General features: G+C 54.0%; 2 protein-coding genes across 2 annotated transcripts; one reads left to right on the top strand and one right to left on the bottom strand.

Annotated features, from left to right (window-relative positions):
• Positions 1-21,993: 21,993 nt before the first annotated feature.
• Positions 21,994-36,645, top strand: LOC309411249 (refilin-A-like). The gene is made up of 3 exons (XM_082007819.1): positions 21,994-22,218; positions 33,382-33,491; positions 35,699-36,645. The coding sequence occupies exons 1-3, from the start codon at positions 22,009-22,011 to the stop codon at positions 36,030-36,032; spliced, it is 654 nt and encodes a 217-aa protein (XP_081863945.1). The 5' UTR covers positions 21,994-22,008; the 3' UTR covers positions 36,033-36,645.
• A 19,181-nt stretch (positions 36,646-55,826) lies between these two features.
• Positions 55,827-233,957, bottom strand: NCOR2 (nuclear receptor corepressor 2; the record flags this gene model as incomplete). Its single annotated transcript, XM_082007798.1, has 46 exons — positions 55,827-56,004; positions 56,117-56,296; positions 58,003-58,230; positions 61,081-61,134; positions 62,366-62,511; positions 62,813-62,962; positions 64,675-64,868; positions 65,193-65,341; positions 65,513-65,656; positions 67,974-68,407; positions 68,958-69,120; positions 69,228-69,368; positions 69,815-69,964; positions 70,632-70,877; positions 70,984-71,211; positions 73,344-73,707; positions 74,519-74,796; positions 75,269-75,355; positions 75,739-75,891; positions 79,719-79,869; positions 82,327-82,430; positions 83,308-83,412; positions 84,128-84,233; positions 84,312-84,451; positions 85,045-85,200; positions 89,958-90,195; positions 91,121-91,241; positions 96,381-96,936; positions 99,433-99,580; positions 104,965-105,107; positions 114,707-114,769; positions 117,729-117,901; positions 118,795-118,919; positions 133,596-133,694; positions 135,884-135,938; positions 139,612-139,790; positions 142,036-142,132; positions 143,450-143,637; positions 148,787-148,853; positions 160,402-160,454; positions 166,352-166,408; positions 179,719-179,832; positions 186,205-186,384; positions 208,986-209,166; positions 219,222-219,349; positions 233,853-233,957. 46 exons carry the CDS (start codon positions 233,955-233,957, stop codon positions 55,829-55,831), a joined length of 7,497 nt encoding a protein of 2,498 aa, XP_081863924.1. The 3' UTR covers positions 55,827-55,828.
• Positions 233,958-285,605: the final 51,648 nt, after the last annotated feature.

Consider the following 285,605-nt stretch of genomic DNA (forward strand, 5'->3'; position numbering starts at 1 on the left):
GAAAGCAAGAAAGGGCCAGTCTTGAAACAAGCAGAGTTGCAAGCAGATCTGGCCAGGAAAGCAAGTAAGCCCTGAGGTGCTATGACCTAAAAGGCTACAGTTATTCAAGATAGTTCCATTGCTAACAGGGCATCTTCTGCATAAAGATTTGTCAGGGAGCAGCAAGGGCCAGCTGCTCCTTCCAGGACAGGGAGCCAAACATCAAGCATGGTAACAAGGCCAGCAGTGCCCTTGCCAACCAGCACCCAGCCCCACAATACCTGAGTGAAGCAAGCAGGGCAGACAGGGAGATGGCAGCCAACTTCAGCTGAATCCAGATCATCAGGCAAGTTCATGCTGACAGGGCAGGTCTGAGGTCAAGCTGGGCAGTCAGGTCAGAGTCAGACACATTCCAGTCATCACCAAGCTAGTCCCTAGTGACAAGGCACATCCAAGGTCAAGACAAGAACAGAGTCAACAGGTCAGGCACCACACTACTAAAGTCCATAGCTAGGCACTGGCATGGCTTGTTAGAGGTAACTAGCATACATTCCTACAACATAACTCAAGAAGAAAGGAGAAGCTCAGGTCTGAACTTAAATGGAGTCAAGGGGCCCATAGGCAGACAGTGTGGGTGGAGGCCCAGGTGAGGCTAGTCAGGGCCAATAAGGCCTAATAATGCACTCAGGGCCCGCTGACAGCAGCTGTACAAGAGAGACGACACCTAAGGACAGATTTCAGTCCTCATGATTGCAGTTTATGCTATAAAGAACTGAAGAGGATTTTGTTATGTGAGGACCTCAGTAGGCTGAAACTCAGTAACTGGTTTTGCCATAATATCTCAATAAAAGGTACTGCTAACTGCATCTTCTATTGCTTCTGTCAGATACTGTGTTGTTCCTGTCCCTAAAACCATAGAAATAGATCCCAGCTCTTTCTGAATCCCACTTGTAGTGCTTAGTCACATCACTGTCCTTGGGCACTTAAATTCCAGGCTAACGAACACTTTGAGATACCTTGACCAGGGAGAAGTTTTTTACCTCCATTTAATACCAGCTCCTGAGCAAAGCCTGGTTTCTACTGCCTGCAGCCTTTCCCTCCACTAAATGCAGTTCCTCATTTGGCAGTTTCAAGGCGATCTATTAGTGATGATCCAGAGTGCCTTCAATTCAGGGGGTGATCTCTTCCATGGTTACCATCCCATGTGTTAGAAAGCTCAACAGAAAAGTGCTTATCTTTCCTTCCAAGATACAGACCGCACTGCAGGTGCAGCCTTTACTGACCCCAAAACCCAAGAGACAGCAGTGATAGAAAGATAACATGAACATCTCATCCAGGATACAGAGATATCGTGAGCTTTCTCATCAAACCATCATTTGCAAGTGAACTTGGATTTTGCTGTTCACTACCGACACATACCACTACGTATACAGATAACACTGCAGTGTACCTTACTGCTGGGCACCTGGATGAATTTCTGTGGTCAGTGTCAGCAGGGGTTTAGACCGGATAATGATCTAATGGTCTTTTCTGACTTTAAAAATCTATGGATTGTTTAACAGACGCTTCAGAAATTAATGCATTACGCATTTACGCAAAGAGAAGTGAACCTCTATCCAGATCGAGATTAGTTTCTGGCGGTATGGGAATGTGCCTTCAGGAGTGGTCAGGAAGTACTTCCTTCCACAGCTACAGAAGCACATGAGGATTTGCACTGTTTATGCAAGAAAGCCAGGTGGTGTGATGGAGCCAGACAATTACAGAGTGGAACAGACACTGAATGCATGTGGGCTCAAAACAAGGCTTTCCCCTTGCAGAAGGATGTTACTGGCCTGTCCTACAGTTTTGAAGCTATTTTCTTGCTAAATCTCACTGGTGCCTATCATTCCAGCATATGTGCTTTTGTTCCATTATGCCATGCAATAGCCTATAACGTCCTGTACATGTCCCTGCATATTACTGAGCCATTACATACAACAGGTACAAAAACAAACTTCATGTAACTTGCACTTGCTTCGAAAAAATAAATTATTTCAAGGTTACTACAGAGTGTCCAGGATTGATTTAATGCTGTTAATAATGTTGCAAGTGAGAGCTTAATTAATCTGTACTGACATTACTGTTTGTATCAAAAATTGTGTTCTGGATTTACACGGGACTGCTTCAGCAGTCAAAATTGATTGGCTCTGGTCTTGCTATTCTTACATGTGTGTTACTGCCTTGCTGGGCACTTCCTCATTCTGCTATAACACAGAAACTGTAGAAGTCAAACAGTGTTATCACTTTGATCTCCAGCATGGCTGAAGTGTTGCTGCTTGTGTGTCCTGGCACACCCTCTCATACAAAGAGGAAGGACAGGGAAAATTAGGATGCAGGTGCTTTACTGCATTTAGATAAGCCCCCACAGATCTAAAGACCGGCTTAGCTAGTTTCAACTCTGGCAAGCTGTATCTATTTCCTAAAGAAAGAAACTGAATTAATCCTGCTCACTGCTAAAGTGTGCTGCAAAAAAGTAGTATGTCCTCTATTATACAACCAGAAAAAATGAGGCACAGAAAAGTTCCACTGACCCAGCTGGGTCACCTGAGGGATCCCAGTCTAGTGCTCTGCTACATCATGTTACCTTTAATTTTATTTACACACTGCTCTCCAGTCTCATAAGTCAAGGTCTGGGACCTAAAATCCTCCCCCATGTTTGCTGGAGTTTGAAAACTGGATGCAAGCCCTTTCACTGCAACCTATTTCTAAATAGCCTACTGATTTGTGTTGTCTGTAGCTTTTTTCTTTTGATCTCCAGAGCTATTCACAGTTCAATTGCTTTCCAGAGATGACTTGTTGCAGTTTGCTTTGGTTTGAACTGGGCTTTGAAACTAGTGACCACGGTGCACCACACTTCTGTACAAGCTCTTGAGGAAACAGCAGGGTAATTTATAAGACAAGCTACTAGTCTTCAAAGGATAACATCTTTTCAGCAGAAGTCCCTTTTCTTCAAAGGAAAATTTGCCTTTGCCTTGTGAACTTGCATTTTTATATATGTACATATAACAAATATTTATTTTACACCCACCATGTCTGTGGCATGATGTGTGTGTGTATAAAGGCCAAATGAAAGCAACTGACCTCAAAGTGTTGGAAGAGATGCTGTCTGAAGATGACTGCTCCCAACCCCTCTGCAATTTAAAAAGGGATTTTAACATGCTCTATGGAAGGAACCAGCAAGGGCTCGCCTCCCACAGGCCAGCATTCGAGCAGGAGCAGACAGCACGCCAGCACCTCACAGAGGAGTGGAACCTGTGGGGATGACTGGCAGCGAGGAGTCTCCAGGGAAAACAAGCTCAAGCAGATAATTAGAAAGGCAGGACTGTAGTGCTGGCCTGGGAAAGTTGTGGCTCTGCCCTGATGGCTGATGCTGAACACATTTCACTGCCCCTCATTTCACTTGCGACTGGAGCTATCTGGAAAATACCAGAATGACCCCACAATTTGCTCCCCACAAAACTCTTCAAGGCTCTCCTCTGCTGTTAAACAGAGAGCTGAGGAATGGCTCCAGGCTGATCTGTCTGCTTCCCTCTCATAGCAAGGCTTTCCAGGCAGCAAACTGCTTGCCTGAGCAGGCCAGCGGGTGCACAGGGGAGCCTGCTCCGTTGTGTGGTCTGGGCTTGCTCGGGCATTACAGTATGCTGAAGGGTAGCTCCAGCTGTCCCACAGCTGTGCTTCTGGTTCACAGTCTGGATGGGCAACAAACCTGGCCTTGGAGGCAGCCAAGAGGTGTCTCATAAACAGTGGCTGATACTGTCCTGAACCAATGAACTCTGAACCCTGCCCCCACCAAGTAACAGGACACAATTCTCAGAGGATGGAGTAAATGGATGTAGTCAATGTGAGGCAATTGGTGCTTTCGCTACACCAGACAAAGATCAGGAATGCATCTGCCCTGACCTCTACATGCTAAAGGACACCAACAGCCTGGGAATGGCCTGGATGTGCATTGCAGTGAACCCAGCCCCGCATTTCCCTCTGCAAGTTCCCTGGAACAACTCCCTCTTTTCCTAAAAGTTGCATCCTTACACAAAGTGCCTCCTTCTGAGTGCTAGGACAATGAAAATGGATCACAGTTCTTGCTGGAATTAGCCCTAAGGTGGGGACTCAGCCATTCTGGAGCACAGATGGGGTCAGGTCAGGTTTTTCCCTACAAACAGGAGAAGCCATGTGGTTTTCGTATAATTTGGAACGTTTTCTTACAGAATGAAGATTGATTAGATGCCTGGAGTTCCCCAGAAACAATGTTGATAGTGTTAGCAGCCTATACACCACAAGAACCCATTCATAAAAAAAAAATCCTAATTTTTAAATTTTTTTTTTTTAACTTTATGTTCTTGGAAAAAGAAGCTTATTGGGTAACTATCAGAGTTCCTCTTTCATCACCTTGTCATAAATCCCACAGGCTCTGAATTCCTTTAACAATCTCTCAGTTAAATTGTGACCTGCCTATTCTAATAAATAAACATTTTTTTTTTGCCCCCCAAAAAGCTGGAAACAGCCAAGAAGTTGCTCCCCCTTGCCCCTTCTCCGAGTTCTGCTAATTGAGCCATCAAAGCAGATGAAAAATCAAGGTTGTGTGTGTACAGTCCCTCGGCATTAACCTCTCTCTCTAGACCATTTTCAAATGGGGCAATTAACTTTTGCCAACACAGATCCCTCTCTGAAGTTTCAGCTATACATTATATTCTTCTACTGCTATTATGTCAATGCTGAAAATAGCTGCTGTCTTTCATCCTGAGGTGGCTGTACCTTGGGGGCAGGTGATGTGTTCCTGGGTATATTTTGTGCAAACTCTTGACAGTCAGGCAAACTGACATCCCCACCCAGTTCCAAACCAAAGCCATGCTGTTGCTATAAGGAGTGAAGGCTTCTCCATCTTCACAAGAGCACTGACAGGTAAATCTGATACTGTAAGCTGTGAAAGACACTCTAGAACCAGGCTGGAGATGTTATTGCTGTAAAGGGTAAATTAATTAAGAAGCTGACTAAAATTCATAGACCGTGAGGGTGCACTTGAAAAATGACCCCACAGCAGATAGGAAGCAGTGTCACCTTAACTACATTGGATCAGTGCTTTGCTCCCTTATGGAGACTTGCAGGGTTAAACAATTGCAGGACTGCTTTATGCAAAGACGCCAAGATCCAGGTCATCAGCTCAGCCCTCCAGGCCTTGTTACCTCTTCATGTTAGCTGCTGGGCTGCCAGGCCTCCATAGCTAATGTCTCCTGGGCTAGCTAAATCCCCTATGACTAGCATGCTTGTCTTCTACAGTGGCAACGTACCACGAGGCATCCAGGCATAAATGGTCATGACAGTAGTTGTTGTAGCTGCTCTTACCAAAGCGACACCACTGTGTAGCTGATCACTGTTGGCTCAGAAAATAGACAGGAAGAGCTGCACGGTAGGTTTAGCTGCTGTTGTCGCTTGGATATCCCGTGGGGAGAAACAAGAGAGCAAGTCCACAGGAGGTTTGGTTTAGGAGGTGACAGAAGCGTGCAGTTTCATCAGGGAAAGAATATTGTATATTCTTCCCCACGATGCCAAACTTGACAGGGGAACAATTACAGGGTTTTCCCTGCCCCAAAGGCAGAAACATATCTACCATGGTGGAGAGAAGGAAGAAGGGAAGGGGTGAACAAACTCCCTTCCTTCGTAGTGTCTGTTGTGACATGTGTCATGGATTACATGACAGGTAGCCATGGGGGCAGCCCCTCCCCATTATTCCCCAATATGAATGATACAGCTGCTCCCCAGATTGACCCTGATCATTTAAACATTGCAAAGAAACACAGGAACATCTGCATGATGGCCGTTCTGTGCTCTGCATTTGCCCCATCTTAAATGGACCTAAATCAGAAAGCTCCACCATGGAGCAATGTCTAATTCACGCTGAGCCCCATGGATATAAACATTTGACTTACAGCCTGAGAAAAGATAGAGCCAGGCCTCCCAGGGGCCACAAAGGGTCCGCAGCATTTTTGTAGCTGGTTGGACAGGGTAACTTATGTGTACCCATGTTATACAGAGCAAACAGGATGCATAAATTAATGTTGCCCTTGGGCAAGAACAGATCAGGTGGTGCTCGTTTTTTCCCTGTTTGCTGGCATAGTTGTTGTGTGGGTGAATAACCCCAGTGAAGCCTCCTGGCACATTTTCATTCATATTTAGCTCAGACCTCTGAACACTGAACATTCAGGAGAGAGACTGAAATGGGACCAGTCTTCAATGAAAAGTTGGCCCCTAAAACACACATTTAACTGCTCTATGCACTGAACACATGACTGTGCTTAGGACAATATGCTGCTCCCCAAAAGGGTTTGCAGGTTTCCTTGTAGAGGGGATGGTGGCAAAGAGCCAGCAACAGACACGGCTCATAAGCCCCATTTCTCCACAGCTTCTGCCTCGCCCTGTCAGACAGGACAGTCCAACTAAGGCAGATGCAAAATACAGCCTTAGAAGAACTGCATGTAACCTGCCCCTGACTTAGAGGCCCTGGGCTGAACACTGCAGGTTCAGGAAACATTGGTGGTAAAGGGCAGAAATCTGCAGCTTTCCCTCTTGAGGTATCTGTCTGAGTTACCTCACATCCCTCCACAATGCAAGTGGAGGTGTGACATGCCCCCAGCTCTCAATGTGTCCCTACTGCCCTCAGCGGGGTCAATTCACAGTAAGCCACAGGACAACTGAGCAGAGGTCCTCATTCAGCCAAGCACATTTGGCGTGTTCTTCAGTGACGGGGTACCAGTGTGTGATGTTCCCTGCAATATATAACATGAGCATCTGACACCCTGGCTCCTACTTTTATAATTAGTCTGTTTGTCCAATGGATGATTAGAAGTGACCCTCACTTCTAGCAGGAGTCGTCCCTCAAAAACACACACTGGCAGGACCCCATTTCTTTGCTGTCTGCACCCCAGGTGCTGGGGGATTGACTCACTTTCAACCTACAGTGACGCACACCTACTGCTGAGACCCAGAAAAGTTTGCTGGGTGTCCAAGTCCTGGAGAAAGAGCCCAGCCATCATACTCAGCTTGGGAGGCACAGACGAGCACCAGAGCTCCTCTCCAAAGCTTCCTGGCAGGCACTGACTTGGAGGAGAGGGAGCAAAAGAAGAAATTTGAAAACACCCTTTCCCTTTTCAGAGAAGCGTGCTGGAAATAGGTCTGCTTGCCAGCTCTTGCGGTGTAGTTGCCAGGCAGTAGTACTGCTTTGCAGTCCAGGATCAACAGACTACACATTTGTATTCTCACCAGGGCCAGCATTATTACTGCCACAACTTAACACCCTTAAACAGAGACTCCTGCAGCTGTGAGAGCTGTCTTGGGAATCAGGACAATCGCAGCAACTAGTTAATGAAGGATCCACAGAAAAGAAGAGTGGCTGCTCATGGATGAGGCAAATTCTTTTCTGTGGTGGGTAGAAAATATCTGGTACTTGAATGTAAAAAGATGTGTAGGAAGGAAATGGACCAACCAGCTGAAGATGGAGCCCTTTGGATAGCTGGTGGCTTGACCACAGCCAACAACATTGCTCCAGCAGCATGCTGTCACTAGCACTGGGGGAATTAGGACTGGCATCCACCACAATCTATTGGCATAAGCAAGCCCACTGCCACCTAAACAAGAGCCTCTAACTTTCTCCGTCTCTCTTCATCACCTTGTGTCTCTCTCTCTCCCTTCATACCCTGACATGGTACAACCACCTATTCTTCACTGTATCCTCCCAGATCTCATATGCCAAGCACGGTCTTTCTCCCTTGCAACTGCCTTTTTCAGAAGAGAAACCGCACAGAGACTTACTGACCCTGGGAAGGGACCATAAAGCCAAGATCCCTGTAATTTTCTGCACACCCAGTTTCCCAATTGAGTCAAAAATGCATTAGACCATGAAAATTAGCACAAATTTGACTACATCTACTACACCTAGACTACTAAATATACATCGTGCAAATGAGAATCATTGTTTGTTTTGAATCTAAACAACATTGCAGAAAATGTGGCCACTTGTACAAGCTCAGCAACAGCAAGTGACCAGTTATTTGTCTTCAGCTCTACTGATTTATCAGCCAGCAAGTAGTAACAGACAGAATTAAACTTTTGTGGCAGTAGAAACAGAATTGAGATGCTGGAAGCACTTTGCTTTTTCCGCGCACAGATCTGACTCAGGTCACTGCAGAGAGTTGGAGAAAGCTCCAGGTGAAAGGATTTAGGCATGGTAATTACAGTATAAGATTCACTGTCAGTATTTGCAGAGCATTTCTTTCACAGTGCATAGCAAGAGGAATGGGCAGGGTCAACGAGAGGGTAATGATTCATTGTGACCAAGGGTTTTCTTCTCACTCTTGATTCCTGTGAACCTCTAAGAACATGGGCAGGATACAAATAAGGAAAAATGAAAATTCTGTGCTTTGACCAGTTCTTCTTCCCTTTTGGGACAGGACCTTTTGCTGGCCCGCAAAACTACTGTTGCACACAAACTGCATCATGGAGGGACCTCTCCATCTCCTAAGACTGAGGATAACAGTGTTACATATTCCAAGAGCTATTACTGCTGCAAAACTTCCTGAAGAGAAAATCAGATCATCTCTCAAGACAACATCTTCCATCTAAACCTTTTGGGGTTGATGCTTCACAGAGAAATTTTTCATCAAGAGCTTTCAATATTGAGCTTGCAGAATGTTATCTTCCCCCTGGTTTATTTCAACAAACAGCAAAAGATACTCTGGCCACAGAGGTGTCCAAATCACCTCATCACCTTCTCTCTGAAAAGCTCATACCTGTGTACCATCACGGTTGCTGAAAAGCTGTGGACGGCTCAAAATCAGGATTTATTTTTAGGTTTCCAGACTGTGTATGCTCCTGCCAAAAGAGCCTGGTCCAAAGTTTATTCAGTCCACGATAAAAATGTCTAATGGCGTGAATGACCTTTGGATCAGCTCCAAAGACTGTGCACTGATATTAGCACTGGGGCTGGCTAGGGATTCCCTTTGGGAAGGCTGCCCAGTAAAGAGGCGGTTTTCACAAAACTGAAATTTTCAGGGAGAAAAACATCCTTATTTTGAACCCTCTTTCCTTTTAGAATAAAGAAATAAAAATACGCTTTTTTTTCCCCCCAAATTAGGGAAAGTCAAGAAGCAATATTTTCTTCAAGACCAGTTGGGACAAAATCAGAAAACTATGTTTGGGTTTGAATGTGTTCAATAAACCATTAAAACTTCATTTCCCTATAAGTACACTGCCTCATGAGGGCTGTGGTTTACATGTCTCATCCTTCCTACAGGCTGTTTCCTAGAGGACTACACCTGCCATGATGCGGAGTGGACTCTAAGGTCTGTGAGACATGCTAGCAGCTATGCACTGTCCACTGAAAAATACAGAATTATAGAATCATTTAGGTTCGAAAAGACCTTTAAGATCATTGAGTCCAACTGTAAACCTAACACTGCCAAGTCCCACTAAACCATGTCCCTAAGTGCCACATCTACATGTCTTTTAAATACCTCCAGGGAAGGTGACTCAACCACTTCCCTGGGCAGCCTGTTCCAACACTTGATAACCCTTTCAGTGAAGAAATTTTTCCTATGGGTATTAATTTCCTGGATGAGAGCTGCCAGAAGAAAATACAATTCAAGGCTGATGTTCAAGGTTGAACAGATTAAAAGCAAAGCTTTTGGGTTAATTGAACAAACTAAAGTGAAGCATGTCAATTTGGAACATGCCAAAATGTTTACTTTTCATCAAAAAATGTCAAAGTAAAACTTATTTCCCCCTGCAAACCAAGATGTTCTGAAATTTTTTTCCATGAAAAAATTGGAAACATTGGTGTTTCTTCACAGCCAGAGAGAGAAACAAAGGTTAAAAATTCCCCTGAGACAGAAATTCTGCATATTACTTTGCACTCAGTATGCTTCAAGGAAGCAAATCTCCCTTTCACAGGACTGCAGTTAGTAAGAAAGCAAGATTCGAGAAGCTTACCACTCTGTAGCTGAAAAGCCCTGCAGAAATGAGCACCAAACATCCAAATACCCCATATTTCCAGGATCCTTTCCCAGGATAATGGGCAATCCCCCAGGCTGGAGAGATTAAAGAACTGCCATCTGATCAGAGAGCAGATAGTTTTAAGTAACCACTTCCCTGGATGCCCCAGATCATTATGGCAAGAACACATCTCTAGGGCTTTGTAGGCTTGCTCAGATCTAATTTGTCCTTCACTGCACCATTGTCTTCCCTGGAGTTATTCATTGTTCAACTAAAGGAGGCCAGAATTCATTCCTGTCTCACATACTTGCCACCCAGTTGACAAGCAGTGTGAAAGTAAAGTGGCATGTGGAGCAAGCACTGGTAAAATCACCTTTTGATCTCATTGAAGGTGGTCCTTAAATCAGGTCATGCTTGAGAGAACTGGCAGGAAGAATGAGGAGAGGCTGGGCTGCAGCTGTCTGTGTTGGGGCGGTCTCCAGTTCAGAAGAATATTTGCCTTTCTCCTGCTGCCAATTTTGGAGCCTTTATAAATACCACACCTAAACAAAATGGAATAAAATAAATGGTCCTCTTCAGGCACCCCACGCCTTTCCATCACCCTCCTTAAGAACGTCTCAACATCCAAGGGCTGCAGGGATGCATTAGGGAGGGAATTATTGTTAAAAATAACCAGTCTAGGGAGGAAAACAATTTATGCTGTGTCTGGAGCAAGGATGAGGTTCCATTTCCTTCTGAGAATCAAGTGAACAATGTCATCCCAGAGCCTGCTGTGCAGTCATCAGCAACTTCCGCAGCACAGCTGGTAACCTGCAGCAGCACAGATGGAGTCAGGACATGGTGTGAGGGAGCAGCCAGCCCCTTCCCGGTCACTTGCCCAGTGACAATACTTCACAAGCATCCCATCCCATCCTCATCAGTAAGTCTGTCCCTTGATGTGCAAGGTTCTGTTTTGCTATGAAGCACAAAACTTAATTTGCAAACTATTTGGCAAGATGCCTTTGTCCTGTGAATGCTCCTGGGCTCCAGCACAGATTGAGGGCTATTCCCTGGGGTTCTTACGCTCACAGACAGATATTTGCCAATTCCCAGCATGTACTGAGAGCTATAGATATTTAGCCACATTTTCTGAAGAACGTGCTCCACCAGAGATGAGACAGAAGGTAGATGCAGCACTAATTAGCTCTGAATCAAATGTGGTTCAAAACACAGCTCTTAGGAGAGGATAATGCCACTCACTTTCGAACTGGACCATGTGATCTGTAAATGTCAGTTCTGGAATATACACTACAGTGTGGTATTTACAGTGCCCTTTTATTATTGCTATTATTATGGTTATTATTTTCCTTTTTACCTGGGGACTGAATGTTTGGGGACTGTGGCAGGAGAGGTCTGTACATCTGGAAAGCGTCAGATTTAACGCCCGAAGTCATCAGCCCAGGTCAGCTAAAAGTACATGTTTGCTTCCAGCAGCAGCTGTGCAAACTCCTGTTGCCTTGGTTGTACAGGGCTTATGTAAAGATTCCTCAAAGACAGTGCCCTCTTTGTGAGCCCGTAGCTCTGCTGATCCCTGGCAATTCCAACCCCAGTTTCAAAAGAAATGGGCCTAAAATGGCACTCCCACCGCAAACAGATGTATTTCAGCCTCTGTCTAAGGCAGCATTCATTTCATCATGCAAAGGAAAACATAATAATTTAGGGTCACACGTCTCCTGCCTGTCAGTCAGGCACTGCCAGCTATTTTTACAGCATCCCAGGGTGTTGTGGCAGTTTAGAGAACAAGTGACACACCTTTCCAAAGGCTGCTCAGAATGATACCACTCAGTGAGGAGCTCTGAGCTTCTCCCAGCTTTGGGTTTGGCCCACGACATTTTTTTCTGAGCAGGCTTGAAAGAAAATATTTCTGTGTGTATTGCACTTTTTTTGCTATTGCGCCTTGATTTTCTTTGTTTCTTGTTGCTTCATGGACTTGCCCTTCCCACTGCAAATTCTGTATTGCAGGTTCAGTGTTGGAACTTTTCTCATGGTGCTGTGCCATGTGGGTGGACCAGATGTACCATGAGAACAAGCTCTCTCACACCAGCGGCCAACAGCTGAACAAAACTATATATATTGTAAGAGAGGCCAAATTTCATTCATGGACTTCAGTAGCTTTCAGTTGCTTCTGTTTTACATTGAGATTGAATCTGTCCAATTTATTTAACCTAATAAACAAAATTATAATTATAAACAATCCAGTAAAACTGCTGGGCATCTGAAGGAGACACAGAGACCATACAGAAAACAATCCCAAGCATCCCTGCCTTGTAGCCAAATATTGTATCTACAGTGCAAACAAAACACCTCCATATTTACAGTTCAGTGGGAGTTTTGATCATGTAATCATGAGCTTTAGGGTTCAAACCACTGCTCATTAAAGTCAACAAGAGCCTTTGCATGGACTTTAATGAGCTCTGAGTCAAGACTGGAAGATACAGCATTTTACCAAGAATTCAAAGTGGAAAAAAAACAACTCTGGTAAAGCTCTTACCTTGGTCGTTCTGAAAGTTGAATGCCTGAAGGGAGCATGCTCCTCTTGCTGTGCAGTTTCAGTCTCCACAGGTAGAAAGCCCTGCTGAGCCCGTCCTGACAGTGCCAGAGTTCCTCATGCTGAAAAGTCCACTAGCAGATTTCATTACAATAATTGCGCGACAGTTAATACTATGTTGTAGAAAAAGTGGGCAAGAAAACGCAAGGGAACAAAATCCAGATGATCAATCATCCTTTTCACTGACACTGTCTTTACGTGGGTTGTTTTCACCAGAAATATACACCTAATAATTGCCCAGATTCCTTGTTTTTTCAACATCATTTCTATGGTAAATGCCATTAGTTACTGTGCCATGGTGATTTAAAGCTGAAAACCTACTGTGACCTGAACCAAAAGATAGATTAACTTATCTGCTTTAACAAGGAGTTCCTTGAAGTCTTGTAGGAAATACTGTATGAACTTACATTTCATATGGCCAGTAATTGCTTTTCCTGTTATTTTTCTATTAAAGAAATACAAATGGAAATGGGTGCTGTGTGCATAATGGGGACGGGGTTGTAGTGCTTTAAATCTGCAGGTCATTAATTCAAGATCATTTAGCAATGACGCCAGTGGTCTCAGCCCAGCTGTCAGGAGACAGGTGACCACGCTTTGACCATACACCATTGCTAAAACCTTGATGGCAGTTCAGTAAATGCAGAGAGCTTTGACTGACCAGCCTAGCCTCAGCTCAAATCCCAGACCCGGGGTTGTTGTTTCAGACCCATCTGCGAAGCAGCTGGATACAGCACGGTCAGTCACTGCCGACAGGTACCTAGGTCAAACCCTCTGAACGGCACATACAGAGAGGTCAGTCTCTATTACAGAAATCAGAAAAGGCTGAGAAGGTGCCCAGTGATACAGGGTTACTCCTTGATAGCCAGGGGAGAGGGCTGTGTTTGAGGGATCTGCTAAGAGCCTGATGATAAACAAGAAGGAAACCATATTTTCAGCAAAATTACTTCTAACAACGAATTTACTTCTAACAATGAATTTACTGAGTTCCAGCATCTATGGACTGATATCCTTCAAGAAGGCCTAATTCTCAGCTCCCATTCTTTCTTTAGGAGAGATGCTGAGATCATGAAGCAGCTGGTTTTCAGTGGGATATTAACTTAGACATGGGAACCAAAGACTTTTAACTTGAAAAGGTCCCTAGGACAGTGAGTTCTGACTGGTTTTTTTCCATTTGTGGACTCTCAGCAGTGATGTAGCTCCTGTACAGTGAATTTAAGCTGACTAGAATTGCTTTTCTTGGTTTCCTTCCACAAGTGACAGGTTGACAGCTACTGCTCTTGGAAGAAGATGACCTTCCAATCCTCAGGTCACCATATGGTGCACAAATAATTTCTTTCATGTCATACCTTATTTAAAGCTGTAGGAAATAGAGCTAAGAGATCAGTGAAGCCAGCTCCCCAATTGTCCATCACATGCCACTGTGTCATGCCCTGTTTTCAACATGCCACATCTCAACAAGCAATTTGAGAGCTGTGGTTGTCCTTCCAAGCTTTATAAATGTACTAAATAGGGTGGATACTTGGAGAAGAAATGTGCCATTGACTATTAGACATTACAGGAGGGAATAATGTGTCATAAATCAGAGAGACACAACACTACCACAACAGATTAGCCAAGAATACGAACTATAAGACTCCTTATAATGACACCTATTTGTTGAGTCAAGAATTTAATTTGTAAGCTGTTCAGAGAGGCTTTACTTCTCTCCTCTGATCCTGCATTGTAAATGATCACTACAAAAATATGAAAAAAAATGTTTTGGGTATTTTTGGGGGAGAGTTAGCCTCACTGTTATCCATGCTTCTTCCATTTGTAAAAAAAACTCTAGAAAATCTTAAGCTGTGAAACACTTGCTTTTTTGAAAGATTTTTTAATTCTTCAGAGTAGTTTTCCACGTGCTCTTGTTTTTCTTTAACCATGCTTAAAACAGAAGAGCCCTTCCCACTGTGGTGTTTTCCCTTGCTTGTCACAAAACTAAGCAGGCTAGAAAAACAGAAGTAGGAAACACAGTGTATGTCTAGAACTCAGGGAGTGTAAACGTACCAGCAGAGAGCCACCTAGTTCCCACTCTCAATGGAAGAGTAACTGAAGGAAAGCACGTTAGATGTCTTAGCAGATTGTATTCCTCCACACAGTGTTTCTTCTCGTGCTCTCATTTCATGTTCTTCAGGCTTTCATGCCTCCAACTCTGCTCTTTTGTAGGATTTCATCACCAGGCTTTATGAGTTATAATTTGCTTCCTTCGCAAACAAAACTCCAAATCCTTTCATGAAGGAGGATTTGATTTTTGTATTTTTCTCTTAAATTAAAAAAGTTTCCTTCAAGCTCCACAACCTCAGGCAGATTACCGAGCTAGCTAATCTGCTGTTTTTAATTTAATAAGACAGCTCTAAATACATGCAGTTATCAGACTTTTTTCTTTTAAATGGGCTGTTTATCTATCTCCCTTGGAGGGCCTGGTAATGAGAAAGTGAGAATGCCCCAGGCAAGGCTGGCACTAAATCCTCTACAGATCAGAAGATACACCCCTCCAGTTTTCAAGCTCTTCATGGTTCAAGTTACCTTTTACTACAGTGGCATCAGTGCTACGCACTCTTGGAAGCCTAGCCACTAGGCTTGTAGTGCTAAGCCAGCCCTAGCTGTCCACCAGTGATTCTGAAAATGGTTAGGTCTGAGCGAATTCATCTTTGACCAATAATGTCGTTATACGCTCTTCTACTCTGCCCTGTGGATGGAAATGAAGGCAGCTACAGTCAGATCTTATTCTGAGTAATTACTCAAATAGAACTTCTTAGCGTCAGCAGGAAACCATGCTGTAAACATTTGTTATCCCAGAGTTGCATTGAACAGGCAGAGTCCATTTCCATCTGTGCCATTTGGGGACAGCCATGAGCACGAGTCTGGAGCCTGTCTGGGACTCGCTCTTCTCAACCTGAAGACAGATGCTGAGAGCACTGCTGGTCGTCATCCACAGCAGGGAGGGCACAAACTACACAGAGACATTCTCCCTCCCTTTCTTCCGATTATAGCTCTTAGTCCAAATGAACAAAGCAAGACAAGACTCAGTCTGTATCAGAGAGATCACCTACCCTCTGGGTGCGGTGTTAATCCAGCCCTGCATTTGCTTTTTGGCAATAGATTTCACTATACCCTTACAGCCTTAAACACCATGAGGTGCAAGTACAGATAATCTCAGAATGCTTTGCTTGCACCGTAAAACAAGGCACTGGTCTTATTCCCATTCTGGAGTTGGATCATGAGGCATGGTGGACATGAGCCAAGAGGGGTCTGGTTCTCTGGAACATCCTGCCACTAGCTCCCAAACAGGCAGCCCATTTGGCCTCTGCTAGCACCAGGCAAAGCTCTAGTTCTTCAATTTTGATGCCTTATTCAAATCCACCGCAGCCCCTCCACATGCCAGTTTGGTACAAGAACAGGCCCATTGGGGTTGCAGAGCGTTCCCTGCAAGCGGGCAGAAGGGCCATGTAAAAATCAAATCCACATGACTGTATTTACAGGCAACCAAAGAGAGGGCTGCTCTTCCAAGAAAAACTTTTCCATGTAAAAGAATTCTTAATCTCCCCTTTGACTGTCATTGTTGAAATGATGGCTTCGCAGGCTTGAAATTTAAGACCCTATCGGCGTCTTTTCTGTTAGCTGTGATTTATGAATGGTTTCGCTGTTGATTATCCTCCAAGATTACAGCATAGCAGCCCTGACAGACAAGCAGAGGAAATTTCACAGGATAACAGGCAGGTCCTTCACCAGGGCAGTGAGGCAGGGAGGTGTGTTTTGACTCAAGTATATAACAATATCAGCAAATGCCGACTGGACTCCACAGGTAATCGAATACTCTGCATGTAGCGCCCTACTCAAAGGCAAGCAGAGTCAGCAGAAGTCTTTATGATGATTTATCTGTGCTTCGGATCCTTTGCTCATTCTGTAATACAGCATTCAGTTATTTTTTTGCCTTGATTGTTGCACAAACTGTACAAACTGCACTCAAATGCCAGAAGGCAACATTTGCATATAACCCTATGCATGTTCTTCAAAGATCATCCTTCTTTACTGTAGTTGCAAAGTCTACCATCTTGTCTGGGAGATGCACGGTCTTTATGTGAAGCCCAGAATATTCAAAGGAATTTTGCTTCCCTTGATGTATTGCCAAGAACAGGTACTCCTGACCCCAGAAAAGCAGATTTTGTGGCTTTTGTTCCCATTTCCTGCTAGACAGTTTGTTCCAAGTCACTGCTAGGAGGAACTGTTTATCTCGTGAGGGTAACAGGGCCAGGGCAGGTGCAGCCATGACTTGAAGAAGCTGCCCAGCATCCCGGGTGCTCCCACAGTGCAGGACTGACACAGTGCTAATAAGAGACAGGAGCAAGATACAAGCCCTTGTAGTGACTTGGCAAAGCCATACCTGAGGATGCTGCAAGGAGAACAGGTACCTCCTGAGAGAAGGTCTCAGAAGCAACTGCCTGTGTTAGTTTGTTTCCTTCTGAGCTGTGGTTTTCACTGGACCAGACTGCCAAGACCCCGAGTCCAGGTAGAAAAACTTTGTGATGTGGAGGCTGCCGAAAAATAAATAAGCAGACCTCTCAGGAGGTGATGTCCTCTGCTTTTCAGGCTGAAAGGTTCCTTTGATTTGAACACTGCCATACTGCCCTGCAATGATGAATCATTATTGGCATGTGGTTTCCAGGTCCAGCACTATGGATGTGCTTCCTGCTCTTTGTATCATCATCTGGACCTGTGCAGTGAGCAGCAGTATGCCACCCTCGTGCTTTGGATCATTTTGGGCTGAGGTGAACAACTCCACGAGGTGCCAGGCAAGGGTGATCTGGGCCTGACATACCTGCGTCCTGCTCTGTCGTCATGTTCCCCTCAGTGATGCTGCTGCTTCAGTGCCTTTCAACACTGTTGTTAGGAACACACTGCAGAGAGGAAAGGCTGCACCTCTTTGGAGGGAACCAAAGAGCTATTTACATCCAACTGTGGCCCAAGCCATTCTTACTGGGACTAGTTATGCTGTGGGTGTTCTGAAGGATCAGGTTTGACAGTGAACCAGAATGGACATTCCTCACATTCTTCCCATTTTGCCACCCAGCCTGCTTCAGAAAAAGTCCTGATGTAGGTGTTTGTATCCTGTCTCTTTCTTCCCTCACTGTATTTGTCTTTCAAGCCTGGCAGCAGTGGAAGGAAACTTAGCACGTGATGCTGACATTCTGCCATGTCTGTGGGACGGCAGGTTCCTAAAGTACTCAAATCTAGCTAAGAGAATAGCTAGGAAACAGGAGGCAGAGGACTCATCAAAGCATGGAGAGGCTTGAATCCCAGTGGATTCAAGGAGGGATACCAGCTTTTATCCAGAAGCAGGGCTGCTCACACCAGGAAGGCTGTCTGGGTTCCTGCCCGCACAGTCCCTCTCTCATGGCTTCCCACCTGTGCTGCACCATTTTTTAGTGATCCAACTGTTCATGACATCTTACTAGTGGGATATTCATGGCCATAAAGGGCTGCTGGATGTTGTAGCACAGTTGTACTGGATACAGGAGCCTGGCCAGAACCTGGACATAAGGAAGGAGGACAAAGAAAAGGTCAGGGTTGTAGAGAGGCTGCAAGGGGATCCCAGGAATACCACCAGTGAGAGGAGTTGCCTTGGTACTTGGCAAGGCAGACAGTAGCAAAGAGGAGAAAACATCCAAGCATGTGGATAAAGTCACAGCACTTAACTGAGGGATCTTGGAAGACCACATAGCCCTCAGCAGATTTTGGTTTGCAAAGCCTCACCTGGAAGCCTCAGACACAACTGAAAGGAGCTCGGTGAGCCAGGGCTCAGACCATACTGCATCCCTGATGCTCTGCTCATTACCTGGGAAGACTGTCAACGCCATGTGCTGTATCACCAGCCTGGGACACGGCAGGTCTCTGGTCCTGAGTAGCACTGAGCCCCTGCAGCTCCCAGCAAAGCACAGGGGTTTCTTTACATGGGTTTCTTCACCCATTTCAGGACTGGGCCTGTGGGTTGCATTTTATAACAAAATAGACCAATGAAAAAAAGTTGGAGAAGCTCTGAGAATGATGTGTTTCATAAAGACCTCTAATCAATGTTGTCAGAAATACACCTCTGCCTGAGAGTGAATCTTAACAGATACAGTCCTGCTGGAATTTTCCCTAGTTTTCTGCTACTTGACTCCCCACTCCTTATTTATTGTTGTCTTACACTCTAATTCCCAGCTAGGCAGGGTTATTCCTTCAGAGTTAGTGCTCGTAGTGGAGGCCACTGTCCCACAGCCTATGCCTTCACACACTGCTGCCCTTGTACCACTGTGTTTGCACCTGTTTGTCTGCACTCAGCTGCTTCAGAAAACTTCCCTCCAGACTTTTCCTTCCTCCTTGTCCCACCATACACACAAGGGCCCAGTTTCCTTGCTCCCAAGCCAAGACACAGGAATGTACCAGTCCCTAGTGATTCCTTCCAGCAAATTAAGAATTGCTGAACTAAGGAGGGTTTCAGCAGAGCAACATGGCCTCAACTGAAAATCCCTCACTTGTTTTTCTCCTTCTGTAGGGCACCATGCAATATTTACATGCTGTTTCAACAGGTCTAATTCTACTACCTTGTATATACATCTGTGTTTGCGTACTGTATCCTTCACCGAGTTTCCATTCAGGCAAATTTTCACTGGCCAAGAGCTGGATACTGTGGCACCAAAAGGACTTCTGAGCAAAGAACAAGTCATTTCCATCACAGCCGTCAGGACAGGAGCATTTCTTACCACCTGCCCACCCTGTGCTTTACACAAAAGAGCTCCATCTCGGGTAAGAGACCCACTACTAACTTTAAACAGAATAACAACAACAACAATAATATTGCCATAATATGTGCACACACATGCCCTGCAAGAACCCATCAGGAGTTTAGCCAGTCATAAGTGAAGTCAATACCCCTACAAATGCTCGGGGATGCTCAACACTGAAATTTACTTTTAAAAATATACGTTACTTAGCTCTGGGAAAAAATGGATTGTAGTTTCTCAAAACAAGAATCAGAAAAAACACAATCTTCCCCCAACTGCTCCCCAAGCTAAAATATACCTCTCTAGGAGTAAAGGATAGAGCACTTACCCCTGTCCAGTGTCCCTTTGTCCTGCTCCTTTTTTCTCCTTGGAGGAAAGCAGCTCTGAAGACACTCCTTCCCCTTGCACATACAGTCTCGCCAGTTCAGGAGAGGGGCAGGGGAACAGGGCTGCAGGGGAACTGCTGGGCTGAATGCCTGTAGTTCACACTGTTAACTGGCCAGAGAATCCTATTACGTGATAGGTAACAAGCCAGGGCCTAACTTATGGAAATTTTGACCTTCGATCCCCTTTGACATTTTCAGATCAGCCGTAGCCTGTGTGAGACATTGGAGCCCTTACAGTGGGGCTCTAAATCAGCCTGTGTGGCTGCTGGAGCCAACGAGCGGGTCAGAGGTAAGAATTCACTGAGGTTCGTGTGTGGGCTGCTCGGTGCCTGTTTGACATTTATAAATCAGTGACATTCCTCTGCACAGCTCAGTGCATACAGATCACTTCAGTCACTCTGAGGAGGGCCCCTCATTTCAGTCAAGGGTGGATTTGGGCATCCTTGGCCTTTCCTTTTGACTTGAGCAAGAATAAGCCTAAACAAATCCAGCTTTATGAGCTGGTGAGTTCACCTACCACCATACAGTGTGACCCGCTCCCTCAGGAGGATGGAGTACAGGCTCTTTTAGGATCAAATCCAACCTCTGAGGACTTTGTGCCATCTTGAGGGCTTCCATCTTGAGGGCTTGGGCGTGAAAGCCTTCATCCCTAGGTACAATACCAGACCCCTCACATTTTCATCAGCTGCCGTAATAAATATTACATTTCTCGGTTTTGTAGCACAAACAGCCATGGTCCCTCTCTGCTGTGTGCCAGGTCAACAGCTCGGACTAAGAGGAGGCAGCCAGTTGGATTTCAACAGTTTCCCACAGAAAGCTATTTGCCATGAATAAAGCTCTGCCAGGCTGAGCTGTATGAGTGGGCCTGCCCCAAATTTCTCACAGTCTGGACTCTATGTAGAGAGAAAATGTGATGAGAAAAACATAACCAGGGCTATGGACAAGGTAACGTTAATGTCAGCCAGTTGTTGTGCAATAAATGTCCGTATCAGCTTCAGCAAGCCTGACCTGTTTAACCGCTGCTTCTCTGAACCCCAAGGGCCGATATGGACTCTCTGTTCCCCTCAGTGCTGGCAGTGCCTGTGGCATACACTGCTCCTCCTGGCTAGTGGCTGTGCTGGGCTTTGGGATTGCATTTATGGTGGCCACGAACACGCGACGGCCAGGATGGGAAGGCCAGCTCCTCGGTGGTTGTGGACCAGCAGCTGTGGAGCCAGTCGAAGAAAGAGATTGTGTTTTGGGCTGCACTGAGCAGGAGGTGTAAGGACCACCATGAGGGTATGGCCGGCACTGGGGCTTGTACATCCCAGTAGCCAACACTGCCATGGTCACTCATTGCCTCAGTGAAGTCACCGTTAGCCACCTCGAAGTGAAGAGGGACCATGGCTCTTGAGCTCTTCCCTCATGCCCACTCGCCTTGACACTGAGGGAAAAGCTAATTCAGTGGGTGAAGGAGTGAAAGAAGGACAAGAATCCGAACTGAGGGAAAAATCAGATGGAACTGAGGAAAAAATCATACAGAAGTGAGGGAAAATTCAGACAGAAGTGAGGGAAATCAGTGGAGGGAAACCGCAGCTCCATGATGGCGGGCGGGCAGGGAGGCCCCTCTCCCGCAGGCCGGGGGTTGCCTCAGGTCTCCTCAGGGGGCGACGCCCGGGGCGGAAGAGGGCTGGCGGGCGGCGCCAAACGCGCTCCCTGCCTGCAAAGTGCCTGAAAATGCGCGGCCGGGGCAGAGCTGGGGGACCCGGCGAAGGGGAGGGCGCTCCCCGGCTCCCCTCCCACCCTCTCCGGATAAATGGGCCGCCGGGAGGCGGCGAGCGGGCGGACGGCGGCAGCCTGTGGACGAGCGCGGCCTGCCCGGCCCCGTTCCCCCGGCGCGCCCAGCGCTCCCTGCCGGCGGGGCCGCCCCGGGCTCCGCCGCACGTTCACGACCGCATCCCCCGCGGGGCTGGTGGGGCGGGGGGATCGGACCTTTCTTCCCTTCCCCAGGGGCAGCCTGACGGGCGGGAGGCGGCCGGGCGGGCAGGGCGCGGGGGCCGGGTGGAGGGAAGGCGGCCGGGACAGCTGATGCTGGCTCTCCCCGCCGCAGCAGGCTCAGCCCGGGCTCCGGCAGGCTGGTGGCGGTGATCAGGACTCAGGGGGGGCCCCCCCCGGGCTCCTTTCCCCTTCCCTCCCTCCGCGGCGGGCGGCGCCGGAGGATTTTCTCCCGCTGCGGCCCCCTCGCTGCCCCCCAGACATGGTAGGTCACCTACAGCTGCAAGGGATGGACGAGACCCTGAAGGAGAAGAGCCGGGAAGGCTTGCTGGACAGCCCGGACTCGGGGCTGCCCCCCAGCCCCAGCCCCCCTTTCTACTCCCTTTCGCCTGGCGAGGGCCGAGCGGGGGGCAGCAGCGGCGTGGACCCCCCGGCCCCGGGGCACCGTCGAGAGGCCAAGGACGGCAAAGTGGTAAGAGCCAAACCCTGGGCGCTGGGCTCTGTCCTTTCCGCGCCCTGGCGTGGGGGCAGCGAGGAAAGCTGTGCCCGCTGACTGGGGCACCCCAGGGCGGTATCCCCCCATGGTGCCCGGCCGCCTGCACTAGTGGATGAGGGGGTGGACGAGGGCTCTCCTGGGCTGCTTGTGCCCCATGGCGGCTGCAGTCCAGCGTTGGCACTGCCATAGTGTGCCCAGGCAGGGGCTTGGCCCAGTGCCGGCTGGGGGTTTTCTGGTGCGCTCGCAGAAGCGTTGGCAGTTTGGCTGGGTAAACTCTGGTAATGGTGTGGGCGTGAAACCCAGGTCTGAAACAGGCTGCCCTGCCTACCTTCAGAACAGAAAGGTGTAATTGCTTCTCAGCGGCACTGTCCTGGCTGGTAGATGGAGGTTGGAGCTGCATCCGACTGGACAGAGGCAGGGGAGTCCAGCTCCTGGCCATCCCGACGCTCCGGCATCCCACACTTGTTTTGTCAGGAGCATGGAGCCACGTTTGCTGGAGTCCTGACTGAAAGAGGCAGAAAACAGTCCGTCAGTTTGGGGCAGGGTACGGATGTCTGTCCGGGACATGCTCTGGGGAAGGTTTTGTGCTGCTGCCCTTTGCTGGAGTGGCGTTTTGTGGCATGAGTGCGTGAAAGGCTCCTGTGCCGCATGGCCGAGCGGAGCAGGGTTGGTTTGTAAGCTCAGACAGCTGGCAGTGGCACTGTAGATTGCAGTTAGCCTGACACAGTGCCAGTGAAGCGGTTGTCTGTGGAGTCGGATTTGGGTAGATTTATTGTGACTATTATTCTGCTTTATTTTGTTTATTTCTATCCCTTAGCTATAAAAAACTTTTTAAAACACAAAGTTCAGAGCATAAGCGATGGTGGTGGAGGTTTTTAAAGGATGATGAAAGTTCTTCCCCCGGGATATTTCACTTTTTTTTTTTTTAAACATATATAAAAGTCATTTGTAGGTGTATTCAACACAGTTAATTGGCTTCTATACAGAATAAAAATGCCGCAGCACAAATCTTGCCATGGGAAAAATCTATCTACCTATGGATTAGTGACAGTGACAACAAGTAGAGACATTTTGCAATGACTTCTCACACCCTCATTTACTTTCTCAAGTTCTAAGGCTATTTTAACATATTATTGAAAACTACCTTTTACTGCTGAACATGCCAAAACGTTCCCCTTGAACATTGACTCCTTCTCACCAGACTACGGTGGGTAGGGTGTGAGGTGTTAATTATGAAAATCAAATCTCTAGTCTGCTAATGCTGCTGTTCCAAATATGGAGCCTTACCTGCAGATACTTGGACGTGTGTGCCATTTTGATGGGACTGTTTATGTACAAAGAGTTACCCACATGCCTCTGATTTGGCAAGATCAGGCTGTTGCTATGCATTGTAAAATAAAATGTGGGAGGAAGATGAATGAAGGCTTGCTGGACCAGAAAACAGCTGGGGTGGAGGTGTCTGCAAAGCTCTGTAATGGGGATACAACAGCCTCCATTCCAGTAATATGACAGTTGGCCACCACTTCTCCCAAGAAAGCCCTTAGATATCAAAGATGAAAGAATTGAGAACAACCTATTCCAGCTCTTGGGCTGTTAGGACTGAGAGTTTTAGTGCTTGACTCTTAACGGAAAAAAGTTATTCCTGTGATCTGTGTAAGGCAAAATCAAGTTTTCCAGTTGTTTGTTTTTTTTTAATTTTGCTCATAAATGAACATTTTACACATTTCAGAGGAACTCACACTGTAGATATTTCCAAATTTTATATCATATTGCAGCAGCATGGCTAGCCCTGGGCTCCTGCTGTTAAGACTATGTGTATATTGTGTGTGTCTACATATAGTGTATCTTTCCATGCCCTTAGTAGGTACAGAAAGCTGGAAAGATCCTAACACTGAAATCAATTTGACTGTATTATTTGTAGTGGTGAAGGACTGTGCACTTTAACTCTGATGGTTTGGTACACTGCAAAATAATAAAGTAAATAGGAACTTTCACTCTATTTGACTGTACAGAGAGTTTCACTTCTTATTTCCATCCTGCAAATACTGTACTTGCAGCTGTTATTAGGAAAGCAGGAAAAATATGGAGAGCATTGCTTGCTTCATACTTCTAAATTTCAGTGTCTAATTAGCTTTAATCTTGCTATTTAACAAGGACTTGCAGATCCATGGGCAATTACGCAATCCATGAATGTGCTTCTGTTTAACTCTACTACTCTGCTGTTCATCAGAGCATGCAAAATTGGCAAATCAATAATTGCAGCTACTTGCACACCAAGGCATGCTTTTTTAATCGCCTATTATATTAGTGTTTGTTTTGCTTATAAACGTGACAGAGCCAGGAATGCAGCCTGCACTTTTTGTGTTGCAATACTATAAAATTATATATCAGCTTAGTCAGTAATGGCCAAAATTCTAGTATGTACAGTTACAATAAATTGCTGTCAGGTGAAGAAAACAGCATTCCACATCTGTGGGAAGTATTTCATACTATTCCTTGCTCCAGACCTATTGAAACCACCAGTCTGAACCCAGTTGCGTTCTTTTGCAGTCAGTTATTTTGCTCCAACTTCACAAATACGTTGATTTTTTCTGGTCTAGGACAGCGCTTCTCATACAGACTAAAACAAGACTGCATGCCCTTATCGAAGACTTTCTTGTGTGTAAAATCCATGCTCTCCCTGCTTTGTGTTATTAACTGTGACTCTGAAAAAGCAAACTCTCTTTTCTTTAATAAGCACAACTTTGTTTCAAAGACAATGCACCATTTATTCACATTTAACCAGCCAATTTGGCTACAGCCTTGGGATCCAAGAAAATATGAAAGGCAATTTAGGGCCAGAGTCATAAATACCACAAGTTCAACACCATTTAGGGCCTTTTTTTTTTTTTTTGCATTTTACTTGCAGTGCAGGAGACATTTGCTTTTATTTCTTCAAAGTCCATGTAGGGAATTTGTCAATTGTTTTATGCTTAAGTGCAAATATCCTAACGAAAACAGAAGGTGACTTGTACCTAGTTCTGCCTTTTAAATCTGAAACACGATTAAATTGATTCTTAGGACTTGGGTTACTGAACTCCCTAGACTTTGGGTGTAATGCTGGGCCAAAAGGAACATAAATGCAGTGAAATAAATCTCTAATAATACACACAAAGATGCAGTTGCTGGAAGGATAGGGAATGAAATGCCATCAAGGTAGCCAGATTTGCTTAGAGTTTTCCCTGTTGTTGTTGCCCTGGAAGAACTGCTTTTGGGCTGTGCTTGAAATAAGTGCTTTGCATTCAACAGCATAACTCCTAATGGGTATCAGGGGAGGTCAGGATCACATTCATCTGCAGAACTATCTGTCGTGCCTTCTTGAATGTCCCTTCCCAACACTTGAGTATTTGTGCATTCCATCCTGACTTCTGTAGGACTATATCCCAGTGGATCAGTTGTCAGATGAATGCTTCCACATAGGGAATTTCTACTTACATTCAGGAGCTGTTGCGTTGGACAACAGTGCGGTGCCAAAATCAGTCTTGTGTGGTGGGAGGAGATTCCAGCTTCATCTCAAGTGCAGAGGAGGAGGATACCTTGCTCCTTGGCACAGCCTTCACAGGCATGGTCCCAACAGTGGGGTCTAGCAGCATGTGTGCCAACCCTGTTGGATTTATGGCTGATATTTAAAAAAACAACACAACAAAACCAAAACATCTCTTACTGACATGCTGCATTTTGAAGAGCCCTTGGGCCAGCATCTCGTCCTACACTGAAAGAGCTCCCAGAAGGGGGACTGTCTTCGGAGAACTGCATGGGGAACATGGCCATCAAAGGGTTTCCAGGCTATACGTAACTTCTAGACCTGCCAACACTTACAGTGAAAGCACATGTGAGAGAAAGGCCCAGCACCCCAACCCGAGCCAGCTTGCAGCCTGCACACGAAGCAGGTGACATGATTCTTCAAGCCCACGTGTGTCCCAGCAGCTCTGGGGAAAGCCCCAGGCTTGTGTGGGGAGTGAGGCACCTTTCTGGCACAGCAGCAGGGCTTGCCTTGGGGGTTGGCAGTTGCAGCCCGGCATCCTGACCCACTTCTGAACGGCTTCCACGGGGCGGGATCCTGCAGGAATTCCCCCGGCAGGGGCTGGCGGTGGTTTCAGTTTCACGCCTACGTCCTCTGCCTGGCAAGGGCTAACCCCGCCTGGCTGTCCCCTGTCCCTCAGCCCCATCCAGTTCTGAACACGCACCCGCGCCTCCTCCTCCTGGGCTCAACGCCAGCGGCGAGGGAAGGGGAATGGCTCCGGGCCTCGCCTCCTCTGCAGACCGTGACAGATGTCCCTTCTGGGCAGATCAGAGGAGCAGTCACAGGGGTCTCGTCATCTGCTCTGAAAAGTGTGGCTGTATCTAGGGTGGTGCTTTCTAGCTGTTTAATTTCCACTGCATCCCCACGTAATGCTGTGGACAATAAGCAAAGCAGCACACATTTCCCCTTGAAAGAGAAGAGGGAGATAGGCAGGAAGGATGTAATTCTTTGAAATAATAAAGCCCTGCTTTTTACCTGAGGTCTGCATTTACTGTTATCACCTCCAAATATAATCTCATCCGGCTGTAGTATAAATTGCTCGTAATGTGCAATACGTGAAGATACTGGGAAAATAAATGGTCTGTTAAACAAATATTGCTTATCAGCTAGAGCGGAGAATGTAGACGTGTGTCAAATAACTCAGCCAGATCTTTCATTACAGCTGTAAATAACAGCTGAGTTAAAGTGACATTTTCATGGACCTGACATGTTACCAGAGTGGGAAAATGTGGTGAGAGATTTGCTTATGCCCTAGCTAAGTTAGGAGCTGGGAATTTGGGAAGCTGTATCCTGTTTGTAGCTCTGATGCTTGGAAAACCGTTTCCCCTTACAGCCCCTAGAGACCTAATACCACATCTTGGTGCCTTCCACACAATGACCGTAGCAAAAGGAGTTGGTCAGTTCTGGTCCTTCTTGCTCTCTGGGGAAAAGTTTTTTTTTTGGGGGGGGGGGATGTTTATTGGCAGGCATGTTAATTTTCTTTCCTTTTTGTTGCTTTGCTGCCTGGAATTTGGAAGCTAAAGAACAGTCACTATATTTCAGGCCAGTTTCATGTTTTTTTCCTCATCTGTGTTTACTATTTGGTAATGCTGCTTCCATTCTTGTGAGTAACCCCAAATGAAAAGTATCTTAGCAGAGCCCACTGACTCTACATAATTATTAGGGGTAGAATAACATTATTCTGCCCACTGTATTAGTTTTGCTGTTGTTCAGAACTCTGCGATCTAACCCCCCCCCGAACCAGTCCCCGAGATGGCACTGGTGGCAGGTACGAAGCAATGACATGGAGCTGAAGGACACGCGCCTGTCCTAAAGCAAGAGCCCCCCATAATATTTACGCCACCATAAAGGAAGTGCTGTTGGTTAGCTGTAGATTGAATTCTGTTCAGCAACCAATTTTATCTGTGTTTATCTATGTGCTACTTGAAAAGCAGAGTTTAGCTGCCCAGGCCGTTAAATGCCTGAAAGGCATCAGAGTTAAGACAGAGGGAAAAATGCAGCCAAACAAGAAAGCACTTCAACTTTATAATAATACTGTAACCCTTTGCTGGTTGAAACAAATTATGTACTGGAAAGGAAATAAAAATGATAGCACATTTACTGCTTAATTTTCACCTTGTCTCTGTTTTGAGGGCATAACATATATGTGTGGGGCTCACTTTTTGATCCCTCCAGTATCTTCCCTTTCGCCTCCTCAACCTTCCTGGACTACCAGACTCCTCCTCTCCCTGCATAAAAATCGCAGGGTTGTGGTGGCTTTTGCGGAGCTGCATCTGATAAGTAGCAGCACGGCTCCAGTTACTGGGGACAGATTAATTATGTCCCAGCTGTAGCCTTCCAACACAGGGTTCGTTCTTTGGATAGACAGATGTTGACTGTGGATCACTTGTGGACAGCCTGGTCTACAGACTTGTGTTTCTCCTCTTCACCATCAGTGACCCCCAGTAGTGTGCAAGAAGCTCCGCTCCCTGTCACCCATCTGTGGTGCAGGGCAATAAAGAAACTCACCTTATTTGTGAAGTGTCCAGAGATCGCTGAGTGAGTGCCAGAAATGAGCCAAGGATCATAATTTTCTCAAGGGAGCTCAGCAGTCCAGTGTTCCTTTTCTTTCAACCATTCCTGTGCAGAAGGAAAAAGAATTGAGTCAGTATTTTTTTGACAGACAGAACATGTTTGTTTTGTTTTTACCTTAAAACAGATTGGAAGGAGCTGGTGTCAAACTCTTGCCAAAAAGCCAGCTTTTGATATGTGCCAAGCATACAACATTCCAGCCCCAAAGACAAATCTTTTGGAAAGCTTATATCCCCTGTTCCCTGCTTCCCAACTCCAGGTGAGATGCAGCAGCAGGTATTTCAGAACATCACTGGAGGTGAAACAAAATGTCATCTGAAGTGCCTTTCAGCTGCTGCTATGTAAAACCTGTGCTTTACTGTTCAGCGACCTTTTCGCTCCATGCAAGCCATTCAGTTGCTCGTTTGGTGAGCAAGCTGCAGGGTCTTACAGATGATCTCTGTTTTAAGACTGTGCTTTGTAAATTATTTACATCTTCCCTGTGTAGACTTCCAGGTGACTTCAAGGTTTCTGACCTGCAGCAGCTCACGGTACTACCCATAGTAGATAAATGTGAATCTGTAATGGTCTCTGACGGGTGGTGGAAGTTGCTGGCTTTGACTTGCCAATACCTGCAATTGTTCCAGCCTTCTGAATTAATCAAGCCAAGCCTGCAGGTCTGAAGTTGATGCTCATTTACAGAATATGAAATGCATAATGAAATGCCTTTTGTCACCTTTCCCTACCCAGAGCAAGGTAAACTATAACCCGCAATGGAAATAGTCTCATCACCGCTCCATCCAGAACTAACCTGGAGAAGACTTAATCCTGCTTTCACCAAATTCAGTGGCAACTTTTGACTCCGATTGGTTTCAGTCATGCATGACAGAGCCTCCCTTTCTCCATGCACGCTGGTATTGTTTCTGCAGCATGTTCTTGTTTCCTGTTCCCTGCTGTGGGACTTGTCATTTCAACAGACGGCGCTTGCCTCTGTGCCCACGCTCTGACCGAGCAGCACCCCCGGCACACAGCGGGCTGGGAAGCCTGTTCCTGTACTAGCGTGGGGGGCCAGATGCCCCAGCAACGTTCCTGCTAAGCCACAGGAAGGACCTCGCCTCCTGCATCCTCATCTCTAGGGATGTTTAGAGCACACTTAGTGTCAGCATATGTTAGCAAGAAGTGTGAAGGTTTGCCTGGAAGCACTGAAATGGCTTCTTTAAAACTGCACTTTAGACGCCCTTTGCAGAACTGTTAAGAGGTGTGGATTTCTCCTGCATTAATCTAGCAAGGAAGCTCATGGTTACCATCCGTATGAATTTGTTATTTGGCATTCTAGCAAGCTAGTCTGGATCTGAAAAGCAGCTTAATTCACAGCTGTTCCATTTTGCCCAATCTTCAGTTGTCCCTGGCCAGTAGAAATAAAGAAGATACTCACATAGGCTGAAGTCACAGTAAGACAACATTGGGTTGCCAGTGCAGCTCAGATCAGTGCTTCCCAACCTTTTTTCTGGTTATCTAAGTTTGCAGTCAGTTTTGGCACCATGGCCTGAAAACATCTGTTGTTTAGAAGCTGGGACAGAAGGGCTTTCCCGGTTCTGTTCTGCCTCTCCACTTTTTGGGTGGTTGGTACCAGAGTGTGAAACTATCTTTGGTGACTGTGGCTTATTTTACCTGTGTCATGAATGAGTGGTTTAGGCTGCTTAAATGCAGCACCACAACCTGTTAGAGGAAACAGCAAACCACCAACTTGCTGGTTACACTCAAAGAGAACTATTGCCCCTCCCCAGCCAAGGTGAGCATCGCAAAGGCTCCCCAAAATCAGCGCATGGAAGAGAGCAGGGTGTGCAGAGCACTCCAGAGGCACTTTCCTGGGCTATCGGATCACATGAAGGAGAGTGGGGCTGGTCATGGACTTGGGTGGATGCTCTCTGAAAAAAATCTGGGTGGTGCTGCAAGAGGCAGTGGTAGTTCAAATGCACAGGCTTTTCCTTCAGAGCCTGTTGCAAACCTGCACCCTCATCAGCAGCGCTATCTTCAGGATGGGACATAAAAGCCCAAACCACTTATAAGTCAGCGTTGTTTTGTGCTGAGAGTCATGGTTCATGGCAAAAATAGGGCATTCAAGTATTTTCCAGTAAGAGGTATTCATACCTTTAGGTCTGCTCTTGATGTTCTAGGACATGGCCCACCTTTCTGCCTTGTGTAAATTCAGTGTTTCATGTGGGAAGTTGGAAACACCTTTTGCTGAGCTGAGCTTTTCAAGGGGAGGATCAGAGACGATAATTTTCTCACCTCAGCTGCAAGCAGAGACCAGTTTGGGGCCTTTTGGACAAGACCTCTCCTTAAGTGGGCACAGTATAAAAAGAGGGCAGGTTCTCAGCTGGAGTTTTGCCAATGTCAGGTATGGCCACAGGAGTACAAAGAGAAAGAGAACAGTCTCCTGAAGGGGAGACACATATCCCCAGCCTTTCTTCCTTCACCAGTTAAAGGAATCCGCGTCTCTTTGCAGATGAAGCCCCAAAAGGCCAACTTGCCTGCTCTTCGCAGAGCCCCTGAATGCATGTGCACATGGTGCCTGACTCCCGCACCCAAATGCATCACTCCTCATATACAAGATGTCTTTAGAAAGAGCTCTGGCCATGTGCAGACTGCTAAAAGCTGGCGATCTGCACCCTTGTGAACTAAGGCTTGTCTGATCTAAACAATTCACATTTCAGAAGCAGAGCGCTTTATTTATGACCAGAAAGGCTGCCCTTGCCCTCTTCTGTCAAGAGTGTTGAAAGCAATCCAGGAATGAACTTTGCCTTTTGGACAGTGTTTGGTAGTGAGGGTGAACATTTTTTCTCCTGTTTTTTCCCCCCAAAACCTGTGCAAATACTGTTCTTTTTTGACAATGGAACAGAAATATTCAATCAAAAAAAGGGGTTGGCCATTTTACTTTACAGTTTAACATGCTAGTAAAGTGCAGGGATATTTCAGTATGGAAAGAGTAAACAACTTGTGGCTTTGGGACACAGAATTGAAGAGCTTGGTGAATTCAGATGAAGCAATGACATTTTTTGCCTTAGCCTAAGGCAGAAAGCCCAAGCCACTACAGAAAACCAGACCTCAGCTAGTGGGAGCTGATGCTGTTGAATGGACTCAACAGAGCTTTGCCAGTTAATGCTAACTTGAGGGATAACCTGGTGAGCTTTTGGGGACCTAGTGAGCATTTGGGGACCCACATGTTGTACAGGGTAGGTGCGCAAGCTGCAGCACCTCTTATTCAGCACTGCCGGTAGGAACCAGGTCACAGCTCCAGTGTTCCCTCCTGTACCACCCAACCAGAAGATGCTGGCGAAAGTGGAAAGGAGTGGCATGGGAAGAGAAAACCAATACAAGAGCTGTATCCTCAGCTACCGTCAGTGGATTCTGTGAGTTCTGAGATGATCTTACTGACTTACACTGATGAAATATGGCTGTGATTCTAGCGTGTACAGCCTATGCACGGTGGAAAGTGGAAAAACTCGATATCAGCTTTTCAGCCATCTAGAGGCCTTTCAAGGCTGCACAGAGGCTGCCAGCCATCTCCTTTAAAGAGATCCCGTGTCCCTGTGTGTCATAAATTGCTGCAGACAGAAAAGTGGTGGCAGGGACCAAAACCCGCAATGACATTTTTCCAGGAGGGCAGGATTAAGCTTAATTAGCTGCTGGGACACAGGATCCCTATATGTGGTAACTGATGTTTAAGAGCACTCCAGTATAGAGAAGTGGGATTACTCAATTTTTTGGTGGGCAGAGGAGCTGAGGCTGGACTGTGACAATTTGTCAGAGTAAGTAACTTCAGGGTGTAATTAGTCTTAAAAATGCAGTTTTTGGTATCATGAATTGGAGCAGCTCCATTCATTAAAAAGTCCTGGCCTGGAACTGGTTTCCTGCATTGCAGAGGCCATAAGGTGCCCCAGTGTCTCACCCCACACTCAGTTGTGCATGGTTAACTAGAATGTCCCATGGAGCATGACAGTCATTTTCAGCACAGAGACTTCAACAACAGCAAGTCTACCACTTCCCCCGCTGGATCATTGCAAGGGATACATTATTTTAAGCATGCATATATATATATGTATGTATAGATATAAATGTATATACACATGTCAAGCAGACCTACATCCTTTAAGCAGCAGACTGAGGCCCTATCTCCATGTTCCATCAGAGCATTTCTCCATGCTGGTGCACTTTGAGTCTTTGTAAAACTTCCTAATCTGTAAACAGTGAAGGCAACATCAGGGCTAAAGGAAACCCCAAACAATTGCAATTCCTATGGGAAACAAGAAAGGAAGAAGGAAAGGAAGGGCTAAATTTCAAGAAGCAGATAGTGCAGCATGGAGTGCCAGAGATCTGGGCAGCGTCACTTACCTGGGTGATGTTTGGGGCAGAGGGACGTGGAGAGGGTGGTATTCGTGGGTGGGGGGCAGCCCGCTGCGTCGCATCAGCCCCAGGAGCTGGAAGTCAGTCTGTGAATTGGTAGAGCCACGGGTGGAGGTCAGAAAGTCAAGGCATCTTAAATGCAAGGCCTGTACAAGGCTTGTACAAGGCTTGCCTGTGTGAGGATGGGGGTTAATGGTCCCCTTCTCTGCCAACTACCTTAAGGCTGGTTTTTGGCAACTTGACAATGGTGCTCCCCTTTGAGCATGGAGAAGAGTGCCTTCCTCGGTGTGATGAGCACTCTGCTAACCTGGGGCCCTGCTACAAACCGGGAAAAGACAGGGACTGCGAGGGGGAGCTGAATGATGCTGAGAGCGCAAGCGAGGCAAGCTTAGCTTGCATGAAACAAAGTCGGTCCTGATGCTGCCGGAGTCACCTGTTGTCATTGCCAAAGAGCCTGTCACCTGCAGTGTCTCCCACGGGACTCTAGGTTGGAGGCACTGGTGTCTCCTGCCAGTGCTGAACGTGCTGCTGACTGCTCAGCTGCCAGCCACAGCACATTATGAACCGTGCCAGCCTCATCGGTTGTGTCCCAACGCTTGCTATGCCCTTCTTCCCTGCAGATGCCTTACCTGCTCCTGAACCCGTCCATGCCAGAGATGAGACCTCGAATGTACCCTGTGTTTTTTGGAGAAAGCATTGAGGTCAGCCCTGAGCCCGTGCAGGAAATCAGGTACAGATGGGATTGGGTGGGTAGGTGGGGATTTCTGTCTTTTTGGTGGTGCTTTTCCTTCTGCAAAAAATTAAAATGTGTTTACAAATGGGAGTCATTGTATTTTGATGAAAGGGAGGGACAGGTGGGAGAATAATGCCTGAATTAGACACTGAGAGCAGCAGAGGCAGAGCGGAGAAGGCAAGAACTGGAGGGAGGCTGTAAGAGAAGAAGGCTTTCCTTCCAGGGCCAGCTCAAATCCAAGGCTATGAGGGAAAACCATTACCATCTGTAGGCTTGAGGGCCTCCACTGAGTAACCTGATGGTCTTCATCCTGCTCCCTGATGACTTGTATCCTCAGAAGAAACACGACCCTTATAATTGGCACCTGTTTTTGTTAGCCCTTGCAGCAGAGAAACCAACATTAGACCGGCCCACAGAGATAGAGTGAGCTCCTCATGAGGAGATGGCCCTTCAAGCCAGTGCTGGAGGTGTTCTGACCTCCTGTGGGACTAGTGCTGCAAGTGATGGGTAAACATTGGTCTCTGCTCATCTTTCACTCTTTTGCTGGTGTGGAATGGAGCAAACACCATGGAGCAGTTACACACAGCTTGGGGCAGGGATGGTGGGAGGACTGTAAACCCAGTTCCCACCCCCCTCAATCTATGCAAACGTCTCTCTGGAAATGTACCCCAGTAAATCTCTGCTCACAGAGGAACTGCCAGTGGGCATGTTTTTATGGTGATTACATCGGAGTCTTGTTTTATGTGTGCTGAATGAGTTGCTTACACCCTAGCTGTGCAAAATACATTACAGCAGCTCAGATTACATTCAGTGCATAATCAGTCAACCCCCCTCCGGGTGGAGGTAATGACAAGCACACACCCAGCTTTTAATCTTTTTTACGTGGAGCTGCACATTCCTTGGCTGCTGATGGCCAGAGGAGCGTTTGGGGAGCCTGGGAAAGCAAGTGAAAGTCCTGCAGCTCCCCATGGCCAGGGGTTCTAGTAAAAGCCCTTTACGTGGCCTGGTGTCCCTACATCCATCCCTTCTGGATGCCTGCAGAAACCAGGCAGGGCAGTGACATCCCACGTTTTGTGGGTTCTTCATTTGACGGCTGTTAACATGGCCATTCCTTTGAGACCAATGACTTGGATACTGGACAGCCATAGCGCACAGCATCTCTTTGCTTTACCTGCTGTTTGACCATTGCTTGGATTTCTTGTAGGCCCCAACAAGCAGCCTCACCGCTCATCTCCCAGCACTCGTGATTTTAGCTAGCTTGGGCAGCGGCGTGCTCTGATGGCAAGGCAACATAAAGAAAAAAAGACAAACACACAGCCTTGACAGCTCAACAGGTGTCCATTACACCATGCTTCTGCCATCTGTGAAAACCTTATCTATGGCATTGTTTTCCTGCCGAGCCAGAGCTTGCATGGACAACGGGGCCTGTGAAAGCAGCAGCAGGCATGCTGTGTTGAGAAGCAGGATCCCCTGGCCCCAATGTGACGTCCCATGCCCATGGCCCACCAGCAGCATTTATTCATCCTGGTCACTGTGGCCATGACACCCCCAAGACTGGCACTAGCAGTAGGGAGCGTGGTGAGACCTACCGTGAGTCAGCGATCAGGGGACCTTTGTTTTGCAGGGGTCCTGCGCACTTCAAGGTGATGCTGCATGGCTTGTGCTTGTTAAAAAGGCTCAGGAAAAGGCCGGATCAATAATTTTCCTGGGATTTCACGATTTTCCTGCGCAATCAATGGATGAATGTCCATTCCTCACCCTCTGACCAACCCCAGCTGAGGGGTTTCACCACTTCTTGATGTCCTTTGCTAACAGGGTGTTTGCCTCCAGTGTAGCTCTCAGGGGTGAGCTGAGGCCGCAGTGGGGCTCATGGAGGAAACCAGAGGAAGAAGAGGGTTGCTTGGAGCCTGTGCAGCAAGGTCTTTTCTGCCCTGGCATGACCAGGCAGGCTTGGTCCTCTGTGCACGTGCACTGCAGAAATGCTGAGATGGATTCACAGCAAGGTGGGGTTCCAGAAAGATTGACTAGCCGGAAGGAGTCCTCTTGGCGCTCTGCTTTGCATTGTAGGCTTGGCAGCTGCCGCAGTGTCTGTGCAGTGAGAGGTCATAAATGTTGCCAGCTCCAAAGGGATAGAGCAGAGTCCCGCCTATCTTCTCTCCTTTGCTGCCTGGACTGTATTCCTGATACCTTGCTGTCCTCTGTAGGTGCAATTCCGAGGTGAAGTACGATTCTGAGAAGCATTATCGGGATGACATCTTCTATGGCCCCATCCCCACCGTCACCACCTACAGTGAGACAGTCATTGCTGCTCCCAATTGCACCTGGCGGAACTACAAGTCCCAGCTGATCTTTGAGCCCCGCCAGAAGCCACTGAGGTTTCAGAGCACAACCATCATTTTTCCTAAGCGTGCCAAGAACATTTACCGGACCACTCTCAACTACAGCTTGGGTTGTGCCAAGCGTTGGTTTGCTTCCAGCGTGCAGCTGGAACTCTGTGAGGAAACCAGCCCATGCGTCATCTACAGCGAGACCCTCTGATCCGCCCTGCCGCTGGCAACCTTGTGACCTCAAGGAGGCTGTGGCCTTTGCTGGGTCTCTGGCTGGGCCTTCGTTGATGGCGACTGAATATTAATAGCTGGAGAACATGTCGTCTGGGGTGAGGCTGAACTGACTGGAAGGAGGCTTGCAGGGCATGGGATGGTTTTATCAGTGAGAGGCTGGCGTATTTTGCGACTTTCCTGACACTCGTGATCTGTATTTTATATTTTTTTTTTTCAAAGCATATCTATTTTTGACTTTTGTTTAGATAAAATCAAGATGACAAAGGACCCTATTACCCATAGCAGCATGCTGCCTTGTGAGCTCTGTAGGTCTTGTCTAGCGCATAGGTGAGACTCACTGTAACCTTCAGAGCTATTTTGATCTCTGCAAAGGGAAGACCAACTGCAGAGTCAGCATCCAGTTTGCCCAGCGTACATCAAGCCAGGTCTCCCTAGAGTTTTAAATGCAGAGGCGGCGGTTATTTGTATCAATACATCACAGCTTGCTCCAACAGCTCATCTGCGAGATAGCTGCAGTATTACACCACTGCAGTAACCTCAGGCCTAACTTACTGGGAGGTGTGGAGGCTGTCACCAACAAAAAGAGGAAGAAACAGGCACATGGTGCTCTTGCTCTCAGCTAGATGTTTACATACATAGCAAGGCACAGCACATCCAGGAGATGGGAGAAAGGCCTACCCTGAAGCATGGCCACCTCTTCTGTGAGCCCAGCCCGAAGTATGCAGGGGAGACTGAGGAAACTGAATAGCTGAAGGGCTATTTTCTAAAAGTGTCCAAGTGATTTAGGCCCCTTAGTGCCCTTTTTCAAAAGTACTGTCAGTCCAAGTGTACCATGCTCTTTGTTGTCTCCAACACCTGATTTACAGGGATCTTTATGCACTTGTAACCCTTTTGAGTTTCAGGGTATGGCTACATTGCAGAGAGGAATGTAGTACAGGAAGATGCTATCTATCTAGCTTCAAAGCAGCCAGTGCAGGGTTAATTCATAAGCAAGGTTGCTCACCCTGTCAATAGTTTCCATGCCGGTGGCATGGACAGCTTGGCTGACTCTGGAGGAGCAGCCAAACTTTCTCAGTGTAGAGTTTGAAGTATTGAAGAGCCCAAATCCGTGCAGGTTTTCCTTAATCAGCCAGGCTGTAGCAATTGAACAGGTACTTCACAAACAGCTGAGCTGTCTCTGCGAAAGGATCAAGAAACACTGAGAGCAGGAGTTACTACAGCCATGCTAAGGTAAACCATTCCCCACTCATCAATCACATCTCCTGGTATCTCTTCACTTCGGTAGCTCATTGAAAATCTGGAAGAGCCTGGATTCCTACAAACATATAATCTTTGAAAATGGCATGGAATTGTCTCCAGAAATCTTACCAAGAATTTTTGCATGCTGCTCAGAAGAGCCCAGACTTGAAAAATAACCACACAGCTCTGGAAATAAGTTTCCAGCTTTCCTTCTTCTAAACTTTCCATTCTGTTCCTGACTTGCTGCGAGTCTGATCAAGTTATTTCAGAACAACACTAAGCAGCCAAGTCAGAAAACCTATTAACAACATCAACAAGACATAGATGATTGCCCAGAAAAGAGATTTAAAAAAAAAAAAAAACTGAAAAACTTAAAAAAATATTAAAATTAAATAGTGACTTAAAAAGATACTTTTTTTCCATCCGTTTCAAAAGGCAACTGGTAGATGTGACCAGAACTGTGACCTTTATGAAACAGAGTTCTCTTGTTTAAAGTGAAGCACAATTTTTCCACCAGAGGTAAATATAAGGTCTTTATATACAAACTTAAATCCTGACAGCTGAAGCATCATTAGTACTGAAAGATGTGTGCTGTGGCAGTGATGAACTCTGCCTCTCAATTTGGCACTTAGGACTTGGTAGGGAGAAATCTCTCAAAGGATTTCCAAGGCTTCCACCTACTGTTGAATTCTTTGCAGCAACACAGAAACAAGGATTATATTTGTTATTGGTCAGATTTTGCTGTCACTGACTGTCAGCATCAAAGCCTGGAAAAGCAGCATCTGCTTCCAGAGATTCTTATGCCTGAAGCAACCCTTTTGCCCAGAGCTCCAGCAAACGTGAGTGCTGCAGAGTTAGCTTAGACAGCAGGGCAGCCGACGGTAGCATGAATGTGATCTTGGTGCAATGCAAGTTGGTGATGCACTTACTTGCTAGCTCATCCTGAGGTCTGTCCTGTTTCTCGAAGTGCTGGTGAGCAAGCCTTGTGACCAGTGAAAATACTCCTCTTGCCTTCCTGGGTACATCGTGAAGGTTCTGGAGGCCTCTTCCCGTGCGGCTGTGAGAGCCTCTAGCAAAGAGGGTAGGTTTCCGAGCTGAGCAACGGTGTAATCCAGGTTCAAAAGCAGGGCCTCATACCCAGGAGATCCCTGCATAATGACAGCTTAGATTGCAGGCACCTCCACCGAGCAAGCATGGAGACAGGCTGACCTCCAAGCCAAAGGGGTGCCGGAGGCTCCCTATTCTGACCATACATCAGGCATTTCGCCTAACAGGATTATTCCCCTGCTCCAAGCATAAAGCTGCAGTTTTTGATCACCCTGGTCTTTGAGCAGGACAGGTTTTCCCCAGAAAATCTCTTTTATGGCCAGCTGCACGCTTCTGCCCACTTTGTCCACTGTTAGTTCTGCTTCCTAAATGTTGTCTGCAACAGGAAAAAAAAAAAAAAAAAAGCCAGAAAGCTAATGTGCAAATACAAATCCAGTGGCAAGACCTGAACCACAGCCTGGTCTTTCACCACGCAGGGACAAGGGCTGCTGAGGCAAAGTCTCACGGGTCAATGTGACCCCCAGGAGGGTGCAATGGAAGGCAGCCTCCTTGGCACTGTAGGGTCCCCACATGTCCAGGCCAGGCCTCTTTCAAGCTTCATGCTTTGTTTTCTCTGCAAATAGACTAGAAATGACCGAACATGCTCCTGCTCTGTTGAGCTTAAGCAGCTTTTCTGGTTTTGCCATGTCAGGAAAAAAAAGCCAGCTGGCAGCTTGGGTTTCTCGGCTGCCGAACACACTTTGGGCTGTGTAGCCATGGACACGCCATGGTGGGCTACCACCCTGGACCACATCCAAACTGTGACATTGCCAAGTGCCTGACGTGTAGAAATTTTTGAAAAATACCTTCTTGGCATGGTGTTTCCCATGGGCCCATCACAAGCTGCTTTTCTTCTCAGTGAAAGCTGGCATTGGAAAGGGGTGTTGTTTTTCCTGAGCACAAGAGAACCACAGAGGGTCAGGTCTTCACCCTCAGTGTGGGTGCAGATCGCACTCTGCCTGCCCACTCTCTGTCCCTATTGCTCCTATCCCTGTGACTGGGTTAGGTGGTGGTAGAAGAGCCAAAGTTCACCGTGCTCACGACTGGGAAAAGCAATGACTGTTTTTGTTTTGCTTAAATACCAGAAACTGAATTTTGTGTTTGTGTGTTGCCAATTAAGAATCGTTCCCAGCAGCCAAGAAGTGCCTCACCTGTAGTATGTTTGTACATCTAAAATGAATGAGTGGTCCCACTAGAGAGGTGTTTTTCTTTTAAATGGAGCATTATTCATCTCAACCAACAGATCCTTGTTCACGTATATTTTCTCAAAGACACAAATGATAACTTTAGACCATGGAAGTGCTGCTTAGAAAGGGGAGTTTCCTTGAGCAGCTGGGACTGTGGCTACACGATTTCTCCCCAGGATCTCAGTGTGCCTGTTGCCCACAGTCCTGTAAGCCTGATAGGTAAAGTCAGACTCTGCCTTCAGGAATTTTTTTCCGTTAATAGTTATTTGCGAGATCAGAAACTTTCTCAGAAAGCATCTGTTTTGAGGAGGGGAAGGTTGTTTTTTCCGATATGGAAAGTCACTATCGATCTCGAAGGTGCAGGGTTTGCCCTTCACCCCCTTCATTCCTGTGACCGTTTTGCCCCTGAATGCAACAGAGCATGCTTGTGTCTGGTCTGCCTGCATTGCTGTCATTGCATTTGGGGCCAAGAAAGAGGGAACCCTCACTAAATACTGACCTTTCAGAATCTGCAGAATACTTTGCACAAAACGCAGAGCGCAGCTTCGACCAAAACAGTTTACTGCTTCTTTCATCTTTAATTTTTCTTTTTTGTTTTTTCCTAAGCCAGCTCTACTTTTCTCACTGTGAAATACAGATTCGCACCCTAGGTATATACTTTCTGGGAAGGATGAAATGAGGTTTGGGTGTTGATAGCAGTGTTTGAGTGAGCTGCTGGTCAGAGAAGTGAATGCTATTTACTATTTATGTTGAGTGTGTCTTAAAAAAATGGGAAAGGTCACTAGAAGGCTAATGATCAAAAGACTTTGTAGAGCAAACTGAGGATTTAAAGGCTGCGTGAATCTGATCTAGAGGCAAGTGGTCCTGTGTGTGAACACTGTGGGCTAGGATATTTAGCCATTGGCATTTTAACCTGCCTTTTTTCCTGCAGGGAAGAGCATCCTTGCCTTCTTTACAAGCTGAAATAAAATCAGATCCATCCTCTGTCACCGTTTTTCAGTCCCACTGAAGTGTGTGAGCGTCAGTGTTCCCCAGGCTTGCGGAGGACTCTGTGTATCAAGCACAGATACACAGAGCTGTCCCTGTGTGGAGGTGGGGGAACACTTTATAGGGAATGATGGATCTTGTCGTGGGATATTGACATTTCTACTGCCAGATAAACGCTGCTCCCTGAGGATCACCCCATCACTCACAAATTGATCTGTTCTGAACATCACCCCTAAAGCTTTCAGATAACCATTGTATTTTTTAAGTCTTGGGAGGCACTGATTCCTTTTCAGATACTGTGATGGGCATCAGAATGAGCAAAGTATCCTACCATGTGAATCGTGACCTGAAGATGGGGCTGAAAGGTGTTTGAAGGTTAGAGAAGGAAGAAAGCATATTACTGGTGGAAATGCATAAGGATGTGTCATATTTTTATTTTTGTAAGTCTGATTCTCTAAGTGCTTGTAAAGTACTTTACTGTTGTATATGTGGTGATGCAGTAGTTCACAATATCCTTTTATTTTTGTATATTCTCCCCTCCACAATAATCCCTTCCTGTTCAACTCATAGAGAGTAATTTAAGAAGACGAAATTTATATATCTTAATAAAATGCTCAAACTGTCATGCTGATGTATCCAGAGTTTCCTTCCTCTTCCTTATGCACTTACTTGGTCCCTAATGCCCCTTTCCCATCCAGAGGGAATGTTTTTGGTGTCTCCCTCCCTCGCCCGTGGGATTCAGCCCAGCTCCCTGTGGTCAGGACGCTGTCGTTTCAGATGTGTAAAACCTGCCCTGTCACGTATGCCCAGGGAAAGCTGAAATAGCTCAAGCAAAGGGCACAAAACTCACTCTTCTTACAGAGGCAGTTTTACCATTTCTTCACCCTAAATTTCCCTCTTCCTGCTCGATCTTGTTCTACCCAGCTATGAAGCCCTGGTGTTCAGTCTAGATAATGCCTCTCCCAGCTTTTCCATGGCCTTGAAGGGCAGGAAGAACCAACATAATGCATATTTCATATCCAGGTATCCACGCCCTAGTACAGTATCAGGACCCCTGCTACGTCCTGGCTTTCCAAATCGTGAAGGCAGACGGGTTGCATCAGAGCTAAAACCCGGCCTGGCCATGAAGTGTGTTTGAAAGCCATTGCTGTAAGTGCCTCAGGCTCGCCAGCCAGCTATTAGTAGAGCACTCAGCTGTCTTCCAAGACCTAAGATGTCTGCAGGGAGAATCTGACACTAATCCTTATGGAAAAATCATATTGGATTTATAGGGATGAAGTCAATAGGCTTGGACGAAAACAGCTGTTAGACTCAGGAATGGAAAGGAGAAGGAAAGCCATGTTATGCAAGAGGCTTGCTTCAGGTGCACAGGAAGTGCCCGTGTCCTCATCTCAAGCTCTTTCACACAAATCACAATCTGAACTGCTCCTAGGATGAATGATGGGAGACATGCTCGAGCTCAAGCACCCATGGAACGGCAACAACATGGAGAAGGCACGGGGTGTACGGCGAGTTCAATGGTTGAAACCCAAACACCAGATGAAGGACATGTGCATTCACTCCTGTTACTTAAATAAAACCATAAAACGTGAATGCCGTCCAGCGAAGATTCCTGAGGTGGCAGCTAAATCCTCAGCAGCAAAAGCAGTATTAGATGCAGGATATGTGTTTTGGCAAGTGCGCTCAGATGAGCTAACCCCTAAGCTAGTGGCTTTTACTGTGCCATTTGGATGTTGTAAATTTAAGCAGATGATGGTTGGTATTAGTTTTGCTCCTGGGATATTTCAGAGTAATTGCACATATCTCTAAGGGATTACAAGGTGCTGAAGTTATAATGGATGGACTTTGAATTGAGACTAGACGCCTTTATGAACAGAAGGAAAGGTTTAGGCTGTTTTTACAGCCAGCAAGAATGCTGAGTGTAAAATGCCAAAAGCCTCACCTAAAAGAAATTGCTGATAATGGGCAGCTACAAATTAAATAATAACGAAACCCCCACATACTGGGATCCCTGTTCCACTCAACAAGGCAGAGCTGTAAGGGAACAACAGATGCCTTTACCAAATTTCATTCCACAGCTATGTACAGTCAACAAACAGCGGAGGGATTTGCCAGAGAAAGAACCTTACCTGATACTGGAGCAGTAAAAACTTCGCCCTGCTTCCAAGCCATCAGCTTGAAACTACCACGTATAAGACCTTGGGCTTGGTCTCTGCTCCTTATGCGCAGCAGAGAGCAGTGTCAGCAGCCTGGACCTACAGAAGTGTCTTTGGGAGATGTAGGCAATGCCAAGCAGCAGAAAAGTTGTGTCACAGTCCTCAAAATGTCAGGAATCTGTGCCCGTGCGAAGGAGCCAGCAGCAGCAGGCCTGGACCGATGCGAACCGCCTCTCCTCTGGCACCGCACGCTGAACTGCCTCTTAGGCCATGTCTGCGGGGAGCAGATGTGGGCTGGGAGTCTGTCGCAGCGGGTACGCCTCGAGGTGCCCCTGTCCCCAGCACAGCTGACCCTGCAGCTCCACGACTGCCTCCCAGAGCAGCCATCGCAGCATGGCTCAACCCTCCTGAGATGCTCTAGAAGCCACCCTGCAACCCCCTCTTGTCCCGGGATGCGGGTTCAGTGCCTCGGGGCACCTTAGCTTCGCCAGCGGAGACCCCAGGGGTGCTGTCTGGGCCTCTGGATGCTTGGTCGGGTGGTGGGACGGTGGCTTCCCTGGCTGGCACTCCGGCTGCCGTGGTAAGAATTGTTTCTAGTGCTGATTTTCGGCCGGTTGCTTGGGGGAGCGATTCCCACCGCAGATGCAGCCTCTGCGGTTACCCTGTGGCCCGGAAGGAGCGTGGCTCAGCCACGCGGGATTGCTGCCACGTTAACCATCCCCGGCTCTCCTGCCTGTTTCTGCATGCCCCGGTCTGGTTGCACTGGAGAGGAGCAAGGACCTGTCCCAGCGCTGCATGGCTTCTGCTGATGCGCCGAGGCCCCGGCAGCGTGCCCAGCCACAGCGGCGAAAAGAATGCTGGAGTGGCTTGTTCGTGAGTAGGGTAGAGGGTCCTGAAAGTGCTTTTTGGGGGTGTAAGGAGGGAGTTTTATGAGCTCTATTTTCTGCTTCTAGTAACGATATTGGATTGAAACAGTTCCACGCCTTGGAGTCCAAGACAGACCGGGAGTTCACATCTACGAGGATGAAAATGCTCATCCTGCCAAACCTTTGATTCTCATTGTATCCTTCCTACCCTGCAAACAGGCGGACAGCACATTTCTAGCATAAAAATATCCTCCTCTCCAGCTAACCACCTCCAGATTCCCTTCCTGAGCCTGTTCTGAGCCCAGTGATTAGACATTTCTATATACATAAACATTCAAATCATCTCCCCGGAGCTCTTCCTGTCTCAAGCCCGTTCTGGGACCAGCGGCTGTTTGCAGCTCCTTGAAATACAAATGGGATCAGGGCTTCTTCCGAGCTGGCTGCTGCGGTCGGGGCCCACCACGCACCTCCCCAAAGCACCTGGCCTGCGCCCCGGCCACGCGGCCTCCCACCACGAGCCACCGAGATGAACTGCCCCAAACACCCGCTGCCTGGCTGCGTGTGACAGTGCCACGGGGCTGCACGGACCGGGAAACCGGCGTCGGCACCGGGATGTGCCGTGGGAGCGCGTGGGGATACGCACGCGTGCAGGGAGAGGGTGCAAAGACACTCCAAGCGCAAAGCAGTGGAGGAAGGAGCAACACACATGCGTGCTCACACGCACACACGAGCGCGAACTGCATCCTCTTTGATGGAGGATTGTAGAAACATTACCTTCCCCTGGGGCTTTACAGTGAAATAACCTGATTATTCATAAACCAGCTAGAACCATCAATCCCACATTTATCATTTTCAACATAAATAATAGGGGCAAGAGAGGAACAGGCCAGCAATAAACTAGTTATAGATGTAGTGTTGAAATCTGCCCATTTCCTTTAAATATGCCCCACTTACTGATAATAAACCGTGATCCAACCGATGCTTCGCCTGAGTCCTCGAGCGCCGGATTACAAAGGACACAAGGCAACGCCCTGCTTTACGCTGGTGAAAGTCCATTTGGCGTTTGCGTGGGAGGCCAGCTAGGAAAAAGCAGCAAATTTTAAAAACCAACACATTTGTTTTGCTGACAAATGCCTCAGGAAATAAAAGCCTTTGTATTCTTCTTTGACCTCTTCCATTCACAGATGGGTTTTTTCTGTGCTTCTGACAGGGTGGGTTTTTTTTTTAGCGCCTGCACTTCCAGGACATTCATTTCAGCTGCTGAAGAGCGTGGCTCGGCCGCCCGACGCGGGCGACGGGTTTAAGCACGGGCGGTGCTGGCTGGCTAGGAGATGATGCGCAGCATCTTACGGACGTACCGACCTGCTGCGGCCGAGCCGGATGGCCTTGGGGGTGCGGAGCTGGCGTTTTAGCTCTAGGTCCAGCTTGTAGTGAGGCAGTACGGGATGGCAGCATCTCAGGCCTCTTCGAGCATCCTCAGCTGGTTGAGCATGGGCTTTACCCTGGAATATAGATTGAACCAGAGGAGACGGCACCCAGAGCCACGCAGATCCCTAACTAGTATCCGGGAGAGGAGCTGAGCGTCCTTACAGCTTTCACCTGAGCCTGTTACCGAAGTGAAGTGAAGGTGGAGTGGAGCAGGGAACGGCAGGGCAGCCCTTGAGGTTTGGGGTACTTTGCTAAGCACGGCACTGCTCTGCCTCCGGGTCTGCCCTTGAACTTGGCAGCTTGGGCCCTTTCTCAGTCTGCCGGGACTTGTAAAGGTTTTGGCAGCGCCAGCCCTCCCTGTGAGCCCCGGCCGTAGCTGAAGCGCACTGCTAATGAGCCACGTGTTTCGATGGCCTCCAGGCTTGGCACCGGATCACGGGGACCCGCTGGAGCCCAGCTCCATTAGCCGGCCGCGCGACGCTGTGCTGCAGCCCAGCAGAAGCGGCTGCAAAGTGCCCAGCTCAGCACTTTCTGGAAAAGCTTCATTTGTGGAGGAGCGGCTGATTTGGGGAAAGGTCCTGCCGCCCTCCCCCACCCAGCCCCTCCCCTGCTGCTCACCCCCCAAAGGGTCTCTTCTCTAGGCACTCAGAAAGGGGGAGGGGGAAAAAAATCACATATATTTTTAAACACTGCCTAATGGTGAAAAAGAACATCTGGAGAGCAGCCTGCCCCTCACACTGAGTCCTCCATCTCCGCATCTTGATACGAAACCCAGCAGGAATCGGTCCAGAAGGGACCCGTCAGCGCAGCCACGGGGCCGACTCCCTGCGGCAGCCGTCAGCCTGGGGCCGGCGGCCACCGATCGGGGACAGCAGGGACCCAGGAGCCCTGAGAAGCAGGTAGCTGGCTAAAGCCCTACTCTCTGTTGGGAGATTTTTGGAGAGCAAAGGGAAGAGGGCTGCTCAGCAGCAGGCCGACCGTTCGTCCGTGCCTGTGCCCCCTGTGCCGGCCCATCTCCCCAGGCCCCCGGGGCAGAGGGGCGCAGGAGGAACCCCGCTTCTTCGAGCCGGTTTCCAACGAGGCTCTTCCAGCCAACATTAACACGCTTTGCTTTACTTCCCAGCATGGCCCGGGGGCAGAAAGCAACATCTGGACCTAATAAAAAGGCTGCCTTCCCCCACAAAGAGACCCCAGAGCAACCTCTGCTATTTGGTTTCCAACCTCTGCTGCTTGGTTTCTCCGTCACTGGTGGACAGGGGAGGCAGCTCCAGCTCGGGGGTTGTTGCTGGTCTGAAGCAGGATGCTCTGGAAGCCCACGGGGACTGAATTTATCCTGGTAACTTAAAAATGGGTCCAGTGGGGCGAAGTTAGGTGGGTTTCACTTCTAAGGAGCCAGCACCACTTGAACTGGTTGTGACTTCTCATCGGGGTATAGAGTTGGGGTATAAGGATTTGTTCCGCCCTTGAACAGAATGGTGCTCTTTTTTGGTTCCAAAACCACGAAAGCTGGAGATGGCTCTAGGCCAAGGCCCAGGATTAACATCCCTGTGGGGAAAAGCTCTGCTTTGGTCCAACTGGAACGCAGATCCAGACCTGGCATCCATCTTCAGGCACACACCAACCAGACTCCTCGCATCTGACCTCTGGCAGCTGCTTCGCTTCCTGGAAGGGGCTCAGGATGAAACAGCAGCAGAAGATACTCCTGGATCTCGGGCAGAGCCGGATCAGGATAGCGTATCTACGCTCCGGCCTTTTGCAAACAAACACCCAAGTCAATGGAGCCCAAACCTCGTCAGAGTCCACATCTCATCACAGCTGATTCAGGGCCCATCGCGCCACACCCACTGACAGCTGCTCTGAGCAGAGGTTGAGGAACGCGTTGAATGACGATGTAGTGTCTTTGAGAGCAACCTTCTGGACATTGTTGCTCTGCTTTTTGCTCTTCATAAAGCCTTCTCCATCCCCTGTGCCACCAGAGGCAGGAGAGGAGCCCCCAGCAGCCCACGGAGATGCTCCTCTCTTGCAGGCACGCCGTTTTCTGCAAATACTGACCTGCAACGTGCCGAGCAATTGATTTTGGCCGGCTCGACCGGGGCTGCACACCCATGGGTGAGATCTCAGCCCAAGCCCCCCGGGGCTTCTGCTTCCTCCAAGGGTTTCCTCAGCCCCTTCTCGGGAGCACCGGGGGCTGCTGTGGCCATTAATAATGACAACTGGAAAAACACCATCGTTAGCGTGGCTGGACCTCGCAGCCAGTGCAGTCGGTGTTTCCCGTCCCCTGGCATTGCCTCGGCAAGTACTGCAACAGAGTTTTCTCCCAGCTGAACATGCCTCTAGTCATCAAAGAGACTGCAAATGACTAATAAATATGAAAAGAAGTCGGGGGGCAGCACAGCTTTCTGGACCAAGATCAATCTTCACTGACAACTGCTGCTTTTTCTAAGGGAAAGTACCCTGCAGAGTTTAAAACGGCATCCAACTTCAAAGCAGAGAGCTCTCCAGATGGACTTTACCACCTTTCCCAACACCCTGTGCTTCCTCCGGTTACATGCATTTACGGCGAGAGACATTCGGATTATTCCCAAAGCAGGGAAATACATCGGCCTTTTCAAAAATATGAACTCGAAACGCCGTGTGACCGACGCTCACACCGAGAGTGGATCTCCAGGTGGTTACTTCTGCCCGTTCTCCACTTACAAGGATCAACAAGAGGAAAGCCTCACCCCTCGGTGGCTGCTCTGTCTGCAGCCGAGACGAGAGCGGTCCCTCCCCGACTGGGATCCGGACAGCCGCCCATTTCCCCCCGGCACCGCGCCGGCAGGAGCGAGCCCCTGACACCGGCCAGGCCGGGAGGGAGAGCCCAGCGAAGCCTGACTTGCACTAGAACTGACTTGCGCTGTAACGCAAGACCCAGAAAGCAGCGTGCTTGCAGCACGGGGATTTTGCCTTTCAACCCAGCTTCCGCAGGCTTTCAGCCTCCGGCGCGCAGGCAGGTGCCCTCCCCGCCGCGCGTTTCGCAGCGGCGTTTTTGGACACCCTGGTGCCACCAGGGGAAGGGACCCGCCGCCCCGCGGGGCTGGGGGCCGCTGGGGCTTTCCCTGCCCCAAGACCCCCTGCAGCCCCGTCGGGCAATTCCTCCTCACGACGGCTGGGACAGCCGCGGCTCCAGGCTGGAGAACTGTGCATCTGGGGATTTTATTTCAGGAGCATTTCTGCAAAGCTGTTTATGGTGGGGTTTTTTTGTTTTTGTTTTTGTTTTTTTAATTTGTGCACCAGCCCACCAGCTCTTCTGACTGCACTTGCACTTCACTAGAGCCGACACCGATCTCAGCTCACTCAGACACAACTGCTCCAACCACCCGTTGGTGGCGAGTGATTTATTACCACTCTGCTGCCTGGAGCCCTGACAAATACTCATTTTAGTAATTACAGGAGGCCAAGAATGAAAGGATAAATAAACCTGACAATTAATTCAGCCATTACCCACCCACAGTGCCACTCACTCCCAAGTTTCCTACGAACCCAACTCTTCCCAGACGGGCACATGAGCCAGGTAGAGCTCAGCCAGCCAAAACTCCGCTGTCCCTGCCCGACGCCCGTCAGTGTCCCAACACTGATAAGATCCAGGCATCCCATCAAAAGCTGCTCTATTTTCCTTCCAAGTTACCCGCCAGCCTAAAACGTCTCATCTCCTGCCAAGATCAGCTCTTTAGCCCTCTGCGTCATTATCAGCGAGCATATATAATTTCGTGGCGAATCGCAGGAGCTGATGACTGACTATTTATTTGGATTGCCGTTGTCAGGACGGTATAAAACGCTTCCTGTGGTGCAGCCCAGGGACGGTTGCCGCCTTTGCCGGCCAGAGGCGCGTCTGACCCATCCGGCTGCTCGGCTGAAGAGCCCCTGCTCTGCTGGGGGCTGCTGTAGGGACCACAGGCTGCCCTTCTGGGGAGGGCGCAGGGCTGGGTGCCACCGCCACAGGGGTCTTCTATTCTGGCACGGTTTTTACCCTTTTTGGGTTTTTTTTGATCCTACCCTGCTCGTCGCTGGGTACCACAGCTACATCCCTCTCCTCTCCGTCACCCGCAGGGCGCACGCAGACTGCAGGGAGGGTGCTGAATCCCAATGCAGGATCCCAGCTCGCGCAGCAAGGACAACCTTGATCCCACGGCCCTTCCTTCCTGTTCTTCTAACTCAGCCTGGCCTAGCTAAAAATCCTCCTCTGGCTTTAATTCTTTCAAAGAGGAAAAAAAATCCCCATAATCCTAACTAAACACCAATTTATCAGCAGGAGAAGGTCAGAACGCTCCTGTGCCTTGTCATGGCCTCTGTCAAAGACATCAGGAACCATCTTTTGTCTCCCCTCTCCCCTGCAAAAACCCTGTCTGCTACCCAGGCAAAATACGAGTAAGTCTGGGTTTCTGACTTCTTTTTTTATTGCTGGTTTTCGAAGCCATCTGCTTTTGTCCCATTTCATTTTCATCTCCTTATGCAAGAGCTTTTCAAGTAGACCTAAAGTTTTCCATCATTAAATCATAAGCGTTGGCCTTGAATTTGGAGTTTTCCCACCTTCTGTTTCTTCAGCATCAGCATGAATTATTGACCAGGGCTACTGCTGTCAGCCCTTGTCAGTGTTTAAACCCTGATGCGAGAGGCTGAACAGCTTGGCTTCTGTTTGTACTATTTATTAACTTACTCTAATTGCCTTCAGAGCAGCAAAACATTTTCCAAGAAGGGTTTCAACAAAATTTCTGCTCTCGGAGATCTTTAGAACGATCTTTAAGAGCCAGCAGGTACCTTGTGCATCGCCGTGGGAGCTGGTCGCTGGAGGAGCGCGCAGAGACCGGAGGCAGCGGGTTTGGTCAGTGCAGGTACGTACCTGGAGGGATTTCAGGTGGTGTCTGGGCGATTCGGGGAGGACCCAGGGCAATCCTTCACCAGCACAGAGACAGGAACCTTTTGGACATCCCCTGGACAGGTAAACCACTCAGCAGCAGCGGGGAGCCCTCCTGCAGGACCTGCAGCAGCTCGGCTTGGGGCGACCAGCCGAAACGCCGTGCCGGCCGGAGGTACGGGTACGCCCCAGCAGCACCGCTCACGGCTGCTCTCAGGAAAACATCATTTGTGCAAAACCCATTTCTGACCCTCAGGAAAGGCAGCAGAAGGCCCCCAAGTGCAAAACCAGTGCACAGCCCTTCAACGGGTTAAATTCCATACAGACACCCACCTCGTCCTCACGCAGAGCCACGTCTCTCGGCTCGCCGTGCCTGCTCATCACTCGCCCTGTAGAATGCCACCGCACGCACTCCCCACGGCAGCGCCGGGAGCTCCCGAGCCTCGTGGCATTGGCCCCGTGGGGGGGGACCTGGGGACCAACGGCTCCCGGCCCCAACCAAAGTCAACCGCACCCCACGGGACGGACGTCAGAGGTAAAGCAATTTAGACCTGCAAATAGATACCAGGGCTTCTGTTTCGGTTCTTAATGAGGTAGTGGCTAATTAGCCTCCCCAATAATTTCCTATGGGGCTTGCGAGGGATTATCCATTACCAGAATATCTTTTTTTTTATTATTAAATTGAAATTCAATTTTTAAATTCAATCGCAGTTGAACAATGTTTTCCTTGGCCGCTGGTGAAAGAGCAGCGAAGCCAAGGTGCCCTCCAGCATCGCCCTGCTCGGTGCTGGCAGAGATGCAGGTATCGCTTGTTTGGGGGCATTTAGCTAACGGGTGCGTGGTCCCACAGCCACCCTTGGGTGCCACCAGCTTCCCTTGGTGACTGCAGTCCTGCTCCCCAGGTCCCGACAAAGCACCCAAAGAGCTGTGAGAAGCCGCTTCAGGAGCGTTCAAAGGGTTTTCACGTTTCTGCTATGAGAAGCCAACAAAAACAGCCTGGGTGCGAGGGTGCGGGAAGAGGCCTCGGGGCTGGGATGAGGCCGGATGGCGTTGGTGCTGCCAGGAAACAATGAGGGGGGTTTGATTTCTGGGGAGCTGTGGGCAGGAGGGAGCTTGGCCATGTTAAAATAAAATAGTAACAATTATGATGATAATAACATAATAAAAATTACAAATAAAAAAGATAAATATATAAAAACAGACATTAAAATAAAAGATGGAGAGGAGAAATCACTCCTCCGAGAACTGCTGTCCAGGACGCTTCACGCCGATGGGACGCATTTTAGTGGGGAGGGCGAGGCGTGTGCACCCCGAAGCGGAGGTGGAGGGGGCAGCCGGGGTGATGTTTGGGGTGGGGATGCTGCCCCAGGTGCTGTGAGGCCTTTTCAGGCCCAAAGGAGGAGACTCCCAGCCCAGCAGCAACAACATCGTGCTTCGGCAGCTCTCGGCCGTCGGTTGGTTAAAAAGCAGCGCAGGGGTGCGAGCCCCACCCGCAGGTGGGGAAACTGAGGCAAGGAGGGGGCTGCCACTCGGCCAGAGCATCGATCCCCCGCGCTGTAGAGAGGGACGTCCTGTCGTGCTTCCACCAGCAAACTCATCCCCTGCCGAGGTCCTTCCAGCAGCCCCGTCCCCTCCGCCGGCGGCGCCACGGCGGCGGTGCTGGCATCGGCCAGCCTCGGGGCGAGCGAGCTGCACGCCTCGGGGCGCTGCTGCCACCGGCCCTTTCCGCCCCTCTCTCAGCCCATTTTACCGCGGGCACCCCCGGCAGTTCCCCGCCGGCGCGGGGGTCCCCACCCCGCACCCCCTCGCCGCGATCCACCCCGCTCCCGACCCGGCTGCCCCGCCGGGGCTCGCGCACGCAGCCGGGCGGGACGGCGCTGTGATCTGCTGCCAAAGAAGGGGTTTTGGGGGGGTTGCTTGGTTTGCTTTTTTTTTTTTTTTAAATTATTTAACCAGTAAGGCAGCGTTCGGACACTGCTCCCCACACCGCTTGCTGGTGGGCACGCCGAGCAGAACGACAGCGAACAAACCCCTTCGCCGTTAGCGGAGGAACCCGCCTCTAGCGCAACTGCGGGAATATTTACACCGGGTGGTTCCCCGGCACAGCCCCGGCTATCGTACAACTCCCTTCGGAACAGCCACACGCAGGCTGTGGTACACAACGTCGGCGCTTCCCCCCGGTACAGTTCAAGCAATAAATTGTCCAGTAACTGGTTTGTCTGTTTGTACAAGTCACGAAGCGAGTGAACGTGAACTTTAAACTTGGGTTTTTTTTTTAATAGTTCAGCATCACTTTCTCCCGGATTACACAACCACAGCCGGCAGCGCAAGGTGCGGGTGAGACCCCGCCGCAGGGTTTTGGGGTGTTGGGGGATGCCTCGGGCCCCAGCTGGGGGTGGACGGGGGGAGCATCATGATCCGCAAGAGCGGCAGCTCCTCCTTTCCCAAAACCGTGTCCCCCCAGCCCACGTGCGAGCAGGGAAATGGCGGCCGCCCCGCAGCAGCCCCCCGGGGCCGGGCGCGTCTGCACCGAGCGGCCGCAGGCCTCGGGCCCGGCACGCCGCCAACTCGTCGACCTGACCCAAAACCTGCAGCGGCAGGACGGTCCCTGCCCCGGCGCCCCGGTGCGGGCGGCTCCCGGCTCCGCCGCTGCCCCGTGCACCCCCGGTGTCCCCCGGCCCCCTCGCTGTGGGGACGCGCTGGGGACAGGCGGCTGCAGGAGGGTCTGTGCGGGGCCGGGGCGCGCGTGGGGAGACCGGACGATGGAGCCGCCGCAAGACAAAGCGCCAGAGCCGAGCCGTGCCGCGGGGCTGAGCTCGCTGCGAGGGGGCTTGGCCAAGTGCAAGATCCTGCCGGAGCAAGACCCACGCAGACCCCCGCCACGGCCGCTCCCACGCACCCCGGGCTGCTCCCCTCCGCAGCCCCCGGCCCGGGGCAGGCCGGCCCGGCGCGGTGGGGACACTCGGCACCGCCAGGGCCCGAGCCCTCGCAGAGAGCCAGGAACACCAGGCACGTGTCCCGCTCTCCGCTCCAGGAATGATCCCAAAAGACCCCGGCAGCAGCTGGGCCTCACCGGCGTCGCGCCGGCACCCCCACACGTCCTCCCAGCCCCGCGGCGCCATCCCCTCCTGCAAACACCGCCCTGCCCGAAAGCTGGTGGAGACCATCAGCCCAACCATCCACCCACCAGCACCGAGCCACAAGCCCCACAGGGGCTGGAACAGCCTCACGAACACCCCAACACTCCTGGGACACCCACGCAGCACAGCCCCCGGCGCCGCCACGCTGCGGGGCTCCTGGCCGGCCCCGCCAGCTCCGGCCCCTCGCCCCGCACACACGGAAGACACGGTGGAAACGAGAGAAGAGAAAGACGGCTGCGGAGTTAGCACCGACGGGTGGGACAAGCTCTCCACCCTCCAGCCCGTGGCTTTAGGTGCCGGCTATGGGGCAGGGAAACGCCGCCCGGGGCCAGCGGGAAAGGAAGGACGAGCCGACGCCGCTGCGGCCGGGGCGGCAAGAAGGCGGCTCTGCAGCTCCTGGCTGAGGCCGTGGCCCTTCCCGGTGTCCCCACACCCGGCCGTGCTCGGCCCGCGGGGCCGGCGCGGGATGCCCCCGCGGCGAGGAACCCAAACGCCGCCCCCGCGGCTCCGTGCCCGGCCCGCTGCGGGGCCGCGAGCACCGCAGCCGCCTTCCACCGGCACCCGGCACCTTCCCATGGCTCCTGGAGACACCAAAGCAGCACACAGTATTGCTACTGTGCCAAGTGGGAACTTTATTCTTTGTTGTGGTTTCCACCCCCCCCCCCCATTTTTTTCCAAAAAGGTTAAGGAGGCGGCTTTGAAGATGGGTTGGATTTGGATTTTTTTTTTTTTTCCCCAGCAAAATCTGCAACACTTTAATAACGTTACGCCCAGACATCAGCTCTGTTAGCTTTTTACATCTCAGAGCCGCGGAGACACCAGCAGCAATAACCTGGGAACGGAAAGACTTCCACATCGCTTGTGCATTGTCTTGGATTTTTTTTCTTAAAAAAAAAAAAAAAAAAAAAGCACAACAGAAAAGACACAAACATCGATGAACATTAAAAACCTGTACATTGTAAAAAACCAAAAAAACCCCAACAACAACAAAAAAAAAAACCAAAACAAAACAAACAACAAACCCCAAACAAACAACAAACACCATCATTCTCTTGCTTTGAAATCAGAATCAACCTGGGAACGCTGCAGGGGGAAAAGAAAGATCCATTGGGAAGGCGCTGGCGCCGGTCTCGCCGCCAGACCCGCGCCACATCGGATGCGAGGGCTGCCGGGAGGCGGTGGGGGCTGGCTGCCCACCCCGCAGCCGGAGAGGCAGAAAGTCTGTGCCGTGCTCTGGGTTCCTCTAGCGTATAGAATGCAAAGCATTTAATACATATTTTTGTTTTTTTGCCATATTCCCCCCCCCAGAGCGAGAAAGCAGAAGTGAATGAAAAAAAGTCTAATATTTTGTTCTTTAACCATGTAACTGCAGATATGAGCCAACATCATGGAATGAAAAAAATAATGTAAAGTAGAGCATTCGTGTGTATCACAAAAATACAATAAAAACTTTTTTTTCTTTTCTTTCTTTCTTTTTTTTTTTTTTTTTTTTTTTTTTTTTTTTTTTTTTAATTTTCCTGTGAACTCCCTGCCACGCCAGCCTCCTGCCCGCTCTGCCCCTGCACCCGGCCAGCTCGGAGGGCTTCGGAGAATCAACGGCTACAACCAGCAAACAATTTCTGCTGAGTCAGCAAAGGTGTGTGTAACGGGGGGGCCCTGCAACCATGGCAAGATTTCGTTTCTGTTTTTCTTTTTTTAACTAAGTTCATACATTCTCCTGACTTACAGATAACTTTGATGGATCATTGCTACCTTCTCTTTTTTTAAACCCTGCCATACAATGGACAAACGCATCAAAGCCTGCGTGTAAGAACAGAACCTCTTTGACAGCATGTAATACTGTGTTTTGTTTAAGTCCTTCCTTGCGTAAAATATTGACATAATTCACTGAAGGTATCAAAAATATACCCTGTAGACCAATACAATTTACAATTGCCTTTTCTCACCATTCAGAAAACAATGCACTTAAAGCAACCGAGCCCCTCTGTGGGCAGCGCGCGAGCCAGCCCGGGGACATCCCTGCCCGCTCCGATTTAAGCCCAGGATCGCTTCCAACGAAGGGACCAGGATTATTTTTTTAAATTTTTTTTTTTTTTTAAGAAATAGCTCTTCACTCCCTCCCCTGCTCGCTCATCCCAGCCACGTTTGAAGCGTGTCGAGGCCGCTACGTCTTGCACATGGATACGACGGGCTACTCAGATCGGCTGCGGGGAACCAAACCAGGGCGGCTCCATCCTACTTCACTTCTTAAAATTATTTTTTTTTTTTCTTTAACCCGCTCAAGGTTTTGCATTTCTGCGGCACAGCCCCGCGGCCAGGACGCAGGGGAGCATCCCACGGCCCCTCACTCGACTCCGCGGGAGCGTGCCGACAGAGCGTCCGAGCGCGCGCGGCCCCGGAACGTGCGCGCTTCGGGCACGCGGCTGCTCACGGTCCCTCTTGAGCGCGGGAGTCACCGCCCAGCAAGGCTGCCAAGATCGAAGGTGGGTTCCTTGGGTTTTGTCTCGTTAAGGCTTTTTTTTTTTTCCCAGACCGAAGAGGATGCAGAAATTTCCAGATGTTGAGAAAAAAAAAACAAATGAAAAATTAAAAAAAAAAAAAAATCCCCCCAAATTGGCTGGTTGGGAGGGGAAGGAAAAAAACAAGGAAAAGGAAAAAATAAAACAGCTCTGCTCCTGCGTCTTCGCTCGTGAGAGCCGGCGGGGCCGGGGCGGTGGGCGCTCGCCCCGGGCGTCCCGCTTGCTCCCCGCGCCCTGGGTTTGGTCGCCGTCTCCCTGCCCCTGGCTCGCTTCATTCACTGTCCGAAAGGGTTTCGTACTGGGAGCAGAGCAGGGGCTTGGGCTCCTCGTCCCAGGCGTGGTGCTGGCTGCCGGGGGTCCCCTGCGGCAGGGGGGCGGCGGGGGCTGCCGTCACCACCCCGCTGGGCAGCCGCATGGTGAGCGGGTTGTAGGGGAACGGCGTCGAACCTGCGTGGGGAGGAGGAAGCAGAGAGTCAACGCCGGGGGGGCGGCTGCCCCCCTGCAGCCCCCCTGCACGGGTGGCATGGCCGCTCTGGGGCACGTGCCCCCCGAGCCCTACCTGCGGACGACGGCCTGTCCTCCCAGACGCGGTTGGTGAGGGGCGTCCTCCGGTTGCAGTCCCCCTCCGAGTGCACCGAGGAGACGGAGGGCGGCCGCTCGCCCGAGGACAGACCCGGCGCCGGGGACTTGGCCTTGCGGCTGTTGGGTCTGGCAGCGATCTTTGGCTTCCCCCCTCCTCCTGCAAAGAGAAGCGCCTGCTCGTCACTCGGCTCGTCGCGACAGGGCTCGGGGGGTCGGGGAGGGGGTGCGGGTACCCAGCGCTTCCCCAGCACCACGCGCCTTCTAAGAGCTTGCAAAAATGGCTTGTGGCAGGAGGGAAGCTCGCCCCGGGGGCCGCGGGCCCCACGGCGCAGAAGTGCCATGGGGCGAGCGGGCAGCCGTGGTGGCTGGAAGAGGTTTCTGTCCCCCCCGGCATCGCGCTCTGCTTTGTGGGCTGACGCTACGAACCGTCCCGCGGAGCGGACGTGGCGCAGGAGCAGCCGCGCGGCTTTGGCCTGGCTGCTTCTCGGGAGGTCTGCGCCCGAGCCGGCTCGTGGCTCAGCCCACAAACACGGATCAGAGGACGGGCGCTCCGTGTGCCACCGCGCAGCCGCTTGGCAGGGACACCCCGGGAGCTATGTGGGTGCTGGAGCCCGAGCGCGTTCCCCGTTCCTGTGGTCTACGTGGCCAGGATGGTCTTTAACTAAAGTTTTTGCAGCAAAATCCCTGGTGATGTTTAGCCAGTTTTTAGAAGATCTAAAGCCAAACCAGCCTCTGCCAGGGAGGTCAGCCTGGCTAAACCGGGGGGAGCTCCCAAAGGGGAGGGAAGGATGGGCTCTGCATCCCACCCTGCCCGCCCGGGCAGCCTCTCTGGGCCGGGGGAAGCATGGCTGGAAGAAGCTGCTGGTTTCATGCAGGAGCCAGAAAAGCTTTTCTGCAGCAAGCTGAAGTGCGCCTGGCCTGAGCTGACCCCGGGGAAGGGGCGTGTGTGTCCCTGGGATGCTGGTGCCCAGCACCGGGTGCTCTGCACCCAGACTGCCAAGGGTGACCCCAGGCACCGGCCGCCGTGCTCTGCGCAGGACGTCGGCAAGAGGCAATCTGCCCTTTGCGGGTGCGCGGGGGACAAACGCTCCCCCCACCCATCCCTGGTCCCCCCTCCTCCTCCTGAATTGGGGCTCCGCAGAACAACGCTCCCGGCTCTGCTCGAGCCTCCCCTGAAGCCGGGCAGACCACGCGCGGTGCCCAGGCGGCTCCGCGTGCCCCGCCGGCGCCCATGGGGCAGCTTGCCCCCAGCCCGGCTCTCTGAAGTCGTCCCCCATCTATCACTTTTAGCTCCCTTAAGCTCTCCCTCTTGCTCCAGGCACCCCCAGGTCCCATCCGAGCCTCCGTCCCTCGCCGGAGACTGCCCCAAGACCCCCAAGCCCGGGGCGGGGAGGGAAATGCCACCCTGCCCCGTGGGCTCCACACCAGCCCTTCTCGGCTCCTTCCCCTAAGTAGGGAGCAGCGATCCCACCGGGGGTTTACAGACACTTTGGGGTTGCTATTTAAGTTTATGGCTTCGTTGTTTTGGGTGCGGGTTTTTCCCCCCATAAACCTTTCTATTGTGTTAAAAAAAAAAAAAAGGAGGAAAAGGAGATATTAAAAACCAACAAATGGGGAAAGGAGCACAGTCAGTGGTTTAGAGAAAGCAACAGCATCTTCCGAGACTATTAAATTAACATCAAACAAGACCGGGATTAATCAGCGGATTCACAAAGCTCGAAGCTGGGGGAAGGAGGGGAGAAAAGAAAACCAAAATGAACAAAAATGGGGAAGAGGGGGGAAATAAATCCACCCGCAAAAGGGGAAATATAAAGGCTAAGAATTAATAACACAGAGAGAGCGAAGGTGGAGAGGGCTGCAGACCTGGCAAGGAGCGCACGTCCTCGTTTCGTCCATCAGCAGGAGTTATGGGCATAGCAGCGGGCAGGCTTGCACTGGCATTCAGAGAGTTAAAAGCATTGGCACTGAGAGGTGAGCGCTCTTCCCACTGCTCGTCATATTTACCCATTAGGGCTTTCCTAATTATTGCCTCCAACCCCATGTTGGTACTGGAATTCTCTTGGACCGACTGGCTCCTACAACTGATTAGCCCTGGGAGATACGGGAGAGGGAGGAGAGAGGGGACGGGAGATGGGGGGGAGCCAAATGAGAAGAAAGATGGGGGGGACGGGGAAAGGGGGAGAAAGGAGACAAGGGAGAAGGGAAGAAACAAACAGTCAGCACATTCTCGCAAAGCAACAAACTTTGTCATCTTGTTCTTTAAAGCGCTGCGATGCACCCGTCCTCCTCCCCACTCCATCCCGCCCCAGGGCTTGGCAGGGGCTGGCACATGGGATGGGATGGGATAGGATGGGACTTATTCCGGGATGTGGGTTTCTGGAGCGCTGCAGGCAGGCGGGGCTCCCTGGGGCCAAGGGCTTGGAAGATGGCGGGGTAAGGGGCTGTCGCTGAGCCCCGGGGAGCGACTGCAAGAACGGGGGGGCTGCGCCAGGCTCGGCACGGGGGCAGGAGTCACCTGGATGCACGGGGTCCGTAAGGATGCACACACAGATCAGAAGTCGGTGTGCTGGGAATTTGGAGGCCTGGGCAGTTTCCCATGGAGGAAAAGTCAAAGAAGGAAGAGGGGGCATCCCATAAAATCACTTGAGGTGCCCGGGTTTGGCCCTGGCCTGCGAGGTGGCAACCACGGGCAGCGCCCGGAAGGGCACGTGCAGCCCCCGGGGCTGCCTGCGTGGGCTCGGGCTGCACTGGGAAGGGGGGGAGAGTCCTTCCGTCCCTCCTCGCGCTCTTTGCAAGCCCCCAGCCCATCGTCCCAGCCCACTCCCTTCCTTCCCCGGGGCTGGGTGCCTCCTGCGGACCAGGGCCCCCTCCCGGGCGGAGCCACGGCTACGGGAGAGGATGCAGAGGCGAAGTGGTGTGTCGGCGTGGTTGTGAGTCTCAAGCCATGCAGTTATGGTGCAGCACCGCACAGGGACCAGAGGGCACTAGGCTCAGCCACGCCACCGTCATTCCCAACGCGGCGGTTACAGGGAACAAGCAAGGGCAAAATACAGACACAAAAACAGGAGGCTGGCGAGGGAATCCCCACCAGCAGCCCACCCCCAGCTTGCCCCGTCCCGGGGGTGTTCGCGCTGGGATTGCTGCCCCTCCGCTCGGAAAGGGATGAATCCTGGGTTCGCTCGTCTGCCCGGTCCCCTCTGGCCGGACCCCTCCTCAACTCCCTACGCTCTGCCTTTACGCCTCCCTCCAGCACAGCAGGAGCAGCTTTAACCAGGGGATGCTCTCAGGAGGTTGGGCTGCACCTCCCTAAATTTTGTCTGCCACAGACCCTCAGGTCCCGGCTGGCTGCACCCTCTCGTCCCGGCTGCCAACACGAGCCGGCTCCTTCTCCCATGCACGTCTGCACCGGCGAGTGGTCTCACACCACCGACGGCTGTCCCCGGCCCTCCTACCGCACAAAGTCCCTGCCCACCGCACCTCCTTCCCTCGGTTATGGGAAAGTTTCGCCATTCATCCTACTTAAAACTAATAACCTGAAGGCATACCTGCTGTAGGAGGGCACTAATACTTAATTAATTAAGTATTAATTAATACTTCTCAATGGGGATTCGTTTCACTCGTGTGCCCACCGAAGACACTGCTGCAGCAGGTGGCAAAAGCTTGACAGTCTTCACGCCGTCCTTCTCCCTCAGGCTGGTCTCTGTGCCATGCCGGGGAAGCCCGCGCCAGCTGTCTGACTCCACGGGGCCGCTTTCCACCCCTCTTTGCCAAAATCCCTTCCGTAAGCTGCTCCCTCTCCTCCTTTCCCAACTGGGCTGAGAGCCGTGGGTGCAGCAGAGCTGGGGAGGGTGCAGTGCCCCTGGGGAAGCTCCTGAGCTTCTATTTCAGCTCCTGCATGGTGGTGCTCAGGCTCAGCACGGCAAATACATCCCCATGGGTGTCTGGCGGAGCATCCTGAGTCCCTCCCAGCACCCTTTCTCCCCGAGAGCTCTTTGCGGGCTGGGGTACGCTCCCAGGTGTTAGCCAGCAAACCCCCAGTTAGGCAGGACGGCAGGTTAATGCTGGTTAGGGCCAGGAACTCGCTAAAGCCCACCATGGCTGCCTGCAGCCTGGCCTCCACAGCAGCGCTCCGATACCACCACCACAACTGCTCCTCCAGCGCCGGGCGATCAGCCGGAGCCCTCCACCCGCCAGGAGCCCCCGCTCCGCACGGCGGCAGAGCTCCAAGCGGTGCTGCCCACAGAGCCCCTCCGCGTGGCACCGGCTGCAGCGCCGTGCCCGGGGCCGGCCACCAGCTGAACGTTTCCTCCCAGCCCCTGAGAAACCGGCGTCAACCCATGCTTTAAACACCCGGAGGACTGAGCATGCTGCCAGCGCCCCTGCGCCCGAGCACCCCTCCGTCTCCCAGATAACGCCTCCCCTCACGTCCTCAGCCATCGCCGGTTTTCCCAGCGCTCACAGCTCAAGGCTACGGGGAGCTGCTCTCGCCCTGGTTTGCTTTTGTAACCAGCTCCGGCAGCCTGCCCAGCCTGCGGTGGCACGGAGCCCGTTCCCCACCCTCACGTTCCCTTTCGCTGCTTGCCCTCCTACCCATCCACGGGTGACTGCAAAGTGCCACCGAGAGCAGGGTGCTCTCTCCCGAGCGTGAGGTCCACCTTGCTATAGTTTAACCCTCTGTTGGTATCAGACGGCCAACCCTTGCTTGGTTTTTAACCTCTCCTCAAACTCTGCCAGGCTTTCCAAGGAATTAGACTGCACTGTCTGCAATCCAACAGCAGAGAGTTACGGTGTGTCCCGAGGCTTCAGCCTCCCGGCAACTGTTACGCTTGGTCTTACGGCAAAAGGAAAAAAGGAGATGCTTAAATCTACCGAGCCTCCTGCTCTCCGTGGCTGTGAGCCCTGGAGGGAATGAGGTATGATACAGGTATATGGGGGAGTTACCTGCTCCGGTAATCGCCGGCATATTGAAAATCTCTGTCCCAGGCTGCCCAACATCTGGAGAAAAACAAAGAAGCTCTTCAGAACGGAGAGCAGCACGGTAGGGAGGGACCTGCCGAGCCAGCTGCGGCATGATCCTGGAGTCCCTGTCACAGCACCCAGGCCGACAGTAGCCCACCTCCCCAGGTCACTGGGGTAGGTCTGCGGGTGCTGACTGGGACCAGGAATAATCGCCTTTGGGAGAACCACGGCGGGCACGTTCACCAGCTGGGAAAGGGCAGAAAAGAAGAGCCCAGAGAGCCAGGGCGATGCCTTCACTCTCAGTGCTGACCTCCCTCCCCCAGCCCATAAGGTGACAAGCTCTGCGAAGTTAAACCCTCTCTCCTGCCTACGTGATTTCCAGAGGCTCAAATCCCCATATCCAGGGAGCAGGTCTGGGCAGTGGGGAGGGCGAGGAGGAGGAGAAGAAATGTTAAATCAATATTTTCCCTCTTAGCTGAGCTGTTTGACTTGGATATCACTTTCCTTAGAATAACAGAAATTCTCATCAAATAAGAGGCGTTTCCTATTTCTATATATTTTCCCTTGATAAGGGAAAGTGTGGAAGGTCATGGGGTTCAGCCACATGTCCCCAACGGGGCATAACAATACTGTTGGCTCATGGTAACATCATCCAGGAGACGAGACAGCTCGCTCCCTCTTATCCGATGCAGCTGTTGTAAGATGGATTCAAATTGAATTAGTATTGACTGTATAATGCTGGGCTAAATTAAATTATGATCCTATCTACTCTATTAGCGGTTAATGAATGAACGGGCTGAATTTCTAATATAAGCCAGCCTGGTTAGTTTTACAGAGCTATACCAATATTGATGTAGGGCTTAAAGGAACGCTGGGGGGAGATGCAGCTCAAGGAGGGAGGATTCAGCTTGGCTAGCCATTCATTAAAATATCAATTGCTCTTAAGTCTCCTCCATGCTCAGCTCATTATTTGCTTCCTACTGAGGTTAGCTGGCGCTGGGACTGACAGCCCCAGAGCAAGGAGACGCAGGGCTGGGAAGGCTCCCGTCGCCTCCCCAGATGCACACAGCCACTGCTGGCACCAGCACGGCTCGTCCCAGGAAGCACTTGGACCTCACACTTCCCAACAAACCACGGCACGATGCAGAGGGAGCTGGCTGGGAGCTCCCAGCCCTTAACACAGCAGCACCCATTCCCAAATCTCCTTTGCTTCATGTGACCTCAAGGCTTTTTTCCCCCTGCATTCCGCCTCCCCACATGTCCTTACTGTATTCCGTTTCATTTTTGTTGGTCGTGCTGAGCTTCTTGATGATCTCCTGTTTCTTGGACTTCACCATGGCAGAGTTGCTCTCAGTCAGCTTGCTGAAGAAAGCTGGAGGCTGAGTGTTGTTTCCTGGGGACTTGGACCCCATCCTGCAAAGCAAAAGACCATCGGAAACCTCTGCAACACCCAGTTCACAAAGTCCTACCCAGAGAGGCCCTGCCCTCAGCCTCGAAATCAGCCTCGGGGCTCCTGAGATACGCTGGATCTCCAGCCGTTCTCCCTATCCCTACCATCGACGCACCACACGCGCGCCAAAGCCCCTACAAACGGACAGCAGCCGGGGACGGGCCACTGCTTTGGGCTGCAAGAAAAGCAGCCTGGGCCAGGGCGAGCGCGGGGACGGGGGGAACATCCCCACGCTGCCTCCACCGCCGCCTGCCGTGGGGTTACCTCTGGTCTATCTGCTCGCCCTCGCGGTACAGGATCGGGTACGTGGCGCTCTTGGGGTGCTCCGATTCTCCCACGCCGTCTGGTGGAGAGACCGGCTCGATACAGCTGTCTGAGCCGCTCCCGGCCGAGGCTTTGCTCTGCTCCGGGGACCTGCGAGAGCGATGGGGAGATGCAATCGCTTTATTGCAACATCCTCCGTCTCTGCGCAGCAGCTCGGGGTCAGCGGGGGGGAGAAGGACTAAAATAGCTTTCCTACAGCAGGGAAAAAAGCCAAACCTTCCACACCCCTGTGGGCTTACGGTGCCTTTTAATGCGAGCCGGAGGAAGAGTGCAGCTTGGGCGTTTTTCTGCGCCGCAGGCGTGCGGAGCAGGACTGAGCCGAGACGTGGCCCAGATTTCCAGGCAGCGGGCCAGCCGGCAGCCGCCCCGAATACAGCCCCCCAGGGACGGCGGGACCAGTCCTGGGACTTGCTGGCTCAGCCCAAGCGTCCCTGGCTGGCAGGGAGGAGGGCTGGGACGTTAACCCTTTGGGGACACGGCTTTTGATTCTCCATCGTATTTGTGAACACAGGGGAGGGCAGCACCCGCCACCTCCCGTCCAGCTCGTCTGGGGCCAGGCAGGGGCTCGCTGGCTGCGGGCGACGAGATGCTGGGGCAGCCCAGGGACGAGCGACGCAGTCCCCCGATGCCTGCCCGTGGCCAGCGCCTGGGAGATGGCCAGGCTCGAATCCGCGAGGAATTCCTCACGGCAAGTTCTGGGAATTTACGTCTTTGTTCTTTCTGTGGTTTCTTTTTTTTTTCCTCCACTTTTTTTCATCTCTGGGTGGTCAGGGCTGGGCTCTCTCCCCTAATGTTATGAAGCCAACTCTAGGACCAGGCAGAGCTGGGAAGAATAGTCACATTTACTGACAAGGAAGCACCAGTTTGGAGACAGCACTCTTTCCTGGATACATCTGGGTCTCTGTTGGTGTTTGGGTGGGAGGACAGACCGTGTTCTCACACTTCCCATTTTTTAATTCCATGCAACAGCAATCAGACCTGGTATCAGCACAAGGATTTGAAAATGACTTTAAAAAGAAATACAGGTGGTGCCTGAAATGGATAGTTGCAGTTGACAGGGCACGTGTGTCTAACCTTCTGATTCACTGAGAATGATGAAGATAAAATTAACTTTGAACCAATGGAAAACACGTTACTTTGGGTTTTTTGGAACCATCTATGGTCTGAAATGTCACTGTGCCGTGACCTGCAAGGGGCTGAGGACAGTGACAGGACAGGAGGCAACAGGCACAAACCAAAACACATGAAATTCCTTCCCAACACAAGAAAACACTTTTTTACTGTCAGGGTGCTGAAACACTGGTACAGGTTGCCCAGAGAGGTGTTGAAGTCTCCGTCAGTGGAGATACTGAACACCCAGCTGGCCATGGCCCTGGACAACCTGCGCCGGCTGACCTGCCTGAGCAGGGCGTTGGACTGGATGACCTGGAGAGGCCCCTTCCCACCTAATCGATTCTGTGACACCGGGCAGATGGAGAAGGGGATCATGAACGGACTCTAAGGGGGTCTAGAGAGTATCTCTAGAACAACGGGAATGGCAAGAGAGGCACCCGCACAGGGGAAGAATGCCCAGATCAGAAGGCCATTTTACACTCTGGGCCATGTACAACCCATCTGAGCTGGGAAGCAGCGATGCCAAACGCCAGCCTGTGCCATGCACCGCCTTACTGAGGTGCCAGGTAGCCAAAGGCACCCGCCTGGCTCCTCACCCCGGATAGCCCTGGTCTGCCTGAGCTCAGACTGGCACAGCGGGTGGGCAGAAGCCCATCTGCGCCAGCTTTGCTTAGACCCTCTGACCTCACCTTTTATCGCTTTCGTTCTGTGGGGAGATCCTGGAGGCCGCCGCGTGCTCCTGCTGCTGCAGATAGGCCTCGCTGGGCGTGCGGCGCAGGTCCAGCACGGGGCACGCGGCCCCAGGGAAGGAGTACACCGGGGTCTGGATGTGGGAGTTGAGCTGCTGTGGGTGATGGCGCGTGTAGTCCTGCGTGATGACCTCCTAGAAGGAGAAACCCCCGAGTCAGAAATAGAGTTGGTTCCTACCTCTTGCTTTGCTGGGCTCAACTGAGAGAGGGCAAGAGGGAATTAGGCTGGTGTGGTCCTGCGGGGACGTAACTTCTGCCTCCAGCTCTCGTGATGGGCTTGTTGGGGACGCAGACACCCGGGCTGAACACGCCTGACGCACCCTGCTCTCTGCAGCCCCCAACCAGAGGTGCTGAGGTCTCTAGCACTGCTCCCAGCCCTCCCCCACCAGACACGTTTCAGATCAGCTCTTCCCTCCTCCCAGGAGCCCCAGCGGGAAGGCGAGAGCGAGGTTCATTACACTGATGTGCTGGGCCAGCGTGACCACCCGCTGGTTCATGCCCTTGACGCTCTGGCTGGACTGCAGGGGCTGGCACTGGGGCTGGGGGCCGTCGGGCTGCCGGAGGTGCTGCAGGTGGGCGGCTTCGGGAGCTGAGGCCTTCAGCGAGCCTGGGGGAGGCACAAAGAAGAGAGCAGGCGTGAGATGACGTCTGTGTCCCCTTCCTCGAGTGCCATCCCGGCATGGCACTGGGGCATGGCGAGCGAGAGCTGGCTGACGAAGCCCCCCTGTGCCAGCTCGGGCTCTGCTGAGCCGGCCGGCACGGCCAGCCCTGCCCTCACCTTGCTGTTTCTGCCTCAGGTCATGCTCCCCGTGCCCCTTCTCCGCCTCCTGCAGCAGCTTGGCCCCTTTCTCGTGGGACAGGCTGGGTGAGCTCACGGGACTCACAGCTTCCATCCGCTCAGGGCTGTAGCCTCCGTGGAAGCCTGGGGAAACGGGAGAAGGGAGTTAAAACCAGGAACTTGCTCGGCTTTTCCCTAGCGCTGCGGCAACCATTGCTCGTGGGTAGAGTCACACCTTCGGCAAAGTGGGGGGAAAAAGAGATGAGGAAAGAGCTGGCAGGTCACATTGCAGGGACCCCTGGAGCCACCTCTGATGGCCAGTTGTGGTGGTGGCCGCAGTAAGGAGGTGATGCCTCACTTCTGCAGAGCTGAACACTCCGCAGCTCGTGGTGACAGCATGAGAATCAGGAACTAAATTCAAGCCCTGTGGGTTCACAGTTTGCTCCCCCCCTTTCTCTCACCTACTGAAACACAGGAAGATAAAAATCCTGCTCCGCCAGGAGGGAAAGCAACACTCTGCAGGAGTGGAGGTGGCTGCGCGGGAGGTCTCGAGTGCTTTACGAAGAAAAGCCCCAAGCCGAGCATGGCCAACAGCAGGGACTTGAAAATGGGGCGCGAGGCCCTGCAGACCTCCAGATCTTGCTCCAGAGACAGCAGACTCGCACGCCGCAGGGGCAAAAAGGCTTCTTGACCTTTCTCTGCCTTTTAAGCCCTTTGCATAGACTCAAGCTACATCAAAGCAGGCAGAGCTGGAATGAGGGAGCACCAGTATCCTTCGACACAAGGGGAAACTGAGGCACGGACGGGTTATGCTTCCGCAGACCAGGGACGGAGGACAGAGGAGTCCTGGAGGAGGCACACGCTGCCTCTCGCCAGCTAAGCACGTTTGCTAACGCTCACGACTTTTGCCTCCAGAGACCTTTACCCTCCTAATGCTCAATTCCTAGAAACCGCCCACTGTAGGCAAATCTGGCAGGCGACCCACAGCGCTGCCGAGGGTCCCCGGTGCCCAGGCACAGACACACTGACCTTGCACATACCTGGGGCACGGGTAGGGGAGGACCCCCATGGAAAACCTCCCTGTGCTGGGGGCAGAGGTGCAGCATCCCCCATCACCCACGCATGCCAGCACCCCAGGGACCGCACTTCGGATCCACCCAGGATGCAGTGTCCTGCTCTGGAAAGATCTCTAACCAACAGTTAAGTCCTGGGGAACACCAGCTCCCTTCTATCAGCTCACGGCCACAGAAAAGCCGCCCCTCTCATCCGCAGCGTGACAACACTAAGCTGGAGGAAACACTGGTGCCAGCTCAGCCAGGCAGCGCAGTGTGGCCAGAGGCACATCCTTGGCCCTGGAGCACGCTGCTAGAAGGGGCCAGGACCAGACACGACCAAGTGGTGGGATGGGTGAGTGGGGATGTGCCGGCCAGAGCAGCTCTCCTCCCCTGGTCCCGCTGCCATGTCCTTCCCACCCAGGTTACAGGAAGGGGAGCTGGGTAGCAACCCCCAGCGCTGACGGCCAAGGCAGATGCTTCAGCTTGACGAAGGGGTCCCATTAAATCCCTGCGGGCTGCCTGCTGCTGCTGTATGCTGGTGGGAGCCTGGATGAATGCTCTGGGTGAAGATTGGTCCCATCAGGAATGACCTAGACCTTGGATCCAGCCCCCTCCCTGCACTTCCTTCTGGAGAAACTTATCCCAGCGCTTTTGTGTCGTACACAAGATTGCTGTTAGACGGCTCCTGTGGTCTGCTCTGGAAATGGCTGCCGAGCACGGCTGGGCTGAGCGCTGCCCTCTTGTGCAGCATCCAGCACCAGGACCCTGAGTGAGGTCACCCCAAGCGAGGGGACCCCATCCGAGCTGCATCATGCAGCAGCCCGCAAAGCCCTCTGAGATCCTGCACGCTCAATGGCACAACCATGAGCGGGGCTGCATGTGTCTGATGGCCAGCAGCCCTGTCCCGCTCACACTCCTGGTTCTCCGCTTTGCTCGTTTGATTCGTTACCCAAAACTGTTCCTTAAGGACTGCCTGGGAATTTCTAATGATGAGGAAATCAGAATTAGCAAATTGCTATTGTCTGCAAAAAGCAATACCAGGAACTGAACAATGTTTGCAAAACAGGACTTGGCAACGGGAAAAACTAAAAGAGGGTGGGAGAAGGGAAGATCCCTAAAACGTACACAAATAAAAAAGTCTGGAGTAACAAAACAACTGGGAAGCAGAGGGACAAGCACACTGGGGGAGCTGACAAAGCCAATAGCCAAAACGTGCAACTAAAAATAAGAAATAATGAAATAAAATGGGTTTCAGGCCACAGCTCTCTCACCTCTCCCCTCCAACTTCTTACCATGACTAGCGGAGTCGTTACTTAGCGAGCCTCTTTCTCGCTGCCCCTTATTGCAAGACATTTGGCGCATGATAATCACATCTATGAAGTTGGCCGCTGTCGTGGTAGTCTTACCGAGTGCTCGAAGCTCCTGTTCCTGCATTGAAAAGGGTTTACTTTGACTCTTTTCTCTACTGTGCTGCTCGGGGCCCGAGGCTGCGTGCTGCTGGTCCAGAGGGTGATGGTGCTGTTGGCTTTTCCCCTGTCCTCTGCTATAGTGATGAGAAGAACCAGGTCCGGAGGCGGGCAAAGGTCTCGACTCCATGGCTTTAATGGGTGAAGGCGACTGTTCGAGGTTGCCCCCACTGGGCAGCTTTGAGGTGAAGACGTTATTGTCAGTCTGGGGTCGTTCTGCCTTGGCTTCCCGTACCCTTGAGGCCTCTTTCTGCAGGACGGCCGGGTCCATCAGGGCTGCGTAGCCGTCTGGCGCGCTGATGGAGGAGCGCAGGGTGGAGGCCGAGGGGAAGGCAGCGGAGCGGATCGGCGAGGTGGTAGTGGTGGAGGAGGATCTGGAAGGCAAATGAAGACAAAGCGAAGATGAGAGAAGCACATGGAGAAAGAGGAGTGCTGTCACCAGAGCCCCAGCGTTCAGCCCTGCCTGGCTGAGGTCCTCCCAGGGCTCCTGAGCGTCACCCCGTGCTGGGGCAGGTGGGAAGGGCTTGGATGGGGCCTCCACCACAGTAACTGGCCGCAGAGTATTGGCTGTGGCCTGGATGCATTGACTGGAGAGAATATAACCAATGGCCAGGTCCCACAGACCTTCATAACTCCACCACCAGGCAACTTTCAGTAAGAGGAGTGATACCTGTATTTGGGTACAGGGACGCTCCTGCTTTCTCTTCTGGAAGCAGTAAAAGCCACCAGAAAAAGTGAAGGAACTGGGCACGAAAATCTGCCTCTCCCCATCACAACCTCCCTGTAAGCCCCAATCCTGCTCCCGATGAAAGGCCAAAACAATCCTGGCTCCATCTCAGAGGTGCCCCACGTGATGCTCACTAACTTAACCGCCCTGGTGCAGGGGTCCGGGCAAGCGGCAGGGACTGTGGTGGTGGGACGTACCGCAGGACGGAAGGGGTGGGGGTCTCCGAGGAGATGATCTTCATGCTCGTGTTGTGGAGCACGCTGGGGCGCTGCTGGATGGTCTCGTGGGTGCGGGGTGAGACTGGAGAGTGCTGGTGGCTGTGAGAGTGCGAGGATGAACGGCTGCTGGACTGCTCTGTACCTGGGGGAAAATACAAAGAAGGGCTTTTAGTTCTTCGTTTTATAGCCCCAACCCTACCTCCACTCAACATGGGCCCCAAGATGTGGTGCTGCTCCTCCCCAGCCTACCTGGTCTCCAGATGGGTGCATGCTCCACCGTGGTAGATGCTAGGATGGATTTTTCACGCTCCCTCTCCCGTTCCCTCTCCCGTTCCCGCTCCCGCTCAGACACCGATGATCCCGACTGTTTGGTCATGTGCGTGGGGCCTCCTGAAACCCAACCGAAAGGCAGTGAAAGGGCTGCAGACAGAGCGATTCCCCCGGGGAACGCTGCCTGCTCTTCATATCACTGTGTCTGCAGAGCAGATAAGGAACGGCTCCATCCAAGGTCACCTGGAGCAGGACAGATGGGGGCAGCCAGTGCGACAAAAGCCAGACAAATCACGCAATAGCTGTATTGGCGCCGTCTCCGGGGTACGACCTTCCACAAAGCTGTTTGCCAGCTACCAGTTTGGGGAAGAAAGGGGAAAAGCAAGGAAGTCCCCAACAAGCAGGATAGGAGCGGCTGGTTTGAGGGAGCCAGTGGGCTGGTCCCTGAGTGAGAATGAATTTGGGCTGCCCTCATCTGCCCCAGCATGCTGAGCTCATGGACCTGAATGGGTTAAGGGCATCCTGCCCAACCGCTTTCCCATGGGAAAAGCAACCTGGAGCGTTACCTGGGGAGAGCGGGGAGCTGCTGTGCCGGCTGCCGAAGGTCTGGGGGGGGCCGGGGATGTAGGTGATGCGGTCCATGGTGGTGGCAGAGGTGCCAGGGGTAGGGGGCACGAGGACGGGCAGGTGTGGCACCTGGGACAGGTCAATGATGCCTGGAGAGAGAAGCGAGAGGACTGTCAAGGAGATGCTGAGCTGCTGCAGCTTGGCCGCACTGGAGCGATGCTGGGGAGGGTCGGCCCGTCCTGCTGCTCCAGCACAGCGCAGGAGGTGCCAGCACACACGGCCTTGGGTGCAGGCTGCCCGGGGAGGGGACCCTTCCGTGGGCAAATGGAGTGTGTCCTGCTGGGAATAACCGGGAGGAAAAACGTTGAGATCTATGCCTGCTGAGCACGGGGGCTGCAGGCGGCATCCGCCGCAGCTCGCCCCAGCCGGAGAGCAACGCTGCTCTGCCTGCGGCGGGGCAGGAGCACCGCACCCCGCGCGCTCCCCAGCATGCTCCGCTTTTCGCAGAAAGCCACGTATCCTTCTGGGAGTGTGTTTTAATCTCCAAAGGCCAGCAGGGCCAGGCTGGGAAGTGCTCCCATGACCCAAAACCAGAGCTACACATAAGGAGCATCAAGTAACTAAAGATGGCAAAAAGAACATAAATTCCCCTCTGCTGTCCTCCACGCTGACCAGCCAAGTTCCTACACTGCTGGGTGACACGGTGCTGCTGGCTCGGCCCTGGGCCTCAGCGCTGGAACGGGCAGTGCCAGCCTGACCCAGGCTCCTTCTCCCAAAATGCCCCCAAACCCCTGGATGGTGCCGTGCCGGGAGGACCTGCTGCATAGTTGAGGGCGAGGGAGGGCTCCCGGGGTGACAAGCCGCGCAGCATGTCCGCCCGCTGCGCCATGGCTGTGGCTGCGGCGTTGTGGTGCATCTGCTGCGACGTGATGTAGTCGTTGATGATGGTCTGTCGGTTCTCCATGGCGGCCGTGTCCGGGTAGCCCCGGATGAGGTACGGGGGGTAGAGGTGGGGGTATGTGGGGCTCGGAGCCAGATGCCTCGGCAGGTAGTAAGCAGCAGCTGGGAGAGAAAAGAACGCAGATGTGAAGCGGCTCCCCCCAGAGACCTTCAGAGCATAACAAGGAAAAAAACAATCCCAAGCAGACCGTGCCGCTGCGGAACGTACCCGCTTCCAGTTGGATGCCCCTCGGGATGGCAGCGGGGTCAAAAGCCAGAGGGATGTGTCCTCGGTACAGGTCGACCCCGCTCACGCCACGGAGCAGGTGCTCGTACGGGGACATGGGGTGGTGGTGGTCGGCCACGGGGGCATGCGGAGACTTGGAGTTGGTGAGCTCTCTCGACGTGGGGGTGATCTTTCTGTCCTGGGACACTGGCTTCCCAGCAGTGATGCTCCCTGCAGCGAGCAGAAGGAAATGAGTCAGAGACTGAGCGTCGCGGCCAAGCCACGTCCCCGAGGGATGCCTGCAGCCAAGTGAGTCCCCCAGGGATGCTCACAGCTACCTTGAACTTGAGGGACCTTCCCCCCTCCCTGCACCACCATGCCCCGTTACGCCACCAAGGCCGAGGCGGGCCAAGCCCTGGCTGCACCAGAAGAGAAGCTTGTCCCAAACCATCCTGCCACCCCAGCGCACCCACGCTGGGCGGTCCGTGAGCTCATCCTGGCCCGCACAAGCAGCTGGTGGTGGAGCCTCGCTGCTGCGCTCCCACTGCTGCCGGGCAGAGCCAGGGACCCCGAAACTCCCGGCAATGGTGACGGAACATAGTTCAGAGCATTCAAGCACCCACCACCCTCTGGAGCCGTAAGCTCTTTCCCAGCACACGGAGGGGAAGCTGGATCATGTCAGCGACTTCTCTTGGCTCTCCCAAGCTGAGCTGGGCACTGGTGACACTTCTCACCCAACCTGGGACGCGCGTCGCCAGCTCCTGTGTCCGTAACAGCAGGCTGGGGACAGCGGCTGACCCCGAGCCACCCCGAGCAGCGTGACCAGACCCCTTGCGCCATGCTGCACACCAAACGCTGCCTGGCCCTGGCTCGGGGAGCAAGGAGCAGCTCCCTCACGCGCACACAGAGGGATCCAGCTCCATCGTTCCTGACTTTAAAACAACCGGGGCTGCAACGTGGGCCACGCTCCCGCTCCTTTCACAAAGCTTGCTGGCTCAGCGCGGCCGCTAATAAATCAAATCTACTGCTGGTGCAGAAGGAAAGCTCAGGCGACTTGGGGAAAGGTGCCTTCCAACTCCAACCCACACCACGGGGACCCCTCCTGCCGATCCTCTGCAGCCCAAAACTCTGTGAGCTCCAGACACACAGAACTCCACCTTCCCACTGGCATTTTGCAGCAACATTGATTTTTTCCCTTGGGATCCCTCCCCACTGCCCAGGTGCTGCCTGCCCTGCACTGTGCTCGCTGTATGTGCCAATCTCAAAAAGCCGACAACATTTGAAAGCTTCCCCCAAAATGATTGACCTAATCGGGACGACAGCAGAGGCTGCAGCAATGGGACACACCGACCACGGAGGGCTGGAGCTGGCCCAGCCGGCAGCGGGTGACGGGGCAGGCTTTTTGGAGGAGCTCTGCACTGCACAGCCCCATTTCCCGCTCCTTGCCGGGGAGGCGCGTCCTGGCCTCGGTTTTCGGCAGACTGCGCCGTCTTGTGCTGCACGCCCCCAAATCACAAGACTCTCAGGTGAGGACGAGGGTTCGCAGGCGGGAGATGCAGAAAGCCCCGAAGCAGTTACCTGCAGCTAGCAGGCTTGGTGGGACACGGCACCTCGGGGACTGGCTGCAGATCCTGCCCACCAACGTGCCGCGAAGCAAGAGGGGATCACGAGAGCACTGAGCCCAGCCCAGGCACGCGCCAGCTCCCTGGGAGCCCCAGGTCTGGCGCTGGGGCCAGCGGACGACCGATGCCGGGGGCACGGGCAGACCCTGCCTGGCACAGGTGGCCGGGCCGGGGAGACAGCAGATCCCCAAGACCAGCCGCACTGCCCGGATCCACCGGCTCAGAAGGGATTAGAAGTTCCTGGCAGTGAGGCACTCAGGTGCCCAGGTGACAGATGAGGCATAAACGCACCAGGTAGGCAAACACACCCTAGACCAGCAAAAAGCACGAAGATCCCCCCACCCGGTGCACCAAGCACTACTTTCCCACCCGCCTGTAGAAACAAGGGTGCCCTGGGCCAGCGCTGGCACTGGGAAGATGCTTTCAGAACACCACCAGCTTCACCTGCCGCGGTCCAAGTCTCCCTTTGGTCACCCCGGCGCAGACGTGGGGTGCCCTGGCTGCAACCGTGTGAGCACCCCAGGAAGGGAGCTGAGCCCCAGCCGCGCCTGGCAGCTGCCCCAGTGCCATGAGTCAGCTGCAGCCGCGGGCAAGAGTGGGCGCAGGGTGCTGGGGAGAACGGGTTCGACGGGCACCTGCCGGGAACGGCTCGGGCAGGTGGGGTCAGCAGCCACCTCCCGCACACCTCACCCGCCCGGCTTGCTAGAAATCTTAGCGTCAAATAAAAGGTTTGCCGAGTACCTTCGTGCTGCCGCGGCGTGGTCTCCCGCGTGGAGACCGGAGACCCTCTGTGCAAGTGGCTGCCGAACGCTGTGCTGTGCCCTGCCTGGTGGTCCTCGTAGGCGAGGGCACTTTGGTGGGGCTTGCCCGGCTCGGGTACAATCACAGGAGCCCCTCTGGCGATGGAGCCACCCGAGTTTGTCACTGGGCTTGGCCTGTTTTTCAGGCTCTCTTCATAAGCTCTTTCCAGGTTCCTCGGGTCTTGGATGACATCCAGTGAGTGCACAGAGTGAAAAGTCCTGCCAGGACTGCCGATGATGGACCGCACATCGTGCTTTTTGGTACTCGAGGAGGAAGAGCCGCTGTCATACTTCAGTGGGGTACCCTGAAGACAGAAGGCAGAGGGGATGTCAAAAGGGCGTAGGGCAGAAGGGGATGCAGTGACCGCATCCCACCGGTTTCAATGGGACTCGTGTTTCCTCGTTCAGTGGGTCAGTACACCGGTTTACTTGGTCAAACGGCAACAGCCATCGGCAAGGCAGAGATAATAGCTCCGCACGGCGCAGGGCAGGGTGGAGCGCCCATCTTGCATGTCTTGTTGTGCTTCAACAAGATGATGGTGAGTCACTGCCGAAGGCTGGCTGTGCCCATCACGCCTCTCTCCTACACACACTGTGAAATGAGGTAGGACTATGAGGTGCCATGGGAACCCTCCAAATATTTGGAGCCCAACAGGAGACAGCCTGCCACGTTTCATCCTAACTGCTGGCCTTGCTGGGTTGACACTTGCCCATAAAGGGAGGAGACCAAGATTATGTGCACCCAGAGTCACAACTGCCCAGGGCACCGAATTGACTCTGGCCTTGAACAAGAGCAAAACGCGTGCCCTTCTGCTTACGCATGTGGATGGAGCACCGCTTTCTTAACGTGCCGGGGTGCTCAGCTCCCTTCCCTGGGTTTTGTATTTATCCACTGGGAGGTATCATAGAATGGTTTGGGTTGGAAGGGACCTTTAAAGATCAAAGGATGGGGAAGGGCAACCTGTATCCAAGCAAAGCCTCAATTGTCACCAGCGATGTGTTTGCATCCCGAAGCCCTCTCTGCTCTCCTTTTACCCTGGGAATGGTCCCCAGGGTCTGTGCAAGGACAGCAGCCTGAGTAGGACCGATCTCGTCTGCTGTTCGCCCAATACTCACCTGCGTGATGGAGCCTTCCTTCAGAGGTCTCGCCAGAGAGATGTCTGGCGTTCGCCTCAGCTCCTCTCGGGGAATCTCATGGATTGATCTTCCCGCTTCTTTCACCGTGGCCACCAGGCCTTCATGGGCTGGTTTCATTTTCAGAGGAGTAAGGCCTTCATGAGACCTGACCTTGTAGGCATCAGATAAGTCCCTCGGGGGAGTGTTTTCCCTCTTGAGCTGTTTGGCTTCTCTTCTGAGGTAGTCCTCATGGGCCTCCACGTAGGACCGAGGTATTCCTGCAACCCCCAAGCAGACGATGGATGCAGAGGGTGATTCCCCAGCCAGACACCGGACTCCCAGTCCCCACGTGGATGCTCAGTTCAAGGGGGTCTCTAGGTAGTGCATGTAACTCAGGGACTGGTACACAACTGAGCACACAGAGCAGCTATATCACTAATGCAGCTGGGTCACCTCACATCTACCACCACTTTCTGGACCCATTCTGCACTAGTTTCAACCTACCTTCATGTGAGTCATGGAGAATTTCACCCCGACTTTGGCGAGAGCTTAGGTTGGTAGAAGCTGAGCAAGACTGAAAAGTCTCTCTGAGGACAAAGCTGAGGCTGCAGAGATCTGCAGCTGGACCTTGATGCGTCCACCCTTGTTTCCTCCTGCCCTAGCCTGACAATAAGAGCAACTAGCCTGACAAAAAGTGATACTCCCCCATGTTACCTCTGGCTGTGGCCATCTTCTGCTTGCAGGTTTTACCTTGTGTAATTGAGCCCCGCATGTGATGCTGCTCCTTTAGGTTATGGGGGCTGTGTCGGTCTGGAGGGATCGCTCGACCCATGAGACCTAGAAGGGGGAAAGTTGTGTTGTGACACAGGAGTTCATTTACAATTAATACACAATAACAGTGTTACCAGGGACTCCTGGAACAACAAGGGAAAACATCAACAATTTCTAAATTACTTGATTTCTCTTTTTTTTAACACATGCTTCCTTCTTTTGTAGTCCTGAAACTGGTCTACCAGGACAGAAACCAAAGGCAAGTGGGCCAGTCTGGGTCCCTTTTTTCCCATGCTGGTCAGACGCTGTCCTGTTGGGATGTGCTGCAGGGTACCAGCTAACCACAGCCAAAACACAGGCACGGGAAGGTGCATCGTGTAGACAAGAGACAAGATGGGTCTCTGCAGGTGACTACTAACACGTGGGTGAAAGGTTTCACCCAGACCCACCTTCAATGCTGGCAGATAAGGTCTCACGGGCTGATAAGCCCCGGCTGATCCTCCCCTCCATCATATCGTAGGTTCGCTTGGTTCCTGTGGTCTCATGTGAAGCTCCCGAGCTCCTGCTGTCTTCTTTGGGACACTGAGAAGCAGCAACTCCACCTGGGGAAGGGAACACCGAGAAGCACCGTCAGGAGCACAGAAAGTCAGCACCGGCCAAGGGAGGGTGTTTACTGCTGTCTGCCTGCGTCGCTGAAAGGTCGGATCCCATCCCGGCATCAGCCACCGCCTGGCAACGCCAGAAGCGTCGCACCAGGTTGGCTTCCAAGAAATCCAGCTGGTGTTTTCTCCCCTCCCTGCCTGCCTCAGACTCCAGATCTGTGCCTCCCGCGCGAGCATCCGCCCTGTCGTGTCCCGCGCCCTCCGTCCCCGGTGGGGGCCAGACGTAGGCAGCGGGACAGCCCGGAGCCCGCGCGGCACTGGTATGAGCAGCTGCGGTTCCACGGAACTTGGCCCTGTGGGTCTGGGGATTTTTATTTTATTTTTCCCTGTTTGTTTTCTTTTTTGCTAGTCACCTACTGTATGGGATCATGGCCAGCCTTAACATTTCCCGAGACACTCCCTGGGTGAGAAAATCAGGAGAAAGGGGGAAGAGGCAAAGTTGAGAATGATCCCTTTGAAACGGCGGTGAGCCCGCACAAGAATTGGGAGGGTCGGCGAAAAGTCCCACGCAGGACTGCTGGGGCAAGCGCCCGCGTCACAGGAGGCCACCGACCACGTCCCTGTCCAAAGGTGGAGCAGATGCCAGGCAGCATCACGCCCGCCCCGGGCGACAGGCATCCATCACGTGCGGCGAGCTGTGTGTTCAGCAGCAGCTTCTGATCCAGCTGAATGTCTCGTGCTTATGTAACGAGCTCCAAACGGGGACGTTGGCTTGGAGAGATAATTGCCTCTGCCCGTCGTCCCTGGCCTGGCTGCCCCTGCCAAGGATCGCCGGTGCCCTGACCCTCCTCTTTCTGGGCAGAGAAGGTGGTTATACAATTAGAGAAAACGGAGGAGAAGTTAAAAACATTCTTTCCGTCGCGAACAACTGAGAACAAAAGTCCTCCTTGGCAAAACTAGCAATTAATAAAACGGGATCATTACAACTTCACACGCACTATTGGTTTCTGCAGTCAGCACCCACTCAATCCGGAAGGGGTTTGGGGATGTGTGCGGGGAAACAAGAGGGGGATCTGTCCCCGAGCCTTCACTTCAGATTCGTTTGACGGGAGAAATCTGGGGGTGATGTTCAGAACCAGCCAAGGACCTTGCGGCAGACGCAGGGCAACGTGCCTGCACTGTCATCGAGGCACATCTGTTGCCAACAGCCCTCCTGCAGAAGGGGACGCAGTCCCGGGCCCCCTTTGTGCCTCTGGGAAGCAAGGGGAGGGCGCGAGGGAGAAGAGAGACTAAACAGAAAGAAAACCACTCCAAACCCACGTCCCATGCCTTGCAGAAGCCATCAGCAATCATATGCGGAATGAGAATAACCAATCTAGCCCAATTCAGCTCGCACATGCTACAGGATCTCGTCTCATTACAGCCCTTTTATTTTAAGCACCCTCATGACACTGAAGAATTTGCAATTTTTTTTCTGCTTGCCAAAATTCATGATCACCAACAATTTCAGTTTTCTTATTTAATTTTTTTTTTTTAACTCTTCCGCTCCGGGCTGCGAAGCCTTGCCGGGCTCTATGTGAGGAAGGAGAGAGGCAGCAGGACGGGTTAGGCTGCGGGAGCACGCGAGATTACTCAGGATGCGATAAATGCAATCAAGCACGTAAAAGGCTGCTGTGGAGAGAAAGGAATTAATTCCTCATCTGTGTTCACAGGGGGTAGGACAAGAGGCGATGGGCTCAGGCTGCAGCCGAGGAGACTCGGGCTGACACCAGCAAGTGTGTGCAATGGGAAGAGTTTGGTTTGCAGCTCTCCTCTGCCGCCCGGAGCGGGATCCCAGCTGTGGGCACGGGCAGCCCTCGCTGCCGGGAGCCTTCCCCGGCCCTCCCCTGGTGGCACCGTTTCTCACATCAACCTCATTCGAGCCCAAGCCTGGGCAGAGAGGATTAAAATAGCTTCTTGCACAAACAAGTCCTGAAACGCTTCCTACGTCCTCCCTGGTCCGAGCCCTGCCAACTGTCCCAAAGGGCGCCCAGACACAAGTCTCCCGCGGTGACATTTCTTATCTGGGCTAGAGTTGACAGTGAACGCGGGCAGGCGTGGGACGAGCCGGTTTCCACGCGGCGGGCGAGAGGCACGGTGCAGCGCCCTGTCCGGAAAGGTCCCTGTGGCCCCAGGGCAGGCGCAGAGGTGGCATGAGCTGAAGTTTGCGAGTTGTCCCCCGTGGTCTGACCTGAACCCTCCGCCTCCGGCCTCAGATGGAACAACCAGGCTGTGATGAAACCAGCTGCCTGCACTTGCGGGCAAGAGGAAAGGGACTTCTGCTGGACACCCTCAGCCTGCAGGACTGACGACAGGGCCTGGGCTGCCAGGCAGGCTAAAAGGGATGCTCTGCCCCGGGGAGGGGTGCAGCCGGCCCCGGGAGGGAGGCGCAGGGCTCAGGCAGCGCAGCAGCCGACCAGAGAGAGCTGCTGAGGCGGGCGAGTGCGGCCGAGGTTAGGATCTGCTCCTTAGCCATCTCCAAATTGAACTGAGAAGAGAGGCGACACATGAGGGCGGCCGTCCCTGGGCACACCAGAGCACGCGCCAGTGTTTTACCCCACGAGGACGTGGGGCTGCGGTGTCTGCAACTCAGCTCCTCCCGACCCCGGCTGCGGGCGAGGAGGCACCCGGCTCCGTGTCAGAGATGCCCGGTCCAGCGCACGGCAAGAGGCGAGCACGGAGGAGCTGTTTCCAGCTTTACTGGAGAGGAACATCTGCTTATCCCTAACGGGAGCCGCCGGGACTCGCAGAGCAGCTTTGATGGCCAGTGCTGCGAGGGGTGAACAGACGCAGAGGAGGCAGCAGCAGCTGGTGACTGCACGCTGACACCGCAAACGCAGCGAGGCACCGTCGGCATTCACCGAGGCAGCACGTTACCGTGCGGCAGGGGTGCGAGCGGCAACGGGGCTTTTGGGTCTCTCCAGAGAGGGACCTCTCCCTTGGGAGCAGCCCAGCGTCAGGCTCGCTTGCAGCTACTTGCCCGGGATCGCCGTGCTGTACTCCGCTCCGCAGCCGCGCAGGGTCAGCCTGGTTAACAAGTGACACCATCTGTGCCGGGGCAGCTCCTCACCCCAGACGGGGCTCTGGACAGGTCCCCTGGGGTCCTCAGTGCTTCTGGGCGATAGCAGCCAGCAACAGGCCAACGCGCGCCCCAGGCAGGCTCCTTGTGCCATGCGTGAATGGCTTCAGCCCCTCCGGTCGCTACAGATGCTGTAGCAAAGCTCACCAGACACTGAAGCCCGGTGCTGCCAGGCCCGGGAGGATTCCTGCAGGGCAGCCCCATGCTGGGAAAGCTGCACGGCGCCCAAGGTGTTGCCAGGAGGAATCGGATATCCGAATAAACCTTTATGCTAAACTACCCAACCGGCCTCCATCTTGCAGGTTCTTGAGTCCTACCTTGGCCCAAGAGCTTGGGGACGCTCTCACAGTGTTTTTGGACAGTCCCCTCCCGCACAGGGGTGCTAGGGATGAAGGCAGTAACCTCCCGCCTGGTCCTCTCCTCTCCCCTGCTCCCTAAAACCAGAGACGCCGTCCCAGGCCACAGCCCCGCCGCGCCCCTGCCCGCTGTGCAGCCGCCTCCACGGCGAGATAACCAGGCGGGACAGAGGGGAAGCCAGCCGGGCCGCGGGCGGGCGGGGTGGGAAGGGAGAGAGACGACGCTGGGAGCAAAGACGCGGGGCCGGCCCGCCGCACTTCCGCCAGCCTTTCCTCAAACAGCTCCCAACTCCCAGCCGCGGCGGCACAAACCCCCGGCGCCTGCCCGAAAAAGGAGGAGGATTATGACTTACCCTCGTAGGACAGCACGTGGCCCTTCTTCCCTTCGTAGATGACATGTCCTTTGGGCATGGCATCCTCTCTCGCCTTCTCTGCTCTGCTGGGGCTGTCTTCTCCGATTATCCTGGTAATGGTTCCTTTGTACAGCACTTCTGCCGGGGTGCCCTTGGAAAGCCACCAAGATCCATATTTAACAGTGTCACAAGCAATTAAGCGCGCGCGCAGGGACGGGCCGCTCCCCGTAGGAGGCTGAGTGGAGGGAGAGCGCGCCCGGCCTGCGCAGCCAACAGCGAGGGACTTGCAGCTTAATTATTGATGAGGACGATAACGAGGAGCGGTAAAAAAGTACGTGATCTGTGTGAGGCTGCTGGGAAGAGGCGGGGGTGAGGACAGCACAGACCTCCAAAACAGCAGCTCTCTTGACCTGTGGGTTTCAGAGTAAGCTACCTGGCTGACTTCTACCCCACAGGTTTGAGGGGACAGGGCTGGTGCCCCACTGGGGACACCTTGGTGACGGCAGGGACTGCTCAAGCCTTAGCTTTTCCCTGCAACCTATTTTCTCAGCCTGGTACAGCAGCCACGGAGTCGTCCTGCCCACCCAGCGCACGTCTGCTGGCAGCAAGCACGACCTTCAGCGAGCCGTCTGCGCGCAGGGGCTGGCGGCCGGCGGCATGCCTGGGCGAGACGGCAGGCGTCGCCGAGCCCGGTCCCGGAGCGGGTCGGGGAGCGAAGTCTGCCAGTTAGCTCCCCAGCAGGAACAGGAGAAGCAGGCTCCTTACACAAACTGGTGTGACCCGAAACCTCCCTTTCCCCAGAGGCACACACGGACACAGCTCACAGCCACCTGCCCCCCTCCGAATCCCCTTCCAGACACCCAGAGCTGGATGTCCTTCAGGACGTGAGTGGTAGTGAACACCCCTCTGCCATCACAACCTGTCGGTGCCGACTGCCAAGCGGGAGCAGCCATTGTGGGGTGCCAGGCCCCCACCCCACCGAAGGGGGTCACGCTCTTGCCTGATGCCCTCCTGCTCTGCTCGCTTCGCCCCACCAATCCCCAGGACCGACGCTCGCGGGAAGCCTCGGGGAAGCGACGCCCCAGCCAGCTTTGCTGGTGCTTCCAGGTTGTGCCAGTGCAGACTATTTCCCCACCACAGCCTGCAGACGGCCCTGCTCTGTACCAAGCCCTCTGAGCACCCGCAGCCCCCCCAGAACCCTGCCGCAGCTGCCGGGACGTGCCAGCACGTGGGTTCAATGCTCGGACCGTTCGCCTTCGCAGCACGCTGGTAACGGCTTTCCCAGCCGGCTCCCCCGGCCCCAGGTAAGTCACCTCCCTTCCGGGGACGTGCTCAGGGGATTCGAGAGCAAGTGACGACAGACGGCTTCAGAGCAGAGAGCATCTATTCAAGATCTGTCTTCTGTGAACAGGACGACTAATCTGAGATCAAATATCAGCTCTGGTACCCAGAGCTGCTGCTGGAACGGGGGGCTCCTTCTCCCTAACGGGAGCAGAGGGGTGCAGGCTGCTGGGCCAGCAAGAGAGGCAGGTAATGCTCTGGATCTGGGCTTGCTACCTTATTCCCATGCCAAACAAAGGGAACTAGACGGATGAATTAGCTGGAGGTAAAAGAGCATCTCAGCAAACTCTCTTCATCTTCTCAGCTCTGGCACGTGGTGGTCAAGACCCTTCATGCCCACCCACTGCTGCCCACAGCTGCTGCAGGAGCATGCGAGGGGATGGAGCCTGCATTTGCTCTGACGGGTTATTTACAGCGCCCGTGCATCCGCTCCTGGCAGCTGCTGGATGCGGGGCACTGGGCAAGTTAAGCCTTTGCTCCGGGCCAGGATTCAGGTTCAGGTCCCCAGGGCCAAAGGGAGCGTGGTGACCCTCCTTGAAGGCGGCAGGCAAAAACCTGAGCACGAGTGGCTTTAAATATCTAAATGATGGCCAGATAAAATCCCCACGGGAAACAGATTTTTTTTTTTTTTTTAATGCTCTCCACTCTGCTACCAGATGAGCAATAACTCACACTGCAATAAACTATCGCCCGCTTGCCAGCTGCTCTTCTGAAGATGGATGGTGGAGATTAAGGCCAAAGTATCTTCCTGCTCAAGAGAACCTTTGGGCGGGACGCCCAGCGCCCCGTGCTCAGCCCTGGCAGGAGACCTCGCTACCTCACCTGCGCCTCGCAGCCTCCCGCTCTCCCCTGCCCGGCCCGGGCCCTCCACCCATCTCCTTCTCTGCTCCACTTTCTTGCGCTGGCAAGATTATTCTCCCAGAGCCGTTTAAAGCTGCTTTCGCCTCTGTTCCTGACAGCTACGAAAAGCAAAGTGGGATTCAGACGTGCTGTAAGGCTCTGCATCGCTGCTCGCCGAGCTCTGCTCTTCTGCAGGCTCGGCTCGTGGGACGGGGCTCCTGCCCGCCGCCGCGGAGGCTGTCTGCAAAGGCTCTGCCGCAGAGCTCTCCGCGGGGCTCCACGGGGCGGGAGCAACGCCGCCCCGCGCCGCGCAGCCCCGTGCCGCGGGCTCGGCGCGCCCCGCCGTCGCCTGGTCCCCGCGGCCAGCGCGGCCAGCTGCAGCCGCCAGCACCCAGGAAGCAAAACCCGCCAGAGACGAGGGACCTACGTGCGTGATGGACCCTCGGTAGGTGATGGGCGACTCCGGAGGGGGTCTGGATGTGGGCGTTCCCTTGGTGATGCTCCCTCCCGAGGCAGAGCTGAGGGAAGTACCTGTAGGACACAAACCCAGTGAGCGGGGGCCGGATCGGCCGCCCAGCACAAAACCTGACGACGCGCAGGGCTCGACCCAGTCTCTAGCAAGCTCAGGTACTGAAGTCCGTTCCTTCCCAGCCCTGGAGGTGCGACCCAGCCCGACGAGCGTGGGGGTGGGAGGTGAAAAAAACGAGTATTTTGAAGCTATCAGCTCCCCACTACCTTTGTGGAGGGGCTGGGCAGATTTACGGGCCTGGGAGAAAGCATGGCCTATCTCAGCCTCTCCCGATGCGACCGGAGCAGGTCTCTGGCGAGATGCAGCTCGGGGTGGTTTGAGTTCATCCGTGTGTTATCTGTGCCAGGTGGGGCGAGCCCACTGCGCTCCCTGCATCCGACTGCCTTAGCTGGGGGGGTTCACAAACCAGAATTTGCACCTAAAAGCAACACCTTTGCATCTATTTTCTTCCGCCTAGCTAATGGGGGAAGAAACGTGGGAGGGCTACATTTAACCAAAATGTGGTCCCTGCCCAGCTGCAGCAGCAACAGTGAAGAGCCTGAAAACCAATTAATAGCATTTAAACAGGTCTCGCTTTGTCTTAACCAACAGATTTTGGGGTGCCCCTCGAACACAAAACCTCTACCAGGATCAATGCCCGAGGCCCTGATTTGGGGACATGGCTAGAAACGTTGAGACATTGTACGGACGTATCTACCGCCCTGCTGGCAACGCCGGAGAAAAGGGGCGAAGAGTCCCCTTCGGCGGGGCACAACCCCAGAAATCAAACCTGGAAGCACCAGGCAGCTGCGGCCAGCGCAGCGTTTGCCGGGCTTGGCAGCGGCAGCATCCCTCCCCTCCCGCAGCCGGGGCACGCGCCTCCCAGCCCCAGCTCCTCACCCCGCAGGATGGAGCCCTCCTGGGACGGCTGCAGAACCAGACTTTCTGGCTGGCTGGCCTGGCTTCTAGGAGAAAGTTGTTCCTGCTTTACTCCAGGAAAAGGCACTGGAAAACATTAACCACGTATCAGCGTAGGTGCAGGGAGCGGGGCCGCAGCCCGTGGCTGCTCGAGGCTTTCATCTCTGCCAGCTCCGGGTCGGCACCTCCTCGGCGCCTTTGCGTCCCCACCGCTTTGGGACAGACTTCCCCGAGGCCGCGGCGCTCGGTTGAACAGGCAATCGCCGGTGAGCAAAGCCAGATCCTTCGCCCCGGCAAAGGCACCGCCGGGCGCTGCCCGCAGCGGGACCGCAGCTGGCGCTGAAAACCCAGCGCTGGTTTGTAACAGGGCCCGCACACAGTGGGCAATGGCGCCTGTATCCCTCCCCACCCAGACCTGGTCCCTCACCCAATCCCTCCTGCTGTTAAGAAATGCTGCCAAATCTGCAGACTAAACACTTTCTTTGTTCACCTCAGGCCATTTACTCTTTATCCCACCGGCCTGGGGAGCGGCAATATATTTCCTTCCTTCGATCACAGCACTAGCCGGAGGGTATTTATAGGCTGGGATGTGTCCCTGACCGAGTTGCTGCTTTCCTATACTGCACAAATTTAGCCCCTGTGTCTTTGCTCTCCCGATGGACTAATCCTTTCATCCTCTTAGCAGGTCCCTCTGCACTCCCTTGCCACGTCCTGTCCTCCTCCTTTCCCCTACGCCGCCGGCAAGCTCGCTCCCCGCCGCTCTCGCAGCACGTGAGGAATCACTCGCCTCCCGGTTCCTTACCCAGTTTCTTGGGATCCATGGTCAGTGGCAGGCCCATGGTAATGGAGCCGATGGGGACCTTGGCGTGCTCAGAGCTGTAGGGCGTGTGGAGCTGGATGGGCATGCCCTGCGGTGCGAGAGGAGAGGTCAGGAGCGGCTGCCGGTCCCTGCAAGGCGTCTGCACCGCTCACACCCAATACCCTACCTGGGAAATGGATCCGACGGGTCTCTCCAGCACGGAGGGGTGCTTGGTGGAGGAGATGAGGGGAGGAGGATTGGAGATGCTCGCTAGCCTCTGCAGCCCCGAGCGAGAGCTCTCATGCAGGTTCAGCGGGATGGGGTGTCCTGTGTGGAAAACACAAGCATTAGCAAGACCAAGGGAAGGCAGAGTGGCAGCGGCTGTCGGAGAGACACGGGGCAAGGGAGGGAGCAGAGGCTGGGTGCAGTGAACTGGCCAGCTGTGAGCCTGCACTAGGATCCAAGTCACACGATCGTTCTGGAAAGGACTGGAATAGTTGAAATGACTGCTTCGTCCCCTCTGCAGCCGGAGAATGTTCTGCGCCTGACTCGTCTGCCCTCCGGCCGGGGCGGGACAGCGCACAGGGGGACGAAACCTGCCCGACTTCGCACCCTGAGCAGCGTAGGGAGTGCCCACGCTGTCCTGCGACAAACCGTGTCCCTAAACCCGCCCTGGCCAGAGTTGGGAGACCTTCCAGGCCGCCCTCAGACCGCTGCGCTAGCAGCGAGGGAGCTCTGTGCCGGGCCAAAGCAAGGTGTTAGCTGAAGGTTCTGCTGAACCCTCCCTCTCACCCCCTCCCCAAAAAGCTGCATTGGCTTTGAAGAATGCCACGTGCGACGCTGGCTGCGGCCACAGCCTCTGTGCTCGGCGCCGGGTCAGGGCGGAGGGCACACACACGCAGCCGGCAGCTTCTACTTGCCTGGTGGGTTATACTGGAACAAGTGGGGCTCCGCCTGGGGAGAGGTTTTTATCACATCCCGGGAGTAGGACAGGACGGGCGGCCAGCATGAGGCGGCTGTCGGCTCCGCACTCAGCTTCTGAGCCTCTGCGATGGCTGAGAAATGCACGGACTTTTCTGCAAGGGAAACAGAAAGCAACCAGCTTGCTCAGCGGCCCCCGGGGCGAGCGGCCCCTGCGGGCTCGGGCAGGGAAGCCAGAGCCAGCTCCCAGCATGGGAAGCGGCTTCAGTTCAGCCCGACCTGGTCGTGAGCCGAGGGCTGAGCTCCCCAGCTGGACTAAAACGAAAACATCTCAGTGTCACTGCCTGGATTTGACGGCATTCATTTAACTCAGATGCTTAAAGCACAGCGAGGAGGACAGAAATCCATGCCGGTGACGCTGCTGGTGCCCGCTGCCAGCCGGGACCACCATGGACATCCCACCCCGCTCAGAAGAGACGATGTTGGGCGTGTAGCCCATCACTGGGACGAGTGCAGGGTCCAGCTCCTCGCCAGGGCTCGGCCACGTGCAAACCGCTCCCGGGCAGACCCCGCCTGTGCCCACAGCTCCGCATCAGCCGCCATGGCAGGGCTGGGGGCATTAACAGTGATCCTGCCAAACCCTTCGCTGAGGTTAAAGCCAAGAGGCACCAGCGTCGGCACCCCTCCGGTGGCTGGGGACCCCCAGCAAGCACCGCTTCGCTGGCGACAACACGGTCTGCGGTGTGCAGATGGGCACGGGGCACCCAGGGAGCCCCAGGCCACTGCCAGGGATCACCACGCGCCGGCATGCCGGGAACAAGCTCATGCCCGCATCACATCACGACATGAAAGCTCAGCCGCTCTTAAAGGACGGCTGCTGGCTCTAAACCACTTGCAGGCTGTGGGAAGTGGCCAGAAATAAAGGCATCAGCTTCTTGGACAGCAGGGGAATAACGTGCGGTGCCTGAAGTGACCAGATGTTCTCCGAACACCCAGGTCAACCGTACTGTACGAGACTGTCAAAGGCAAATAAAGATCAAGACGGGCTCTGCGGGACAACCGGACGCCTCTGCGGGGAGCGGGGCGGCCTTCTGGTCCTCTGCAAGGCACCAGGGCTGAGAGCAGGAGCTTCCTGAAATTATTTGACTCAGGGTATCCTGGATGCCAGGCTGGGTTCACCCTGGCTATAAAAAGGCTGATGGGAGGCCAAGAAGTGCCTAATGATGGAGGAGCCGTGCTGGGATGCCTGAACCCTGCCACGCTCTGCCGGGTGCCGGGGAAAAGAGGGGCTTCACCTGCATCAGCCCCATCCCAAGCGCATCCTCATGCTTTGCTGAGCAGACGGATGAGACAGCCTTTTCTGGATGGATTACAGGCGGGTTTGGTAGGATTTGCTTGTAATCGATAAAACACTTAATTTTGCACTGCCCTTCTTACCCAGACCCACCTGCATAATGTCGCACTGACCAGAAATTAGAAACTGGGCAGTAAACAATAGCAATCGCAAACGAACCCAGTCTTTAACCATCTATTTTTGATAAAAATAGATGCCTGAATCCTGCTAAGCCTAATAATAGGGCAAGCAGATTATCAGAGGCCCAATTTAATGAGGCTTTACTGCATTATCATTATTAGTGCTCAGTGTACTCAGAAGCTGGGAGATTACTCTTGTCCCTTCAGTGAGCGAAGAAATCCATTATCGGCAGGCAGAGGCGTCCAGGCACACACGCCTCTGCAGCCTGGCGCGGCCGGACCGCAGCCTCTTCTCTCCCCATGCTGGATTCCAGAGGGGATCTCCTCGTCCTGCCAGTACGGGGGAACCCAGGCACGTCCTCCAGACCGACGGAGGGTCCCTGGCACGTCCACACTCCCTGATTTTCTGCCCTTCAGCTCAGCCCCGCTGGACTCTGCTCGTGTGGGGGCCAACGGCGTTGGGATGTCCCGGCTGAAGGTCCTCTCCGATGACAAGGCACTGTCAGCCAAGGCTACGTGCACCCTGGATGGCTCTTGGAGAGCCCCGTCCTCCTCCCCTCCCTGCGGGAGCCGTCCCCTCCCCTGCGTTGCCTCTCCAGCCTGTGAAATGCGGCCAGTTCCTAATTGCCCCCGCATTAGAGGGTGGCTATAACTCAGCCAGCTTTTGATAAAATAGCACTTACGCGGGGAAGAGAGAGTTCCTATTACCGTTTATCAAATCCCTGGAACGGGAGTGAAGGAGTCAGAGTTTATATGATCCGTCATCCAAATTAATGCTCTTGGCTCCCCATCGCCTACAAAGGCCAAATGAAACACAACTAAATCAACACAAAACATACCGCTGGCTTTCAAACCGCCGAGCGATAACCAAAGATATGCCCGACGGCGACTCAGCAATGGGAAAAGCGATCCGTCTGCCTGTCGGTGAGATGCGGGCAGGGCTGCCCGCCTCTGCCCGGCCCCGCGATTAGGGGCTCGTCTTGGAAGGCAGGGGAGGGGAGGGCAGCGCTGCGGAAGGTACGGCTCGGCTGGCCGCCCGCCAGGCTGACGCAGCCCCAGCCAGTGGCTGCGAGGCAGCCAACGCCTCGGCCAGGATGTGTGCGAGGCTCCGAGGCGGCTCCAGAGCGGTGTGAAGGATGTTGATCTCTGGAGCGGCCGCAAGAGTTCAAGCTCGCTTATCAAGCAGGGGAGGAACGGGAGTACCTGCTCCGGCAGAGCTGGCCCCTTGCGAGAAGGTGGCACGGGGCTGCTCTCCTCTCTCTTTGCAGGCTGTGCTGGACTCTCCCGTTTAACGTGAGGTCCACGTAGAGGTGGTGTGGCAGCACAATATCTGCAGTCGGGACGCCCGACACTGCACTGGGACACCTCGGAGAGCAGGGGAGGGAAGGGATGTACACAGATTTGCCAGGACCATCTGCCTGTCTCCCCCTAACCCCTGATCCACAGCCGGGATGTGCTCCAAGAGGCAGAGACGGCACTGAGCAGCTGCCCGAGTCCATACCCATACTGAAATCAGGGCTTTGGGGAGCTTGATTTCTCCCCTTGAGGTGACTCTCATCACAAACCTGCTAGTTTTCAAATGGGAGACACATTCCCACCACAAATAGAGAAGACCTATGGTTCCCTAGGGTCCATGTGTAGCCCAGACCCACGCTGGCAGCCAGCACGCATGCACAGCTCCGCAGGGCTTGGAGATCACACAGCTGGAGCCCAAGACCTGCGGAGATGTTTGCAGGGGTACAGGGAGGCATCATTAATTTCATTAACATGGAAGATTCAGAGCACTACAGAGGTGTGAGAGGAGAGGATAGAGTGCTTCGTATCATCTCTCTTTGCAGAGAACAAAGACCTAAAAAATTCACCTGGGCATCAGATCCTCGCATTTAGTAACGGTGCCAACAGGCTGCAGAACGGCATGGTTAATCTCCAACCCCTAAACCCTGCCTTGTACCTAACTCATAAATCTGCTTCATCTCATCCTCCAGCGGCCAGGAGGAAGCTGGAGCTGCAGGACTGGGACGCCGGCGCTGCAGAGCTCCGGGTTCAAGCACTGCCGTGCCACCCAGCTCATGAGGAAGCTGAGCTGTGCAAGACCAGATCTGCACAGGATTACGGTGCAGGAAGAGATCAAGCCTGATTACCTGCCACCGGCGGGGAGAGCTGCGGGGGAACTGTTCCGCCTGGGAACACGAGCACAGCAGGACGAGGTCAGCTGGAGACGGGACTTCGTGGGTGGCAACACCGCGACTCAGGGAGAACTCCCTTTCTTGTCAAGGTGAGCAGTCACCTTCCTCGCTTATATGCAAAACATTCTGGAGGTGTGATGCACACACAGTGCTATTTATTGTTTAAAGAATATTTGGCCAAGTGCCAGCAACCAACTCTTCTTCCAAGAGTTCATCCTTCATCCTTCCTTCATCTTCATCCTTCTGTCCAGAGGGACAGGAGAGCTTGAAGAATAAGTACCTGGGCCTGGACGCCGCAGAGCGGGCCGGTAGGATCCTGGCTGCCGCGGGGTGACCTAGTGCAGCGATCTTCCGGCAAAGATCACAGCCCAGGTGCCAGTGCAGATCTGCCTTGTCAGGGTAGTCTCCCCCACCCTCCATCTCCATGCATAAGCAGGTTCATTTTTGCAGCTGCACCCCAACCCTCTCCATCCCCGTGCAGGACGCAGCACTGAGGGACATCGCACCCCTCCAGCCCAACCTCCCTGCTCCTCTGATCATGCCGCTGGTGACAGCGTCTCATCTTCATACGCATCTGAACCGCAGGCTGGCTACGAGGGGCCAGTTCAGGCTCTGAACTGGAACACACTGACGCTCAGATTAAAAACACATTTAGAGGACGGTCTCATCAGGACTTCCCGTCTTTCCTTAACCTTGATCCCCAGGTGCTCAAGCTAATAACGCTTCAGATGCTCTACGGTGGGAAAGTCTGAATTGCTCATTAGGCAGCCAAACCACATCAGAGCCATTCCGGGGAGAAAGCACTGGGAATCTTTACAGGAACCTTTGGACTCCGAGTCACAGTATTAGCATTGATTTTAAATGAAATAATGGTCCCCGCTGAGCATTAAAAGCATTCTTTATAGAAAGCCAGCAAGGTAGAAAAGAGCCATTGTACCCGGAGCCCTGGCATGCCTCCAAGCCCCTTTGCTCTCAAGTGCATGGCAGAGACGCTAATAAAGGCAATCTTCACCTCCTCGGCGCTCCACACTGGCCCGGTGTTTGCTGTAGGCTCAATGAGACATGATGTACTGTCTAATGAACATGGGAAATTAGCCATGCCTCTCTGGTCCTGCTTCAAGATGCTATTAAAGAGCTTTCATGGGCTGAAGCAAGCTTCCACCTAAGAGGAGGAAAGCTGCTGGCTGCACGCAGCTGCACACACCGGGCATTTCTGCGCGGATAAACACGCACCGATGCGCGCGCCCTCCTACCTTCCTTGTCACCGACCGCGGGGCTCCTGCTCTTTCCCCTGGGACTGCTGCTCGGCTGCTGCTGCTCCTTCTCAGCCTGCTGCTGCTGGGACTGCGACAGCTTGCTCGGGGGCATGTCCTCGCGGGCAGACTCGTGGGCTTTCGTGATCTGCTGCTGGTAGAGGGCCAAGGCATGGGGAGGCACCTGAGGCTTCACACTTCCACTCTGCAATATTCCCTCGGAGAAACCTTCGGAAATCTGCAAAGCAGTAAGAGCTGGTGACACTCGCCATGTGCTGTTGACATCCGTAAGAGTCTTGGAGACATCAAGGTGTTACGAGAAGCACCTGCCCCGCACTATCACTGCAAGTCTTACCAGCCCGAACAAGACTCCAAAGCTCACCAGCCACAGGAGATTAAAAAAGCCCACAACAAAGAGCATCAGCTCTGTGCTGGGGACACTATAGGAGAGCCACAGACTTCCCTTGTCTAAAACCCCTAATTTATAGTTAAGTGCTTGTAGCTTTTGCCAGAAGGTACATTACAGAGCCATGTCTTAAGCTGTAACATGGGAAACGGAAAGAGCATCAGGAAAGGGTCCTCCCTGAGCACTCAAAACCCAAAAGCAGGGATTTCCTCCCTGCCCACCCCGCGATGCTGCTCCTCTGGTGTTGAACCTGGAGATACCAGGGTGCTTTTTGTCACAGCCCAAGCCACTGCACCAGGAGGAACCGTCAGCCTCGGAGAATACATGTTCCTTCAGTACACGGCTGCTGGGTAGCCAAAAAGGGGGACCAAGCAGAGCTTCTGGATGAGGAAAGAGCATAAATGCTTTTTATTTGGCATCCTTCAAGCACATGAGATGAAGAGAAGCACAGGGCTGGGAAGGTGCACACTTGCTTTTTAAAGCAACGGGAGGCAGCAGTCCTGTGGCAATGAGAAGCTTTTTCTGTCCAGACCTCCCACGACTTTCTGAGAAAAGAGCTCAAGGGACATCCAAGTGCTGCTGGCAGAGCCGCTCCAGCAGCCGGGAACACGCTCTGCACAGAGAGCACCTTGCCTGCTGCGGGGCTCGCGCTGCCCAGGCACAGCTCTGCAGACCATGAGCTCGACCATCCGCAGGGATGAGAACATCCCGCAACCCTGACGCTCCCGGTCCCGGCCCTCTCTGGCGGGGTACTCACGATGGGAGGGATGGCAGCAGCACGCTGCTTCAGCTGCTTCAGGTCCAGGGGCTTCTGCGGCGAGGAGTTCAGCCGGGCATCGCTGGCGGTGTTAAGCAGGCTGGGCCGGGGGGACAGCAACCTGGAGACAAAGCATGCACGTCAACCGGGCAACGCCATGGACAAGCTCCACGTCCCATCGCTCCCCCATGCCCTGCACCCGTTTTATGCTGCTGACCCTAGAGAACATCCTCTCCATCAGAGAAGAGCGCGCTGGACCGCCGCTTGTTGCTGGGAATCCGGGCTCTTGAACGCATCACGCACTTGCGCTTCCAGCCTTACAAGCTGCTGCCCTGGCCCCAAACCTCTTTAGATGGCAACTACCACTCCAAAGATCTCAGTACCCACCATGAGGATGCTTGTCCAACAGGAGGTTGCTCTACAGGAAAATCTGGCATGCTGCCCAAAGCACAGGGGACCCACAGCCGCTATAGAGTTGTCTCAACCTTGACCTTTGTGTCCCCGGGTTGTTTTGGTCTGTGAGAGCAGGCACAGAGAGGAACGCAGCTCAGCCCAGCAATGCCCAGCTAGCAACCGGGGAGCTTTGCCATGGGATGATGAGGCTGAAGGGAGGCAAAAAGCAGGATGGGATTCAAATCCTGCTTTCCAGAGAAGACAACCCTTGCGGGGCTCTGTGCTCAAACACAAGACCATTACATCCAGCTCAAGAGGCTCTCAAGTCCTCTTTCCCTCATCCCCTACGCTAACTATTTCTAGCAAATCTGCTGTTGTCCAGAATAAACCCAAGGGAGAACTGGAGCCCAGAGCCGGAGCTGGCAGTTACAGAGCAGGGCGACCAGTTCAGATTTCACTTGGGCCACTCTCCAGAGCTCACACTTGATGCTCGCCCAGCACTCGAGATCAGCCTAATGCTCCTCTTCAAGGACTGTCTTTTATCAAGGTGCTAAACCCTGGGCAAGCAACAACATGCATGCGGCTGGGGCGCTCGGATCACTGGAAAGACGAGAGCCTGAATTTGGATGGGATTTGGTGTTCAGCCCAGCGCCTGTGCAGCCCTGCGCCCTCTCCATTTGCCCTTCCCTTGGCTGTTGGAGTTGCCTGGTAGACACTCGGAGGGCCACGCCGAGCCCCTGTGCAGACAGCATCTCCACTGAAATGGGATGGGGATGCAGGCGGGCAAAGCCCATGGGTCAAAGCCTCGGTGTGTCCAGCTCCTGAGTCCATGCCAAGACCCCGGGGACCACGTCTCTCCAGGCCATCTCTGCTTTCTCTCCCAACTCCAATTTGTTGAAGCCAGTTTGTAGTTTTCAAGCTTTACAGCTTCATTTGTTTATTTTAGCTGTTATTTCACTGCTCTCTTCAGCCTATAAATTTCAAGGTCATCCCATGCTCACCCTTGGATGAATAAACAAGCGTGGTGGGGCCATGTGCGGGTAATAAACTCATCATGGTGCTGGAACCACCGCAGCCCTTGCTCTGCACAGTGCCCGGCATCGGAGGGGAAGGGGACCCACCTCTAGATTGGGACCGGGGTGCTCCGGTTGGGTACCCTGGGGAGACCAGGCAAGGGACAACAAATCCAAGCTGCTCCCTGAATAATCGCAATGGCGTCTGCCCACAGAGCCGCGTGGGTGTTGTCAAGTCAGGAGTGGAGGAGTGGGGCTCCTGGCAGGGTGCAATGCCCCAAAGGCTGCTGAGACACGTGGCCGGGGACAAGGGCACCCGGCCCTTGCTCCCAAGACCTTCACGTCATGCTGAGCTGCAGCACTGCTCTTCTGGGGCTGCCAAGCTGGGGAGACCCCATATTCACAGCATGCTCTGCAGTCTTGGCCCCACTCCTCCAGCACCTTGGGCCACAATTTTGCCCAAAAGAAGCCAATCTTTTAAAAATTTTTTTTAAAAAGGTCAATTTTTTCTCTGGACAAGCCTCATATAGGAGGCAGAGCAGCCAGCGCAGGCCGGCAGCACCACGCCGGCTCAGCTCCCGGTGCCTGTGATGAGCTCCTCTCCTGCCACTTCGCCCCCGATGCCGGCGCTGCCAGGCTGGTAACGAGTCACCCCAGAGATGAGACGGGTCCTGGCGCCCACCGGGAGGTGACAGACGGGGGACCGCTGGCCCACTTCCATGTCACTGTTGCCGCTAGTGGCGCGGGACAGATCTCAGCAGCCGCGGCTGCGCTCAGCGCTGCTCTCCTCCTCGGCAGCCGTTCTTGTGGGACACATAGCTAAACAGCTCCCTTTTCCAGAGGCCCGCAACCTGGATCAGCACGCGGGGACCCCCCGGCCCTGGCAGCCCCCGGCAGAGCAGCCGCCCCATCAGCCGCCCTGTGCACACGTAGCGATTGCAGAGGTGCATTTAAGCACCCTTAAGGTGCCTTTAAGTACACTTAGGATCCTCAGGCTTCCTAAAGCCCTCCAGGATCCTGATGCTTCGGAAGCCAAAGTCGGTATTAAATTCATCAATATGCAAATTGCGCCATTTATTATGTCCCTCCCAGCAGATCTTGCGCCGGACACAGGGCTGACTGCTGGGTGCTTTGCTCCGGAAGGCACTGGATGAACAACCCTCAGCATCTCGTATCCACCCACTGCCAACCCAGGCCCTCCCAAACCCAACCACCAGTCCCTAAACATGGGCGATGGTGCTGGGAGGGATGGCGGGAGGGTTGGAGCAGGAAGGGGTTGATAGACACATGGGTGAGCCTCGGCAGCGTGGAAACGTCCCCTCCCAGGCATGAGGCTTTGGGGGTGACCAGGACACCGTGCTCCCCAAACTCCTTCACCTTCTGCCACAGAGACGGGGACCGGTTTTGTTGCCAGACAAGCCGACACACTAATACATGATCCAGCCAAATGCAATTCCTTGCACAGGCAGTGGTTGTGCAAAGGTGACGGCCGCCAGATTTCCCCGACGGGCTCCCCTAAGCCAGGGCCGCGGCACCAGCGCGGCACCGGCCCGGCACAGCCCTTGCACCTACGGCTGAGCCACCGACCGGGATGTGCAGCACAGGGGTGACTTGGTGCAACGCTTACGGGAAGGCGTCTCCTCTGCGCTGCAGGTCCGCAGCGGGTGACGGTGCGCGGCCTCCCTCACGCGTCCCCACCCGGTGCGACCTGCTGAACCGCAGCACTGGCAGCGCTAGCAGCAGCCCTCGCAGCACACGCGGTACGGAACCACAGACAATTAACTGCCTTCTTCAGCTTTGATGAGTTAAGGATGCGACTCCTTATCCTGGACTTGTCCCTGCTAGTACAAACCACAGGAGGACCCGAGAAAAGCTGCCCCCATGTCCCAGGCCATCCCCGCACCCCTTCTCTCTCACTGCAGGGACACCCCAGCCACCCCCCACCCCCTGCTGGGAGATGCCGCGGGCAGCTCGCTGCTTTTACAAGCGCAGGGAAGAGCACCCACGCCCCGCCGGCGCTGGGTGGGTGGGCGGGCGAGCATCGGGTGATGCGGTGATGGGGCGGCTCACGCGGCGTCTCGGCAGCCTCATCCTGCTCACCGCGAGTCACGCTGCAGCAGCAGGGCTGCAGCAACCGCCCGCGAGCGGCAATGCAAGGGAGCAAAGCTACACCGGGGAAGGGCACAGAGTCCCTGCTGGGAGCAAAACGGTGCCAAAACCTCTGAGCCGGATGCAGACCGACCCTGTGGGTGCTCCTGGGGCTCCTGGGCTGGGCAGTGCCAGGTGCTGGCATCGGCTGCAGCTTCCCTGTGCCGGCAGGCTCTGCTATCACCCGCGCTTCACCGCCACACCGGATAAGAGGAGTGGCCCGGGAACTGCGGGACGCCTGTTTAATGTTTAATATTCCTGGAAGCTGGTAACTGTTTGACAAGAGAGATAGGCGCTGACTCAGCGAGGAGCCGGGGATGAAAAAGTCATTCCCAAGACGACTTGCTCCTTTGCTGCTGGGAAGTCAGTACGAGCCGCTGCTATCCTGTTTTCAGTTGGGTTAATGTTAAACTTGAGGAGAGCAGCCCCACTGGCCTCACTCTCCCTTGCTAGGAGGTTTTCTCCCGTCTGGGAAGGAGGAGAGGGTGGGGAGGGGTGGTGCTGGACTCTGTCCACTGCCGGAGAGGAGCACTGCAGCCAAGAGTCCTCAGCCCCGCCGTGGGGCTGGGGCCAGCGCCATCCGCACCACCCCTCGGCATCGTCAGCGCTGCTTCCAGCTGCTGGGCAGCGAGAGGGGCGGCTCCCCTGGGGCGGGGGGCAGCGCGGACGAGCAGCACTCGCCCACCGGCGCCTGCGTCCATCACAGGGGAAGCGCGGAGGCTGTTAGGAGTGGTGGAGATGCACAATGGCTCCCTACTGCCTCGTCCCGCTGCTTTGCTCAGTTGTTTTTCCAAATAGCCCCGACCACAGTGTACAGCCTGCCCGGCCTGGCAGCACTCGTCTTGCTGCCAAACTGCCCCCCGCAAGCCCACAGGAGGGATGTTGGATGCAGGGTGCGGGATGCGGGATACAGGATGCTGGATGTGAGACACCAGCCTCCGGCCCCAGCCCAGCTCCGAGGCGGGGAGGGACTGCTGTCCCTACGTGCAGGGCGGCCTCAGGAGCCCACCTGGCCCAGGAGCCAGTGTGGATGGAAGCAGGAGCCATTAGAGAAATCAGCGCTACAAAGATGCATGTATTCATACATATTCTTTAAAAAACAGGAAACCCTTGCCCCATTTGTGAGGCTCTTGGGTGGAGAGGGGTCTGTGGGAAAAGTCGGGAGGGGAGTAGGATGTTTCTCCAAGGAGGAGGCCAGTGTTTCCCTTCCCTGTCCCAAGAGCCACCCATGAAGGTGGGACCCTCGGCTGCCGCCCCCTCTGCGCGCCGGGAACATGTCCCTGGCGTGACTTCTCGCCTGCTAGCGCCAACTCAGACAGCAACTGTTCCCAACCCCGATGCTGGCAAACCAGCCTGCGCCTCTGCACAAGTCCACTGTCCCCGAGGGCATGCCCCGCTCCACTGCATCACCCAGGCAGGCTGCCACCCGCAGACGCAGCAGCTCTGCACCCAACACCTGCCCGCGGCCATTGCCCAGTAGCACCCGAACGCTGGGACATCGCACTGCCCATTGTGCAAGTGGTGGCCAAAGGGTCACGGCCATGTGAGGACACAGCCGGGCACACCCCTTCGCCTGCGGAGCGCCTGAGCGGTGATATTCCCAAGGAGGAGCTCACGAAAGCGCACGTGGGCACTGTGGCACACAACGGAGATGCTCGTCCGGCCCTCGCACCGTGCACTTGCCCACCTCTGTCCCTTGCTCTTACCTGCTCTTGTCCACAGCATCCTGCTCGTCCATCTCATCCGCGCTGCAGGTCGCACTGGAGTCGCTGTCGGGGTTCACTCCGGGGCCTTTACTGCCTTTGTGACTCTCCTTCTTCTCGGCCTTGGGCGTCCCCTCCGTCCCTGCTGTCCCTCCGCCGCTGACGCCGCTTTCCGCCTTCTTGTCATTCCCCTTGTCCTTCTCCTGGCTGTCTTCGCTCTCTTCCTTCTTCACCTCGCTCTTGCAGGGCTCCTCGCTCACCTTCTCCTCCGGCTCCTCCGTTTTCACCACGTCCACCACCAGGTCCTCCTGCACCTTCTCCTCGCTGCTGGGCGGCTCGGGAGCTGCCTCCGGTGGAGGGCTGGCGGCAGGAGCTGGGTTGGCGGAGGGAGCGGTGGGAGCGTCGGGGAGTGTTGGAGCCTCTTCCAACTTGACTGCTGGTTCTGCGCTGGAGTCACCTCCCGGCCCGGGTGGTGCCTTGGCCCCGTTTTCGCCTCCTTCTTTGGCGTCGGGCCTCGGTGAGGGAATGCTCTCGGTGTCGGAGCTGTTATTTACTGCAGCTGAGAAAAGGGAAGAAATAAAAATAAGGATCAGCCTGAGATTCTCGCTTCCCATATCGCTGCCTCCGCCCCCTCCCATGGGAGGAGAACGCCCTCGTTCCTCCGAGGGGGAGACGATCCCAGGGCTGGGAGAGCTGCGCCGGGATCCCCGGATCCAGAGCCTACTAAGCAAGGGATGCTCCGGGGGCCTCTGCTTGCCCTGCACAATGACTGTGTTGTTAATCCCCACTCAAACACAAAACCACATGCCCAAAAGCCTGGAGATGGAGCGACTGGGAAGCTGGATTTTAAGGGAAAACCCTGGCTGTTGGCTGGATCTGCAGGACAGGACCTGCTCCCTCCTTGCCCTCTCACCCGTGGCTCTGGATCAGCTCTGCTCCCCCGGGGCCAGGCACCTCGCTGGCACCCTGCTCGCTGACTTACGTCGCCCGTGTCCCTGGCTCTGCCACCCCCAGGGAAGCTGGGGACCATCCCAAAACACCGCCCGTTTGTTGTTATTTAAGCCAACAGTGGCAAAAGAAAGGAGGTCAGGGTCGGCAAAAGCAAAGTGCTGGCAGTGCTGCGGGACGGGTTAATTATTACAAGGGAAAGATCATTCTCAAATCTGCCACCAATGGCTTGAAGTGAGCTGGACGCACAAGTGTCCATGCACCGCTGCAGAGGAAGGTCCCACTGAGGGGTTGTTTGTGGAGCTGGGGAGAGGATCGTTCCCACCGAGCCTTCGCCGGACAAACACGTCCAGGGCCAGGAGCACCCAGGAGACTTCCACGGTACCATCTCAGCACGTCCCCGCCGCACACGGCTCTCACGCTCGTGCCCAAAGGCTTCCTCCCGCACGTTCCTTTCCTTGTCTCTCTCCACAGCAGCACAGGACAGCTTTCAAATGCCGGCAGGATGAGCGACACAGGGGGACTGCGTCCCGAGAGCCGTACATCCGAGCACATCCATCCTTCCTCGGCAGGAAAACGCGCCGCACTCGTCAGGAATCTCGGCCTTCTCCGACCTTTACTCACTTGCAACCAAGCAACGAGGTGTCCCGTCCCCCACCCAGGGACGAGGTTTACAGCACGTTTTGGCCAAACTCTCCCCGACCGCCACTGGGTGCTACTCTGAAGGCCACACCAAGACATCCAACAGTGGCTCGGCCCAGGCTCAGCCTAGCTCTAGGCTCCAGCGTGCTCCCTCCGGGTGCCGAATCCACGGTCTACACCGTAACCCCCACGCCAAATCCTCCCCACCTTCCCTGGCCGGCCACATGGCCCCCTGACCCCGAGCTATCGCCTGAGCATCCCCAAATGTCCTCCCGGAGGCAGCAGCCACCTTGTGCCTAGCGGTGCCCTGGCACCTCTGCGCCCGCGACATTTCACCCCCGCTTACGCCCCTTCTTCAGCTCTGTAGCCCACCCCAGCAGCAGAACAAGAGATGAGGCTTGGAGAGTAAGGCTCGGGAGCATGTCAAGAGATCCGTCTCTAATCCCAAAAATACACTGTTTCCTCTCAGGCACTCTTAGAAAGAGCAATAACTACCTTTTACTTTGCGCCTCTGAGTCACGTATCACCTCGCACAAAGATTTACCTGGGATCTGCCTTGTAATGAGTCACTCGCAAGGACGGTTTGAAAAGATTTCCCATTTCGAGTCCCATTAGCCTGGGTGCTAAGGCCAGGAACCAGCGTGGTGCCAGCAGTGCTGGTTAAGTTATTAAATTACTTTGACAAAAGTCAAACGGGGCTATTGTTGGAAAATTATGCACATTTTCTCCAAACTTGCTGCCGTGCTTTCTAAGCGATAAATAGCTGAAAATTGTCACTTTCAAGTTGTTTCCTTTCTTTGGTATGGCTGGGAGGGAGAAAAACGCTGCCTTAAAAGGGAAAGGAGGAGGAAGAGACCCGCCAAGGTACACCAGCCTCACCGGTGGGAGACCGCGGCTTCCCCTGCCTTCGCTGGCAGCACGGGCTCCGCTGCCCGGGGCAGCAGCGGCAGCGATGCCCTGCCGGGACGGGGATGGGCACACACAAACCTTAGTGGGTCATCCCTCCTTGAGCCCATGCCAGGCTCCTCAGGAACCCACTGTGGTGGCTGTCTAACCCTGACAAACGCGCAGGGACCCTCCTTTGGAGGAAAACATAACGAAACATGATTTACAAGAGCGCACAAGCGCGCCAGGCCCCGGTAAGCTGGGTGCTCTTGGAGTGTGCGCTGATGGAAATTGGAAACCAAAGGGCTCCCAAAAATAACCATCCATCCATCCAGACACGGGAGGAGGCACTGATCCAGGGCACTCCTTGCAAGCATGAAATCCAGAGGCATCCAAAATGCCATGAGCGCTTCGTGCCACGGGATGCTGACACCTCGGTGTGGCTTTGGGGTGACAGACGTGACCCCCCCGGGAGCGCTGACATTTGCAGCCCGGGAGAGGCCGTGCCTCCGCCACGACCACGCAGCAAAGCTTGGAGAGCTGAGCACGTCCCCGCACCACAGCCCCCGAGACGCCTCACCTTCCGCCTCCTCAGCCATCTCCTCCTCATTGCCGCTCGTCCCCGACACCTCCATCTCCTCGTCCTCGGCCGCGGGAGGGAAGGCGGCTTCTTCGTTTTGAACGGCGGTGCCTTTTTTCTTCTTCCTCTTGGCGTTCCTTTCTTTCTCCTGGGGAAGAGGCAGAGGACGGTGAGAAAGAAGGAAGGCCCAGCGGGATGGGGAGCAGACAGTGCTGGTCCTGGTCCTGCTGGAAGGGCCGAGAGGGATGCTAACACTGCCACGGTCCCCCGGGTAAACCCTCTGAAAATCAGTCCTCGGGACCAGACCTGCTGGAAGCCCGGCAGCATGGTCTCACCTGGCCAAAAAACTTTGACCGCCCTGCAACGGACCCCCACGCGGAGCCCCGGCCCCAGGCGGCAGCGAGCCTCCGACGCACGGACAAAGGACGTGCGTGCAGCAGTGACCGGTGCAGTGCTGGCGAGAGCCCGGTGGTCCCGTGTCCCCTTGTTACGTGCACGTGACGTGCTCGTCCTGCACGTTTCCAGGGACTACCTCCAGCTACGCGAACGCGTGCGGCTGCGGCCCGACGCTCACCTGCAGATAACGAAGCTGACGCCCCAGATACGGCCCGGCCAACGTTTTCGCACAGCAGCTTTCGTGTCCCCTACGGCAGGCGCTGCCAAAGGACTTTGACTCCCGTGCCGGGGAGGCTGTCGCCGGTGGGCGGTGGGGACGCTCCATGTGGCACGGCATCCCGAAGCTGAGCTGCCTGGTGCCCCGTCCTGCCCGGGACAGCCCCATCCCCGCTCACCGGGGCACGTGCCACAGCCACGAGGGCACGGACAGCTGCTCCCTCCCACCGGCCTAAAGGAAAAGTCTTGGCTTTGCGATTGTTTCCTGCTCTCGCTGCTTGAGTAAATATTACCAGCAGGAACAGGCCCATCATCTCCGGCTCTCCCTGCAAACCCCACACGAATGACGTGTGTAGGACGTTTATTTACATGGATGAAAAGATAAAGCCGTGGTGGAAACGTTAACTTTGCTGCTGGATCTCTGTGCTGGGAAGAGCTGTTCCCCCCTTCTCCCCGCCTCAACTTTTCAATCCTTTAAAAAACTTCCAGATAAAACAAACAAATACAACTGCTTTTTGCTTGGAAACGCTGCTTGCTCAAAGATCTATTTTTATCAAACTGGGCAGGAGAGAGGGGAAAAAGGCACTTGAGAAAGGGCTCTGTGAAGGCGCGGAGAGGCGGCGGGAGGAAGGCAAGGCTCCGCGGTGCCCTCGCCCCGTCCTGGCGGCGGCGGCGGCGATGCCCCGGCACTGCCAGCGTTCGCGCCTCTGCCACGGCAGCGATTCAGCAACCGCACGTTTCTGTCTGAAGCAGCAGTTCCCCATCACGCTAATGCGGTGACAAAGCGCCGACGTTACTATGGCAAAGACTTCTCTGCCTCTTACTCACGGGTCCGTGACTCAGCCGCGGGCAGGAGCAGGCTCCCGGCTGGGGAATTAGCTGGGAACCGGCCTCTGCCTCAGCACCCTACTTGGCCAGAGCCCGGGGGCCGGCGTCTGCCGGCAGAGTGGAGCAGCGAGCTGCCCCCGGGGCACCGTGGGTCCCTCTCTTGGCAGACGCCACTGCTGGTATTTAGGGAAGATGATATGAAATCCAGGCAGCAGATCCCGGCTGCATCTAGCGGTACGCTCAGGCCACCAGCTCGCCTCTCACGGTGCCAACGGCGCTGGCCCCCTCGTGCAGTCTTGCTCCCAGCACCCTGCCCAGGGAAGGGGCCCCTCTCTGCTCTGCCGCCGTGAGCAGCCACAGGGCCGCCACGCCTGACACAGGATCCTAACCACGACTGCGGCGGGCATGGAAGAGTCTCTGCGAGCCATGCCTGGGACCAGCTGTCTCCCCCTTAATCCAAGCGATTACCAGCGAGGCCACGGGAAGGTGCCAGGACCGTTTGCTGTGGCCACGCTGATGCTCATTTGGTGCTATCCCAATCCATGGGGTCCCTGCTCTCTACCTGCCACCAGGTGTTTTTGCAGGAGCATCCAGGAGCTGGTGCCACTTGAGCAGTCGGCTTCGCCAAGACCACTGAGGAGACACGCTGTGCACCGCGAGGACGCCGAACCCTGCACGAGGGGTCACTCCATGTCTGCTCCTCTGCGCTGTCCTCCCAGGCACCGGGTCCCCAGCCAGCCCCATCATGCTGACTTCCAGCCTGGCAGGGGTGGGCAGCTCTTCCCCCACCTCTCCTCCTGCCATCCCACCGCTCAAGTTCACCTGCACCATCTGTCCTGGAGAAGGAGACGGAGATGCCACCAGCCCTCAGGTGCTACATCTCTCTGGCCTTCTGCCTCGCAGGGAGAGCAGCCGTCCCGACAAATTTGGCCCCTCCTTGCACTCACCACCTGATGTGGCAGCAACAGCCAAAACAGCTTCCAGTCCTCGCTACCGACATGGCTACCTCCCATCAGCATCGGCCTCAGCCTGTGCTAAGAGCAGGACCAGGCAGTCCCAGACCAGTGTGCCGTAATGATGCGTATTTGAGACCACGCCGGGACTATGCCTAACCACAGAGTGACGCGCGTGCTCTGCTGCGGGAACAGCCAGCAGCAACGGGAAGGGATAGAGAGATGATCCCACAGGCAGGACCTCTCTGCCCACCATGGTGAGGAGGATCTCAGCTCCCCACCCCAAGACCAAGGCTCTGCACCAAGGCAAAGTAGACTCGTTCACCCTCCCGAAGAAGAGGCCACCAGGCTGTCCTCCTGCAGCAGTTTTGCTGCGCGAAGCCAGCACCACCCAAAACCATCAGGGAATTGCAGCAGAGATGTTGCTTGGAGGTGGCCAAAGGATTGATCCTCCAAGCAGGACCAGCACCAGCCCAGGAGGTAACTCGCTCATCTTCGCTGCAGAAGCCAAAACAAGCCCCAGCAGTCACTAGACCAAAGTGACAATCGTACAGCAAAGAGGTCCCGGTGAAGACAGCGCCTAATCTCCAACTGCTAGCAAGAAGAGCAGCTCTGAGGACACCGTGTATCCCAACACCCTGCTTTCCTTAAGTGCTGAGATCAGTGAGTGCAGCGTGTGGAAGGTCAAGGCTAACTGACGCCGATGCCTGGGACACATCCGAGCCGCCCGGCAGCGAAACCAAGCCAAAACACACAACAGGGCAGATAAAGCGAAGCCTCAAGGTGGCCTGACCCTGCCCCGGCAGTAACGGGCTGCCCGTCCCACGGTGCAGCCGGCTGGCAGGGACACCCCGATCCATGGGGGGGGCTTGCAGGGGGAGGAGGGCGAGGACCTGTGGCACCCAGTCCTGTTGAGCCAGGACTGCAGTGGGACTCCACTCCTCGAGCGGGCTGGAGAAGGGTCTCACGAGCGCGGAGCAGCTCGGGGGAGAGGGGAAATGGGACTCCGCGCGCTGACACAGCCCGCGCGCAGCTCCCCGGCCTCTCTGTGCTCCTTCCCCGGGAGAGAACCTCTCCTTCACCCGCTGCAACCCAAACCCTTCTTCCTAACGCTCTGGATGCTCAGAGGGAGGGTCCCCTCCACCCCCAGACCCCCCCTGGCTCTGGCCAGCTGGGGTTCAGCACACAAGGGGACAAGGGGCTGCCAGAATGCCCGGCCCCATCCCACCCAGCACTGTCCTAGCGTGGGGAATGGGGACGCCCTGCGCCGCACCACGCTCTGCCACGTCTCGGGGACAGAGGGACCTTGCCAGGCTCTGCTTCCCGTCCCACAGCGGTCACCGTGCCCGTCCCCGCAGCTCCTCCGAGTCGCCTGCGCGCTGCCGAAACCCAGAGTCACACCTCCTGGAAGAGGAGGCTGCAGTATTCATGAGCCCCATTTGGGAAACGAGTAAGATCTGCTAATTAAGTTTACTCTTATTAAGTAAGAGGAAGAAAAGCAGAGCCGCTGTGTTTCCCCGCACGGGATCAGCAATAGCTGTTGGTGGCGAGGTCAGGGAATAATTTGGGGATGGTCACGGCAAAACTAGGTGATGCCACGCCGCCTCGCCACGTGCTGCCTCCGCAGAGGTCACGGCCGACTACTGGATATAGCATGAGATTAGGAGGCTCGGTTTGCTCGTGAATATATTTAGGAGACAGGAAGGAAGGTCTATGGCAATTTAATCTCAGTTGTTCTTTCATTTTATTCAGCTTTCTGGCATCTGCTGTTGCCACAAAACAATAGAGCACAATAAATAACAGCTGAACGTTCATTGTTCTTCTCCACAACCGAATCCCATAGCCTCCAATGCTCAAAAAATAAAATGATGATGCTGATATAAACTGCAAGTGAGAGTGAGCAATTAGACTGGAGAAGTCTAGCGGCTGCCTTGGAGGGACGGATGCAGGGAAAAATGTGGTTCTGCAGAAAAACACTTCCGTGATATAATTTCTGCAACATTAGGAAGCAGAGTAAATTAATATACACCGGCTCCACTGCCAGCTAAGCTGTACGATCTTATTTCAGATTCTCCCCAGTAATGAACAATGATATCTTTCTAATGCAACATTTTATATTCAGAGGGCTTGATGCACATTTCATTCCAGTCTTTATATTGGTTTTGGGGTCTTTTATACAGTTTGTTTGCTTTGTTTCTAAAAACAATTCGGTGAAACATGGGAACACAGGAGTGTCTCTGTGCATAAAGAATTAATAAAAAAGAATCACCGATGTCTTCTCTTTCTCTCATTCCTATAGACTGACTAGGATATTAAATTCCTGGGTGAGTCATTGAATGTTTTCCTGTCTTTCTTTTTACTCTTGCTGTAATAGCTTGCTTGGAGAGATTCCTGCATTGAACATTGTCCTTTGCATTTTCAAAGCAACCCCCTTGGGGGTTTAGCCATGTGAATTCTATTAGCCAGAAACTGGGAACCCCAGGATACTCTACAAATGAAATAATTATAATCCTTAGTTGCTCTTAGCAGTCCGTCCTACCTCCAGAACACCAAACAAGCCCTTCATTCACCCCGCACCGCACACCAGAGAAGAAGCGGCGTTCGCCCCTTCTGACGGGGAAACCGAGGCACGGAGAGACATGTGCATCCGCTCGCAGCCCCGAGGACAACCGACATCCGTGTCGGGACCAGCCTTTCCTCGCGCTGCCCGAAACCCCTGCATTTCTTTGGGGAAAACTGACAGGTTTCCAGGTAACTGCGGTACCGGCAAGGCGCAGAGCTGCGGGGCTCCCCGCTCCCCGGGGCGGAACAGCACAGCCCCGCCGGCTTCGAAGGATCTGCGCAGCCAGGACTGAGCTCTCGTCCCGGCCAACACACCACAGCCCCGCTCCTCCTCCTGCTCCTTATCTCCCCCCGTACCAGCCACGCTCCAGACACCCAGGCATCTCCCACGCAGCAGCTCCCCCTCCTCCAGACCTCCCAGGGCCAGACGGGTGGAAAACCCTTCCCTGTGCTGCTCCCCGCTCCCCAGTCCCCGGAGCTTTAACTCTGAGATGATAAAGCCCCCCCTCAGCTGTGGGAAGAATGCCAGCACTGGCTGGGAAGTATCTACGGGTGCGGGCTGAGACGGGGCTCTCACCATTTTCAGTTTGTGCTGCTGTAGGATCTCATCCAGGTTCTGCCTCTTCTTGTAGTTGAAGTAGAAGTTTTTGCACTGCGACACAGTCTTGGAGCCCACCATCCTGGCAATGGCTGACCAGTTCCGCCCATGCTCAAGGAGACCTGTAGTCACAGGAGGGAAAAAGCAGAAGGGTTTAACACCAGATATGCTCGCACAAGGGCCGCATTATCCATCCGGGATGGGAAACATCCTCTGCGCAAGCCAAACTCCACAGGAACAATATGGTCACTAGCACCCGTCTGCAAGGCTTCCTAGGCCAGGGGATAGCCTACGAGAGCCTGTTTTTCTTTCCAAGGGGAAAAAAGGCATTATGCTGACCGCCTCCGGAACAAAACGCGTCCCGCAGCCACGTCGCAGCCAGCCACCGAGCAGCCGGGAGCGTGAGCCGGGCTCCCTTCGCCCTGGGAGGGCTGCAGGAGGTGCTGCCGTGCCCGGGAGAACGTGGGGCAGCAGCTCGCCGTCTCTCCCACAAAGCAAAGGCTCTTCCCACCCGCCCGTGCCCCAGTGATGCTTTTGACTGGGGTGACAAGGCAGTTCAGGGGCTTGGAGCACAGAACGGCCGGGGAGGAACGGCCGGGGCAGGGAAGCGGCCGCGCAGCCCAAGCGATGTGCCGGGCTGGGAGGAGGCGTGCCAGGGGATTACTGCCGGGCTCAGGCCCATGGGCAAAACCAGCTTCCCGGGTCAGGCACCATGCCAAGGGCTAGCAATCCTGGCCAGACGGTGCCACCCAAGCACAGGGCTACTGCCAGTGCTGGGGCAACCCAGCAGTGAGGAGGAGGAGGAGGAAGGAGCGAGTCAGCACCCCACGTCCTTGTGGTCTCTGCAGGGGTGTCTGGGCACCCCTGGTCCTGCAGCTGAAGGTCAGAGTCGCAGCCACAGCCCAGGGATGGGTGCAGCGGGCACCCTGGCCCCTCCACCCCAGGCTCCTGGGTAATAAAGACCCTCCAGGCTTCCTGGGAAATAAAGCCTCGCTGCCTGCAGTCCTTCCCGGTGTGTGGCTGGTCCATCCCATGGTGCCTGGTGGGGCCGGAGCTGCCACCAGCCTGCGGGACGCTGCTGGCTGAGCTGGGTCGTGCCGGTCCGGCTGGCTCCTGGCTGCCCACGTGATGCCACCATCAAGCCAACAGCTCCCCGGGTCTCCCCTGCACCTTGTGTAGGGCATGGGATGGAGAGACCATGAGCCCAGCGGCACGGTACCGGCACAAAAGCTGACTTCAGAATGAAAACCGGCCGGGCATGAACCTCCTAAGAGCATCTTCCTCTTTTGTTAAGTGTTTTTCTGCCCAGAAGCCACCAACCGCAGAGCTTGGGAACAGACACTGCCCAGGCAGCTCCGTTCTCCATCCCCACACCCCTCCCTGGCTGCTCTGACGCCGTGGGGCTCGGGACCACAGCGGGTCCCACACCAGGGCTCCCGTGCATGGCCCTGCTTGTGCCCGGGAGCCAGGGCGGCTGTGCCCCAGCACTGATGCCAGCCTTCAGCCACGCTGCTGCCACGTGCCACCTCCGAGCCCCAGCCTGGACCCAAGCGCCAGCCCAACCTCTGCTTCAGCCCAGCAACAACCCCTCCCGGGACGGACTGAGCTCAGCACAGCCGCCGGCGATCAGGGCCTGCGGGACGCACCTCCGGCCGGGGTCCGTGCGCCCGTGCAAGGGGAGGGCATGGCATGGGGGCCATGGGTACATCTGCATCGAACAGACCACATCGAACAGTACCCCAGGAGAGATGAATCCCCCTCCCTGCTTCCCAGGTCCTGGAGAAAACCAGCAGTACCCAGCACAGCAGGAGTTAACAGCCAGCCCGTGCCTGTATCCTGCTCCGTCCCAGCACCAGGGCTTATCAAATTGCATGTCAGAGGCAGGCATCACACAGCGCTGAGCACCACAAAAGGCCGTGGCAAGCCAAGAAACAAGTTTGAGCTTTAACTCTGCAACTCCCAGCCTCGCTCCAGCCAAACCCACGACTTCCACCACCCCATCGGCAGGCTGGGACTTCTTCAAAATAACAAATAAAAAAAAAGGATGTCCGGCTACCAGCCGCGAGAGGTAACGAGGAGTCCTCCCCCCGCGTCGCTGAAGGCTGCAGGGGAAAACAGCACCGTCCCCTGTGTCACAACCCGTCCCCTGTGTCACAACCCGTCCTCTGTGTCACAACCTGTCGCTGCCATCCAAAGCAAACAAGCGGCTCGGCCCCCTTTGCTCATCACCGCGTCGGCGGCGCCGCACCAAGTGTGACAGCCAGGACCGGAGCCGTTTGCTGCGCCCTGACAAAGCCCCGAAACGCAAACACCGGCAGCGGCGTGCGGCGAGCCCCGGTGCTTCAGCGGGTGAGATGCCATGCTGTCTGGCCGAGGGAAACAGGAACCCGACACGGCGGAGCCCGGGGCCAGAGGGGTGATGGCTGCCAGTGCCAGCGGTCCCCAGCGCGGCGTGACCTTTGCCAGCCGCGGTGATGCCAGCTCCCGGCTGCCCTTGCCCCTGCCCAGGCTCGCTGTGCCCCTGCCCACCGCAGGGCTGGGGGACGGGGACGCTGCCGGAGGAGCTTGCAGCCCTGCCGGGCTCATGAGGAGGAAGCTGCCTGCAGCCCCTGCCTGCAGGACCCAGCAGGGAGCCCAGCCGCTCTTCTCTTCACATTAAAACCAGAGCAAAACAGCAACACCTGCTTCCCACGCTGTAATTATCTGCACGCTCGGGGAGGGACCAGCCGAGCCACCCCGGGACACGCCGGTAAGCCCTCGGCTCACCGGGCACCCCGGCTCGATGAGCTCTGCCAGCACGGCAGCCCCTGCGCCCCCGAGCCTCCGCCCCGCGCTCCCCGGCACGCCAGCCCGCCTTGGCATCGCACGGCTCTTCGTTCCGCAGCGCAACTGAAACTATGACTAACTGAGTTATCAGATCGTAACGAACCCTGCGCTCCCTCGCCGCCTCGGGGCGGGGGCTCGGGACGAAGGGTCTGCCCGCAGGCACGCAGCTACACGTAACCCTGAGGTCATCCCCCTCCTCCAGACCCCAACGCTGGACTTACGTGCTCCGGGTCCGGCTCCGGCAGGCAGGCAGCGTGCCCGGAGCGTGCGGGGGCGAGCTGGGAAGGACACGGGTGTCAGGGCACTTCTTCAAAGCCCCCCTGGGCACCGCAGCCCGCTGCGAAGCGCTGCGAGTGCTCCGCTCACACCCTCCCCACGCATTTTGCTTTCGCTCCCTCGCAGCAGCCGGAGACGGAGAAGAAAGCAAAGCCGGTTCCTTAAATCCTGGGGGCGAGAGGATTTCAGAGCCATGGGCGGCTGAGAGCGGCGAGCGAGCGGGCGCCGAGGCTGGAAACCAGGTCACAGGCTGGAGACTCCTGACCCCGATGCCAGAAGTTGGTGGGAACACATGCTCCGGCCCCAGCGCTCTTCCCTCCGGCGGGGCCGGCGAGCGAACGGCGTCCTCCGCGCTCCTCCCGCTCGCTCGCCGGAGCTTTCCAGCCGGCTGCAGCCGCGGTTGTTAAGGTGGATGGAAGCGCCTCCAGTATTTCCTCCCCTACCTCACCTCCTCGCTCAGCTGCTCGGGGCTACGGGGAGGCTGTGCAGTTTCAGGAGATGCCCGACGTTGCCAAGAAATAATAATAATTAAAAAAAAAAAAAAAAAAAGGCAGGAGAAAGGCGAAGGGGAAGGAGCAGCCAACCGTGTGCTGCAGCTCCGCTCCTGCCAGCCCGGGGACGGGGAGCCGGTGCCGTCGGTATGTGGCAGAGCAGCGAGCGAGCTCTAATCTGTTCCTCTGGCTGACCCGGGGCTCGCTGCATCTGAATGTGACCTCTAGACAGAGCATTAATAACGAACGTGGCGCTGACCCAAGCTGACAAGGGGTGCGGCCGCTTGGCACCCGCTCCCGCCCTCCCTCTCTCACTTTCTGTCTCCCTCGCTCTCGTCTGAATGTCAGCGGCAGGGGGAGGGATCCAGGAAAACAAAGCTTGGCTAATAGTTTCCTCTGCTCTCAAGTGAATCAAAGGCGCTTTTCTTTGGGGACCTTCACGCCGGCGAGCCCTGTGCCGCACCGGCGGGATGCCGTGGCACGCTGGCACGCCTCGGCCGCGCGGCCGCTGCCCCGGCGCAGGAGGGATGGGGAGAGATTTGGCATCGGTCTCGCCACGCACGGGTGGATGGGGGCCTCTGCTCCGGTACTGGCAAGCGGAGGCTGAAGGAAGAGGAGCCCGGAGAGCGCGGCAGCGTGCGTGCTTGGCGTCTTGGGGCGTGGAGGAGAAACCTGGAGGGGCAGCGTGGCGGGCGAGGGCCGTCAGCTCATGCCCTCTCAGCTCTCCGCAGCCGTGGGTTTTTACCGGAGCCGTTCCAAGGCTCTCCGGCACGGCCACCCTGCTCCACCCAGGGCTCAGCGAGGGCAGAGGGAGCCCATAAAAGGGTCCCTTAATGGGAGCTTGTGTGGATTAACAGATCAAGGTTACAGGGGAAAAACGAAGCGATCTCGTTCCCCTACACCCGATGGTACCTGGTACGATCCTCCAGCCCCTCTCGCACCGACGCTCCCTCCCGGGAGCAGGGATGGAGGCAGTTCTGCCTACGGCACAGCCAAAATGTGCCGGAACTCCATCCCAGAGAAGGACCGGCACTACGGACTCAGCAACACCACCCATGGCATCCTGAAAGCGTGGTCAGCATCGCTGAACTGAATTAGGGCATCGCTGCGCCACCTTCCCCCGCCGACCCCGGGGCAGTTCGCAGCGTGCGGGAGAACCGAGGCACAACTTCTCCAGGGCCACGGAGCCAGCGGGTGGCGGCGGGTGGCCGAGGAAAGCAGCGGGTACGGTGCGCGGGGGGCGAGCCCACGTCCCCGCAGGCGCTGGGGCGTTGCTGGAGGGACCGTTGCACAGAGCGCCGGCTCGGCGTGCTCTCGTCGCGGCGGCGGGCGACGCTCACGCTTCCTCAGGAAGGCAACACCAGGACCAGCCTGCCGCGCTCCCACCGGACCTCTCCTTCAGCGGCTGGACACACGCACGTCTCTGATGTGCCCCACGGCTACGAGGGAGCTTGCAGGGCAACTCCCCAGCAGCTTTCGTGCCCACCACATCACCTCCCTGGAGGGAGGCAGTGCCACCAAACGAGGTGTGGGAAGAGATTCGGGACCCCCAGCCAGCTCAGCTCCAGTGCCCTCTCCCCGCTCCGCGGGCCCTGGCTGGGGACCCTCAGCTCCCCTTTGGAGGAGCCGGTCGCTGCACTGCTGCATCAACCTGCTGCAAAACCATCGAGCCCTGTGCCCCGACCGCGGACCTGCCCGGCTCTCCCCCTCCTACCACAACCCTCCTTCTGTGCTGTGTCCCCATCCTTTGAGCCCAGCCGACCGCTGGGAGGGGCGGGAAGCCTCCCGCTGGGACGCCTGCTCCCCGAGAGGTGCCGGCCCCTCCGCTCCGGCCAGGGAAAGCCGAGTCTCCAGAGCAAGGCAGCGAGTCCAGGCGCAGCAGCCGCTCCTGGCGGCACCGGTTCTCTCCCTTCACCTGGTTCGGATATTATTCCTGCTCCCTTATTGTTGAAAAAATAACGCTCAAAATTAAAATGCAGGCTTTAAATTATAGTAATTACCCAGCAGTTCCTCCTGACAGGCCTTTTGTGTTTCGTTCACTGACACTCACTAAGCAGATCCTCGCAGTTTGCTCCTACACGCTCAAGAAACATCCAGCCAACGGTAGCAGAAAGCGCAGCTCCGGGGGCACGGCGGGCAGCGGCGCTACGGGCTCTATCCCCGGGGTAACACCCTGGCTGCAGAGCAGCGAAGCCCCAGCCCGGGACGGCAGGGACGGGACCGCAGCCGACCACAGCCTCTGCCAAGGCAAGCGTGGCCCATTCAGGCCTCGGACACGGTTTTGCCCTCGTGGCACCCAATCCGCCCCATCCTGGTCGTTTCCGCCACGTCTCTTCATACAAGGTTCACGGCAAACACGCGGTTTGCTCGGGGCGGGCAGATGCCAGCGCTCTGCCGGCGCCGGGGACGGGCGGGCTGGGCTGCCCTTGCTCCGAGCTCCCCTTGCACCCAGCCTGGATGAAGGGCACTTGGGTGGGGGACCCCAAGGCATGTCCCACCCCAGGACCAGCAAGAGGGACAACACGCAGCAACCGGCACGGGCTGCAAAGCAGCTTCTCCAGCCCACGTTTAGTACCGTCACCGGGTCTTTACAGCAGTAAACATCTTCAGCTGGAGAGGGGAAGGCTCCAGCACGAGCACAGGGGAGATGAAGGGAGGAAGGCACGGAGCTTGGCTCCATCCCGGCTTCCCAGCACCACCCGTGCTGCAGCCAACTCCTTGTACGAGCAGCGGCTGCTCTGCCAGGAAGAAGCGATGGAGAAAGAATGCGAAGACCTAGACAGACCTACCTCCCCCTGCCCTTCAGCCCGCGGCTCGTTCAACGTAACAGCGCAGACCCAAACTGGGGTTGGAAGAGCACACGCTCGTGCTTGCGTTTACACACCCACTCGGGCTCCAAACAGATCTTGTGCAGCGAGACAGCATCTTCAAAATGTGATGGGAGATGGCTGGTTTCTACCGTGGCATTCCGTGTCACAGGGTTTGGCTGTGTGTTCATTTGAAGAAATCAGTATTTTAAAAAAAAACCACACTTTTTTTTAGTTTTGTGGACAGAATGGGACTGGGGAAAAATGGTTCAGGTCCGTCCAAACCTCCTCTGAGTTGGTTGTCGGCAGTACTGAAAATCAGCCTTCAAAAGAATACCTTCTGTATCCACGGAAATATTTTACATCCACCCAAAATAAATTATTCAGCAGTCTTTATGGGTTATTTAACTCTCTGACATCAGCTTTCTACATTCGTGCCCGACCCTCCTCTGCCTCATCATGCTGACTCCATCCCGTGGCCTCTCCACCTCCTGGGCCTGGGAAAAGGCGTAAAGAGCCCGAGCTTGGCTCTGCCCCGAGGGTGAAGAGCGAAGAGCCACGGCAAGGCGCCGGAGGGCCCGAGGTGAGCAAGAAACTGCCATTTCCACACGCCCCTTTTCAAAGAACAAAACCACTTGTTAGACACCGGGGGAAAACCCAGAGCCGGCGCGAGAACAGATACCAGACTTTAAAGAGTAACGAAGGTCAGGCCGAAACCTCCCGGTTCATCGAGTTCAGCTCCGGCGCTATCGTGGCTGCTCCGTGACGCCGGCGGCGAAACTCGGCGGAGGGGCCGGGGGCAATAAACCCACCCGGCTGCCCCAGGTCGGCGCTCGCCCGCTGCTTGCAAGCTCCCTTCCAGCCTAGCTTTGGCTCCTGCCTGCGTGGGCTCCTGCCAGCGCATCCCCCAAAGGCAGGAGCTGCCTAAATGTTACCTTTTAAGGAGCAGCCGCGTCCCGCTGCCGAAAGCCTCCGCGCCCTGCCCGGCGGCAAAGCCAGGCGGAGCAGCGGGTGCTGCCCGCTCCCCGGCTCGGGACGGGAAGTGGGGAAATCCTCGAGCAACTCCGGTTAATCAAAACCTCCTGCTTTTAGGATCACAGCCGCGGTGCAACGAGGCAAGATCAGAAAAACACGCTACCCCGTAATTATACCAATCTCCGCACGTTTTGACAGACTAGTGAATCAAAGTTTATTGCGTAATAAAAGTGTCATTAAGCAAGAACTTTCCTCTTGCTAGGTTTTCGTTCCCCTAGTTAACTTTAATAACACGATACTCCTCTTTATTGTCTCTCCCGGCAGACACGGTCCTGCCTTCTCCCACTTGGAAACTCTCCGTGCGGCTCTGCGGCTCTGGAGCAGAGCAGACGACTTTGGCGTCTCGCTGTCCCAGGGCTGTTTCCTCTTACCTCCCTGAGCAGCGACGACATGAGGTTTCGTGCCATGTACAAAAGAGCCGGGGGCGGACGGCAAGGCCAGGCTGATCCGGCTGGCGGGTGCCGGCAGCGGAGGTCCCCACATCCCCGTCTGCCCAAGCGCCCCGGGGCGGCAGGGCTGACTTGCCACAGGGCTCACATCTTGCTTGTTTAAATCCCTGAACCAGCCGGCTGTGGGCTCAGACTGGGACCAGTACCGGGGGAGAGCGTGGCTGGGGCGGCCGAGTCCTTAGGGTGAGGACGACGGTGCCCATGTCTCCAAGCCCACCTCGAGCCGGGCGCCCGCCGCCGCCTCCGCGCCTGCCCAGCCGTGCCGGCAGCGGGCTCTGCCACCACCTCCTCCAGCCTCCGAGGTTACCTCCAGAGTTTCTCAGACTCTGCGCGTCGGAAACCCCCACCGCGCCAGTCCCTGGAAATGCCAAACAGCCAGTTCGAAGCATTAAAGCAGCTGCTTCCTGGCAAAGGGGAATTTAGCTTCTCTGTAGGAGTCTGGTGTTGCAATCTCAGTTTCCCAGGTTGTAACGGAGGGGAAAACATCAGCAATCGGGCTTTACACCAGCAAATCTCCCTGCCTCATCCTGGCCCCTGGGCTGGAACAACGCTACGTGCTCCCACGCTTCATCCTTCCTCCACGCAGGCTTTGGCAGCTGGTTTTAAGACTCCTTAAGCGCACCTCCAGCATCCAGCATAAAACAGCACGAGGCACTTTTTAACAACCAGATGCGATCTCCAAAACAAAGCGGCGCTCAGAAAAGATCCCTCCAACGACCCGCCCCTGCTCGGCACCTGCTCACCCCATTACCTGGCCGCGGGCCAGCGTGCTTGATTAAAGTCTATCTATTAAGTTTTGCATCTATAGAGAGCCCCGTTCAGCAACGCGCAGGATTGGCACTGGGCTGTAAAGAGGGTTGGAACAGCTTAAAGGCGAGTGAGCCAAACGCTTTGGGATATTCACAGGCAAAGTAATCCAAGTCCGCAGCTCCCACCGGCACCTGGGCAGCCGGCGCTCCAGAACGCGTAATCACCAGCCCGGCAGCAGGTGCATGTTCCAAGCAGAGCCGAACCCGCCAACACGCCTGTTTGCATTTGCCATCCCCAAACGGCACTCATTTCCATTTTAATTTCCCATTTACAATCCTCACCGGGCCAGGAGCGTCGGCAGCGATGCAAACGGGACGCGCGGGCTGGGGACGTGAGCTCGACAGCCCGTCAACAGGACGTGACTTTGGCAAAAAAAATTAAAGCAGCGAAAGAGCTGGCGCAGGAGCGGCACGAGGAGGGGAAGTGGCAAGAAGGGCTGTGCTACGCTCAGCACTTTTTGCAAACGGTCTCAGCAAAGGCTCTGAATCAGCTCCAGGACATAAAGTCGCCCCGCGCCGCACGCAGCTCCACGACACGCGGCTGCGGAGCACCGGTGCTCGCCGTCCTCCCCTAAGTCCCAGAGCTGCACACACAGGCAGACGCTCTCAGCGTGTCTGGAACAGATTGCGCCGATAGCACGAACCTCCGGAGAGCGAGGCGAAGCTACGCCTCATGCTACAGGCACCAGAAGCTGCAAAAAGCAACAGGCGGAGCGCCTTCCCCGCTTCCGACGGCCGGCTCCTGCCTCGCGGGACACACGTGGGCTCCGGCCACAGCCCAGATGTCTCCGGTGTCGGCACAGCTCGGGGGCCGGAGAGGCCGAGCACACCCCCCGTGCCACTGCCTGCTGCCCCCCGCCCACCGCCCGGGCTCGCTGGGAACAAACCAGCAGCGAAACGGGCAGAATCCGGCCCCACGGCGCAGGGCCCTGCACCCTGCGCCGACTCCAGCGGTCGGACACCGTCCATCCCCCACGGCTGGGTTATCTCCAGCAGAGCCATCAGGACAAGGAAAACGAGCGGCTCACCTTTTTTAGCCGTCTCCATCTCCTCTTCAGTCCAGCGAGAGCTTTCGTTCATCTCCAGAGAAGCTGGGAAGGAGGAAGGAAAGGAGAGCGGTCAGCTGTGAGCGGGACCCAGCAAGCCCGGCGAGCTCGGAGGAGATGCCCAAACCCTGTCCCGCGGCCCTGCTCCTCGGAGGCGTGACAAAACGCCGCACAGCGCAGAAGCGCGTCTGCAGGGAAGGCTGTCGCGGCGCGGGCTCTCAAGGCTTTTCCACACCACGATAACCCATGCACAGCATCCCCCCGGGATGCGTCGCAGTGATGCAAAGCCTCCACTTTGGGACTGGAAGCGAAGCCAGATGGCTTGAGGGTGGCAGCAGATTTCCTGCTGATTTGGTGCCACGCACTCTGGCCCGCCAACAACAGGTACCCAAGATGGAGCCGACTCCGGCTGCGTGCTTTGGAGGTGGCAGACGCAGGGCGGAACCGTCGTCCTCAGGAGAGACGGAGAAACAGCGTCACCTCGGCGGTGACTCTGGCCGACCGCATCCGTCAAGGGAGTTGGCCGTGCTTGACCGCGGGCTCCCTCGGTGCCATCACTGGGCTCTCGGACACCTCAGAGCCACTTCCAGCAATACCGGGGGATCGCCCAGAGCAGCGCCCGTCGCAGGGGGACATGCTGCTTCGGCTGGGAGAGTCGGAGAGGGGCGACAGCACCTGATGCTCCCCCTCTCCCCCACCCCAGGCACAGTGCCGGGGACACCGAGGTCCTGCATAAAGCCTTCACTATGCAACAGTCCTGCTGGCAGCCTGGCACTAGAGCAAACCCTACAATAACAAACCAGGGTGTGAGTCAGAGGCAAAAAACAACTCGGTAAGGAAACAGATTTCCGGCTCAGGCTGCCAAGGGGTTATTACACTAAACAACAGGCAAAGCATTATTTCAACAATGATGAGAGATGTTTTGACAGTGTCCTTTTAAAATGGAAAACAAGCTGATAGGTTCAGGATAAAGGATAGGAGTGAGGAGAGAAGGGAGCATCTTCCAAGAAGCTCTACAAGAAGCTGAGACCCCGCGGGAGGACAACGTGAGCTCTGATGCCCGCGGCACCGGGCAGAGGAATCTCCTTCACAGCCGGCCGAGCACGGCTGCAGGTGTCACCTCCTGGAAGCCAGCACGGGCCACCGCCTCCCCCAGCAACGCCGTCCCCCCGGGATGCCGGCCAAGAGGGAGGGAATCCATACCTTGCTGCTCGCCCCGGCTGTGGGCAGAGCTGGGGCCACGACGCTCGTTTACGTAAAAGCAAGCGTCCCCGATGCGCTGTGCAAGGCCCTCCGCTCAGCTTGAGAGTGACTGTTATTGTATGGTAAAGAAATGTCAAAGAAACGGCCCGTTTGGTTTGATTAATGGTATTTACTGAGGTTGCACAGTTATGAAACAGATGCCTACGGGGAGCTCCGGCACGCTGCAGTTAAACCACAATATGGTTTTGTGTTGTTTTTTAATGTTCAATTGGTATTTAAAATGCAATAACTTTCTTAGCCAACCTAAATTAAAGCACTATTGGAGAAACATAAAGTGAAACCAATTGCTCAGATAAGTCACTGGAATCGATCCATTCCCTTTTCCCAATTTAACACGGTCTAAAGTCTTTTCCTCACGTTCACAGTGAAGTTTATCGAGGACTCTGAGACGCTGGGATAAAAAAAAATCCCATCTAAGTTCCTGGCATTATCTGCTGCTGCTTTGCAGCATTGCTTAACACGTTCGAGAGGGAGAGCAGGGCTCCGTTGTGCTGGGAACTATTTATATCGCCTGTATGAAAACAGAGCGCTTGCAATCAAGGCTTCAGCCAGTTGTCAGCAGAGGAACAGGGAGGCGAAACACCTCCGGGTGATTTATAGCACATGGAACAGAACAAGCAAGAAACTGCAGGGCAAGGAAACCAGGAGGAGTCACCCTGCTTTTATTTTTACTTGCCTTAGGTAGCACAGTAATAATTTTGTACTTGATAGAGTAGAAAGTGTAGAAAAATCAGCCAAATTCCTTGATGCCCTGGCTTCTTTAAGTCAATCTGTGACCACTACTGATGCTGCGGATGGACAAGGCAGATGCGCCCGACGTGGGGCTGTGGATGCTGCCGTGAATTCCTGCCTAGCCCGAGACAGGCACGGCGGCGGCGCGCGGCTCCGGCCGCGGGCCGGCGCAGTCCCTGGCCGCCACGTTACAGGCAGCACGCTTTGCCGCATCCACCTCGCTCTGAAGCCGCTCCTGGCCTCCGCCTGCTGCGCTCAGCCAGCCCGCAGCCTTGCGCAGGCAGGACGGGAAAGATGGGGGAGATGAGCAGGGCCGCTGAGGGCCGGCAAGGGAAATGCTGCTTTTCGGGCAGAAGCAGCGCAACCTGGGGCGCACAGCACGACTGCAGCCAGGGCGCAGGCTCCTGAGCAGCTGGAACCCGCTGCCTCCTCGCCATGTCCTTCAGCTGCGGAGACGAGGAAGGGAGCAGCCCGATTCCCAAGGCCAGGGGGGTCGCAGACCCCGCAGGCTGCAGCTGCTCGAGGTCCTGGCCAATTTGAAAACAGAGAGGGCAGGAGAGCAGGCAGAGACCGAGGCAAGCCCAGGAGGGCAGAGCAGGCTCCCGCGCAGAGCGTGAGGGTACTCAAGAGACTGAGCTGCTGCAGGGGGAAACACACCTCCGGGTGCAGGAGCTGCACGAGCCCTGCGTGAACCCAGCCAACACGCTGCTAAAAACGATGGCTTCCCTTTTCATCTTTTGCAATACTTTCCCACTGAGGCCATAAAACCCACTAACACTCAGCCAGGACAACCCAGGCTCGCCAATGCCTCCTCTTAATCTGGGTGAACCGCGCTGGGTAATTCACAGGATAGAGAAACCTCATTTCTGACCCCCGAAAAGGACGACTTCACGAAGGAAAACCCTCCTCTGTGAGCGGGGAGCGGAGCAGGGTGGTGTCCCGTCCCAGCAGAGCCGACATCCCAAAGCCTGGCCAAGGTCCCCCCATCCCCGTGCGCGCCACTACCTACCCAGCTCCGCGCTCTGCTGCGGGGCGGCCGCCTCCTCATTGTTGGCTTCGTTTGCCATGGAGCGGGTGATGCGGCCTTTGCGCCTGCCCTGGCTGTTGGCGGTTTTGCGACCTTTGGAGGTGACAGCTTCTTTCTCATCATTGTCTTCCCCGGATGTGTCGTCGTTCTTGTCCCTGCAGAAAGAGGGATGGAAGAAAAAATGTTGTTGGGTTGGTCTGATTTTTAGGTCAAGCCATTATTACCCTGCACAAGTTTGGGGATGGGGTTTTGGATTTTTTTGTTGGTCTTCTGGGGGGGCAGCTCTGCTTTTTTTTTTCCACACACGCAGGCTCTTTTCCAGGCTGGGAGAGGGCTGGATTGGCGGTGGGGTGATTTGTGGTGGGGTTTTCTTTCTGCAGCTGGCGGCAGCTCCACCACCAAGTGCACGCAGAGACCTGACGGAGACAGGTTTAATACCAGACCATTCAAATTCATCCCTGCCTCCTCCTCATTTATCTTCCTGAAAGGGACCTGCTGGTAAATGTCTTTGCAGCCTAGATATAATGAAGCCAGATGTTCTTTTAAACCAAGTATTAAGCCCATTACAGATAGCTAGCGGTCTGCGTGCCAACCTTTCCCCGCCACGGCTCTGATGCTCCCCGTTCGGTGTGAGGGAGGCAGAGCTGGCTGAAGCCCTTCATCTGGGAGTGCTCACGTTGACATCAATAACGCTAAAGGTGAAGTGCCGCGCTCGGCTGTGCCTGGATTGCTCCTCCGGCTCCCGGAGGCTCTCGCAACAACAAAACAAGCTGGAGGATCAGAGGGGTTTTTGCAGGTCGATGGGGTTTTTAGAAAAAAAAAAGTGTATCAGAGTTGCTTTCCCAGTCTGCGAGCAAGAGGGAAGAGGAATGAAGAGGAGAGCAGGCTCTGCCCTTCCCTCCCTGCGGAGGAGGTGAGGTGGGTGCCCATGGTCCTGCATGGGGTCAGGCAGCCCCGGGCCACGCTGCATCCCACCGCCGCAGCCCCAGCCCGATACCCAGCCCTCGCTGGAGACGGAGGCCAGCCAGGCAGGGAGGGTTGTCCTTACTTTGTCAGTTCTTCTTTGTCGTTCTCTGTTTCCTGCTTGTCTTCCTCCTTCTCTCCCTCCTTCTCCTTTTCTTTCTCTTTTTCATCTTTCTCTTCTTGGCTGCTCCGGGGCATTTGCTGCTGCTGCTGCAAAACAAGGGACGTAAAACAAAACAAATCCTCAGCGCTGAGGCGGATACATCGCGGCACCTGGGCCAACCTAAACAAACGCAGCGAAACAATGCCGGGGGCGAGCGGCCAAGAGGAAAAAGCACTGCAGGCAGAGGGTACAGGCAGGGCGCTTACAGAGGCCACAGGGGCCGAAGGCTTTCCGGGGAGATCGGAGGTAGTTCCGGATCAGGCACGGCAGCCACGCTCCGGCTCCTGTTCCAGGCAGCGGGACAGCCCCGGCGGCTCCCCCGGGGTCGGGCAGCACTGCAGGCAGCCAGCAAGGACCCGACAACCCGACACGGGAGAAGGCAGGGAGGTGAGAACGGCCCCGCCGTTCCCTGCAGATGATGGCTTAGCAACATCGGTCGCGATTTGCAGCCAGTGGGATGCGTTTTCCTGGAGCACGAAGGAGACGGGCTCACCAGAGATGCCGGGAAGCTCAGGGAGATCAAACACTGTGGTCTTTTTCCCAAGCACCTGACATGGCCCGCGGGGAAAGTTTATGGCCCCGTATCACCGAGAAGGGAAGATGCCCGGCTCCCTGCCCGCTCCATCCCGCCTGGCACCCTCATGGAGGCCACGCGCCCAACCGCCCCAACGCCGCTGCCGTCGCTCGCACCGAAGGCGCCGTGGTACCCGAGGGAGGGACGGAGCGATTAGAATAGTGCTGGATTTTGTTTCAACAGCTGCAGGAAGGAGGATGCTGGGGAGGCCTGGTTCCCCTGACCCCTCTTCCCTCTGGCAACTGGCAAACGAGAGGCATTTCATAGAGAAATAGAAATTAGAGATGGAAATGATTTATTAAACCATCCTGCTCCTGGCTAATGCAAGGCTGCTCGCTCCAGGAAACCCACCTGGGTTCGCCCGGCCCCTGCACAAGCTGCGGGGCTTCCACCCCCCCACTGATGTAATGGGAGGGAAAATTGCCTTAAAGTGGATTTATCAGCAGAAAGCATGGTCCTGAGTGGCCGGGGCCGGCGGTCACGCAGTCATCTGGCCAGGTGCAGACGAGGTGTGCCCGTGTCCCTTCAGCCGGGGGGACCGGCCTGTCCCCGCTCTGTGGGAGCGGGGAAGCTGCCTCGAACACGGGTGTCCCCACAGCAGCAGTGCTGGGTGCAAGCTAAACCCTCTGCCCCCGCGAGCTGCTGCTAAATTGCGAAGTGCAGAGCTGTCAAAACCAGCTTCGGAGCAGTTTAGCAAAAAAGCTTCTGATTCTTTCAAGTCCCCGTTCAACACGAGTCCTTAGAACACGGGCGCTGCCATCGCCGAAACCCTGCGGGCCTTCAGTTCCTGCTCGTACGGCGCGGAGGCAGCTGCGCCACCAGGACCCCCGCTCGGCAGCGCGCAGGCGTGTGGCAGGCTCGGCCAGCCCCTGCGGCGCGTCCCTGCCGGCACACGTGCCAAACGCACCCGTAACGCACCAGCTCACGCCCCCGTCGCACCCCCAGGAAGGGCCCTGTGGGGTGCAAGGCTGGGAGGATCCAGGGGAGGGGGAGACGGGAACCAGTTGGAATGAGAACTTGGTCGCGTAAGATCTTCCAAAGCCCATAAATCTCCAAGGCTTGGGGAACTGTCTCCTGCAGCAACTGGCCAAGGAGCAGCGTCGTACCCGGCGTGCCAGGCACTGCCCTCGCCAGCCCCCAAACCCGGGGAGAAGGAGGGGGGCAGCCGGCGAGCCTGCCGGGGCTGGGAGACGGGCAAGCCTGCGCTGGTGGCAGAGGAGCAAGGGGCGCGCGTCACGCGCGCTTCCCCAGCACGGCCCTGTGCTCTCCGAGTCACGCCGTGGTGAACCCTCGGCGTGGGTTCCGCCCAAACGCCGAGACGGTGAGGGCTGTGACCTCCGAGGGCCGGGCGGTGAGCAGGGCAGGCTCTGCCCCAGCCCCGGCCATCACATCCCACCCGTGTTCTCTTCACCAAGCGCTCTGGCAAGCGAGGGGAGCTCAGATGACTTTCGCAGTATTTCTACCACCCCGTCCTGAATATTTTCTTTTGAGGGATGGGGGAAACCCCGCATCCCGGAGATCCCAGCTCCCCGGGATGTAAACTCAGCTCTCCTCCAGCCGCAAACCCAGCTGTGACCGCAGGAGTCCCTGCCCCAGGCTCCCAAGGGAAGCTTCAGCATCGTCTCATCTTGTCTCTGTGCTGGTTCAAACCGGGGGGCTGTCACCCCGAGCAGCCGCTGCAGCTCTTCCCAGAGCAACGGGCTGGGATGGCGACGAAGCTAACGAGCTCCGTGCGCCAGCCCGCAATAGCAGGGGTGGAAAGGCAGGGAGAGGCACGAGTGGCCGCGGAGGCTCACGCTGCAACGCAGGCGCTTCCCCAGGGAGGTGTCTGCCGAGCTCCGGTGTGACGAGGACAGGCAAACGCCAGCGCCCTGGCTTCAGCGGGCCACTGTGCATCCCCCTCCTCCGGCAGGTTTCAAGCCCAGCCTGGTGGGACATCAAATTAGGGCTTCTCCCACCGCAGAGGAGCATCTCGATCCAAGGATGCCCTCTAGTGATTGCCCTGCTCCGGCTGCGGCAGGGTGCCCGACGCCCGGAGCGAGAGCCGGGCGGGCGCAGCACCCTGTGGACAGCGGGACGCGACAGGACGGCTCTCACCTGCCAGCGCTCTCCCGCTGGGCTGAAACGCGTTCATCAGGCAGCGCCGTCACCACGAGGCCACGGCAGGGAAAACCGTCCCCTGCTCCGCCCGTGGCTGAGTTGACGTCTTCGTCTGAGGAAGGCTCCTGGCCAAATACTGCTTTGAACCCTGGCGAGCACATGGTGACGGCTTATCTCCTGTGCTAGGGCTCAGTTGCACAGTGGGGCACCCCCCAAACACCCTGGAAGCACCTCTGGCGACAGCCACGCTTAGAAACGCCACCTTACATCCCATCCCACCCAGGGGTACCTGCTGGGCTGGAGGCCACAGTGCTGATTGAAGCACCCAGAGCCCTGGGGGGGAGCAGGCACCCCGGGGTCCCAAACGAAGCCATGTGAGAGCTCAGCTACAAACGGCGCGTGGAGAAAGGAGGTGGGACACCCTGCGGGGACCGACCACGGCAGCCGCCTCGGCCCATCCATGCTACTTGCTCTGCCCCAAACCTCAGACCGGTCGGCATCGGAGCCGGACCACAGCACGGCGCAGCGCCGGGAAGTCACAGCCGGGAACCCGCGAGCCAGCCAGTCCCCCTCCCGGCACGGCTGCCCCCGCGCTGCACGGGGAGGCTATTCTTAGCGCTGGACGCGGACCAGCTCTGGATGATTCAAGGGACGGGACGCCATCCCAAAGCGTGACAGGCCAGGAAATGCTTCCCCAATTACCAGCCGACGTTTCCCTCTGATTCACGCTGCCCCGGTTAGAGGTGGGCCGGCAGGTGGGTCAGCTCTTAGCGGACACGCCAAAGGCCAGCACCAAAAATGCTCAGCACGCGGCAAGCTCAAACCTCTCTCCACGTACACCCCTGCCCCCCTGGGGATGAGGCACCCCACCTCCCGGAAGCAAAGCAGATACGTGCTCCCCACCTTGCCCAAGAGGGTGAAGGGATGTGCCCGAGGCCAGGGAAGATGCCTGTGGCAGAGGGCAGGGCTGTCCCTCCTGTCCCTCCCTCCCAGGTCGGACGCTCTAACTGCCGGACCGCCCTTCCTCCCCAGCATAGCTACTGCTTGGTTTTGCTGCCGACACATCCTGTTTATTTAAAAAGGCCCCAGGACAAAATCGCACGTGGGACGTGTGAGCGAGAGGCTGATCCTGTTCTGAGTCCACAGGGACGGGCGGCCTCCTTCCCCGTGCGCTCCCCGTGCTCCGACGTGAGCTGCTCCGTAATTACAAACATCTGCTCACCTCTACCCCAATTTCCCACCGGCCCCGGAGCAGCTGGAGAGGAGCAGAGCGCTGCCAGCCCTCCCGGGAACACCGCCTGTGCTGGCGGCCGCCCCCTCGCCGGGGCCCGCTGGCAGGCAGGCACGCTCGCCCCAGCGCCCGGCTCCCCTCCGGAGTGACACGGCTCGCCCTGCCCGGCCAGCTCCGTTGTGCTGGCATATCACAGGGATTTCAGACGCTCTAAAGTTCTGGCTCCAAGCACGCTTTCGGGGGACACCGGCTTCCAGGTAGGTCCCGGACACCGGAACACTGGCCCTGCTGAAAACCGATCAACTTGCTGCACGTCCCAGCAGCAGGTCTGGCTGGGATAGAGCCCCTGTGAGGAAGAGGTGCAGCTCCTCCCACTCTGTTTACTTCCTCCACCGAGGCACTGCCTGCTTCTGGAAGCAGGACTGGAGGCCAGGAGGAGGTGGGGGAAAGCAGCTCCCCACCTTCGCCCTCCCCAGCCCCGCCGGAGACGCCTACCGCCTTGGCACAGAGGCGGTGAAACCAGCCAGAAACCCCTTCCCAGCCGGAGGCATGTCCCCCGCCTCCGAAGCACCCTGCTCTCACGCTCACCACGAGCTCTGGACCCTCATCTCCCCCCAAATCACTCACCTCCCCGCTCCCTGGCTCCCGCGAACGGCCGGTCCCCGACAGCCCCATCGCCGGCTCGCGGCCCCTGCTCACCGCCCAGCCATCCGGGCGCGCTGTGCCTTACATTCTCCGGCTCTGAAGGCTTCCTGACGATTTGCATAGTTAAGCCGTAAACTAACCACAACATTCCTCTTCTGATTTTGCAATCTGCTGGAATAACGTGGTCGCTCTAAGTCAAGTCGATGAATCATCATCTATAAACCACAGCTCTCGTCACCGGGGCTCTCAGTGCTGGCTGCAGCCAGCGTGATTAATCCGCCAGGATGCCAAGCTTAACCTACGGCGCGGGGCTATTTATTTTCCAAACTTGCAAACCTCTGGAAAACGACTGCTCCTGCCTTCCCCATCCCCTCCGCGGTGAGATGCGCCGGGCTGCGGCAGAGGACCCGGGACTGTGCCAGAGCCCCGTGCAGAAGCCTCCCTCGCTGCCCGCAGGGCATCCCGGCATTAACCGCGGAACCATGCACCTTGCGACTGAGGCACCCGTGCCCTCTCCCAGTCCCCCCTCGCTCCCTGCTCCGCAGCACCCCCAAAACATGCACCAAAACACCACTGTTGCCAGCACGGCTCAGTTCCCCAGCCCTGGTCCTGCTGGGGACAGGGACGGGCACGGCCACCATCTCACAGCAACTCTCCCCTTCCTACCCCAGGACCGCCAGCTCCGGCCACGCCGCTTGCTGGTGGACGTGCTGGCGGGGAACCGGCTTGGGTCACGGTGACGGCACTGTGCCAGAGCTGTGCGGGTGGGGGTGACATCTCCCCTCTCTCAGGGCAGGTTTCGAGGGCGGACTGGCTGCACGGGGGATGCCATTTGGCTGCCAGCATGTGCATCGCCTCCACCACCGTCGTTAGGGTGCCCTGGGCTCTTACAGAAGCCGAACACACCGCAGAAACCTGCTTGCTCCTTAAATCAGGAGGGAGCACACCACGACCCTCTACGCCCTCGTGCAGAGGGAGCCCTGCGTGCCAGGCTGAGCTGCCCGGCAACTCACGTGGGTGCCGCTCGAGCCCATCCCCAGGCGCCGCCCGCAGAGCGCTCCGGGGATTTTGCTCACAGGCTCGCTGCAGCAGCGCGGTGACCCGTGCCAACCCCTCCTCACTGGGTCACACCGAAGCCTGCCTGGACAGGGACTCCGGAGGGAGCTGCGCTCCGCCGGCGCAAGCCCCATCCCCTCTGGCAGCCGGGAGCGCCCGCTCGGCCGTGCTGCCTCTCCCGCGTGCAGGGTGCCGGCTCCCCGCTTCGCCGGTGGGTGACTTCAGATCGATGGCATTTATGATGTTCTCCAGGGGCACTCAGCTGCGGAGCAGGCTCAGGCCGAGCTCGCTGCACGCAATCAGGGAGTTGCAAATTAAAACCAGTTTGAGATAAGCCGGACAAAAGGCCTGCGCTAGGCTGGCCAGGAACACCTGGGGTTTGCTTTGCCGCTTCTCCAGGAGCCCCAGCACGCCCGCGATGGCCCGCTGACAGCACCCTGAACGTCCCACGGGGGCCGGTAATGGCACTGCGGGGCAGGGCGCACCGCACTCTTCACGGCACAGCCGGCGGGACTCGGCTCCCACCCCCGCGGGATGCTGCATGGAGCACCTCTGCCAGGAGCAGGGCTGGCACCACGCAACCGTGGCTCGGGAGCGTCCTCTCTCCTCCACCACCCACACCCATCCTTCCACTTGCTTTCAAACTCTCCCTCCAGCAGGTCACACCAACGACAGGCAGGGCAGGGACTCCCCCACCAGCACCCCAGTGCCAGCCTGCTCTGAGCCAGCAGGCTGCCCAGGCGCCCGAGGTCTCCCCTGGAGCATCCTTCCCCGTGTGCCAATGTCGTAGCAGGGCCCCGATGCCCCACGGCCGCTGCAAACGGCGCTCCCCGCACGTCCCTGCCCATCCGTCAGCGGCAGGCTGGATACGCAGCGCAGGGCGGATGGCTTACAAATACATGTGTGTATCATGTAGCCGACTCCCAGGGCCCGGAGCCTCTGATCCGATGGTCTGGAACGCCTCAGCCCTCGCTGCCACCCACCGCCGCGCGGCCTGGCTTCTCACGACCGCGTACGGCACCCTCCGTTCATGGGAGAAACCACAAAGCAAAACAAGCTGCTGCCAAAACAACAAGGAGAGGAAGAGGAATGTCTGCCGGCGACTCGGCTTTGATCGCTCGTGTCCCAGGGCTGGGTTTGATGCTGTTGGCTGCGGAAGCAAGTCGAAGAATCAAAGAGCCAGGCTCAGATTTGATAAGGAGAATGATAGAGAGCACAGAGCGCTCGGTTCGGCTCCGACCGCGACAGCCCGGAGCTGTGCTGCTCAGCCGCTGGTAAACAACAAACTCTGCAAGACAGCAACCATTACATGGCAGAGACGGAAAATGCGGGGCTGTGCCCAGCGTCCCGGGAGGCACCGAACGGGCCCCGTGCGTGCGCGCCAGCACAGCTCTCCGGCACCGCAGGCCACAAAACACGGCTGGTGCCAGCAGCAAAGCGCCAGCAGCCACAGCTGGGCTGCCCTGCTGTGCCGCAGGAAAGCCCCGTGCCATCTCCCAGGCTGCCAGCCCTGGGGACAAGCAGTGTGCCAGGGACGAGGAGAGGGGCTGGCTGGGGGACTGCAGAGATGCCGGATGCAGCATCATTCACCAGACCGCGGCACGACCGCGTCCGGCGCGCGCACCCGAGCGTGGGCTCATCTCGGGTGGCACCGGGAGCCTGTTGGGCACGGGAGCCTTTCGGGCAGGGGTCCCTGTGCGGCTCAGCCCAGCACAGCGGGCACTGACGCCTTCCCACCGCTCGCTCCTTGATCTCAGTGAAGCACTGAAGTGATTTTTACAGGACCCTGCTCGCTCAGATCCCTCCTTAAATCACCGAGGGCTTTTCCATAAGAGGAAATGTTTCTTTTCTGGGTCACTGCTGAGTTTTTTAAAAAGTGATTTGATTGCTCGTGAAGGGAAAATGACCCGAGGGGAAGAGAGCATAGCGTTTGGAAGCAGTGGAGATGAGCCCCTGCTCTGTCCCAGGAGGGGAACACGTGTTTTCTCTTCCCTGTGGTTTGCTTTACTCCGCTCCGCCGTGCTCACAGCCCCCCGTGCCGACCCCCTCCGAGCCCTGCCAACAGAGGAAGGTGTCGGGTCGGCGGTTTGTGGGACACAGAGCAGCATCCATGAATGCCGCAAACGCACTGGGGGCAAAGCAAGCCCCGCATCCTCGTTGGAAGCAGCTTTCTCCGGGGTTTTCAGCTGTGCCTGCTTTAGAAAGCAACTTAGCAATGACACAACTTATTTCCCATCCGCTCCCAGTTAAACCTAGCTCACAACAACAGATAAAACAACTCATCCCCAAATCCAACCGCTTCTGTCACTCCCTGTCCCACCAGGAAGATGCTACGGGTCCAGATCGGTGGTGCCCAGCCTGGATCCCAAACCCCGGTCCTGAGGAGTACTCACGTGGGCGCAGGCGTGGTGGAGCGCTCGCCGGGAGGATGCATCGACCTGCTGCTGGAGAAACACGAGTCCCAGCTCGGGGACCAACCGGAATGGGGGGGTTCACGTCACTTTTAAGTGACTATTTTATTATTGCTAACTGCAGACGTGATCAAGCTGCATGGAAGAGCCCGGCTGCGGTGGCCAAAAGGTCCATCAGCAAGTGGTCCATCAGCAGCCCGTGCCGGGGCCACCCCGGAGGGAAGCGGCTGCGCGTCCCTGCCTGCCGGTGCCTGTCCTCGCTGCGAGCCTGCAGGTCTCCCCGCCGCCCCTGCGCTGCCAGCAGCCTGCGAGGCCGCGCTGGGACCCGGGGACCGAGCAGCCATCCTCCTGCGGCAACGCATCCTTCGATTCTTTTCCCAAATATGGCCACATCATTCTCGTCTAATCACCCCCAAAACTGCAGCTGGGATTTCAGGAATGTGAGTTTCCATTGTGTTGGCTTCCTTACGCTGCCTGGAGGGGTGGCAGGGCTGCGGGGAAGCTGCAACGCCCCCGAAATGGGCATGATGCACCTTACGGGGCACACCTGGGGGACAGGGACAGGACAACCCTCCGCAGGTGCCAACGGGGGGTTACAGGACCGATACCGGCTCCGACATAGCCGCGTCTCACACCTCGCCCACCTCCTCCGCGCCCGCACCCCAATGCTCAACCTCACCCGTGACAGGGCAGTGACAGCCCCGGCCGCACGCTGGGTGCCCGGCGATCTCGGCACCCGGAGGGCAAGGCGGACGTTCCCGTTTCGAGGCACGGGGACGAACGCGGGCCCCGGCAGAGAGCGCTGAGCAAAGCGGAGGACAGGCTGCAGATGCCGCGCCCTCGCCCGTGATCTCCCAGCACTGCTCTCCGGCTGCCCTGCGAGCCAGCAAGTGCCCGAGCTACGCCGGGCTGTAGGAAAAGCACGGGAGGTGGGGGGTCTCCCAGAAACAACCACTTTTCCTGAGGGAAAACGGTTTCTTTGCAAGTTGGATACTGTCAGCTGCTGAGCAGGACCCATCGCTTCCAAACACACTCCAGCACGACACTCCGTGCTCACAGGAAGCCCGCTGCTTCCCATGTGGATGGTTTTGGACCACTTTTAAGGATCCCGGGGGTTAGCTGGTTTTGTCTAGATTTTTTTTTGGCTATGAGGAGATGTAGATTTAAAGACCGAGAGCCTGCACCAAGCCGCACACACACGAGCACCCAAGGGATAAATGCTCTGCGAGAACTTTCTCCCCATGAGGCCGCATTCGAGTGGGACCCATGACCGCGGGGTCCGGCCAGGTTTGACTTCTCACGGGTCCTGCAGCCTCAGCCGGCCCGGGCAGGTTTCCCCAGCACCAGCAGCGCTGTCACACTGCAGACCTGCCCAGAAAACGAGCCACGTTCAATCCCTTCTGTCTCCCAGCAGCAAGCTGACCCGGCCCAGCCTGCACGCAACGGCAGGACGCGGCAGAGCCACGGGACAGGACGGCGAGTGGGGCCACCTCGCAGTGACGTCCCGACAGCCGAAGAGGAACCCGCGTCCCAACGCTGACGTCCCAAACACCGTTTCCAGCCGCGCCAACTGCTCCGTTACAGCCTGCGCCTGCCCGCTCCGCAGATCATTTCAGCGGTCTTTAAAATACAGCACCCAAGTCAGCACAGGCTTAGATGCTCGCGGAATAATTTACTGGTATTTGTGGCAGCAAAGTTCACTGGCCACATCCAGGGCTGTTTCTCTAGGACGAGCTGCTTTATTAAAGCAGGATCGTATGACAAGTATCTGCCCACGTCTGAAAGAGAAGTTGTCAAACCCTTTGTCACTAACGAGGAGCCACTCCCCGGACTGAGGAAAATCGAATGCTTCCCAGAAATAAGTATCGCTCCTCTCGCGGGCCGCTGTGGTTAACGGAGCGGGGGCACACGCACCGTTTGCGCTGTAAGAGGCGGTTTGCTGAGGTCCAGACCTGATCCCCGCAGAGGGAGGAGAGGTGACGGCAGGGCAAGGCTGGGCCGCGGCGGGTGCTCTGCCGCTGCGGTGGGGACGGGGCGTGCGGAGACCCCGAGCGGGGGCAGACGGTGCCCGTCTGCCAGCCCCAGCCCCTGCCGGCCCCGCCGCCTGGGACGGTGCTGCCGTGAAAAAAGTAAACAGGTTGTTTATAAAAATCCAGGCTGGGGCTGTTTACCCGCGTCGGGGAGGGGAATGGTTTGCGTCTGGGGAGGGCGGGACAGCCGGCGGGATGGATAATTCAATTTGAGTTTTGGCAGGGGCAGGGAAGAGGGTGGGCCTGGGAAAGGCTGTCGGCCCTGGCAGGGGACCACGCCGGCTGCCCGGCCAGGTCACGCCGTGGGCCCCCGCCCTGCCGGCGCAGCTCCGGCACCGCTCTCCGGCAGAGGAAGGAGGGTCCGGGCAGCTCCGGTCCCCCGGGTGCCACGGAGCAAGTCCTCGAAAGCGTCGGCGCTAACGCACGGGGCCCTTTCGCCGGGGAATACGTGAGTGCCGTCTGACAGTAGCGCCGAGGGGGACCGGCGTGACGGCACGTTCTGCGGGCCGCGTCCATCCACCGCGGCGCATGACTTCATCCGCCTCTGAGTCATCCCTAGGGCGGGCAGGCGGCTCCTCCGGCCGCCCATCGCCGCTGCCGACCGACCTCCTGCCGGCGAGAGCATCGGCGCTTCGCCTGGCGGGACAGACGCCCGCCTCCCCATCCTGGCACCGCGCGGGAGCCCCACAGCTTCTCCCCTCGGGAATTCACCGGCACTGCCGCAGGAAGCAGATCCCGCGTGCTGCGACCACTGCCCGCTGCCACGTGGGCAACGCTACTCCAAAATCAAAGCGAATTTATTCTGGAATAAAAACCCCGCGCTCCGCATGGAATAACTATGTTGAAATAGAGTCACTTTTCTTCCAGCACGGGTTCAGCCCTACGCTTGCGCTACCGCAGCCCGGCTGAGCAGCTTGCCCAAAAAGCGAAGCACACGGCGCTAACTGCCTGGCTTCCATTTTGGTGCCCCCCGCTACAGAATTGGGACTGATCGCAGAGAGACGCTCTCTGAAATACCCTGAAGAGCGACTGCGACAGCCCCCCCAGGCAACACATCCACGCAAAGCCCTTTCATTACAAGCTCATGCAAGTTTATGCTTATTACTGTACACGGAATATTGGATCAGACCATTTTACCACGACTCAAACTTTTTTCTTTTTTTCTCTTTTTTTTTTCAGTGAGAAATTACATTTGAAGCTACTCCTCTTCCTATCGATTCCCCCCTTTCAGGGTTAAATAGCATTTTCCATACCCGAACACAGAGGATTATTTTAGAAAGGATCTTCGTCTCAGGAGCCTGAATACTACACATCACGACCCATCAGCTGGGTGCGCCTTCCATTCATCGGCGCTGGGGAAGGCGGCGTGCCGGGAGCATGCGCCCTGCCTCGGAGCGGGCGGCTGCTCGGTTTTCTGACAAACTGGAAGCAGAATCGTATGAAGTCCCTGCTCTTGGCAGGAGATTTTTAGCAATAAGTAGCAGCTTTATGAGGAATATCCTTTGCCAGGGGACCATCAGCCAGGGAGCAGTGGGATTCTTCTTTTTTAATGGACTTCTAATAAGTAGGCCACAGTGATGATCTTGACACCAGAGTAGCTTTATTTCTACGTGTAATTATCTCCACTTCGCTCTCAAGCTCCCCACAGCCTCCAAGAGCAAATAAGACCACCAACCTCTCCATGAGAAAAGGAGCAAGGAAACAGCATAGGGCACTTGAAATGCTATTTGTACCAGACCTCATCCGTCCCCCTCATCTGATATAAAAGTCAACCTCTCCTCCCCTCTTCTAAATCAATTATATCTCACTTTTGGTGTTTAACTGCTTGAACCCTTACCAGCAGGAAAGTCCATGCTCAGAGCACAGACAGTGCTGGGAACACGGAGCCGTGTCTCCCAGCGCTGCAGGAAGGCCGTTGGCAGCGCCGTCTCCTCGCTGCACGCTGCCCGTCCCCGTGCTGTCCTCCCGTGCCTCCCGTCCTTCACCCCGCCACCGTCTCTGGGGGCTGAGACCGGGCAGGCGAAGGCAGAGCCCCTGGGGCCGGGGCAGCCCAATGCCACCGCTCCCCAGCCACAGCCCCGTGAGGCCACATGGGCAACAGGATGAGGGACCCGCACGGGATTAAAAATAATCCAGGACCCCCGGGACCAAGCAGGGAGGGTGGGTAGCCAAGGTGCCGGCAGCGTTACTCCCCAACGAGCATACCTTCTGCAGGCACAGGCAGAATCTGAGCAGCTTCTGAAGAGATTCACTAAGCAAAAAATCCCACCAGGAGCATCCCTCCATCCCAGCCCTCCAGATTTGGCAGTATCTAACCTCTCCCGCGCCGGTTTGCACAGCCACGCACTGACCCCGCCTGGCCCGGGAACGCGGGTCCCATCGGCACCGCACTCCGGGGAGACCCCGGCCCCGTGAAGGGTGTAAAGGAGATGCTTCACCACTCCCACCAGCTTCTGGCAGGACTTCTAACAACGCACTCCTCCCTTCGTTACCTTAAAATCCCACCCTAAAATGACTCTTCCCCCGAGCACAGGCTCCCCTGCGGCATGGACCCAGCCGTGCTGCCCCGCCAGCCTCTGCTGTCTCCCCTCCGCAGCAGCGTGCGCTTCCCACGCCTGCACGCAGGCTCTTCCGCCGCTCCTCTGCGTGCAGCCTCCCAGGAAGCGGATGCGAACGACACTCCAGAAATCCTGGAGGTATCGCAGCACAAAGCGTGCGTCTCGAGACCCCCCCAGGAGCTCTGGGGGAGAGCTGCTCCAGGCTGGCGCGTACGCAGCAACTCTTGCTCTGCACCTCTCTCCTACCGCTATTCGTGCAGCCAGCCCTTTACAGCTTGTCCCAGCATCCCGCCTTCCACCTGAGCATCCAACGGGAAATATTCACTGCTTCACTTTTCCCCCCGACTCAGGGATCTGACTCTCCTTTCAAAAGCGGTAACGGTCCAGTCGAGGTCTGCTGCAGCGGAGGCGCAGTCGGCTCCCTTCGGCGCCCAGCAGCCTCCCTCTTCATGATTTACAAATATTGCTGTCCCCTGCTCGCAAAGACAGTCCTGCCTTTTACTGCGGTCGACGCCGCGTGTCCCTGCTTCCAGAAGCTGGCGCTGAACGAGGCGCCAAATGGCGGCACGCGATCCCCACTGCCCAGGCTGGACCAGACTCACCAGCGAGGGAAAGCGTTGTGGGAAACTCCGCAGCTAGTGATGCTTTGGATACTTTTAAAAACCGAAATACAAATCGTACCTGCTGGGTGCAGGACGGGCAGGTCTGTGGCCACAGGGGTGGGTAGGTAGATGCAGAGCAGAGCGTTAGGTTGCCTCTCTCCCTCCACACTTGTTACTTGCTCAGCTTAACATTGAAACCAGAATGAGCTGTGCTAAATGTCTCCACCGCTAACAAGAAACAAATGTGGCCTCATATTCTAGTTGCTGTGATCTAACAAAACAGACCATGGTAAACACTATAAAAATGTACTGGAGGGAACCACCCTGTGTTTGCTGGGAGAGGGACTGGATAATCTAATAGGGCTTTATCCATCTCTAATGTCTCTGAAAAAAAGAAGGGAAAATTGGGCCCCGTCCATGACATTCGTCATGTGCTAGCTATTCTGATGTCTTAATGCTGCAGAAATCAAACTGGAGTGAGGCTACCTATCTGCCTCCCAATCAGGATCTAGACCCAAGTGCTGCTTTTTATGGCCATGCAGCGTGAAGAGCTGCTGATGTCAGTGGTGGCACAGGCCAGGCCAGTTTTTCCATCCCTATCCCCACGTTATCTAGAGAGATACTCCCTTTGCGGTCACCTCGCTCTCCTCATGACGTGGATAATCGTTCGGATCCACCAGCGGGACCTTCCTCTGGCTGAAAGCATTTGCGGGGACAAGGCACCTGCCCCAAAGGTGAGCGCTTATCTGGGTACCTGGGTATCGTGGTATCAGCAGCAACACTGGCATGGTCGTGTCTAGATTTGTATCTTGGCCATGGTAACGGCAAGGGTTGATTCAATCACCTACCTCCAGCACCTCGTGGTGCCCTAGGTATCTGCCCGGCCCTTAACCAAAGGGTTAAGGGTCTCCTCTAGCTTCAGCACCAAATCTGCCAGCCCCCACGGCGATCTCGGACACCCTCCGGCACCTCAGATAGATTTCTGTGCCGCTGCTCACCAGAAGTCCCTCCCACCCAAGTCACTCTCCTCCCATACCTTTGCCCGTCTGAAGAGCCTTGGGCAGGCTCTGCAAGGCAGGAGCCCCGTCCCCGTCACACGCCGGCTGCCGTCTCCAGAGGGGAGAGAGAAACGGGCCCCGCTCGGGCCTCGCGCAGAGCCGCAGGCTGCACGGGCCACCCCGTGCTCCTCCCAACGCGTGGCCAGGTTGCTTGCATTCACTCCATCCCCTTTTTCAAGCATCCTGGGTTTGTTGTTTGCTTTTTTTAAAGCTACTGTGACCTCGGCACAGGGACGGACAAACATCAACTGCCAGAAAACAGCAGGTTCTGAAAAGCTGCACAGAGCAAAACCGCAGCCCCATCGCAGCCTGCGAGCAAGATCTGCATCTGGGGAGGGGAGAAAAGCAGCATTCGGGGTGCTGAGAGAAAGCGCTGCCGAGAAGCTGCACGTGCAAAGCGCTGCAGCTCCTTGCTCAGCGCGAGGGACAACGTTTCCACGCGCTCCTCCAGCTCTTACCTGGCTCTTCCCGCGCCGCCGGTAATTCCTTCTTACAAGGTTTTTGTAATTCTCATTCTTCTTGGTCAGGTAGTAATACAGGACACAGTCTGCCACCGTCTGCAACGACACGGGCCAGTCAGGGAAGAGAAGGTCCCGGCCCCTCGCCCCGTCGGGGCGCAGGCATCCAGGCCCAGCCGTCGCCAGGTCTCCTGCCGCTTCTGCAGATCTGCAGCCCCAACGGGCTGCCCCGCGCCTCCCTCCCAAAGCCCTCGGGTGGAGCTGGAAGAGGGGGGCAATATGCACGTTGTCCTAGTAAAAAGGCTCGGCTCTTCCACGGGACAGACCGGGGCTGTGCCGCAGGCGTGCCGGGATGGAGATGGGGTGCAGAGCAGAGAGCACAGCGCGCCGGGAGCAACGCAGGGGAAGGGCTGACCCCAGATGACTGTGGCAGCTACAGGCAGAAGAAGGAGAGCCGCCTGTCACCCTCTGTTGCGGTTACGCGAGGCACAACCTGCCACGCGACTGTCAGCTACTGTTATTTCCAGCCGTTAAGCTCGCTGGCTCGAGCGCGCGTGACTTTCTCGTGGGCAATATGAGATCCCGGCGCTCAGGAGCCGCCGTCCCAACTCCAACTCCAGCGGTCGGCTCCACGAGCGCTGCCCCGGACCGGACGCGTCAGAAAAACGAGGAGCCGTGGCCGGGACATATTCCGCTCCTGAACAGCGGAGCGTGTGGCACACCGGGAGAAGGCTTTTGCTGAACTGGGCAGGCACCTGAACGCTGGTCTTGGGCTACATCTTCGTACACAGGATCAGCGGTTGCATGAACAGAAATAACACTGCAGACCCACCACGCCTGCAGGCGCCTGGGAGCAAGGGGCTGCTGCCTGCTCCCCCGGGGGGCACGGGGGCTGCACCCTCCCTATCCCTGTGCAAGGCGTGGAACCATTTGCAAAAACAGATTGCAACTTTTGAAGTGTTAATTGGATCTCTTTCTAATCTAGCCCTGATTATACACACACAGGCGAACACAAAAACTTAGTCATCTGTTCCAAGGGCTAAGATCACTATTTTTTTATAATGCAATTTAAAAATCTATTAATTCATTACATTGAGCCATATTTTGCATCTCTCTCCAACAGGATAATGGATGTGTTCTGTATCATAATTACAGCCTGATTTACAAACGAGTACAAATAAAATTAGAAGACATTTTACAGCTTGGAACACAGACTGGATTGTGAGCATCATCCAAGCCCCACCGCTTTCGGCTTTAGCAAGTGGGAAAGGCTGAAAAGAGCCTGGTATCTTACAGCGACAACAGCAGCATGAGCTTGCTGCTGGCCTTTGCTTGCTTGCTGCTTTGGACAGGAAAGTCAAAGTCTTATAAATTATTTCCCCAGCCTGAGTCAAGCAGAATCAGAGAATAATTTAGGCTGGAAGGGACCTCTGCAGGCCACCCCCCTGAAAGCAGAGGGGTTGCCTCAGAGCGAGCGGACACTGTGTGGATGAAACACTGCATGAGAGGGGCAGAGGATGCAACTAACTACAGGGAGCAGAGAAGCAGCAGCTCTCGAGTGTTTCTTGCTCAGGGGAGCGCCTGGGTCTGTCACTGTCTTTCCAGGCTGGGTCTGGTCCAGGATCTGCCCACATGGCCTGTCCCACAGAAGGTACCTGGCCTTGCTCAGGATGGGACCAGAGACTCACTCTTCCTTCAGATCTCTTCTTCAAACCTTTCTTCCTTCAGCCCGATTAACAGCAAAAAGAAAAAGTCCAAGAAGCCAACACAGGGGCTTGGGAAAAGTCAGGCCCTCCTGCGAGCAAACTACTGCTAAACACCAAGGGGAGGTGTCTGCGCTCACATGACACCAACCCGAACTCCTGGATGAACTGGGACTCGGCCCACCCTCAAGATCCCCTCCCTGCACGAGGAGGGGACCCCTCCGCTTTGCGCTGGGCAGCCGAGCACCCACAGCCCCGGTGCGACAGCCTGGCTGGTGCAAAACGCCTCCGGGAGATGCTGGAACGCAGCTCCCCCAGGCAGAGCACGGGGTGGGCTGCAACGCCTGCGCGCCGGCCTGGATGCGTTCGCACATCTCGCGGCTCTGAGCTCCCTGTCTGCCCGCAGCTGAGCCAACCCCTTGTCTCTGCAGGGAGCCGGGAGGTGCCTGGACCATGCCCGGGGCTCTGAGCTGCCACCACCCCCCACAGGTGCCCAGCATCCGCCGGCTGCTCCGGTGCCGAAGGGAGTTTCGTGATGGAGAAGAGACAGTGCCGGGTAGGTTAGAGCCAGGCAGGGAGGCTTACCTTCCTGTCCAGAAAGGACGCGATCAGGCCAAAGTTCTTTGGATGCTGCATGAACCTGCAAGAGCGAGAGGGAAAGGGTTAGCGTTTGCGCCGGCTCCAACACCCTTCGCAGCTGGGCTGCCGTGCCCTGTGCGCCCGGAGCGGTGAGACCAGCTCCTCGGGGGACTTAGGGGTTTGAGAAAATATTTGTCTGCTGCTCAGCTTCCCAGAAAGACAGGAACTTTAAATTTAGCCCAGTGGAGCCAGGCGGGTCGGAAGCTTCAATGTGCAGATGTGCATCGTGGGGTGGGAGAGGGCCGGGGGGCTGCCCGTCACCCTGCTCGATCGCACGGCCACCCAAGTGCGTACCAACGGCAGCACGGGCACAGCTGGCACCCGGCTGAGGCCTCAGGACTTGGCAAGGAAAGGGCAAGGAATCGCTGCCAGCGGCCGAGCACAAGCGCCCCGCAGCGCAGCCGGGGACATCCCTGCCTCTGAGCAGGACTCCAGGCCCGGCTGGGCTGTCAGGAGCAGCTGCAAAGGACGGGAAGGGAAACCCAAACCCCAGGAGGAAGCACAGAGCTGCCACGTTGCCGAGTTGCTCAAGAGATCCCCAGCGGCACAGCAGCTCCCAGGAACACTGCCTCCTGCCCAGCAAGCGGAGGAGCTCTCAGCAGGCTCGCCCACAGCTCCGGAGCCCGCGAGGGAGCATCGCCCGCTGCGGGAAAGCTGTCCTTGGGCGCAAAGATGTCTCCTCCAACAAATCCCTTCACCTAGCTGGTGAAGCAAGCCCTTGGCACAAGGTGCTCCTGCTGGCAGGAGGACAGTTAACCGGTGCATCACCAAAGCACAGGGAGCCTGATGAGTGGTGACTTTGTGCCAGGGCTCGAGCTGGCCCCGGCGGAGAGGCTGCCACCGGCACGGGCTCTGCCCCGGAGCCGCGCGGCCAGGGCCAGCCCTGCTCGGCGCGTGCAGCTCTGCCGGCTCCCAGGAGCTGACGGCTCTGTGCCCCGGCAAAATGTTTCGGAGGCAGGAGGCGGGCGAGCCGCGGTGTGGGTGCAACGTGGGCAGGATGTGGCGAGGGGCTCAGTGCCTCCAGCCCTGCCGGCAATTCCCCCGGGGCTGCTGGCCGAGGCCTCTCCTCCCACCTTCGCTGCTCAGGTCCGCTGCCAAACTCAGGGTCAGGGCACCGAGGTGAGCTCAGCGAGGACCTGACCGGCTTCAGCCACGGCAGCAGGACGTGGGTGCTGTCACCCACCTGCCAATGCCCCTCCTGATGCAGGACCCCCATCTGCTTTGGGTGGCACTGCAAGAGCCCTGTCGCTGTCACGGGTCACCAGAGCAGGGGATCTCATCTCTGCTGCAGCCAGCGTGAGGTTTTTGTGGGTGACAACATGGGATGGGGGGGACGGGGGAGGTGGGAGCATGGGCAGCAATGGGAGCGTGATGCTCGGGTGCTTAACAGGGACCCAAGTCTCTATGAGCCTTTCTGCCACCAAGTGTTTTGAAGGGCAAAACTTACACCCCCACCCCCAGATATAACACAGACACCAAGGAAGATCCCCGAGACACTTGACTAAATAAATAAGTAAACAAAAAAAGAAACCAGAAATGCGGGGGGGAGGGGGGAAGGAAAGCATCTGGGCTGCGCGGGCAGACCGGGATCTGAGCAGAGCCGGGCTGGCTCGTCACGCTGTACACAGCACAAACCAAGGGCTGACCAAGGGACAGGGTTTTCAAGGCCATGTTCTCACTGATGCCAATGCAGCACGGGGGGCAACGCACATGACAATCCACTGTTTTTCATGGGCCAGGCTGTGCCGCCATGAGGAGGGACGGACGCTGTGTTCTCACAGTGCCCAGCACGACCGGGCCGCGATGCCTGAGCGGGATCAAGGGGTACTGCAGCCATCCCCGCTCCTCCACTGGCAAACCACAGCTCCCCCGGGAGCAGGCTAGCGGTGGGCTCTCAATAAAAAGACCTGAAATCCTGCCCAGAAGCAAATCAGATCAGATTCTTCCCTGTGGTTATGTTTTAACAGCTAAAATAGTTCAGACCTGGAGCTTGCCGGCCTTGCAGTGCCTGGCTGTCTTCTCTGAGAGCCCCCACCATCAGGGCTGAACAAAAGATTGCAGCAGGTTTTCACGGGCTGAGGAAGAGGCCAGCTCTGGGTCACGATCATGGATGGCACAACTCTGGTTCACCTTAAAAACCCAGGCTAGAAGCTGCAGCACACCAGGCAGCTCGGCTACCCGCACACCGGGATTGGGGCGAGAGCTGGGGCAGGACTCCCTGGGCCCTCCTCACAGCTCCTAAGTATCAATCTCTTAAAATGAGCTTTGTGAGAGCCCTGAAATCCTGCTGTATTTACGCCTTGAGCTCCACATCACCCACGGCGATGACACAGAAACCGCCGTGCACAGCAGGATGCACGAGCTGGGTGTGGATTCTTCCAGCCCCATTAGCCAGGCACAGCCCCACCATTAAAGACCGAGTAATTAGCCTTTGCGTCATTTGCGGGCAAGCCTTGCTGTTTGGAGTGTCACATTTTAACGCTAATTAGCAATGAGGGTTCTCCTCTGCAACAAGCTTGGAGCTGGTTTGCTTGTTTTGTTCTTTTTCGGTCCATCTTGGCAATTAAATATATCAGCTGCAAACTGGAGTCGTCATGAGCAGGGACCGGAGGACAGATCCCGGACACGGGGAGGCTGCCAGCGTGGCTGGCCGTGGGCCTGCTGGTAGTCCACAGAGCCGTCTCACTGCTGGTAGCCCACAGAGCCACCTCACGATCGCCCGGAGGCCGCACTAAGGTGGTGCTGTGGCAAGGCACGAGGTGGTCCTGGTGCACCCATGTACCCCCGCACCCCGCGTGTCCGCAGCAGTGAGCTGGCAGAGCTCATCCTGCTTGGAACCTGCACTCCAGCTCTGTTTTTACAGACACACAGGGCACATTACGGGTACCGAGGATGCTCTGGTCCCCCGTGCAAACACACTCGGATCCCCGGTGGGCTACGAGACACAGGGGAGTCTGGATGTGAGGCTGAGCTGGGACCCACACCTCGGCTAACCCTGGTGGTACCCAGGGAAGGGATCAGCAATCCCCCAAGGGACCTCAGGCATACAGCGAAGCTGTGCTCAAGCACTGCTTGCAAACAGGAGAAAGCACCGCAGCCGGAGTTTGCACATATCTGATGCTGGGAACAGCAGCCGGTGGCAAACCCTGCAGAGCGCAGGACGCAGCGCTGAGGGACGGGCGCCGGCTGGTCGCTGCAGCCTGAGGGCTTCTGCATGCGGGGCTGGATATTGGCAGCCCCGAGAGTCCCTCTGGACACGCAGTGCCCAAAGGACAGGCGTGTAAATCCAAAAACATAACGGTGTATGGAGCATTGAGCTTCGCTGGCTTTATCCTTAAATTGGCTGATACAACAGGGGACGTAGAAACAGAAAAACTTGTAGTTTTCACCCTGTCATGAGCAGCAGCTTCCTGCACCTCTGCACGGGAGCGGGCAGAGCAAAAGTAAACGGGCACAAACACCAACCATATAAAAGGCCCCGAGGTTTCTGTGCAGGTACATCACCCTGTACCCTGGTCGAAGGCAACACAGCGACCGCGGCTGTGTCCCTGTGGGGCAAGACAAGCCCTTGGGAAATTCATGCCTTAGCTCGCCGGAGCCCTGGCCAAAGCGTTGCACGGGTCCTGTCCCGCATTCCCACGGGCTACGCAGAGAGGTGTGTGGGCTGCACTCACTTTTCCCGGAACGTCTCCTTCTCCTGTTCGCTCCACATGTTCATCACCTGCCGGTCCTTGTAGACCTTCATGGGGTCATCCATGAGGCCGTTCATGTTGATGAATTTAATGCGCTGCTGGTCAGCATCGTAGAGCATGGGTGGGATGACGGCGAGCTGGCGCATCTGCTTCTCCAGGTTCTTTGGGGAAAGCAGAGAACAGTTGGTCAGCACCACGGGCCCGTGGGGACCGTAGGGGACAGATGTTTGAGAGTAAAGAACAGGCAGAGGAATAGGAGAATTCAAAAGCAAGCACTAGACAGCTTTATTGCTAGATTAATTGTAAATTAAATGCTGAAAGAGGCTATTGCCGTCAGCCGGGAAACAATTAATCTTTCATTTTGAAATAAAAGGCTTTAAGATACCGCGTGGAAATGTCTCACTTAAGCAAAACAGCTCCTGACCGTGACAAGAGACAAGTCAAAGTAGTGGTGGCCCAGGGAACGCAAACCCCTTGCCAGACATCAAACCCATGGCCACATGGAGGTTCAGCCCCCCACTCCAAATTGCAAGGGAAGCAGGTCAGCTCTGCAAAGCATTCTGAAAGGGTGGGCAGAGGGAGGCGTCGTGCTTCCCTTCCACGGGAAACCTAGTATCGTTCCAGGATGTTTCAAATGTCACCATAAAGGGGCCATCCACTTACTGCAACACCCTGGGACATAATCCGATGCCTTTACTCCATCCTATTCAAGCACAAACTTCATCCTGCAGGGATGAAGGGACGCTCTGGCCACCCTCACTCGTTTGCTAGCGGCACCGTCTCTTTGAATCCTCCCTGTCTACCTGGGATGGCATTGGTCAGACATAAATCCCAACCCTTGACCCAGGAAGGCCAGGTCTCAAGTGCTGTTATTTTAATTTACAGCTAGACACTGGTTTCTTGGAGAACAGTAATGTCCAATCCTTCCACGAAGCTGCTGTCCCAAGCCTGCCCAGCACCGCTCTGCTTCCGCACTGCCACTGAGCAGATCCAGCCTCCTCTTCCTAAAACACAGGCCTCGGCACGGACACGGATGTTTCATTTCATCATGTTCCTCACCCTCACTAGGACACGCTAGGACAACTAGCTGCTTCTGATGCCCCGGGGGTGTCATCTCATTGTAGGAGGTCAGGAACAGATTGCAGCCAGAGCATCGATCCCGATAACCGCGGACTGCCCCAGCCGAAAGGAGAAAGCCGCGGTGCAGGGCCATGGCAGGCGGAGAGGCAGCTGGCAGGAGTGCTGCCGGTGGCTGAGAGCGCAGGGTCTCCCCCTTCGCCTGGCAGGGTCTCGGGGTGCCGAGCGCTGGGGATACACCCCACCGGCGGGCAGCCAGCCCTCCCTTCTCCCCAGCGCCGCGCCGCGGCCGAGAGCTGGCCGCCGCTGCCCGCGATGCTCCCCGGCTCTCACCTCCCTGCTCCTTTCGACCCCGCTGGAAGATCTAAAGATCTCCTCTGAGACAAGCAGAGCGGTGCCTTGGGGTTCAGCAGAAGGCTATCGGGGTGGAGTTTAGCAGCACACTGTGCAGGAGGTCAGAGGCAACTGTCTGATGCTCCCCTTGGCCACGACCTCTGCAGAGCTGTGAAATATCCCTCTGCTTCCGAGATCCATGTCCTCCGGGCCGTCGCCTTAACTGGCTAACAGCAAACTGCCTGGGACGCAGGGCAAGGAGTGAACCATGGCGCAGAGGCAGCAAACATCTCGGCTATTGCCGGGCAGTGGCTGCTCTCCCCTCCCAAACGCGATCCATTCACTGCAGCTCGCCTCCGTGCCAAGAGTGTGGAACCCTTGTGAAACCAGATCCAAACGAAGCCAAGGTCACGGGGATGTTTCAAGATGAATGGAGCACTCCCAGAAGATGTGGGCCAACTGGCTCACGTACAAACCATTCATTCCATAGGATTCCCCTGTGTCAAGCCGCACAGCCCATTCAAAACAAAACGAAACAGAAAACCCCCTCCACCCGGCAGCCAGGGTGCTGGCTTCCTTCCTTTCCCACCTCCACTTCCAGTTTAAACGAACAGCCAGGATGGGCAGCACGCTGGGGTTTCAGGTCCCTAAGAGGCAGTCGAATGCCACTAAACCCCACCTGCTGGCCACCAGCTCCTGGGGTGCTTTGCTCCATGTTTTGCTCCTGCAGAACCACCGCACAGCTCCATTACATCTCTTGGGTGGCTGGAAAGATGCCGCTGGGTAATAAATGAAGGCCTCGCTTTGGGTCCCGTCCAGAAAGCGTATTAGGCATCGTGGCAACCTCCCCAACCTCAGCCTGGCCTGAAGTTAGCGGGATTTGGTATCAGATTTCAGCATGGGACCTGGCATGGGACCTGGCGGTACTCTCTTGGCTTCCTTGGAGAAGAGCGGAGTGAGGGGTGAAGAGGAGGAGAAAGGACAGCACGGTCTCACCTCTTGTTCTGAGAGCCCATCGATGATTTCTGACACCTCGTGCTCGCTGCGTGCAGCCGACATGGAGAGCCCGCCGCTGCCCCTCTGTCCTACCCTGCTGGGAAAGGGCAGTGAAACACTCAGACACTGATGCTCCATTTCATGAGCAGCAAACCACCTTCATGACAACTCGCTGGCCCTGTTGTCCTCGTTGTTGACCTCCATAATGGCGATAACCCAACACCCCACCCAGGCCACCCTGTCCCACGTGGGGTCTGACAGCACTGCCTCCTGCCCGGAGAGCACCGTCCCCCATGTCCCCTGGTTCTAGGGCTCACAGGTCGAGAGCCTCAAACCACCTTCCTTCCCTGTGCCAACCTCGCTACAACAGAAGGACATTTCACACCCAACCACACTCTCCCCCGTTATTTTCTCCTCTTCATCACACTGCAGCAATGGCTAAAAGCATCAGCACTGAGCCGTCAGCGCTGTGCCACCGCATCTGGTTTGCAAATGCTGCACGAACTTTTAAATCAAAACCAGCCACTGACATCCCCCCTAGTATCACCCAATGTAACAGCCACACGTCCCAAGGAATTAAAACTTTTCTTTAGGAAAGCAGGTAAAAAATGAAAACATTTCTCAGTACCATTTCCCCCCTTCTCTTTAAGATAAAATAAAGCCTCTGATTAGGAAGTTTGGACCCATCCAGCTGTTAGCGAGGCACAAGGATGGGATGCTGGCAGAAGGGTTTGGGTTCTGCACACATCAGGTGTCCCTGGGCAAGATCCCGGGGCTGAAATGGGAAGGACGGGGAGTTTTCAGCAAGAAGGGTGGAGATCATGAAATCGTGTATCCTCCTGGCAGGAAACAACATGACCTCAGTTGCGCTTCCAATGAGGAGGAGAAAATGCAGAGGGGATGGGAGAGACCCGGGACATCCCCTTCAGTGGGACATTTTGCTCCCTTCGTATCGCTGCTGGTCATTCCTATAACCTCTGCAGATGTTTCTTCCCCCTGCCCATGATCCGATCAAAGCACGTGCACGTATTACATCATCAGCATGACTAAATGCATCTGCAGGTCTTGTACATCTTAATTTGGGCCCACCAGTGAGGCAGTAATTCGTGCCAGCCTGGCCAGGCGGCCAGCACAAGGGATTTACCCCTTCCTCCAAGGTGGCCAGCCAGGAGACGAGCAGCAGAGGGGAGACGGGCAACCAGATTCCTGACATTTTTCCTTCTCTCGTGGCTCTGTGCTGAGCCACCCTGAGGAAAAAGCAGCAAAGATGCTTGTCTGCTGGCTTCTGCCTTCGATTAGACAGGGAGAAAAGGGACTGATCGCCACCCCATCCCGCTCCTCCCACGAACAAAACCCACACCCGACCCCAAAGAAAAGAGAAAGGCTGTCTGATACCAGCTCAGCCCCTTCCTACCGCTTCTCCTCTAACCTCTGCATGCGCTCTTGCAGTTCCCGCTGCTTCCGGATCTCCGGGAATTGCTTCTCATAGTATTCCCGCACTTTGCTCTCTTTGGCACGGCGCCGGGGGTTATTTTCGATGCGCTCCACTTTTTTTTCCCAGGCCTCCATCAGCTGGTCATAGCGCTGGCAAAACTTCTGTTCCTGAAAGGGCAGAGGGAGAGAGGGAGCTCAGGAGACGTGTCTGGGAAGGGCAGCTCCTCCAGGCCCGTCCCTCGATGGCTGCTCAGGCTGAGCGTGAGTCACGCTGCTTCAAGAAATACGGTTTATTAGGACACGGACACGCTCCAGGGTCTGGGACCAACCCAAGAGTAAATTCCCAAACACAGGCCATCAGGTACCCGCGGGTTTTTTCCTTCCAGATCCAACATAAAATAGTAAAACCAGGATTCTCGCCCAGCGTGGCTTTGCTCACCTACCACACCTTCTGCCGAGCATCCTCCAGTGCCTTGGGCGAGAGACTGGGGACTGAAACATGGGGAGGGGACAGGGGAGGGCAGGAGAGCGGGTCCCCGCATGCGAGCAGGGCGTGCAGAGCCGTCATTCCGGAGCCGCCAGCTCGCCATGCCGGGGAGAGGCGTGCCGAGGCACCCGCGGCCGGGCACCCCTTCCCACTCCCACACACCGGCCCCGGTGCTCACAGCTCCGTGCTGGCAATGCCGACGGGCCCGGGGCCACAGGGCAGCTCCGCGCACAGGCCTGGCTCCCCGAAACCAAACGCCAGGCACCCGGCCCCTGTCCGAGGCCGTATGGCACAGTGGCCCGGCTGCACCGTGATGCCACCAGCTCCACCACCGTCCTGGAAAGCAAACGCATTTTGTCAGCTGCTGCTCCTCCTTTTTGGCCCAGGAGTGGGACGAGCACATCCCCGCTGACGGCAAACCCAGGCTCTGCCGAAACGCGGCGCTGCAAGGGGTTTCCAAGCCCGACTGACGTCCTTCTGGCACACCCTCCCAGCTGCCCACACAGGTCCAGCGCCGCACTTCTCCCTGGTATTTATGGGACCAGCCTGGTAACCATAGCATTAAAATATCACAACACAAATAAGCCTCCCACCCCCCCCCCCCCCAAATCATTCCTCCCTCCTCTGGCCACTCTCCTGCCGGAGGAGGACGCCCGCGGACACGCAAGGTCCACACCAAGAAGATGCCCGGCCACGGTCCCCGACGGCTGCAGCGGTGACAGCAGCGATGGCGCCCAGCCTCACGTGAAAGCAGCTGGGCGACCAGAGGGGATTTTAAGGTTTCATTTTGAGTGAAACAAATGCGTTCTAGGCCCCAAATCGGGAAGCGAAAGCAGATGTCGCTCTGCAAAATAATCAATGGCAAACCCCAGGTCGCCTCCCACCCCCCATGCCGAGAGCGGGCGGCTCGGCACCGGCACGCTCGGCACGGTGACGCTCGGCACCGCAGCAGAGACGCGGCAATCCAGATTTCAAAGAGATAAACCCGCCTCTTGCCATCGCCGCCCCACGACCGGAGGAAAGTCCAAGGCTGTAGGATTTCCCAGATGCACTCTACTCTCGTCTCGCTTGCTCTCGGGCACCAAAAGCAAATGGGGAGAGGTAAAAAAACAAACCAACCCCAAACCGACGGAAACACCCGATTCCAGGTCAGGAGGCAGCTGGGTTACCCTGAGCCAAGCGAGTCAATCGTGCCATGGACCCAGAGCACTGGCAGCTCCGCGGCCCATCGCTGGTGCCAGGCACCCGCAGCAACCCATGGCCGGTGTCACACCGATCCCAGCACGCGGGTTTGGTCCAGCCATCTCAAACCTGGCGACACCCCACGCGCAGCGACACACCCTGTGATCCCCGTGGCCTTTCGGAGGCACCCTGACAATAAGGTGGGGTTGATAAAGCACTAACACTCTCCCTCCCGCAAATAAATTAATTCCCATTTGCACACCTAGAGCCAGAGGCTTTCCTGCCCTGCACGGATGCACAGGAGATGCTTGGGTTTCATCGAGAGCTAAAGGAAATGTCCATAAGATGAAAGCGAGGAACGAGAACCAAAATAAAACTGCCCTGAAACCCGCCACGGGGAATCTCGCATCGTGGGCAAGGAGCTACAGGTAACGCCAACAAGCCGCGGCAGCTCGGAGAAATCACAGCTGCTGCGTTTTTACCCCTCCTGAAGCGATGCTATCAGCCCCCTGAAAACGAGAGCTCCCACCCTGCCAGTAAATCTGCTATATCCTCCTGCTTTCAGCACGTCACATTTGGGAGGAGGCTAAAAATACCCCGCAAAGTTTATCGAGCCTCAGCGCCAGGAGGCAGCCGGTGCCCGTGCTGTGTGCCAGCCCGGCGCGGCCGGGGCACAGCCCGGCACGAGGGCTTGGTCTGGTGAAAAGCTTCAAGGCTTGGAAAGGTTTTTCATCCCTATGGGGAATGAGCCAGCGCTGGGTCCCGCATCGCCATCACCCCGGCACGGCTGCCGGGCTGTTTCGCAGCAGGCAGGGCGGCTCTCTTTCTTCTTTTTCCTCCACTCTTTGGGATTACTTGATGAAATCTTTATCCAGAATTCCTCTTTTAAGGAACCGGTATTTGCAGATGGAAAGAGCAACATCAACATCACACTCTTGATCTCCCCAGCCGCATGCTCACACCCCGGCAGCGGGGCGGGCAGTAGCAAAGCTCCCCGCTCACCCAACTCGGCCCTCCGGAGCACAGCTCTGCTACGGATCGGCTGAGCACTTCTGACTTGCATCTGCATTCTTAGAGCCCCTTCCCAGCACGGAGCAGAGAGATCCTTCCTGCCACGCAAGCTTCAAACCCCACCGCAGCGGGGCTGGGCTGTAGCATCCCTGCCTAGCGCGTTTTGGTCCGGCTGGGATACACACTCCCCGCATGTTTTCTGCCATCCTTCAGAAGCCAAGATTACAGGCACCTCGGAGCACTGTGCGTTGCCCAGATCTTCACAGCTCAATCACCAGGAGAAGCTCCTGGTCAGGCACCTCAGGAGCAGAAGCGCCTATTCCTTCTTCAAGCATCCTCTGAGCAGCCTTAAGCAAGCATGTCCGTTCCCGAGCAGCCGTCTGTGCCGGCTTTAGCACCGGTGCTTCCTCTGCTCCCCTTCCCGGCTGGGCTCGCCAGCCCATCAGCCTCTCAATCACACCAGTAAGTGATGGCGAGCCAAATCGGACTTGACATGCGTATCTAAAAATGGATGAATAGTAACGCTGCCGTAGCAGCTGAAGGCAGTTTGTAGGCTGTGTCGAGCCCGAGCCCTCCCGCAGCCCACGCTCTCGCAGCTCCAGGGAACGGAGCAGCTCTTCGGAGGGGAGGGGAAGAGCGAAGGTGACGGGGGAACCAGTCCAATTCCTACGCAAGCCCCACGGTTTTGTTTCGCTGGCTGATGGAAATAAATCTCTTACAGCCAGAACAGCTCCCTTTACCCTTCTCTCTCTGCAGCACCGTCCCCCTGATGGCAATTAAATGTCTTCTGCTGTGCCGACCTCGGTGGAGGCATGAGGAAGCCCTCCGCACCCTCTGGTGGGGCTCTCGAGGCTGGACCCTGCAGGGACCGAGCTCTGACCCTGCTCCAGCCAGCCCCGGGCAGCGACAATACCCCGGAAAGTAAAAGAGCCAGAAAGAAACGTTGGCACGTAGATGGGCTTTGCTAAAAATAAGGTCTGCCACAAAACAGGCAGAAAAATAGCTAAGCGTACCCACTTTGCAAACAGAATCAGCAAATGTATTCACTTTGCAAATTCAGCAGCCGTATGTTGCCTATTTTGTAGAATAGGCAAAATGCTTCCCTAAACTGAAAAATCCCCTTTCAAGGACACTGAATAAACTGGCTGCCAGAAGTTCACCTATTTTGCATGACAGGCGACTTTACTGCAAGCCGTATTTTAGGAACTGTGCTCTTGCAGCCTAATTAAACCTTTTCCCCCAGCTCCTTGATACTCACAACAGAGCAACTCACTGTAGGTTTAGCGCAGTAACCGGCCGTTTCCACCAGAAAGCAGCTCCTGGGCAGCTCCCTTCTGGTTCCTATAAACCCACACAAAGCTTTGCTATTCCTGTTTTGAGGAAGGGAATATTGATCCGCTTCCCACACCTGCAGAAGTCCTGAGCTGCGGCAGGCGAGGTGCCCTGAGCAGCACCGACGGCCACGCTGGGTGGTGCTGAAGGCAGAAGCCGTGTAGCCCCTTGCTAGAAACCTGGAAGAAATTATATCACGGAAAAGACTAAACAAACACGTATCCGGACACAAACGGGAGACACAACCATCCTTTTGGAGTGCAAGATCTGTGGCTTTTGGAAGACTGCTACAAAATGGGGGAAAACCAAAAAAATAATTTGATCACTAGCTTAGACACGTCTGTGCAAACAGCCTTATTGGAAGCTGCTCTTAAAGGCAGAGCCTTCCAACCACTTCCCATGGCTGATTATTTTGAATTTTTCCAATAATTCCTCCCAGTCGGAGCACTTCTGTCCAAAACCCGCACCAAAACCACGCAGAAAACCTGCACCGGTCAGGAACCGGTGTCTACATGTTCCACGTAAAACACGAAGCCCTTCCTCATGAGCCGAATCACCCTTCACAGAAAGATGCTGCAAAATCCACCTTCCCGGTAGGGCTCTTGGTTGCTTCTGGCGCTTCCCCTTTTGTGCTGGTTTTGCCTCTCAGCTCCCGCTGGCGACTACTGCAGGCAACTGTCAGTGCTGAAAACGTGTGATTTTGTAAATCCCACTTGAACTTTCTCCTCTGTTTACAAGGGACTTGCAACGAACGCCTTTGAAGCCTCATAATAAACCCCACTTTCCCCCTTATCTAACCAAGAACCATCTCCTTGAAGGACACTGCAACTATCTTACAGGCAAAGCTGCCTAGAAATGAAGTGGCCGGGGCTTGATTTTTGTTTTAAACCACAAATTCCTAGAACATCGCTCTGTGGTCAGCTGGAAAGAGTCGGATCAGTCTTCAGACCATTTATGGGAAGCAGAGTCAGCTTGTTTCACACCTCTCTTAGGGTTCGGTTACTCACAAAATAAGACGTTCACGCTGCAAACAGGCTCTCAGATCAATGAAGGGCTCTGCTGTGCCTAAGCCAGCGCCGCGTGCTTGCTCTGCTGGGGGTACTCGTGGAGGGAGGTGCTGCCTGCAGCAGGATGGGGACCTCTCCTTTACATCCACGTTATTTTAAGCGTAAGAGGTGCCACAGCAACTCAGTGGGCAAAGTACTGAGCACCAGCACTTCTCTGCTGGAAAACGTCCTTTCCTTTCTCACATAATAAATTATGCTGCTTTATACATATAAAATAAGGTATAGGGGAATCACTTACCCACTGTTTGCGAGCATGATTTCTCCTCTTAAAGTACAAGATTAACTTTTTCCGCATTGCCTGGTTTCTGTAAATGAAAAAAGATGAGATCCAATTAATGAGGCGGCTGAAATCCAAAGCCTGGCTCTCCCCACTCCCGAAGGAGTTTGCAGCACAGTTCCCACCTGAGCTCGGGACTGCATCGACTTCAGAGACACAAACGCAGTCAGCCGGGGCCCTCGTGCCAGCTTTAGAAAAAGACCAACAAACCCTCCAGCACAAGGAACCTCACCCACATCTGCTGGTAAAACCAGGACTATCGTTGAGAACTACATTCACGAACTCCCAATTCTGCAAACCTTCACTGTGTGCTCAGCACTGAGCGGGCAGACGCTCCGCTCTGCGTTTACCAACGGGTCAGGCTGTTTCTTGATTATTTTTACGTTTTGATCGGCAAAAACCCAACGGGGTCCCAAGAGTTGGGGGGCTCAGGCCAAGCTCTGCGTGGCAGGAGGCGGCCCCCCCAGCACGCCCCGAGCAGAGGCCACCCTGAGCCGCCCCGGTCCCCAGGGCCAGCAGCGAGGCAGCCGCCAGCGCGCGCACGCTCCCGTGGGGTCGTTCACCCCGGCTCCGAGGCGCTGATAAGGGCGCAGGATTGCGGCAGGGCTTGCAGCACACATCTCCTAACCTCCTGCCTTCTTGGAGCCGTGCCTAACAAAGCCGCAAACAAACCAGGCGGCGAAGTTCAGCCACTTGCAGAATTGAGACCTCGAGAGAGAAACCAGCCGCTGCAACCACGACCAACCCGGCGTCTGCCCGGACACCCCCCGGCTGCTTCTTCTTTCGGCTTTCTAAAGACAGCAAGAAGTAACTGCTCAGAGAGAAGCAGCGCCAGAGCAGAAAGGAGCTGGAAAGGCTGCACGAGCTCCCGGAGTCTGCACGAACCCGAGCGCTGAGCTCCTGCAGTTATTCCTGTTACTAATATTCACAGCAATAAAATCTCTAGGTAAAAGGGAGAGACCAGGGGCAAAGGAGTTTCCTTAAGACTTTTATCCCGATTAAAGGCAGAGCTGCAGTGTGTAATTACTGATCAGGAGCTTAACAGTGTCATGTAGGCATGTTCTGCAGGATTTAGCAGAAGGAAAAGACACCCTTGCTGCTTCCGCCTGGCTGGTGGGGAGGGGAGAAAACATCCTCCTCCCCCCGTAAATCCCTACACCTGATCAGCAGCAAAAGAGACTGTTTGGGAAGGGGCAGAGGGTCCAGCTCACGGAAGAGAGAGGACTGGGGGCAGTCCTGGCTAAATTTGGGGAAGGAGAACACGACAGAAAGCATCAACATTTTTCACTTTTAAAAACCTCTTCTCGCTGCTAAACCATGCGCTGGCGCTTGCGGGAAGGACAGGGACCCCGCGGCACGCGCTGCCCTGCAGACCCCGGGTCCCTCCAGCCCACCGGCAAGGCTGCGCCTCCGCTCCGGCAGCGTCTGGGAGACCCCGGCCCGCCAGCGCGTGGGCACCCGGAGCAGGGCCTGGGGGCACCACCCTAACACGGCCACCCATTTATTAGCAGGTTTATTTTAGGACAGCAATTCCTTCCTACCTCCGAGATCAAGTACGGCTGCTAGAGGAAAGGCAGCAGGATTTGGGACAGGGATGGTTTCTTCTCCAGCACAGTCATGCTCGGCTTTGTTGCCTCTTTTTAGTTTACCAAGGAGGAAACGCATCGGGCTTGATTCTCAGTCCTAATAGTACCATTTGGATTTTGTAACTTCTGTTTTCCTCTCTCAGTTACCGGAGGTCTCGGGTACACGCGGGGTCCCTGACCACTGCCCGAGCTGCGCTACATCTTCATTCCCTTTGACTTTGCCGTGAACGCTTCGGTGCAAAAATAGACCTTGATGTCCAAGGCAGCACTAGCAGGCGGCACTGGTAACTCCTCCCACAACTGGAACACTCCAGCTACCGGCTGGGAACCGACGCCAGCGTCCCCAGCTCGAGCCACGCAGCCCCCAGCCCCGGCACGCACCCAGTGCCAGGCAGCACCAGCCTCGGCAGAAGGCACAGCCACGCGACGGGGCTGCAGGCTCCCGCAGAGCAGACGCTTGGGTCCACAAAGGTTTTCTGAGCGAGGGCTGGAATATCAAACCTCCTCCTTTGATTCCGTTTCAGAAATCAAAGTGGCACGATCACTGGGGAGTGGGGGGGAAACCTAATAAATCCATGCACGGGGCACTTTCTGCCTTTCCTCTTTTTTGACGGCACGTTTACAAAGGACCCACTGTTGCTCTGGGCCGCGCTGCCAAGACCAGAGGCCACCTCATTAGATATATTAATAAACTCTGCTGCCAAAGGCTTCTCCCTGCTGGATCACACAACGCCATTGTCTTTTGTTTCTGTCTGCGTGGCGCATCCACCGAGGAGCCTCAGAGAGGGCTGCAGGGGACTGGCTGACCTCACCGCTCGCCTCCGTGCAAACAGCGGTCACTCGCCTTTAAAAATTAGGGAAACCGAGGCACGGAGCTGCAGTGACGTCTGCCCACTCGTGCAGGGAGGGAGGCACAAGAAACGAGGAGCGCGGCTGTGCCAAGCCGAATGCCCCAGAGCGTCCATCTCCGGACCCACAGGCGAGGTTGGTCCAGCAGCATCCGGCTCCCGTTTGCCAGCCCCGCACGCCGGGCGCTCCTCGGCCCAGCCGCAGGCTCTCCGCCCAGCCGGGCCCCGGCTCCGCACGTGCTCCCGCATCCCTACGCGCTTTCGTCACCGGCTCCAGTGCCGCCGCGGGCAGCAAATCCTCCTGCAGAGACCCCGCCGGGTGGGTTTTGTTCAGAGGCTCCAGCTCTGCACGAACAAGCTCTGACGGGAGACTGCGCCCGAAAGACACATTCCTGTTTGTTTGTTTGTTTATTCCAATTCTGATGGAAACTCTAACACTGGGAAACTGCTGGGGCGATGCTAACGACGACCATGTGTGCGCTGGCCCCCAGCGAGGGGGCATGGATTGCCCCGTGGGGCCCGCACAGCGACACCAACCCCGCACCGCCCACGCCAGCCTGGGCAGCATCCAGCAGCAATGCGGGGCTTCGACGCGCTTCTTTCTGCTGGATCTGCCGCGCGAGTCATCACCGCGAGACAGGAGGGTAGATGAAGAAAATTAGCGGCTCTTACGCAGCTGATGGGTTGCCTTGAGTTTTGCATCACGGCTGACCTTGAAAGTGCTAATACAAGCAAAGACTTAATGGCTCCGCAGCTGCACAAATCAGCGATGCCTTGAAAGCCGGCGTATGTTTACCACTGCCAAGGCTGAGGTAATCATAGAGTGAAAGGATTAAAAACAACAACAGAACCCCCTCATGCCCTAAATGTTTTTGACACTTTATCTTTTTTTTTTTTCTTTTTTCCATAAGGTCAACCTTTCAAAGCTTAATACAATCTTGGTAAATATAAATAGGCTTCGCAGTTTATCTTGCTACACGGACTGCTGTTAGAATGCATTTGCAGAGAGGTTAATTTGGGCCACACGTCTCTGAAGCACACGCTGTGCTCCCTGGGCGAATCAAAGAGCCAAGCACAACCGCTGCAGCGCAGCCGGGAAGGGAAGGGCTGTCTGCTGGGAGTCTCGTGCAGAAATAACCGGCGTGGAGCAGCACATGGAAAAAGTCCTTCTGGCAGCGCACCAACCCTCCTCCATCGTCCTCCTGGGCAGCCTGAATCCTGGCACCTCCCCACCTGAGGTTTGCTGGTGCACGAGAAGAGCGTCACGGACGGAGACCCGAACCACCACGAGGTGAAGAGACCAGGCAGTGCACAGGCAGAAGGAATGGAGGCTCCTTAGCTAAAGCAACAGTGACTCTTGTGGACAGTTTTAAGTATTGCTGTGCTGGCACATCACACCACGCCGGGTCAGGAGGACGTGCGGGTTGCCCTGTCCTTGGCCGTGCCCCACGCAGCTGCTAAGAAGACAGGGCAGGGCAGGCAGGGATGGACCCAGTGAGACACGGAGCCTGCCCAGCTTCTGGCGAGCTGGGGTTTGGGGGCTGCCAGGTGGGACGTCCCCATCCTTGCGGTCAACAATTCACCTAATCGCCGCTGGAGCCCACCTGCATTCCTGCCGTCCCTGCGGCCGCGGGCTCCACAGCTCCCTGCTGTGCCTACGGGGAAAGTCCTTCTTTCTCGTAGGCTCTCAGCTCCACGTAGCGTCCCCCAGCTCCGGCCGCAGTGACACGGCGACTACGCGTTTCCCACTCACCTCCTCCAGAGCAGCCTCGTTTTTTTACAATTCCAAAGCTTGCCTCTGAAGGCAGCTCTTCTCCGAGGTGAGGACACCACGTCCAGTTACCTCCTCCGTGCCAAAAGCTATCCCAGCCCTTTGGTCACCCAGAGGAGCTTTCCCTGCACCTCCTGTGCTCCTCTGCAGAGAGAGGGGAGATCAGCCGGTGTGGGTCACACAACCACCACAGCCTTCTCCAGAGAGACATCGACCTTTCGAGCTTTTGCAGACCTCAGGCACAGAGTCACCTCCAGCCAGCCAGGCCCCAAAACGACGGCTCTGCGCCACACTCGGGGAGGTGCAGCCTCACGTTGGGAGCCCAGGGCTGCTGCTCCTCTCTAACTGCTCTGCAAATGCCTTGAGGATTTCTGTCCTCATTGCTGGTGAGCTCAACCGGTGATGGTCTCCTTCCACCATCCCAGCAGGGCAAGGGGCAGCCGAGCCTGCCACAGAGGCTGTGGGGGATTCGGGGTTTTTCCCACATCAGAGGCCCATTTGTTTGTAGCCGGGGTGGCAGAGGCTCTCAGGAGCAGCGAGTCCCCTGCTTCAGTGCCAGCTATCAACTGGACGAGTGCAGCAACAGCCCCGGTACCAGGCACCAGCCTGAAATGGGGCACGACCTGGGTGGGGAGCCTGGGGCAGCCCCACCAGTGCCCAGCATTTCCCCACAAGCACCGGCAGGCAGGAGGAGGAAAGAGAGATCAAACAAGGTAAAGCAAACTCAAAACTTGACATTTGATTGTCACCTGCCCCAGCACAGGATGCAGGATTCAAATATTTATCTATAATTTTGGCTGTGATTCTGCAAGAGCTTTACATCAGCCCCACTGACCTAACTGGTGAGCCCCACACCTGAGGGTGGTTCTCGGAGCCAGCCTCCAGACCACCAAGTGAAATGCACCTCCCACTCCGAGCAAAGCAAAGGGAGCCCCTGCATCCACCTAAACTGGCTTGGTGCAAAGTTGTGTTTGATTTTTGGCTTTCACAACGGAGCCAGTCAAGGAGAGAACCCGTAACTCTGACTTTTGAGTTACTTGGCTCAGGTCCACATGAATGACTTGGCTACCATCCTTCCGGAGGCTGCGATCTTAAAAGGATGTGCGCACACACATGCGTGTCGGTGCTCGTGTGTACACACGTGTGGACACTGCCAAAGCCCTGGGATAAGACTCCTAAAGGTACAAAGAGCCGATGCACTCGGCACACCTGGCCGAGCCTGCCTGCAGAGACCTTCAGCTGGTGCAAGACGAGATGAAAGGAAGTTTGCTATTTGATCAAAACTAATCAGGGGTATTTAATTACACAGGAGCGTCTTTCATCAAACAGCCAGTGCAAACAAAGCAGGGATCGAGCCTGCGAGGAGCAATGGGAAGACGGCAGCGAGCAAGGCCACTGTACAGCGAGATCGATCGTGCAGGCGAGGGGCGGAAACCGAGGAGCCTCCTGGCAACTCCAGCCGAAGGAAGCGCTGCCAGCGAGCCCGGAGATCTGCAAACCACGGGACCCGAGGAGCACAGCAAGAACGCTCCCAGGTAAAACCAGCCAAGAGGCAACAGAGAGCGTACAGAGAGGGTTGCGTCCCCCAAGTACGCCCGCTCCCGTGCATCGCTGACGCCAGGATGCCCAGCCGCGGCTCGCGGCAGTCACCGATTCCCTACCCCTCCAGCTGCAAGACGCCCCGCGGAGAGGGCAGGGAGCAGGTCGTCCTGTTCACGGGTCATCGCGCTCCTTCATTTCCTTGCTCTGAAATGGCCGGAGCACACAGCTCCAGCTGGTAACACACTGTAACCTACCAACCCCAAGGCAGGGCACATGCCTGGGAAGCCAGCTGTTCGGAGCAGTTTCCTTGCAGCATTCAGAAACGCGTTCTGGGGAAGAAAAGCGAAGCAGACCTTTCGTTGATTTACTCCAGAGCCCTTGAGCACTGGGACGGACTGAACCCCCGGCACCATTAGTGCCTCTGAGAACTGAGTGGCAGAGGTTCGTAACGCTGGATGTACAGTCGGGCAGGCTGTGCTTGTGCCCAGGAGCAACACTCAAGACAAATCAGCCATCCAGAGGTCTCCCAGCTTCTCAAATCGTGTCCTCTGCAGGTCCAAGATGCATTCAGCTTTGGAGGTCCAAAGTCATCCTTATAATTCATCAGAAAGTTTGCACTGTTAATTCACCTGGCGGTTCGCACGCTGAGGCCGGCGAGATGCTGGTGCTCCAAGGAGGGGATGCCTCGGCAAGCACAGGCGCCTCGTTATCCGAGCCTGCCCTGGGGCCAGACCCCAGCACGGCCTGTCCAGGTCCCCACGGTGCCATCTCCTTGTGAAGATGTGCCCACTGAGATGCTCGCGTGACTGCCTCGGGCAGCGGTTACATCCACAACCCCAGCTCTTAACATTAGATGAGAAAAATCACGCCCATCCCCTTTAGCACCTACGAGCTTAGGACCACAATGAGACAAGTGCAAGTGCAGAAGCACTTCTGGCCATCGGTCAGGTACCTGTCCTATGCCTTTGCCTTCCCCTGAAGCCCAAGGTGACATTGCAAACCCAAGTGTTGCAAAATAGTCCACTCAAAACCAGTACTTGGCTTTTCACTGGGAAGAGAAAGAAGCACAAGGTTGCAGTGTGCGTCTCCATCACTTAGTAATTCATCACAAGGTAATACTTCTGCCGTGGTGCATGCAAATAGAGAATAAAAGAGATGAGAAACCTTGAATGGGACGAGCGGGGAGCTGCTAGGTGAATTTCTAACGAGGAAAATGTCTACAAGCACTAATAAAAAGACCTGAGAGAGAATGCATTAGTAATGACAGGGTTTGGAAGAGCATTTGTGTGTGTTACATGTCAGGCTTCGACTATGAATTTAGAGGCAATCCAGTGCTACTAAAACCCCTAGACAGCCAGTAATGAAAAGATGACTTGAATTTTCCAAAGTGACAAGTGATTTGGAAAGCCATAATTGTTAGATTTTCAGAAGAAAGCTGTTCTGCTCCTTTGGGAGAAATGGGGAGGGGGGGCATTTTTGAAAAGAGAAAGATATTTAGAAGCCCCTAAACCTCTCTGAAAATCCTGACTTCCGATTTTGATTCTGCAGAGGCAAAGTTTCCACCCCCAAAAAGCTATCAGCTGCAGACAGCAACCCAGATGTGCAAATGCTAACAGTGCACACAGCTTTGCTGCCGCTGAATCTGGACACACAAGAAAACCAGAATCACACCAAGCTCTTGATCTCTTTTAACTGCACACTCAGACCCTGGTTCTCCGACACCTCTCCAAGCATCTCAAGGGGACGCAGCCTGGTTTCACCCCGACGTTTCTGAATTTCTGCGTAAAAGCAACGAGAAGCTCTTGGAGGGAAGGTTTAAAGCAAAGCCTGTGAGCAGCACCTTGCACGTACTTACCCTGGGCTTTTCAGTTTTCCTTTTGTACGCTTCTTCAAGGCTCAGAAGCTCACATTTTGCTTTCAAACACAAATCCCACAGACTTATGATTTCAAGATGACTGCTTCGGGGAAAGGGGGGAGGAGAGTCCTACCAGGCTGTGTTTCATGGCTGACCGAGCAGGAATCTCCTGCCGTAGAGATGAAGGCCCCCTCGGAGAATATCTCTCCAGGTAGACAGGAGGTAATTGATCCTGCTCATGTGAACAACATCTTGTCATTTTTCAAACACTTCAAGGAAAGAAGGTTAATATCTTTGGTGCCAGGAGTCTGGAGAATACACAAAATCACTACCACGGCAGGGTAGGGAGAGCAGCTCTCATCCCTGTACATCCAGCTGGTGAAACACTGGAATAAGAGACCCAGACCAGATGCACTGGTGCTTAACTGGTGCACAAGTAAGCATCCTCTGTATTTGTTCCTGTATTTCAGCAAAATCTAAAAAAAGGGGTCTTTGCAACCTCCTCAACTGATGCAGAATCATTCAAGTGGCCTCCAGTTGTGCTGGGGGCTGCAACGCGTCTTGAAGGAACCCTGCCAGTCCTTTGTAAAGCCAGAATGATAGCACCTTGAAGAACAGCAAGGGCCAAGCTAGCTGTGGGGGCAAGGCTCACCCCATCCCTAGACAACTAAACGCTGTCTTGTTCTCTTCCTCCTTGATGAGCGAGCGGCGGAACCCTTCCCTCCCACAAAGCAGGTATTTCGAACAGAAAGGACATGGTCCCATCAAAGGTAGGTCAAGTCTTTGGCACACACCGCTCAATGGTGCCTTAGAGCACGCGGCAGATGTAGCATACAAAATTAACCATGTTTGCTCGAAGCCTGAACTCGCAGGTGAACCAAAGGGACCCAGGCAGACGGGTAACAGAGCACAGCCAGGAAGCTAAATAGGACTTAAAAGCTTTTGAAGCTGCAAACACTGGAATGAACTGGGGCATGAAATTAATTTTAACTGTACTGAATAGGAGACAGGCCATAAAACTCCATGAAAATAAGAGACCAGTAACATTTTAGTAAGAGCAGAAATTCTCCCCGTAACTCCCCAGTCAGCTCTATTAGCAAAGTGACTCGTCCCAACTGAAAAGCAAAGCAAACAAGCAGGAAGAATCAAACTAGTATTGCAAGGCAGAGAGTATCACTGTAGAGAAATCGAGGAATCCTGGCTTTGTGATATTCAAATGCCTTCCCACTGACACTTGCAAATATTCAACTGAGAAAAAAAAAATCCATCCTAGGAAATGTTTAAAAAAAAAAGAAAAAATAAAGGCATTTGTGAATAACAACAGCCTGGCCATCCTCCTGTGCCCAGGTATGAGGCTCCAAACCAGTTTCATGTGGGAGCAGTTTCTATTCAGCACAACAGAGCCATCATGCAGCGAAGGTTTGTGGACAGAATCGCAACCCAGATGATTCTCCAGCAACGTGCCAAAAGACTTTTTCATCACGGCTAAATCTGCACGGAGTGAAGTTGTTCAGAAGAATCTTCATCCAATTACACCTTGGCAAGATATAACCTGTGGTGTCCTGGCAGTTGTCCTTCTGGTGCTCTAACACATCTGGCCAATGTCTCCCAGCACCCTGAGGATTCACCGCATCTCCTACCGAAACAGCCACCTCCAGGCTACGGAGCAGAAGCTGCTCTTCTACAGCTCTTCTTCTAATTTTCCACATTAAAATGACGAAAGAGCAAAAAATATCTTCCAATGCAGCCCGCGGAGAAGTTGTAGGTAGGATATGAACATCCAACAACAATGTGGTCAAAACGGAGAAGTTTAATACCTCTTCCTCTTGGCCAAAGGACCCTGAATCATTTGCTTAGAAGAATCACTGGAATCTTGATTTGGTATCTGCGTCCCAAGCATCCAAATGTCCTTTAATGTGCAGCAGGTACACAAGAGATGAGAGAACAGGACACAGCAATTCCTCTGCACATCCATCAACAAGTAGCAAAGTGCAATTCAGACCTCAGGACCTCCGAGACAGGCCTACGGTCAAAAGAAGCAAACCTCTGGAGCCCAGATCACTCAAGGGCCATTTACTGACCTAGTTCCATGAATGTGCTCGGCTGGCATCAACAACCAGCTGAAGGCAGCTAATTGTGAGGATTCTGGAAGGAGGAGACGGAGGCTTTTCATTAAAACATGTGGTTTCCTTCCCATATTTTTTCAGCATTAATCACAGTGAGTATTAACCCCAGGCCTGCCTGCTCCAACCTCTCCTTGGTCCATCACTGCCACCGCTATAGCCCCACCGGAGGAGCATCCGCTGCCCGGGGCTGGGATACCCCTACGGATACCTGCAAGGAAGGGACGGAGCAGAGCACCTGCTCTGACGGCACGGGAAGCTGGTCTGACGGGGCTTCACGTCTCATTACCGGTTCCACTCCTGACCTGCGCAGTCAGTTCTCTCTTGTTTGTGCCCGTTCTTTCAGGCAGCAACCAAGGACAGGAAATCGTTTAAATCACAGGAAAATCTGATCAACAAACCCACAAATATTGGCAGGGGAATGGAGAGTGGGTGAAGCATCTGGATCTACTTTTAACTCGTTCTTTCAAGGACGAAATTAGTGATCGGTTTGAAAAGGCCACCTTCGGTGCCTGGCTTGTGGCGGCCGTGGAGCCCTTCAAGAGAAGGAGGGGATCGAGGGACCCAAAGGGATGGGGACTGCCACATATCATCAGTGCCAAGGGCGAGTCACAACCAGCAACGCGGCGAGCGCATCCTTGGGCCGGCACTCGATGCCGCACAAGGTGGTTTATCAGCCGTAAAGCCCCTGCACCGACAGCAAAACAGACCTCCAAAAGCACACCGAACACGACCCTTGATTTAGGGTGCCAGTGCCCAGCGCCGGCAGCGAGGCTGCTCGGGGACCCGCTAAGCCCTGCAGGAACCGAAGGGCTCGGGGCGACTCTGGGATTCGCGTGTTTTACAGTAAGCGCGTTGCCTCCACGACACAGGAAGAAGCCTTGGGTGGAGCAGGAACCGAGCGGGGCCGGGCAGCGAGCAGCGGGGTCACATCACCAAAGCCTCCACCTCCCCGCAGCCCTCGGGGACAGGCAGACCTAAACCCCACCGGCGCCCACCGCGCTCCCCTGAGCCCCAGCAGCCGAGCAGAGGTACGTTAACTCTTTCCCTATAATCCCCCAGGCATCAACTAACGTACCGCTGAAAAGCAAAAGATTATTAACTCTTGTTAATAGATTACTAAAGACGATTATCGCCAGCTGACCGAGCCCGTACCAAAATAGACACGCTGCAGGCAGCTCAGAGCAATCATCGGTTCACTCAAGGCAGATGAAAGTTTCAGATCTGGTTTGACTATTTAAATTTCCAACAATAATCACAATTATCGCTATTCTCATTATCTGTTACATTTCTTCTACGTTCAGGAAGTCACTGTGGTTATTAAATGCAGGTTGATGATTAAATTGTGTATTGAGGTGATAAGTGAAATTAGATGACTGCTAAGTCTCGGTAAGTATCTTTGAAATAACCACTTGTTATTAGACATTCAAGAGGTGCTTCATGAAAATCTAACTGTAATTGCAACTTTTCATTTTACCTCATCTTCCCCACATGCAAACACACACACACGTGCACTGGCAGCTGATTTCGTACTTCAGTGTGCGTGAAACATGGAAGAAAGCACCCAAGGTGAGTGCTCTGCGGGAAAATGCCAGGAGACCGGCCAGGAGCCACGTCCATCCCCCTGAGACAAACCAAACGGCACCTTCCGCTTCCGACTGAAGCTACGGCTCCTGGCTGCTGGGCTGGCTTGTGCTTCAGGCACCCAGAGCAGGGCAACACCAGCTCTAAAAGGATGCTCGCTATTCCTCGGCAGCTTTCATCGGGCTCTGGGAGCGAGCTAGCATCCCTCCCGCTCAGCCTAATGCCCAAGCTGACATTTAAAATAGCCTTTTATTGCCACGTACTTACATTTTAATGTTTTCATGGTATTGCCTGGTGTCTGAAGGCTGGTTGTATAATGGCTGAAATAAATAAGAAAAATGAAGGCATAAATGGTACGGTCTGACATTTAGAAACTTAACCCCGTCAGAAGCGCTGCCGCCTCAGCACGGGCTCCCGTCGCCCCGAGCTATGCCAGCCCAGGCGCCCGTCCCCGCGCCCCCCAGCCCGCCCGTCGCCCCCAGCCCCGCTCCCCGGCCGTACTGGAGGGTGCTGGCTCCCGGCGGTGCCGCTCGAGTCACGGTGCATCCCAGCTCAGCCCGTGGGAGGGCAGGCAGCGCTCGAGCGAGCTGGCTCAGAACAAGCAATTGGCGACGTAATCCACATAAACACGGCACGGCGGCGTACGTGGTTGCTATTCACTGATTGAAAAACGCAGTGCGCTTTGGAACATATGACACGGGGGAGGCGAGGGGAAAGGGGGGCTTGGGGAGCGGGAAGAGACAGTCTGTGTGCTGCAAATTGTTATGTCTACGCGGCAAGAACCTGCCTGAGCTTTCCCAGGGAGCCAAGCGCAGGCAACTGCAGGCAGGACAAGTCTCCGCCCCTGTGGTTTCCAGCAACACCAGGGGTGGGTCGGCCCCCGGGCATGTTGCGGCAGCCCCCCACCACCCACGTGTAGAGTGATGCTCTTGCCCATCCCTCAGGAGGGGCACGGGGCTCCTGTAGGACAACGTTTTGTACAGGGCTGCCCTTTGGAGAGCCCAGTGACCGTGGCTCTCTCCAGGACCAGATGTGAGCACCCATCACAGAGCTGCTCTGCCCCCACACCCTCAGTGGGGACATGCCGGCGCCCTCCACGGGGCCAGGAGAGCTAGATGTGTCCCTGGCCACCTTCAGCCAGTCACCCCTTCCCATCTGTAGCATGATGTACCCTCGGGGAACCTGCCACAATACAGGGTCCCACTTCTTGGGAGGGAGAGGTGCCACAGAGACCACACTCGATTCCACCTATTGTGATTAACAGCTCAGGCCATGCTCCAGGAGCTGCCACCAGTTGTGTTCGTGTAAGCAGGCTGGCAGGGCGCTCAGATTAAGCCCTTCAACACTCTTCTAGTCATCGGCTAAGCTGGTGTGAACACGTCCAAGATTGTGCTCATCAAAAGCTTGCCATGGCCCAACCTTCATCAGCAACTGGGCGCCTCAGGAACGCAGCTCCTGTCCAACCACAGAAACATCACCCAAGGTTTCAAGCAGTTCATCTACAAACTTTCACCAAATCAGCTGTCAGCGATCTAAAATTGGTGGCCAAATACAGGCAGGGGGACACATGATGGCCGGGTGCTGGCTGAAGGCAGCATCCTGGCCACGGCTGCATCAAACCAGCTCACCTTCCTACTGTGGTCATACAGCTGAGGCTACACGCCTCATCCACTGAATTTCATCTCAGATTAAACATAGGAAAAAAGCAAAACATCTGCTGAACATCTGCTCAATCAGGTGAGCAGCACTGGAGAGGACAGGACCTGCAAACACAGGTGAGTCTTTCTCCTCCAGTTTGAAGAAGGTGTTACTCTCACCTCCTCCATGGTACCTCCCCATCACCATCACAGGTGACTGGCAGAGAAGCTTGTTTTTCCACACAGCCAGCTTGTCTCTACCGCCCTGTGAAAAACAGATACTGCCTCACCTCTCCCCTGCCACACACCAGGTCAGCCACACCGATCTGCACAGAAAGGAGACTGGGTGTAGCTCTCCCTACCATCTGCAGCCCATCACCACTGTGTCTTGGCACAAGCAGGTCATCAGCTTCTCTTTCTGGCTGCCCTTGGACATGTCCCTCTTCACTGGGAAAGCACACGTAATCCCCACGTGGAAGAGGCACGCAGAGGAACCCAGGCAGACAGACATGGTGAGATGAACCGCTGTGTCCCAGAAGGGCTGCGGGGCTGCCGGCAGCGTTCGGGCATCTGTCGCCCTGCGAGGGGACGGCGGGCTGCAAGTCTGCAAGGAGACACGCGCAAGGAGACACCTTGCCAGGGCAGACGAGAGGGACAAGCAGGTCCCTCAGAAGGAGACATGTTCTCAGTGGTGTCCCCTCCTCAGGGGTATTTCTGTCACGAATCCTCTTAGATCTGCTGGTGCAACTCCAGGCTCAGAGCTGGCTGTGCACTTCGCTCTTGGAAAGCTCAGAGGAACACAGCCAGCCATCTCATCACATAGCTCGAGAGAGGCAGGTCTGCACCACGGAGAGAAGAAATCAAGCCGTGACTCTGGAGCATCACATCCACAGTCACCCTGGGAAGGCTTGCCTGGAGGAACCGCTGGGCAGCCTTGACCAGCGACTGCCTCTTGGAAGAGGACTTGCAGGAACTGGAAATATTGATACATAAAAGTGCCTCTTTTCCCTCTGTGCTCATAATAATCAAAGCAAATAAGCTGGCAAGTCACAGAGACCTTCCTCCTGGGAGGAGGCGGTGGAGTAAATGTTTTGGTCTGCGCCTGGGTTAGAAGATCCTCGTATCCATGTGGACACCACGGATGCCCTGATGCCACTCAGCTCTCCAAAGGCTGCTGATTCTTTCCCACTACTGCTTACCTATGGTGTAAAGAGCCACCTGAATTCTTAGTTAGCAAACCTAAGTGTTAACAGACACACACTGGAACACAAAAAGAAATGCCCAAACATCCAGAAATAAGAAACTCTGTGACCCAAACCCAAGATCCACATGACACCAGCATCTCAAAAGAGATTTCTGTCTGCACAACCAGCCTTGGCACTGCACCTCAGCCCACGCAGCGGAGCAAGCCCAGGAGACCAGTTCTACCTACCCCATAGCGGACATATCCTCACAGACTAAATAGTTAAAGAAACTTTATTCTCAACATGGCAGGGACCGAGAAGCAGCATCTTCCCTCAGAGCTGTCCACAACCTGCACAGGATTACAACTTTCTCAGTGAGTAAGCAGAAGTAAACCTGACAGATCAGATGGGTAAGGTGACATGTTCAAAACATCCACGGCGTTTCTCCGGGGTAAGGGACAAGTAACGCATTTCTCTGCAGGATGACATTTAAGAAAAACATATATTACTGGAAAAAACTTGGATTTACTGAAAGGTCTTTAAAGATAAAACAGAACGAAAGGTCTCAATTGCTTTCTGGCCACTGCAGCCTTCAGACGACACATCTCAATGACATGTCTCCCTGGGGAAAACATGGGGTCATTTTTTAAATAGTCCTGCTACATCGCAGGGATGAAACGAGGAGAGTCCTGGTTTACTGAGTCCAACCTCCTCCTGAGCTAGAGGGGAGTGCCAGCCTCCCGGGACCTGAACGGGACCCGGGGATCCCTGGGCAGGGGTGATTTCTGCCGCGGGGACAGGGAGCCAAGTGGAGGGCAGCAGCCGTGACTGTGCGGCACACCGGCGGTCCTGCATCGGCTGGGAGGGCCAGGGAAGAGGTGCAGGGCCACCCAAAACCCCAGCAGACAGGATGGAGAGGCACCAGCAAGGAGTAATGGGCAAAAGGATTTGGGGACAATTCTGCACGTTTAAAACCCCGCAAGTACCAAACCGAGGATCCTCCGAAGAGGATCAGACACGAATGACACCTCTAGGATAAAAAGTGCCGGGCCAGACCTTGTAGGGTCAAAGCAGTGAGAAGCCAGGGACCAGCAACAAACACTCGCTGCTTCCTTGAGACGTACGACCCAAGGACATGGGCTTCAGTGAAGAGCCTGTAAGCCTGAAAGCTCAGAGGAAGCTGTTTAAAACACTGAAGTCAGGAACTAAAGAGTTTCCTACCAGAGCTGGGCCACCTCCCAGCAGCTTCCAATTTAATGGGAAACCCGTGACACAGACCCAAAACTTCTGGGTAAATCCCTATTTACGCTATACTGGATCACTCTCAAAACCCCTCCTTCCAGCTGACGCTACGGACAGCCTCAGCAAGCCTTCGATGTGCTCAGGCGATAGGATTCCCTTCTTTGCTCAAACGCAAACCCCTCGGAGCAACCCGCTGCCGGCAGGACGGAAGGCAGAGCCCCACTGCGGCCCCTTGGTCCGTGCACGCCAGCGCAAGCCACGGATGCAGCCTCCGGCTCCGTCCTGCCAGCAGCACCCAGCGCCTCGTACCACCTCACCCTGCTCGCGGCCGCCGTTTGCCAGCGCTGTGCTAACCTCCGGCCTCTCTCTGTCGTGACTAACTGGTTTCCACCGCGACCTCCTGCCTCGCACCATCAGCCCCTGGCAAGCTGCCCCGCCGCCGAGCCGGTGCGCATCCGTCACCATCGCTGTTGCAAATGGTTTTGCAGCAAACGTTGCAAAAACCAGAGCTCTCTGAACAACCAAAAGCAAGATGTCAGCAGCCTGAGCGGAACCGATAGCCAGCTGAGCCCCCATGTTTGGGTGACGGCCACCACCGTTCCCTGCGGAGGTTTTGCACGGGATTAGCACCGGGCTGCCCCAGGCTCCCTTCAAGAGACCCGCGGCAGCCCCAGGGCTGGTGCACGTCGCGTGCGACGCTGGGGCGGGCGTGCATGGCGGGCAGAGCATCTAAAGCTGCTCTCCTTCCTGGAGCTGCTTCCTTTCCAACTCAGAAGAAGATCTGACTATTCATCTCATCTCAGAGGCCGTTGGCAGGTCCCGGGTGCTGCTGTGCCCGACATGGCGTGGGGGCTGGGCCATGGGAAGCATCTCTCTCCGGGCAGATGGGTGAGACAGTCTGCAAGACGCACGCAGAGCCCAACCGGGGTTTTGTAGGGTTTTCTTAGCAGAGGCTTCCCCTGCCCTCTGAGGAGTAAGGCAGAGCGACCGAGGGAAGCTTTGCACTGAGCTCTGCTACAGCTCCTCCCTGCGCATTGTCAGCACCCAGGGACAAAGCATCAACAAACTAAAAAATGGTGGGGGGAGGAAATGCAACAACTTTTGGGTGAGGAAGCACCAGCCCCAAGCACTGCCAATCTTCAAAGCAGAAAGCAAGCAAAGAGTTTGACCCTGGTGACTCAAAGGAAAAATAATGAGTGCTACCTCCCCGAACAAGGAAGTGGGCTTCGACACGTAGCAGCGAGCTCTAATTCCCTTGTGACCTCTCCCTTACGCACCCGGGGAAGAAAGCAATTAGTACCACCTCCGCAAGGCAAGTCCAAATTACAGCTGCCGAGGGCTGTGGGCTGCCCGCTCCCACCTCGCAGGAGCAGCTCCCTGCGTTGCGCCCCGCGGCCGGCGCAAAGCAAGAGAATCTCCATCAGACCATGTCCGTCCCGCTCCGACCCTTCCAGCAGCGTCGCTGCAGACGCACCCTTTTCCCAGCACCCTTCTCCAGGACTCCCCCTCAGGGGGTCTCTTCAGCCACCCCTGCAGCAATCAATTGCTTGACTTACAGCTGGATTTTGCTGGATGAGGGAACAGCCCCAAACTGACACTTTATTGTAAGTTGTTTTTCTCAGCTTCCCTGTGCACGAGGGAGCAACAGGACGCGTGTGAGTCCTGATCCCCGCAGGTCGTTGCAGCTGTGACCAGCCCGTGCTTACCGAGCGCCCTGCAGCCCCCTCCTCCTTCTGCAGTGGGGTGGGACAGGAGAGCCGTCCCAGCACCCATCCCTCCCACGCAGCACCACCGGGCTGGCTGGCCGGGCAGCAGCGCCTTCAGCCGCCAGCAGATGAAGCCGTCAGCATCCCGAGCGGAGGCAGGCTGTGCCGGAGCCCCTTCTGCCACCCAGCTCCACGGCAGCGTGTGAGGAAGGAGCCTAAGGGTTAAGGCTCTCTGAAGAGGGCTCTGTGTGTGTCTGTCTGCCCACGTTTCAGTGCTCATCTCAGCCACTTCGCTTCCTGCCTTGGTGCCGTGCCAGCGAGAGGTCCTGACAGCAGCGCGCTTGCTTCTGACAGCTTAGATACACACACCGGGCACCGCACTCGCCGCCCAGGGACCCTTCCAAACCTGGCCCGGCCCCCGCTCTCCGCAGCAAGAGGTAACACTCACCAGCTCCACCTGTGGACCCAGTCCTTCCAGGATCCGGTGGGCAGCCTCCGCCTTCTTCTGCAGGGAGGAAAGGGGAGAGGGAGAAGAAAAGTTATTTCTGCCGTCGGTTATGGTCACAGCCCTCTGGCTCCAGCTCCCCCCCTGGCTAAAACCCCTTCCCAAACCTCCGCAGAGCCGCCACAAATCCCACCCCTGCCTTCAGCTTAGCCTCTGGACCTGCAGGAAAGCCCCGCGGGCGAAGGGCTCCGGCACTCGAGTTACCACGACTTTAATGCAGCCACGCTCTGCTCAGGAAGCCACCCGAATCCCTGACCCCTCGGGGTGCCGGGCAGGGGATCGCACCCGTCACCTCCGCACGGCTGCAGTGCCAGGAGGAGGGCGGGCGAGCCGGCACGCACGCAGAGATGCCCTTTCCAGGATTCATCGCTTCACGAGCATGTGATCGTTAGATTTGAGCTGCCCTTGGCTCCTCGTCTTGCTCTCGCCTCCCTCCCCTCCCTGCCGCGGGGGAGCCCTTCTCTGCCCCCTCCCGAGCTACCTAGTGCTTATTAGGGGAAAAAACCCACCCAGGCACACGTGCCAGGGGCTGCGGGGTGGTTACTAATTAAACAGGCCTGAAAAAAAAGAGACTCGTTGGCTGCAGCAGGAGTCTAAATAAAAGATGACATTTTCAGTAAACGGCACTTCCTCGCAAAGCCAAGCTTTTCAGCGGGGGTTACTGACAGTCCGATAAATCCAGATCGTTGCACGCTGCCGACGAGCCACGGGGCTGAGCTGATAAAAGCCAAATACCTGGCAGTGAGGCGGGGGGGGTGTGAGGAGGCAGGTTTTCAGAAGCGCTTGTTCAATAAAATAGGAAGTTTTAGCTATTTTGGGGTCAGGGGGAGAGAAAATCCGCAGCTGCCTAAAATAGGTGCCAAGGAGCAGTGGGCAGAGCTGAGCTTCCACAGGATTTAAACACAGCGGGGGGTGGGAGGGGAAGGAGAAGGGGAAAACCCTTTTTTGCAGCACATTCAACATTTTAACCCAAGAAGCACTAGAGCCCCGCTGGAGCTGCAGGACGGGAGCCGAGCCCCAGGGCTGGGCTCTGGGCTTTGGCAAACCGTCGGTGAAGACCCCCCCAGGGCAGGGCAGGGATGTCAGCCCCGGGGGCCTGGAGCTCTCTAGCACCGGACACCTCAGCCTCACGCCCGGCTCCCGGCAGGATGAGTCTCCCAGGCTCTCAGCACGGGGGATGTCTCACTAAAAGCTGGCACGCCGCCCCGCCAGCCTGCCCCCGCGTCCGCCCCCCTCGCTGGGCTTCCCAAAGCTTCGCCTACCCGCCCCGTCGCCGGCAGGGCCTCAGAAGCGCCGACGCAGCTGGTAGGTGCGCAAGTTCCTCGCCGGGGCTTCGCACACCCATGCGCGGTCTGACCCGCCAGCGCGCGCTTTCGCGGCTGCATGAGTCACCCTGCCCCGGCCCCGCCGCTAACGCCTCACCACGACCGGGCGGCCAGGACACGATTCCAGCTCCTCTATTTCCTGCACGCGCGGGAAGACAAAAAGCTTCTTTGCAATTGAGAAGCGACTTCAAGGACCCTAGGAGAGGCGTAACCACGAAGCGTGCCTGCTCTGACACCGTCCCCACGCGTACGCACGATGCACGCGGCAGCCCCGCTATTAACGCATCCCCGCCTGCCCCTCCGCAGCGCTCCTGCGCAGCAGACCTCGGCGTTCACAGATGTCGCGACGGCTGCGCGTACCTCGCAGGCAAGGACACACACGCAGAGAAGCAGAGCAGCTAGCGATGCTGCGGCAGAGCCCGAAACGCAGCTGGAGCCCGTCCCAGCGAGCTGCTCTGCCCCACTGGCCTCTCCCGAGTCCCTGCTCCATCCCAGGAGGGCCGCGGGCAGGGAGGTGCCCCCAGCACCCCGCTCTCCCTGCAGCCCTTGGGCGTGTGCAGACGGGCAGCCACCCAGCAGCTCGCTCCCGCGTTACCAGCGTGCCGCTCGGTGCACACACAGCCATCCCGGTGATGGGCCTTTGGAGAGGAAGTGCATCCCGGAATGAAGTCCCTAGTGACGACAGGGGTTGTCACCGTGAGACCTCACGTTCCCATCAGTATCCAGCAAATCGTCCCGCTACCAGCTCCAGAGGCGAGACAGCCGTAGGGGACCACACAGCCAGCAAACATCCACGGAAAACCCGCTTTATGTCAAGGTATCACGGTGAGCGTCCTCTGTGGTTACTTGACGCGTAAGGGAAAGGACCGTCCCCTCCTGACTCGCGGGGGAAGCAAAGGGATCGCTGGCACCAGGACCCATCTGCAAACCGCAGCACCCACAAAGCTTCAGATCAATGGGGCGTAACGCGTGGCCCAAACAGTAACAGACACGCATCAACCCCGCTCACAAATACCACATCTGCTAGAGAGCGCATGCCTCTTCCATGCGAGACCCTTCCCTGAAGGGGGATTTCCCAGCAGGTTCATGATGGCGGAGAGCCCCAGCTAACGCAGCACCCAGCTCTGCTGCTCAAGGATGCTCCAGCTGATGGTGAGGAAATCAAACCCCAGCACAGGCAGCCTGGGTGAGAAACCCAAGAGCTGCACAGAATCACAGAATCACTAGGTTGGAAAGGACCTTCAAGATCATCAAGTCCAACCATCAATCCAGTGCCACCATGTTCCCTAATCCATGTCCTGAAGCGCCACATCCACACGTTTTTTGAACACTTCCAGAGATGGTGACTCCACCACCTCCCTGGGCAGCCTGTTCCAGTGCCTGACCACCCTCTCAGTGAAGAAATTTTTCCTAATATCCAATCTAAACCTCCCCTGGCGCAACTTGAGGCCATTTCCTCTTGTCCTATCACTAGTTACTTGGGAGAAGAGGCCAACACCCTCGTTGCCACAACCCCCTTTCAGGTTGTTGTAGAGAGCGATAAGGTCTCCCCTCAGCCTCCTCTTCTCCAGACTAAACAACTCCAGTTCCCTCAGCTGATCCTCATAAGACTTGTGCTCCAGACCCCTCACCAGCTTCATTGGCCTTCTCTGGACACGCTCCAGCACCTCAGCATCCTTCTTGTAGTAGAGGGGCCCAAAACTGAACACAGGATTCAAGGTGCGGCCTCACCAGTGCCGAGTACAGGGGCACAATCACTTCCCTACTCCTGCTGGCCACACTATTCCCGATACAGGCCAGGACTCTGTTGGCCTTCTTGGCCACCTGGGCACACTGCCGGCTCATGTTCAGCCGGCTGTCAACCAGCACCCCCAGGTCCCTTTCCGCCGGACAGCTCTTCAGCCACTCCTCCCCAAGCCTGTAGCATTGCATGGGGTTGTTGTGGCCAAAGTGCAGGACCCTGCACTTGGCCTTATTAAACCTCATACAGTTGGCCTCTGCCCATCGATCCAGCCTGTCCAGATCCCTCTGCAGAGCCTTCCTACCCTCCAGCAGATCAACACTCCCACTCAACTTGGTGTCATCTGCACACTTACTGAGGGAGCACTCGATTCCCTCATCCAGATCATCTATAAAGATATTGAACAAGACCGGCCCCAGAACCGAGCCCTGGGGAACACCGCTTGTGACTGTCTCTTCCCGCTCCCTCCGAAGCATTAGACACTTCCCCTGCCGCGCTCCTGACTCCGTCGACAAGAACAAGCCAAGTCTGCCCGGGGACTTGCCCCTTGGAAATATTCATCACACGATGGGGAACTCTAAGCCAGAGCTTAATATTTTGATCTCCATGAGCTATAAAACCTCCTGACCTTGAAGAACATCAGCACCGTGGCATTGGGAAGTCTTAAACAATTAAAACCAGGGGGTAAGGTTTTCAGAGGGAGTCGTTAAAACCATTATAAAACACCCCACATCTGCTCCCAAGAGGGTGATTCGGCCAACCGCCCTCCTGCCTGCCACCACTCGCTGGCGAGCGGGAAGAATCAGCTTACCCCAATTTTTTGTGATGCATACCCGAGACAAAAATCAGCAAACCAATGAATTGCAGGCAGCGTAACTCTGGGTAGAAGGTTGTAGCCGCAGCTCGAGGCAGCCGGTCCCACCAAAGGCTGGTTCTCCTGGGCACCAGCGCTGGCGGAAGAGGCCCCGGCAGCGGCGGGTGGCACAGCTGGGAGCCGATGCTGCTGCGGGCCTGGGCGTACGATGCGATTAACTTTGAGGAAAAACCGAGTATATTCAGCTGCTGCATTTGCCATGTTTAGACAACTTAATGAGACAACCCAGAGGCAAATCACCATAGGCAGAACATGTGGCGAATCAAGAAGAATGACATAATTTGTCTTGCATTAACCGACTGTAATATACACATCTCCAGAACGAAAGATCAGGAGGGGAAGCTATTCTGAGCACGTCGTATCTTTGTACGTACACAAAGAAATGCCTCTATCTTGAAAGCTGCCCAATTAACACTTGACACCCACTGTAATTGCTGATGCTCCTCACTGCATTTGTCAGATCATAGCAGAAGGGTAATGAGCTGCCCGAAAGGCCGGGCAGGCTGAGGTGAGAGCTGGTGGCAGGATGGGGAAGGACGTATTACACCCAGCAGAAGGTTCCCACCGTGCTGGGGCTTATCCTGAAGGACAGACAGACACAGAGAGACATGCTCCCACCTGTGGACCCAGCTAACCAGAAACCCGCCTGGGGAATTCAGGCAAACTTCAAACTGTTCCTTCCACAGCCGCAGGACCTTTGCCAAAGAGCACCGGCAGCCCTGTTCAATCCTTTCCTTTCCAAAGGCACAGGCACCTAGGACTCGGTTCCAATACTGATTGCGTGAGGAGTACATACAGCGATCGGCCCTGCAGAAGGAAACCAGGGGTTCATCCTGCGTCTGCTGAATAACCCCACCCGTGCCTGCAGTCCCTGTTATTTAACAGAAAGAAATGCATCAGGAAGCAAATCTAGCTATTACTTCTGGTGAGATGCATGAAGATCCCCACCGGTGTTATAGTCCTTGTGCAGCCCCGTGGCAAGCAGCTAATGACCCCTTTTCCCGACTCGGTAGAGTCCTGAAGTGCTGCTACAGCACTGGGAGCAGCGGCGTTCACAGAGGGACTGATACCCCGAGGCTGCGTTTTGCTCCCGTTTGCCATCAGAGACGCTTTGCTCCAGCAGAGCGGCTCCGGGTTTCGCACCGGCATGGGCACGAGCAAACCACAGGCACTTCCATGGGCAGAGGCACCTCCTCTGGAGCGCGTTTCGGCTCGGCTCAGATGGAGGGGTGAAGCCCATCACGTACTAGTCCTCCACGTGCGTTTTCAGAGCGATCAAGGAGTCTCAAGACGCTGAACTGCAAACAGTGATCTGTGTCACCGCGGGACCCACGGATGTAAAAGGGGACGTGCAGATGTGGCAAGCAGCAGCATTTGCCCCCAAAAGCCTCCCTCCCCATCTCCCCATGGGCAGGGGCAGGCACACTGCAGCTGGGGAGGACACGCTCCTACCCCATCTCACGCTCCTCCAACAGGCCTGGAGCTAAAGATACCTTCAATAACAACAAAAACCTCCCTGCAGACTATGAAAATCTCTCACCTAAAAGCATTTGGCTTCCAAGTCAAAACCCAGCCCCTTGTTTTTCCTTTGAAGAAACTTAAAATAGGCTTGGGAGGGGGAAGCGGGCAGGAGAGCAACTTCCCGACCACGTGCGCTCCCGCGGGGATGACGCGCCGACCCCACGAGGCAGCGCAGCGCCCGACACCAGAGGAGGCAGAGTCTGGGATTTCGCGTGGGCTCTTCTTAAAGCAAAGTTTAAAAATGGAAGAGAAGGAAACACAAGAGTTATTTTGAGAAAGCGGATCTGAAATTAGGAGGCGGCATTTGCTTGGACTGACTCCAGCCATAGCTCCACGCAGTGCAAAGCTGCTGCAGCTGAACCGTGCTCCCGGGGTTATTTATAGCAGCCCGTAGGCAGCAGCGCTGGGGCATGGAAGGGCTTCTATTTGGGACCAGACGTGTCCTGCACGGAGATGGGCAAAGCCCTTCGAGAGGCAGGAGGGCTGCGCGCAGCGCGGCGCCGGGAAATACTCCCATCCCGGCGGCGTGACCTCCCGGGGGCTGGCGGAGCGGCGGGAGTGGCATGGCAAAGGGGCAGGCTGGAGCCGGACTTTGCTTAAAACAGAATTTGGGAGAAGAGTGGCTGAAGTCAGCAGAAATGACGGAAAGCCTCAGGCGAGACACCTTTCTACATGAAGCAGAAAAGCAAAGAGCCCGGGGGGATTTAACGGCCCTGCCTCTGTGCCGGGATCAAACCGCGACCTGGCACTGCTGGTTTCATGGGAAAAGGTTTTCATTCCTGTGACCACAGGTACGCATTTTTTCCCCTTTAAGCCTCAGCATCCTCTCTCCAAGAGCCAAACCACCCCAGCAATTTGCTGCCCTCCCCTCAAAGCAGGTGGGATGAGCCCGTGGGAAGGGAAAGCAACCCTCTTCCCTCCCTGGCTCCTGCAGCCGGCACCACCAGCGCTCCCAACCCAACCGCAGGAGCCCAAGGACGCGTGCCCCACCCCAGGTTCTCCCTGAACCCACCCGTCCCTGAGCACCAGGTGCCGTCGGTCAGCCTCGGTGGTCCGTGCCAGGCTCCTCTCACCCGGCCCAGGGGCCGATGCTCGCCAGCGGTGCCCACGGGAGCCCTGCACGCTCCCCGCTTCCCCACCTCCCCGTGCTCTCCACCCCGCCAGCAGCGCTGGAGCCCCGGATGCGTGTTGCGGTGGTTACAAATGACTAATCACAAAGAAAACTGAGGAAATGGGTCACGTTGGAGCCGTGTGTTAATACCAGTCCCCGCCTATCCTGTGCGGAGCGTGACAAACCGACTCATTTCGCTTGCTCGCTGGTCTCCGGCTTTGGCTAGTCATTGCCGGCCAGTTTCTGCGGTCAGCTCGCTCGTACTCCGTCCACGGCCGAGGGGTGAACTCCCCGGCGTAGCTGCATTTCCACTCGCGCATAGGCCCAGCATCACGCTCTGCTGTCTGCAAGGTTACGGGGCCGTTTGAAGGCATATTAAGGTTAAAGCAAGTTGCTAACAAGGCTTTGCCATTGCAAACCGTTGCTGAACGTTTTGCCATTGCAAAACTGCTGAAAACGTCGGCAATGCACAGGCGGCTTTTAGAAATCAAAGTCTCGGCAGTGGAGCAGCCACGGGAAAGCTCCAGTCACCCAACCCAAGGAGCCGGAGCCATGCAACAGGGTCTGCGCTCCTCCCTCCGACAGGTTCGGGTTCTCGTCCTTATTTCCAGGACCTGAAAAGGCAGGACATGGCATTATCTGGTCTGGGCTAGCTGTGGACAAAGCTTCTAAGTCAATGCACCTACTGGGAACTCCAGATCCTGAAGCAGATGTTAAAAATAGACATCAGGACCATTAAAACAAGCAAACAAACAAATATTCCCTAAAATCCCAGAAAAAATGAAAGGGTTCTCAGTGACTCCAGACTAAATGTTTCAATTTTATCCTTCTCAAAATCTTGCTACCATGCAAAAGTGTTAACAGCATCTAACCTCTGACCTTTCCAGTCTTCCTCCAGACGGTTCAAAAGCCCGTTTTGCATCACGCAGACAAGACAAGGCAACCCCAGAATAAAAGTTACCGCAAACAAAAGCAAAACGAACACGGCCCTTTCAGCAGCCAAATACAAAATGCCCCCATCCTGACTACCACACAAACTAAAATTTGGAAAAAAACCTACAGATTGAATGCTCAATAGCGATTTCACTGATAAGGTTTTATTTACTGCGCCAGCTCCATGCTGACAATGCAGGCCCGATTCTTCCCTTTCTAATGTAAATCAGGAGTTCATAGAAAATCAGAGTTATAGAGACATAAAATCCCCGTGGGATCTGAGTCACACTCGGTGCCTTTGAGTAGTTAACGGCTAGATTATACTTTGCAACGCTAAAAGTGTTCATTTATTTATTTTCTTATTTATGGATGGGGCATTAACGCTTTATGAAGGTATTTGAGGAGGGTAAACGGATAGCTGGGAACACGCTCCGCACAGACACAACAGCAGCAGGGGGTGGAAAAAGTTCAAAACAACCCTTTGAATTCCAATTTTACAGCATAATGCTGAATTTATAGATAGGTAGCTGTGCCCTTTTGAAGGAACAAGCACCAAGACGGAAAACGAATTAAAATTTAATCTTATTGATTTCCACCAACTCAATCCCAAGAGCGAGACAGATGCTGCTGCCTGCTTCCACCGTCTGCACTGCATCAAACCCAGTTTTTCGGAGGGCTGACAGCGGAGCAGGGACGGGCTCGCGCACCCGCAAGCCGTTGGCACCCGCGGCGTGCGGGGGTGGCGCGGGGGGCCTCGGCCCAGCCCTCGCCACGCTGCGGTGGGTCGCAGCACGCGGCGTCCCCTCCCCAGCACGGCTGTGGAGGGCGAAGTCACGCCGTGTCCCGACGCGACCTCTCCAATAAATGAGCTCAATGTTTTAGAGGAAAGCTGATGTGTGCTTGTTCGCAGGGACAGGTCTGACACAAGGACGGAGGCTGCTTTTTGTCTGCTGGTCTCTGAGCAGGAATCCTGCGTGGCCCTGGCACGGGCAGGTCTGCGGAGAGCCTTCGACCACCCGGATCTGGCTTGCGGGGAGCTGGAGATGGGTACGTGCAGGCTCCGCAGCGTCACTACGGTCGGAGAGAAGGCGTGAGCACGTCTGCATGCACGCGTGCACGGCAGCTGAGGGGGACTTCGGGCACGCGGGGGACTTGGAGGAGGGTTCACCAGCCGAGTCGAGGTGGGCTGCTGGCACTGGCACGGCCAGCGCTGGCGCGGTGCAGCTTCCTGCAGGACCCGCTGACAAGGAGAGCTCAGCCAGTCCAGCGTCCCAGGAAAGGCACGGAGAGCAATCTGGAGCGACACCAACGCTGCCCTCCTCCCCAGGCTTAGCAAGGGACCTGGAAATTTCCATTTAAAGCACAAAAACTTCAAGCTTAGGTACGCTCAATCGATTTCAAGGGAAGATGGATGCGAGGAATCCCATGAACGACCCAGCGGAATAAAGCCACGGCTAAAAATATACACAGATGATCTGCCCTGGTTATGGGGATTTGAGGTGGAAGAAAGCTACATTCTCTCAATACAAAAACGCATCCCAGAGGGGCAAATTAAAGCCCGCAAGGAGACTGTGCCACACAGCTACCACCTTCGAGGTGCCAGACCCAGCAGGGATCAGCTCCTCCCCGCAGGGGAGACACTGAAGGTCGCTCAGACGGTTTAGTTTAGGAGATGCCCGACGCCTGCATCGCTGCCAGCCTCTAGCAGCAACCGCGATGCCCACCACAACCCCATTTCCCCAGGTAGCTCTGCACCCCCCTGCCGGCACCCGGCTCCTGGAGAGGGAGTGACGGGGACGAACGCACCCCATCCCGCGCCCGCGCTCCCTGCAGCCGCAACAGTCCTCTGAGCTCCCCACCGCGCTCTCCGAACGATCTCGGTGATTTTAGCACCCATCACTGTTTTCAAACACCACTCTGTCTCTTCAAGGACTAAAAGCACTTTTGAAAATAGGACTCAGATGCTTCTGAAAATGCTACCCGCTGTTTATTCTCGGTTTAGTCTGCAGATAGTAACAAAAATGTTAACTTCCATTCTCATACTTCCTTTCAGAATTGCAGACACAGTTGAAATTTTGGCTTGGGTACATGCGTGTGTGTTTTTCTGTGTTACACTACAAAGATTTCCCAAAAGGTACTTTTTTGGGTGCAACTTCACAGCTCACCTTTGAAGACAAGATGAAGTGGCTCCGGTGAGCACGTACCTGGGGCAGGAGGCACCTGGATCTTGAATATCAACGGCCTCTCTGTAATCCAAGTCTCCTGAAACTACCCCAAATGCAACCACAGCCTCACAGTACAGGATTTCACCGCAGCCAAGAGCAGCAGGATCTGTAGAGGCAACTTTCTTTTTTTTCTGGAAATCAATTACTTGTCCAGCAGAGTGTAGCGAGAGGGGATTACAGGTCACGTTTTCCACAATTATCCTCTCTGGCGCCAAGGAACTTTTCAAATTATACGCGTTAAGTAGGGCACAAGAGGGAGAAACAGCATGATGGGCGTTTAGCATCAGCGAACCTGAATTTTGAGTAAATCACACACAGGCCAGCGCCGACCTGCATCCCAACCCCTCATCCATACCCAGCGCAGCGGTGAGAAAAATTATTATAGACTTCCCTGATGAACCATAAGCTAAAATTAGAAACCATTCACCCCTGCAAAGCCTCAGTTATCGCCAAAAGGAAAGTAGGTCACAGAATGGCTGGCTAACTTGATTTTCCGGCGTTTCTAGCTGCTCTGTCCTCACGTAACCTCCTCTCTCCCATGGACCGTTTTTGGCGTCTCCTTTGTTCGGGGTATAACTGCATGCAGTGTGCAACTCCGGCACAGCCTGGCAGGAGCGGTGGGAACAGGCGCGGCGGCACCCGCATGCTCGGTGAAGCACAAACCCGCGGTTCATGAAACATTAAACCAGAGCCAGGCGACAGCCCCTCCACGAAGCTCATCGCCTCCCACCTGCTCTGGGATCGGCACAAGGGCTGGCTTTCTGCCCCTTCCACTATAGCGCTCTTTAAAGATCATTTCGGGCTTTGCCAGCTTTTCTGGGGTGCTTTGCTCTCTCGCTTCTTCCCGAGGCCTGAATATCCTCGTCTGATTTGCACTTCTTACCGCACACTGCCTCCCTCAAGCAAGCAAAAGCTGAGCGAGTAAATCAGGCTTTTCCTCCCTTTGCGTGCAGGCTGGAGCCCTGGCTCAGCCCTTGCAGCCGCTTTTCCTGCGAGCAGACCTCGAAGCATCAAACCTCACCATTTTTCCACAGCATGGAAGAGACGGAAAGGCTTAAAATTTGGCTCCATGACCTTGCCTGCTCTTGATCAATATGTCTCTATCTGGCGCACAGTCCTTCGCTCCTACCAACTCACCTTGCAATTAAGCGTTAAGCTGCAGCAAAGCTGCGGGTCAGCACAACGGTGCCGGGGCTCTCCCACCCGCCCGACAGCTGGGTACACCCAGATGTTCTGCTGGCACCAAAGCCACCCAAAGCAACCTGACGTCCGACCACGATCCTAACTGACGCTGCTCCCGCGGCCTGTCCTCTTCCAGTTTTCCTCCTCCTGGCTCCAAGGGGAAGAGCATTCATCACCGAAAGGCAACCCAAATGGGTCCAACGGAGGCAAGAGGCTGCAGGCTGAGCCTAGGGATGCCCTCGAGAAGGACAATCGCATCCCAGATCCCACCTTTGTTACTGGAGCGACGACAAAGGCAACGCTGTCAGCAAGGCTCAGCACACCCTTCCCCTTGCAGCCCGCAGCTCGGATCTCTCTGCCACGGTACTTAAAAGGGTCCTTCCATCACCCAGCCTCAGCCATTACAACCGGCCAGCAAGGCTCTGTCAACTCTCTGTTGCCCATAAATAGATCATGTCTTCCTTAAGGAAGAACTTCCCTCCAGCCTGCTACGGTTTCTATCAAGCAAAAGGGAAGGGTTGTTTGGTTTGAGTCTCCTACCCACAGACGGGCTTGCTTACACGCTACTCGCCAGGGGACTTTACAAGAACCGGGGAAGAATCATCATTTACCCATGCCAGGGATCATACAGACTCAGACACGGAGCCGGATTTGAAATTATGCAGACATTTGGTGTCAGACACGACCTTCGCTTACTGAGCGCCCACCTGGAATGAGAGCACCCCAGCACGAAGGTTAATAGCGAGACGCTCCTGGTAGCAGCCTGGCTTTGAGGATCAGCATAACTTGGAGTAAGCTCGGGCACGCTGACAAACGGATGCCACCAGCTCAGAGCACTGTACGCGACAGCGTCCCAGGTATTACGGCTGCACGATGCCAAGGAGAAACGGAGAACTCTACGCTTGCCCTCCACACTCCTCGCCACCACCCACGGGACAGGGCAGCAACCCCACGGGACTGCCCCGAGCTGTGGCAGAGGCTTCGAGGGCAGATCGCGTCCGCTGCGGAGGAGCTGATGGCAGACTCGGGGCGGCGGGAGGGAACAGGTGACCCTGCTGCTGGCATGGGCAGAGAGAAGGGGTGACAGTGCAGGACGGGTCTGGCAGGACACTCAGCCCTGAGCCAGATCCAGCTAACAGGGACTGCTACGACGCAGGCCGCTGGGGGTGCAACGGCTGACCATCGCCATTCCTCCCTGCCTCAGCACCATCACCCGTTTCTTCCCCTCGTAACGCGGTTCAGGTACACGAGAGCGTCCAAGGAGGATGGGGCTCAAGGGAATAGGAATAAAAATGTTTGAGACTTCCTTTTTTTAACCTAACCCCTTGCACAGGAGGCACAAGCCATCCAGCTCAAGACCCCTGGAGAGGCCACTCGGTGGTGCCACGGCGAGAACAGCTTTGGGGAACACTCGGCAACCTGCCCCTGAAGCCCAGTGTCTGTAAAGCTATCACCAGCCCACGCTTGCTAAAGCTTCAAACACATCGACCTCAGTCTTCACCCACTCGCAGAACAGACCGTGCCAGTGTTGGGTTTCCTATTGCTCAGGGAGAGAAGCAGATGGAAAAAGGAAAACCAGGAAAATTGCACTGCCTGGGAGCGCAGGGTATGTGGGTTTTTTTTGTGGTTTTTTTAGGAGTTGGGCACCTGGATTTCTGCAGCTCCCAGTGAAATCTCAGGCCTCGCAATTCAAAATAATTAGTGACTGGTAGTTTTCCTTTTATGCAAAATCATCCTTTTTATCCAACACCTAAATGAAAATGAATACGCTTGATTATCTACCAAAGGGCCCAATTTCCTAGCATCGCTCCAAAGCACACAGCAAAATTCTTGTCTCCTCAGGCTGCTATCACAGGCGACGGCTGAGTGCAACAAATGAGCGGTCAAGGCAGAGATCCAGAGCCAGGGATGCCAGCCTGACCTTTGCTAACGCTACCTGCAGCATCAAATATCCACAAATCCGGCCACGGCTGCATCCATGTCCTTTCTGCTCCAGCCTGGGGGGCTCAGGGGCAGGCAGGAGAGCTCGTACCTGCCCTGCCAGTATTGGAGCATCACGGATGCCCCCCTCCATCTATGCAGCCCACCCTACCGTGCCAAAGCCCATCCTTTGAGGCAGCTTTCATCCAGGTTCACTCCCAGGGGAAGAGGATGAAACGAGCTATTTAACAGACAGGGCGGTGGCGCATCTCCTGAACGCTTCAGATCTAAGGCGGACTGCAGGAAACCCTCTGCCGTCACCGTCCCCGACTGGGCTCCATCCATCCACCTCCCACAGCCTCTGCCCCGAGGGCTCGCCCAGGGAAATCCCCCACCTACTCCTTACCAACCTCCCTGCCCCTGGTCAGGGTGACATGGCACGATCGCACATTCGTGTTTCCGTCGTTTCGCGACTCACCCTGTTCTCGTCGTAGATGATCTGCACCAAGCTGCGATGTTTGGACTCGATAGGAGGGGGGGAGATGGGTTTTTCAGGCTCTGGTGGTTTGGCTGCTTCTTCCTCCAACTGTTGCTGTGGAAGGAGAAGGGGGAGGAGGAGGGTGAGTCACAGTGAGAAACGCAGCCGTCCCCATCCACACGAGACTCTCTGCGGTGCCGCGACCGAGGCAGAAACCGCCACGGCAGAAGGCTTCCTGCGAGACACGGGCAGGCTCAGGCCGCGGAGGGATGGCGAGAGGGAGGAGAGCTGCGTAACGTCCCCTGCCACGCAAGCGCAGCGCTGTCCTGCCCCAGACACCCGGCCCCGTGCTGGCGGGTTGGTGCTTTTTAGGCACGAAGGATGAGGACCTGCCTTGAATGAGCCTCCTGGAGAGGGCTCAAGGCTAGAAATAATGGTCTTACTGGACATCCTTAAGGGGAACTGCAGCTCCAGCCCAGCTCCCTGCTGCTACCTGCCTCTGGAGCTGCTGCTGTGCTGCAGGGAGTGGTGGAGGCAGCTCTCCACCTTCGGTCTTATCTTGTGATGCTGTGGTGGGAGTAGATGCCCCGGGATGACTCTTCTCAATTAAAGGAGTTGTGCACTGGCCACCCCTGCACCGTGCAGCCACATGAGCCAGTACGTACAGCAGAGGGGACGGTAACACTGCGAAAGCTGCCATCTCTTTTCAGAGGCAGCCCGACCGGACATGTGGCAGCCGTCCTGGTCAAGGTGAGACATGTGAAGTGCTCAAGAGGGCAAGCAACAACCACAGGGCAGCACAGGACTCGGACACGGGCCACCAAGACACCCTTTGGTGAACTTTCATAGAGAGCCCAAGTACTCAGGTTGCAAACACCTGCAGCATAAACACGCCACGCGGCTCCAGTCGCCCCAGCAGGCAGAGGAAGAGCTGCTGAGGGCACCGGCACAGCACGGCTGCCTTCCAGCCATAAGCCATCACACTGTCCTGGGAAGGCAGCTTTGAGGCTCAGTCCTCTCCTCCCTTCACAAAGGACAAGCTGTCCTGAGCAGAAACCACCAAGTCCAGGCTCCAACTAGAGAAAGCCCAGTAGGAGTGGACAGTCATCAGCCGGGTGAGCTGCCCTTAGAGACAACAGCGCTGAGCAGCTCGTTTTGTTGGCTCTTCTGCTTTCTTCCTGTCTTTACTGCATTGCCACAGCTCCACATCTCATGGCATCTAAGCGTCGAGGTGTAGCAGCTGCGTGCAAAAATACACCGCGTCGTCCCCTCCAGCTCCGTGCATCTGCCTGTGCTGGGACAACGCAACCCACGGTGTGGGTCTCATCCCAAGCTCCACTCCCACTCACAGCAGAAACATCCAGGAGCCCATGAGCTCCATGCATTGTCCCACCGTGCAGTAAAACGCACCCAGCCCCAAAGCTGGCTTGAATGCCAACCACCTCTTGGGAGATGGAAAGCAGCGGGGAGCACGTACGCACCTTTTGAGATCACCAACCTTTTAATGCGTTCCTACCCATCTGCGAGCCGCTCACGCCACGGCACACTTTAATTATCAAGTAGCAGATCTAAGAAAGCACTTTTGAATATCACCGCGGTCAGCAGGTATAGCTGATGAACAACCTGTGCCTCTGCCTCTCCAGGCGGGTGCGAGGCAGGAGGAGATATCTGAGCCCTTCCAGTAAGTTTGAGGAACTGCTCATCCAAAAGAAGAAATAACCGATTCCTCCAGGCTTCTCCTGGGGCCACCGGCTCCCTGCGAGGTGGGAGCGCGTGCGCCGCAGCTGCGGGGCAGCACAGGCACAGGAGAGGGAGCGGTTGTCAAAATCCAACTATGTTTTTTTTTTTCACTGCTTAGCTCTGAATCTCCAAATTTTTGGGTTTTTTTTTTCCCTGCAGCTAAAGTATCCCCTGTTGAAGCAAGGGAAAAATCAAGCAAGTCTCATACTGGGAAGAAAATGCACCTGGGACTGAAAGCAGTCAGCTTGCACCAGAGGCAAGTGAGGGATTGAGGGATGAGGGATCCCCTTGCAACAGGGACAGTGAGGCCTGGCAGTCTGAGAAGAAAGCAGGCATCTATTACTCCTTCAGATCATCTCTGCTCCTTTGATGGTACCTTTAGCAGGACAGGATGCAGTCCAAGAAAACCCGTACGTGCCTCATGGGCGGTCTGAGGTAACTCACACCCCTTAAACCAAGCGTGTGTTTCAATGGATGAAGCAACCCCGTGCTGTGGACTCCACTCATGCTCCACCTCCCCACAGGTGGACAACTTTTCCCATCCAGGGAAAAGCAGCAGCACAGGGAACACTGAGATAGAGCCCAAAAAAAGCCACCATCGCCAGCCAGCCGAGCGCCATCCCGGCCGGGGAGCAGGCTCTGGCGGAGGGCAGGACAGCCCAGGCTCTGCACGTCGGCATCGGTGGACCCCCGTCAGGGTCTTAACCTAGGGGTTACTCCAGCCACGCGTGAGGATGGCCAGGAAATGGCCAGCTTGGGCCGTCTGCACCCTGGAAGGGGATGAACCTTCCCCGGCACCCCGGGGATCCATCCCTTCCTGCCCGCAAAGAGCTGCGCCGCCACGGCGCACCGAAGGCTCCAGCCACGCATGCAACAGCCCGAAAGCTCCTTTCTCTTCTCAACCATGGCTGTTTCCCAGGTGGCCCAAATCACAGCGCCATGCAGAGGGGACAAGAGCTCTTCAAGAAGCCACGGCCGAAATCACAGGCTGCAAAGCAGTTCTCAGCGTCAGCCCCGGCACGCAAGCAGTGCTTCCGGGCACCTGCCCGCTCTTGCTCGGTGTCCTCGGATCGGCCAAGGCAGCGCATCACCCGCCCTCGCTCTCACGTGGTGAACTCCAAAAACTCCAGAGAAAGAGCCACAAAAGGGATCAGTCAAATCCTCTACTTCTCTTGGGGAAAATATTTGGTTAAAAAAAAGAAATGAAATGTCAGAAACTTGGCTACATTGTTCTGGAAACCCACAAAAATTCTGCAAAGCGGTCGGGTGTGTTGTAAGTGATTTCAGACAAGAGGATTTGATGGCGTATCAGGAAATGAAAGTTTGCCAGTAAGTGGAGGCCCACTAAAAGCAGCTCGTTAAAAGAAAAATACAAATCTAATTATAGCTGAAATACAGTAGAGAATTAAACTCTACTCTCTGCGGCATAACGCTGTATGGTTATTAAAGGGCCAGACGCTAGGGTAAGGATGCGGGCAGGGTCTGCAGGCAGCACACCCGACCACAGCAGGTTCAGCTACCCCTGGGAGCTGCGGGAAATGGCAAAGCAAAATAGGTCAGGGTTCCCAGACACGGACCAAATGGATTTCTTAAAGGTCTGCCACAAAAGCTATGCTGGGACTGTGACCTTTACAGGGAGAGAAGCGGGATGAGAGATGTGTCTTGACGGCTCCACGCTCTCTCCCTCCCCACTCGCAGCAGCGGCCGCCTGAAAGCCCCCTCCTCTCCACAGACGGAAGCCTGTGCAGCGATGTTGAAGGGATGCAAGATGCCATCACTAGCCGTAGCCCTGGCTCCTACAGCATCCACAGGCCAACCCATTTCCAAGTGAAGGAGGTCCCCTCTCCAGGAAAGAGTCCCTTTGGCTGGACCACACGCTGCGGAGGGGCCATCGGAGCCTGCAGCGCTAGCGGGAAGGTGGGTGACATTTCAGGAAGACCCCATCCCCGTGTGCATACCAGCCCCTGTGCTGAAGGGACCCGCCCGAGCAAGTCAAGGTCATGACACACACACGTGGCCGCCACGCTGCCCTGCGTTCGCAGCCAGCACCTGGGTACCGGGATGCTTCACCTGCCCAGGGGAGAGGAGAGGGCTTCCAGCCACCGGGCATCCCTGAAAACAGCGTTTACGGAACAGAGGGGAGAACAGAAGCAGCTGAGACAGGAGATAGATGGAAGGGGAAACCTGGGAGCAATTCCACCCAGCCAGCTCCACCTCCATCACCAGGTGGGAGTGTTGTACTCCCGGAGAGCCCGTCGCCGAGCTCGGCACCCGGGGAGGCTCAGGCACCGCTGCCGAGAACAGCCCAGCAGTTTATTTCTCCTTCAGATCCCCGGTACCGCTGCCAGGAATAAATGCATAAGGATTATCCTTCCTTGTCAGGAAGAGGGGGAGAGAGGACTCGGCAAGAGATTTAAGCGCATATGGCGCATGAATGAGCGGGGGATGGCTGATCGAGGTGGCCTTCTGCCAGGGGTGCGCAGGGTTTGGGGAAAGTGTCTCAGCTTGCTGAAGAAATTTCCTTCTTGCAAAGCCCAGGCAGAGCCTTCCTTGCCATTTCTGGAACAACCGAAAAAAGAGAGATGGTGGATCGGGGTCGGTTGGGGTTTTTCTTGCACAGCCTTTCCATACAAATGTAATTAATGACCCCAAGAAGGCCTCCCAAAGACAGAGGGGAAAAGCATTAGGATATTCCGGCCGCGTACGATTTCTCCCCCGCTCCGCAGCCCGGTCCTGCAGGAGCGGTATCTGTTTCAGGCTGATGGCTTTCCCTCGCTCGTCTTTCTCCCGCGCTGACAGCTCAGATGCACAGATGGACAAAACGTTCCCAGAGCATCTCAGACAGGAACACACCCCCACCCTCCGCCTCCGAAAATGCTTCCTCCCAGATGTGCCAGCTCTGCCGGAGGACCGGGCTGGGGAAGGAAGGCCATGTTGGGGGGGGCGGGATTTGCTACCAAATGACTTTGCCACCATGTGCCAAAAAACAAAAAACCAAAAATTAAAAAAAAAAAAAAAGGGGGGGGGGGCCGGGAGGGAAAGCTTTTACTGCCAACAGCTGCTTTCACCTTCTTCCCCACTCAGCAGAGCATTTTTGTGGGGAGGAAGAATCGTAAAATTCGTTCAAGAGGGAAGAAATAAAGCAACCAAGCAGCCAACAATAAAACCCCATTTCCTTACGGAAGGACAGCTTGATTTTAACGGCAAGGAGCATATGTTGCTCCCGTCAGCTTCGATAGCAGCTCCTCAGCATCTCTGAAAAAAGTCAGGCAGTGGATCGGCAGAGCTGCCAGTCCTCCCGGCTGCCGCAAGCGGGACCTTCACCGCCGCACTCGGCACGCACCCCGCTCTGAATCCCCCTCCAGAGTGGGAAATGACCACGGTTTGCACCTCCTTCCTCAAATCCGAGTTAAAAACATGGACCAGTAGCCAGACTGCCAGGTGTGAGAGGACCCCAACATTTTGTCTCGGCTTCCTAGGAGGGAGAGGGGAAGGGCTGGCTTCATCCAGCTCCCATCAAACCCAGCAAGAGGCACCTCTGTGGCTTCCATTGCTCCAGATGTTCCTCTGGCCCCTGTGAGCCGGCACACAGGGCTGCTTCCTCACACCCCAGCACAGATGCTGCTGTCCCCTCTTGGCCCCCTCTCCCTAAGCACTCCGATACTTCTGCAGATAAAAAGCAACACAAAAAAAAAGTCCTTCGCATTAATTAAACCATATTGTTTGGAAACAAAACCAAAACATCCTGCTTTGTCTTGCAGGAAAGAAAGGGATAGTATCTGATATGGGAAAATATACATCTGATGAGAAGGAAGGTCAACTGCATGCTCATCCTCAAGGAGCACTGGCCCCGTCCGACAGCCCAAGTAGTGGTTTTGCTCCATTCCTGAATTCCTGCCATGCACCCCTTGGGAGAGGTCACTCCTCTCGGGCAGTTTGGGATTAGCAGCCATGGGAGGGTTTAGAAACTGGCCCCAAGCAAAGGAAAGAAACAACCGGTAAGAGAGAAGTGATTTGTTTTAGAAAGCGAAAGCCTTTAAGTCTGTGGGTTTTTTCACAGACGTCCCCCAAGGTTTTGTCATATTAATCTCTTAATGGGTTTACGGTAATTGTATACATGGCAATGTCGAGCGGGCAATCCTTCTGCTGGGGAGTGCTCTTGCGCAGGGGCAAAGCACTAACTGAGAAGATCAGGTTCAAATCCCTGGCTCAGGCACAGCCCTGGCTGGAGTTGGACCAGACGCTGCTCACGGCTGCAGCGCTGCACAGCCCTGGAGAAGGGGGCTGCATGCACAGGAAGGGCCGTTAGGACATTGCAGCAGTATTTTAAACAGCTACAATAGTGGCAGCAACGGCACGGGGAGAGACAATTGCTGGAAAGGAAAAAGAAAAGACCTTGTGTGGAGGACTCGGGCAACCCAGGCTGCGATTCCAGCTCTGCCACTGACTGTTTGCATGACCATGGGCAAGTCATCGAGGACAGATTTTTCTCCCTTTAAGGTACTCTGACATGCAAAAGAGCCCACAAGCCGGGTTTCCAAAGCTCCCTCGTCTTGCAACTAGCACCCCCAGACTGCTGGCACAGCAGCAACCGCCCCGTGTCACGACAGGGAGCACAGACACAGACCATGCTGGTGGCACTGGCACTGCCACTTCCCCTCTGCGGACAGGCATGTGCAAGGACGGGGCGGGAGGCAGCTCGCAGAAGCGAGGACGTGCGCTCCCCTCCAGGCCACAGTCTCTTACCTGCTTCTTCTTCAGCTTGGAGATCTGCTGCTCCACCATGGTGATCTCACGGTCTACACGGTCCATGTTCTGAATGAGCTCCTCCTTCGACAGCCGGGCCGGCAGCAGGTCCAGCTCGGTGTCAGGGTGAGCAGGGCTCACGGGTGACACAGGCTCCAGTTTGCCAGGCAGGCCACGATCCTGGGGAGCACAAAACAACCGGTCAGCTCCTTCCCAGGGGACTTTAGATCCTCCTCTCATCCTCCCATGCCAGCTGCCCCAGCTTCCTGGCCCACTCCCAGCGCTCTGAGACACACACCCCCACCCCAAAAAACCTGCTAGACTACGCAGTACCAGCTGCTGGATGGCATCACCGCAGCGCTCCGCAGCCTCCAGCATCTCCAGAGAGCACCAGGTTAGTCTCTCGGGGACACGATAGCAGCTCATCCTCCTGCCAAAGCCTCAGAGGTTTTTACCACCTTCAGCGCTACCCACACTCCTACAGGATCAATAACCCCGTCCATACCCAGGAGCTCCCAGCAGCACCGTCCCGTCACATCTCAGCAGCCAGCTCAAGGCTACTTCTCTGCAAAAGTAAGGTAGTGACAGACATCTCCTCCTCCGACACAGCCACGGCCGTACTGGAGAGGGGAGCAGCACTAACCACGTTGAATGAGAAGGGAAGCCCCCAGAGGAGAGAGGACCCCCACCTCCTTCATGGATGTCCTCCTCCATCTCTTAGTAAATTCTAGGGGAGTTCTGAGCATCGGAGGTCAAGTGCATTCATCCAGAAATGGAGAGGAAGGGGATAGGTGAGGTCAGCTGAGATAAAAATAGACCAAACTGATGAAAATCAGATTTTTGCAAATTCCAAGTGAAGAAGCTCTCAGCTCAACAAGACCCTTCAAATCAGAGACCAGACAGATCACCATAATCTCCGTGGCCGTCACAGGGAGAAGCTCTAATGACCACGAGCTGGGGCAGAGGGAAGACACGTCGAAACATTCAGCTTCGCCTCCAGCAACGCAACAGCTTTGCTGAGCCCAAGGAGCCGGTACCCCACGAGCATCCCAGAGCCACGCCGCCTCACCTGCACACCACCCGTCACCTCTCCAGCTCCGGATGAAGGAACCTATCTCCTGCAAACACAAGCTGCACGCCTGCAGGAGCTTGCCCGCCGCTGGTGAGCGCACCCGGGATGACGCAGCTGTTCGATAACCACGGGCCACGCGGACGGGGAGCGCGGCACACCAACAGCCTACCCTGACCCAGGACGCTCCTCTCTGGCAGCCACCCAAACGCCTTAATTAAAAGTTTATCTATTCATTTGCTTAGCGAGTGGATGGATTTCTTCTCCTGGAGGGGGCAGGAAGAGGAGCCGTGGCTTGGTTTGTAACCGTAAACCGCGGCCAGGCTGGGCAGCCAGCACGCTGCAGCTGCTGGGGAGGGAAGCGGGGAGGCGAACAAGCGAAGAAGTTCACACAACTTTGCTACCTCCGTTACAGCAGCCCTGCGCCCGTGGACAAAGCCGACATTGTTCTGCACCAACTGGCGCTGAGCGACCTCCCCTCCGCGCTGACTCACGGCCGATGGCGAGCGGCCAGGGCATCTCACCGACCCTCTTCCCAGGCTGCCCCTCCTGCGGGGGCGAGGGTGACATGACGGAGCTCGGTGGCACGGGCCCCTCTGTGCTCCTCCAGGCGGCAAGGCGCACGGACCACGGCCCTGGGTTGCTCGCCGGCTGTGTTGCAGCTCACACCAAACGTGGCGAGCACACAGATGCCACCTTGGCACCGCTCGGCATCTCAGCAGGATCTGCTTCTGGGGAAGGAGAACCACGCAGGGCGGCCTCCACCCTGCTGCTGGTGGGCATGAAGCACGGTGAGATGAGCTCTGCCCCATTCCCCTCCGTAAGGGATGGGCAACGGCACCCACAGCAAAGCTGGAACAAGGGCAGGCAAAAGAGGATATTTCCCAACAACGGCGCCATGTCCCAGGACACCAGCATCCTTCCCCGGTGCCGCCCTCCTCCTCCTCCCCGGTGCCGCCCTCCTCCTCCTCTCCCCGGCTACACCCTGCTCAAGCTGAAGGAGACATCGAGTCAGCCAGGAACAACCGAGGGCTGGAGGCATCAACGCTCTTCTCACTGCTGCCATCAAGGGACAGCGAGCGAAGGAGCAACCTGTCACCCCCTCCTCGCTGCCCTGCGCGGGGCTCACCCAGCCCTAAGAGCACAGGCGCATCAGAAGGGTAAGCTGGTTGTTTCCAGCATCCGTTCAGAAGAGAAACTGGAAGAAGATCAAAGGTTTCTGGAGAATCCCAAAGAGCAGATTCTGTCTTGTTTTACTTCTCCAGGATTAGACACCAAAATCGGTCAGCCTGCTGCAGCAGGGAAGGGTTTCTGTTCTCCACAGCTGGGGAGGTTTTGGGGGTTTTTTTTTTGGTGGTTTGGGGATTTTTTACGAGCCAAGAGGAGTAGGACAACCACAAAAAGCAAAAGATAAATTAGGCGCTTATAAAATCTCGTTCAGATTAAGGCACGGGAAGGGGAAATGACAGTGGCTTGTAGGTGGGTAGTTTTTTCTAAAGGAAAGCAAGCTACCTGCCGAAACACAGGAGAGAGAGACTCGTCTCTCTGCACGTGAAACAAAAGGTACTCTCACGTCTGCCAATATGCAAGACAGGGCATCTTGAAACTCCTACTTGGAATAAAACCCTTTGGAAACCTGGTTTCTGGTACATTTTTATCTTCTTACCTTGCAGAATCTGAAGCAGGACAGCAGCAACGCTGAGTAAGGGGGACGGCTGCAAGTCACGGCACAAAAACCGCCATCATCTGGTATTAGGAGGTGATTATAGCAATAGAGAGAGGCAATGTCCCTAGACCGCAAATAACCGGCCACTATCATTTCACAAGCTCCTCTCTAAATAAAGGAAACGAGCAGCAAGAGGAAGGAAAAACCAAAACCAAAGGCAAAAAAAAAATCTCGCCTGTGCAATGGTGACATCCAAAAAGCAGGGCTCCCCGATTTACAGATGGCATGGGTTGAAATGGGTTGGAAAATGGGATTGAAAACAGCAAAAATGGGTTGAAAAGCAAGGACTAGAGTCCACCCAGAACCTGGGGTGGACCCTAATGGACAGAGATATTTTAACTGGTACTCTGCTTCTTAGCACTCTCAAAAAGCTGCTCAAAATGTATTCCTCCGCTTGAGACAGTATCATACCCAGGCCCTGAACAAGTGCAGTGTGAAACGTAAAATTCTTCTTATTAACATGAAGTCACAGACTTTGAAACCAGCATGAGCCGGGAGAGCTGGAATAAATCTGCTGGAGGGAAGAAAACAATTACTGCATTACTCAAGTTGATATTTTCTCAGTAATTATACTGTTTCCATGTGATTTGTTTTTATACACGGCTAACAGCTACTGTAGTTCCTGTTTATCCCCGGCCTTATTATTATGTGATTTGTATGATAACAAGGGTGGGCAAGCGGGGGGCAAAGGCTGCATAAACCTTCCTGCAGCAAGAGGAGATGCTGGCCCCGAAAAAAACAATTATCACCCAGGAGTCTACCAAAAAGCAAGGCCAGGCTTTGGGGGTGGGTTTCTTCTCCAGGCTTTTATTCCTAGCATAGATAACGTTAACGGAGCAAGCCTGCCACACACTGCCAGGCACTGGCTTTAAAAACATGGGAGAAAGAGGGGAGAGGAAAAGGATAAGCCAACCGCCCGTCGATGCCCTGAACAGCAAATAAGCCTCTGGGTAAATTCAACATCCCTGCCGTCAGACATGCCAGCAACCGGGTCTGCAAGAGAAAAGACGGTGGGACTCTGGTCCCAGGACGTGACGGAACCCGCACCAGAGCATCGCCGCCTCCTTATTTTGCATTAGCGACCCACCTCGCCACGCTCCCAGGGAGCTCGTGGGAGTTGGTGGGATGGAAAAGGGCGTCCGTGCCATGCGCCAGCCCAGCCTCCGTGGAGGGTAATTTTTCTCGGCTGCTTCCCACCCTCGGGAGATGGCAGAGGGGTAGCTCCGCTCCATCTGCGCCTAACCCTCGCTGCAAAACGCATTTTGACATTTCTGATCTCTTGACCACACCGGCTGCCTCTTCAAAGCCGCCCCAGCCCCAGCCAGCGCCTGCGTGGCACTGGTGCGCGCCAAGCGAGCAGAGCCGCTTGCTTGGGACGACCCTCGGGATCTCTAGCACAGCACCACAGTGTTTGCCCTATGTATCATCTTCGGCAAGTCCTGGTCTCTCTCTGCCTTTCTAAACCAGACCCTTAGTGGTGCTCCCCCAAGCCCAGCACAGAGATTTGGGGATGCCGACGTCACCTCTTCCACAGCCTGTTCACCTCCTAATTATCAGCTGGCAGCAGCGTCTTCTGCTGGAGCACCGGGAGGGATTAAGAGGTGTTATCTCCAGCTCCTGCCCACCCGCGCATCTCGCGTCCTCGCGGGCAGAAGATTGGCAAAGCAGGCAGGATGGGCTGGGGCTGCCCAAACTGTGCTCAAATTAATCCTGCCCCCCACCCCATAAACAAAGGGTGGGCTTGTGATTGGGGGGGGGGGGGGCTGCCTGTGCGGACGCCTCCGCCGCCCGAGCCTCTCGCGGCACAGAGCCAGCGCAGGCGGCTGAGCTTCACCCACCACCACCACCCCAAAACGCCGTCGCTGTGAGGCCGCGCTACACGGCGGCAGCTTGGCCTCCCCGTCCGGGAACCCACGGCCGAGCCGCGTCGCACAGCCCAGCAGGCGCAGAGCCCCGCGGCGTTCCCGCACACCCCGGGACGAAAACCAAGCCGGAGAGCCAGCTCCCCACACCTCCATCCCTCAGGTTTTAAGGTAAAAACATGCACATAAAACTCTTAAGCGGGCCAAATACAGACCAAAGGATTTTTTTTTTTTATCGGAGAAGCATCCAACGCTTTCTGGCGTATCAGCAGCCCCAAGATGACAGTACTGATGGGGGGAAAAAGGCAAAGGGGCTGAAAACTTAACGTCTCTTTTCCCCAGAGAGACGCGCGAGTACGAAGCCAGAGAGCCTGAGCAGTGAAAAGTACATCAAGTTATTGCAATTCTTTTGTTCGTGACCATCTGCCGTGCTAATGGCTCTTTCAGCAGCCCAACCCTTCAAAGGGGGTTTTAATTCCTAAATACTGCTGGCTCTTGGCGGGGCTGCACCCCCGCAGCCACTCGAAGGGCTGCCAAAGCGGGACGGAGATGTGCACGTTGGCGTACGCAGCGTGACTCTGGGGAGCACCTACGGTGCCGTTCAGCGGCCATGAGCACACGGGCGTCCCCGTGCAAGGCTACCCGGCGCGCCCGAGGGGTGCCACGCGTGAGACCAAGGCATCGCCCACCTCCTTCCTCCGTCCCCACGCTCCACGGCACGTGCAGGCAGTGGGGACAAGCAACGCAGGGATCGCCTTCCCTGGATGCAGCCCAGTACGTGCTCTCATGGGAATTCACGAAGCTGGAGACTAAGGAGCTGTCTGAAGACAAAACTGATTTTTTTTATTTTGTTTTTAAAATAAATCTGTGACTTTATGAGAAGGCCTACGAAATTCCTTTCCCCTGTAATCCAGCTGAATTCCACGCAGCCAGGGCAGAAAACATCCCAACAATTTCTAAACTTGCACGAAAGTAGGTCAAAAAACTTCCCCAATGTTTCAACAGCTTGAAGCAATTTAATTGCAAAACCAGTACCAAATGCTGACCCTCCCTCCCCGCCCCCACCAGCAGATTTACGAGGGTGGTAAAACCGCACCAGAGAGCGTTACAGTTAAACGCACTAACCAAAGCTTAGTATCTGGTCTTGCAAAACTTGCTTGCGCTCAAAAAAGCCGTTCCACAGCGCTGTCCTTAACAGATGCTGCCCCGGACCTCAAGACTGCGGGATATTACAGAAGCAGCAGCAAACAGGGCTTACGCACTCAGAGGTAGCCTGGAATAACGGGTCAAATCCAGAAAAACTTACTCAGGCAAACTCCCACCGAAGCCTAAGGCATTATACCGACAAATGGATGTTGTGCCTTTCATTACCTTCTTGCGTTTCCCCATTAGTGGATAATAATTGCATTGAACGTGTACGTTCCCTACTGACTTTGCAGGAGTGATGAATTCTCACCTACCCATCTACTCATTACAGAGAGGAGCTAATCGCTCCGCCTCTCATTAAGGCTCGCCTTCCTATCCTACATCGCTGGATTTTCAGTTGACCTTAAGTTTGTTAAAACGTTAACTGTCTGGACTGAAATTTTCCATGATGAATATTTGCTTCAGGCATTTTTAGGCTTTTCTCCCCCTCCGAATAGTAAATTGCAGCCAAAACAACTCTGCCGCTTCCAAGAACCAAGTTTAGAGGAAAATACGCCTTTCTGCAACGTTCAGAAAGATTCTGGGAACCTTCTCTTTGAGCATCTTCGGCGCAGTTGATACATCTGGCAAGACTGCTCTGTGCCAGTGATTTGCCTTTTGTTAACTCTGAAAAAGTGTCCAAGTCACCAAAAAAAAAAAAAAAAAAAAAAAATCTCATTTTGGTGCCTGCGTAGGGGAAACCACCGTGAACCGAGCGGAGCGGGGTCCGGGGGAGCTGCGGGCCAGGCGTCGCGCTCTGCCCGTACTCCTGCAAAGGACAAGGGGAGGGCTGAGCTGGCTGCGCCTTGCCGGCGTGTGCGGAGCCGTGAGGAACCGCAGGAGCCGCGGTTCGGGCAGCAGGTAGGGCTGAGACCACCCACCACACGACAAGGATGCCGTAAAGCAGCTGGCGACCCGTTCGGCACGAGGTGGAGCTCGGCCTGGGCACCAAACAGACGGCGTTCCGCTGCTCTCCGCTAACGAGGGGGAGGACAAACACGCGGGATTACAGGGAGGGAATTTCATAGGCCTCCTCACAAAGTCACAGACCTTTCTCAAGAAATGAAAAATAAAAAAAAATCAGCTTTGTCTTTGGCAAATAAAGTTGCCGAGGTTGCCTATAGAGCAGCAAGCTCTTCCAATCCTCCACTTACAGCTTTAATGCTCTTTTAATAATTTGGGCACCCAGCAGCCTCCCAGAGCATCGTTTCGCCCGTGCTGACCTTGCCCCCAACAACGCGCTGCCGAGAACATCATCGTCCCTGTAACACGCCACCTCAGCCCTAAATCCCCGTCTCCCCTCCGCAAACTCAAACCCCTTTCGTTAAACGAGCTGGGCTCCCGCTGTCCCCGCTCCGGCCCTTGCGGAGCCCGGGCGCAGGAGGACGGTGGCAGCACCTGCCCAGCACCTCCCGCCCGCAGCATCCCTCTGCAGCCGGAGCCGGGCGGAAAGCGTCGGTGTCTCGGTTTCAGGAGGCAAAACCGCTGCTTTGGGGAACGGCGCTGGCAAACAACCACGAAATTACGGCGCTGGGGAGGCAAAGGTTTGCTTGAGAAAGGCACCAGGCACATAACCCATCAGCTTAAGAGCATGTCAAAATCCCGCACCAGGATATTCAAAACCGCGACCCGAGTGACTAAGGCATCCCTGGGGTTTATAGAGGCCAAAAGGAGGGGGCTGCCCCGAGCTCATCGAAAGGCTCGGGAGGCACGCCAACACGAGGGAGGCGAACGCTCGTTTGATGTCTCTTAAAAAGGAGCAAACCGTGAAAAACACCTCCAATTACATGAAGCACGAAGGGAGGGAGGCAAATTTTTAATTGCCCAATTTGGTGCTCAGCCAGAGCGGCGGGGTTAGCACCTGCCGGCTTCGCAAACCCAGATTTTAAAGTTAAAGGGAGAGCCCATCGGGGAGCCGGCCACCACTCCCCCCAGCGAAGCAGCCGGTCGCCGGGGCTCAAACCACCCTCGTCTTCCCTGGAACCGGCCGACTCAGGCAGCTTTCACAGGAACCGCTGAATAACGGCCACGGACTTCCACAGAAACGTGGGACACGCTGACACAGCCTCGTGTGACCGTCACCCTCTCCTGTTCTTGCATTTCTCCCTGAGCCTGCTGCTCAGGGACTTTTTTTAGGGAGACCCCCAGGGAGGCAAGAGAGGTCCCCTGCCTGGGGGTGCAGTGCACAACCCCCAAACCTCCTCCAGCAGCCTGCGAAGCACCCAGCCTGCCAAACCTCAGGGGAGCGTAACGCTTACTCCGTGCCTTTGTAAGTTTTGGCCTCCCACCATTTTATTTATTTTTATTATTTTTTGCAACACCACCCATCCTCTTCCAGCTGCCACATGCAGTAAAGCAAGGTCCAAGTCTTTCCAGCATGCCAACCGCGCAGGGATGTAGCATCCCAGAGGCGTATTCCCTCTGATTTGAGGATGCTGGAATGGTCCCTGCCAAATCCCAGCTGGTCCTCAAAAAGACAGAAAGCCCTCAGATGCCATGCTAAAACCACGCCGGAGTTTGCCTTTTGTAAAAAGGCCTCTGCAGAAAAAAACCCCAAAACCTACTTTCACGCTAGTACAATACTCCAGCGACCAGCACGAACGGCGTCGCACGAGCGTGACCGCCTGCGTCGGCACAGGTTAGTCCCGCGGGAGCGGGAGGCAGGCCACCGCAGCCCCTTCGCCTGCCCTCCGCCGAGCGCAGTGTTAAAAAAATACTGATTTCACCCCCAGTGGCACAGCTAGACCGGCCAAAAAGCAGGCGGGCCGCAAGTCAGCACGATTAAAGATACTGCAGCGTCCCACCTTGCCCCCACGGGGCCCGATCCTGAGCCAGGCTCAGCACCACCCACGCCCACTGACGTCCACGGGCACTGGGACACGCAAGCCGCTGCTCGGGATGGCCGGGAACAGCAGCGCGGCACTCTGCAGCCGGGATGCGCCCAGCAAACCTCCTCCTTGGGCGCATGGAAAGGGTGCTCCCAGGACAGGGTCCTCCGCGGTGGGTGCCTGCTCGGGGCGGGCAGGGCCGCAGCAGCCCCCGAGCCGGGAGCGGGTCCTGCCCTGCACCCATGGGAGCTCCAGCTCCTGCACTGGGTGAGCCAGCTGCATCCTCCAGCACATGGACAAGCGCGGGGCGGGGAGGGAAAATCCACCACAGCAGCTTCTACAAACCTCACTTAAACATAAAAAATTGAGGGGAAATGAAAAGACAAAAGCCCTTCTCAGCCTGGTGTTATCAGGCAGAGGAAATGAGACTTCTAAAGCTCCCATTCAGAGAGGAGTGGGGGGGGAGAGAAATCCCACTCCAGACACACTTGAGAGAACAGCTTTTGAAATGGAAATGTCGCTCTTCAGAAACATTTAAATTTCCTCCCATTGCCAGGGAGGAGGAGGGAGGCAGAGGAGCGAGCAGGGACCCCTCAGCCCTGCAAATCCAAAGCGGGGTCCGTGCCGGGCGGCTCGGTCAAGAGGGATTTGTCAGGGAGTTAATCAGGACCAGTGCACGGCATTAATATCGGGAAGTCGGCTTGAAGGGGCATCAGATTTAGAGGGGAGGGAAGGGAAGGAGTGAAGACAGCTCTATTTAATCACCGCCGCAAGTAAGAGATACCTAAAGGCTGCTCGTGCTCCCTCTCCCTCCGTCCTCCCTGTGCAACCATCACCCAAATCCTGGAGGTTGAGCTGCCTGCCGAGAAGGAGCTTGACTGACGGAGAAAAGAAATGCAAGACAGACCTAAAACAGTTTGAGCGGTGGCTGAGGAACCTTGTGGGACCAGCCCAAACCTCCTCTTACAAGCAAGAGCCGTCGCACCAAGCCAGGATCCGCAACGACTCCCCTGGGGACTCCCGGCACGTCAGGCCCGGGCTGACGGGTCCCAGCACCCAACGCCTGCTCGCTCCCAGCAGCTCCTCTTCCAGCTGCACCGGCTCTTCAGGGAAAAGCAGAAGTTGCTGCCCCTACAGCAACCCCCCAAGCCCCCGTCGCCAGCCGCGTCCCACCATCCCGTCCCCTTAAGGGTCACTTAACGTATAGGTCTGTTCTAGCCATGCTCAGGTATATGAAGTGGGACATCAAATGCCTCTCATCTGTAAAAATTAGAATTTCTAAGACTGCAAGAAAACGTGCTTAATGGCAATACTCCAAAAACTTCCCCCGCCCCCAAAATCTATTAAGATCCCAAAAGTTCAATTTTTATCAGCGAAGTCTTTTTACTTCTGTCGGAACATCTCCGTACACGCGCACACACGTCTTGTGAGACTCAAATACGCACATGAGATCCGAACCGGGCAGCCTGGAAGCGGATACGGGTCGCTGGTGAACGTGACCCGTGAACTTCACCAGCCGAGACAAAAAACCCAGGCAACTTTCTCATCAGGAATCTAAGGCAATCGGACTCTCATTTCGAGGTGGCTGCACTGAAAAACTTGTTTAAATGTGAAACGAGGCTCACAGCCACTTAGATGCTTTTGAAAAATTTTCAACCAACATAAAGAACACGCTTGGGGAGGGGGGAACAGCCCTTCCCCTGAAACAGCTTGTCTCGGCTTTAATGAAGTTTTCAGTGGCCTCATCCGTCCCTGACACACCACTGAAGCCTGTTTCACACCCCCTTCATTTTGGCACCTCTCCTTCACGCGGGCGCCGTCCCCAGCACGCGCGTGGGACGCGCGGGGACAACGCCTCCGCCTGCCGCTCCGCTGCCCGAGGCACCCCCCGGACACACAAAACGTGCACCCGGCCCCGTGCGAGGGCAGCCCCCCGGGGCAGGACACAGGCGGGGACGCGGGGCACGGCCCCGGCCGCCGGCAGGCGCAGCGCCGAGCGCGGCCCGCTGCCGCGCGCGGGACGCGTGCTGACAGGGGAGCGCGGGTGGCGCGAAGCAACCGTCAGCGGCACCATCAATCAGAGCCAGCCGCCGGCTGCGCTCAGCGCTTTATTGTTCTAATAACCGCGCAGACACGTGGAAGGGGGTGCCTCGACATTCGCCGCCTGCTTGAGTAGCCGTTTCCTTCGCTGCTCCGCCTGCTTTTCCGTCAGGAGGCCGCATCCTGAGCGCCGGGCTGGCAGGCGGTGCCCGGCGGTGCCCGCCATCCCCAGGGCTGGGGCGGCCGGAAGGTGGGAGGAAACAACGTCCCCAGCAGCAGGAAACACGGGCGGGTGCTGGTGTCGTCCGCCTCAGCAAGCCCAGAAAAACATGCAAAACAAACCTTCCGTGAGAGTTTTGGATTTATTTGCGTTTGTTGGGGGTTTTTTTTGCCGGAATATTCCCCCCCATTCAGCAGACAGAGACAGTCTCAGGGTGTAGGAACCATCACGGCGTCTCAAGCGTGCCACTCCTCAGCGCAAGGCTGACCAAGGAAAGCCCAAACGCCGACAAGAGCGCGGGATAAAGCGGCTCCCGAAGGCTCAGGGCAGAAGCACCATTTCTGACTGCAAATGGTCGTGGGAGTCACTCCAGCTGCAAACCTCTGCCCAGGCTCTTCCTGCAGAAAAGCGTGAAAGCGTCCCTGCCCCTCCGGGCCAGGACGTTACAGGGGGAAAAAACCCGAACATCACAGCTCCCATAGCAAGAATAAGCCCACAGTGAATTTGTTATTATCTGTTAGCAAAGCAGCAGCTTCCCACCAAGGCTGGAATTTCCATCTCGGTTTGGCAGGCACGGGGCTGTGAAACGATTACTGTGTTTACTTTTCCTTTGCTAACTATAAAATCCCATTCCACTGCCCTGCCAAGAATGACTGAAGCTAATAAAATTCAGGCATTTGGAAGAAAGCAATAATAAACCTCCCTTTTGGGGCCTTTATGATGAAATTTCCCCACTCCGATCAGTGATTATGCTGTATTCACGAGCACTAGTGATGTCTCCAAGTGCACCCAGATTGACTCAAATCAATATTTAGCTTTGCTCGAGACTGTAAGCCTTTCTCCGTGTGGCTGCCGAAGGCAGGATCACTGAATTGCACAGACAGAAGCAGCCTTGGAAAAAACAGCTTACAAGTATATAAGGCAGCATATATATATATATGTATATATATATGTGTGTGTGTATAAATAACTGTAGGTTTCTCAATTACTTAAAAACCCGTGAAAAAGTATATACACATGAAACATTCATGGACACATGAATTTACAAATCCCTCTCCAAATATATTGAAAGCCATTAATATAACGCACACTATATATCCATATAGACATACCTGCCTACTCTTTAGTAGCTTTTAGCGTCTGAAAGATCATAACGTTCCCGTGTTTACATCTGCCCCTCGGCCTGCTGCCGCGGCAGAAACACGAGCTGCTGGGGGCAATCTGCTCTCCGTCAGCCCTGTGACGCCCGGCACGAGATAAAATAACGCAGACCTGAAAAACAGCCTGAAATAAAAGCCTGCGCCCGGTTGGGTCGCGTAGCCACGTGGGATGGCTTGATTCGCACTAGGCAATGGCTCTTTCTTCAGCAGCCACGGGAAGGACGGCATCCAACGCGGAGATCAGAAGGCAGAAGCAAACGCTGCTGCTCCGCAGGGAACAGCGCAGGGAGGAGAGAAAGCAGCCGTGGCCCTCGTCAGGGCAGCGACCGGAGCGGGTCGTTCGAAGGCAAAGCCGCAGCAGCGCTACCTCTGCAGGCAGAGGAGCCGACAAAGTGCTCGGCGCGGCAGGCAGCGGAGAAACCCGCCGCCAGCGTGCACTGCGGTGGGGTGCTGCGGGCTCCGCAGCCCCGGGGGGAACCCCTTGGGCTGCAGCAGCGGCACCACGCGCTGGGGACCCCACATCTGCTGCCCGGCACTGCCCGAGCCCAGCGCTCCGCTCTTCCCCAGCATCCTGCGGGAAAAGGTGCCGGGTGCGGCATTAAAGGGGCTGCCAGCCTTTAGCCGAGATAAATCATGGAATCACAGAATAGCTTGGGTTGGAAGGGATCTTTCAGGGACATCTTCGACTAGACCAGGTTGCTCAGGGCCCTGTCCAGCCTGACCTGGGATGTTTCCAGGGATGGGGCATCTACCACCTCTCCGGGCAACCTGTGCCAGTGTTTCACCACCCTCACTGTGAAAAATGTCTTCCTTCTATCTAGTCTAAACCCACTCTCTTTTATTTAAAACCATTACCCCTTGTCCTATTGCTCCAGGCCCTGCTAAAAGGTTTGTCCCCATCTTTCTTAGAAGCCCCCTTTAAGCCCTGGAAGGCGGGCAGCAGCTGGGCTGAACGCCGGCACGTGCAGGAGATGCTCGGTCAGAGCGCTAAGGTGACCACAGAGCAACTAGATGGGACTGGGAGGAGGTGGTTCAGGTCATTTCATCCCATGCTGCTTCTCCCTCACTAATTTCTGCTTTCGATTCACCAAACGAGGGGCAGGAGGGAGCACACCGCTCCCGCCCCGAGCCAGCACAGCCACTGGGCGAAAGCCCATTTCCAAGGACAGAGGGAGCAGCTCCACCACGCTCTTGATCCTTATCCTCCTGGAAAAAGGTGCCAAGAATTAGAATTACATTTTTCGAGAGCAACAGAACAAGCCAAGGGCCTGTCAGCTTGTCCTAAAACAACCCCTCTCCGCTCGCCGAGCGCGCAGCCAGCATTCCTGACACACACCAGCGTCCATCGCCCCTTGGCCCCCCCATGCAGCGCGAAGCTGCAGAGCATTTCATGGTGGAGCAAGCCAGAAAACCCTCTGAATGTCCTCTGCCTAAAACACAGCCAAAGAGTTTTTATGTTTAAAAAGCAGGTTTGGGTCCAAAAAGAAAGGAGGTTTTCAGCGAGCGATTATAACTAGGCCCTTTGGCACCCGACAGCTCTCTTGTTATCGGTGCTGAGGGTGTTGTCAAGAGATGAGGCTCCACGAAGCCCAGACGTGAAGTCACGGAGCTTTAGCAAGGGCTGTTGCCATGTTCAATATGTTATTACAGCTCCATCACCACAGGCACAAAGAGGAGCAACTCGTCTCTGCCAAATCCATCTCTGAAATCACTCCCCCACTCCATCCCCTCCAGCAGCAGCAGGCAAACACCATCGATTGCTGTTGCATCTCCTCCACGGCTTTCCGCCAAGTGCTGGGAAGGAAGGACTTAGCACGAAATACCCTCCTCCTCAAAACACAGCACGCAAAATTAATCTGACCGGTGTCACAACTCACGGGCTTTCGTTGCTTGAGTCAGAACTGTGGATGGGCTGCATTTCATAAGGACGGAAAAGTACCGCACCAAAAACGTGCTCGGTGCTGTACGTTCACGGAGAAGACACCCGAGCTGCTCCCACCGGATCCCTCGCCCTCCCCAGGAAGGCCCTCGATGAGAAGGGGCGCGCAGGGATTTCGAACACGGAGGGAGGCCGAGTTCATCTGCGAGGAGACGTACATGCTTACAAACCGGTAACAGTCTCCTCCTGCTTTGTCGCCTGCACTAACCGGCCAGACCACATGGAAGCGTGAGGAATCACATACCCCATCCCGGAGCGCGCTGGGATCTGGTGGGAGCTGGAGCAATGCTCCGTGCCCGGCAGCACCCACACTCCCTCCCAGAAGATGTGGGGAAGAGAAGAAACCCAGATCAGGCTGAAACTGCCAGGGGAGAATAAAACAGCCAAGGCCTCACCCTTGCTACTGGCACTGAATTCTGCCCTGGGAAAGTATTCCAGGCGAGGGTTTTTTTACCACAAATGTGCAAAACCAGACTGACCGCAGGCGGAGAACAGCGGTGGCCGGCACGGCTCTCCTCACCCCGCGCCGTCCCTGGGCTTTGGAGCAACGCACAGGAGACCGGTGCCTGTTCCTGCCTCACCACCCCCACCTCCCCAGTCCCACCTGAGGGCTGGCAACATCCACTAGCAAACTAGCTTTGCTGTCTCGTATTTTTGGGACGTAACAGGGCACATAAGAATCCTTGCTATTAAAGAAAAACCAGATACACATAACAGATGTACAAACACTTCAAAGACTGAGAAGAAAAATCTCCACGAATCCACACAGCACGCCCAGCTCTCAATGCTGCCCTGTTGCAAGCAGAAAAAACTGGCAATATTTCTTCCAATTACAGGGGTGAGGCACACCAAGTCAAAGCAGATCAGGTGAGATGTCGCACTGCGCGAGCTTTTTAATATTGACTGAATGGAACAGAAAAGTCCAATTATGTAAATGATGAAGCAGGCTCCCGAGAAGCAGCCAGCCTTATCACGCCGCCTTTCTCCACCGCTTCGGCTTGAAAGACAATTTAAAAGGTTGTTTTGGATGTCGATCACCACAAACGAGCCAAAGAAATGCGAAACAACCACCTGTGCTTGAGGAACCATCAGTTCGCCTGTTGGTTTTCCAGCCATGCTGCGCCTCAGCCCCCCTCTCCGTGGCTCGGGGACCGCTGTGGGCTGGAGCAGCCGGGGCAGGGGAGAGCTGGGCTGCGGGCGGCTCAGGGAAGGTCAAGCTCAGTTTTTACATCCTGCCTCCAGAGTGTTTCCGCAGCCCATGAAGGCTTTCCCTGCCATGCCCCAGTCTCTCAGACCACAGTTCAATTCTTTGGAACTTCAGCTGAAAAATGGAATAAAATCAGTTGTCTTGGCAATCGTGGCGCTGCTTCCCTTTACCCCCCGCCCCAGGGCTGGCTGGAGGAGCCAAACATCTCACGAGGACTACGCAACACCTAACGGCGCCTGGTTTTCAAACGAAGCCAGCACGAGTGCACGCACAGGACAGAGCATCCCATTCCAGATACAACCCTCCTCCGGCCGTTTGTTCCCCTCGGCCTCCCGTCCCGAGCTGGTGCACGGCACGAGCTGCTGACAAGCCCTCGCAGCAGGTGAGCAGGGGTCCACAGGCTCACACGCATCCTCCCGCGATTTGGAAACGATCTTCAGAGCAGGGAGGAAAGCAGGGGCAAGGAGAAATCCAGCCAGAAGTGTTTGCGCTGTGACAACGTGAACAATGAAAATATTTCAGCTTTTAAATATGCTTGGAATGACAGAGAATGCCAACATCTCCCTCATCTTCCCAGAAATAGCTTTGAATCATTGCTGCCCTAACACAAAGTTCCCCCCCTCCCTCCCCCACCCCACCAAATCACTTTTGCAATCAGATTTTTATCAAGCACAAGCCAACAGCGTGAGCAACCACATGGCAGATGGGTGGACGTCAAACACGTCGCAGAAGGATCCTCCTGCGGCTGCTGAACTCGACAACCCCGCGCCGCTCGCTCCTGATGGGCGCCCAGCTGCACCTCCAGCCTCGGGGCACGGGAAAGCCCAGCCCGCCCGGGCGAGGCGGCTGCAGGGAGAGCTGCTACGAAAAGCTGCTCTCTGCAGGGGAAGGAGGACAAAAGCAGGAAAGACGTAGGTACGTTTGTACCCACTAAAATTGCTCAGACCCGAGCTTAGAGCCATTTTCCGCTCCTCCAAGAAGCGGCTGGGAGGCCACACGGTGCGTGCAGGCTTTGCACCGAGCACCCTGCAGTCCTTAGGGCGAGAACTTTGCCTGGCAAGATGCTTGAGGCATTTTGCCTTTCACAGGACTGATCGGGCCACGCACCGACACGGAGCTCTGCATCTCGCTCGGGTTTCGCATAACCCGGAGCGAGCGGCAGGGCGCCGGCAGCATCGGCGCGTCCCCTCTCCATCGGCGCTGCCGCAGGATCCCTCTGCCCGGGTGTCCCACGGGGCTCCCTGGCAGCCACCCCCTCCCCACCAGACGCGGGCACAGCCACCGCGGGCCGAGGACACGGCTCCCTCTCCCGCGGCAGCGCCGCACGGCCAAGGAGGACAGCCCTGCGCTGTCGCCGGGTGCCCGCTTGCAGACGTTCATCAAAAGCCCCAGGAACGAGCCCAGAGCTCTTCTTCCCAAGTCAAAAACAACCTCCAGCGGGGAAGGGAGAGCCCAGGCGCGACCCACGCCACAGACTCAGAGGCTACAGGAGGACACGCGCCCAGGGATGGCCGACGCTCCCAGCTTCGTTTCGTTCTCCGGCCCCTCTGTGCTATTGTTCCACAGCAATAAATCACAGGGAGGCGCTGGAATTCAGGGCTGGTTTCTACAAGAGGGAGCCCGGGGTGCGGGAACCGAGATGCCGCCTCGCTTTTGCTTGCTAATTCCCCCGGCGGCCGCCGTGCTCAGCGCCTTTCTCCACTCCTACGCGTCCCGTCGGAGTGCCTCGGCTCTCCCAGTTCAAAGCACCGCTGCGTTTCCACCCCCTCCGCTCCCCTCCCCCAGCACTGGATTACTCAATTAGAGATTATGCTTTTGCCAGTTACCTCCAAGCCAACTGGGGCCTCTGCCAAGGTCAACACAAGTTGCAGCCAGTTTCATTAATAACTGCGAGACCAACCCACTGGAAACTCTGAGAGGTTAAGCCCAGCAACAGATCAATGTTCCCATAACAAAGCCACGGAGCAGGAACGCCACTGGTGATTTACCAGCTGGCCAGCCCAGATATCCGCGCCAGGAGCTGCGGTGCTGCCCCTCCGAGCATCCCTCACCGCGGCGGGGCAAACCCTGCTGCTGGAAGCCCCAGCCTCCCACTCCTCTGCCCCAGCACATTCGGCAAGGGACGGAGCAGCTACCAGGGAACAGCACTGCCAAGGCACCGGCCAGCGCGGGGAGGAGGAAGCTGGGCTCCCAAAAGGCCTTTCGGTTGTCCTCGGTGCTCTGCCAGGCTGCGGCCGGGGCAGGAGTTAGCAGGCTAGCCAAGAGCCTTCCCATCCCACAGCCTGTTTTCCAGGAGTTTATTGTAAATTGGGCTCTGGAATGGGCAGCCAGTGTGAAATTTGGCATGTATGCTGCTGGCTTCAATGCATCATTAAAAAGGCATTTTAAATGTGTTAATTCCTCCTTTTTCAATTAATTGCTTTTAAAGCTACATTAACATGCATCAAAGCAAAATACCCTTTGCCCTAATTTCTGCTTTGCCATACCTATTTCCTGGCCTTGGTGCTGTCTTTTCCAAGACTCCCCCTCTTCCTTTTTCTTATTCCAGGTTTTAGTCCTTAGCACAACAAACACACTCAGGCAGAAAGGGAAGAAACTAAAACCCTTCAACAATGTAAAGCAGGGTCCAAGTCCTAACAACACATGGTTTCTTAATAGCCTTTTTCCATCAATAGTTGTTAATTATTTTACAAAAGAGGGAAGTGGCATTGTCCCTTGTACAGACGGGGAAATCTGAGATACAGAAAGGGGAAGAGACTTACCCGGTGACCAGCAGCCTGCCAGGGCAGATGGCAGCGAGGTTCAGGTTTCCCAAGCCCCAGCCCCGTCCCCGCGGGACTACACGGCTCCCCGTAAGCATATTCCTGCTGGAGGAATAGGCTACGTTTAAGTGCAGCCAGCCAGCCCTTGCAAGGGGACTAAATGCAGCTCATGACTGACTCATGTCCTATAGGAAGGAGCAGCAAACCACATATGTGGTGGAAAAGCAGTTTCAGAAGTGGGAAGAACAAGTGGAAGCAAACGGGAAGAAGAGAGGTGGAAAGGGATAGGCAGGACCAACCTCCAGCTCTGGAGAGGGGAGAGCAGGCGCGGCCCGACCGGACGCGCCACGCTCACCGTGCCTGTGGGGCAGGATCGCATGCGGCGCCAGCTGCGCGCCTACGCGCGGAGACGGGGGATCGTGCAGATGCGTTGCTGGCCTGCTCTGGAGCCGTCTGGTTTACTCCCACCTGCTGTTACATGATGAAGGTCAATGACCTTCTCCATCGGAGAGAAAGCAGAAGCCACTGAGGGTCCTGGGAACCAGCTCCTGCATCTCTGCCAAGAGCATACCTGGCAAATCTGCATCACGGCAGCTCTTCCAGCAAATCTCACATCCAGGTTTGCAGTGATTGAAAAAACAGTCCTGCTTTAGTTTTGCCTGATTATTCTCAGCCAGCTCAAGGGAGAACCTTCTCGGCGGCAGCATCAGCCCACGCTGGCGCAGAGGGCACGGGGAGATTTCATTTCTCGCCCAAACTGAGCTCGCCTGGGCCCTCCTGGCTCCATCCCGCAGCAAGAGCACAGGACTACCTGCGCTGCCGCAATGTCACAGCAACCCCTCTTGCAGGGAAGGTGCTGAAGCCTGGGAAAGCGGGCAAGAAAACAACCTTCTCTTCCCCAGCTTGACAAGAAACACTAGCGTTCGAGGATATGAGCGATGCGAGGTTCGTGAGGAAAGGTAATACCTTTTACTAGACCAACTGAGATTTATCTCTAAAGCTGCTGCTTTTGAAAGGCATGCTGCCCCAAAGTGTGTCTTTTCTCCAGCTCTAACACGCTGATCTAATAGAAGACTTTACCTTCTCCTTCCAAACCCAGCCTCGCCTGGAGCAAGGCTGCAGTGATCCTGAACAGGGTAAAGGGGCCCAGGTTTGGGGGAGGTAGATGAGGAATAAAAGACTCAAGAGATCCACTTCTCTTTTGGTGGTGGTAATGGGAAAACCTCTGGAACCTGTCACCAGCATTTGCCACATCAATCACTTCATCTGTGTTCAGAGCACAGGTTATGGCCCAAAGCAGAGGCCTTGGAAACGTGCAGGAATGGTGTTAGCTTCTCTCCCATGGGCTGCAGCTTGGTAAACCCAATGTAACCGGCAGTTTTCAGGGATGTGCTAAACTCACACCACGGCAGACCTGATTCTGCACCTCCGCTCCACCGCTGCTCTGAAACCAGGAGACCAGCAGGAAGCCGCTGCCTGGAGCGACATCCACTGCTGCCGCATTACAGTTACATCCCTGGGACAGTCAGGCTGGCACCCAGAGTGCATAAGCAAGCCCCTACCCTTTTTTATTGAGGGTTTTGTGCAGCTCTTTACTGTGCAAAAATTAGCTCAATCTGCACAATCACCACAAAAAGCAGTCCTAGTGCTGTTACTCGGGTGAGTAAATTGAGCTCCTCCCCACGCAGTGACTTCAGCAGCGTAGAACGGGGTAAAGGGTAAGCAAACAACTCCTAGGACACTGTCTAAACCACCACCAGCGTGTTTATACTGGGCTCACATGGTGCATCTCACCCAGCTTGCAAAGCTGCCCTAGATGGAGTATCGAACAGCTTTGTCAGGCACTGAGTCAGCAGCACAGACGGAACAGCGAATTTCTCTCTCCGGCTCTGGTCGCTGGGACACACATCCTGCCGTTACACGTGTGCCACCGATCCCAGACACGCATCCTGCCCCCGCCACCGCGCCGGGCCACGCGCGGCTCGCGCGGGCACAGAGACCTCTGGCTCTTGCACCCACCTTGCAGAGCGCTTGCAGGAAGGGAGGAAGCTTGCGGAATAACCCCCGGGCACAGAGGATGTGCTGAGCAAGCAGGAAGAACACGGTGCTGCTAGAAGCGAAGCACGGGCCAGTGTCCGCAAGGATGCAGCAGAGCAGGGATGAGCCGCCAGGACGGGCTGCATCGTGACGCGTTGTTTTAGGAGGTCACATCAGGAGGCAGCGGAGCTGACGGCAGTCATGGAGCTCAGCACAGAGCCTCTAGGCCAGGTCTTTATCAGCTGTTCTACATGGTGACTTACAGCATCACAGCCCAGTGCCAAATTCAACTGCGCTGGCTTAGTATGGGCACAAGAAGCAGTTTTGCACGTGTAAATAGCCCAGATATGCAAGTGTCCAGAGCTTGTGGTCAAAGACCAGTCTGAGTTCTGGACATCTCCTCTGGACCAGCACACCCAGACCAGCTCCTCTAAGTTGCGCCAGGGGAGGTTTAGATTGGATATTAAGAAAAATTTCTTCACTGAGAGGGTGGTCAAGCATTGGAACAGGCTGCCCAGGGAGGTGGTGGAGTCACCATCTCTGGAAGTGTTCAAAAAACGTGTGGATGTGGCACTTCAGGACATGGTTTAGGGGACACAGTGGCATTGGGTTAATGGTTGGACTTGATGATCTTGAAGGTCGTTTCCAACCTTAGTGATTCTGTGCTGAGGCTCAGGGAGATGAACAGACCAGCTGCAGGAGCTTTACCATGATCTTAATGTCCACAAGCAGCTTATAGACTAGTCTGAGGATGACTGCTCAAGAATAAAGCCAAAAAACTGCTATTAATCCAACTTCCCAAGTTGCAAAGGCAGCCATACCTTCAGAGTGGTGGCCCTACACCCCCGACTTGCCTTCTGCTCCCAATCACTTGAACAGCACTGAGATCATCCAAGTCTTGCAGTGAGCTCCATCAAACCCATTCTGGAAACAACCCCTGCTGTTAGTTTTGAGCAACTAATCCCAGCTCCAATTAGGCTCTCACCAGTCAGGAACACCACATTTTTTAATTCCTTCCAGACCCTGAAATTACAAATGGCTCCACTAAAAGCATAACCTTGTCTTGCTGAATTGTATCTCACAGCTTTCTCCCTCTCACAGCTTTCTCCCTCTCTCTCTCTTTCATTAACAAATGTTTTAAGCTCCATAAAATGCATGTAATTCTTGGAAGTGTGTCACAGACCGAGAAGCAAATGCAGCCCCTGAACTCACCAACTAATGCCTCAAGAGCAGCTTTGCCTATTAGAAACAAATAGCTGAGACAATACGTGGTTTTCCGGTGAGAAGTAGAACAGAACTGCTGATGGAAATAATGTGCAGGCAGAAAAGCCATCCTGTTTCCTCACGTCTTTGGAGAGGGATATTTTTTGTTTCATGGCCAACAGTTTATTTTCCCCATTGGCCACCCAACCCAGCATCCCCCAAGTATACTCTACAGTTCAGAGCCACCACAACACATCCCGGTGGCATGGAGAGCAGACTCCTGCCTGGTCACAGCATCGCCTCGTCAAGACACATCTTGGAGGGAACAGCAATGTTGGGACACAGAAGGGCCACAGCACCTCGGCGGCATCTTTTCCAAGGCAACACACTATTAAGAGCTAAAGGAGAGCAAGCTGATGTGTTTGGTGTGTTTCTCCTGGTCTCCAAGTTCAAACACAGCTCTTAAAGAGCTGCTCCGTCCCTCCCAGCATCTGCTCACCATTCCTAACCAGAAGTCCCTACAGCCCTCTCCTCCAGGAGATCCAGCCAGGCATCCCTTGGCATCTGAACTATCCCAAAGTTAAGTGTCCTTCTCACTTGAGACAGGTCAGAGGGATCTCATCTAAGGCCCATCAGTACCATAAGGACAAGAGATGTCCGAATACCCCGGCGCTCACAGGCAAGAGCTTTCTTGCCCACGTGTTGTTTCAGTCAGCTCCCGCGGCGCCACAGCAAACCACCCCGTGGTCCCAGGTAAGGATGCTGCCTTCCTTTTTGTTTCGCTGAGGGCTCGGATGTCTCCAAAGCCCAGCCTGCAGCTGCATTAACCCTCGGTGCTCACAGCACTGGAGCTCGCACCGGCCACGCAAGCCAGCTGCTCCCAGCCTCTGTACCCAGCAAGACTTCCATTCCATCCAGGGGTATGTCCGAGCTTGAGGTAAAATCAAATACAATTTACCCCAACAGAGCATGAAAGTACCTCCTGATAGGCACACAAGCAAGGGATTTCTCTTTGCAACATTTATTACGAGTGCAGAGGGGACAATTGCAAGTAAACAATTTGCTTTGTTAAATGAGACTAGGAGAAGGGCGGCTTTCCAGGGGAAGATTATATTAAAGAACCACCAGCAACCAATTCAAACCCTTCAAACACCAATATTAAATAAAGAGATGTGATAAATGGGAAAGGTCAAGTAAAAATCAAATCAGGGCACAGTATCCAGAACAGCCAGACATGACCATCACTAATTCAGCCTACAGGAGCTTCCAAATTGTTCTGGTGCATCTAATAGCCCAGTAAAAGCAAGCCCATGACTATGATAGTTATGGGGAAAGCTGATTTGCTTCTGTTTCTCCAAAGAGGTCACCCCATCTCACTGAGTATCATCCAACACCACCAAGCACTGTTTGATGCATCAGGAACTGCCATCTACACTGATTTCAGCAGCAGCTCAGAGCCTCAAAGGTAGCCCTACACAAGCCAAAGGGATCCCAAAACGCAGACCCTGCACCCAGCTAGCACCCCGGGCTGTTGTCCCCTTACCTTTGAGAGATCCTCTGTCCCTCCCTGCTGGCCCTGGTTCAGGAGAGGCGAGTGCCGCATCAGCGGGTCCTGCAGCAGATCCAGGCGCGGTCTCTTGGTTTCAATGAACTCCAAGTCCGACGGCTTGGTCAGGTCAGAGAGATAGGAATGCGCCTCGGTTCTCAGGTGCAACTCCTGAGATCTGGGGACAAAGAGAAAGGACCCTTTAGGAAACAAACCACTCGAGGAAGACAGAGGGCTCAACTCCTGCCCGCTTCCCAGAAGGATGCACAAAGGGAGGCCAGGTGGCCCTGGACTCAAACATCCTGGGTCTTCGCAGACGCAGGAGGCACAGCTCCATAGCTCAGGCATGGGGCATCTCCCGGAGCGCTTGCAGGCAGATCAGGCATCACCCGGGGGAGCAGGACGGGGGGGCAGCATCTCACCACCCTCCAAGCGCGACAGACCACCCTGCTGCCCCCTCCTCGGCACCGCCGCCGTGTCACCTGGAAAGCCCCGCTGCCATTTCCTGCCCCACCGCACTCGGTGGGTGGCTGTCCCTACACCAGCGCAACATGAACGATGCTGCAGGTGTGAGCCTTCCCTGTCACGCCACGTGGGTCGGGCTGGGCAGAGCAAGCCAAAGTGCAGAAAATCATCCAATCTGGCCCATAAATCCCCCTCTGACCCCTAAGACCAGGCAGAGCTCCCTGCTGCTACGTTTGGCTCATTTAGTGAAAGATACCTGCACCACCGTTTATATTTAGCATCTTCTGTAGGAATACCAAAGATTATATGCTGGGAAAAAAAGCAAACTCCTCCACGGCTAGACAGTAGGGATTTATTTTTCCAGGATGGGGGAGGAAAGAAACTGGCCACATGTAGTTGCACGTCTCTTAACACAGACCTGGCAAGCTGGAAAGGCACATTATGCAGTGACAGCAACTGCACCGACCAGTCACGTCGGGCTCAGATATCCTTCACTTGTTAAGTATGATGCAGTTGGTAATACCTGGAAATTGGGTTTGGTTTGGCTGTTTTTTTAAACCAATGTAAAACTTTTTTGTAGCTCTATTATTCCCAGCAGGATTCTCTTATGGGAATTGTAAAGGGATCCTACAAAAATACATTAAACCTTTTACTATGCCCAAGGATCAGCTTTGCTGCAGCAGATCCAAGGGTGTGTTTTTAACACTTCAGGCAGAAGTGTCTCTTAAAAAGTAAAAATAAAATGAAACACAGGAGATTCAAAGCTTGGGAGGGAAAAAAAAAGGCTTTTTTTTTTTTCTTCCCTTTTCCCTTAAACAAGACTGTTCAAGTTCTCCTGAGCTGCGTGGTGAAGTATCCTCCCCAGTTACCAAACAACGACAAACCAAAGAAGCTACTGGAAGGGGAGGAAGAGAGGGAATGCGTTTTGCCACGAGCAAGCACAAAAGTCAGGGGGTCTTGTGCGTTCCCTACCCACAAACTGCAATTGCTGACGTTAATTTTTACGTAGCTCATTAAATATCTCCCAGCGGATGATAAAAAGGGAAGGACCCGGAGCCCTGGGAAGCCAGCGGGAGCCCGTCCAGCAGCTGTACTGGCTCTGGACCGCGTCCAGAGCGAGGAGGCACTCCCCGGGGCACCACCTCCCAGCACAGCGCTCTGCCCACCCGCAGCAAACTCAGCCCCGCTCCAGGGAAGCGAGATAAAGGGGTTTTGGGTTAGGGTTTGGGTTGTTTGTTTTTTTTTAATTATTTATTTAAACATCAGGAACAGGCACAAAGCATGTGCAGGCCAAATTCTGCTGCTGTGGCTTTGGCACAGGTGGCCGGCACTGGGATTTGGGCAGCAGCTTTGCTGCTGACACACAAGAAACAGAATCTGGCTCGTCCTCTTCCTCCTCCCCAGCAAAAACGGGACGGGAGAGCGGGGAGGCTTTGTGCCTTTGCCGCTCCAACCCTCAGCCTACGAGAGCGCGAACGCGCAGCAAACCTCGCGGCGCCGAACAGCTCTTAGATGTGGCACTGAAGCACAGCTCGCTTCACCTGCAAACGCTTTCACACTGAACGATCCTCAACTTTTCTCAGCAAGCCCAGAAATATCTCCTGGCACCTCTCAAGTTTCCTGCTGGCTCGTCCCAACCCCTCCTGCAAACCCTGCCCGCCCGCAGCTGCACGCCGACATTTCAGGCTCTGCTGTAAAACCCAGTAACAATAACCAACTGTTGAGCTGGGCAGGTGTTAAAATATTCCAACACCCAAGGCTCTGCTGTACCGAGGCAATTAAAAATCAGATGTGTTTATTTTCACTTCTTCCCTTTTTTAAAGCCATATTACCAAGAAGCTGCTAATTGACACAGGACGGCTCCAAGACCTCTGCAGTTGTCGGGAACCCAGCACAACCCGACACAACTGCCACGCTCAGAAAAAAACCACGTGTTTTTAAGATAAGAGCAACACTCAGCTTTACAAAGGCAGTTACTTACAGCGAGGCAGGGGCCATGCCGGGGAAAGCAGCTGCAACGTTATAGGGTGCTATTTTATTTCCATTTCCACATCCATTGGAACTGCTATTAACTTTATCCACTGGAATTTCCAGCCGCTCCCGATTGTTTTGCCCGACACAACCCGCTCAGCCTGTCCTGGCTGCAAATACAAATGCTCTTGCTTGAAGCCTTCACACCTTTCACTCTTTACATCCACACCTGCAGCGAGCTCCTTACAACAGACTTTTATACAGCCATGACATTGCCCTCAGCATAAAAATAGCCCTGCCTGAAAAACCTTCCCATTACACCAAGTTTGGGGTTTTGCTGCATTTTCCAAATAGTTCCCACCTGGCTGGTTTATTCCAGAGATTCCTACTTTGCTGAAGGGAAAGAGTGTTTTTAATTGCATGTGAGTTATGCATGATTAAATGAAATAAACCAAACGCCAGCGTTAATTATGAAGCGGGGCGGGTTAGTCCTCACCTGGAGTCCTTCACCACAAACACTAAACTACTTAAAAGAAGCGGAGCAGCGTGAGATCTGCTGACGCACCGAGGCTGGGTGCCCAGGGTTTGCCCCGACACCCAGCCATCCGCGTACAGCTCTGGTTTGGGCAGATCCGAGTCCAGCAGGCCAAGTTAACCCAAGATTAGCCCTTTGGTTTATTACTAATCTGACAAACCGATTGCACCTACCAGCTGCAGCGCCGTGTCACGCATTCAGCAGGGCCATTTTCTCAGCAAACTCTCCCAGTATGAGCAGGTCAAGTCCGACAGCAAGTGCAGGGCACCTGCAGCTCGCCCCAGCACGTGGGGGTCACTGGGACCTAGGAGAACATCTTCTGCTACGTTATACCTACACCAGAACCAGCTGAGCACGAGATGGGTAGAAAAAAGGGGTTGACTGTCAGCTGGGTATAGAGGAAGCTGAGAGCACCTCTCTCCTGGGAGAGAGGATCCAACGAGACATCCTGAGCTGCCCCTGGGGCTTGTAAGAACAGTCCTGATGAGATCTCGGTGGATCCTACCTCTAGCTACTTTGCTGAAGCTAAATCACAGGTACAAACTTTTCAGGAGGCCAAAGAGGACCCTCCCACCCCACCAACCCACCTCAGGAGCGCACCGCCCAGCTCTTCAGAGCAGCACAACCCTCCCCTGCTCTTCGCACCTTCCCGTTTCTCCACCAGCTGAGCAGCAGAAGGTGGCAGCAGGAGGAACGACTGCTGTTCTGCAACATCCAGCAAGCCCAGCTTGACTTCACGAAGATGTGCCTCCTGCACCAAGGGCTCAAAACACCAGCAGCGGCTCTGAGCCGGCTCCCACCAACTTCCCAGCAAGGGCACGTTTTAAGTTTTGCTCCCATCCACAAATATTGTTCCCTACATCGTGGGGCCAAACAACATAACCAGGCTGGAAAACTGGCTCTCGCTGGTCTCTTGGAACCAGAACCAAGACAAACGATGGCCTTGCTGCAGCTGTTTATTTCCTCTGGCTGAGATGGTTTGGTGGGAAATTGTCTCCAAAAATAAGTTTTTAAAAAAGTCTCCAGCCCCCACAGGTACAGACAGCCAATAAAATGCTTTTGCGAGCGAGTAATATAGAAAACCGCTAGTATCGAAGTGAATTATTTATAGCCAACACGAAGATTTGTCAGAGGTTTCAGCAACCCCTTTACAGCTAACAATAGCCAGAGAGGGAGACTGGGCAAACTGAGACCTGTTAAAGAGAGGAACTGGAGGGTTTGTAGGAGCAAACCTGCCACCACGCAGCTAGAAAAAACACGTACAGCGCCAGCTGATGCATTCCCTCTGTCACATAGATGGAGAGGGAGAAGAAAAAACCACCATCACAACTTAACAACAGAGGCCATGGGAAGAGCAGCCTGTCTGGGTGGGGAAGGTGGAGCTCCCACGCCCTCAGCAACGTCTCCCAGCAGGATTGAGCCTGCACAAGCCAAAGGTGTGGGAGAGCCTCGAGCGGGATGCTTAGCTCACCACGCGGTCCAGCGCAGGGACTCCCAGGTCCTTGCGAGGTCCGACCAAGCGCCTGGGACCGGGCGGTCCCCCGTGCGTCCTCGTGACGCTCTGGCCGTGCGTTCCCACAGCAGGGCAGGGAGCTGTGCAGCTGCCCCGCACGATCCCCCCAGCCAACTTCCTCCAAGCCAACCCAATTTAGATGAGAGCAGATGCTTTATGTGAAACTTGCCTAGTGAAGATCCCCATACCCAGAGCCTGAATTAGGCACAGGATCACAGAATCTCTGGGTTGAAAGGGACCTTGTAAGGTCATCTAGTCCAACTCCCCTGCAATGAGCAGCGACAGGACCAGCAGAAGCTTTAACGCTGTGCCACGCAACGGCACTGCCTCACTCGGGAAGAGGAGAAGGAATATTCGTGTCTCTCCACAAGCTCCCCCAAGTGCTTTCTCCAGGCATCCAAAAGCTGGAGCCCCACAGGAAAGCCCTCTTGGCGCTCCTGGGTGGCCGGAGCACTCCCTGAACTAATGGCTTCAGGGACACCCCGCATCTCACCAAGCCTGCTGCACACATTGCAAGATCACCTTTCCTCCCCCAAAATTAATCTGGTTCGAGATCAGGCACAGGAAAGTTGTTTCATGAACTTTCACCCCTCCATCCCAGCCAAGGCAAAGCCCGGGTTTCCCCTCACGCTTCCCTGCCGGGGCACAGCGGCCCATTCCCCGAAGCCTGGTGTCTCCACATCTCCTCTGCGGAGCCTCGGTCACCCCCCGGGCCCGCTGGTGGACATGCCCACAGCCCACGTCGGAGCAGAGGGTACTCGTGAGACAAGGCTTGTCACCAAGTGCCTACACACCAGCATCTGCCCTTTCCAGCCATTACTTTCCCACGTTCATTTATGGGGAGGAAAAAAATGCAGCTCCCAGAACATCATTTCAAGTGCGAAAAGACAAAGACGTACGCTCGCAGGGATTTCAGCCGCACCACCGCTCGCTCCTGAGAAAAGGGTCACCTTTAAAAATGGAAGCTTAATTAACGACCATAAATAAAACCAGATCGGTCGCGCTGTTAACTCGGGAGCAGTTGGTGCCATTTGGCCCAGCACAGATGAAGACCGAGAGCCGCACGTGATTTCCAGCGGCCATGCTCACCGCCCCGGCTTCTGACCGCTCCCCAGGCTCCTCAGCCAGCAGGATTAATCACATTCAATAAGCACAGTAATTAGGCCTGCTCTCATGCTATATTGCACATGGCTGGCTCGGCTGGCTGCAGGAACACAGCAGCTGCTTAACGCACCCGAAATGTCGTACTTCAGATCAACGCCGGGCAAACTCTTCAAACCCCTCATGACAGCCACGCAGAAAGGCTCCGAAAAAGGAGCGTGGTCTCCTGAACTGGGAAAATAATCTCCTACGAAAATAGTGACTCATCTTATTCTGGATAGAGGCGGAATATACTGTGTAACATGCATACCACTTATTTACAGCCACGTTTTCTGCCAGAGAAGCCATTATTCACCCCAGCATTCCTGCGTTAGTACGGAACCTTGCTCTAAAATCCTAACACGTAGGAAAAGTCAGAAAAACCCAGTTCCTTGATTTTTCAGACCCATCACCCCACTGGCACCTGCCATTTAACACTCAACACAGTTTTTCTCACTTTTTTTGTGGACCAAAATATATATGGAAAAGCAAAAAAAAAACCCCACAACCCTAATCCTTGTCACTTTGCCAGGACATTCCTCTGCAAGTATTCATGGTACGACTTGTACCAACAGCAGATCCTGAAATACTTCTCTTCGCTCCTGCAGTCCAGTTGGCACAGCCAACCGAACAAGCTAAGGGGAAGTCTGTGGATCCTTCCAAGAAAAAGCCTGCTACCAAAAAAACCATCAAGGAAAGCAGCACAGCCCTGCAAAGACAAGCAGAGCCAACCTTCCCTATAGCAACAGATTCAGAGTGGTTCAAGTTTTTCTTCCTTCTTCCAAGCCAAAATTGCTGCACAGGAAGTTCAAGTCTCTACCGATCCACCAAGGGGTGATGACAACTTTCAAGGCTGATGCACTTGGCGAAGGGCAGTCTGCAGCTCCCCAGCATCTCCTGCAGAACGGGACTGGGAAGCAGGAGCAGCAGGAGGCTCATCACGCCCGAGGGAGAAGAGCCCACGATGTTGTGACACTTCAGGAACTGGTTCTCCCCATCCTGCCTGACCCACCAGGCTCAGCTGTGGGGACATAGAGTTGCTTGAGCCTGCCATTCAATGAGCTTCATGCTCAGGGAGCCCCAAAATGTGGGATCATCTCAGCACCCCATTCCTTCCAGCAAGTTACCACTCAACAGCTTTTTGCCACCAACACCCGATTCATACTTAAAACGCTGTGCCCATGGTGAAATACTTCACCGCTTGTTCCCTTTTCACTGGACCACAGCTAACTACCACCCTGGTGACTACAGCAAAACCGCAGCCAGGAGAAACAGAAAACCTGCAAAGCTGTGGGAAGACCACCTAAGCAAGCCCAAATGATTTCTGCAGGATTTAAAGCATCCGTGGGGTCAAGCCTCAAATACCATGTGCAAAGACAGCCTGCAGAGCCTTTAGAGGTCTGCCCAAGGTGCAGGCAAAGCCCAACAGCGGGACAGCTCCCCAGACTCAGCAGAGTCAAGCCAAGCCCTGCTGGTTTCCAGGAGAGGAGGGCAACAGTGGCTGCCCGCTGGGCAGGCGGGCTCAGAGGACCTGGGACCGAGCTGCCCGAGAGCTGAACCATGCTCCCCAGCTGCGGGCACCGCAGGGGCACGATCACTTCCCTACTCCTGCTGGCCACACTATTCCTGATACAGGCCAGGACGCTGTTGGCCTTCTTGGCCACCTGGGCACACTGCCGGCTCATGTTCAGCCGGCTGTCAACCAGCACCCCCAGGTCCCTTTCCACCGGGCAGCTCTTCAGCCACTCCTCCCCAAGCCTGTAGCGTTGTGTGGGGTTGTTGTGGCCAAAGTGCAGGACCTGGCACTTGGCCTTATTAAACCTCATACAGTTGGCCTCTGCCCATCGATCCAGCCTGTCCAGATCCCTCTGCAGAGCCCTCCTACCCTCCAGCAGATCAACACTCCCACCCAACTTGGTGTCACCTGCAAACTTACTGAGGGAGCACTCGATCCCCTCATCCAGATCATATATAAAGATACTGAACAAGACCGGCCCCAGAACCGAGCCCTGGGGAATTCCTTTCTTTAAGGAGGGGAGCGATCCTGGAAGAGCATCAGCCACCACAACCAACAGTGGCGAGGCTGCTTCGTCTGAACACCCGAATCAATGGGGGCTTGGAAGGGCTCCCCTTCACCGACACTTGCTTCACGGGGAGGACTGCCTTACGCCCACCACCAGTGCGTGCCAGGTGGGGCATGAGGCAGGGCACCAAGGTGAGGTCTTCCTTTCAGACGCAGCACACCCCTGTGCTTCTCTCTATTTACCCCCTGGGCCCGCCTGGCGGACATTATTTGTTTGCCTTCGGTCACCCCCTCCTCTCCAGCCCCTCACGCTGAGCACCAGCTGCCTCTGCTCAAAACCATCAATCCAGCCCAGGAACAACGCCAAAGCGCTTACAGATGCGGCCGGCGTGAACCTGCCAAGGGGACTCAGCGGCAGAGATGGCTGCTTTCGCCACCGTCTCTCGTCCAGGCTTCGCTCCGCACCAGAGCTATTTTTTGGGGTGGACATTAATGACCAACCCAACCTGCACCAGAAGCTCCAAGGTCTTGGCCCTTGAGCACCCGAGGAACTCTGAGGTGAGCAACCAAACACCTACCGGGCTCCATTTACAGCACATCAGGTAGCGTTTTAGAGCAGATCCTCACACCACAGAGATAAGAAAGCAAAGCCCCCATAGGACAGATTTTTAAGCGTAGTGCTTAAAGATACAGAGAAACAGTAGTTGGCTTTGCAAGATGGAGTAACACCACCTCAGTGCCTGCCAGTTTGAACAATTTCAAGTAATTAATTACGTTGGGTTGAAAATTTCCGCAGAGCCCCCCATCCTGCATCCCCAGATGCCCAACAATTTTTTTTAATGAGTCTATATCCCAGCCTTCTGGCACAAGATGCCAACTGAGCTGACCTTAAGTGGTATTTTTAGTTTCATTACCCAGTATAATTTTTGCAAAAGTTCAATTTTTCAGATGTTACAGGGAAAACGGATGAAACGTAAGTTGGGCCTGTTAAAAAAAAGTCTCTTTTTTTATCATGCCAAAACTTTACCATTCAAGTTGAAAGTGAAACAACCACGATAAGTAGCTAGACCTGACAACATCGATTAACAGTTACCCACATTCATATGATTGTCAGCACAAAAATAAGTTTGGAGAGTCTGAAACATTTGTAAGCCAAAGCGAGATGCTTAGATGACCACACCAGATTAGGCATGTGGTACAGCAGACATCGAGGCTTGCAGTTGGTTTTTTTAGTTATAGAGAAGAAATAAGATACATTTTTTTAAAACACCATATTCAGACCTTGAAACCTTCACTTTACAGGAGAGCAGAACTGGTTCTGTTTTGCAAACTATAAGCAGTGTGAAAAACAAAAACAGGCAGGAGCATGTTGCTGGGTCCTCTTTACCCATCTCCCCCAAATTTAGCTGAATCTGACCCACTTCCAAGTTAACCATTCCAAGGCAATGTAACTTGCTGCAATAAATCGCTTGTCGTCAGAAGCCACGTTACCCTCTGCACATGCGGGGGCCAAAGGCACAACCCAGAAGGGCACATCCAGGAAGGCAGATGCAAAACTAACTTTGGAGGGCTGCTTTTGGCCTCCGAATTCTCATGGGTTTGTTTCTGCTGAGCACCAAGCCAAACCCCAGCCCTCTAGAAAAAGAGGGTCTTCTCTGCACCTACGCCTTTATGCATCCAGCACCCTGAGGCCTTTCTCCTCTCCCTTAAAAATCATCATTTTAGAGAAACAGATACATCTCTGTGAGACTGCACTGGTTTTATTCTTAGCCCGGTTAAGGAATAAGCATAAAAAAATGCTTTGCATAAATCTACTGTAGCAAGGCTCTTATTTCACTTCCAGGCCAGTTTTTTTCTAAAACCACTAAGCATCAAATGCAGAAGAGAAACTGTGAGAGAGCAGCATTTTGCGACAAAACAGAGAGCGAGAGTGATGGCCTTCAGAACAGATCAGCCCCTGTGGCTAAAGCACCTACAGCATTTCCAGCCGCACGGCGCTTGCCTGAGTAGCCCCCAAAAACACTGCCAGCCTCCCATGGGAGGCTACGCGAGCAACGGGCGACACGGGGAGAGCCGTGAGAGCCGCAAACAGGAAAAAAGCAGCTCGGAGAAAGTTGTGAGGAGAATGCAGAAAGAAACAAAACCAACGCATGCGGGGAGGAAGAGCAGCAGCAGAGGAAGCGGAGATGCACGGTGGAAATGAGCTCTTCTCACTCCTCCCGTCAGCCTCGGGAGCCACAGACCAAAACCGACCACGCAGCTTTATTTCCTACGTTGAAGAAAGCCAACGCAACCAGTCACAGTGACGTGTAGCTTCACAGAACTGAGGGGAGCGGGGTTGTTTCTGTTGTTTGGTGTTTTTAAGATCTCTTTAAAACACACGACAGTCCAAGGGAAGAAACCAGAAGGCCTCTCGCATTAGTACAACGAAGCTAAGAGCGGCACAGAGACGGAGCACAGTCAGCAGCAATACACAATCGAACAGCGCGCAGGCCCCAGAGCCCTCCTCCGCGTCACAGCGCTGGGCAAAACACTCGCCAGCGCAGGCGGGACGGCCACGGCGCGGGGCAGGCGGGCAGCCGGTACCTTTCATTGCCCGGCTGGAACTCGGAGAGCAGGGACGGCCTCCGCCGCTGCGGCTGCATGATAGACCCGGGCGGGAGGTGGGAAGCGAAGTCCCTGGAATGATGCTGGTACTCCAACAGCGCGACGTCCTGCGGAAACAAACACAGAAGAGCTCGTTAGGCTGGTGGCAACTTTCAGGTGAGCACCGAACCCCAGCAACTCAGAAGAAACCACACAGATACTTGTCCTTTGAAGGACTGGGTGCTGGACCACAGAGCTCAGTGCTTTACCCCCGCAAAAAGGGTTCCCAGTAACTCCCAGTCCCGCACAGTGTTGGGCTGGGAGCTCAGCTCCCAGTCCAACCTGCCTCTGGCCTTTTACTGGGGCTGCTCGCAGGCTGGCTCCCGAGATGGGACTCCAGCAAGCCCAACCCAGCCGCCAAGCACACAGAGGGTTTTTGGCATCCGGGTAGTCCTGATGACAACTTCAAACCCGAGATGAAGAACAGGTAAGAAGAAAATGAAAAGTCACAGGATACTTTCAGCTTCAATAATCCACACAGCAGTACAAAGAAAGAAAAAACAGAATAAAATTTTAAAAAAGGAGGAGAAATCACAAATGTTACCTTAAGAGTGTCCCTTTAAAGACAGCTCTCCTGGGCTGAGCTCAAAGGGTTTGAAAGGACAGTTTGCTACTTGTTATGTGTACGTCCCTTTTGTTCCTTGACCCTTGGAGAGTACAGTACAGTGTGTTCCTGGGTTTAATTAAATAAGAAGCCCTCCTGCTCTGTGCCGCAGACTGATTCCAGCAGCAGTATTTTAGCAGCTACATTCAACTGCTATTTTTTATTTGCAGATAGATACTCGACTAGAAGACTAATCATCTAATTAACTAAGACCTTCAGCAATGGCATAGAAAGCCCTGCCACAGAATATCCCTGGTAACACTGACACACATTTATGTTAGAAGAACCAATCCCACCTAGGAGTCTATTTTGAAGAGTTCTCAACTGGAACAAAAAAGCTCCAATTCCCTCAAAAAGAAAAAGGAAATTTCAGAGTCTAAAACAAAATAAATTTAAAAATCAATAAATAAAATACCATGTGCACGCAGTTGGGGGGTGTGGGCAGGGACTCTCAGCAGAAATTATTTGATCTGCTGTAGTGAAGGCTGACATGCTCCAGTACTTAGGGAAGCTGGAGAAGTGTCCCAGCACAGTGCATGGCAGGCAAAGAAAGGATTTGGGAGCTTCAACAGCAACAACGTGCACCGAGAGACCCCCCTCTCCCAAGCTGTAAGGGAACAGAGCAGCCCAGCGCTGGATGCCGTGCTCTCCTCCAGCTGCCTGCAGAGCAGAAGGGAGTATCAAAGGCCAACACCTTTGGCCACCAGAGGGTAAAACACGATGTTTGCCATATCAGCTTTCCGGAAATTGTAAGCACTCAGCCCAGGGGAGCCAAGAAAAGCAGATCCTCTACCCCACGTTCAGGCGCTCTCGCACAAAAGCTGAAAGGGCCAAATATCAGATGGAGGAGGAAAGGGAACGGTGGTGTCTGGTGGCCACCGCTTCTGCTTGTGCCTAGAAAAGCACACCAGCTTCTGCAGTCAGGTTCGTTCCTCCCCAGCATCAGGTGATAGCGTGGTGCTGCTCCTCTCCTGTTCTGATTAGTCTTGGGAAACACCAGGAACCTCTGCCAGCCCCAAACTCCTGGTCTCCACCTCCAGACTGGCCATTTCCGACCTCGGCCTCTGGGGCAAGGGTTGTCTCCAGACAGGTTCTTGCAACATAAGGAGGGGCATTACTGGGACAGCATCAGCTCATCCTCATGGGGGTGTCGGTTGTAAACCCAGGTGTTCAGGGAGGATGCCACCCGTGATGCTGCTTTTTCTTCATCCACACAGGAGGCCCTGGGGGGCTGCAGGACTGAATATGCCATGGGTCCAACCACAGATGGGACAAACTCAGACAGCTGAAGTAAAGGAGCTCCTTAGCTCTTACAGCCCAGGCCAAAGTGGAATTGCTGCCCACAACGAGCTTCCCCACATTCATGCTTGTCCTGGTTTTAACTAAAAAAAAAACAAAAACAAAAACAAAAACAACCCACCACCAAAACCAAACCACCCCAAACCAAAAACGATGCAGCTCCTAACATCCACCTACAAAACAAACACACCATGTTTGGGAAGACACACCAATAGGTCCACAAGCAGGACCATCACCTTCTGTGGGCGTATAAACAAGAATTACCCGTCTGGGAGGCTCAAAGGCTGTGTCCTTGAGAAAAAAAAAAAAGTTCTTGCATGTCCCAAGAACCGTCTGTTTTTCCTTTTCCCCCTGCCTACACTCCACTGAGCTTTGCCTTTTCCTCCTCTAATCCCCGTCAGAAAATTGCTGGTGGAGCTCCAAGCCTGCCGGCATGGCCCGCAGCGATGAGGAAGCTCATTACGCAGGGCCATTAGCTCGGGGCCGGGATGGCAGATCTGCCTCTCCGGCGTCCCCGCAGAGGGCAAGGCTGGCGAGCACCAGCTCCTGCTTCTCCAGACATCGCCCCGCTCACTCTCTGACCTGCTCCGCTTCGCTCACATCAAGCGTTCAGTTTTACCAGAAGAAAGCATAACCTAAAAATTAGTGAGGAGGATTAAAATTGACAAATTTCTGTGCCCTTTGATGAACTGTCAAAGGAACTGTGGGAGACCTGGCAGGACGTAGGTGGTATAATTGCTCAGAAAGTTACTACATTAAATTGCACTGTGACCTATGACTGTGTTTTGAAAAACGCAAATGACAGAGAGGTTTACAAGCTGCCTTCTGAAAAGGCTTCAATTTTGTTCAGCAGCGTTTTAAAGACATATGCTGAGAGGCACCTTGCTGCCAGCACCGCCGCACTTCCACGGCGGGCAGAGAGGAGGGAGCGGCGTCCAGCGGGTGCCACGCGAGTCTCCCGCCGCCAAAGCGCGCGGCACGAGTGTGACGGTCCACATCCCAACCTCAGGTTTCTAGCGCAGCCTTGGCGCCCGCTCAAGGACAGCTATAAGACATTTGAAATAAAGCAACTAAAAAACTCTGCAGCCTCAAGTTACACGTTGCTCCCCTTCCCCTGCTTTGCTGGTTTTTGCTCAATTCTGTTTTTTGCTCATCCTTTCCCTTTTCCTCCCTTTGCATCTCTTCCAGCCCTCTGCAAACCCTCCTCCGCCCCCCTAAATCTGTTGATGTGTCGGAGCACCTTCTCCAGGGCCCTCGGCTCTCCCACTGCCCCTGGTCAGGACTTTGTTCCTTTCACACCAACCTCCCTGTTGTTCCTGGTGGTTCAGGTGCTCCCGCACTGATATACTTTGCGGAAGTTTTGCAGAATTTCTTAAATTCAGCACATGTCATGAAATAGAAAATAAGGAAGCAGAAAGAGCATGGGTAAGTCAGGGGCTCTGGCACATCAACAGATTTGGGTGGCTGGGAGGAGGGTTTGCAGAGGGCAGGAAGAGATGCAAAGAGAAGACGAGCACCTTTTCCACTCCTGTTGATAGAAATTAAGCTTCTTTACTCAGGCTAAGGAGGGGGAATGTTTCCAAAACAAAAGCAAAGCAAAGCAAATGAAGTCACTTTGGAAGTGTCAATGTCAAGAGCTTACCATTCTCCTGATAAAACAGTAGCTTCCCAAAACATAACCCCCGGCGAAAGGAACTAAGTCCCCTCTGACGTAGGCAGAGTATATACAAACAGGCCAGAGTTTCCTCTCCCTAGACCGCACGGTCTGGAGCCGTGAATGGTTCAAGACCAGCCCGGCGGTGCCCAGGCTGAGCTGCCACGGTCAGGGTTACACCCCCCCGTCCCACACACCTCTCTGCCAGCGGCTCTCCACCGGCCACGAGAGCGGAGCTTTATTCAGGCTAGTCCCTGGGGCATCCGTCGTCTTCGACGGGAGCGAATCCACGTGATGCCACGGGAGCAGCCCCATAAGTGTCAGAAAGCTTGTCTGAACTGGGGAGACACGGCCCAGGCACAGCCAGCGTAGTGGTCCCCCACAAACACCTCCACCGCAGAGCGCTGGCAGCAGGATCCCGTCCTCCAGCGCGGACGTTCGTCCCCAGCATCCCCCCGGCAGCACCGCGGCACAACCCTGCCACGCACGTCCTTGCTCTGGTGCCTCCTGCCCCTGGGACAGCCCGGCCAACCCACGCTTGCCCAACGGCAGCAGTGGGCCCAGGTCGGGAGCAGACTCGGAAAACTGGAAGCCACCCAGCCAGGAGGGGAAGGTTGGATCCCTGTCGCTGGGAGCAGCTTGACGCCCAAGTGCGGCGGCGAGGCCGGGTCATCCCCGGCTTCCAGCCCCAGCAATGCATTGCTGCCTTTGTCCCGCACAAGCCACCTGGTATCCCACCACGCTGGAGAGCTGCCCCGGCCCAGACCACCAGCCTCACGCGCAAGAGACTGACACGTCAAAACCAGCAGGCCACATCTCCAAAGTTTAGGGTGAAGCCAGCTAATCAAAATTAGAAAAACAAGGAAAATCTACATTATTCAGTTTCAAACTATGCACCTGCACTGGCTCCTGAACATGTCACCCGAGGGAAATCTCATCAGGCAGCAAGCTCTTCAGGGCGGAGGCGGCTCAGCCCCACATTGCACCACCCCAGGTCCAAGCGACCCGCAGAGAAAGGGCTGCGTGCTGCCGCAAGCAGCACGTGGGGCCATGGGGCTGCCGCTCGGGAGGCAGGTGATGGGGAGCACAGACAAACCGCTGCTGGTACCGTCACCAGAACCGCAGCTCCTCATAGATTTCGGGCACCCACAGCACAGCACACGCTGCAATTCAGCAGTACCCGGGGGCAGACTGCAGCATCCCACGGGAATGCTGCAAATCCCTGGCCTTTCCGCATGGGACCGACTCCCTCTCCCTTTCGTTACACCCATTTCAGGCGAAGCCTGATGCGGGTGATGCTGCAGACGACAGACCTCCCAACGTCTGCCTGCTGAGGCGACTGCTGAGGAATGGTCTTGCAGGGAAAACGACTGAAATGCAGCCGCTTTTTGCCCAAAAACAGCCAGAAACCTGCCCCGATGAGAGCTGGCTCCTGCGGGTCCTTCTGAGCAGCTCCTGGCCGCACACCACCACAAGCTGCTGGCCGCGCTGAGCCAGCACTAGCAGCGTCACCGAAGATGGACGGACACCGAGAGTGCCTACAGTGCCATAAATCACCCCAGCAGAGCAATGCAGCACACGGCCACCGTTTAGATAAATAAAATGCTAAAGAGCCGAAAGCAGCCTCATTAAAATACACTTCTTCATGCAGCAGACTGAAGAGGTACTTGGGTACAGCCAGAGGTGCCGAAAGCGTCCTTCACCGCCAGCGAGGAAGGCTGGACACGTCCGCGCTGCCCCTGCCCGGGGGTCTGGGAGCAGGAGCTGCTGAAAGCACTCCCAGTCAAGGTCTATTTTCTGTTATTACTTGATTTGGGAGCCCCGAGCGTGCCGTCTCCCGCCCCTTCCTGGTAAATCCTCTGACCCTAAATAACCTTAGTCTATCAGGCTCATTTAGATATGCTAATCAAACTGTCTAAAGCTAGGAGACTGAATGTGATATTATAGAAAAGCCCTCGGCAACACGGAAACAAGACAGCTCCACAGGACGGGGAAAAAAAAAAGCTTCCCTCCTCCCCCTTTTTTTAAATTTTTTAAAGCTTTCAGCCTGCTGCCTTACCTACCATAACATCTCCAGTAAAACCCTCTGCGCTGTCCCCTGACCTCAGGATAACCCACGCACTAAACTAGTAACTGCACGCAGCCGCGCAGCCTTTCTGCCTCTCTTGCTTTCTGTTTTGAACGTGTGCGCTTGCTGGTGCACTTTATTTCTCCTTCCCTCCTCGCTGCTGCCCGGGTCCGGGTTGCCTGATCTCTGAGGAGGAGGAAGAAAGGGAGGTTTGAAAGCGATGCTGGAAGCACCCCCAGGCACTGACCCGCAGCGCACGGAGCCAGACAATGCTACACCATGGCCAACAGCAGCTCTGACTCTGCTCCTCCAGCTCTGGCACAGAGCACATCCATACAGACAAGGCATCTGCCGACTGCTCCATACAGATGGCATTCCCACGGCTGCAAGAATTAGCCCCCGAAGAGAAGACCCCAGAGACACGAGGCCTGCGGAAAGGAAGCCTGGAGCTGGTCTTGCAACAGAAAGGCAAACGGCTCCTCCTCTCTTCCTCCCACCAGCAGAAAAACAAGTGCGAACGCCCGGTGCTCTTGGCTTCCTTGGAAAACAGCTCTGGAGCAAACCCGTGGAGACCCAGAGCACAGCCAGACCAGCACCTGCAGCACAGCTCGAGCAGCCCAAAGCATCAGATCCGTCCCCTGCCGCTTACCACGTCTTCAGCTGAGAGCACAACCAGGAGCTCCCTGCTGAGTTTCGGTGCAAAGACAGCTTCGCTTAAAAAACACCGGCTCTTGTTTTGCAGTGACGCCGAGGAGGAGCGGTCCCGGGGTCAGTCACCACATCCGCCAGCTGAGCCGGCTCCCCGGCGGAGGGTGGCACACGCGCCAGCAGCCGCCTCGAACCACGGCGCCGGGCGCAGGTAGCGCCTCGCCTGCGGAGCTCCCCGGGCACGGGAGCCCTCGCCCAGCGCCGTCCTCGTCACCTTGCGCAGGCAGGCAAACAGGCCAGGGCACTGCACATGCTCATCGAGGAGCAAATCCCAGCTCCTCGCCACCTCCACCAAGGATTAGGTCGTGGGCTGTTCGTTACGAGCTCGCCCAGCGTTGTACTGCGAATAATTTTTATTTCTTAATGATGTGCTATTTCTGCTGAAGCACTCCCAAGCGTTTAGCCTAAAGGAGGCCGATTAATAATGGCATAGTCCGAATAGCGAGTGAAAACAATGCCAAAGCATCCCTATTTATTTCTCTATTTACAAGTTCTCTCATCTAATTTCAGAAGAGGGTGCCTGGCCCGTTCCCGCTGCTCGTGAGCAGCACGCGTGCCATTCCGGGATCTGCTCTGAACAGCAGGGGAATTGACGGGTGAGGGCAGCGGGGTTGGAGCCCCCCCAAACCATGGCACGGGTGGCACGTGGAGCCAGAGCTGGGCACTTCACAGCTGCTGCCCCGGCATGTCCCACACTCCTCTCGTCCCCCCAACAATGTCCTGCTGGCTCTGGGGGATCTGGGGACCCAGATCCACCCCATGCCTCACCTTCATCCTGGGTGTCCTGGTTTCCACTGGTATTTCATGAAAGGAGAGGAGAGAGAGGCCACAGACAGCAGCGCCCGCACCAGCCACGCGCTCCATCCCTCTCCTCCTCCTGCTTTTCTGCTGCTGTTTCCCCAAATCAGAGAACACCCTTCACCTCTGACACCCAGAGCTATTCCCTATGCAACAAGGGTGGCCAAAAGGGACACACAAGTTAGAGTGGCCCGAGATGGTGGCCAAACTTGGCTGCAGAGCCACAGACTGCAAAGCCACCCCATCCCACTAGGAAACACACAGCAGGTTGAGCTTCCCACTCCCCCAGGAGCATGCAGCCAGCATGGAGCAGTGTATCCCCACCGGAAACCTGCAAGGGCCTCGGACCATCCAGCCATTGATTCGTGCAATAAGCTGCTGTTTGAGCCCCTTGATGCAACCCTGACTGCAGCAGGAGGCTGGGCTACCAATTGGTGCCACCTGCAAGCCAGGCAGACCAGCTCTCCAGTCCGAGGTAGGGTGGCCAAAGCAGCACGGCCACCACTCCAGTAGCTTTGCCAGCGACAGGGGATGCCCCCCTGGCCCTGCTCTGCACACCCTGAACTTCGAAAAAAGAAGTTGCTTTAAATCTCTTTCTGCCAGCAGCGAGCGTGACCTATTTTAGCAATAAAAAGGGAAGCTCTCTGGTGCCTGGATACCCCTTGGCACTGGCAGCACAGCAGTTGCTCATCAGACCGAGAAATGCACTTTTTAGACTTTGCCTGGAGAAAACAATTTTTCCCAAAGCCGATTCAGGTAAGAGGAAGGGGGAAGGCTTGGGACGAACCGGGACAGTAGGAGAGCCACCACTCCATGAGGTCCAGACACAGCACGGGCTGCGAGGGGACCTGTGTGGCACGCAGCCCATCGCCCTCAGCCTCCCCGGCAAGGAAGAGCTGTCCTCTGCTACTGAAAACCTCCACTGAAGTGCAAAGGAGGTGGTTATTGATAAAACAAGTTGTCCACAAGTACACTGCTGTCTGCCCAACTTCCTCCCCAAAACCCTGGGAGGAGCTCACTGCAGATTTAAGGAAAGAAAAAAAAAAAAAACCAACACCACATAAAACAAACAACAACTTCACAATCAGCTCTACTGTTGAAGATAAGGTCAGTAATAAAAACCTGGCTGAATACATGCATTTTTATCTTGCCTACGGGGATGCAACATGTGCTGAAAAGACAAATGCCCTTATTGTTCCGACACAGTCTCACTGCCATCCATCTCTCAGAAGCTGCTGACTTGGCCTTTTGTTTTAGGAGGTGACCACACTGCGCGTGGCCCCTTCTTGGAAGGCATTGATTTCTGCTGCCATCCCTGCACCAAGGCCACGTCTGCTGCCAGCACCATTAGCGTCAGTACCAGCTGCACAGTAATGCATCCTTCCCGACGCCCTCTCCTCTGTCTCTCCAGCAACCCAGGGCTGTCAGCGGCCTTTAGCTGTCCCATCTGAATATGCCATTCATGGAGAAGTCACGTCTCGGTGGGGGCAGCTCTCAGCTGTTGTGGCTTCCCAGTCATCTGACCGGTGCCTGGTGCTGCAGCCAGCCGCCAGCCCTCGCCCCGGCAGCCAGAGGTGCCCGCAGAGCAGCAGCACACCCATTACAGTGCTGCTTTTGAGTCTCTCTCCATCGCAAGACTTTTGTCCCAGTCGCATCCAGGCGCCTTTGAGCCAGGAATGACCCGTCTGCCCTTCCTCCATTCCCCACGCCTGCTGCTGTGCTTCCTGAAGCCACTTGTGGTCACAAACACCCACGCAGGGTGAGCAGCTCTCTTCACACAACAAACCCAAAACCTTCACCTTAAGAGCACCAGGTCATTTAGCTCACCATCATATCTCTTCTGCAGCGTAGTCCCCCACCACCTCCCACCACACGTGCTCCCGCACAACACCCATAACCTATCTGCAGGTCCATGTAGGACCCTTTCGTCTTTCCGCTCTCTCCTACACTTCCTTACACCTCCACAGCAAATCCTTCAGGTCGAAGAACCTGACTTGCTCCATATTGTCAATAAATGTGGTGACAGTGACGACCAGCAAAAGCCTCCAGTCTTGCAGGTGTCTCCACGGGCTGGTGGGGCAATGTGGGTAGAGTCAGGCTAGGAGTGCAGGCAAAAGGCTTTACGCCTCCCAAAGCGGCTTTAGTGGGTCTCTACTTTTGCCAAACCACTTACGCAGCAAACGGGTTTTCTTCCCCTGTGGATTTACAATCTTGAGATCAACCAGAAGCAAAGCATCACCCTCTGCATCAAATCACATCCAAAAAGCAGATTAGGGAGCAACCATAGAAGTTTACAGTAGCTTGAAGAAAAAGAACTGTTTTGGATAAAGGCTGTATCCTAGGGAAAATGAGTTTTAAATACAAACTGCTGTAAGCCAACTCCTTTCTGGCAATGGGAGAGCACCCCAGGGCAGGGAATTAGGTGTCCTGTTCCTTCACCTCCATGCTCCCACAGCAGAAAGCCAATTTTCCCAAATCCACTGCTGAGTTGCTCAGAGCTCATGCAATATTTCACTTGCAACATCAACGTACTTCAAGAGAGATCATGCCGAGTTCTCGTGACGGACCCGATCAGAGTCGGTATTTCCAAGGTAATGTTTCTGATTTTCAAGTCACTCCTTAAAACATTAGCTGGAGCCCGGCAGGCAGAATTCAGGATGCGAATCTCTGGCACGAGCTGCCCCCGCCCAGCTGCGCAGCTGGTAGCAGGAGGCTTTGCTTTGCGCTCCGAGGTGGTTGGAGAAGGCTCTTCGCAGCCTGGGGGATTTTAGCATTTGGCACCGCAAACTCTTCCGTTCTGCAAGTTCCTGGAGCACCAACACAGACTGCCATTTTGCTTCCAGCAGATAAAAGGGTGAATAACTACTCCAAGGAAAACCAACACAGCAGCAAAGGCACCTTGAGTCTGTAATGCAAAATACGCCGCCTCTCTGCAGGCTTACCTGGCGTGGCCGCGTCACTGCGGAGAGGAGCTAGCTCCTGCCATCTCAGGAGCCTGCATCTCCCTACAGCACCTTCCACGGCAGGTCGCTGGGTTTAACTCGCCCTGCTGGGAGGGGGAGGCTGGGCAGGGAAGGCACTCGATTCCCCCCAGGCCACCGTTTGGCTAGGACACCAAATCAGCACACAAGTTTGCACCAAGCTCTTGTCTCTGGTTCAGCAGACAAGGAAGTATTTATCACGGGCCAAGAAAAACGAGCAATCGGCCTGGGACGCTCCCGCACAAGCGCTGTTTCGCAAAGTGTTCAATGAAGGAACTCACAGAGCTGCTCCCGGAGAGGAGAGGTGGCAGGGCAGGGGCCGGGGGGTCCCAAAGCTGGAGCAGAGGGGTTAAGCTCACTTTGCCATCCCAGCTGAGCAGTGTGCGGGGAACAGGGCCAAAGCGCGGACGGGAGGTGTGCCAAGCACCTCTCGTTTTGCGGGGAGGGGATGGTGCTTCCCAATGGGGGTTCAGGTGACGGACCACCAATTTCATACGTACGTGCATTCACCCCAATCCTACCAAACCCCAAACCTGTTTAATATCTCTCGTAGGTAAAACACTAAAAGCGCCCCAAAAGCAGCAGCTGTTTTGGCACAGAGGCCGCCATGCAAGGACACCTTGTGTGCCCCGACCCCAGCACCTCCTGTGGCTGATGCCACCCTCCCGGCAGCCCAGCCCGCACCCTTCCTGCGGCGCCGAAACCTCAGGGCCCCAACAGAAGGATGACTGGTAAGGAGGACACATCAAGAAACCGGATCCATGGGGGAGGAAGAGAGGGGAACCCTTCTGTCCCCAGGGAATATTGATCATGAAGAGGCTTTAAAAGGAAAGGGGACACGCGCTACACAGGGAAATTGATCTGTTTACAGAAAATACCTGCAGGTTGCCTCAAAATTAATATCCTCCATGTGAAAGTTTCCTTTGAGAGCACATGAACTTTGGACACGTTAGAAGGTTAAGAGCGTAAGTAATGTGGTTTTCCACCTTTAGCTAAAGGTCACGGAGCATTCAAACAATTCCTCTGTTCCTGAGCTGAACATGACAGAAGTCAGCTAAGCATCCCAACATTACAGCTGATTAATATGGAAAACAAAAACGTTTCCCCTGCAGTTTGGCCAAGAATCACACAGTGCTCTTCAGAAATTGCTGACTACCGGTGATTTTAGTTTTACCTAAAGAAAGTCAAACAAACCAGAACCTTTTCACCAAGCCTCCTTCTTCCTTTAAAAGCATGCACACTTGTCAAAGTTTTTTTACCAGTTGTTTTTTAGTAAGATGGAATTAAACCTAGGGTCATTATAAAATGTCTCACCATTTTCACATCCAGCCTCCCCGACAGCTCTTGGGACCAGCTGCCCCTCCACTGAGGAGGAGGAAGAAGACACCCCGATACAGATGGGGACCAGCCTACCCTGTGGAGGAGCCTGTTTGCTGCATCACCCATCAGAGCTCAGTCTGGATCAGATCCATGGGTTCGCAGCCCTGCCCAAAGCTGGCACCTAAGAAGGAAACCAGCCAACAAACATCCTCACTCGACTGGTACTGGATCTTCTACTGCCAGCTCCAAACTCAGCAGTAGCTCCTGGAACATGCTGCTGGGAGATAGTGCCCATACGTACAAAGCTATTTCTGTTTGTTCACTTGAAACATGTCTTCCTCCCCATTTTGTTGGATACTCCCTCAGGTTTTATACGACGGGAGAAGAAAAATGCCCAAGCCTGCTTTCACTGCCTTCTGCCCCTTCACAACATCCCTTCTCCCTTGCCTCATCTGTGAAATCGAACAGCTGCAATCCTTTAAATCACTTTTCATAAAGTGTCTCCAAGCCCACAATAATGTCACGGCTCATTTCTGAGCTCGGTATTCCTGCTGCACTGCGTTTCCCTGGGCGCGACGGTCACAGTCGGACCACGATTATTTATTTATATTACAATAGCATTTGCAGCCCTGCTCTGCTCAGCCCTGCGTACGCGCCCAGGAGGTGACCGAGGCGTTTCCACCACCAGGATAGGGATCCCCAGGCTGATGAATTCCCAGTTCTCGGGAAAGGATGTCGTGGAACGCAACAAACCAGAACCAAAATCTAATGAGATGCAAGACACGCTAGTGTCGGGTTGGTTTTGGCCTCTCTTGCTTTCTTCCAAACAAGCTCTCACTGTGCAAACACATCCCATGACAAAACTGACCTGGCCAAGACATGCAGGCAAATACCGCTGACTTTTAATATTAAACAGCACAGCAACTTCAAAGCAACTGGGCTCTCCTCTCCCAAGCAATCCCACCAGAGATCAGCTCCAGCCTCCGAGCCATGGCCCGGTTCCAGCTCACGGCGCCGACGAGCAAGAGACACGTGTTTGCAAACAGCTGAGCGCGGCAGGGCAGATCGTGCAGGGACACGCTCGAAGAAACGCTCTGCCTACCCTCCCGAGGAGAGGCAAGGTGCGTTCGGTTTGCGTGGGGCTGGCACACTTCTGCCAAGAGGAGCTTTTCAGCATTCCATCCAAAAAAAATCTCAGCTCAGACCTCTCCTGCATCCAGATACCTAAAAGGTATCACGTAACTTCAGAAGATTACACGCGGCTGTAAAAATAGCTTCCAGAAGCAAACACCAGCAACTTCTTCCAACATTAATACAATAAAATAAAAACACTATTCACTCTAGCCAGAGAGTAGGGCAGGCTGGAGAAACCCAGCGCTCCGTCCGACTTGCAAACAACTGCCTGCTCAGTTCGTTCTCCTGTTGCAACACTAAGGGGAAGCAACCAGGGTTTGCAGGAGACAAGGACTCATCCCCGAGGCTAGGAGCCTTTCGCACTCTTTAAAAGCTGTCTCCACATTGGGTATTGAGGTTTCTTTGGTTTGTTTTTAAATCACGGTTTTGCAATAACTGCAGACCTTGCTCACCTGGTCACATCCTCCTCCTCCTCGGGTTTCTGCTACAAAGGAAACTGGGATTTTCTTTTTGAGACAAATGCTCTCATTCTGTCCCACCTCCCAAATAAACACGCTCACACCGATGGAAGCAAAACTCCCATAAATCCAACCAGGTCAGCGTGTCTCATACCCTGGATGAAAAGCTTCTTTGTGCAGAAGCACGCAGGCCCCGAGCGATCTAGATGAGCCAGCTAACGCAGCCAAAAGCTCGTCCTGCGCCCTCCTTAACATTTCTATCTCAGAGCCTTTCCCAACTCTGGCTCTGCTCCCCGTGCCGCTCTGCTGAAGCCCAGCAAAGAGGGCAGACAGGGGGGGTTTCACCCCTTCACTGACACTTTGTGGGTTTCCAGCCTTTCAAGTCAAACCCTAAGATCTTCACAGCAGCAACTTTACCATTCAATAGCCGTCACTGTCAGAAACGTAACCCCAAGATAAGGTCTCCTCACTAACTCATGTTACAAGCACCTTCCTGGCTGTGGCCACCTCGCTGTAACCCTCCCAGAAGCGGCTCCAAAGAGCAGCCTTACCAGCGTGTGCCACACTCCAGCACCTAATAAGATTCGTTTAAGCAGCTTGAGCTGACTAAAGCTGTTCCACTAAGCAGAGGTTTTTTTCCCATTACGGGCTTAAACCTAAAACATTCAAGCATCCAGGATGAGCAAGCACAGACGTGAGTGACGCGGCACAGAAAGGAGAGGCTAAATCCAGGTGAATTAACCCATGCGAGCTCCGGTGCATTCAACAAAATGCAGCCAACAAAAAACCAAAAAAAACCACCACCACTGGCTTATGCCTTGATCCAAGAGGAGACAAGACTAGGGGTAAAAGGCAGGAGGGAAGAAAAAGAAGGGAGGGATAAATTGGGAAAAATTAGCAGCTCGGTTTTCTTCTCGCTCCCAGGAGTGCCACCACCAGCCAGGACGGCCAAGTAAAGAGGGGCAGGTGTCCCGGCTGAAGGGCAGGCAGTGGGTCCACGCCCCAGCAGTCTGCCTGGAAACCAGGAGAGCTCTCCCATGGGTGTGAGGACCAAGGACCGGCTCACTGGCAAGAGGTAAGCCCACACACAGGAGAGGATGCTCATCTCCTCACCATTCAACACCAAGGAAAGGCCAAGCTGAAGAGAGCCAGAGGCCACATGTGCCCGCTCCATGCAGGTGGGTCAACCACCCTTCTCCTCTCCCCCCAAGCTAGTTGCTGCATCCAACCAAGGGTGCTCTTGCTGGGAAGACAAACGAACTCCTATGCTCATCAGCAACGAGCTAGAGCCCATGACAGTGCCACAGCCAGCACCAGGAAGAGGCTGGAAAGGGAGAGAACAGCTGAAAGCACCGTATGGAGAAACAAAAGAGGATCCCATGAGAGAGGAACAATGAAATCCTGTACCACAGGCACGGAAACGGTCTGATTTCTCTGTAACAGCCACAGCCAAGACCAGCACAGCTGAACCACTGCCCCGGTGATGGGGACGCACCATGCAGCTCCTACCCTGCTACCAGGCAGGGAAGGAAAGCGTCTTGCCTTACCGCATGTGGTCGAGCAATCTGAACCGGATAGGACATGGCATGCGGAGGGTAGCGTGGCTCGGCGGCTCGCCAGCTCTGCGTCACGGGCTGCGTAGATCCAGACATGTTGAAAGAGCAGTTGCGGCGGTTGCTGCTTCCAAATAGCGACAAAGGATTAGGAGAGCTGAGAGCTCCTCTTCATCATGTGCGCACCTTCCACGTCACGCAACAACTGTAAGAAAACAGGAAAGCGGTAGGTTAAAATTCAATCAGCCACAATCCCACAAGACAACTGAACATCGAGCCTTGGGTGACCACCAAAACTTGACTGCCCTTGCAATTCTCCAGCAGCCCCGTTTTCCACTTGGCAAACACCACTGCCAAGTTTTTGCTGTGGATTACTCCTATCACAGGGAAGTCCAAATATAAGATTATCCCAAATCCATCTCAACCAACTGCCCCAGAAGGCCTTCCCCCAGCACCAGCAGGACCAGGCCTGCAAACCACCAGCAGTTTATTTGGGTGCTGTAGCTCTATGTCTCCAAGTCTCTTGGAGATGGGGGTGACTTACTTTCTGAAAACACACGCTAGAGTTTTGGCACTTCAACACAAGGTCCAACGGCACAAGGTCCCTCCTCAGCCCATCCCTTCCCCCATCATGCTCTCACACATCTGCACAGGCCTCTTTCAGTGCCCTCCTTTCCCAGCCATGACCATGTTTGCGGCCACCTGAGGTAAGCCCTGACCCACGCCAGGAGGGACACCGGGCACTGACCTCCCCAGCAGCCCTCTCCACCCACAGGGTTACACTAAAATGCAGGATGAAAGCACGTCATGTGCCTCCAGTGCCACGTAAATATTAGATCAGCCTTTCTGATCAGGACCAAGGGCCAAAGAAGACACCACGGCCCGCAGGGCACTTTCACAAACACCGCTGTCACCCACACGTTCGATGCTTCACCGCGTGTTGCAATTCCTTTCGCAGCTGTAGCAAAATCAGGAAAACCAGCAAAGTGGGAGGACTCCCCTCGGCCCCCGGGGGAGATTTAGGAGCCGCTGATATTTATAGCTACTTCACATTGTTTGGAGAGGATTTAAAAAGCCTCCTGCTTTTTGTCTGGATTTCAAGAAAAAAGTAACGGATGTCTAAACGCTGCCCTTCATCGCTGCCAGTTTAAGGTGCGTTAACTATTATTCTGATATTAACGGTTATTCATACAAAATGTAAGTTCTCATTGCAGATCCCGAGCAGGCAGGGCCCCAGTCCCCCCTCCCAGGACCTGCTCCCCATCCCACGCAATGCGCGGAGGTACACGTTAGGTATTGATTTGTGCAAGGCTTTGGCAGTATCGAAATCTTTCATCAGCACACTGGGAGCAGCAGAGAAAGCTTCCAGCACCACGAGCTCCTCGGCAGCCTCTCCCCACGCTCCCGTGGTCTCTGCCGCACAGGGAGCGCAGCCAGCCTGGGCCAACGCAATTTCAACCGAAACAGCAGTTGGCGTGTACAAAAACCAGAAGGGGGTGGGAAAAGGGGGAGGGGAAAAAAAAAAAAAAAGAAAGAGAAAAAAGGAAGTTATTTTCTTTTTTTTCCCCCTTCCTGTGAGACCACAGATCAGCCCGTGCTGATAAACCACTTGCTATCTGCTGCAGGCAGGCACAGGACCGCCTCGCCGGTCTGCCAGCATCCACGCACTGCTTACCAGCCAGAAATAAAATCAAACCAAGGCAACGGTCCCCGGCAGGCTGGGCACGACAAGCAAGGCAACGACGGCCGGAGGAAAGCAGCCTAAGGAGGCCCCCTTACAAAAAGGCAGAGTTCTACAAAAACAGCGTTTTCCAGCCAATTCCCATGAAGGGAAGGAGGACAGGCATGCAGAGGCATCTCCATGCGCCTGCCGAGGGTCAGCCAAGCCTCTTCGGCAAAAGGTATTTTGCCAGGTTACACGTGGGAAAACACACAGCAAGGTTCGGCTCTGAGGGCAGGGAGCGGGAGGGACAACCAGGTCCCCTGCCTGCACCGGAGCTGGGATTCCCCCCGGCCCTGCACCCACACATCCCGGCCGAGCCCCGGGGCACCCTACCTGCCACCCTGGTCCCAGGACGAGCCAGACCCTCATCCCAGACGGGGACAGCCTCCCCACGCAGGAGCTCGGCGTGCTCAGTGCGATCCACCCCCGGGGCAGGAAAGCCCCTGCGCGCTCGGGGGAATTCAGAGGCACCCAGAAGGCGGCTGGCACGTATTTATACTTCCAGTATGACTACCCCGCTTCCCCTCGCGCTTCCGACTGGATGCGATCCTAATCGCCGATTCCCACCCGAAGCTGGGGGCCGTGCCGGGAACACGTGTTTTGACACCCGCTCTGCTCAGCCTCCGGGGACGCACGGCCACGCGCCCAGCCCTCCCTCAGCCCACGCGTGCTTCTGTGGGGGCAAACCATGCCCCAGCCCTCCCCGCAGCTGCCACGGATGCGTGCACGACGCTCTCAAGGGCTCCAAAAGCTTGCTGGGATCTGCGGGAGTTTAAGGTACTTTCCTAATAATGGATTCAAACTTGGACATCTTGGCTTGCAGCCACCTAAGAGTTAATTAGTACATATAAAAAAAAATATATATATATACACATAGTCCAAGCTGGGGGCCCAGAGCCTTTGGCAGCTTTCAGCAAGCCAACTGTTGCCCTGGAAGCTCAGCAGGTGGATCAGACCATGTCATGGCAGCTGTCTACAGTAAAAGAAACTGGATGATTTTTCTTTTTTTAAACTCAGCAGATCAGAAGTTCAGCCTTAGAAGTCAGCATCACATGCAAAGCCATGCGGTGTCATGCTTTAAACCAGTTTAGAAGCTTTTTGCTTCTGTCTGTGCAAGCAGAAGGAAAAAGTTAACTCTCTACTAGAGGGATACACACACGCGGGGTGAAGTTACAGGGGCCAACAAAACCGCCCCGCACCAAGGCACGCTGCCTGCACGCGCGAGTGCTGCGCGCTAACTGCGCGCTAGCAGGACCGCAAGAGGTTTTTCCTTACCAAGGGCAGCAAACTACCTCTGCCTCCACAAGCAGCCCTGGAAAACCAAGAGTAAAAAAAAAAAAAGCCATGCTTGCAAACAGGCGAAGCACTGCCTGTGTGTTTCCACACCTGCAAACCATGGAGCCGCAGGTCACCGGCAAGATCTAAGTGCAAGTGTAAGGCCCCGGACGCTCCCCGCTGCAGCCGGACTGTGGGCTGGGGCCAAATGAGGTCACCAAAGCACCGGGGCAGCTCCCGTCAGATGCCACCGCCTTGGATCCCATCCTTACGCTCCGTGTGCAAAGAAAGGGGCTGCTGCAGCGTGCACAGCCCAGCCCCGCTGCGGGGAGGAGGAGGGTCCGCAGCCAGCCGGCCACGGGGCTGCGGGTGCTCCCACTGGGGAACAAGCTGGGAACATAATGCCTCACTGGGGATGGCCAGCTACCCCCAGCAAAAGATACTGGGGTGCCTCCTCATCAGCAACCCTTAATTAATTATTTTTAAGAGAGGAGCACAAACAATAGGAGATTAATGGAAATAAAAGAGAAATAGTGCAGCCAGGCTCTAAGATCGAACTGCTTGGTTCCTTCTTTTCTCAACTGATTTTGATGAGGAACAGACATTGTCTCACAGGAAAAGTATTTCCCCCCCCCGTTGGAGTCTCCATCAGAGACTGTTTTACCCGCAGACCTGCGTTAGCCATTACAGCGCTAGGTACGAGGAGATTTACAGCCTCTGACGAGGAACAGGAGAAAGCCGGAGCGCACCGGCGAGCCCAGCGCCAGGGCTACAACACGGACCGGCGGAGGCAGCGAGAGCCCACAGGGGCTCCTGCGCCCATTCATTTCCACCCGCTCAGGAGACTCCCAGGATCCTGCCCCACTGCTGAAACCGTCAAAAACTCCCCCCGCCTCCCCTCCTTCCGACTGCACACAGCAGACCACCACCACCCTGCTCCTCTGTTTCTCTTCTTCATGTGCCATTTACTGCCTAAAACCATTTCCCCATCACCTGTTCCCCCTAATTCACACCATGAAAGCATTCTACAAGCCACTGCAAGTTGCTGCAGGCTCGCCCGCGCGCCGAGGAGCCCTGCCCGCGCGCCCGGCTGCCCGAGCACCTTCTTCCTTCGGCCCAGCTCCTGAGCGTAGCAAAAGCAGACCTTGATAGAGCCAGGGCCATGCAGAAACCCTGCAGCTCTAAAATAAGGCTTTGCAATTAAATTGATTTGCAAAAAATTTAATTAACATCACGCAACACACTTGGTGCTCTTCAGAGTTAGAGCCAACCCTCCCACTCAGCTCCGTGCTCCTCGGGGAGAGCAGAATTCCCAGGCGAGGTCCCTGGCTTGCTGCTGACACCACATAAACGTGGGCGAGTCGCCATAATTACCCCATGCCTTCCTTCAGCCATCTGAAAGGTGAGAACAAGAAGACACTCCCAGCTCACAGAAAATACCAGTTCATCCATCTTTATAAAGGTTTTAGAGATCCCAATGAAAACACGCTGCTCAAGTTCAAAGCAAGGACATGCTGAAGGAAGATTAACAGAATATTTGGTTTCTTAAGTCCAGAGTAAAGTTACTCAACTTGCGGTCTACGGACCATGGATGGTCTACAGAAGACGTTAGGATGTAGTCCACAAAATGACTGCAAAAGACCTTATTAAAAGGCAACAACTAGTATCACCATACTGTGCAGACAAGGCAAATAAGCAAAATGTTGCTAGCACTCACCAGGGCACATTTAATTGAAGAGTACTGACAACAAAGCTAATGTTTAATTACATGAAACATTGACAGTTTTTTGGGAAAAAAAGTGTCATCTTTATTCACACGCTAAATACTATAAGTAATAAAATAAATTTTCCTCCTCAAACAAGAAAAAAGGTATATATCCTCCAGTCAACTCGTGTATTTTGAAATTAAAGTTAAGCAGACCTTTGTTTATAATGCTTAATACCAAGCTGTAACATTTACCTCCTGGAGACCAACCAACCCATCATGCTTAAAAATCCCCAGCGCAGACTTGTGTGCGGCACAGCAGAAAAGCACGTTGCCTGTCAGCAGCCGTCCCACGGCCAGTAACGGCACCGACACGCCACACAGCTCTAGATCAAAACCAGACCTGAAAAGCAGTTACAGATTTACCTGCACTTGCTTTAAAGGACTAGTGGAAGCAAAAATAATTAAGATGTGATGAAAATAGGTAGAGAGGGGTTCCTACGAAACGCACCACAATGTAATGGTAATGGATTTGTCTAATCAATATGTGCATGAAATTTTCTTGGAAGACAGTTGACATCATACACAAATATTTGTGTATGTACTGTATCTATTAAGCCCTTTCAATAGGAAAACAGGCTGTCTGCCATAAATTTAGGGCTCTATTCAGAATAACGAAGAGGACGATGTCAGCGTCTGCAGCCCAGGAATCCACAGTAGCGTTCAGTCACAGCAGGGTACAGAGGTTTTAAATTAAAATAGCAGCACAGGGTCACCAGGGAAGATCAGGCACATCCTGAGCTCCGTGGCACAGCGGAAAGGTTATTTCAAGCCCAGGGGTCAAGGCTTGTACCTGCACGTGGTCTTACAGCATTCTTCTTGCTTCGGAAGAGCACAAAAGCAAGGCCGGGCTGGCAGCGTCCCACGCACCACGGCCAGACCCCCCGTCTCCTCACACGCGCCCCAAAGCAGCTCCTGCCCCGTTCCCCGGCTCGCTCTAGGGCCTGACAGCCGCCCTCCTCCCTCTGCTCTTTTGGCCGGGTGATTTTTGAACTGGAAGAATTTCCCAGCCTGCCTGCCGGGGCGGATGCACGAGCAATTACAGCAGCAGACCCGGGGGAAGAAGGGGCCTTGCAGCACCACGACAGGGCTGCCCAGGGCGGGACGTTACCCTTTAAGCAGGTACAACCGGCCCCTCAGGCCACGGAGAGCGGGGCAGAAGCTCAGGAGCTGAAGTCTCTCGTCCTGGTTTGCCGCGTCCTGGCAGGAAACCCGCAGGCTGCAGCAGCTCTCCCGCCACGGCACGGCACCGACGAAAAGCGGCTTCTCTGCCCTGCTCCAATCACTGCCCAAAGCAGCAAAGCAGGATTTGCCACCTGTATTTCTCCTTTTCAATCTTTCCAAGCTATTTTGGGCAGGGGACCCACGTTTAGCTCTGCCCCGAGATAACCTTTGCCAGCGTTTGTGTACAGATCTTGGCACCGCAGCTGCGTGGAGCAAGGTCAGAGGGTTGGGTTTTGCCAGCCCCGCTCCCGGTCGCGTTGCGAAAGGCTGGTTTGCCGGATGGGCTGCTCCCGGCAGCGACACGACGCCGGCCTGATGCTTCCGGCAGAGAGAAGCGCGTGACGCAACCCCCGCTGCCGCCAGCCCTCGCGCGGACCCCGGCCCTCGGCAGCGTCACGCGGGCGCCGGGGGCAGAAACCCTGCCCTCCACGCACGCCCTGTGTCAGACCAGCACTTGCGGGGGGTCTCACACGCTCGAAGAACCTCCCAGTCCTCGGCAAAGAGGCTGCAAGCGACCTGGGGACGGTCCCAGAGGTGCACCTATGTGCTCATATGCACAAGACTGACCCACTTCTCTCTGCAGCAGCGCTCGGCTGTCGCTCCCCAGCTGCGGGGACCGTCTTACCAAAACGCAGGAGCCACGCACCAGGTTCCAGCATCAGGTCAGGACCAGCGCGGCCGGCCCGAGCCTGTGCTTTTCAAACCCTGCCACAACGTGCCTCTTTCCCTCTAGTTCCTCTACTCCCATTGCTGGATTTTCCCCTCCAGTCAATTAAAACAACTTCAGCGTCTCCCGCTTTTTGCGGTTGAGATCGCAAAAGCACGCAGGCGACCCGTGGATCGCCTGGACGGCGAGCTCGTCGGCAGGGATGCGATGGCAGAATCGCTCCCGTTACACAACGGCATCGCTGCTCCCGCGCCAGGGTGCCCGTCCCCATGCGGCTCCGCCGGGAAGCGGAGAGAGCTGGCGCGCACGCGGCCACGCGCAACCCGCAGCTACGGGCAGGCAGTTGCAGGCTACGTGCCCAAAAGGGACACTTCAGGTAATTAAAAATATGCACAAGGAACGGCAAGAGAAGCCCGCGCTAAAAGAAAAGGGGAGGTGGGATTTGGATCCATGCACAGGCCATTCACGAAACAAAGGAGTTATTTTAAGTGTAGGCTGGAAATAGAAAACAAATTAGACCGTGCAAGGCCTTTGTTGAAGATGATCTGCAAAGACAAATGGAAATGTCTGGAGAGGAAGTTAAAAAAAAAAAAACGAAACATGAAACCACCAGGGCACTGGGACTGCAAAGGGAAACGGGGCAGGGGGCCAGAGGAGGAAAGGAAAGGAGCGACGGTCAAATGCCAGAGCACAGCTTAGGCAGCCAAAGGGGAGACGGGTAAGAAAACCAGTGCAGGACAGCAAAAGCGAACCAGCAGAATTGGCTAGTAAAATCCCAGGGATGGAAAAAAATGCTGGAAACGCCCCATTTTCTGATGGAAGCCCAGCCCAAAGCTCCAGATACAGAAAGGCACAAGTTGAAACTAAAAATCACATCTGCTGGGGCAAGACAGACTGTGCAAAGGCACGAACCAAACCCTCCCCGTGTTCTACCAACCCGCTGCCTGGCAGCCCGAAATGCTGCGACGCTCGCACCGTGCTGCCACGTCCACCCGGGATCCGGAGCCGTTTTAAGCATGGGGCAAGCGCAGACAGCCTGTTCCAGGGCAAAGCTCCTTCTCCCCCCACTCCCAGACCCCCGTTCGCTCCCCGGCCCGCTCCCTGCGGACACTGTGCGACATCTTTTCCACTTCAGCTGCCCCCCTCTTACATTAAACATGGGCTTAAATACTGCAACTCTTACGCAGTGCTAATCTCAGTTCAGTAAACACACACAAGCGACTTTAAATCAAGAAAAAATAAATGCCATTCCTTGCCAACGTGCAATAATGATACAGAAGCCGTGTGGCTATTTTAGCCACGCTCCCAAGTACGTTGAACAGCGCATTAACAACCATAGCTGCGACAACACGTCTTCACTACACCCATTCGCAGCTCCCAAACCCCAGACTAAACCTAAACCCCAGACTATCCAGATAAACAAGGCTTTTAAAATGCAAGGGAGATTACAAAGCACCTGCGAGACTTATTTATATATTTTGCACAGAACATGCTGCTCATTTGATTTTCAAACCCTTCAGTTCATATTGCTGCAGAGACAGGTCCTCTGATGTGTTGGGCACATTCATGAAAGCTAGGGGAGTCATCTCCTCAAGATCCTTTTGTTGAACAAATTACTCAGCTCAGGAGTGACATTTTCGATTATTTACATCCTGAATAAAGAAGGGAAATTCATTTGCTGGAGTTCCTAAGATAAGTTCTCCGAGGCAGATTGTACTGCTAAACATTTTCTCCTTTCTCACGTTCCCAATTTCAAAGACAACAAAACATCTTTGCCTTCTAAATTATTCCTTTTCTTTTATGATCCTCTAATGATTCAGGAGTCTAAACTTCACACAAGGATCTTTGAAGAGCACCGACTGCCAGCATAAAAGCTGAACTATTGTGACAAACTGCACAATTTAATGCCTCCATAGGAAGACATGTGCAAAGGAGCAAAATTACCCTAGGGAACTAAACAAAGCCTGCATATAAATTAAATGACCTGTAAACTAAGGTATTCAAAAATATATGAGATGCTATGCAGCTGTGCCATAAAATATCACTAAAGAAAGCAGTCATTTGGGAGTGGAGCTGTTTTAAACTAACCCATTTTACTCCAGGTTTGCAATGCAGTCGCTATACTTACCCAGCACATCGCTGCACCTCAGACGCAGGATGGGAACTTAAGTAATGCTAACTCAATTGCTTGTGATCCTCTGTCAAATACCAACTCTGAACCCTCCACTAGGCCCTTCTAACATCCCCTGGGTAATTACTAGCAGATAGAGTCAATTTTCAGCCCAGGTTAATAACAGAATTCCAGCCGTTTGTTCCTGCACATTGCTGCTGCTTTCATTTCTCCCCAGAAAAACCGATGAGAAGCTCAAGCTCGCTGGTGGCCCAGCGAGAGGGGCTGCTCATTAGTTTGCAGCAGATCAGCCACGAGGCAGGCCTAAGCAGTAGGAGCCATAAATTGGGGATGTCCTCCTTTCCTCATCTAGGTAATTAATAGCTTCCAGACAGAAAGTCAAAGCCTCTCTAGAGGCACCAAAAAAAAATTCAACATTTGCATACAACATGTAGCACCTCACAGAACGCTGGACATTTGCGGCAAGGGAGCGTGGACAGGAGAACCATCACCTCCACCTCCTTCATCCCCTTCTCAAGCACCCCTGTACATAAACCTACAGCCCACTCCAACAAGAGCCCCGGCACGCAGCGAGTGCGATGCAAAGGAGGCTTCACCCCTTCTGCATCCACAGGGGAGCCTGACCCTAAAAAGGAGGAGTCTTGCTCAGCTCCAGCTCCCTCCAACTCCAAGGCAAATGGCATTTTGCAGGAGCTGAGCTTTGGGTTATGTTTCTCCAGACAGGCTTACACAGCAGATGGGGATTCCTGATGTGTTTAATAACTAAACGCGTGCAAGCGGGCAAACGGGATTTCAGCGCTTCCCTGCCAGGCTCAGTCCTGCTGACAACAAGCTGTCCAAAGGCATCAGTCAGTCCCCAGCAGATCAGGAGTCCCGGCTTTCTGATCAGGGCACTTCTCAAACTGCAGCCTGGCCATACCCTTTTTAATTTGCCTTTTCTGGGCTTGGAGCAACGGTTTTCAGCCTGTCGTTTACAGGCTTCTGGGAGCCTGTAGACTAGTTTGAAGGACTCCTTGAAAGGTGACCAGAATTCATGCTACAGAGACAGGACACATCTCAAAGGGTCTGCTCTTCCATGGCGAAGCAATGAGCAAGAAGGGGTCGGAAGCCTCTGGCCTCCCTACCCATCGTACCAGAGGAACGGGAGGGTTTTTCCTCATTTCCCGGCAAAATGCCCAGTCCTTGGTCTATCAGTCCAGCCTGTTTTGCAATTGCTGAACTCAAAGCTATTTATTAATAATAATTATCATTACTTTAAAAAAACCTCAGCTGCCAATATCAAGCTATTTAAGATGAGTCACTGGCCCAATTCACTGCTGCCACTGTGCAGGCACAAGCAGGTACCTCCTGCCACTCTGCACCTACCAGCCCTGGGGCTGAGGTTTCAGATGGGTCCTCACCCTCCAACCCTTCAGCCACATGGCAGAAACAAAGAAAAACCACGAGGGAAATGTCTGATGCAAAGCAACCCTCATCAGCTGGGAAGCACCTCTCATGGGCAAACAGAAGCTCTAACACAGTCATTTAATTTGGACAAAACTGGTCTGGACAGAAGCACTGGGGATGCTAGCAGATGGAACAGCAGAGTCATAGTTCCAAGGTCAAATATTGTTTTTGTGGAGCTATAGAAACAAGTAACAGCATAATAATCTTTCTAGAGTCCATCTGGAGGGTACTTAAGGATGCTTCCCAGCACCTTCATGCATTGATCTTATAATGCCCTTGATGAAGGCCTCAGATTTAAATTAAGATGAACTCTGGTTACCCACAGCAAGAAATGACACAGCATCTTGAAGTTGTCCCTGCTAAAGATATTAAAGCAAAACTCATTCCAAGTTGATGCAGGACAGCTTACACAGGGATAACTACAGGGATTACCATCCCCAAATCTCCATCACCTCTGCTTGGGCAGCTGAGCTGCTCATGCAACAACCGCAGTTCGGAGCCCCGGTATTCTAAGGGGAGCAGCCGGTGGTGGTGGACTTCACTGGCAATATCTGCGGTGCCTGATGAGCACACAGTGCTGAGGCACAGGCACGGCCCTTCCCACCGCCCCGCCAGAGCCCTACGAACCCCCCCAGAGCCCACCCAGGGAACGCGACTCCAACCAAGGCACCTTCCCTTGCTCTTTGCACCCCACCCCACCTCTGCCACCGGGCGCGGGTTGTCAGCAGTGGTCCCGTGCAGCAGGTAAGGTCTCCCAAACAGTTGTACAAACACGACTCCGCTCGGATGCCGCAGCTCTGCAGATCCTGCTCTTGGACGGAGCAAGAGCCTTCTGCCAAGCACAGCCCCTGCCCTCGCAGAGAAACTTGCTGCAGGAGAGGTACTGGAAAACACACTTCTCTCGGGGAGAAGACAGCACGGAACTGAAGAGTTCAGGAAAACAAAACAAAAAATGAAGCCCCGTGCTTTTTAAATAGCCAAGAGGCAATAACAGCGCTCCAGGTGTAAAGCAGTCACAGCAGGGATTATTCCTCTTGTGCTGCTGGTTAGCGTGTGTGTGTTCCTGGGGTTTGGTTGGCATGGGGGATTCCTTACTTGTTCAGCTTTTGAGCTGCAATCCAGAAGGACTGACACCAGTGGGCACCGATTACAGATCAGTAGGCACAAACACGCCACTTCAAACTGGAAACACTGCAAGTTTCTCTATTTCCCTTGAAAATCTTATAGTAAATTAAGGGGTCAAGGTGCTTTTGGACACATTAAAGTGTCCGTTTGTATTAATATCCATTCTGTGGACATTAATACAAAATACAATGTACTTTACAAACTTAAAAGGAATGTTTAAATAAGGAAACCCTAAGAAAACAGGTAACTCTCCCATTTTTAAGTTGTACAGGAATTTTTATGGATGAACATAACCGCCCCCACTTTCCCCCCTGCAAAGCTCTGTTGCATGCTTTACCCAGGAAATTCAGTCTGCTTTAACACAAAACACTTGACCACAATTTCAACCGATGCAAGAACTGCCTGCCCTGCAAAAGGAGCAATGTCATCCTCCCAGCAGTTGGGAAATAGCGAGTTTCCGACTCAATCACTGCCAGACTCTCCCAGCAGCTCATGGGTGCTGCCTTGCAGGACAGAGATGACTCCAGTGGAGAGTTGCTGACCCAGTTGGGCAGGCAGGATAGGGAGGTCCTTAGTCCTCCTCCCACAGCACTGGTTCAAGGGGTGTGGAATGGTTTAATTATGCCCCTCAAGGCAGGAAGAAGTCACTTGTCTCTAAATACTCAGGCTTTTATTGAGTTAACATGTTTTAACAAGGTCAAGGCTTGAATGGTAAACTCTTACCCAAAGGGGAATTCGATGCTTTCCCCCCTTGCAATTCATCAGCATCCACCACGGTTTATTTCCGAGCCCTGGGTTAAAGTTATAAACTTTCCAGGCAAAGAAAAAAAAAATATTTAAGCAGTCAGAAAAGTAAATAAACTTTCACTTTCTTCAGTGTCCCAGAGAAGCTCCCGGCACTCGAACACAGCACCCACACACATCCCCTCGGAGGGGGCTGCAGGCAGGGTGGCAGGCAGGGCACAGGCAGGACAGCGGGGTACCTTTGCCTCCCACCACCTGCCACCCAGCACAGGGGTGAGCTCCGGGACCACCCCCCAGTTTAAATCCCTGCGGTTTCACAGTGAGAACAGCTGCAGAACAGCTGGCTAGGAACGAAACCACGGGGCACAGGCCACCGGAGCCGAGCCCTTCTCCCCATGCCCCCCCGGCATGGCCAGTTACCGATTAGCAGGAAACCTCCAGAAGCAAACAGATAAATATTGCAGACAGATGCTAGAGGTAAGCAAAGAAATGCTAAATTGTTTGACAACATGGAAAGAGAAATACAAATTGCAGCCTTCCCCTAAATCACCTCCCCGCTCCCCCAGCCTGAGGCCGAAAAAGGCTTTTGAGTTTTATTTTTACATCAGCCACCAACAGGGCAAGACCATTCCCACATCCCGTGAATCCCCTTGTGCTCATTTACATCATCAGCCTTGCCACGACATGACCATGTCTTACAAGCTCAGACTCCCAAGGAAAAGCGCACCGTCCCCCCTTCGAACACGCGCCATTTGCCAAGGCAGACCCTTTAACCACGTGCAGCAGAAAGTCACTTGCCAGGCAGGAGCAGGGACAGATAAAGGTAGCACATTAAACCAACAGCCCTTCCTTGCCAAACTTCCTACAGCCCAGTGAGAAAGGCAGAGCATCAGGGACATACGTCGCTCAACCTGCGCTTGAGAAGTTCTACTCATCCACTTGAGCATCCCTCCGTAGTTACTGACCTGAGCAAAAGTGGTATCAGACATAATGCAGTTTTAATTTCTCCATGCAGGAGTTTGTGCTGGTTTGACTGAATTTGCTTTTAAGTCAGGTCTGCTTAAACTGGAGCAGGTTTCCTGCGGCGATTCAGGTATCCCATTACACCGCTCATCCCAGCAGCCAGCTCTGTACAGCTCAAGCAAATGGAAAGTTGAGCAGTTCATGGAAAAAATGCTTCTATACAAGGACAAGAAGGCAGGTTTAAAAAAAAAAAAGCAGCCCCCTATAATTTTTTATGCAGAATTTACCTTTAGATTTCAGTACTTGGTTCAATAAGGGTAAAGCCAGGTTGTATGGGGCTTTCAGCAACCCCATCTAGCAGAAGGTATCCCTGCCCACGGCAGAGGGGTTGGAACTAAATGATATTTAAGGTCCCTTCCAACCCAAAACATTCCATAGTTCTATAAAAAACAGAGGAAGACCACACTCTTCTAGGCACAAAGCAGGATGCAGAGCTTAGTCTGCAACTCTTCTCCTTCAGGGCAGCCTTCCCCCTCTCCCCACCTCCACCCCAGCCTCTACCTAAATTCAAATTCGGCATCACGTGCCCCCAGCCAAACCACCCTCCTCCCTTTGCAATTTGTAGCTCCCTCAGCACAGGGCAGACAGGGCCGTAGAGGGGAGTGCTGGACCCCACCTGCTCTAGCGGGAAGCGAAGCCAGCTGGGATCTGCACCAATGCCACCGGCGCTACCCGGGCTCTGCTCCGTGTTGTCAAAAGCTCGGTCAACACTGCTGCCAAGGACGGCGCCCGCAGGCACCGGGCAGAAGCAAGAGCATGGCTTGCTGGTTCCCAGATCTGGGCTCTGTTCTCAGTCAAGCCCAAGACGGACTCGTTCCTCGTGGGGAGCAGGGAGATCTTTTCACCAGGGTGCTCGGTGCCGGTACCGGCTGACGACAGACTACACAGACCAGTAATGCCAAAGCAAACAGGGTCCATCCCAGCAGACGGGAGATCCACAAGGTAAACACCACCTCTGGATCAGACCCACAGCTAGTTTTAAGGGAGCAGATTGTACTTCTGTGCCTTAAAAACACACCTAGAATAACCTGTAACAAGGTACTTAAAACTTCAACACATGTAAAGCCTAAAATGTAAGTTCTGTCAATCTAATAGGCATTGCAGGTCCACAGTGTATTTTATTTGCTACAACACAGCAGGTCACATTTTAAAAGTTAAAAATAGTTTATCAAGGCTTAATCGGGTGTTTTAATAAATAGCTAAATCAGTCATTGTAAGTTTATATTAATCTGCAATAGCTCCAGCTGAGTTCTCACACCTACCTATAAGACACCATCATGTTACAGACCTGAAGAACAGAATGCACTATCTACCATTTCTTAACTATTTGTACATAGACTTTAATGTAAATATGGGCTATACATGGTCACACTTCACATAGGTGATGTTAAAAATACAGATGAAACATTGCAGAGCACTCACAAATGGTCCTTCGGGATGGCACTGGAGAATATTTAATACAGTCAAAAGCTGCAGGCTAATTTCCCCCGAGAGTTCCCATTTAGAGCCTGTCGCAGTGAGAATCCAGACAGCACTGATTCACCCACACCAGAGAGAAAAACCCCTCTCCTTCCCTCCCCGCTGCCAGCCACGACACATCTTCGGCAAGCGAAGGAAGCATCGCTTCCAGAGCGCTGCCTACAGCCTTCCCTCGCTCCCTCGCCCCGCAGGCTGCCAACCCGCGCGCGAGCAGCGACTTCCAGGGGCGGCGACCATCCCACCGCAGGCAAGCGTTCGGAGAGGGGACATCCCTCTGCTTGCAGAGGGGACGCTTGCTCAGACTGTGGGAAGCTCCTGAGCAGCCTGAAGCCATACCCAGCGCCAGTCACCCCCGGTCCAGAGCAGTCCGGACTTGAGGAACTGCACGCCCAGGTCTGACCCGCCATGGGACGCACAGAGTTCGCTCCACTGACCCGAAGCGGAGCCGATACTTTGGAGCAGCGATTCCCACCCTTGCTCTTCGGTTGCACACCCGAGCAGCCTGTGCTCCCTCCTCCAAGGGGGGCTCTGAATGCAGACAGGCGGGGTGGCAGAACGAGCCTCACAGCTTCAGATGGAGCTCTGAACACTGAGATATTCCTGTAGCACTTCTTAAGGGATGGGGCGGCAGTGAGCAACCAAGTGTGCTCCCACCATCCTCCCCAGCAAGGACAGACCAGATGTCTCACCTGAGCTCAGCCTGGGGCTGCCGCGTGTCTGGGAGAACAGGAGGAAAAGGGCCAGCTGAGCAGAAAGGGACATCTCTCCAACTCCAACAAGACAAGGTCCCTGCCAAGAAACGCACCGCCAGTTCCTCATTTGCTTTACTGAGAGAATTATAAACAATAAGCACAGAGGCACACAGCTGGAGCAGATGTTTTTAATTCTTTACTGCTCACAACAGCAGCTCTTCCCCTCCTGCTGCCCCACCTGCCCTCGCTGCCGGCATCCAGCGGCGGGAGGGTGATGCTGAGGGACGGAGCAGAGCCCTTCCCCAGTGCCAGAGCCACCCCTCGAGGCTCCCAGCCCAGCCTCTCCCACAAACCTCCCTGGGATGCGTTGTGATCAAGCTTTTCGCTTGCTCCTCCTTGTCATTCGTGCCAGGCAGCCTTTGTAAATACTTCTTAGCACACCCGAGAAGCAAGCCAGGCTGCGAAAGATGCAGGGAAGCGTGTCTAACACGCAGGCTGACGCGTTAAAATAACCCACCTCCTGCGGCACCCCCGTTCTCTTCGGCACACCAACCTAAAGGTTAGTTCGCAGGGGCTATTCAGATTTCAAAGTAAAACCAGTAAACTTTAACGCGTTTTAAAAGTCTGTATCACACCCGTGTGTGCAAAGGGGAGAAGGGAAAGGCACCCCATGCATTGGTTTAAAAAGATGATTTCAGGTCACTGTCCCTTATGCAACGAGAGCTACTCAGCTAGGATAAGATCAGCCGCTAAGCGGGATTACAAATTTATCTCCCTTCGGTAGTGTGATCTTCCACTAATAATCGTATCACGGAAAATAATACAGAAAACGTTTTAAGAATTGCACTTTGAGTCACTAGCAATGCACGAAACACTTGCACGGCAAAATGCAAGATCTTTTAACTGCAAAGGCGACAAAAGCCACTGAGGGGGTCACAGATGCAGCAAACAGAGCACCGCAACCCTGGTGTCAACAACAGCACGGGAAACCCCGGGCAGCGCCAAGACGCCACAAATCAAGCCAGTGGGGCTCGGTTCAGAGGGAAGCTGTGAAGCATCACCCGCCGAGAAGCCGGGATGTGACGTGGTCCTCTTCCGACGGTACTTCTCTGTACCTGTAACTTAACATCTGGGCAGGGCCCTCCTGCCCCAGGACTGCAAAACTCGATACAGACACAGTATAAGACATCCAACCCCTTCAGAGGGGTAAGGGCAATTTTTACCTCCTCGCTCCCAGCCCTCCTTGGCCAGCGCTGCCTTTGCTTGGCATAGAGCAGAGGCAGCTCCAGGGGCTAAGCTGGCAGAAAGCTATCCTACACCTCCCGGCGTAGGTACAAAACTTTAAACCAACATTAAACTTGCAAATAAACTTTCAGAGACCACAACTGAAACCCGTAAGCCTCTATGCCTAGCCCCAAGTCTAGCGGTTTTGAGGCTGGATCAGAAGTCTTTTCCAAAATTGTGCTGGAAATTAAAAGCTATATATGTAAATAACACAATTTAAGGACGCGGACTTCCCAGTTTCCCATCATCATTTGCACAAAGACTTCAGTCTCATCCCACTAATCACTGCACCAGGCAACAGTGGACTACTCCATCAATGACATCATTGGCAGATTTGATTACACTGCTGATTACATCACCACCCACAAGAGATTATGCAGCTTTCCAAATGGCACCAGCAGCTTCTAAATAGCTTAGATAGAGGAAGCCATGAAGGACATATATATTTAAGAAGTTTCACACTGTTAATTTAATACAAGGGCTTTCAACACTACCTTTCGGAAATATCAGTACACGGACAACATATTTTCACATCCCGTTGCTACGTTAGCGAGCCAGCACATGCTTATGAGAATATGTTGGTTCCTGGAAAAGTCACACACACACGAATTCACTGGGAGCAAAGGGCCCTGCAAAAAGGAGGCCAAGACTGAGACTTCGCATGAGCGAAACCAAGAATGTCCTCGCTGGTCACAGGGGAACGGGCGACCCAAGATTTGCCAAGCGCACAATAAGGAATGCGCGTGCTGAACCATCTCTCTCAAGGATGGGAAAAAGACTTAGAAAAGCCTATTTAAATGACTCTAAGCAGAAGATAAGTTTAATCACAGGAACTGAAATGAGAACCAAGCCCCCACTACAGAATCTCGCACTCTGTGGCTAGAACATGAGAAGGACCATGTTTTGTTGTCCCCATGCCACACACCAGCATTAGATCTGTCACGGGTGTACCTGCTTCTTGCTCAGCCTTCTCTCCTCTGCGTGGACTACTTGCAGCAACAGCATTAGAGCAACCATCAAGCAGATGCTTAAAAAATGCAGAATGACGTTCAAATGACATCTATCCATAAATCAGCCCAAACCACAAACATCTGAAGAAGATTTTCACTTAATCCAATTTACTGTAATCTCTCTCTTTAGTTAAAATGACAGAAATGTCAAAATGGGACTTTACTCCTCTGTCAAAGCATCTCATGGTGAAAAGGAAAATAAGCAGGCTCTCACAGGCAACACCACTTATTAGGTTAGAAATGTCAAAACTGTACTTTGATTCTCAGTATTAGCAGTCACATCCACATGCTGTGCCCTTCTGTTTCACTTCATTTCCCCCAAAAGCAAGCACAGAGCATATGCTTGACGCCAAGCACCATCTATGCAAAAATGCAAGGTACCCATTTTTTTTCTTCCCGATGATCCCGCGCTCACCTCTTAACTGAGGGTACTCAGACCCTCCTAGGGTCTCTCTGATCCTATAAGAGATCTTATCTTATTTACCACCAGGAAGACTGCCTTCTACTGCTTCCAGAAAATAAAACACTGATCCATGCCTTCTCAACAGACCAACCTTAACTTACTTTCCCCCATCTCTCTACATTAATTAGCAAACGGGATAATTGACTCTCCGCCCTGGAGTTAAGCACGTGTGTCCCCGCATGTGTATTCCCGTGTGCGAGTGTGTATCTTTTTCCCCCTCAATGGTCACAAAAATTAAGCCATTATCCAAGAGTCCAGGAAAGTGAAAGAAAAAATACCTACTGTCAGGAGCGGGGTCTTCATGCATTATTTAATGAGAACTCTGTTGGCAAAACTGGTGTTGTTTTTATATAAAAGCTAATAGAAATTGTACCTCCAGGTGTCAAAACACTGATGGTAGTTCCTGCTGCCTCAGACATCTCGATGTTTCAATTTTAGCAGTATGAGGAGCCTGCAGGGAATCCAAGAGGGTAAAGTGCTTGTACTCAAAGAGAAGCAGAGAGAAGGAGAGCCTTTTTATTTCTTTATAAAGGGCTCAGGGGAACAGTTCTACTCACTGGAATTATCAGATCTGGTTCCCTTGCTCCTTCCCTTCCTTGAAAGGGGAAAGAGCAAGATAGGCTAACAAGGAGCGATTGTATCGTGTCGGAGGGGGATCAACGAGGCTGCTGAGGAGAAGCGTGAAGCCAAAGAAGTGAACAGAAGATATTGTTGGGGTGCAGCAGCACAAGCGCGGCTGCAATTAATGGGACGCCTAAATGATTTCCACAGAACGGACAAGCTGTGACGGAACAGCAATTTTAAAGTTTTATTTTTTTAAGTTTGTGTCTAAAAGCACAGCAGCACGTTGGACCCCTCCTCAAGTCCCCTCCCTCACTAACTTCCAACTGCACTTCTTCATTTCCACCCTCGGTGCCAGGGAAGATCAGAGCTGTATTTCCACCTGCACAAGACCAAAGCCAACACGGGGAGGCTTCAGGCTGCTGACACTGGTGCCCCTAGGGCCCTCGGGTACTCATTTCTATATAGAACAACTACCTACTGGTTTTCATTTTTAAGACGACTGTTAGCTCCCCGCATCAGCAGATGGAAGCATCTCCCAGACGTTCCTACCAGATCTTTCCTGTCCGTGCAAAGCACTGCAGATGCTGGCTGATCTGCCAGTCTTGGTGTTTATTCTCTGCTCAGAAACCTCCAAGGTCGCAGACGACATCTCAACTGCCTCCTCCCGTCCTCTACCCACTTCTTAACCTTTTCACAGCTTCCTTCTGGATTCACTCCGTATAACCCGCGGCGGAAGCGGCTGCCCACCTCCGAAACCCGCCGCAGACAAGTGAGGGGTAGCTGCGTACAGCACCCTACAGCACACGTACACTGGGGAATAAACCCGTCCCACACTTCTACCCAGCGCGGAGCTTGCTGCCGGGGGCTTTTCAAAGGTAGTTTTAAAAAAATAAATAGTGACCGTCCATCTCTCTTGCTTTCTCTCTCCACTATCTGCACACCTTCTGCTACCCCACAGCTCCTCTTTTTCTGATGCAGCAAGTATTTGATTTCTGGACTACAGCACAAATTCACTGATGATTTACACCCCTTTAGGCCAACTCAGAGGACGGGATGACGCAAAACAGACTCAGCCCGTTGCACTTCCCCAGAGCAACGATCGGGCAGGGAGACAAAAAAAGCTAAAGATACATAAAGCATCATCTTCCTGACCACCCCTGCAAGGCACAGCAAACTCTGGCCAAAATCACAACCACGGTCAAAGGCACGAGGCAGTAAATATGCTCTTACAAAATTTCAGTTATTAATTTATTATGGCACCTATGAAACAGTTGTTTAAGGCCAGCACCCCACCTTAAAACCACAGACAGTCCAGACCACCATGAGCAAGCACCCCAGCAGAGGCTGCAAGGAGGAGTGCAGATCCACACAGCCCTCAAAATCCATTGTCCTGGGATGCAGCTTCCAGGAGGGCCCCAAGGACCACCTCATGGTCCGGGTGCTCCTGTTTCCGTATCACTTCCACCAAGGAGGAAAGCGAAATCGGGACAGCAGCGGGGACAGACAAGGAGAAAACAACAGCTCCGGAATTTGCAATACGCTCGTCATGGCGTTCAAGGGGAAAAAAAAAAACCACACAACTTCTCCAGGCAGCCACCCATCCAGGGACACAAAGGTCGTGGAGAGATCCTTCACTGGGTCGTGAACTTTCGCAACCCCGTTGCAAAAACAGCGCCGAGGAAATTCCCAAGGAAAAGTAAATGGATGCAGGAGCGAGCTGAGCCGAGGAGCGCCAGAACTGCTGCCATCACATTTCGCCCAAGCACGTGCCCAGCCCTTCGCACACACGCTCCTTCCTCCCAGCAGCCTGCCAAGCAGCACAACCACCCTCCGGACTCACATCCGACGCATCCCAGGTCCTGCCTCGCACCCCCCGTCCCGGAGCATCGCAGGCACCCGGCAGGGAGCGGGGCGCTCCCCTCCCACCGGCCCCGCATCCTGCGAGGCTCTCCCAGACAGCCCTGCCAGCCCTCTCCCCACTCGAGTCCTGCGCAGGCATCACTTACAGCTCGCTAAGATTTCAGGGGCCGGTGGTCATCACTCCCACCCGCCCCGAGACATTTGTTGCCTTCTTGCTCCTCCAGCCATGTGTCTCAGTGCGTGGTATAAACTTTAAGAGGCAATGACCTCATCGGAGCTGGGAAGAGGGAGGCGGGGGAACTGGCTACTTGCCACCTTCTCATTTTTCACATAAAAAAATAATTTATGAAAGCTCATTTTATTCATCTCAAAAAGAAAAAAAAAATCCCATTAGAAGCAGCAGGCCTGCCTTGGAGTGCATCACTCGTACAGCAGCTCCTGGAGCGGCACCTACTTGGGGGGCTGCAGAGCGGGACCCCTGGGACCCCCAGCACCCCCTGCAGCCCCTGCTCCAAGGCGCAGCCCCCCCAGCACCCCCAGACACCCCACTGACTACTCAAGAAACATTGGGCTACGGTGCAAGCATCCCATCTCCATCAAGGCTGACTTCCCCTGTAAGCGCAGCGAGGGACTTCCAACTCTAATTTGTAACTCCTCCAAGAGGGCAATTAAACAGGCAAACCGTAGCTGGCGACGGGGATTTGGGTTCAGCTCTCTGGGATCAGGCCACCAGACAGGGCTCTGCGGTGAGCAGTAACTGCAAGGCACGTCATTAATTCTGCCCAGACATGTATCGCGCCCTATTTCTGAACACACACATAGCGTGTGTGCGGCGCTCTGCAGACGCAGGATACACGAATCCTGCATACTCACGCGTTTTATATACTCGTATTACTTATGTTATAGATTCACACATACATTAGTCATAGCTCTTAAGAACAGAACATACAGTTCATCTTGGCATGAATCCCAGAGGAAGAAAAAAAAAATAAGCCTTGCAGTAACAAATCTAACTCGTGTTGAGTCCAACAGCATCTGTGGTAGGAGTTAGAGCAGTATTATGGATCATTAAATTATTTTGTATAACACACCCATGTGTCTCTGATAATGCCAGTCAAGCCTGCCGTCTCACGGGACGCTTCCCGACTCGAAGTGTGCCATCACTCTCCCAAGTTTTTGCTCGTAACTGCTGAACACACGTAGCAACTGTGGGAAACTGTGGAAAAAGCAGTTTATTTCTGCAGCGTGCACTCGACAACCCCTCAAGTACATCAGTTCCACTGAGGAGCCCCTATATTTCAAGTTAGGGCCCAAATACGTTCATACAAGACTGTAACTGTCCCTAAAAAGTGCAGTATCCCCGAAGTTAAGCGGCTAGCCAACACCAGACTGCACTCTCTAGAGCAGACTGGCACAGCAGTAGGGATATTTAATCTGTACACACCATACCACGGCGGCAAAGAGTCAGATCAGCACGGGCTGAGAATGTAACTCCCTAGTAGGATGCTGTGCAATGAAGGAAAATGTTACCAAAAAAAAAAAAAAAAAATCACAGCACACTGCAACTTCTGTATGCCTTTGTAACCTCCACAGCAAGTTTGCAGCATATCAAAGCGTTCTTCTTCACATGCCCTCTAAAAACAGGCTTCGTCCACTCTTAGGAGCTTTACACCCAATGTCAGATTTAAAAAAGTCACAGTTGTAACGTTATTCTCACTTACTGAGGGAAAAACCAGCACAACGAAGCGAGGCACAGCTCATCCCAGCCCAGCCCTCGTGTCCCACCCGCAGCATCCCCCTCCTCAGCTGCGGCTTCCCAGCAGCCGCAAAAGCACGGTCCCGCGATCCCTCCCCGGCAAGGGATTCCCACTGCACCAGAGGCGTCCTCTCCAGGACTTACAGGACCGTGACCCTTGGAACCAGTAAAACCACCCGACCTCAAAGTTCTGCGAGCAGAGTTTACCAGCAATAACTCCCTTTATGCAACAGCCAGCACAAAAACAGCAGCTGCAAACTCCCACTGGCCTGACCGAAGTCAAAACACACCGCGCACTGCTTTTCAGGCAAACCCAAATTACAGCATCATCTGCTGACTGTTCCCGGGACGAACAAACCCACATTAATTACAGGCTAAACTTTGCAATTCACCTCTCAAAAGCACGAAACATCAGCAAAACTGCTTTGATCACACTGACAAATCCCTCTCCAGCCAACAGAGCAACACGTGAGATCAAGACATTCAGCAAGGAAAAAAACAACACCCCCAAAAAAAACCCCAAACTTTTTCTCCCCTTTTTCCTTATTGCTACCCTCTCCAAAAAAATACACGCTCCACGCCGAGGGCTGGAGGGATAAAATCACCTCGGAAAGCAGCAGGGGCTCGCAAAACCTCGCACTTCACCTCCGTCGGCAAACGGCTGGCCGCCTCCGGGCAACCGCAAAAGTGTATCCTCAGCCTCCGGCGCTAAACGCTGCTTCTGTGTCTCCGGGCCAAGTCCCAGTTTTCCAAAGCAACTTCTTTCTGCTGTGGCCTAGTTTAGCTCTCCAGACAAAACGCCATCAAAAACAAAAGCAGCCCAGCCAGCCCGGGGAGGGAGGGCAGGAGGGAGGGGGGTACTTACCTAGCAGCATCCCCGCATCACCTCCACCACCCCCTGCATCTTTAGCAGCCACCCTCTCAACTTCAAAATAAATAAATAAAGAGAGGCCACACAGCCTTAAAACCAAGCTGGAAATGAAATGGAAAGCCTGTAATTATTTCTCAATGCTCCTGCCAGTCTCAGCCTATAAACACAGTGGATTACATAAGTCCACCCCTCCTGTTTTGAAGCCAAAAGTATGAGCTTTTCCTCCAGCTCTGGCAGCAAGTAATAATTCCTCGTCGGCATGGCAACGCTGGCTGGCTTCCAGCAGACAATGGGCGAGTTGAAATACTGCTACGGCCTTTTTATAGCTTAGCTCTGAAAAACCTCTAAAATATTAGCTATCTGATGGCTAACCCAACTCGACAACCTCTCCTCCTTTAACCGTTTCCCTCCTGCGCCGCCGCGCAGCGTCACCCAGAGACGCGGTCCAGGGTCGCTGGGCGGGGGCCGCGCTCTTCCCGGGACAGCGCGTGGGGACCGCTTCCCGGCTAACGCATTTGTTGACTTCTCGCCGGCGCCGCATCTGCAGTATCTGCCCCAGACTCAGCATGAAGTTTGGGGTTTTTTGGGTTTTATTTCAGCCCGTTACTCAGCAGGTACGTTCTCTCTGCTGCGTCGGCTCCAGCAAGCTGCGCAAGAGGTTCTCCTCTCACCTAGCCTAGCTCAGGAGAAAAGAGACACCAAAATAACACTTGTGCATGCAATTTTGTCATCGTCTGCCTGTGCAAGCGGCGATGAGGCTTGCGGGGCTCCGCGCATGATTTACAGGGCTGCAGGGAAGCAAGACCCTTCCTAAATCCTCTCTCAGCAAGTCCTGGGAAAAATTGTGTCTCCTTTCAAAATGGAATTGCAGGGATGTCCTGGAGAACCAACTGCACGTGAGACGCCCTGTGCCCCTGTAGCAGTGCAGGGCACTCTGCCCACGCACAGTTTGGGTTTATTCTGCGGCTGAATGACTTAAAAGCACTGACACATCCCCGTGAGCCTGAGGACCAGCAGCAGGACTCAAGCAGAGGACAAGGAGATGCTCAAGACATCATTCAAGTCAATGGTGTAGCAAAGATTGCTGAAGTTAAGAAGCCTCGTGATTGAATTTCAACTAATTCCTACCAAAATGAGCAGCTAACACAAACATACAGCAGCTCCCAAGATCGGGTGAAGTTCATATTTGCCCTTAATACACACACAGAGGTGCCCAGGATGACCCCAATACCTCCACACCCCGGCACAGACCCTGACCGCCCGAAGGCCAGCAGGTCCATCACACCAATCTCATTTACACCTCCGAGCAGGAGCTCAGCGAGTGCCACTGCCATGTGCTGGCTCACTGCAGCTCTACTCACCCTGAGGGCTGGGAGATCCTCTGAAATTTGCTGAATTTTGCAAGTTAGCAAATAAGCAAAGAAAACAATAGAAATTAAAGAGAAAATTAAAAAATAGCAGAGCCGAGGCCACAAAAATACAGTTAGCTCCCTTCTGAATGCTCAAAATAGCGTTGCCAGCATTCACAATCTGGCTCCAAGTCTGGCAACAGCTCTGGGAAACCCGAAGGCCCCTGCCCTGCATCGGTAGCTGGTGAGTCTCCACGGCCAGCCCTCCGCACGCAGGCAGCCCGCTGCCCCCGCGACCTCAAGAAAAGGCTTGAACGCACGATCCCGTGGGAGTCTTTAACACTCGAAAACCAGAAGGCAAACAAAAAAAAAAGACAACATTTCTTTCCAATCTCATTAAGTCAGAGAGCACGATTATGATTTTTTTTAATGTGCAAAGGTGATAACATTGCTTGGAGGTCTAGTTCAATTAATTATTTTATGGGGATAAACATACCAGGAGACACTAAATGCAAACCATAAAGGTTCCTCGGTACCTGGCAGGCTCACAGCTGCTCAGCCTTTGCTACAAGGCTGCACTTCCTAATGCCCCAGAAGAGCCTAATTCTCACAAGCAACTATCTGAAAAAGAGTCAAGCAATTGTCTTCGCACAAGCCAGGATGCAGCAAACCCTGGCAGATGCTAGCTTACGGAACAGTCAGTGAGAAGGCCAAAAGTGGCAGTCGTTGCCTCCGATAATTAAATGCACGTTGTGCTACCACAAAGCCAGGCAAAGCCACGCACGGGGGAAAATCTGCAACTGGCACTGCGCGTCCACCCGAGTCCTGTGAGCCAAGAATAGGCTGGAGTAAAAGACATCACCTTAAAACTCTTAATGCTGTTCTGTCAGATGAGAGCTCAGAGACACACACCTGGAACACTTGCATTTTCTAGGGGAGAATAATAATTTATTTCTTATTTTTAATGGCCAGTTTTCTGGGTTCCATCCCAGTAGGTAACAGGTGAACAGGCCACAGAGAACTGAAACCCACAGCCTCGTGTAGGGATGGGATCGAGCCCTGCCCTGCTGAATGCTGCAGGCACGCAGCTACATTTCCCACCCCACTACTCCAGTGAAGCCTCGGTGGGTCTCGGGGATACCTTCCTGAGCAGACCACGTCTGATCCCAGCCTCCTGATGCCCCACAACCTCCTTCACAACTTGCTATTACCAAGATGACATCTAAAAACATGCCTGCAAAATACCCTATCCCCAACCTGAAAAGAAAAAAAAAAGCCACACCACTATTTGGGAAAAACAAAGAGGATATTTCCTCCTAGGTGTAATGCACCGTATGCACGTGCTTGCAAAGATGCTGCGCCTTCAAAGCGGGCATCAGGAGCCACAGGAAAGAGAAAATAATAATGTCAGAGCTAAAACCTCTAAAGAAACCTTGCTACCCTTACACAGACCGACCTCCCTTCTCCGGGCAAGGAACATCCCCGCCGCGACCAAAGACACGTGATTCAAGATGAGGAATAACAAGTTACAACTACAAAGCCCCGCTGAAACTTTAAAATGGCATCACACTACACATGCTCTTCCAGCCTAAACCCTTAATTAAAGAGACTATTCTTTACAGCAATGGAGTCACTCCAACTCCCATTGTTAAATTTAAAATAAAACCCCACAGCATCTGTAAGACATTAAAACATTCAATACTGACTTCTTTATTCAGTTTTAAGACAGCATTTAATAATTTTTCCTCTCAAACGCCAAATCTAAGGATTTAAAGAAAATAACAAATAGCACCTCTTACCGGATGCTGCTTTTTTTTTTTAAACAAACCTTCTGCAATAATATTTTTTAGTTACTTTAATAATTCAAAACCAATTAAAACCTTGTACATGTACATGTATCATGTACAGCCTCCAGACAGACTGCAAGACCAGGATGCATTCAACCCTGGGTTGCAGGATGAAGCAGACTCTGTAGCACGGAAGCCAGCTCCAAATACAATCCATTTATGCATGAGGACAAAACAAGAAGGCAGGCATAAATGGCCACAGAAAATCACCACGAGCACAAGCAAAACACATGAGAAAGCCAATTTTGGTCATTGCTAATAAAGCTGGAACCATAAGCCAGAACCTTGTTGTCATAACCTCCGTTATTCCGAGGTGGGTCTTCACTTCTCCCGCTCTCTCTGGAGAAGGAGCCGCTTGCAGCCACTTCCAGCTCCTCCGCCACCCCCAGGCAGTGCCCGCGGGCTGGAAAGCACAGCTTCAGCCACGGCAAGGGAGCCAGGCACGACGACGTTCCGGACAGGACTGGGAGAAGAACGCGGGCCGAATGCCAGCCTCTGCAAAGTCAAGGGGAGCTTCCATTCACTGCGCAGGGAGCAGGATTTCAAGCCCAGTCTCCGAGAATATCACCCACTAGCAGCCTCTGAACACGTGCTGGCAGACCATGACGAACCCCCACATTTCCATGAAGCCCGTATAACTTTAACAACGCTTGCTGGTATTCCTCCTGTAAGCAACTTCGCAGCCACAGAAACATTTTGGGGTGGCAGGTAGAAGACGACGACCCAAAGGTTAACAAATTAGAGCACGGTTCGTGAAGCAACGGATGCGTAAGGTCTCCCCTGCAACAGAGGCATGCAAGAAGGTGACCCGGATGAAAGAGGTAGGTCCACAAGGCGTGTGGACATCCCCAACGAGCACAAGCTCAACTGCGTGGCTAGATTCTGCTCTGCTGTGCCCACGGTGCGCCCTGTCCCCAGGAGGAGCCTGCCCGGGGACGGTACCAGATCAGGTACCAGTTCCCACCAGCAAGCAGCCAGCCTACACACCAGTCAACTGCACAGTCACTTTCATCTGTTCGGGTGATAACATCTTATCTGGGCTACATTCATGGGCACTCCTGTTTGCCTGCTCACAACAACTCTGCTGCGCCGAAAACATGAAAAGGGCAGCCAGGTTTGCAGAAAATCCCAGTAAGTTATCTCCAGCAGTTCCCACAGCTAATTAAACTGTTCAGTCATGCGTGCTTTAAAGTTCATAAAATAATTTAAAAAAAAAAAAACCACAAAAACAAATACAAAAGCCTAACAATTAGTGGAAGCAGGTTTGTTTGATCAACTTTCCCCCACCTGCCAAGTAATTCTGTGGCCACAGTAGCAAATCTTTCAGGCAACTCCATCCTGTGCACCAATCCTGCCACATAGCTCCCAGCCTCCTACACCCACAGCTGCATGGCTGGGGCTAAACAGCCCTCTTGCTCCACAAGCCAGAGCCTTCAAAAACACACCCAGCCCCAGGTAAAATTACACACTGGGCATACCTGCCTCTACTAGCGGAGCCTGCAGCAGAGAAAAAGCTTCACATGGGCCAAGCCGCATCGTTAAGAACAGGCTCCGACGTCAGAAGATGCTGCTAACACAGGCAAAACAAGGAAGCACGTGGCACGTACGTAGGAACTAAAGGATGCTGGATGAGGAACACAGAGAAGGGAGGAGGCGGAAAGAGACAACTCATTCAAGGATCCGTGCAAAAGCTGGCATTCCCAGGCAGCACCCCTCCAACTGGATCAAGAAGTCCAGCAGCAGAGTGTATCCCGTGGACTTAACTAGCCCACGTCAGCGAAGCAGAACCAGGGCTACACACACCCAAAACTGGCATGTGGTAAGCAGCCGTGAAAGGAGAAAAATCCATGCTAGGAAATAGCTTAAAAGGGGAAAAAAAACCCCAAAAGAACAAAACAAAACAAAAAAACCAAAACAAACAAACAAAAAAACCCCACACCCCAGAGGGGAGCAGGGGAAGTATTTCATCATGCCTTTTAAAGAAACAAATTAGAAGAAAAGAAAAACAAAATCAGGAATCTGATCCCAAGCTGTGCTATACCAGTAAGAGTCTTCTCTAATTGTTTCAGTGAGTTCTGGACCGTGTCCTTGCCAAAGGCACTGCCTAGGCTATTTAAAAAAAATTAAAGCATCAAAAACTAGTCCTCTGAAAGGCATACCACCACAGTGTGCAGGACCCCAGGTATCTTCCTAAGGCTTGGGAGAAAGCTGCAGAAAATGTAAGAGGCCACATGGACAAACAGACCCTGCAAGCAAAGGAAGAACATGGTTAAGATATTCAATAGCTAAGGTACAAACGTAGCAAATCCCAGAAAGACAAAAAAAAGAAAAACAGCTAGCTCGGGCTGGTTGTGGAAACAGGAGGTGAGCGAGATCAGCAGAGTACAACTCTTGTGCAAGCCAAAAAGCCAGGCACAGATTTGAGTACAAGTCTCCAGCCACCGACTGGCAGACATGGAAATCACGGGGATTTTCAAACAAAGCTGAAGGCCATAAAAAGTTTCCAGTTTATTTTTTAATTCAGGAAAGGGTAAGTCCATAGCCAGCCAACCACCACCCCAGTCCTCCTTCAGAGGGTTTGACATTCCCTTATTTGCAATCTGAAACAGAAATATCCCATCATGGAAAAAAATTCCAAACAAGAAGAGGGCTGTACCCTGGTCTTGCAATTCAGATGCTTTCCAAACACACACCAGTGCTTTCTGTTTATTTTCAGCTGGAGCTTCCCCTCCACATCCACCTCCTCCCTCCTTCCACTTACAAACTGATATGCCACTTAAGATCTCCTGTCTGCTGGCTCTGCCCACTGCATCCTCGGCGTTTAAAATAAGCAAGCTATGACAAACGCGGGGTAAATCCAGGCACTGCGAATACTGCAAAAGCAGAGTAGCTGAGGGGTATTGCAGAATAGTCATCTGCTTCAGTATTTTGTCCCCAAGAGCTTGGCCAATCCCTTTAGCAACGGAGCAGGACTCTAATAATAGACACAAGGATACACAGGAGATAAATGTACACAAGACAAAAATAAATCCCAGCCTTGTTATAATTTTAATACAGAAGCTAAACTGGGAAAAGATAAATGAAGATCATTTCCACAGTTGAGTCAAAAGAAAAATTTAACTAACAGCAGCCCAAGAGCAAACACAGACTTTGAGAACTGGATGGGGAACTTTCAGAAAGCTAAAGGTTGGACAAGCATTACTTTTTAAGCAAGTTTTTCATTATTTCAAATCATGCCAAAAAACCCAACGCTCTAGTGTTTTCCAGGGCAACCAGAAGCAGATTTTAAGCAACTGTGCACGTTCTCAGACATCAAGTGCCTGCAGTTGTGGCACTGACAGCCATCTCAAAATGTTGCTTTCAGCTCCCTGAAAGCTGTGTAGCTTCACGGCAGCTCATTTTGATCTCAGTCAATGATCTCAAATTAAAGCTTTAATAGACTTATACACAGCTATAAACTCCTACATACATTTTTCCGTTATGAGTTTTAGCCTGTCTCCAGTCTACATGGTTAACCACACTCCCCCACAGCCCCTGCCTTCGCTTTAGAAAACAACCTCTGGCGTTTAATGAGATGAGCTATTTCCCCACGGAAGTTATCTGAGGGATAACTCTTCCCTTCCCACAGGAATACCCAGAGGAGCCTCAAAGATTTCACAACCTGAAGCCCTGCGTCATCACGAGTTACACTTTTGCATACACAAACATCTCCCGCACGATCAAACGAGGACGCAGTCGCAGGGGCTGTGGGCCGAAGGAGAGCTACGATCCTCTGCTCTGACCTCCGACCAGCTGCCTTCACCCAGCAGCTCTCAGGTGCTCCCCCAGCCTCCGGGCACGGGAAGCACCACGTTCCTCAGCAATCTGCCGCAGCGTTCATCACCCTACCTATCCACCCAGCCCCTCCTACGCGTGTCCCTGTGCACAACCAGGAGCTCCTCAAAAGCAGCTCCAACTTTGCACGGGAGTGGCTTTGCAATTCTGGCCACGGTGGTGCCTCTCAGAGGGCAGCAGCCACCAGCAGCCAGGGTCCTGCCACGTACAGCACGAAACAGAAGAGGCCACACCAGGGTGTTTGTAGGTACCTCCACCTTGACAAATCCTCTGCTCTTGAGCCATGGGTCCAGTTCCCACAATGATACCAGATCAGCTCCCCCACATCCCTGACACCTGAAGGGGGACTCCAAGCAGCCCTGGTATTTCTCCCGTTTGATTCTCCTGAGCTCTGGCTTTACATCTCAAAAGGCACAGGATCATTATCCAAGAGTGATTCGAGATGGACCAGAGCAGATCTTTAACCATATTCAAGCCTTTCTTCTGCCAAATAACTGCTTGAGCGTCTCCTCTCTGACAAGCTAGCTGTGTCCATGGCTTCAAAGCTCATTAAAAGGTCTACCTGATGGCTAGTGACCACAGGAGCATCCTTCTTCAGGTGACTCCATCCTTCTTCATGGACTCTCCATCCATGCTGGCAGAGCAGTACCAAAAAGCTGAAGGCATACGAAAAGTCTCGGAAACCCTGTCCCGATCACTGACTCGAGGACAGGTAGGATGCTTCTAGACAGTACCTACACTCAAGACTTCTTTCAGTGAGGTAAGACTGGACGAGGCTGAATTTCATCACATGTCTTGTGATTGAACCATCAATTGAACTTATCTCTGCTTGAACCATCCTACTAAAAAGGAGAAAACAGTCATGTTCCAGATGGGACAGACTTTTAATAGGAAGCCATGGATATCCAGCATGCTTTGCTGAAGGTCCTTCATCGTACGCACAAGGTATAATGCTATCTAGTAATCTGAAGAAACATCCACGGGTTTTTCAACCTCTTCTAGAAATTGAGATTCAACAGGAAACCACAAATACACCAGGCAATTAATTTTTCTTTACCAAATGTTTCCAGTCATGTCGCAATTTTAACAGTAAGCAAACTATTTGGGTTCTTTCCAGTTCTTGTGAAACAACGTTCCTAATTTTTCATTTTATTTTTTAAATAATCTGGCTGAGATTTAAAAAAAAAAAGACTTTAAAACAAGTTAGGAAGTCAGTGTGAACAGAACATACTCTCCCCACTAAATATTTACCCCCGACGCGACTTCCATATCACATAGCAGAGGTTTTGTACAAACAACCAAGTAAAGACTTTTCCCAGCTAAAAATACAGCAAACAGCCTAAGAAATAAGAGCAGAACAACATACCTACCGACACAGGCAATGCCAAGCTATCTAAACCACATCAATAAAAGTCTCATTCAAACACTCCCTCCCTCCCCTCTCAGCACCATTCCAGGAGAACAAAGAAACATTAAGTCTTACTTTCCTGGTGTATATTTGATCAGACCTTCTGTTAACACAATATGACAACAGCAATGAAGGGAAGAATATTACAGCTAAACAACCGTCTACCATTCCCCTTCCTTCTGCCGAGCCCTTGCTGACGCAAGGATGGAGCAGCTGCTGTCTGTTTTTAAACAGCTCCATATTTCATAAGAAGCTGCTGGTTTCTGAAAGGACAGAAAACCCAGCCAATGGCTTACAAAATAAGAACCAAATGAAAGCAATTCAGGACACGCTATTCACACACCGTGTCCGTTTGCTCAGCTTCCTTCCAGCACACCACCGCTGCTGAAATTTGTAAGAAAAGTTCATCCTCTGTCTCAGCCTACTCCGTTATGACCACAAGCACAACTTTAAAGCATTCATCTAAGACAGAGCAGAGGATACTGGAAAATCCGTCCCATGGCCCTAGATAAGAAAAATCTTGAAATAGGGAAGAAAACAAACCCATGTGTCCAGCTTGACGTAATCACAGACACTACTTCTGCACCAAACTCACATCACCCTCCCCTAGTTGTGTTTTCTGCTGCTGAGGGACAGTGTATCAACATTAAATGGCCATTTGGGATGGAAAGACTCGCCTTGAAGGACCCAGACATACATCTTGAACTGTTGAAAACTTCCCAGCAAAAGACTTATAGATACTGATATCAATTTATTTTTAATCAGGGATGTATCAGGTATCTGGGAAACCCCACCACCACTACTGAAATTCCACACTTAGCTTGTCTTAAAAAAAAATCTACATCATAGGATACAGGTCACTGTGTATTAGGACCTCAAAAGAAAGGAGCTTAAACCTTTTCTGTTCCAACTCTGCAGCTCTCACTTTGGCTGTTAAAAGCAATGGGTTATACCAGGCGAGTCCCTCCTGAGGGGCTCCAGACACCCGCTGTCTCCTTTCTAGTTAATAGCTGCTAGAAGAATACTGCTTTTTCGGCTGTCTGTGTCATGTTGATTAGCTTAGATAAGAACTTGGGGAAGGAGCAGGGAGAGGAAGAGAACATGCAAGGGAAGGAGGAGGATTTAAAAAGGAAAAGAAAAAAAAAAAAGGCTTTCATCTGTTCTAGTAATTAGCAGGTCATACCAAAAATGATCAGCATCCCTTTAAAGCAACTGTGCATGAAATGTGCAGAGCCCTGCTCAGGTCACTGCACCCATGCAAGTCGCTTAGTTGTATCAGTCACTAAGCCCCTGTGGTTTTTTAAACTCCTCTGGCTTCAGAAGGGCTCTGGCCAAGTTCCTTCTACTTCCACATTTCCACGCCAGGAGCTGAGGAGTAACGAGGCTCACCAATCCTGCCGCACAGCCACGAGGGCGGTGGGCATGAAGGTGCCACGGCCCGTCAGGGACTAATTAAAAGGTTTGCAACAGACCTTCAGATGCTCTGATGAAGCACAAGGGAAACTTACTGCAAAGCATTTGCAATTCCTGGAGAAAACAAACTGGGTGCAAGAGCCTCCTGTTCATCACCAGGAGGTTCTCCCAGGGAGACCATCAACAAGGCAGAAGCAGACACTGCCCCAAATGGGACAAAGATGTCCCGTAAGCGATCACCAGAGCTGCAAGGCACATGTTGACTCGCGCTGAACAGTCTCCTCACCCACAGCACCATCAGCTGTGGGTCCCCAAAAGTCTTGCCCCTGTATCAGGTAAGCTTGAATACTACACTCAAGACACTGTCTGATACATAAGCCCTGGTCCAAAGTGAAGAGCGGGGCTGGGGAACAACCAACCAAAAACCAAACAGCAACAGAGCTCTGGTCATCTGGGCTCCCCCTCCTCCCCACGTCTACTCTTGCTTTCACAACAGCCAGTATTCATCTCCCGGAGCAGCAGGACCAGTTTTGCTGGAGTACAGGTCCTTTAATAGACCTGTCCTCCTCAAAAGAGCTGAAAAGATGGTTATGACAATGATAATTCTTCCTCTGATGTACTCACACTCTTCTATTAAGGACACATTACCTCAAAGGTCAGTAATTGCCAGCCAGAGCCAGCTCTGCCTTAACAACCCATCTTCAAAGTGCACTAAGTGCCTGATCATGCCCAGGACAGCAAGAGACTGCCCTCAACATGCTGTCCGGAGAGAGGAGAATTTCCTTTGCCAGCCGTGATGGCTGCGCCTTCGCAAGTGTCCTTAATTTCAGCGGCTTCCCCTTGCTTCAAAATCATTCTTCCACCTCAGCTTAACGCTTATCCCCAAATTGACACACACCTTCAAAGCTCTGCTGTTTGAAAGAAGCCCGGAAAGATGGAAATAAAGAGATTACTTTCAAATAAAGCAATGGGTTAAGTCATTGTGACCAGAGTTACCAGGCGTGCCACTGGGCCCCAACGCTTTCCAAAGGCAGGAGTGACTCCCCAGGCATGCAGGGGGATGGCAAGGACAGGGGACAGTCCCTACAAGACCAGTGTAGCACGGGGACTGAGGAAAAAGCACCAGGGCTGGGCTAGGACGGCAGGAGCAAAGCAGAAACCCTTTGCAGGAAGGGGAAAAAAAAAACCCCTAAAACCAACATATAAGCAGCAGAAATTGAAATCACCCAAACTCCCTCCGTACAGCTCAGCAAAATGAAGCAACATTCAAGAGAACAGCAACACTGCAACGGTCACAAGAGCATCAGAAGGAGCTAAAGCAAACCGAAATGTAAAACGCATCCCTCTGTGGCACCAAGGTATTCACCTGAGAAAGGGGACTCTTCCTCTAAGAGGGCAGCGTGGAGTACCTCAATGACAAACCTACAGCAATTATTAGAAAGGCATCATCCATACATAATTCTGAATTTAATTTAATTAGGCACCCTGCTAACTTCATTACTTATTTAACCGGACTGCTCATTCAATTTACATTACTACTGCTTCAGATAACCGCTCTGCGCCCCACCTCAGTGGGAAACACACTGGAGGACGCATTTGGGAAGCTGCTTAGCACGGGCTGTAGCCCCAAGCCCACATGCTCCCCTGACACTCGGCACCTCTCCTGGGACAGAGGCATTTACCACGTCTTGGGGTTTATGCCTTCATTTTTCCACCTGAATGCAGAGAAGTCCAGAGGAGCTCAGGGGGGGAAAAAGGACAAAATAATAGCCAGAAAAGCAGATTTATCATTGTTAATGCTTGTGCACGCCAGTCAAAGCAGCAGCCTCCTACACAGTTGCCAGATACTTCTTTTTGACCTGAGAAATACCTGAAAATAATACTCCACGGGGCTTGGGCAACATGTATCAGAGCACTTCCCTCATCACCCAAGAGCATCCTTGTAAAAACATTGTCTCCAGTGCGTGACACATCAGGTCAGGACAGAATCATACAAGGTCTCACGCAAGCAACTGCTCTTGCAACACTTTCGGGGCCGGGGAGGTCAGCAGCCTGAAGCTGAACCTTTCACACCAAATCAAACCCAGAAACGGAGGATCCGTCCAGCACGTGCATCCTCCTTCCTATCACTTCAGGCAGCCGCATCCCTCCCCGTCCGCCAGCTCTGCCTGCCCACTCCGGCTGCTCAGATGTGGCAGCTTTTACCCAGTCAACTTCGGGCGTCTCCTCAGATGACCGAGTCAGAAGTCTCAACGCCCTGCCTGATCAGAAGGGATGCACAGCACCGTGGCTGAAAAATGGGAAGGAGGAAGCGGCAGCTCAAGCAGATCCCTGAAACAGCCTGCAGTAGGTAAGAAGATGCAAGGTCTGTCTCAGAAAATATATATAAAAAGAGGCATGACTGACAGGAGTAAGAGAGTGTGAAATGGTATAGACACTAGCCTTGAAATTAGATAATCCTCTGTCACGGTTGTTTAATTCCTTCTTCAGTTCAACATTTCTTCTTTGAATCAAACCACTACGAGTATTCTGAGCCTCCATTAAAAAAAAAAAGAATAAAAAGCAGGACAACAGCACAAATCCAGGAACACCCCAGCCGCCCTTCCATCCCTCATGCAACAGCCCTGCTCGCGCAGAGGTGCTGCTCACCAACGTGCGGGCGAGCTGCTTGCACGTCCCGGAATGAGCATCATCGCCTCATGCGATGTCTTAGAGGCAGTGTTGTGACATCCATTTTTTCACACTCCAAATTAACTCCAGACCCCAAAATAATGTAAGAGCTTAGGAGTTCAACGTAATTTGCTCCAGCCAACACACAGGGCTTGTCTGAAGCATCAGCAGTTTAGAGGAATGGCCTTATGAACAGGCTATTCCCCACTTACATGCTTTGGGATCTGCTACGTTAATGGAAAAGACACAGATCCACTGGTAGTGCCTTTTACTTTGAGATTACCTGGTAAACCAAAAGGACTGAAATCACTGTCACAAGATTAACAATTCTGTCACAAAGCCAACAACATAGTCAACAGCAGCAATAACCACAGTCACTACAGAGCCTTCAAGGAGAACCAGCGTCAGCAGAAGCAACAAGTTTTCCAGCTAGCTCTCATAAAAACAAAACTTTGTCTAGCTCACAATCCCACACGCATCTTGCATTCAAGACACTCAAAATTAAACCTCACACCAAGGAAAAGAAAAATCTAATTTTCAGTTTCCCTAGCGTGCAGTCAACCTCATGTGCAGTATGAGGCATTTGCCTTCGTGAATAAAATTCGCTAAGTGATTTGCACAGCATTGCGGGAAATGTAAGTGCCAGAGTTCCCATCAACAGGAAGGAGACTCAGTCTCACAGCAAAGCCACCTCTGCTGGCCTGTCTTCATAGAGAACGGCGGCAGAGGCTAACTGTTGCATCAGAAGAAGAACCAGGCTTTGCTCTCTGGCCATGGATGGGGCTGAAGTGGCAATGCCAGGATTATTGCTCCCTTCACAAGGTGAAGGGATCACGTAGACTCCATAGAAATAGAGGGTCTTGGCAATTCGCATTTCCTACGGCAAAGAGTTCTCAGGGGTCTCTTCCAACCTCCTCCAGCAGGAAGAGGGGAACATCTAACACCTAATTGCTGACATTGAAGAATGTGAAGCTCCAGCCATCAAGTTTACACCACAGCAGGGAACACAGCTAACAGGTATAAAGTTGCACGCTCCCCAGAGTGTGGATTTCAAGTTACAGTTTAAAAAGAAGAGAGGAAACAAACCTACAAAAACAATCAACTTTTTTCTGGGATGTATTTATCCACACATACCATGTGGCCACACCATAATGTAAACACCTGTGTGGATAATGCGTTTCTCCTCCACCAGCAGTGTGCGAGGTATGCTCGCATCTGGAATCCATTATATTTTAAATGCTACTTCTGCCTTCTCCTTGGTGCCAAAATGCCTTGAGGAAGCAGCATGTGCACGGGGGAAAAAAGGAGCAGGAGACCAGTCAGTGAGGTACCAAGACACTTCAGATGTCAACATGACACACAGTAGACAACTTGAGGAGCAGACACCCACCAGTGTGCACTGTAGGCAGCAAATGAGGGACATGGTGTGGTTTCTAAGAAGGTCACAGTAGGTGAAAGTTACTGTTCTCCTGTGGCTTACAGTAAAAAGCCAATTCACATTACTCCTAAGTAAACGCAATGTTTGTTATTTCTGTTTCTTTGTTTGCTGTGTAGAGCTCTAACGCCAAGCAGCGACATTTCCTGGCCAGCTTATGTTATTCACACACAACTTAGAAACAGAGGCTTGCATCTGGATTTTTCTATGCCACAAGAGTTGCAATGAGTTTCACATGCAACCCCCAAAGCACGCAGCACTCCACAACACAAAGCACCAAAAAGTGGCGGACGAGTCCTCTCCAATGCCGCCCCAGCCAGGCTGCCCATCAAGGTCCTTTTAAAGGAGAACTTCATAATGTGTCTCTCTAGCTGCTCAGGGAGACAGCATTAAAACACAAAGGTGCACAGCTCTCATGCTAATGTTTCCACCTGCTCAGGAGCTGCTTTTATTTAAGGACAAAATAAAACCAAGCATGCTGCGCTGACCCTGTGCACAGACACTTGGGTGCCTCAATCCTTTTAGGCACCCCCAGAGATTTTCAAAGCACCCAGAGGACATACAGATAAACAAACATTTAAAGGGAGATGCATGTCAAGAGGCCCATCAGCAGCTCTGTAAGAGATGTTTGGCACAATAAGCTCAAGACATAGGGCCATGCAAAACCCCTCTGCCTTCAATCACATCTGGGCTGACCTTCCCGGCAGGCTCGGCTCACACAGCCTGCCCCTTGTCTTTGCTGGAGTTACCCCGGCAGAGACTGGTGTGACCCTGGCTAGCCTCTCAGCTCTTTGCTTTCAATGCCTAGCCTTCAAAGAAACCTGACCCGAAGTCCAGCGAGGTTAATGGACGGGCACACGTTGACGTCAGCGAGGTCCCTGGATAAGGCCACCACAGTGTTTGCCTTATTCTTGGAATCGGCACTGCCTGGAAGCCAAGGAACAAAGTTAAGACTGACCGGTGCTTATAAACACGGGGCTTGCTGTCTTGGTCTTTCTAAGGACCAGCCTCTCTTCTGCACACACCCCTGGCAGGGCTCAGGCAAGAGGGAACCGATATTAGAAGGCTTTTTCCATAACACCCGTACTGGATTTCTCCACACCAAGCAACCAACAAGGCCAGACTCAGAGGTCAAACCCTGGAGATAAGACATCAGGTTGCTGGGACCTGCATACAAGATGTTGACAAACGTTGACGTGCATTTCATTTCATGTGCCAAAATTCCGGGTCTCCAAACCTTTTCAGGCTTGGGTTCCTAAGATGTTCAAGGGTTACTCCCAGCATCTGTCCACTGGTAACAGCAGACATGACCTCATCTGAATGTGGCACATAACACTGGGACTGACAGAGTCCCAAATATTTGCCTCCTAAGGCCGGAGGTTCACAGAGCAGCTGCATTATTTACTTTCAGAGTTTCATTCTATCCAAGGCGATTTTTGGGCTGCGCTCCAGAGACATTTACCTCTTGTACCAGCCTACCCTGCCACATATACAAGGAATCTGGTTATTCACCAAACCCCTAGCAGGAAAAAAAAATACATAATTACTAAACCCAGCTCTGATAGAAACTCCTTGAAGATCCTCACGTGACATGAGACAGGAGCTCTGAGAGACGAGTACTCCTCTGCTCCCATGCCAGAACACCTGTTTATTTGGATGCCAAATACCAGTGGCTCAAAAAAAAAAGTTTATGAGCCATCCTTCTCTCACATTCTTTTGAAGATGATGGATGCATCTGGTTGGGAAGCTGAGCAGCAGCACACAAAAAGGCCTTTTTAACACCCCCGTAGCCCACAAGCAAGACACACAAATCAGTTACTAACATAGAACAAGTCCTCATTAGACCTGAAATACAAATGGATCATACAGAGCAGCATTTTTGAGTATTTGTGTATTAAAGCTAATTTTCTACAGCAGCAAAAAAAGCCCAGAGCCTAAGGCAGTCCCAGGCAGGACTGCAAGCTCAGTAAAAGCGCTTATGCTTACAGGGAAAGGAATAGTGAACTCCCCTCCTGCCTTGAAAATACAACACGCCTTTCAGTGTGCAAGTCAGCATGGAGACTGCAGAGAATGGAGACCCTCAGCATTGCACAACATGCCCCAGGCTGTTGGTATGGAAAGGGCTGATGGCTTACTGGGTGTTAGCACGGCTTAACAGACTCGCTTCCAGGTGTATCATTTCTCCGCACCCAAGTTTGTAGAGCCTTTACACAAAGCAGGCAGCACAGCTAGGACAGTCTGCGGTCTCGGATCAGGCTGTACTCAAATCACCCACCGGCAACTTGGATGCCAGCAATAGTCAGAAGTGTCAGGTACTTCTCATAAAGAAGCACCTTGCTAAGAGCAGCAATAATGGCCACTCCAGGAGTCTTAATCAGAGCTTTAAACAACTCACCGCATCAGTAGAGTCACTGCCACAAGACCAGGAAGAACATGGAGGCAATCACTGAACATCTACCAGTAACTATGGCACTAATTCAAACACCAAGACAGAAGGTGGTTTGCATCGTCTTCAACCAGCCCTCAGTCCACCTGTAACAGCCCTTAAAAGAACAGAGTGTGGTTATTTTAGGACCAACTGCTCCACCAAAGGCCAACAGCTCCTAAAAGGGCACCTGAGGAACAAAAGCATCCCACCAAGCCACCAAAATCAATTATTACTGTGTTCACAGCATCAAACCAACTGAGCAAGCTTTTACCTACGGACACCACCAGGCTCTGCCCCACGCTGGTGCTGTACGCGCTTCACAGCGGCGATGGCGTCCAGTAGCAAAGCCCATCGCAGCCCAAGCAGGAGAAGGTCACCAAGGGGAGGGACGGAGCTCTAGAGAAAATGTACGGCATCGTTGGGAAAGCGGCAGGAATGTGGCACAAAGGTAACTGCTACAGCCTGGGGCTGGGAGATGAAAGCAGGATCAATACTCCACTATGTTGTTTAACCCGTTTATTAGGGGGGGAGGCGGAGATAAATGAGTATTTGAGTTGCCAGAGGGTACACTTTCACCCCAATCTGAGTCAGCCAGATGCGAGTTCCTGCCCAGCAACACCATCCCAGCCTCACAGTTCACTTAACCACAGAATACAAAGAGCCAGTAACCCAGCAGTCGATAATGGAATAAACTATAGGTCAGTGACCAGGGAAAAACACACCATTTAAAATTATTCCAATATTGACACGCACAGGAAACACAGGTCTGTATTTTTATTTATTTATTTTAACCAGCCTATCTGCTCAGAAGCAGCGCTGAACCAGCTGCTAAAATTACAAGGTTAGATTCTCGAAGTCTGTGGGTAAACTGTGTAATGCCAGCACATAAAATACATCCATAAAAGTATGCCACTTGCAAGCAGCGTTGAGCGCGCACGTGATCAGCCACAACACCGCGTGCGTACGCTTGCTTATCAGCACATCAGCAGGCGAGGGTTAGGGGGTACCTGAGCACGCAGCATGGCTCTGCCAAGCTGCCGCCGAAAGCCTGGCCCGTAGCCAAAACAAGAGCACAAACTCACTCAGAACACTCAGCCAGAAGCCCAGCCAGGCTCATTTATAGCTCCATCTCCTCTCAAGGCCACTTTTCCCTGGGAAAATGCTGCAATGACAATTTGCACCTTAAGATTAAAGATTGCTACGGCTCTCTAGCAACTGAAAACACCCAGAAAAGCCCCCTCCCCTCCCAAGGAGCACTTCTTCGATCACACACGAGCAAAGCAAGGATGAGGCGACACCGGTCATCGCACAGGCATCAAGCGGAGACTGCACTGAGATAACTCAAGCTCACATGGTACCACAAAGCAACCTTATTTCCTCAAAATAAAACAAGACGATGTAAATTCGGCAGGGCAAGTCAGACAAGCAGTAGGCACCAATTCTGGCCAACCTCTCAGCTCTATCAAGTAAAGCTAAACCAGTTGCACTGCATGCACCGAACAGTTTCCAGCCTTTAAGATCAACAGAAGTATTCGGTACGATCCCATGCTTACATCCACCACACAATTAAAGTTAAAATTTAACACATTTAGACAGCAGGATCTCAATGCCAATTCATCCTCTTTGCAGAGCTGGCTGCTGCAGTCCTCTGGCCAACCTCCCCGCACTGAATGCGATCCAGAGAGCTCTTCGTCCATGCTGGCAGCCATCACAGCCATCGCTCCGTGCGCGTTAACCGACCTGCCCGGGCTGATGCAGGCAGCACCAGGAGCATGGCACCGAAGCACCATTTCGCAAGGGCAGCAAAGGGAATGCAAAGCCAAGATTGACGACTTTTCCAGGAGAGCACCAAGGAAATAAATTATAATGGTCCCTAAGTTTGTTTTTTCCTCAAAAATACCCGCTTGCCAGAAGGAAAAAGCCTTCAAGGCTGAATTTAGTGCTCAGTAAAAAGACCAGATTAAGAGCCCCGGAGACCGCTTGCTCCGTTTCTCCCGCAGCAGAAGTGAAACAGAGCGGCGAAGATCGGCCGGGCAGATCTCCTGCGTGCCCCTGAGGGGCAAGCAACTGACACGAGGGCTGAAGTAAAGTTCAGCTTCCCACCTCAGACACTCCTTGGCATCTTGCTCGCCACTGCTAACAAGCCCACCGTGATTCCCACCAGCAGGAGAGGCACCTGCCCATTTACTACTGGACTCCTGCCACCGGCTCACTGCACTTGTGCCGCCCCGTGCCATGAGATAGCCCTGGCTGCCCATGGCCAGCCCGCCCAGGGCTCAGCAGCCCAGACCTGAGCCTGGCAGCTCTCAGGGCCACCCCGCTCCCCTCTTGAACAGGATGAGGAAGCACAGCCTTTATTCGATGTCTGTCCCTGCCTCTCATTTGCTTGGGAAATAACCAGCAGGTAAACAAGACCCAGCTAGCAATTTGCTTACCAACACAGAAAAAACACCTCTAATTTCAACTTTTTTTCTTTTTTTTTTTTTATTTCAGTGAGTAACAAAGCCTTAACCCAGGCTCAATAAAGCACTGCACAGCCTGGCTCAGCTCACTTTGGCTACAAGCAAATCAATAGCTTTCTTCTATCTCTCTGCTCAGGAGGGAAAAGGGGCCACTTCTTTCCCAGCCAAGACATCTGCACAAGGCATCTATGTGCTGTGAGCCAGGACCCCTCACGGGGGGAGCTGAAGAGAGATGAAAGAGTGCTCTGGCACAGCAGAGCTGTCTCCTCTCACCCTCGTCTCTGCTGGCACTGCCAGCACGTTTCATGTGGGAAAGTTTTCAGCCCCAGTTTGGCTTCCCAACCACCATCAGTTCTGTACTGGTTAGTTATTCACAGTGGGGTGGAAGGAGGTTCAGATGTTCTAGGTAGGATTGCACAGGCCTCCTGTTCTGCCCAGGCAGCTGCTGACAGAGCTGCTTATTCTGCACATCTGTAAGCTTAAAAAATGAGGCTCAGAGGCACCGAGGAGGAAGCATACAAGAAAGCCAGCCCCAGATTCAGGAACGCCTGGGTGCAAATCAATCCGTCCTTCTGTGCCTCCCTACCAGAAAAGGGTTTAGAAGTCAGTACAGAGGTGAAGACAATATGGCCAAACCTAACGCACCCACTTATTACAGTCCCAGAAACACCTCAAGCAGATCAGCGGGTGCGATCCTTCCTCCCCCCAGCACACAACAGGGACGTCGCAGCACCTCAGCCTCCGCGCTCCCCCCCGGGCACAGCCACACCAGAAGCCCGTGCAAACCTGCCCCAGGTCACGGGGGGCTGCTGCAGGGCCGGCACTCGCGTGCCGCAGGCAGAGCCTTCCCCGCCGCGGGGGGGGTAACCGCCGAGCCCCTGGTCCACAGCAAACGGCCGCGGGCGTCGCGCACCTCCCTGCGTCACGGGTGCCACGCAGCATGGCTCTGGAGCGACAGCTAGGTACAGACCACAGCCTGACTGCTAGCCGCCTTGCCAAAGAAAAGCCTCCGAGCGGTGGACAGGCGCGGGTTAGCGCTGGTTCACTTCCAGCCCCAGTGAACTGAGGCCTTCCTGAAGGTCATGGGTGGCCGTAGTTCTTCGGAACAGTGAGGCATCCAAAAAAGCACCTGTGCAAACATCCCTGGGCTGGGGAGCTTTGACTTTTCCAAGGGTGAGCCTGGACCAGCCTTTCACCTCCACCCGTGGGCCGTCCCTGGGCTGCCTTCCTGCTGGCCCAGCAAAAACCCAGCTCCACGCAGCGAGCTCAACCCTGCAGAAGGGAGCTGGCTCCAGAAGACCAGCTACCCCCGCAGTAAGTAATAAAAACCACAACTTTAAAGTAAGAGTTCACACAAACCCATATTACAAACATCAACAGAGCTGTGTCAATTAGATTAGTCTCTGCCTTGTTATTCATCATATTTACAGTACATGTGAATGCTTTCTAAAGAGCAGATGCTTTTCAAGTTTAATAATTCAACTGTCTAGAATTGAGCACTGAAAGACCCTGCACACAAAGAAATAAATGCATGCACAACAGAAGCCTTTTTGTTGATTTTCAACTGGTTTTCCTTTAAATATAAACTACCAAGAATGCCAGAAATTTTTGCTTCTGAAGAAATGACAAAGAGGATGCCTAATAGATGGAAAGCATTCGGAGAAGGAAAAACAAACACAAGACGACCCTCAAACATATTCTTGTGGGACAACTTCTGAAAACCACATGAATAAGTAATACAGGCTTCCCTTGAAACAATAACAGCAAAAGCTGCAACGGTCGACGTCATCAGGACTTGATCTCCGCTGCAGATCAAATGCCATACAAGCAGGAAACAGCTGACACACAGCTCAGCCCAATTACATACAGTGCCCTTTCCATAAAGGGCCTCCTCTTCACTGCAAGCAAACCCTCATCGGCAGCTCTGCTCCCTTCGCTGGCAACCAGCCTCTCTGCCCCTTGCAGGAAAAAGGCAAAGCTGGCATTTGTGCACTCTGCCATCCAGCCCAAAGGAACACAGAGCTGGCATGTCTCAGGGTGTCTAACCTACGCTCTCTCTGCAAGGATGTTCGGCAGCACAAGCACGAGATGGAAAGCCACAAAACACCCGACAGCTAATCTTGGCTCTGATAACATCTTCCTGGAACATGTCACTTAAGGTCTCCAAACCTCAATTTCTCCATCTGTAAAACAAACAAAAAAAACCAGTGAACAAGACTTTGCCACTGCAAGGGCTAAATGGAAAACACCTGTAAAAAAGATTTTCCAAGTGTGACATGCACTCTCTCTACTCACTATTATCAAGGCTCGGACTATGAATTGTTCAGAGCGTGAACTATTTGCATTATACATTGAAAACGGTACAGCCTGTTGTTTAGCGCTCAATGCACAATATTTTCTACACACCCATCTCATCATCTCAGTCATTTATACCATGACTAGTTCTTTTACATTTACGCACGCATAACTACATAAGTTTGGCATTTACTGCATTATCACTACGCAGAAATTACTGTAGGGGACAAATTAATTACCTATGCAAAGCAGGCTAAGAATAGTCAGCAACATACTGTACCACTGAAACGCTAGACAAAGCCTCAAACAGAACTTCCCTCATGTGGAGGATTACAGGCTCTACCCACAAAGGACTCAAGTGTCTTGCCTTATCTTTATTCCATTTAAAAGGAAACAGACTTTCCTGAAAACCTGATAGAAACATGCCTTTACAGAACAAATGCAAACGGATTAATGCACTTAGCAGGAGGCTTGAGGGGAGGCAAAGACATATTCCTCCTGCTCCCTAGATATTCTAAGATACTTTTAATTAAATTAGAGAACATCATTAGCTAATGAAATATTCGGGTCCATCGTTACACAACCCTCCTCCTCTTGCTGCCCTTCAGACCCCCCCAGTCTATGAATCCACACGAGCATTTCAAAGGCAAAACATGGGGACTACAAAGGGAGTTGCAAAAGAAAAACCTCACCGCTCTTCCTTCCTCTAAGGCCAGCCATGCCCACTCACCCTCGGTTCTGGGAAACAGAGCTAGCCGTAGGTAGGGGAACATTCAAAAGGAAACTCGACTGTGTTAGCAGCCTCATTAGATTCCTTTTATACACAAACCTGAGCAGCACGGCTGTCTGAGCCAAAGAGTGAGCGCCCAGCCACACTGCTTTCCTGCCCGAGGACGCATGCACGCACACGCACGCCCCGCTCACCCCTCGCAGGCGGCGTCTGACCCCCAAGGGGCGCGGAGACCCCCGGGTCGCACCAGTCCATTAAGTGTCTGTGCAGGCAGAAGGTATCACAAATTGTTTGGTTTTAAACGCCTTGCCCTGGCTGAGGGGTTTAACAAGTACATACCAAAACGCTGCCTTCAAGTCCCGGATCGTCAGCATTAAATCCTGGGAGCAGCCGAGTAAGAAACGGACCTGCAGACAAACGTGTCTCAGCAGTTTTTCCCTGCCTCACCCTCTCCGTTAGCCAGTGTATGTTTGCTTTTGCTTCTAAACTTCGCTTCTCTGTGCAAACAGTCTGCTATGTGAGGTATTTGCTCAGTCCACAAGTTTCCTGCATTTCTGTCCAGCTCTAGGGCCCGATAGTCAGGCATTTCCAGCTCGGAGACCTATGAAAAACAACCTCAGCCCGGCAGGAGAAGCGATGCGTCACCAGGCATCGGAAGCAGAGACACTTCCACGCACCATTACCTGAGGATCAGAGCGGATGTCAGGGATGCTGCGGAGGACTCCAGGGTGTCAGAGCCAAGGGGGAGCCCGGCCTCTTCACCCAGGAACAGAGACACCCAAAGCACCGCATCTTTGAAGCCATGCTTTAAAAGCATCAAGGAGCTGCAAAGCCATGACACAGCCTTCTCAAAGCTCTCCTGTCCGCCTACCCAGTGCCAAAGAGACTCTGCCCCTGGTCATGCTTTGTAGGCAGGCCAGCTCTGAAACTCAGCCCATTTAAAGTCAGCTTTTATGTAATCATCTTTATTCTACATGAGAGCTTTACACCACACCCATCACCACACTCCCTGGATTTACATGCAGCCTATGGAAATGTAGGCATTTTCCTTTTTCCCAAGGCCTCTGACACCCATGTCTTCCAAGTATTTGCTGCAGCTCTGCACCACACCAATCCTCAAAGAGCCTGTAATGTGTCCAATGCACCGACCAGCTTTGACTTGGAGCAGCACCAAGCACAACCGGTCCTCAGCAGGCTCTGGATGCAACAGTAATACAACAAGGAATGCTCCAGTTCAACAGAAGCTTAAGGGATACAAAAGGTTGAGCAGGATTTTGGTGGAGGTTATTAGTGCATTACAAATAGAACAGAAATTCAGGAAGCAGTTATCTCCAGAAAAGAAAGTTTTGTTTCCTTATGATGCTTGCAAATCGCACTGCTAACTTCAGATCGGAAGGGCTGGTGCTCAGTAGAATGAAGTTACGCATGTTGGATCACACAGGGCACCTGAGTAGATAATAGCAAAAAATTAATGGAAGCATATGTGCCTCAGGCAGAGGACTGGAAGACCAGCAAGAGAGCTGTGCTCAACTAAACTTCATGACAATAAATGAAACCCAACTGAACATACTGCAAATGCAGAAATATGGTGATTAGCTGTATACCGGAGGTTCGATGTCTTAAACATGAATTTGTTTTCCCCAAGAGCATCTCTCCCAGCCAACATAAGCACATGTATAGTCTCCTTCAGAGACAAAAGGGTACAGGGAAAAACAATCATGAACTTTTGGAAATCACTGGCCTCACACAAGGATTTTATCCCTGGATCACCTCCAAAGAAAGCCTTCCAAAACAGCAAATTAAATGGGACTGCAGAGATGAAGCAACCTGCCGCTTCACTCCTTTCACTCCTGTGCTGATGATCAACAGCCTGGTACTTGGGCAGGCTGGTGCCCCTCAGGCATTGCTGAGCTCACCTTTACCCACCAAGCAGAAACCCTGAGGCAGGTCTCCCCACCTCAGCACCATCAGAGTGGGGTTCACAACAGAAAGTACAAGCCACTAACAAGGGATGTTGACTCCAGCCACCATTCAATCCATGCTGAAGGAAGCCCATGCCCACGTACCTGACCGCTCCCACCACCCCTGCCATGCTGCCTTCTCTCCTGCACCAGAGCATCAAGTACTTTGCTTGCACATCTCCAGCAATCTGTTGTTTTCAGCAATGCCAACTCTCTCCTTGCAAACCTAAAGCTTGGAGTCTCCCTATGACTTGCCTTCACAAGAATGCTAATTAGGTCTTTACTACCCCCAGGCTTTCTGAAAGAAAACAGGCATCTGCCATGTGCACTCCCACTCCAGCTATGCTTTCCCACTCCAAATCAACAAAGTGTGTTACTCGGTCAGTGACATGCAGGGGACACAGCCAGCTTTGTAAGAACCCTGGGAAAGGAGCTGCATCACCCACCACGTTTCACACTCCCAAAGACCACGAGGAACCTCCGTCCTCCCAGGAGACCACGCACCTCATGAGAGGCTGCAACACTCGGCTCACCGTGTGCTGGGTCCTCGCTCCAACAGCGCTGGCTTTCCTCCGCATTTCCCCAAGGAACAGGCTGCTACCATACCTCTCTGCCCACACACGGGCTTTCCAACCTACTCTCCCCAAGTCACTCTGGTATTTTTAGCACAAGGTGCACGAAGTTAAAGGCAATCTGCTTCCACCAGTTGGTCACACCGATTACATCCACCCAGAACTGTCCTTCTCCGGCACAGCCCATGCCCAGGGACACCCAGGTTTGCTGGCCGGAGAGCCTGTGTAAGAATGGCTGCCACACCGCCCTGTGACACCAGCTTGCTTCTCCAGTTCATGTTCCTCTTCACGCCTTCCTAGAAAGGAAAAGGGGGCATTTCCCAGGACCAGGCTGCCCCCAGCTCTCACATACACATGAACAGCCACAGAATAACGTGAGGAGGGGACTGCTGCAAGAGATCCACCTTCTGCTCAGCTCTACGGTGACAGAAATGCCCTGCAAATGCCAAGCCCTGCGGGTCCCACCTTCTGGCTCAATTACAAGAGAATACAGCACTGCTAGCCAGACTTGGGCAAGGTGTCATTGTACTTGTACAGAGGGACAGAACCACCCTTACACCGAAGGGCCTCTTGCCAGCAACTTTTGGTGCAGGAACAGGCACCCAAACACACTGACACAGATAACCAGGCAAGTCAGCGTGAATTAGGAGAACACCACAGGTCTCCCAGCTTTCAACCTTGATGCTTCTTGTCAGCTTCCCAGTTCAGAGATGGCTCACAGGCTCACCTCCAAAAGGACTGGAAGTTCTCCACAGCTAATCGGTATTGTACTTGGAAAGCAGACAGCTGAAAGATAAGGGAATATACTCAGATAATAAAAATGTGGTACAAGAGGCTTTGGGGGGACGCATTTCAGGGCTGGAGAGATTCTTTAAATGCAGCATTTTACAAGCAGGATAAATCCTAGACCATGTGGCAACACAAACTGAGCTGCATGCAGCTGCTGAGCCAGCTATCTCTTTCTAGGGGCAAGACTAGTTCCCTACATAAATGGTCCTTTAAATTTTTTAATGCCAACTGCATGAATAGGACTGTTATGGATTCCTAGTGATGCACAAAGACATCCTCAAAATTTCAGAGCTGCTCAGTAACCCCACACACTAGCCGCCTTCACCACGTAGTTCAGACCCCATAGTAAGAGCAGACCTCTTTCTTCCAGGAAGCTTGTCTCACTGGTGGTGTTCTGCTGTCTCCAAGAAGTCAGTATTTCTGGTAAAGTTTGGTCAAGCCCAAACAGACCAGACTTTGCAGCGTCAGTTCCCAGAGGCTGCTCCAGGCCCTGCTCCACCACCGTCCTCCTCAGACCACTGCATAGGGTTTCTTTGTCCACACAGTGTGTGTTCAGAGGCACAAAAGAAACCGAGATAAGCGTGTAATCAATAGGCCTCACCCTCGCTGCTCTCCTGCTGTCGCTGCTATTTTTCAAAGGGAACTTTTCCTTCCTCCGTCCCCTTCTGCATCGTCTCCTCTGGCAGCCGAACCCACAGCTGCGACTGCGCTAAGCCGGATCTGGCAGACCGCTCTGCGGACCCGACCGTGTCGTGCTCTGGGACAGCAGCTTGCCAGAGCTTGGACACCTCCAAGAGCTGCTTTTGCTGGTGTGACCAGGGCTTTCCTGCTTCGGCTGTGAAGGAGCTCTCCCACCCCGACAGACCTGATCCAGAAGCATGGCCATGAAATACTACCCTTGCCCTCCACATGCAGCAGCTCGAGCCCCCCCAGGAGAGGCTGTGACCCCAGGAACACCACCACGTGTACGCCCTCCTGCTGAGTGCCAAGGAGAGACACACAGCTCCAAGGCTTGAAGGAAATCAGTGCTGCTCCTCTTACAGTGGCCAGGGCACCAAAAACACCCTGCGATGGATTTCCACGGCTATCTCTGAGGAATGCCTTCCCTTCATGTCGCAGTACAAGAGGTTTACAGCCTGATTCTCTTCAAAATTGCTTTATGCAGCCCAGTCCCACAGTGCCAGCAAGCAGTCAGTGCTGCTTCTGCAAAGGAAGACAGGGGAGCCTGTGGTCCTTCCAGGACACGTGGGAGGTAGGATACCCAAAGAGCACCCGAGACATGACCACTGCAGGGAAGCGTGGAAGAGCTGGATCTGTGTGAAGGCTGAACAATCCCAACTGCCCTGCTGAAAACCCTCAAGCGGATGAAGATAAAGGATATATACTCAAATGTGCCAGGGTGGCTGAGACACGGAGAACAATCTGTACTGTGCTTTCAGGAAATCCTCTCTCTTTTCCATATTCATACTGTTCCAAAAACTCCTACATGACATCGCCTCTATATCAGGGCAAGCTATTACAGAACTCAGGAAACACAGACAAAACCTTGAAGACACTCTCGCAGCACATTCAACGAGGCTGATGGTTTATCCACCTGACTTGAAGCTCCCCCACTTGTCTTCAGCAGCTCCCAATAACACAGAGAGACCTGGGACTTTTGCCACATGCAGTATCCAGTGTCTTTCACTGCAAGACCAGGCTCTCAGGACTGAAACTCAAGTATCAGGGCACGGAAATACATAAGATAGCAAAAGAAGCAGCCAACATCAAGCACAACTCTCCCATTTCTGTACCCAGCAACTGCATCTGAAGAACTGTGCAATGACAACCAACGTCTAACCACATACATGGGGAAAACCCACGGCTGCAGCAGGGCAGCCCCCCAACTCACCCCACAGACACACTGCGAGCTTGCTGCAGTCCTGCCAGCGACGAGCACAACCCGTAGCTGCCGGGCTAGCGCACAGAAACCTGGCAGGGCATGCGAGAGATGAAGACAATCAATACTAGTCCGGTTGTTTGCAAATCTATTTCTCTCCTCACCTTCCTGGTCTCGCTGAGGACAGCTCACTAGGTGCCTGGAGAGCTGCCAAAAACGGATGGGCCTGAGCAAGCGATGCTGCAATCGTGCTGGAGCGAGGCCTCACTGCTGGGACCCACAAGCCGGATAACCGGCCCCGCCGCAGCCCGCTCTAACCCTTTCACCAACCCCCTCCCTGAGACGGCAGGTGAAAGTGGTACACGCAAGAGATAAAAAGGGTAAATATAATTCAGCCCAACATGCACCTGTCCTCCAGACAAAGCCTGCTCCCGGAAGCCAGGCTGTGCCTCTCGGCACACAAAGACGGGTCTAAATCTGTCTGTAATAGAGCTTTTCAGGCTGACTGAACAGTAATGTTCACAAGCTGCTCCCCTCGAGGGAATACTGTATCTTCCTCACTGCATTACCCCAATCAGAAAGATCAGTGAGCAGCTCAAAGACATCGGTGGAAGAGGCACCGCTGATGCGATTCCATTTAGAATCTATCAGAATATTTTATTCCTCCCTTTGAAAGCGACAGATTAGGTATTTCCACGTCTCTTTGAAGTCTGGCAGAACAATTCACACCAGTGGACCGAACACCCCTTGCTCCTCATTCCTCTTGCTGTGCCAGGTACTGCAGATGGGAGAAAAGCCTCTTTGAAAGCCCCCCAGAGTCACCCGAGGCAAAGCTACCTCTGCCATCAAAGGCTCAACTCCCAGCCAACGGGTAGCGGTTTCTCTTCATCACAGCAAGCTTTATTTCCATTCCAGCTTCTTTATTTTCAGAAAGTCTCCTGGAAAATTAAGTGTGGTGCTCCTCTATTCCAAAAATCTTTCCTTGGCAAGTGCTGGGTTCCCCCTTTCTGGCAGACGCTGAAATTAAATGCAGCCTCCCTGTTTATTTCCTTCTTGCTGTGGATATGCACATCCTCGCTGAGCTCTGGAAGCAATTTCTTAGTTGGGAAAAAAATAAAGAAAGATTTCTAGCTCCTGCATAAACAATGGCTGGTGACAAGAGGGGAAGGACAAGGGTTATAGAATTTCTCACATTTTATTACAGTGTCGCTCAGTGCAGCAGATCAGACAAGAAGAACAAATCCAAAGAAAGACGACTGAAACAGCTGAATATCAAAAGGCTACTGGGGAGATCGGCTGAGGCATCTTTCCATGCCCAGGACCAGAACCCCTGCCAGCCAGCTTCACTGAGCAGACACAAACAAGCATGGACTTTGCTGTTCCATGGTACAGATGCCTTCCAGCAAGAAGGTGCTCAGCCCAATATTGGAAAAGCAGAGCCCAGGCTGCTGCACTTGCCAAACACATCTTCCCTGGTCTCAAGTCTGAGTGCTAGGAAGAAAAAAAAAAATCTTCCCCTATTTCATGCGCAAAAGGGGAAAATAAGCAATTCGGTCAGTGCTTCCTCCAGTCC

Source organism: Phaethon aethereus, assembly GCF_964289735.1.
Source record: "Phaethon aethereus genome assembly, chromosome: 17".
NCBI classification, from domain to species: Eukaryota; Metazoa; Chordata; class Aves; order Phaethontiformes; family Phaethontidae; genus Phaethon; species Phaethon aethereus.

Bases quoted from the DNA above. Each gene is read 5' to 3' on its own strand.
- LOC309411249 (XM_082007819.1), top strand. From the start codon at position 22,009: ATGGTAGGTCACCTACAGCTGCAAGGGATGGACGAGACCCTGAAGGAG. The intron at 22,219-33,381 runs GTAAGAGCCAAA...TCTTCCCTGCAG, and splicing joins AGGCCAAGGACGGCAAAGTG to ATGCCTTACCTGCTCCTGAA. The intron at 33,492-35,698 runs GTACAGATGGGA...TGTCCTCTGTAG, and splicing joins GAGCCCGTGCAGGAAATCAG to GTGCAATTCCGAGGTGAAGT.